The sequence below is a fragment of the Bufo bufo genome, chromosome 1 (genome assembly GCF_905171765.1).
Source record: "Bufo bufo chromosome 1, aBufBuf1.1, whole genome shotgun sequence".
In the NCBI taxonomy this organism is placed as follows: domain Eukaryota; kingdom Metazoa; phylum Chordata; class Amphibia; order Anura; family Bufonidae; genus Bufo; species Bufo bufo.
Window position 1 is genome coordinate 498,875,002 of NC_053389.1, and position 288,358 is coordinate 499,163,359.

Here is a 288,358-nt window from a genome sequence, read left to right on the forward strand (position 1 = left end):
CACCTGCTCATCCAGTCAGCCACACACCTTCACCACCAACTTGAGCACAGCCCGGGGTAAACGTCAGCAGGCCATTCTGAAACTCATATGTTTGGGGGACAGGCCCCACACCGCGCAGGAGTTGTGGCGGGGTATTGAACAACAGACCGACGAGTGGTTGCTGCCGGTGAGCCTCAAGCCCGGCCTGGTGGTGTGCGATAATGGGCGAAATCTCGTCGCAGCTCTGGGACTAGCCGGTTTGACGCACATCCCTTGCCTGGCGCATGTGCTGAATTTGGTGGTGCAGAAGTTCATTCACAACTACCCCGACATGTCAGAGCTGCTGAATAAAGTGCGGGCCGTCTGTGCGCGCTTCCGGCGTTCACATCCTGCCGCTGCTCGCCTGTCTGCGCTACAGCGTAACTTCGGCCTTCCCGCTCACCGCCTCATATGCGACGTGCCCACCAGGTGGAACTCCACCTTGCACATGCTGGACAGACTGTGCAAGCAGCAGCAGGCCATAGTGGAGTTTCAGCTGCAGCACGCACGGGTCAGTTGCACTGCGGAACAGCACCACTTCACCACCAATGACTGGGCCTCCATGCGAGACCTGTGTGCCCTGTTGCGCTGTTTCGAGTACTCCACCAACATGGCCAGTGGCGATGACGCCGTTATCAGCGTTACAATACCACTTCTATGTGTCCTTGAGAAAACACTTAGGGCGATGATGGAAGAGGAGGCGGCCCAGGAGGAGGAGGAGGAAGAGGGGTCATTTTTAGCACTTTCAGGCCAGTCTCTTAGAAGTGACTCAGAGGGAGTTTTTTTGCAACAGCAGAGGCCAGGTACAAATGTGGCCAGACAGGGCCCACTACTGGAGGACGAGAATGAGGAGGAGGATGAGGATGAAGCATGTTCACAGCGGGGTGGCACCCAACGCAGCTCGGGCCCATCACTGGTGCGTGGCTGGGGGGAAACGCAGGACGATGACGATACGCCTCCCACAGAGGACAGCTTGTCCTTACCTCTGGGCAGCCTGGCACACATGAACGACAGCAGAGTTGCCCACATTTTAACGCGTGCGGACTACTGGGTTGCCACCCTGCTGGATCCCCGGTACAAAGACAATGTGCCCACCTTACTTCCTGCACTGGAGCGTGATAGGAAGATGCGCGAGTACAAGCGCACGTTGGTAGACGCGCTACTGAGAGCATTCCCAATTGTCACAGGGGAACAAGTGGAAGCCCAAGGCGAAGGCAGAGGAGGAGCAAGAGGTCGCCAACGCAGCAGTGTCACGGCCAGCTCCTCTGAGGGCAGGGTTAGCATGGCAGAGATGTGGAAAAGTTTTGTCAACACGCCACAGCTAACTGCACCACCACCTGATACGGAATGTGTTAGCAGGAGGCAACATTTCACTAACATGGTGGAACAGTACGTGTGCACACCCCTCCACGTACTGACTGATGGTTCGGCCCCATTCAACTTCTGGGTCTCCAAATTGTCCACGTGGCCAGAGCTAGCCTTTTATGCCTTGGAGGTGCTGGCCTGCCCGGCGGCCAGCGTTTTGTCTGAACGTGTATTCAGCACGGCAGGGGGCGTCATTACAGACAAACGCAGCCGCCTGTCTACAGCCAATGTGGACAAGCTGACGTTCATAAAAATGAACAAGGCATGGGTCCCACAGGACCTGTCCATCCCTTGTGCAGATTAGACATTTATAACTACCTCCCCTTAACCATATATTATTGTACTCCAGGGCACTTCCTCATTCAATCCTCTTTTTATTTTCATTTTACCATTATATTGTGGGGCAACCCAAAGTTGAATGAACCTCTCCTCTGTCTGGGTGCCGGGGCCTAAACATATCTGACAGTGGCCTGTTCCAGTGTTGGGTGACATGAAGCATGATTCTCTGCTATGACATGAAGCCTGAATCTCTGCTATGGGACCTCTCTCCTCTGTCTGGGTGCCGGAGCCTAAAAATATCTGACAATGGCCTGTTCCAGTGGTGGGTGACATGAAGCCTGATTCTCTGCTATGGGACCTCTCTCCTCTGTCTGGGTGCCGGGGCCTAAAAATATCTGACAGTGGCCTGTTCCAGTGTTGGGTGACATGAAGCCTGATTCTCTGCTATGGGACCTCTCTCCAATTGATATTGGTTAATTTCTATTTATTTTATTTTTATTAATTTCCCTATCCACATTTGTTTGCAGGGGATTTACCTACATTTTGCTGCCTTTTGCAGCCCTCTCCTGGGCTGTTTTACAGCCTTTTTAGTGCCGAAAAGTTCGGGTCCCCATTGACTTCAATGGGGTTCAGGGCGAAGTTCGGGTCGAGTTCAGATCCCGAACCCGAACATTCCCGGGAAGTTCGGCCGAACTTCTCGAACCCGAACATCCAGGTGTTCGCTCAACTCTAGTCTGGCAACAGCTTACTCCATCCGCCCTCTTCAGAGCACATGTATACTCAGCATAGCATACATATGTTGAGGTGGTGGAGGGGAGGGGAGTCAGGTGACACTTATTCAGCCATGTGCACGGCCAGCCTTAGTGTGGGCTTTTTCTGTTTGTTTCCCCATTTTTTTTTTTACATAAAGTTGTAATAGACATGGTTATAGAAGCGAATAGAAAGGTATTGTTTTTGTGGCAAAACAAACACATCTCTCCTTCTGCTAATGTGTACAAGTACAGTACTTAGCAAACTAGAAACTCACTGTACGTCTTTATCTTAGATTGCTCAATTTCCATCAAGTTTACTGCTCTTTTGAGAGCACAATGGCACATTGTGTCTTATTGTGCTGTTTGCTATCAACAATGGCTTGTAACACAGCGATCCTTCCCATCCTCTGTTCTGAGAAAGCAGCTTCACTTTTACTGATTAACAGATGGAGCTTGTTTCCTGGTGGTTTTCCTTGAAGCAGACTTTCTTCTTTATGGGGTATGCCTTCCCTCTGCTCGGTATGCAGTAAACAGCACAGCTATGAACTCTCTAACAAGCACAGGAGACTCCAGTTATTTTAGCTTGATGTTATACATACTGCATATTTTAATATATTTTTTGCGATTCAGGGGTCGCAGTTGCAACAAACATGCGACTTGCTCTGCGATCCCATTCATTTACATAGGATCACTGCTACACTGCGATGTCCCTGCGATCCTGGCCACGACCAGTATGCCCTTCTAGCCATACCCGTATTTTTCAGACTTCAAAGCAGAAGGAGGAAGGTACATAAGCTTGTAATCGTAGTTGTAATTTTTACAACAATCGGTACCAACGATACTTTCAGGAAACATTTCAATGAATATTCTATGAACTACCTATGTATTAATATTAAAATATGCAGTGTTTATTAAAATTTTAAAACTATATATTTTGTTGACATTCTTTATTAAAACTTTAGAAATTATTTTTTTCATATACATCACTTCAGCTTACATATAAATATATTTCCCTTTCTGAGCAAGTTCAGCTTTTTATTACAATTTCATATCATCTCAAGTTATGGTGTAACTGAATTTGCATGCTGCAGAATTAGCACAGATTTAGGTGGTGGATTCTATACAGAATACAGCGATTTACAGTATAATACATATATGAGAGGTTTTAAAACCTTCACATGTAGTGGAAAAATAAATAAATAACTGCACAAAGTTGCACACATACTGCAGATTTTCTAATCTGCAGTAGGTCAATTCAGCTGCAGATAAGGCTACTTTCACACTTGTGGCAGTGTAATCCGACGGGCAGTTCCGTCGTCGGAACTGCCCGCCGGATCCGCCGATCTGGATGTGACAAAGCATTCCGGCAAGTCTTCCGTTTTTTTTCGCCGGAGATAAAACCGTAGCATGCTACGTTTTATTTTTTATTCTTTATTTATAAGTTTCAAGAATAGGATGAAACTTGTAATATATTGAATCACATAAACAAAATGTTAAAGCCGAAACCAGTCCGACCAACAGACATGAGTGACATAATGATATTCAGACAATAAAATCTGAATATATATAGCATATGATAGCAATGATAGTGACTGAGTAACTTTAAAAAGTAAGGAAAAAACATAATAGACCACTCTCTACAAGTGGCACATCACATTGTAGTCTCAGCATAATATTAATAGAACCAAATATAACAGAAGAGAGGACAGGACACACCACAAAAGGGAGGGAAGGACATATACGGTCAAGGGGAAGGTTAGGCGGAGAGGACGTCATCATGTAAGTAAGGATGGGTACTCGGTTGAATCCTGAAAGATAAACCAGGGGGTCCAAGTAGTGACGAAGGCTTTGCGGTAGCACTTCAAGGACGCTGTTAGTTCCTCCATTCTCCGGATCTCTTCCACTTTTTGAATCCACAACTCAGTGGATGGTGGAGTAGGGGATTTCCATTTCACCAGGATGCAAGATCTAGCCGCAGTGACCAAGTGGCGCAAACAGGAATGTCGGAATAAACTCATTGGTAAATCCGAGTGAAACAATAAGAAAAATCCTGGCGTGTTTGGTATGGGGAAAGAGAAAATGGACGTCAAGGCCCTATGAATCGAGTCCCAAAAATGCCTGATTCTGTCACATTGCCAGAAAATATGAAGAAGCGAACCCTGAGACATTTCGCAACGCCAGCACAAAGGGGACGCTGTCGGAAACATTCTCTGGAGACGGGTCGGAACATAGTACCATCTTGACAGTATTTTGTAACTGGCCTCTTGATACTTACTGGCAATGGAAGATTTATGAGCTAATTGAAATATTTTGAGCCATTGGTCGGAAGAGATATCAATCCGCAGATCCTGAGTCCACTTGTCGGAGTAAGAAGGGTAGAAATCTACATCAGGCGTTACCAACGTTTTATACAGTTCCGAGAGGGAGTGGCGGTATACTCCTGAGCCTATGCAAGTTTTTTCAAAGGAGGTAAGGGCTCTATCAAATCCCGGGGAAGAGGGAATAGAGGAAAGGAAGTGGTGCAGTTGCCTAGCTCTCCATGGACCGAAAGTACAGGGTTCAGATTGCCCCAAGAGTTCAGCGTAAGTGAACCAGCGTCCCGAGGTTCTAAAGAAGGGCGCACGACACCTCCCACTCCGTCTCCACTGCACAAACGGGCCTCCCGAGCTACTCGCCGGGAAGTCCGGGTGTCCCAGGATTGGGAACATCGGGGATGGTGTAGGGGAGATTGTGGGAATATGTTGGTACTTGCAGAATTGAAGTAGAGTAGGGCCTATGATAGGGTGTGAGGAGATTATAGACGGAATCTTCCTATCAACCCATGGTAGCAGAGCTAACGGGGTTCGGGAGGAGAGTTGTTCAATAGAAATCCATTGTTTAAATGGGATGTGTCGGCACCAGTCTACCACCCGCTGAAATATGGAGGCAGCATGATATTTCCTTAAGTCAGGAATCCCTAGACCCCCCCTATCCCTCGGGACATGCAGCAAGGATCTAGAAATTCTTGGATGTCTTCCCGCCCATATAAATTTGAAGAGATCAAGGTGAGCAGAATTAAAGAAACTAGCTGGTATGTGAATGGGGAGAGTTTAGAATAAGTATAACAGGCACGGGAGGACATTCATTTTAAATATGGCACACCTGCCAAACCAAGTATATAGGCCTTTGGACCATCTCTTGAGGTCCACCCTAATCCGACTCAAGAGGGGAATGTAGTTTCTAGAGAACACTTCCTTTAGATCTTTGGGGATCATCGTGCCCAGGTATCTAATGGCACCCGTCGTCCATCTGAAAGGTAAGGAGCCCGCTAGTTCCGCCTCTAGGGAGTTTGGTATGGATATATTAAGAGCTTCGGATTTTTCTAAGTTAATTTTCAAGTTGGACAAGTTGTGAAACTCCTGAAATTCAGCAATTAGGTTGGGGAAGGTGATCCGAGGTTTGGTAATCATAAACATCAGATCATCTGCATAAGCCGCTATTTTAAATTCCTGACCCCCCACTACAAAACCGGAGATGTCAGGGTTTTTCCTAATTGACCTCAGAAGGGGTTCTAGGGTAAGGATGAAAATTAAGGGTGATAGGGGGCATCCTTGGCGGGTGCCATTCCTAATATCAAAGGGAGGCGAGAGCACACCATTAACCTTTGTGGACGCCGAGGGTGAGGAGTAGAGGGAGCGTATCCATGATAGCAAGGGGCCCTCGATGCCCACATGGCCAAGTACTGCGTGTAACCAAGGCCATCCCACCCTGTCAAATGCCTTTTCGGCATCAGTGGATCATAGGCGTGCGCAGCCTATTGCATTAGGGTGTGCACCCTAAAGCACAAACACAGACGCAGCGCACGCACCTGTGTATGTATGTATATATATATATATATTATATACACATACACACACATATATATACACAAATACACTCTGTATACATACAGACCTGCACTATCAATATAATGAAGGGAGAAGAAATCATTTTTAAACTTACCGTATTTTTCGCCCTATAAGACGCTCTATTCGCCCTATAAGGTTTTAGAGAGGGACAATAAGAAAAAAAAAATTCATTACACCTCAGGTCAGACCACCAATCAGACCCCCAATGTCAATAAGACCCCAATAAGACCTCAGATCAGACCTCAATGTGAATGACCCCCAATCAGACCTCAGATAAGAGCCCCAGTGCCTCATATCAGCCCCCAGTGCCTCATATCAATCCCCCGTGCCCCATATAAAATAAAATAAAAAAACACTTTCCTGCTCCGGACGCTGCCGCTCCTCACCGCTCGCGCTCGGTAATCCTCTTGTACAGTATGCTGTGTGGGCACGCACAGTGTGAGGTCACAGCGCGGCCTCACACTGTGCGCAGCCTTCACAGTGGAGCGCATGAGGACCAGGAAGAGGTGAGTATAGCGCTTCCTGGCCCTCTGGTACTAATAACTTGATTAGTATTCGCCCCATAAGACGCAGGGGCATTTCCCCCCCACTTTTGGGGGAAAAAATGCATCTTATGGGGCGAAAAAGTGCAGCACGGGGGTGACAGAACCAGTGTTTCCTCTAAGCCTTGGCAGCTGCTGAGCGGGATCGGCTCAGAGCTGGGCACAGCGCCATCAAAGGTGGGCGATAGGAAAACCTAAGATAATTGTCACATCAAAGAGCATAAAAACCACTGCGCCATCCCGTACAATACAGTATAACCCCTGCGCCATCCCATACAATACAGTATAACCCCTGCACCATCCCGTACAATATACAGTATAACCCCTGCACCATCGCGTACAATATACAGTATAACCCCTGCGCCATCCCGTACAATAACAAGTATAACCCCTGCACCATCCCATACAATACAGTATAACCCCTGCACCATCCCGTACAATATACAGTATAGTCCTCTCTGTTATCACTGGACATTGCTCTCCATATATAAACCATACGGGGGAAAAATTCTCATTGATCCAGAGAACTTACATAGAAAAACTAATAACCAAGAGGCTAAACAAAACCCTGTTTCTGACCCTTATGTTAAAACATAGCTTTCATTTGATTGCTCTAATACCTAAAGGAAAAAATATTTTTTTTTAAAAGCTGCTCTTTCTCTAGGTGACTTTATGTTTATAGTAGTGGTAATAGAGTCTCAAGGGTCTATAAAAGCAGCTACACTATTTTTGCAAACCTTTGAGACTCTATTAACACTACTATCAACATAAGGTCATCTAAAGAAACAGTATTTATTTATTTTTTTATTCCTTTAGGTGTTAAAACATAACTTTCATTAGATTGCTCTAACACCTAAACGGAAAAAAAAAAAAAAAAAAGAATAAAAAAACCCTGCTTTTTCTCTAGATGACCTTATGTTGATAGTAGTGTTAATAGAGTCTCAAATGTCTGTAAAAATAGTCTAGCTGCTTTTATAGACCCCTGAGACTCTATACCACTACTATAATGTCATCTAGAGAAACAGCAGCTTTTTAAAATGATTTTTTTCCATTAGGCATCAGAGCAATCAAATGAAAGTTATGTTTTAACATAAGGGTCAGAAACAGTTTTTTTTTAGCCTCTGTCTTGGCTATTACTTTTTCAATTCATAAAGCTCCACATGGAGCTCCCACCCAGCAGTAGTTAGAAGCCTGCAGGACACTTCACATGGGCACATCACCTGGGCACATGGGGATGGCTCCCTTCCTATGCTGTCCCTGGCACTTCATCAGCAGCAGGGGCGGCGCGCTTCCTGGTGTCATAATAACTGAAAAGGAAGCTACTGCTGCTGTGTTCAGCTCCCGAGAAAAGGGGGTGTGAGAGGATCAGCCAATAGCAGGGCAGCCAGCTGATACTGGCCAATCAGCAGCCTCCTCCCTTATAACAGAGCTCTGTAATGTACAGAGCTCTGTTATTGGAGATTTCAGGCATCAGCTGTATTGCTCTGCTGCCTGCAGTTCCGCACATTGTAAACCTCAAGTCGGCTTGATTAGGGTGTGCCCAGGCACACCCGGCACACCCTGTGCGCACGCCTATGCAGTGGATAGGGTTGTATCTTGGCATGATGGATCAAGTTCAGTACTTTCGTGGTATTGTCCCTCGTCTCCCTTGAAGGGATAAATCCAACCTGATCTGTATGTATGAGATCTGATAGGAAAGGGGTCAAACGTGTAGCCAACACTTTAGCAAATAACTTAATGTCCACATTAACCCCTTAAGGACCGGGCTCATTTTCACCTTAAGGACCAGGCTCATTTTCACCTTAAGGACCAGGCCATTTTTTGCAAATCTGACCAGTGTCACTTTAAGTGCTCATAACTTTAAAACGCTTTGACTTACCCAGGCCGTTCTGAGAATGTTTTTTCGTCACATATTGTACTTCATGACACTGCTAAAATTGGGTCAAAAAAGTTAATTTTTTTGCATAAAAAAATACAATTTTTACCGTAAATTTTGAAAAATTAGCAAATTTCAAATTTTCAGTTTCTCTACCTCTGTAATACATAGTAATACCCCCAAAAATTGTGATGACTTTACATTCCCCATATGTCTACTTCATGCTTGAATTGTTTTGGGAATGATATTTTATTTTTTGGGGATGTTATAAGGCTTAGAAGTTTAGAAGCAAATCTTGAAATTTTTCAGAAATTTACAAAAACTCAATTTTTAGCGACCAGTTCAGGTCTGAAGTCACTTTGCGAGGCTTACATAATAGAAACCACCCAAAAATGACCCCATCTAAGAAACTACACCCCTCAAGGTATTCAAAACTGATTTTGCATACATTGTTAACCCTTTAGGTGTTGCACAAGAGTTATTGGCAAATGGGGAGGAAATTTGAGAATTTCATATTTTTGTCAAATTTTTCATTTTAACCCATTTTTTCCACTAACAAACCAAGGGTTAACAGCCAAACAAGACTGTATCTTTATTGCCCTGACTCTGCCGTTTACAGAAACACCCAATATGTGGCCGTAAACTACTGTACGGCCACACAGCGGGGCGTAGAGTGAAAGGTGCACCATATGGTTTTTGGAAGGCTGATTTTTATGGACTGGTTTTTTGACACCATGTCCCATTTGAAGCCCCCTGATGCACCCCAAGAGGAGAAACTCCCTAAAAGTGACCCCATCTAAGAAACTACACCCCTCAAGGTATTCAAAACTGATTTTACATACGTCGTTAACCCTTTAGGTGTTGCACAAGAGTTATTGGCAAATGGGGATGAAATTTGAGAATTTCATTTTTTTGCCTAATTTTCAATTTTAACCCATTTTTTCCACTAACAAAGCAAGGGTTAACAGCCAAACAAGATTGTATCTTTATTGCCCTGACTCTGCCGTTTACAGAAACACCCCATATGTGGCCGTAAACTACTGTACGGCCACACAGCGGGGCGTAGAGTGAAAGGTGCACCATATGGTTTTTGGAAGGCTGATTTTTATGGACTGGTTTTTTGACACCATGTCCCATTTGAAGCCCCCTGATGCACCCCAAGAGGAGAAACTCCCTAAAAGTGACCCCATCTAAGAAACTACACCCCTCAAGGTATTCAAAACTGATTTTACATACGTCGTTAACCCTTTAGGTGTTGCACAAGAGTTATTGGCAAATGGGGATGAAATTTGAGAATTTCATTTTTTTGCCTAATTTTCAATTTTAACCCATTTTTTCCACTAACAAAGCAAGGGTTAACAGCCAAACAAGATTGTATCTTTATTGCCCTGACTCTGCCGTTTACAGAAACACCCCATATGTGGCTGTAAACTACTGTACGGGCACACAGTAGGGCGTAGAGTGAAAGGTGCGCGGTTTGGTTTTTGGAAGCCAGATTTTGCTGGACTGGTTTTTTGACACCATGTCCCATTTGAAGCCCCCCTGATGCACCCCTAGAGTAGAAACTCCATAAAAGTGACCCCATCTAAGAAACTACACCCCTCAAGCTATTCAAAACTGATTTTACAAACTTTGTTAACCCTTTAGGTGTTGCACAAGATTTAATGGAAAATAGAGACACAATTTCAAAATTTCACATTTTTGGCAGATTTTCCATTTTAATATTTTTTTTCCAGTTACAAAGCAAGGGTTAACAGCCAAACAAAACTCAATATTTATGGCCCTAATTCTGTAGTTTACAGAAACACCCCATATGTGGTCGTAAACCGCTGTACGGGCACACGGCAGGGCGCAGAAGGAAAGGAATTCCATACGGTTTTTGGAAGGCAGGTTTTGCTGGACTGTTTTTTTTGACACCATGTCCCATTTGAAGCCCCCCTGATGCACCCCTAGAGTAGAAACTCCAAAAAAGTGACCCCATTTTAGAAACTACGGGATAGGGTGGCAGTTTTGTTGGTACTAGTTTAGGGTACATATGATTTTTGGTTGCTCTATATTACACTTTTTGTGCAGCAAGGTAACAAGAAATAGCTTTTTTGGCACGTTTTTTTTTTTTGTTATTTACAACATTCATCTGACAGGTTAGATTATGTGGTATTTTTATAGAGCAGGTTGTCGCGGACGCGGCGATACCTAATATGTATACATTTTTTTTTATTTATGTAAGTTTTATACAATAACTTCATTTTTAAAACCAAAAAAATGTTTTAGTGTCTCCATATTCTAAGAGCCATAGTTTTTTCAGTTTTTGGGCGATTATCTTGAGTAGGGTCTCATTTTTTGCGGGATGAGATGACGGTTTGATTGGCACTATTTTGGGGTGCATATGATTTTTTGATCGCTTGCTATTACACTTTTTGTGACGTAAGATGGCAAAAAATGGCTTTTTTTACACTGTTTTTATTTTTATTTTTTTACGGTGGTCATCTGAGGGGTTAGGTCATGTGATATTTTTATAGAGCCGGTCGATACGGACGCGGCGATACCTAATATGTATACTTTTTTTTTATTTATGTAAGTTTTACAGAATGAGTTCATTTTTGAAAAAAAAAAATCATGTTTTAGTGTCTCCATAGTCTAAGAGCCATAGTTTTTTCAGCTTTTGGGCGATTATCTTGAGTAGGGTCTCATTTTTTGCGGGATGAGATGACGGTTTGATTGGTACTATTTTGGCGTACATGCGACTTTTTTGATCACTTTTATTACTTTTTTTGGGAAGTAAGGTGGGCAAAATTTCAATTTTCTCATAGTTTTTATTTTTTTATTTTTATGGCGTTCACCGTGCGGGGAAAGTAACATGACCATTTTATAGATCAGGTCGTTACGGACGCGGCGATACCTAATATGTGTAGTTTATTTTATTTTTTTAATTTTTATTCAGTGATAAATGTTTTTTTTTTTATCTTAACTTTTTTCACTTTTTTTTACATTTTTGTGACCCAGACCCACTTGGTTCTTGAAGATCCAGTGGGTCTGGTGTCTGTATAATACAGTACAGAACAATATATATTGTTCTGTACTGTATTTTACTTACACTGAACAGATCTATGCTTTCAGCATAGATCTGTTCAGCACCATGGACAGCAGGACGCCTGAGCAGGCGTCCTGTTGCCATGGGAACCCTCCCCGTCTGCTCAGAACTTCGCAGACGGGGAAGGGTAAGCACGGGGCTGAGGGGGGCTCTCTGGGGGCTCTCTCCCTCTCCATCGGGGGGCTGCAAAGCCACAGCAGCCCCCCGATGGAGAGGGAGGGAGCTCCCTGACCGATGACAGTTAACTTTTTCCATACAGCGGTCCGTACGGACCGCGGTATGGAAAGGGTTAAACGGCTGACATCTTCACAGATGTCAGCCGTTTATACCAGGGTGCCAGCAATGTGCTGGCACCCTGGTATACCCACTAGAAGCCAACGATCGTTCATGGGGAGGCGGGCGGGGGATCGCGATCCCGCCTGCCGCACCGCCCGCCTCCCGCAACGCCCCCACCGCCTGCGACACCCCCCCCGCACCACCCGCCGGCATCAAATCGTGCAGGGGTGCAGGGGGGGGGTGAAAAATAATGATTTTAGCCACTCTAAAGTTTCTGATCCCCGCGGTCAGGGACCGCGGCGATCAGAAACTGCAAAAAGCGCAGCAAACCGCAGGTCTGAATTGACCTGCGGTTTGCTGCGATCGCCGATACGGGGGGGTCAAATGACCCCCCCCTGCATTGTTACGGGATGCCGGCTGAATGATTTCAGCCGAAATCCCGTTCCAATTAACCCCTGGGGCGCCGGAATACAGATTTTAAGTCAGGACGTACCGGTACGTCCTCGGTCCTTAAGGACTCGGGAAATAGGGCGTACCGGTACGTCCTAGGTCCTTAAGGACTCGGGAAATAGGGCGTACCGGTACGTCCTAGGTCCTTAAGGGGTTAAGCAAAGATATAGGACGGTAACTAGCGCAGGCGGTTGGGTCCTTACCTTCCTTATGGATCACTGTAATGTGAGCGTGCGTCATATCCCTGGGTAGGGGATTACCTGAGCTTATTTTGTTCAGGGCGTTAGTAAGAGGCGTTTGGAGAAGGTGAAAATATCTCTTATAATATGAGGCTGGGAGGCCATCCGGGCCTGGAGCCTTACTAGGCTGCATGGACTTTAGGGCCTCTCCTATCTCCTCAGCGGTAATCGGGCTACTCAAACCCTCAAGGGCCTCACTCGACAGTTTGGGTAGACCTGAATTGGACAGGTATGTACTCATGGCTAACTCTAGGGACGAACTCATTTGGTTAGACTGTGGGAGATTATAAAGGTTCTGATAAAAGTGGGCGAAAGCCTCCGTTATGGAGTTAGGGTTGCTCAGGGTGTAGCCCCGTGGAGGAGTAATGCGGGGGACGTAATTCCTAGCTCTCTGTTCTCACAATGATCTGGCTAATAGTCTACCACACTTATTACCAAACTCGAAGAAATGTCTTCTACCCTTGGAAAGAAGAAATTTCGCACGGGTGTCTAACTTATCTTTAAGTTTACACCTGGCCAGTAAAAAAGCTGAACGAGCCAATTGCGCATGAGAGCGTTTATGCACTTGCTCCAACTCTGAGATTTCCTTTAGGATTTGAGAAATTTCCAGTGCCTTTTCCTTCTTACACCGGGCTCCATGTCTAATGAACTCCCCTCTTATCACACATTTGTGGGCAGCCCACACCATCAGAGGTGAGGTGTTGTTAACCTGGTTTTCCTCAAAATAGCGAGAAAGAGCCAGGCCAATGTCTTGTGAGACTTCCAAATCCTGTAGTAACGACTCATTAAGGCACCACTGCCAAGATCTAGCTGAGGAAAGAGGGGATTTCAAGGAGACATGTAGCATGGCGTGGTCAGAGAAAGTGATAGGGTCAATAGAGGAAGAAGCAATAAGTGGAACAGCCGAGTGTCTAAGCAAAAAATAATCCAGTCTCTGGAGTATACATCTCTAGGGGCCGAATAGAACGTGTAATCTCTAGTATCAGGATTAATTGTTCGCCACACATCCACTAATTGATGAGTATGGAGAAGGCTCTTGATGCGGCGGATATGGGAGTAGGCCAGGTGAGAGGATCCTTTAGAAACATCTACAAGTGGGTCCAGTGCGACATTCAGATCTCCTCCGACCAATAGAGTGCCTTCCGCAAAATCATCTAATTTGGATAGAATCCCAGTCAAGGTTCTCAATTGTTTCGTATTAGGCAGGTATATGTTAGCCGAAGTATACACCTGGCCTCCTAATCTACCCTTGACAAACATAAACCTGCCTGTATCATCCGAACTAGAGTCCAGGAATTCCCATGGGGTAGATCTAGCAATAAGGATACTCACACCCCTTGATTTGGATAAGTCGTAACAGCTGTGGTAGGCATCTGGGAGAACTAAATTTCGGTATAGTGTCTTTGCGGAAGTGGGTCTCCTGAATGAAGGCAATCTGTACCTTTTTACACCACAAGAGCCGAAGAATGGAGGAACGTTTCTCAGGAGTATTCAATCCATTGGCATTGATTGACGCAAAGGAGATTTCTGACATATTCAGGGTCTGTAGAAAACAAGAAATAAAAGAGAAAAGACAATCGAGGGGGGGGGGGGATAAGAAACAAAAGGGTGAGCAGACAACACAGACAAATTAAATCAACAGGTACAAATACGCCAAGAGGGTGAGTAATCAAAACTGGCTAATCCAGTTCAGATAGAACCAGTATAAACAAAACAGTGGAAAGTGGAATCTACTAAGCGACTCTTGGTAAGCCCAAATTGAGCGAGCCAAGACTCACGGACCTAGTAGGGGTTAAGCAGAGCAGACTATGAAGCTACCCTTTCCGCCGGCCCAGAAAATTGACAGCAATATAACGGTATCGGAAGGAGATACAAAAGGACAGAGGAACTGCAATAACCTATCAGTGATCCAGCCAATTGATGGGAGGGCTAAAACTACACCCTGTCCTCTGTGTCTGCTCCCCTTCCAGGACAATATCAAGTGCTGTGGGACATATAAGGGTATGTCTCAGCCCCTAAAAGGAGGAACAATTTGTAGAGAAAACAGTCCCCTATCCTCGAGAATGTGGAACCTGAGGTCGGGCTCGTTGGGGACCACTATTCAGGCATGGCGGGGGACCCGTTGTTGGAGTTGAGAAAACCGGAACATCAAGCCAGTCCGGGAGAGAGATGGGCGGGCTGTCCAGAAACTGGCTAAGCTCACCCGCCTGATCTGGGGAGTGTAAAGCAAATGTGGATCCATTTTTACGGATTACCAGGTGGAACGGGTGACCCCAACGGTAGGTGGCCCCTGAATTGGTAACAATTTGCAGAAGAGGTTTTAGAGTGCGCCTCATGATCAAAGGACACGGACACGTCAGGTAATATTTGGATCTGTGATCCGCAGAAGGATACGGGACCCTGTCTCCAGGCTCTTTGTAAAAGTTCCTCCTTTTCCCTGAAGAAGTAAACCCTGCATAGAACATCACGTGGAGCAGAATTATCCGAACGTCTAGGGCCCAGGACCCTGTGTACTCTGTCCAGCTCTATTTCAGACTCCTCAGGTCTGTCAAAAAGAGAGTTGAAGACAGCGGTCATCGCTTTCCTTAAATCCGTGGCTTTGACTTCCTCAGGGATCCCGCGGATCTTGATATTATTTTGTCGGCCCCTGTTCTCTTGATCGTCCAATTGTAACAATAGGTGTCTGTTTAATGCCTGCTGCGAGGCGGTGGTCGATTCCACAGTAGTAAGGCGGGCGTCTAGCTCGGCTGAAACTTGATTCTGCGAGGTCACTTTGGTAGAAATAACTGTTAGGTCAGCTTTGACTTCAGCTATGGCCTTATCATGTTTGGCCTCAACCCTCTGTATAATCACCTCAAGGTCTGACTTAGTTGGGAGCATACTAAGGAGAGACCAAATGTCCTTCAGCTTAGGACGCTTAGCTCTTCTACCATGAGAGTAAGAGGCAGATGATGATGCCTCAGATGAATCGGAAGTGGCCGAGGGATGGAAAATGGCAGGATTAGAGGGGAGATCCATAGACAGAGTCTGTAATGGCTGTACATCCCTCATTGTGGCCTGTGCGCCGTTTTGGGCCCACTGATTAGGTGCGTGTGGTTGGGACACCAGTGAGGTTTGGCATCCACCGGGCTGTGGGGCGAGGGGCTCAGAGCAGCAGGGCAGCTGAGACAGAGCCGGCAAACTGTCGGCGTTTGGCTTAGGCGCAGTGTCACCATGCGTCTCACTCACCGGGGTAAACTTGGGAGTCTCGCCGGAGTCCATATGTTCGGGAGCGGACGCAGGAGATTGCAGATGCGGGTCGCCGCAGGCTGGAGTGAGTGGCATCGGGGTCGGCTGCTGTGAAGTCAGCTTAGGAGAGTCCTGTAAACCATCCGGTAAGGCAGGAGTGAAGGTAGTGACCAACTCTTGCGGACCTTCAGCCGCCATCTTAGACCATGAGGCCGCCTGGACATAAAACTTTTTGCCCGGTAAGTACGCATGGCCTGTGTTAGCTGCTGAAACTGCAGGCCAGGCTGAGGATAGGGAGAGTGGTGGTGGGGAGACCGCTTGTGCCTGAGTGGGGCAACCGATCACTTGGTTTGCAGAGGTAGCCTGCAGCGCCACGTCATTCTCCATCGGTGCGATCTTTAGAGGCTCCGGCACAGAAGCCGGCGTGGCCGAGAAATACCTCGCAATGTGGGGTTCTGAGGCCATAAAAGTGGACCCGCGGCGGCCCGAACATCTGACCATCCTGTTCAGGTCGGTTGCATTCAAATTGCTTCTTTTAAAAGCGTATAAAAGGGCCTGGGGTCCGGGAGCTCTGGAATGTGCGTCTTTACGGCTGCATGCTCAGGCCACGCCCCCCGCATGCTACGGTTTTATCTTTTGCCTGATCAGTCAAAATGACTGAACTGAAGACATCCTGAACGGATTACTCTCCATTCAGAATGCATGGGGATTTACCTGATCAGTTCTTTTCCGGTATTGAGCCCCTGTGACGGAACTCTATGCCGGAAAAGAAAAACGAAAGTACCCTTAGTTGTGGATTTATAGATATAGCAATAGATTTTGCCACCGATTTGCAGCAATATTTGCAGCAGAAAAGTTCTGCAGTAAGTGGTCTCAGATAAAAAATAAAAATAATCAAAATGTTGCAAAAAAGGCAATAGTTAAAACTGGGATAAACTTATAATGGCAAAATTTCCTCAACCTTTAATATACAACACCAAATGTGTATCCCCCTTACTGGCACGGATTTAAAATATATATTTTTTGAAAAATATAAAAGCAAATGGCTCTGGCCCTAAAAAGTTGTAATACTCCAAAAATAAAAATAAAAAAAGGCCTCCCAGGTCTTCAAATATTCACGCTTATACAAGAATCTGGTCTCCGCTGCAGGGGAACCATCAGTCTGCCATCATTTGGAGTAGTTTATTCAGTGACAGTTGGCCTTGGTGGGGGTCAAGAGTCACCGGTGTGGAGTGCCAAAGAGGACAGGCAGAATCAGTCGGTGGATAAGCCAAGGTCAGACAAGACAGCACAGGGTCAGTACCATAAACAAATGGAGGTCAGTACAGGCGGAATAGGTACAATATGGCAAACGGGCAGAGGTCAGGCACAGAAGATCAGACACTAAAACACCTTTACAGGGATTAGTAGGCTAGGAACATTTCGCCTTATCTCATGGAGGGACAGCAGCCATTGAGCCATTGGCTAGGGATAGATTAAGTTGCGCATGAACTCCCTGGCTCTTAAAGGGAACAGACCATAGGAGCAGACATGGAAAAGACCTATCAGGCAAAAGTCAGCACTATGAAAATGAGGCTGGTGGACACGGTCCATGCCATGTCAAAGCTGCAGGAGCGTTGAGTGCTAGGAGAGGAAGGCCACTGGTGGGCACAGACTGCAGGCTTAACAGAGAGAGAGAATTCTAAGTTAGACAAAATACGATATTTAGAACGGATTTATCGTTTTTCTCTAGCAATCTGTGCTCCTTCAGAATGAGAGCCATTCTGACCCTAATAGTGGAGTGTCCTACTGTCAAGGCAGTGGTTCCCCTGCAAATGGGTTTTAATGTGCATTCCTATATGTATGTGTATAAAAGATCAGAAGTTGGATATATTGTGTATTTAGCTGTGTAAGGGCAGTATGGAGTTATTAGGCCATAACATCGACCCACTATGTGGAGCTGGATCTTCTCCCTAGAGGGCAGAGCAGGCAAGAACAAGTCTAGTCTAGAGTGAGACTGTGGGAAGAGCAGACATAGCTGAATGAATCCTGCTCTGAATCAACCAGAGACTTGCAAAGCTGCCAACAAGCAGAGAAAAGGAACAAGGATATACTAAAGGAGCATGCCGGAAGTATAAAAGGAGGTGCGAAGTTCTGTGGAGAAGAGTTGTCTAAACAGGACATTTGAGTCTCCATAGCCACATGTCTGGGATAAATAAGCCACAGGTTACCAGGCATACTTTATAAATAAGCTGGCCAGTTATAGTTATAGAAGAGAAACTAAATCCTGTAGAGAAAAAAAACTAGTCCACTGCAACCTGTAAAAAAAGATGCAGAGCATTGTCTGATGTTGGGGTCCGGCCTATAGTTGCATTGCACAAAAAGAGTGTTGCACCTCCATTCCTGTATGCTTAACTACAAGTCGGCAAGAGAAGTGCAGTGGTGAATTGCTGTAACAAGACACTTGACACCATACCTGCCAGTGACCCTACTGAAATGTGTATTGCAGTTTGACAACCACTTTGTATGGAGGATGGCTGCTATTGACTGACACACTATACAGCCACTAAAGTTTATGGTTTCATTTAGCCACTCACACAACTCATATTCTATAGAGTATAAGTACGTAAAATGAAATTAAGTGCTGTTTTTCTATTTTATTTTGCAGGGGGCTAACTATAATACAGAGGGCTCCATAGCAAAATAAGAGGGGCCCTCACCACCTTGTATGGGAAACTAAAACAGCGGCAAATGCAGCATTAATTAAATGTATAATAGTACCATATATCTGAAAACCTAAATTATAGCCAAAAGGCTCTAAAAGGTACAGTGTTCTTGCACCTGATTGGGCCCCTCCAACTCTGGGCCCAATAGCAAGTGTTGTGGCTATGTTATTTTGCCATATACAGATTTTAGATATATACACAAGAGTCTGCAGAGCCAGAGAATCAGTGCATCACAAAAGTTATTATACTGGATCAATTATCTGCCATGACTGCCAAGTCTAATACAACACAAAACATCAGGATATCAGCAATAAATATACAATCTAAACAGTTATACAGATCTCAAACTGATGGCAATGAGTGGCCAAGCAAGCAAAGTATATCCCAAATTACAATGAGTGCTCATTGCTTCTGTGGACTATCATCCCTCATTTCCCCCTACTGGCTGCAATCCAGTTACTACAACTATTCTCTCAATATGAACCACAATAATAATTAAAAATGCAGGACTCTGATTCTGCCATAGAAGGATATAAAAGACTGTGCCCAGCAGTGGAAGAAACTCATATTCTGCCATTATAGCAACATTAATCCTGGCATCATGTCTGTTAAAGGCTTTATCGCACTTTCACTACAACTGTTTTTCATTGTGCAAGTGCTCATGTACACAAACATATTTTTGGTCTGCATCCAATCCGCATTTTTTGCGGGTTGGATGCGGACCCATTCAATTCATGGGGGGCCGCAAAGGATGTGGACACCACACCTGTGTCCATTTTATGGACAAGTATAGGACAGTTCTAGAGAGGGCAGGATGTTCTGTTACGCAAAATGCGGAACACACATGGCCGGCAATTTGCGGACCACAAAAATGGCAATGGCAATGGCCATGTGCATGAGCCCTAAATGATCTAAAAATTTCCAACCAGGTGTATCTACAGCTCCTTTGCAGAACTATGACTTTTCATAAAGATAAACTAATATGCACTCTGTCTAGATGGACCCTGAAGACATATTCCATCTGTCTCTGACTTCTTGCTAATGTTTGGTTGGATAGCAAGATGTAGGGGACACGTGGAAGACAGTATGACTGCAGGATCAGTCTAAACAGGGTTTGTTTGTAGTGTGTTAACATGGAGATGCATAGACCTGCAAAGAGGCTGCACACACTAAACAATATGAAATTTCTGAGGGCTCACCCTCCATTTATACAAAACAAGTACATACCTAAATTTGATGACTGTATTGTGTTACCATAGTCCATTATCATTGGGAACTATTTTTTTTTTTAAAATAAAGCCAGTGATTTGCTTCAGCCATCACATGTTGACATGACATAACCGCTGCAGCCAGGTAAAGAGAGCAGGGCTGGGAGAAACAGAAAGACAGAGCGGGATCTGCTAGGTAAGTGATCATTACGGTTGAGCGAACCCAAACTTTAGGATTTTTGGACCCCGGACCCGAACATTTCTGTAAAAGTTCGGGTTCGGTGCTTTCTTGGCGCTTTTTGAAAGGCTGCAGAGCAGCCAATCAACAAGCGGTTAACTGTCTGACCTAATAAGCTATCAAAGCCATGCCTACTAATGGCATGGCTGTGATTGGCCAGAGCAGCATGTGACCCAGGCTCTATATAAGCTTGAGTCACGTAGCGCTGCACATCACTCTGCTGTTACAAGTGTAGGGAGAGGATGCTGCTGGACTTGTGATTTCAGGGAGAGAATGGGAGAGAATCTAACTCGGCTATCTACAGAGAAATAGTTGTGTGGGTGCAGGGCACAATCGTTTTACCCTGCCCTGAGGCCATTGACCAAAAAAAAAACAACAACTTTTATATTTCTGTTGGTTAGGTGGGTGGCGGTGGCACCATTTTATGCAAGCTCAGTGCACCAGCACTGCATCTGAGCTTTTGGGACATTGCAAATCACCATTTTTTTTGGCAAACTACAACATCTGGATTAGTCAGTGTGCAATTTAAGCTAGAAATACACCCATCATTTTCTGGGTTTTGAAAAACACACTGACAAAAAACACTATTTTCAGGCCTTGCAGCATCAGCACGTGTAAAATTACAGGCTTATATACTGCTGTCAAATTCAGTTGTTAAACAAACACTCGTTTGGGCACAAAAAATTTAGTTGGCAGCCTTTGATGCAGATGTCATTGTGAGATACACCCTTAATACATTTGGGTTACATTCAGAGATTTTAAATACCGCCATTTGGTGCACCATTATTCATTCAGGCCTACACTGGTTCAGGCGGTGTGAGATACTCCCTCTACATACAGGGATTTGATTTAGGAATTTAAAATACAGCCATTTTGGGCAAAGAAATATTTACTTCAGGCCTACACTGGTTCAGACTGTGTGAGATACTCCCTTTACATACAGTGGTTTGATTCAGGGATTTGAAATACAGCAATTTGAAATAGTCGTTTTGGGCAAAGAAATATTTACTTCAGGCCTACACTGGTTTAGGCCCTGTGAGATACCCCCTCTACATACAGGGGTTTGATTCAGGGATTTGAAATACAGCCATTTGAAATACAGCCATTTTGAGCAAAGAAATATTTTATTTAGGCCTACACTGGTTTAGGCCCTGTGAGATACCCCCTCTACATACAGGGGTTTGATTCAGGGATTTGAAATACAGCTATTTGAAATACAGCCATTTTGAGCAAAGAAATATTTAATTTAGGCCTACACTGGTTTAGGCCCTGTGAGATACATACAGGGGTTTGATTCAGGGATTTGAAATACAGCCATTTTGGGCAAATAAATATTTACTTCAGGCCTACACTGGTTCAGACCGTATGAGATACCCCCTCTACATACAGGGGTTCGATTCAGGGATTTGAAATACAGCCATTTGAAATACAGCCATTTTGGGCAAAGAAATATTTAATTCAGGCCTACACTGGTTCAAACTGTGTGAGATACACCCTTTACATACTGTCGTTCTATTCTATTAAACACCCATTTAGGGCAAGATCCTAAATTTGAAAAATATGAGGAGAGCGTCAAATAAGGGACGTGGCCCAGGTCGTGGTGCTGCTGGTGGAGCTCCTGTTGCAGGGAGAGGACGTGGTCAATCTGTGCCAGCTACACGCACAAGTGAAACCCCTTCCTCAGGTGCGAGTAGGAGACAAAACCTGCAGCGGTATTTGGTCGGGCCTAATGCTGCTTTACGAATGGTGAGGCCTGAACAAGTACAGGCGATAGTAGATTGGGTTGCTGACAGTGGATCCAGTTCCTTCACATTGTCTCCCACACCGTCTCCTGCTGAAAGACCACAGTTGGCACCTGCAGCCGATGTCCATCAGTCTTTCACCTCACCCCCTTGCAAATCAGCCAAGCAGTCTGAGCCCCATGTTATGCAGCGGTCTCTTCTGCTTTTTGATGACTCTGTTAGCAGGGTTTCCCAGGGCCATCCACCTATCCCTGCCCCAGAAGTGGAAGAGATTGAGTGCACCAATGCCCAACCACTTATTTTTCAAGATGAGTACATGGGAGGACCATCGCAGCACGTCTCGGATGATGACGAAACACAGGTGCCAACTGCTGGGGCTTTCGAAAGTGTGCAAACCGACAAGGAAGGCAGGGGTGAAGACTGGGTGGAAGATGATGTGGAGGACGATGAGGTCCTTGACCCCACATGGAATCAAGGTCATGCGAGTGACCTATGTAGTTCGGAGGAAGAGGCGGTGGTCACACAGAGCCACCAGCACAGCAGAAGAGGGAGCAGGGTGCAAAAGCGGAGCGGCCGTCCTCTAGACAGTACGCCTCCTACTGCCCACCGCAGCAAGGGACCGAGCACACCAAAGCCAGCTCCAAGGAGTTCCCTGGCGTGGCAGTTCTTCAGACAATGTGCTGACGACAAGACACGAGTGGTTTGCACGCTGTGCAATCAGAGCCTGAAGCGAGGCATAAACGTTCTCAACCTGAGCACCACCTGCATGACCAGGCATTTAAGTGCAAAGCACGAGCTGCAGTGGAGTAGACACCTCAAAAACCAAGAAAGGTCTCTGGCTCCTCCTGCTTCCACTTCTGCTGCAGTCGCGGCCTCTTCATCCACCTCTGGAGTGACAGTGCCACCTGCCACCCTGCAAACAGAGGATCTGCCAGCAACACCAACACCTGGGTCACCAAGCATCTCCACAATGTCCCACAGAAGCGTTCAGCTCTCCATCTCCCAAACAAGGAAGAGGAAGTACCCCCCTACCCACCCGCGATCCCTAGCCCTGAATTGCCAGCATTTCTAAATTACTGGCCTTTGAAATGCTGTCATTCAGTCTGGTGGAGACGGATAGTTTTAAAGGCCTTATAGCGGTGGCTGTCCCACAGTACGTTGTGCCCAGCCGCCACTACTTTTCAAGACGAGCCATCCCTTCCCTTCACAACCAAGTAGGGGACAAAATCAGGTGTACACTGCGCAACGCCATCTGTGGCAAGGTACACCTGACTACGGATACGTGGACCAGTAAGCACGGTCAGGGAGGTTATAACTCCATAACAGCACACTGGGTAAATGCAGTGGCGGCTGGGCCTGAGGCGGATAGCAGTTTGGCGCATGTCCTTCCACCACCGATGATTGCAGTGCATTTCAGTTTGCCTCCTGTTGCTTCCTCCTCCTACTCTGCTTCCTCATCCTCTACCAGCTCCTCATCCGGTCAGCGTAACACCTTCACCACCAACTTCAGCACAGCCAGGGGTAAACAACAGCAGGCAGTTTTAAAACTTATCTGTTTGGGGGACAAACCCCACACCGCGCAGGAGCTTTGGACGGGCCTTGAACAACAGACCGATGAGTGGTTGGTGCCAGTGAGCCTCAAGCCCGGCCTGGTGGTGTGCGATAATGGGCGAAATCTCGTAGCAGCTCTGGGACTAGCCGGTGTGACGCACATCCCTTGCCTGGCGCATGTGCTGAATTTGGTGGTGCAGAAATTCCTTAAAAATTACCCCAATATGTCAGAGCTGCTGCATAAAGTGCGGGCCGTCTGTGCGCGCTTTCGGCGTTCTCACCCTGCTGCTGCTCACCTGTCAGCGCTGCAGCGTAACTTCGGCCTTCCCGCTCACCGCCTCATATGCGACGTGCCCACAAGGTGGAACTCCACCTTGCACATGCTGGCCAGACTGTGCGAGCAGCAGCAGGCGATAGTGGAGTTTCAGCTGCAGCACGCATGGGTGAGTCGCTCGGCGGAACAGTACCACTTCACCTCCAATGACTGGGCCTCTATGCGAGACCTGTGATCCTTTTGAGCTGTTTCGAGTACTCCATCAACATGGCCAGTGCCGATAATGCCGTTCTAAGCGCTACTATCCCACTTCTATGCCTCCTTGAAAAAACGCTCCTGGCGATGATGGAAGAGGATGTGGCACAGGAGGAGGAAGAGGGATCATTTCGTAGGGTTTCCGGCCAGTCATTCCCAAGTGGCTCTGAGGGTGGGTTCCTGCACCCACAAACCCAAGGTACACAATTGTCCAGCCAGGCCACAGTTCTGGAGGATGACGAGGTGGAGGAGATGGAGGAGGAGGAACCATGTTCACAGCAGGGTGGCACCCAGACCAGCTCATGGCCATCACTGGTGCGTGGATGGTCGGATACAGACAGCAGGGGCACAGTGGAAGCACAAGTCGAAGGCAGAGGAAGGGGTCGCCAACGCATCTGGGGCACCGCCAGCACCTCAGAAGGCAGGGTTAGCATGGCCGAAATGTGGAAAAGCTTTGTCAGCACGCCACAAGAACCAGCACCACCAGCTGATATGGAACGTCTTAGCAGGAGGCAGCATTTCACCAACATGGTGGAGCAGTATGTGTGCACACACCTACACGTACTGAATGACGGGTCTGCCGCCTTCAACTTCTGGGTCTCCAATTGGGCACATGGCCTGAGCTTGCCCTTTACGCCTTCGAGGTGCTGGCCCACGTTCATTAAAATGAACCAGGCCTGGATCCCTCAGGACTTGTCCGTACCTTGTCCAGAATAGACATGTATACCGGCACTTCACCAATTTCTGGGTGTATAGTACCACTGCTATACCTATTAAACCGGTAAAATAAATTAAAAAAAATTATCTGTTACATTTTCTGGTGAAATTAACAAATTTTTGGGTGTATAGTACCACTGCTATACCTAGTAGGTCGGTTAAAAAAAAAAATCTAAATTGTCATTAACATTTTCGGGTGAAATTAACAAATTTTTTGGTGTGAAGTACCACTGCTATACCTAGTAGACCGGTAAAAATATTTTTAAAAAAAATTGGCAGTTACATTTTATGGTCAAATTCATCAATTTTTGGGTGTAATATACCCCTCCTCTACCTAGTCGACAGCTTAATAAATTTCAATAATTTTAATTTTAAATTTTCGAGTGACAAACAATTGTTTTCTGTCTTAGACCCCTGCTTTATCAAGTAGACAGGTTAATTAATTTCTGTAATTTTTCTGTTACATTCTTGGGTTGACATTATACAATTTTAGACGTGAATAAACCACTGCTCTGCATAGGTGACAGGGAATAAAATTTCTGAAATGCTTCTTTAATTGATGCGCGCCACCTCCTTTGATTCAATGCTTAAACTTAAACAAGTTGTACCACATTTAAGCTTCAATACTTTGTCCCACATTTCCGCTATACTCTTTTGGCCAACATTTGCGCCTCAATAGCTTTTCCCACAATTCCGCTTGACTCTTTTGGTCCACATTTGGGCTTCTGTAATTTGTCCCACATTTGCGCCTCAATAGCTTTTCCCACATTTCTGCTCGATCCCAATTTTTTAAAATAAATTTATCTCCCTTAAATTTGGTCTCTTTTTCTCATGCTCCCTCTACGGCCTGGAACCCTGATTCACCGCCACCCGTGATCACCATGGTAGGCGCATAAAAGAACATCGAAAGTTGATAGAGCAGATATCAAATTGGATCGTGAATATCACGGGGATGTGCGACATGGTGGGGCAGTAAGTATGCACACGCCTACACAAACTGACAGGGGTCAGCCCCTGCAACTTCTGGGTCTCCAAACTGGGCACATGGCCTGAGCTTGCCCTTTGCGCCTTGGAGGTGCTGGCCTGCCCTGCAGCCGGTGTATTGTCTGAACGTGTGTTTAGCACGACTGGAGGGGGTTATCACAGGTTATATTTCCCAATGTTTTGGGGTGTACCCCAATTTAAAAAAATAAATTTTAAACCAAAAAGCAGTTTAGGCTACCTCCTCCACCGCCACTTCCGCCACATCCACCGCCTCCTCAATCTTCTACTCCATATGGACCTGGTCCTCCTAGATCAAGATTATTTTTTATTTTTACGTATTTTATGTTATTTTAAGTCATTTCCCTATCCACTTGCAATGCTCTTAACCACATTTTGACAAAGTTTGCAGCCCTCTAGCCCTTTCCATGACATTTTTACAGCCATTTTAGTGCTCAAAAGTTCAGGTCCTCATTGACTTCAATGGGGTTCGGGGTCAAGTTCGGGTCCCGAACTCAAACTTCTTTCCGAAGTTCGGCCGAACCCGTCCATCCAGGTGTCCGCTCAACCAGGGGCGTAACTAGAAGTGACTGGGCCCCACAGCAAATTTTTGTAAGGGCCCCCCAGCGCGCTTCGCATCTCCCTCCTCCTGTGTAAACCCCACTCCTTTGGCAAGTCACGATCTAGACCAGACCAGGCTGCCACGCCATCCTTTTTCTATATAATTTGTATAACACCGGCCCCCCCGCTGATCAACAGTTTGAAGAGAAAGCAGCGCATACAAGCACTGCCTTCTCCTCATTGTTTGCCTGCTTGCCCTCGTAACTGCATTCACTTCAATGGGACAGCTCCTTCCTGTCCAAGTGAGTAGTAGGGTAATGTCCCATAGAAGTGAATGTGGATGCCATAGTAGCAATTACACTGCTCTTCACTGCAGTTGGTAAGCAGGTTAACAATGAGGAGAAGGCAGCGCTTGTATGGATAGGTCATGAATAGGAAAAAAAACTGACAAAGCCTTTAAGGAGATTCTCTTAGTAGTCTGCTGCTGCCATCTTCCAACACCCTGCACATTCCAAGTCCAAATCCCATATAACTTGGCGGCCAGTGCCGGATGCCACGGAAGTCCATCCTTCTCCTCCTCTAATTTTACTAAGATGTAGAGGCTGAGAAGGAGACACTCGGGTCCACAGCTCTGAAGCCAGCCTTACTCACCCTTGTTAGGATCTTTCTCACTGGACTGCAGTCTTCACTGACATGCTCTTCTCCTCTTCAAGTTCTGGCGACGCACTGCTCCAAGCAATGAAATCTAGAAGGTAGAAAAAAATATTTTGTAATATACTATTAGAAGAAAACAAAAAAAAACTATACATATGTGGTATCCGCCAGATTCATACTGACCTGGAGAATCAAGATCACAAGTGAAAAAACAAAAACTATAGAACTGTGGTAAAATTTTATTTTTTCCACTTCCCACTACATTTTATGCAATATTAAATGGTTGCAATTTTTTGATCATTGTTAGGGCCCATGCACACAACAGTATGCCCTCCGAGACATACAGTCCATGAGCGAGCGCACAGCATCATAGGTTAATTGCGCGCTGGGCTGCGCGCGAGACTACTGTCCCATAATCATACGTTTTAGTAATCTACGAAGCTGTGCGCTCCCGTACACACGATCAATGCATCTCAAGGACCGAATGTTTCAGAGGGCGTATGGTCGTGTGCATGGGCCCTTATTAAAAATTTTTTGCTTGGTGTGTGCGTGTGAGTGTTGGGGAGGAGGGGGGGTTATGTTTTTAGTATTTTTTATATTTTAATAGTGAAGACTTTTTTTTTTGGTTTATTTATCTTTATATAAAATTTCTATAGCTTGCAGTACATGGCAGCCTCCCCTTTCTGCCCGCAGTTCTGCCATGTACTAGTGGTTATTATGGCACATATAAGCGCACACCCTCTGCATATATAAGAGCAATAAAATAAGCAGTAGTAGATGGCAGAACAGCAAGCAGGGGGGCACAGGTCAGGGCGGCACAGAAAAATGGCCGGGGGGAGGGGGGCACAGACAAGGGCCAGGGGCACAACCCACAGGCCAGGGAGGCGCAGATAAGGGCCAGGGAGGTGCACACAGGGGCCAGGGGCGCAGACAAAGGCAGGGGGGCACAGATAAGGGCCAGGGCCCAGGGGTTCAGACAGTGGCCAGGGAGGCGCAGACAGTTGCTAGAAATGTATGGGCCCCAGCCAGAGCAAATTTATGAATGCCCAGAGCAACTTCCCCACAACCCCTCCCTCCTCCCTCAGCAGCGGATTGTAAGACGCCTACAGTCACCACACAACGTCGGACGTCCCACTCACTCAGTAGTTATTCCCCCCTTAGTACCCCTAAACAGTAGTTATTATGCTCTATTATTTCCCCTTCACAGTAGTTGTGCTCCCAGCCTCCCTTATTGCCCCCACAGTGCCCACACAGTAAAATTTGGTTATTATTCCCCAAGGCCCATTCCATTAGTTTCCACCACAACTCCACACACTAGTTATGACATGCAATGCCCCTTTATTGCCCCAGGGCCCAGGCCCAGCCCCCACAGTAGCCATATTCCTTTACCTCAGTCACAAAGTAGTTACAACTTACTAACTAGTAGTAGTACCACTACCACACTCACACTCTGGCTCTGGGCTGGGCGCTGGACCGCTGGTGCAGGGTGCTGGACTGGTCTGCTCTCAGACTCTCAGGCTCGTCTGCCTCTGCCGTCTTCTTCTCTACTGGCACTGCTGCCTGCAGCTCCTGTCCTCCTGCTCCTGACTGTTTTCTCCCGCCTTCTGTGACCTGACCGCTGACCTGTCAGGGCCAGGCTGTGACTGAGTGTCACTTACTGCTGCCGCTTGCTGCTCCCTGCATTTGAAAAATCATTCATCACAGTATGTGGGCGGGGCTACAGCCTGCACGCTGCGCAGACTTCAGGACAGGAGACAGTAAGATAAGATTAGACAGGAGGTCACAGAATAAAGACAAAGAGTGAGCATGATCCGATCAACATATTTAGGGGGGGCCCGCCGCCGCCGCCACTGCGCCTGCTGTTAATCCAGGGGCCCTGATGAGAATCGATAATTTTAATTAACTATTTAAGTTGAAAATAAACTGTCACACAAGCTGGGCGCCGGGCCCCTTGGCAGTCCGGGCCCCGAAGCAGCCGCTTCCCCTGCTTCCCCGGTAGTTACGCCACTGCGCTCAACTCTAGTGATCATCTATCCTTTATTGCAAGGTTGTCTGGTTTCCTCTTTTCCTTAGCTTGATCATATTGAGGCTGGGCTCTTTAAAGGGACTTTCCATGTTCTAGATATTAACTATCTTCTGGGCCACTGTGTTATTTCCAGTGCCAGGCAGCTGCTAAGAACAGTTGACCCCCACTGATCTGATATTGATGACGCATCCCGATAATATTCTAGCAATATCTAGAACCCGTAACTCCCCCATTTAATTTTATTTAGAGAGGACCCTCCAATTTTTGTTTTCCCCAAAGGGTTGCATAATGAAACCCAGATGACAAATTATCTGGAGATCATAATTTTTTATAACAACTTAGGGCACTACAGCAGGTAGACTGGCATGAAAAGGTGTCAAATTGGTCATTATGTGGTTTCATAAAACTGCATGTATACTAGGTAAAGAGGTCTATACTACAGGCCCTGTAATTAGCATATTAGAACATACAGCTTTACTTTTTGTCCGCATTTAGATTTCCCTATCATATAAAAGCTATACATGATTTTCACCGCCATCTAGTGGTTTAAGCACTGAAAGACCTGCAAGGATTTATAATGTCAAACTATTCTCATCTCCCCTTTCAGGTTTCTATTCTCTCTCTTCAATATGTATCCATATTTACAGGATAGATACATATAAAGAACCAAGCACACAGAAGATTTTGAAAACTTCTACTCCTGAAATCTAGACCACTTACAGATGTCACCAATATACAGAACTCCGGAAGATACTAAAAACTCAGTGAAAATACCAGTCACAAAAATGTCTGGTCAGTGTAACCCATATACATGAAAAACTACAGGTGGTCTACTGGAAGACCATCATCTAGATCAGGTGTGGGTAACCCTTTTGCTGCCCAGGGGCATTTGGATATTTGTAACATTGTTCGCAGGCCATACAAAATTCTTAACTTAAAAATTTGACTGCTATATTTGGTCTTAGTAAGTTACATAAATTGCGGTTTAATAAAAAAAAATGCACTGTATTTTTGCAGCACAAAATAGTGCCTGTGCTATATATTACATATAGTACAGGTGCATTTTGACCACACATAGCAGTCAATTTTTTTTTTTATTAAGTCTTTTTTTATTAACATTTTATAAACTTTTACATACAGAAACCCCAAAACCCCCATACCCTCCCCCCACATAATAACCTGTAGATGCTCTCCATCCGCCACATTTCTCACCGCTTGACAACACCATCATTTCAATATGACAAATACATGCTCCACCTCTCCACAACTCCCATCAATACATTTGATTTAAACATTGATCCAATTAATAAAGTTACATTTGTTATTAGGCACAACATTTCTCCATTAAATAGTAGAAAAAAAATCCCTAGGCCTCGCAAGAGACCACCAACCACAGAGCCGGACGTATATATCAGACATCAGTACTCTTCACACCAATCCCAGATGATATCTCTGGAGTTCCCTAGACGCCAGCCCGGGGGCATCAATCCAGGGACTCCAGAGCCTTTCAAATTTAGCCAGAGCACCCCTTTTCCTATAAACCCCTCACTCTAGATTGATTAGCCAATTAATCTTGGCTATATATTCAATCCTGCTAGGACTGCACTGTCTAGCCATTGCTGGGCAATCAGTTTATGAGCCATATATAACACTCTGGCCACTGCTACCTTAATGGGCTCAGTGATTGGCAGGTCCTCCACATATCCCAATACACAGACGAATGGGGTCACATCCAATGTAACCTCATATAAGGAATTAATGAGATGCAATACAGCTCATCAGAAGCCCTCCAGAGCCAAGCATGACAACAGCATGTGTAACATACCCGCACCCTCTTCCCCACATAGAGGACACTTTGAATCCGAATGGAGTCTGATACAAAACAGAAACTGGGGAGTTTTGTAGACCCAATGGATCAGGTACAATTGTGACAACCTATGGGCTTCACTGAGTGAGAGCTGCGGAGTCCTCTCCAATATCTCCTGCCACTGGTTTTCCTCTAAAGGCCCCACCTCTGCTTCCCACCTTTCCCTACTATTCACTGGGTAGTACCGCAAAAACAAGTCCAGTATAGCCTGATAAAGCAGGGAAATAACTCCTGTCGAAGAGTTCCTCCGATTTATAATGGCAAGGATTTTGTTTTGATGTACAGTGCACATCATACCGTCATTATGGTCAGCCCGAAAGGCATGTCGCAGCTGCAGGTACCTATAAAAGTCAGTATCCATCTGAAGCTGCTCACAAGTTTTCAGAACATTATTATCCAGAAGCTGGTGAACTCTAATGATTCCCCTGTGTCGCAAACCCCCCATACCCTGCAGGGAACCCAGATGCGGCAACCATGGAGTATCCCATATCGAAATATACTGCGTGACGCCCTTTATACCTTGTGTATCTCTCACTTTACACCACGTCTTATGCAGAAGAAGTATCGTAGGGAACACCAGACCTGACATCTTCAGCTTATCTGCCTCGTATAATGCTTTATATAAATCAGATACTGCCAGAAAGCTTCTCAGCAAACCTACTTTGGATATCTCCCTCCCCCTTCCCAACCCCGCATATGCTGTAGTTGAGCGGATAAGAAATACACCCAGGGATACGGAAGATCCAATTCCCCGTCAGTTTTACTCCTTTGCAGTGTATCCAGCCTCAACCGTGCCGAGCCCCCTCTCCAAATGAAAAAACATGAGAGGCAACCATATAGGGGAATTATGTAGCAAATAAAGCAACTGTGGCATCCAGATCATTTTAATAAGATTAATCCGGCCCACTACCGACAGCGGCAGCTTAGACCATACATGCATCTTCTGTTTAAATCTGCCTATGAGGGGGGACTAATTCAGCTTCTCATATTCTGTGAGTTTCCTAGACACTACTAACCACAAATACCTAAACTCACTCACCACCTGAAGTCCGGTCTGAGCATAAATCACAGCGTCATCCACATTATCCACAGGGAGAAGGGACGATTTGCTCCAATTTATAACGAAGCCGGAGTAGCGCCCAAAGGCACCGATCACATCCATAACCACTGGTAGGGAATGCCTAGCCTCGGCCAGAAACAAAATAAAAACCAGAACCGAAAAATCGTGCCTGCATAGCATCATCTAACAGGCCGAGGCACAAGTCCTCCATGAAACCGGATATAAAAAAAGGGATAACGTCCCAACAGGTCACTCAGTGAAAACAGAGAGTGCAAACTTGAAATAAACGGACGGCTATCATCTCTCCTCCTGTCGCAGCTGTCGTTCGTGCTGGTCAATCCATTTAGCCGCATCTTTCGGTGCAGTTAAGAAATGGACAGATCCCAGAGAAACTACCCGCAGACGTGCCAGGTACATCATAAAATATGGCACTTGCAAAGAACGAAGTTGCCGCTTGACCTCCAAGAACTGGCTCCGCTTCTTTTGGGCTTCTGAAGAAAAGTCTTGAAAGAACGCAATTTTTCGCCCATTAATGATAATGTCAAGGCGGTTTCTGGCAGCCCGCAGAATAGCATCCCGTTCCCCGTAGTGAAGTAACTTAATCAGAACAGGACGTGGAGGCGTTCCCGGGGGCAACAGTCTGGTGGGAACTCTGTGTGCCCATTCAACCGCATATAATGGGAAAAGCACCTCTGTGCCAAAAACTTCTTTAAGCCAATTCTCAAAGTAGGATGTAGGATCCTGTCCCTCGACTTTTTCAGGGATCCCCAGAAGTTGCACATTGTTACGTCTAAGGCGGTTCTCTAGATTGTCAGTCTTTGCTATCAGTGCGGAGATCTGCTGCTCATGAGTGCGGGATGGTCTGGTTAGGGGGGGCAGCTTATCTTTCATCTCACTGACACAGCCCTCCACCTTCACAATTCTTTCATTAACTTTCTGCAGGTCATGTCGAATAAAGGAGAACTCTTACTTCAGGGACCCCATTTGTTGCTGTAGTGATGTCAGGGCCACTCCACACTGGGCTACTGCCCGGAAAACATCTTTCAGTGTTGGCTCTGCATTCTGGGGGAATATGGCCCCCTCCTCCTCTGCCATAACTGCCGCCTCTGCCCCTGCCACACCAACCTCCATACTTCCAGCTTGGGCTCCTCCTGCACTGGTCTTCTCCCCTGCCTGGACTGACTCCTCCACCTCCAGATCCTCCTCCATGCAGGGTCCCTTCATCTCCGGCATCTTCTGTGATGCCCTGGAGCTCATAACAGCTTGTGCTGCTGCCGGCACACCTCCCACCCTGCTCATCTTCCTCACACATGAGTGTGCCGGCGCCATCTTGCGCACCGCACTCGGCACCTCCTTCCGCCTCCTTACACTTTTTTTGCGGCTTCTTCGACCATGGGACCTCTGCAGAGGGATGCAGGCCAGGCAGGACAATAATGTCTATCTAAGTGACAATTGGCCCCAGAAAGGCAGCTGGAAGCCCACGGAGGAGAATTTCAGGATACTTGGCGGGAGCTTGCACACACTGCTGCCGCTCACATCCCCGGCCAAGCCACGTCCCGCAGTCTAATTTTTAAGTTCAGAATGTTATATATTTAGTATTTGGCATTAATGGCAGCCAAGCTAAACCCAGGGGGGTACAGAAAGGGGCTCACCCAGCTTTCACTCTCCCTGCCTCTTCCTTCGCAACTGTCCCTGCCTTTATCCCTTTCTCAGCCTCAGATCTGCACCCAACCTCCATCAGCCTCCTATCATACCTCCCAGCCTACATCGGCCTCAGATCAGACCTCCCAGCCTCAGATCAGACCCTTCCTAGCCTCCTATCAGACCCCCCCAGCCTCAGATCAGACTCCCATTAGACCCCCCAGCCTCAGAACAGACTCCCATTAGACCCCCCAGCCTCAAATGAGACCCCCATCAGACCCCCCAGCCTCAAATGAGACCCCCATCAGACTCCCCAGCCTCAGATCAGACACTCATCAGACCCCCCAGTCTCAGATAAGACCCCTATCAGACCCTCCCCACCCTCCATTAGCATCAGATCAGCCCCTATCAGACCCCCAGCATTAGACCTCAGATCAGAAGTTTAAAAAATAAATAAACTTACCTCTCCAGCTCCGGATGGCGCTGCAACTCGGCAGATTTACTTACCCTCTTCTTCCCGACGCACTGTACTGTGATCTGAGAGCGCACAGCGTCAGGTCATAGTGCGCGTCTACATGCAATACCTTCTGACACTAAGTGTCAGGTCACAGAGTGGGGCCAGAAGAAGACCAGGGAAGGTGAGGACAGCCAGTGCAGCACTGTTCTCATCTTCCTGTGCCTCCCATAATGAAAGCGGTCATTATCATTTTCATTGTGTTCAGGCAGGGGGCCACATGAGATGGTCCTGCGGGCCAGAGGTTCCCCGCCCCTAATCTAGATGTACGACCCTTTGGGGACCAGATACTGTACTTCTGCAGATACTCTGTCTTCATATTTGTGATGCAGATTCAGTGTGGGTAGTACAGTATATGTGCATTTGGGCATTGCAGCCTAACATGTGCTCTGGAACACACAAAATGTGGGTAAAATGTTGCTGATCCTTAAAGGGCATCTATCAGCACATTTGTACCTATGAAACGGTCTGACCTGTTTGTTGCATGTGCTCTTTGCAGCTGAAGGCATCTGTGTTGGTCTCATGTTCATATGTGCCTGCATTGCTGAGAAAAGTTTTATTTTTATACATGCAAATAAACATCTAGGAGCAATGGGGAAGTTACCATTACACCTAGAGGCTCTGCTCTCTCTGCAGCTTCTGCGTTGTCTCCAATTTGACTGACAGTGTCAGGCAGTGAAAACGCCACCATGCCTGGCCCTACCAATCAAAGTGCAGAGAGCGCCTCTAGGTGTAACGGCAACGCCCCCGTTGCTCCTACATGCTCATTTGCATATATGAAAACATAATTTTTCTCAGCAATGCGGGCACATATGAACATGGGACCAACAGAGATGTCTTCAGCTGCCAAGTGCACATATAACAGGTCAGCCAGTGTCATAGGTACAAATCTGCTGACAGATGCCCTTCAAGGCTAAAATTAGTTATACCACTAAGGGGTAAAAATTCACTTCAGTCACCTGAGTTGTGCTCCAACTATATTTCAGACATAAATTGAATATCAAAAATAAAAAAGTTACATTTTCGGAGAAGGAAAGGGGGGGGGGGGGGGCAATCTGAATGTGATTGTTGGGGGGGAGGGGGTGTTTAACTCAAATGGGTTTATGGCACCGATAAAGAACTCATTCTACATATATAATGGTAAAAATTAAGATACTTTATTATGATGCACGATTAAAACACGAGTATAAAAGGTCTTGACACACACAGATGAGGCACCAAATACGTGGTCATAAATGACACAATGGCAGCAAGATATAATCAAGTAAAGCAGGACATATATCCAAACTGATATACAAAACTGCACACACAAATAATACAGATCCAGTATGGCGCCTCAAAACAACCACAACACGTGTTTCGTGTTGTGCTGCTATGTACCTATGAAACTGGCTGACCTGTTGCATGTGTGCTGTATGGATGTATGTCCTGCTTTCTTGCTGCCATTATTGTGTCATTTATGACCACGTATTTGCTGCCTCATCTGTGGTGTGTGTCAATACCTTATAATTGGGCATCATAATAAAGTATCTTAATTTTTACCATTATATATATATATATATATATATATATATATATATATATATATATAGTGCGTTCTTTATCGGTGTCACTAGTTTGGTATATGCATCTGCATTGTTACCAATGCGTCCTATGTTTGTGGGTGTTCAAAGGGGTTTGTGAAAAAAATATGACATTTGTAGTAGACTTTGTGCTTTAAATATTCATGCTCAATGTTTCAAAGAGTTACTGGGACTATTAGGCTCCATTTTGCCTTTGTTTGAAGAGGCTGAAAATTAAACCTAGAACCATATAGCTCTGGCCACTAAATGGACTGGCTGGAGGGCAGGACACGTCTGATAACATTATAGGGTGCGCTTTCTCTGGGAATGTTTTAAAAACCCAAGTAAATGTGTGTGTGGGGGAAAGGGAAACCCAAGTAGATGTGCGAATGAGAAGCTACACTATAAAATTTGAATCGCAGCTCCCCAGATAAAGGACTACAAGAATTGAATGCCAAGCTCCTCTGGCAGGATTACCCGAACCACATCTTTTAGGGATGGGAGTTTACACTGTAGTTTTTATGTAATTCCTTTTTCTTTTACCTCCCTTTGTATTGTCCTTCTGTAACTTGTATGTACTGTTGTTAAATCATATTAAACTGTTCAGTTTAAAAGCTGCTGTGTTGTCCTGTTGATGGAATCCGGTTATATTTAGTATTGTAATCTACTATGTGTACACCAGTGTTTTGGCTTGGCTGCAAAATACCTGAGAGTGGTACCCCCTGCAGTTGCTGCACAGTGGGTGTGAATATTCTGAGCACATGTAGGAGTCCCAGCAGGTAAGGGTGGGGTCCCTTAGAGTACTGGATCCGGCTTTGTTAGCCTGTGGATAGCCCTTTGGATTGACCCACAGGGAAGCATGCATACACCTAGCTAAGAAGGAGTGAGTGAAAGAGCATGTGTGGTGTAGTGTGCTGTTCTAGAACTGTATCATTAGGACGACTTATCCCCTATCCACAAGATACGAGATAAGTACCTTAAAGGTGGGGTTTCAACTGCTGGGACCGGTTATCTACCATTTAAAAAAGCATTGCCACGGCTCAAAATGGCCGAACTATTAAAATGTAAACTTATTTATCCCATATGTATCATGTCTGATATGGCAGGTAACAGACGTGCGGAGCAGAGGGGAGGGAAGGGGAGAACCCCTTCACTAGGGAGAGGGAGGAGTGGTGACCCCTTACTCACCTAGCACTAGCACCTGGCTGCCCTGACGTTCCTAGACCGGCTGCTCACCCGTACGCCGATCACGTGCCTTGTCCCTGGCTTACCCTGAAAGAAGCCCTAGGCAGTGAATAGGGCGGTGGGAGCACTAGTCCTCATCACTGACACCTAGGGTAACAACAGGGAAAGGACAAACAACACTAACACCAAATACAATCCCCGAAGGGAGACAACAAACAGGAGAGAACCGGAGATCCAACAGCACCAGTTCCAACTGTTCCAATAACTTTACAGCAACTACAACCAGAGGTTAGAAGAGAAAATCTGGAAGGAAGGTCTATATCTGGCAACAAGGGAAGTAGAAACGGAGAATATATAGTAGCTGGGAGTGGCTGACAGAACAGCTGAAAGGAAAAGCTACCGATTCCTAAATGGGACAAAAAGGATCGCAAACCAAAGCGGGAAAACCTGGCCCGGAAGCCATTCCTACAACTGGGTCATGGAGCGATCCCTTGAAATCGAGTGAGTAGTCACCCGCTGCAACCTTCTAACCCCAGGCACAACAGGGTCAGTGATAGGTCGTGACACCCTTATGACAATAGGATTCACCTCTGATGAATAAAAAGTGATCTAACAGTCATACATACTCCAAAATGGTACTTAGAAAAACTACAGAACACCCCACAAAAAAATGAGCCCTCATAAAGCTCCGTAGATCTAACTATAAAAAATGTATGGGGTCAGAATATGGCGATAAAAAGAAAAGTATTAAACATAAGGAAAACTATATAAATGTGGTATTGTTATAATCGTGCTACCCCGGAGAATGAAGATAACAGGGCAGTTTTACTGCACAGAGAACACCAGCTTTTCCACTACATTGTACACAATATTAAATGGTACCATTAGAAAGTACAAATTGTTCTGCAATAAACAAGCCCTCAATATGTCTGAGCAGGAAAAAAAAAAAAAAAAAAAAAAAAAAAAAAAAAATGATGATGATCTGGGAGAGCAAGGGGGAAAAATTGGAAATGTAAAAAACGGAAAATTCAGCATATTTAGACATAGCATAATATAGTACCAATATATAAAATATTTGATATTAAATATTTATACTATATTTCCATCTGTGTCCTGGCTTCCGTTTACAATTGAAACCATGGCGCTCAGCTAAATCTGTCATAAAGATACCAATGGCAAATGATGGATTTAAAATGGGGTCTATCAGAATTTCATTATGGCGTTATTTTGAGGGCATGAACAGCAACAGCACTACATGCTAAACTATTCTTGCCTTGTGAAGAAACGGAGGCTCCAAACCGAGCCTCTAATGGCTGTTTTAATTAACACTGGATATATAAAGAATCTTAGTTATATTATAGACTAGACTAGGAATTCTGACTCACAAACAGAACTGGCTGTAACATAAATAACGCTTAGTGAGATTGTGAATGTGCCACATGAAATGTAATGCCATTATGGATTATACTCTAGTCAGATTGGATAACATTTGCAGAAGCATGTGGTAAGGGTAATTAGATCAGACTTGACACCAAATAAGTGACTGTTTAAACGTGTTCAGCCATGCCAAATGTTGAATAATTCTACTAAATGCTGTTTAATAGCATTTTCAGTTGGGTTTAGTGTGAAATAGAAAATACTCTGATTACACAGTCTATATGCTAACACAATATTGATTAAAAAAATGTAATGACCTTTACATATTTATGCTGTAATATAAATGCAGATTTGTAAGCAGTACTCCTTGAGCATTATGCCTAAAACTCAAACACTGATTTGTGTAGCTACATTATAATGGAATAAATGAAAATTTTAAAATAACAAAATGAAAAAAATAAAAAAAATAATACACTGACATTTAGATTAGCGATTTTTGCGATGCTCCTTTAAGGCAGAATTCACACGTGCAGTTATGATGCACTTTAGGAGCCAAAGCCAGGAATAGATCTAAAGGAAAGGAAAATTATAAAAGGAAAAACTTCTCTTTTCTATATCCAAGCCTGCGTTTAGCTTAAAAAATACATTAAAACTTCATGTGCGAACCTTCCAGCTTAAAGGATAACTGTCACACTTAGACCCCAATTTCAATTTTCATATATGTAGTTACTAATAACATGATATTCCAGAATCAGTTACTATTAGACTGACTTACCCCATATTTAATAAGATTCAGCCCTTAGCAACCAGTCTGCATAAAACTGCAATTTTACTATTCAGTTAATATGGCCGCCACTGCCCTCACCCTGAGGCGAATCCCGCCTGCCCTCACTAGCCAGTAACAATAGCCCCCAAAAGTGTCAGTAACCAGAGCCCTCCCCCTAAAGGGTTAATCTCCTGCAGCACAAAGGGATCCTCTTACCACATGTTGCTTTCATTTATACACTGAGCAGACGGCAGATCTCCCTTCCCTGGTCTGCGCTGGTTCAACTCTGCATTCTCCAGCTCTGCTGAGTGAGGGAGCGTCTGCCAAGTGCAGGGACAGGGAGAAGTGCACACAGCCCAGGCACTGTTATCAGCTGCTGGTGAGGACCTGGCTTTAATCATTTACTTACAGTCCCTGGCAGTCAGTAATCTGACCTTGCACGCAGCCTGCTTCTGCGTCCTCAGTCCTTCAACAGATAGATGGACCATGCCTAGCAACCCTATTTTAAGCACAGGTAAAAGGAGGCAGTACAGGGGACAAAAATGTGGAATTAAGGGGTTATTGAATACACAGTGAAAAGTTGAAATAGGGCCACCAAGGAGATATTAATCACCACAATCCAATACTAAAAAAAATATATATATGACAGTTATACTTTAAGGGTACGCCCACATGGGGCAGATTTTCCACAGCAGTATCTTCTGACGCTAATCTGCAGCAAATCCATGACAGGTCCACAAAGTCTGCATGTGTTAGGCCTAGTTCACACTAAAGTGATTTGGTCATTGATTTTTTATCAGTGATTGTGAGCCAAAACCTGGAGTTGAGGCTACACAGAGATAGGCCAGACACACACCAGAAAGGTAAGTGTGGCAGTGAGAGTACCCATTCTGCTGACTTCAGTGTAATTCAATAAATTTCAGGTCTCTTAGTGTTACACAGCATTATAAATTAGTATAACGCTTTGCTATCCTGCTTTTGACCTGCACGTGGTTTTGGCTCACAATCACTGACCAAGTTGCTGAAATGTGAACTAGGCCTTACATGTGGGTCTATAGAATTCAACCTATGCAAAGGATAAATTGACATGCTGTAGATTTAAAAGCCGCTATGTGGGTCAATTTACAATGCAGATATTTTCCCCATAGCATGCGGATTATACTTGCTAACATTTCATCCACTTGTTGGTACTGTAATATGCAGCTGATTTTTTTGCACCCAATTCATTTGCCAGAAATGTCTAGACAGTCCGTTAAAAATGATAATTACTTACCGGTAATTGGATTTTCCTTTAGCCTCCACAACGGCACCACCCAGAGGGTACCCCGCCTCCCCAGGGACAGGAAACAACTAGAAGACCAGCGCTTAAAAGCCTCCTCCCTCTTACCTTCTCCAGTTAATAACCTAGGACACAAATATAGATGCCAGAACAAAGTTTATTGAACTGTTAATAAAGACTTCGGTCCTATATAATTGAACAACAGACTACGCTCAATTATTATGTTGATAACACTATGTTCAACCATTTAGGTTATACAATGTACTGAACTTGAATTGTGATACTTAGCATGAAAATTAATGCTCTGTATACTATCCTTACTCTTGTTTTATTGTTATGACATTTTGCATTGAAATAAGTATTCATACTTTTCTGAATTTAAGAAATGTACCTTGCAAAAACCTTTAATAAACAAATAATTTACTCAGAACAAAGTTTATTATAAGATATTTGCTATATCAATATAAGCAATTATTGACCAAATCAAAAACAATTGGACATATATAGTCAAAACATAATTCTCAAAAGAAATTAAAGGGTGGGGGGAAAAAAAAACGTGCTGTTGAGGAGGCTAAAGGAAAATCCAATTACCAGTAAGTAATTCTCATATTTTCCCCACACATCCACAACGGCACCACCCGGAGGATTAACAGAGAACCCAATTATGGGGTGATAGCAGATAACACCTTTCTGCCAAAGGTCAGATCTCTGTTCGAAAATACATCAAGTCTGTAGTGTCTGAAAAAGGTCGAGGGACTCGACCAGGTAGCTGCATGACAAATCTCCTCTAGTGAAGCCGAAGCCCCCTCCGCCCAGGAGGTGGCCACCGCCCAAATGGAATGAGCCGTCAACCCCACCGGAGGAGAGATATCCTTTATTATATAGCACATGACAATGCAAGATTTGATCCAGATCCCCACTTCACAAAGATGGTGTTGAAGACTGACTGATTAAGGCTTCACTCCTTTTTTTTAATCTCTCTGCTCAGAAAATCTGCCAGTAGATTCTCTTTTCCCTTTACACAAATTGCAGTCAGACATTCCAGGTTCTGTTCGGCCCACAAGAATATTTTTTGCGACATTGTCGCCAGAAAACTACTTTTTGTCTCCCCCCCCCCCCCCCATTTGTTGATATATGAGACCGTCGTGGTGTTGTCTGACAAGATTTTTACATGTCTTGTTAGAATTTTCTGGGAAAATTCCTTGGGCTGCCGAATCTTCTAGATGAGCTCCCCATCCCTGTCTGCTTCCGTCCGTCGTAATTATTATCTGCTGCGTCTGACGCCATTCCACACCTCGTGAAAGATTCTTGTGATTGCACCACCACTTCAGTGATTGTTTTACTGCAGATGGGACTCTCACCTTTTTGTTTAAGGATATTTGTCTTCTGTCCCATGTTGTCAATAGGAACGGTTGTAGAGTTCTGGTATGAGCCTGGGCCCACTTGGCTGCTGGAATCGAGGCGGTCATAAGGCCCAGGATGGTCATGATGTGTCTGAAAGATAGCCTTTCTGTCCACAAAATTCCTTTACACTCTGCTTCAGGGAGACTTGCTTCTCCATTGGAAGTAAGGACGACATGAGGCGGGAGTTTAGAACTCCCAAAAACAAACACTCTTTCCTGGGCAGGAATGAAGTTTGATTTTTGAATATTGGGTATCCAACCAAGCTTTGATAAAGAGTCTAGTACAACCTGCAGTTACACATATAGAGCTTCTTTTATTGGGGCTGCTATCAGGAGGTTGAACTCTTGGAGCTGAACTCAGGCCAAGGGGTAGAACCTGGAATTGAAAGTGCTGAAGGGAATCTTGAAACCATACTGCTATTATTAAATATTTCTGGTATTTCTTGTGGATTGGGATATGATAGTATGCGTTGGTTAAATCTATTGTCGCCATAAAACAATTCCTTGTTAAGGATAGTGGACCTCACTGTTTCCATCTTGAACCTTTTGTATACTATGTACTCGTTGAGGGTCTTTAGATTGATAGTTGCCCTGAAGGTTCTATTCGGTTTTTTCCACCAGAAATATCGGAGAATAGAATCCCCTTTCCTGAATCGGGACTTTCTGAATAAGTAGAGCGATCTGGAGATCCATTACTTTCTGGTCTTTTAGTTTTATGTTTACCCAATATCTGCTGGGAAGAATTTTTACGAATTCTAGTTGGAGACCTGATTCTATCACCAATAATACCCAAGGAGATGCATGAATGTTTTCCCAGGTTTCGACAACGTTTTTTTAGTCTTTCTCCCCCACCGGAATCTGGCGTCATTGGGAGGAAGGACGAGAAGATTTCTCTTGGTTAAAAAGGAAACTTCCACCTCTCTCTTTAGTGGGCTGCCAGGCGCCTGAATCTTTTTCTTTTGGTCAAATCTAGGACGTCTCTGGGCCCGAAATGACAGTTTTTGGTGGAAAAACTTGGATTCTGTGGAAAACCCTTTTTTCTATCAGCGGCCTTTTCCAACATATCATCTAATGCTGTTCTAAATAGCCTATCACCTTCAAACGGAATAGAACAGAGCCTGTACTTAGAAACAGAATCACCCGACCACATTCTAAGTCAGACGGCCTTTCTGGAGGCGTTAGAAAGTTCTGCTGATCTGGATGCTAGTTTCACCACATCCGCAGAAGCGTCCGCTAGAAAATTGGATGCCCGTTTGAGAATCAGGATAGAGGCTAAAATATCTTCCCTGGGAGTGCCTGATTGAATGTGTTCCTCTAATTGGGAAAGCAATAGAGGCAGGGTACGAACCATGCATGTAGCTGCAATACCCAGGCGTAGAACAGCAGTAGAGAACTCCAATTTTTTTTTTTTAAGCAGAGACTCACATTTTTTTGTCCATTGGATCTTTCAGAAGACTTAAGTCTTTAAATGGTAATGCAGATTTTTTAGAAATTTTCACCACTGGGGCATCTATCCTAGGTATTTTATTCCAGGAAGAGGAATCTGTAAACAGGTACTTTCTTTTAAATACTTGGGATGTAGCTTGTCTTTTCTCTGGGTCTTTCCATTCATAAAGGATACGTTTTTTAATATATTGTGAACAGGGAAGACTATTTCTTCTGTCCGCCAACCCCATAAACATTTGGTCTTGCACCAACAAAGGTTCTTTTGATTCTTCAAGAAGTATAGTGGCCCTAATATTTTTCTGAAGAGATTCTGTCTCTTCAATAGAGCATAACAAGCAAACCTGACGTATCCTTTGAGATACTGGAGCCAGAATCTGAGGATAGTTCACCCCCTGCCAGATCTGAATCCTTTTCTTCAGGTGGAAAAGACTAGGCTTTGGATGTGGTTGGCCTAGGAGGCCTAGTTTTTCTTCAATAGCAGCTCCAACTTCCTCTTTTATTAATGATCTATCAGTGAGGAAGATTCATCAGACACAATCTTATCAGTACATTTTGCACATAACACTTTACATGAGGCAGAAAGAGCTCTTTTGCATAAGGGGCAATAAATTTTGTGACGGCTCTCCACACACTTTTAAGCTCCCTTGCCCTTGAACAGAGTAAACGAGCCAATTTTAATTCAAGAAAAAAACCCACACATAGAGGGCTGTCACCAAGAGAAAGAGACCCCCACCTGAACACCCTGTGTCAGAAAGCCAAAAACAAAGAAGGCTTGAGAGAGAAGAGGCTTACCGGGCTGGAAGACCGACAGGGGTCAGTAGATTTGCGGGAATCACTCTCCAGCTGCAGGGACAAGATGTCAGTCGGCAGAGCATGTTCCTGAGAACGCCGACGTCCCTCTTTAAATTGTATTGCCTCCTCTGAGGCCGCCGTCAGACGCACGCCTCACACGCAGTGTCTGACGTCATCATTGCCGGTCTGCCCCTCCGAGACCGAACGGAGTGTTCCCCGGCCTTGGAAACGCCCCCAATTCACTGCAGGGTGAACAAAACCAAAGGCTTCTGGGATTTCCCTGCGCGGATCCACACCTGCCTTCCAAGGTACAGGAAACAACTGGAGAAGGTAAGAGGGAGGAGGCTTTTAAGCACTGGTCTCCTAGTTGTTTCCTGTCCCTGGGGAGGCGGGGTACCCTCCAGGTGGTGACGTTGTGGAGGCATGGGGAAAAAAAAATAGGCAACTTTTTCCTGTGTCTGTGAAAAAAAAATACGTCTAATTTTGTTTTGTTTTTTTGAGTCTGGTGGTACTTGACTAGATTACTTTGTAATTATCATTTTACAGCTCACTGTAAATGCTGGTAATAAGTTCTTAACAGTATGTTGAGCTATAGGCATGTATTACTCATAATCCATATTATTCATTATGGTTTTCCAATTTGTCCATAAAAAATGTTGTATGTCCATGATTTTTGGGATAAATTGTCCAAAAAAAAAAAAGAATTGCAACCCTCTCTGACACATGTGAACATACCCTACAGTTGGTGTCAGATATTTAAATAAAAGGTCTGTTTTTCTTGGAACACAGTCATTGTTGTCCATGGGCTGTCTGACATTGCAGCTTGGCCCCCTTTCACATGCAGAAAACTCTTTCTAATCTCCGATGTCTTAAAAAGAATGACATTAAATATTCACTTTCTTTTTTTATATTCCAGATTTTAATCTGCCCAGTAAAGTAAACAGACTAAGATGACAATTTCTATTTTCTGGAGCCACCTATCTGTGTTGTATAGACTGGGAGAGAACGAGTAGAGTTATCTACATTAATAGAAGGTGGATGTGTTAACAATAGCTCTACTGTACCACTGGAGGCCTAGAAAAGGCATATAAAAATAAGACTGTATGCTGCTCCCACGTCAGTTCTTGGTCTTGGGAGAGGGGCTGTATACCATCACTTCCTGGAGAACCAAAATGTCTGACATTTTTCTGTCAATAACCACCCATTCCTCTGCCACAAACAATACAAGAAAGTGTGTGCTTCCAATATGGCCTCCCCCATGTGTATTGTTTTAACAAAAACTAAGCTACATTTTAAAAAAGACCAAACACATTACTTTTGTAGTACATACTTATATCCAATGATGGCAAAATTACATGAACCATTCCCTTATAAAGATTTATGTTTTGCTATCACTGCAGCTGGCAGTTCCTCTCGCTTGTTGTACCATTTTCCACCAATGCTGATGGGTATCCCTATCATTTCAAAGAGGTTGTCCTAGATAAATAAAAAATCTTGGACAAGCCACTCAATGGTCTAAAATGACTAAAATGGGGATCTGAAAGTATTTGGCACATTACCGCTGAAGTAATCACTGTCCTCAGTGGTCTACTACAGAGGACACTGATTGGCTGCAGCAGTGCTGTACATCTGTAAGTCAAAACGGCAGTGCACCTTCAATGTAGCAGTGATGTTGAGTTTAATTACTGTAGTTTAATCTAGTAATGCAATGTTTCGGCTACAATTAGCCTTTCTCAAGCATTTTCCTTTGGATTAAATTACACATCACACTGCATGTGCTGGATCAGACACACCCCAAGGCATGCACTGGCTGAACTTCAGTCAGATATCTGAGGGTGCCGAGCTGCTTTAATTTTTTTCTATGTTGGCAACACTTCTGCCAGCATTGACTTTGGTATCTATGGGGGTTACCGTAAATGGCAGGAATCGGAGTCACCATTTGAGTGAGGTAACAGAATGCACCTGCCACTGATAGTACTCAGTCCACAAGGTCTGGACACACTTTAAACTGATCATTTTTGGTAATATTTATATGTAATAAAACATTTAAGACTATGGTAGTGCCACACAATAGTCCATTTATACTATCCGGTATAATGATATCACGTGCAATGAAATATTATACTGTACACAATACAATATAATGAAAACACAAGGTACACAACACAAGGTACAATATAAATGACATATAAATAAATAAATAAATAAATAAATGGACAAGGTCTTGGATTAGGAAAGTTATTTTAATTTAAGCAGGTTACATAAATGTAAACTGTTTAACTATACATATTACAATACAACATTTAAATGAAAAACAAAACAAAAAACTAAGATGGTGTAAAAAAGTGAATATAAGTGTGATGGAAGGCTATTTTCATATATGCGTTAAAGCTATCCGACAGGCTGTTCTAGCAAAGGAACAGCCTGCCTGAGTTCACTGTATCGACGTAGCCGAATACTGCTGTTCGTCACCGGAGCTCAATGACTATAATGGAAGTGAGCGGGGATCCAGACGGCTTCCGGCATGAGTGCAAGGATTGGGCCTACAAAAACCAGTACAAGCACAATTTTTTGTCTGGACAAGTTAAACAGGCTGGATCCCCGCTGAATCTCTTTATAGTCAAAAGGGGTCTGGCAGTCCTCCAGCCCTATCCTGCTAGGCCAGAAACGATGAACCTTGCAGACTGTTCCACTGCCAGAACAGCCTGCCAGATAGTTTTAATGCATATTTGAAAGTAGCCTAAAACTCTTCATCAGGGCCCTAATGTAATAAACAGAAACAAAGTGTATTTTTCTTTATAGTCACAACCAGACTTTAAACGAATATTACGTATTGGTTTGCCTCATCCATAAAGGGTAGGCACTTAAATCTAGTTTTCAAAATTACAGAATATACCATGTAAATATATACATGAGGAGCTGAAACTAGACTACATGGCTGACTTTGCTGTCTGTAAATGGAGTGGTAGTATTGTTACGGCAATAACAGCAGCTTTTGTTGTCACTGTATAGCGCCAATATGATCTGGTCTGTCAAACAATAGTGCCGTTTTGACACAGTTTGAATAGTGAACATGTAACCTCATCCAAAATGTTTAAAGAGTCACTGTACTTTCACACAATTTAACGGAGAAAGGCATAATTAGCTCATTTCTAAATCACTTAATAAAAATAAATCTGTGGTTACTTCCACCTTGCCTGCATCCACCTGAAAAAAGCTGTAATATCATGGCCACTAGGAGTTTCATTATCATCCAATTTGCAGTCCACTGCCTATTGTTAGGCTGGATCCATCTTTTTGTTAAATTTTGAGCATATACAGTTAGGCCCATATATATTTGGTCACTGACAATATATATATTTTTTTTACCTGTTTACTAAAACATATTCAAGTTAGTTATATAATGGACATAAATCCAGACGTTTAGCTTTCATTTGAAGGTATCCACATTAAAATTGGATGAAGGGTTTAGGAGTTTCAGCTCCTTTACACGTGGCACCCTGTTTTTAAAGGGACCAAAAGTAATTGGCCAATTGACTCAAAGACTGTTTCATGGGCTGGTGTGGGCAATTCCTTCATAATTTCATTCTCAATTAAGCACATAAAAGGCCTGGAGTTGATTTGAGGTGTGCTGCTTGCATTTTGAAGATTTTGCTGAGAAGTAAACATGCGTTCAAAGGAGCTCTCCATGCAGGTGAAACAAGCCATCCATCATCTGCGAAAACAGAAAGAACCCATCCGAGAAATTGCTACACTATTAGGAGTGGAAAAATCTACAGTTTAGTACATCCTGAAAGAAAGAAAGCACTGGTGACCTCAACAATGCAAAAAGAACTGGACGCCTATTGCGATTAGTGGATCCGGTCCTATCTATACACAGAGGTGACATCAGGTAACTGCAGTAAAGTGATCTGTACAGATCAAGAAGTGGCCCTATTATTGGGCTTAGTGGCCAGTGAGAAAACTTCTGAATTTTATGGTCGTTTAAATATAATGACATGGAAAATAAAAAATATGTTAAATATAAAAACGTGATTTAAACAATAGGTCAATTTCTGATGAGATATTCCCTTTAAAGAAGCTTTTTAAAGGAACCAGTTAGTGACTTCAGATCAGCGGTTCTTAGAATATGACATAGAAAAAATAATAATAATACAAATTACAATACATACAGGATGAATGAAATCAGGCACTTTTTAAATCACCACAATGTGCACTTACTAGAGATAAGCGAATTTCATATTTTGATGGCAAAAGGTGAATTGCGTTATGGATTCCGTTACCACGGACCATAACGCAATTCTATAACGGAATGCACAACGGAATGCCTTTAGTGGCATTCCGTTATTCATTCCGTCATAATAGAAGTTTATGGCCTGCATAACGGATCCGTCCCGTTTCCGTTATGCAGGGGAGTGAACGAATTTCATAACCTGAAATTCGCTCATCTCTAGCGCTTACATAAGAGACACACCAATTCCTTTACAAGCATGATGTGTCAATGGGCTGTGAAATATTCGAGAAAATGCAGTGATTATTGACATTACATTCTTGAAACTGGATTTAACGCAAATGTTTTATAAACCTTGAGTAAATCACTGCTGTGTACAACTTCTTAGATTATGTGCAGTAATATGCTAGATAACATTCTGCACATGTAACATCTACAGTCTTTTTATGTAGATAACCTAGTTAAATAATCCACTTGAAATGATAAGTTTAATAACAGGGGTACCACAGTGTTTATGATGGCGATTTCACACATTCTAGTCAAATATGGCACTGGTTATAGAATTATATAGTAGTCAAACACCTATTCAGTTACTCCATAGATCCAGCTGTGGCACTGAATGGAATATAGTGGCACACAAAAAGTAACACAGGTATTTTGTCACCATGCTGCTTGGTATAATAGTGGCTTTGTCCCTTTTGATGCATGTGTGACTAGTTGAACTGTCCTTCATGTCACATGTGATTTCCCAAGCAATACTCAAAACAGCAGGATGACACGGGTGAATATATACTGTACGTCACCAAAGTATGTGGACTACCTTTGAAATTAATTGCTAACAAGTAAATAAGAATTAAGTGCAAGGCCATGCAACTGCAACTAGTATACATCAGCCTCAGCTTTGGTTATACTGACGAGCTCATTTGACTCATAACAAGGTATAATCATAAGAAGACACCACATTTTTGCCCCATTAGTGCTTTTCTGATTAACTGTAAGTGGTGCTCTTGTCTAGAAGCAGTGCCAGCTGATCTGTTGGAGCCACACCAGGAGCTCTGAGTGCTCAAGTGAGTAGTGTGAAAAATATCTCCAGGAGCTTCCTGGATTGGTGTTCCATGGCTGATAAAACACAACCATCTTAAAAAGTAAAAAAGAACTTCTGAGTGATGAATCATGCTCTATTGTCTAATAATCAGCTGGATGGCTATGTAGAAGAAACTGGTTTGAGGTTCTTTGAAGGAAAAACTTACGGTAATTCTTCAGCTTAAAATAACATTCTAGTAAACTGTATCCTTCCAACTGGAAAGCACTTTGAGAATATAATGAATACAAATATAAAATATATGTAAAACTTCATATAAAATGTGTACATATGAAAACCACCATTTTCAAATGAAATGCAGTTGTTTTGATTAAAACTGGACATTGATTATTGGTAAAGTTGTATAATCTATATGTAATATAATGCATAGACATGTTATTTCTCATTCCTGGTTATTCTCCGTAAACTTTCTTGACACACTTCTAAGGCTTGATGTGAAGTGATGAGCAACTACAATGTCCTGTCCTCAGTAACCGTCACCAACAAATCATAGAGGTCTAATCTAACTTGTCCATAGTCCGGTTGTCTACACCTTTTAGAATTTTATCAGCCAAATTTCCCATCTGTTTTTTCACCAACTTTAGATGTCTCTCATGTAAAAGCTTCTGTATGAGGTACTTTTCTCTCTTGATTTTCTCTTTGGTTTCATTAGGGACGTCAGGGATAACGTATGATATAATAAACTTCACAAAGTAGACAATATGCTGTGGAAAAGAGAAGAGAGTGTTAGAAAATAAAATGCAAAATATACAATTCACATTAATCTGATATTTCACTAAAGGCAATGCATATTGTAATTAAATCACCAGATGCACAAATCTTGTCTGCACCTTGACCAACTCCCTGCCCCAGGGGTTGTCCACAATTCTGCAAAGATCTCTCACAAATCAAATGATTCTTTAAATTTTTAGCATTTTTATTTAGGATTACACGAATATAAAAAAAGAAAATAATTGGATAGTTTGAAATACTGTTGCTATTATTTGAGACACTTGTTAGTATTCTTTTTTTTACATTGGATAAATTGAGCCTAAAGTGGTGCGTTTACAGTGGGAACCAAAAAACAGTGGAAAGTTAAAAGATTTGTAAAAGGCTTTGGTGGTTTGAGGCCCCATTCACACATTCGTGGGGCCATCATGCTCGCTCTGTGGACTGCAAACCATAGGTCCGCAAAACACTGGCACCGGGAGCATGCACTATGCATCACATGACTTTAATGGGTCAGCAATCCGCACAATGGCATGAAAGATTGGACACATCCTAGCTTTTGCGATGCAGGGGCACGGACCCAGAAGCACACAAAAGCATACAGTAGGCTGTCGGTGAGCTTCCAGGTCTGTGCCTCTGCTCTACAAAAGATAGAACATGTCCTCTCCTTTGCCACATCTTGCAGATCACAGACTTATTGAATTTAATGGGCCAACATCACGATGCAGAGAGCACACACCCGAGCCTGTGTTCTGCGGACCGGTAGCTTACAATCTGCAACACGGGCACAGCGGCTCCACGGTCGTGTGAATTGGGCCTAAAACAGCATATTTCCAACAGACAAACAGAAACTTGAGTCGCTTACCTCCATTACAATGAGAAAAGATAGCTTGGCAGCAATCACATGCCAGTAAAAAATGCTATGTTCATACTGGTGTCCATGGCCAGGTGGATATCGGAAATCACGATACCTGAGCAGTGTTAAAAATATTTAGTCACATGTAATACCAAGCAGTAACCACAAGATGGAAAAAATCTATGCCTGCCTTATGTATAATTAGCATTTACTGCCTACAAGAACTTTCATACTGATACTTGACATAAATGCCATGTGAAGATACAAATAGAATTTGGCATTCTTTAGTTTCTACCTCCTTCTACAATATCCAATTTGTAAAAATGTCCCAGTAACAGTGGAAAACGCCAAAATAAAAAATAATTAAAAAAACTGAATGTCTCCCAGAGGTCTTTTTTTTTATCTCATTGGGGGCATATGTAAAAGAATATATACAAAACTAAATAAAATAAATAAAAGGGAAAAAAAAAAAAAACAGCAACGCCAAAGCAAACGGTCACCCCAGCTGCCATGTAATTTGAGACTAAGCTTATTATATATCAGAACAACTGAAATAAAATAGGAAACGTAATCTAACACTTTTAGTCTAAATCTAAAACAATAACCACCAATTAAAAAAAACTTTTACACATTAAAACTAAAAAGATTATAAAACAGCCCTATGTGTCATAAAAAAAATACTAAAATTATTTGTTGGCCTAAGAATAAAAACGATAGGGGTGCAAAATCACCAAGATTAGCAAAATTAGCGTAAAAAGGTCTGGTCATTTAAGACCAAGACATACTGGTCATTAAGGGGTTAAAACATGCTACAAAAGATGCTGAAAGATAGGACTGTAATGTTTACTAAGGGAAATTCGGTCAGTACTTGCCTGCATGTCGTTTCTGTGCCAAACCAAGGCGGTGGAACCGGTCTGCTCTCAGTTTTGAAATCTGATATACTGAAGACTGAAAGTGTATTGTTTATGTACCCTTGCATAGTGTTGGAAGAATGGGTGCCATAGGGTGGAATAGAGAAAGACCAGTAATAAACCAAGCGAGGTATCATATCAGACGTAAAGGCAATGATCATAGCCTGCAGCATGAGAAACAAAAAGGAAACTTTTTTTTAGGAGCAGTCTGAGGTGTATCAGCAAACATGTACAGTATATGAGACACATTGTGTCCAAAAGTCTATACATTCACAGATCCTATGTGGCAGATGGAGAGGGGGTGCTAAACTCAGGTGGGCCATCCCCTCCATCCCAAGAATGCTGTGAACCAGTCCCCAGATAACTGATATGCTGTTTGTCCTATTATTCTTGGGTATAATGACAGAAGTGTTTTTTGTGTACACACTCGATTATGTGTGACACAAACATGATTTCAGTACAGGAGCATGCTAAAGTATAACCATATGTCATAAGATTTCCTCCAATTACCATCTTATATGAAAAAGAAGAACCGCAGACTCCAGGATTTTCAACATGTTAGTCCACATTTTTGCTCGAGTAAAACCTGCTACATACAATTCCTTACCTCATGCTGCATCGAGAATAGGAATGGGCCAACCTCTGCACACTAGCCACTAGCAAAGGGCCTGCAGGGGATACGGGGCCCCTGTTCTCATGGTTGGTGGGGATCCCAGCAGTAGTACCCCCACCGATCTCAGTTATCCCCTATCCTGTAACTCGTACCAACCAGAATACTCTTTATTATGCAACAAAATAAAGCTAAAGAATCTGCTTTCTATCATCTGGAACTTCATGAACTCAGATGCAATGGCCACAATGAAAGCACATCTCATTACAAATAAAGTGACAGCAGTTCTCAATCACACTTACTAAAGAAAACATTTTAAGTGGTTCAACTATGTAAAATCCAAACAATTTAACTATATTTAACGTTTAAGGCTACTTTCACACTGGCGTTTTGGCTTTCAGTTTGCGATATCCGTTCAGGGATCTCACAAGCGGTCCACAACGGATTAGTTTTGCCCTTAATGCATTCTGAATGGAAAAGGATCAGCTCAGAATGCATCAGTTTGCCTCCGATCAGTCTCCATTCCGCTTCGGAGGCAGACACCAAAACACAGCTTTTTGGTGACCGTCTGACGAAACTGAGCCAGACGGATCTGTTCTGACACACAATGTAAGTCAACGGGGACGGATCCGTTTTCTATGACACAATCTGGCACAATAGAAAACGGATCCGTCCACCATAGCCGTCTTGGCTATGTTAAAGATAATACAAAAGGATCCGTTCTGAACGGATGGAGACGGTTGTATTATCTGAATGGATCAGTCTGTGCAGATCTATTATGGATCCGCACCAAACGAGAGTGTGAAAGTAGCCTAAATTGAGGACCGTTTTAGTATATCTTGTTAAAAATGTAACTTCTTTAACTTTACCCTGAGGGTACGACCACACAGCACGCTTGGGATCCTATTAAACGAATGAAGACCGCATTGTTTAGTGCGTCTGTATTGTTAATGGCCGTGCTCTATTGCAGGGGCTGTGTGGCCATTAACAATGCAGACAAGCTGAACAGCGTGGTCTCATTGATCACAGCATGGCCTGGCCGTGTGGACGGTCATACAGTGAGTTATTACTCCAATCATTTTACAGCAATACCATTGATTTCCATTCTAAACAGACAAACACTCTCTCTCTCTACCCTTTTGTCCAGAACATCTCTGAGCCCTCGACAACATTCAACTTGTGGGGAAATCATATGCAAAATGTAAGGCTGCATATTTGCAGCAGAGATTTTTTTTTATATTGCGACTGATGAGGAAATAGCACACTTACATTTGTTACCACAGCAAGTATTGCCACTCCTTGCATGATTGGCTGCCAGGCTCCAATGTCCTGTGCCTTCTCAGGGACCATACGCCTGAACTGAGTGGTGAGCTTCCAGGCATCCACCCGGATCTCCAGTAAGTTATTCACAAGGGCCAGAAGGGGAGCAAGAGGAAATGACGCCACAAACAACGTAACAAATCCAAACTGGATCACTGTCAGAAGGGAGAGAGACAGGTAAATGGGTTGGTCCTGCATTGTGTGCTATCCTAATATATGGTACCAATGAAAAAAATGCAGATAAAAATATGATACACTTAGATTGTAATAAATTAAAGGGGTTGGCCACCATACGCATAAAAAAAAAAAAAAATGTCCCCAGATAATAACTAAAGCCACGAGGTATTTGCATCATGAGAGATACACTGTGTACATGTAATTTTTCTAATATGTTCAGCATAGCATGCTCCCATTGATGAGAGGCTGTGTGGGCGGAACATCTTCAAAGTGAAAGTAAAAATCCCAGCATGCATCACAGCAAGCATCTTCAGAGGAGTGATCACATGACATCCATGGCCAAACAAAACAAATCTTGTTTTTTCTGGAAACTATACTTTTTTTTTCTGCCATTCATCTTGTGCATGGGGTGATTTTTTGGCGGCAAGAGTTGATGTTTTTATTAGTACCATTTTTTTTTCTGCCATTCATCTTGTGCATGGGGTGATTTTTTGGCGGGAAGAGTTTATGTTTTTATTAGTACCATTTTTGGGTACATATGATTTTTTGATTGCTTTATATTACGCTTTTTGTTAGGTAAGGTAACCAGAAATGGCTGTTCTGGCACAGCTTTTATTTTTTTACAGTGTTCATCTGACAGGGTAGATCATGTGCTATTTTTATATAGCAGGTTGTTACGGACACTATGAAATCAAATTTGTCTACTTTCTTTGTTTGTTTCAGTTTTACATAATAAAGCTCTTTTGAAAAAAAAAAATTATGTTTTTGTGTCTCCATTTTCTGAAAGACATTTTTTCTATTTTTCTGCCAATCGTATTGTGCAGGGGCTCATTTTTTGCGGAAAGAGTTGACATTTTTATTGGTCCCAATTTTGGGTACATAATATTTTATTTTTTGATCATTCAATATTACACGTGTATGATATGAAAAGAGTGTATGATATTTTTAAAGAGCAAGTTGTTACGGACGCAGCGATACCTAATTTGTCTATTTTTTAAAATTTATTTTGGCTTTACACAAAAGCATTTAAAAATAAAAATAAAAACATGTTTTTGTGTCTTCATTTTCTGAAGGCCATATTTTTTTCATTTTTTGGGCAATTGTCTCACGTAGGGGCTCATTTTTTAGGGATGAGGTGACGGTTTGATTGGTACTATTTTGGGGTACATTTTTAGAAGCCTGATTAGCTAGACCAAGGCAAGTCAGATGCCTGTGAAGGCGTCCGGTTGCCATGGTAACCATCGGGATGCTGCCACAGCAGCGTAGCGCCCGATGGAGGAGGGAGCTCCCTCCCTCTGTTAGCCCATCAAGCATCGGGCGGCTGCCACAGCACAGCAGCAGCCCGATGGGAGAGGGAGGGAGCTCCCTCCATCTCTCAACCCCTTCCATACAGCGGTCCCTATGGACCGCAGCATAGAAGGGGTTAAACGGCCTGTGGCTGAGGGGCTAAATGTGTGTGATCAACGTGATAGATCGCATACATTAGTCCCGGGTGTCTGCTGTTTATAACAGAAGGCACCTGGCAGCTTTGGCGCCGGCTGCGTTAGCGAGCAGGCGCCATCTTTAAAGACCTCCACAACGTCGTACATGTATGGCGCTTGGCGGGAAAGGGTTAAGCTGGGTTCATAGGGACAAAGTCCACATGACAGAACCAGATCCGTAGGATGATCTGTCTCTGTGAACACCGCTTTTTTGGTGGTGAAAATGCCACAAAAAAAATCCACACTAGCTATTTTAGCCCTTCTCCATTGTCTTCTACGGGAAACACAGCAAAAATCTGCTTGAAAGAATTAGCATGCCACTTCTCAAGTGGATTTGAAATCTGCGGTGAAAAAAGTCAATGGCAAGCAGTCAATGGTGTTTTCATAGCAGATTACACAGCAGAAAAAGAATCATGTGAACATAACCTTACAATGGAAAGCCGTTTTGGAACATGTCAGCTTATCTTGGCTTTACTCAAGAGAGCAGAAGACAGCCAACAGACTTGCATCAACTGTCTTAACCCTTTTACTACTGGAGGTTTTTTAGTTTTCATTTTTCTTCCCTATATTCCTTGAGCCATAACTTTATATTTCCGGTCACATAGCTGTATGAGGGCTTATTTTTTTAGGGGACAAGTTGTACTTTCAAATGCCACCATTAATTATGGCATATAATGTAGTGGGAAGCGGTAAAAAAATTCCAAATGGGGTGGAATTGGAAAAAAAGATGCAATTCCTCCACTGTTTTACGGGTTTTGTTCCCATGGCGTTTCGTTTGCGGCAAAACTAACCCATGCCCTTCATTCTCTGCATCAGTATGATTACACCGAAACCCCATATGTATAGGTTTTTTTATGTCTAAATAGTGTAAAAATAAATTTAAACCTTGAAAAATTTGAATTTTTTACATCACCATATTCTGATCCCCATAACTTTTTTTTTACAGTTATGTCTACTGAGCTGTGTAGGGGCTAATTTTTTGCGGGACAATCTGTGCTTTTTTGAGTCTTTGTGACTTTTTGATCACACTTTATTACATTTTTTGGGTAAAAGAAGCCATGAAAAAATACACCATTCATCGTATTGGAAAAATATTTTTATATTTGAATAGTACGGGAGTTTTTGGTCGCGGTGTTACCCATGATGTTTATATTTTTTTGTTATTTAGGTATTTATTTTTTTATTATATACGGAAAGGGGGTGATTTAAAACGTATACATTTTTTATATATTTTTAACTTAAAAAAAAATATTTGTAATGATTTTGAAGCTCATATGAGCCTATAAAATAATTTTTTTTTTTTAATTAGGTTATTACTGTCAATTACTCATTTCTTATGTTGGCCTGCCATCTGGTGGCCAATATAAGAATTGCAGCATGAATACTGTGGGTCTCCTCAGCGAGACGCACAGCATTCGAAGCAGCTACCGACATCCCCATTGGCCGCAGGGGATGTCGGTAGGAAGCTTGGAAGCGCGAGCTTCCGGGTTTTGGTAGCAAACGGGTTAATCTCTAGGTAAACTCAAGAGCTTTAGCAGCTTCATTCTAGAGATTTGGAACTCCACCAATCAAAACTTAAAGGGGTTTTCCAAGCTCCTGACACTGATTACCTATCCTCAGGATTTACCATCAATATCAGATTGGTGAGGGTCTAACCCCCGGCACTCTCACCGATTTCCTGCAACTTCCGAAGCCAGAATTAGCAATTTGACAGGAGCAGGAAGCACAGCTTCATTCAAAATATAGTGGCTGTGCCAGTTTACTGGCCCTCAGCTCCCATTGAAGTGAATGGGAGATGAGCTGCAGTTACCTGACATGGAAACTACACTTTGAATAGGGCTGTGCTTCCTGCGCCATTGAAAGTGCTAGGTCCAGCTCAGGAGACTGCAGGGAACAAATGATTGGTGGGAGTGGCAGGTGTCAGATCCCCACCCGTCGGATATTGGCGACCAATCCTGAGTATAGATCATCAGTGTCAGGAGCCTGGAAAACCCCTTTAATGTGTAAATTACATATCGAAAGTTTTCTGAAACTGTAGGTAAGCTACAAACAGATGGCTAAAAAAACTGTATAAACAACCTACCCATTTCAAGATACTCATAAAACAAGCCTAATTTTCCTACAGGTTGCAGATGGTAATCCTGTTCCCACCGAGGCTTTACTGTTTCTATACCTGAAGAACGACATCTTGCAATAAGATTTTTGATCCAGCTGCAATGTGAAAAAATGTCTGTATTAGCATTAGCTGTTGCTAAATACTTGATATATTCTACACTTTGTTGCCTACTTCACATTATGATGTACAACGCAGTATAGAGAAAATAGAACAACTGAAGACTCATCTAAAGAATAGAAAAATAAGTGCAAATCTTTAAAGGGCTGGATATGGATATTTTCAACTTTTCTAGGTCGCCACCATCATATTTCGTAGTAGGGTCTACAGGAGTATAATACTCCATCTAACTCTGCCAGTTTCAAAGAAAACAATGAATTGTTTAATACTATTACTTCTATTGAAGTGAATGGGAATTAACCAGTTCTGTCCAATACACACAATGGATGAAGCTGTGTAGGTCTGGTGAAAGAGGTACTTGGGATCAGATATTGATGGCTACGAGGGTAGGCCACTTGATTTATAAATGCTGGCAGTCCACCAAAACCAGGAGCTATATGCGACTGCTAGATTTAGCTGGTAGAGAGGGGAACCAAGTAAGAGATCACTTACTGTATCCTAAAAGAGGTTGTTTCGTGCAGTCCTGTCGTCATGCAAAAATAACAATAGCAAAAACACTTACGGCAGAAGAATTTCCTGGATATTGTTCCAGATCGCTTTGCCTCCCATTATAATGGTAAGCTGTGTTGTCAGTTCAAGAAGGCAGCCACCAGGATCACACTGGAAAAATTATGAAAAAAAAATATAAAACTGAATAAAGCTTGTTTTACACTGTGGCTACTGTAAAAATAGTGAGGTTTATTTGTCCATTTGCAGTATGCTCTGCGAAAGATGTGCATATATGTCAAAAGTATCCATAGTCCCTCATTTACCCAAGAAGGCCAAACAGATGAGGATGCGCTTTTCCATACACAAGACATCCTACACAAAAATGTATACTGCGTTTTATACAGTTTTCCAACATGGGGGCCTTTTGGCGATGTATGCAACTGTGGCATACATCAAATGCGTCCATCAGACGTATGCATCAGGAAATCCCAACAAATAGCTAACATATGCTGCCCCCCAAGTCAGCTGGATTTGTAAGGATCCATTTAAAAAAGGTTCCATAAAAGCTGCCATGGCTCCATTAAGAAAAGCAAACAAACACTACATGTAGGAGTAATGCAATTCAGAATAATCGCCTATTTGCGTATATCTTTGTGCATGTAGCACAGTGCAGCTACACGCAGTGTTGGTTTTCTTTTACATGTCAGCCACGGTTCCACTTGTACATTTATTAATTTTTTTGGGAGGTGCTCGTCTTTGTTTTTTGCATTACACATTAGCGTGCTGTTGAACAAACCCATCTGTTTTTGACAATCTTATGTGTACAGGGGCCTTCCTCCCAACTGTACCCCATCAGATGATGTTAGGGAAAGAAGGGGCAAGTCAAATTTTAACAGCCATTTTTTGTTGTGCTGACAAGACATGAACTGCAACGTTTTGCAGGAATTTTCTCCTCTTTTGCCAAGAGCGGTTGTCCAACAGCTGCTGAAGGTGTATGGGCACCTTTACTGGTGATAGTTACGTAATCTGATATTTGAGGATGCCCACTCAGAAAACATAACCATCTGGTTTCTACATTAGATAAACCTCCAACAGCTACTTCCTTCCTACTTCATCAGAAAACCTTACAAACCTAGTTACGATGCTACACATTTTATGCTGCTCATACAGTTTTTGTTTTATGACAGTAGTGCTACCACCCCATTTGTTTTATGTGCTACCACCCCATTTCATCCACAGGTTCACACTGATTAATCAGATTCAGTTTTATTTTACTGAAAAAAGTGATGCAAACTAATGTAAATCTGTCAATTTCAAAATGATTTTTTATTTATTTTTGAGAAAACATACAAACAAAACATATGGGTCGTCTAGCCTATTCCAGTACACTAGAGATTTCAAAACAACTTACTTCTTCATTGCGATATCTTCCAAACCAATAGACTGGATCTCCCGGGTACCCCACAAACTTCCCTTTGAAAAAGGCAATGTAGAAGCAAGACGAGTAATAATTGACAAATTGGAACAAAAACATTTTTGTGGTGAGACTGTTTTCATATTCAGTCTTTGTTCGAGGAAGCTCTGCAAAAAATAAAAATAAATAAAGTTACCGGTTGTTAAAACAATGTTATGGCCGTTAACAGTACAGGATGATACACATAAAAGGCCACCAATTCTATGCTTTCGTAAAAAGCCAATGTCTGAATGATAAATTTACGTCCGCACATCTACAGAGAGCTGTAGATTAGGCACATTTTCTGGTCATTGCCTTATTTGCATTGCTTATTGTTTTTTTTATCCAAAGACAATAATTGTGGATTGCCTGTTTTGCATGTAAAATCTGTGAAAAACACACACCAACATATCTGTACCATCCAAAGAACACACACCAAAATAACTGTACCATCAAAATTGTCTCTCTGTAAATAGGTGGTTGGTGTAATATACTGTATAAAGTGAATTTAAAAATGAAATCTTAGAGGAAATATCTTATGCACTGAATTTTAGTGCCGCTAAATACATTTAGGTCTGTAAAAGAATCTGTTAAGATTTTAGCATACTTTAGGTTAGATTAACATTCAGAAGATCAAAAGAGCTGCTAGCAATCCAACTGTCAGACAGCCAAAATGACAGATTTCACAGTCAATGGGATTCTGCAGCCTGCTATTTATTAGAATACATGCAGGCTGCAGAACGAAAATGACACATAATAAAAAATAAAAAATTAAGTGTCCATGATGTTTAGAGGGGTTCTCATATCAAGGACTCCTGTATGGACTTTAGAAAGGGCATTGCCCTGCCTGGGACCTCCCCTCTTTGAGCCAGACCAGCCATGTAAGTTTGGCTCTCACTCTGGTGGACTCAACCCATCCATACTTTGCACAGTTGGCCATTCAAATAAACGGCTGGGATGTAATGCTTTGAAGCAGGGGAAATCTATAGCCAGACACTGGTCCCTCTGATCACAAGGGGATCAGAGACACCAAACTTGTGTTATTCAGGAAAGACAAATCCTTAGGTCACTTTGGATGATCAATGTTTATTTTACATAAAGAAACCATTGAAGAGACAAAGTTGTTATTCTTACCAAAGTCTGTAATCATTATTGCCACCTTTTCATACACCATGTTCAGGAGCATAATAATTATGAAGCTGATGATGGATGCTGTGACTGTGGTGGCGGTCTGGGGAGTTAAGTACTTCTGAATTGCTTCTGTTCCATTAATGTGCCTTGGCAGGGTTGCAGAGAACACCAAGAAGACAGAAAGTCGATACACAATAATCCCAACTACTGATGCAACTATCAGCAGAATCTGTGAAAATAAAGAACAAAATACGATACAAATTGTAGAGGAGAAAATCTAATACTAGAGATGCTGAGAGGGCACTGACCTTGTATAGGAACAGGGTATGTGATCGGAGAGGAACAAAAGCATTTCACTATTTGTTTTTAAGTATTTATTAGGGCTTGTTCACATCAGTGTTGGGTTTTCCATATTGCCGTTCCATCAGGGGAGTAGAAAAACTGAAACAAATGCCTTGTTTGAATATGTTATTTTGGGCATCATTTGTTCTCAGTTTTGTGTTCATTTTATCAGATTTGTTATTTTTAACGGGAGAAAAAGTGCTGTCTGCAGGGTTTTTCCCCCCGCAAAAACTAATAGAAACACGACGGAAAGAAACATTCAATTTTTTTTTTAAACAGTGAAGTCAATGACGTATAGAAACCGAAAGTTTTCTGTTTGTTTCCATCATTAAATCCGATTAACATATCCATTCTTTTCTGTTTTCTCATTTATCTGATGGAACAGAAATACAAAAAAACGCAATGCTGATGTGAACAGCCCCCTACTCTGCTGCTATAACAGACATGGTGCATTTCTGTTCAATATCTAGGGATAAGCAAATTTGAATATATTACACATTTACTTCCCTGAGGTCTTGAAGGTCCATTACATTTAAAAATCTATTTTTTGTCCATTTGCTATGTAGAAGAATGCATTGTATATTTTTTTTCTACAAACAGTCATTTCAGAATAGAAGGCATCTGATTGTACTTCAAGTGAATTACTAACAGAAAAGCTCATAACTCGGAACACATTTACATGCAAATGTATGAACAATATTAAACAGGACTACCGCCCCTTTATGGGGGTTATGCGGGAATCACTATTGATGACCTATCCTCTGGATAGGTCATCAATATCAGATCGGAGGAGAACCGGACCCCCGCCAATCAGCTGTTAGAAGAGGCCAAGCGCTTTGTGAGCACCGTGGCCACTTCCTAGGCCATGTGATGTCACTTTGTGTTGATCACATGGCCTAGTTGCAGCTCAGCCTCATTCAAGTGAACGGGGCTAAAAGCTGCAATGCCAAGCACAGCCGCTATAAGATGTATGGCGCTGTGCTTGGAAAGCTTTAGGGAGCCTGCAGCACTCGCTAGAGCTCCAGTGAGCACAGCAGCAAATTGAAACAGCTGCGGGACTCAACCATTCTGATAACTGAGGATAGGTCATCATTATCTTTACCCAGACAACTTCTTTAGAGTCACACCAATAACAGTAATAACTGAAAACTTGGCTTTTGTGTGGAGTGGATACACTCATGCCACGCTCGAAGTCTCGTCTATCTGTTCCCCATTAATCAGGAGAAGAAAAGGTGCCTTTCAGGATACTTCCAAGTTCAGGATGCCTGAGACTTTGTATATGTAACAACATGTGTATGTGCATAGTTCTTATTGTCATAGGGACTGCATGGATAAGAGTATGGGGCAGGGTTGCCAACCGTTCAGAAACTTCTGGACAAGCCGTAAAAATAGGTGACTTTTTTCCCTGCATTTGTGAAAAAATAGATGCATCTGTGATTTATATTTTATAAGCTGGTGGTACTTGAATAGATTATTTTGGTGGTAATTATCATTTTACAGATCACAGTAAATGCTGGTAATGAGTTATCAGTATATTGAGACATGTATTACTTATAATCTTTATCATTCATTATAGTTTCCCAATTTGTCTGTAAAAAAAACGTTGGCTATCCGTGAATTTTGGATAAGTTAGAAAAATTCTGGTTGGCATCCTCGGTATTGGGGTGGGAGTTGTGGATTGTCACGTTAGATCAGTGAATAACCATTCATACTGTACAAGTCAGAAATTCGTAGATGAGCAACATTACCCAGAAAAACACTGCACTTGTACAGAAAGCCATCCTCAAGCACTTTCCGAATGTTGTGTAAGGAACATGTTCTTCTTGCTGCAAACAGAGGAATGAAAATGACAGGGCTTAATAATAGCAAGTCTACTGACAGTGCAGCTCTCTAGCATTAAAGGGTTTTTTCAGGATTAGCATAATGACAGCCTATTGAGAGAATAGGTTGCGGTGATTGTGTGAGCACTGCACCCTTTTTAAATGTTTACCTCAGACGGTCTACCTGCACCCCATACACATAGCAGGTGTGCAGACAGACTGAAAATAGTCCAGCAAAATATACTGATCCCGGAAAACCATTTAAAGTAACGTACAATTTACCTGGGTGATGGGATTCACAACGACATGGGTACATTTTGCTTCATACTCTGGCAGGGGCTGTTCTTCTTGCTCTAAAAACTCAACCGTGTCCCACTCATATTCTAGCTCGGCTTGTCGACGCTTCCAAAATTCGAGGAACAAAGTAACTGTTAAATATCAAAAGGACAGTGTTACACATAATGCACTGCTTACAATGCATCTTAATATACAGACAAAATTCTTTGCACAGCACTACAATATCATCCATGAAAATATGCATCTTAAATGCTCCACTTTTGCTGACAAAAGCAGTCTTTTTATTTCCCAACCACATATTTCTCTTTCAACTCTGATGATGGTCATCAAATATTTCAGTTATAGCAACTATTAAGATCAATGATTAAGAAGATCAACAAACTTTTCATAAGTCAATACAAGCAACTTTGTAAAAGATCTTATCAGTGAAAAAATGCCTCTTTTTCCACTTAACAGGCTCTTCACTCTATATTCTCTGCTAAAATTGTCTTGAGACCAAGAAGCACTGCCAGCTCACTGAAGGATCATATTACAGCTGGCTACAGAAGAATATGGAAACAGGTGGAACAGGAGGAGTGAATGGATAAGGGAAAATGGCATTTTTCTGTAATAACATAGTGCAACATTTTTTATACTTCACTATACAATTTAATTCTGTACAATTCAAGTTTCTTGAAAGGCTAGTGACCATTTACATTACACCCTCCTGTTCAAACTTTTCATGCTTTGCTGATGGTCTCGGTCTCAGCATTATGAGCAGCCTCAATGTACACTGAATTATATATGGTTGGTAGCTTCAATCTAAGTAGGGATGGATTATCCAAATGGAACAATCATTTTAAGGTGAGATCAGTATTTTCAGTCATTGCATAGACAGAATTACAACTACTAAAAAACACAAATTAGTACAATATCATAACTGGAGAGCCCTTACCCCATATTCCCATAAACACTGCAAACACAAGGGTTCCAAAACTGTCAAATATGCAAAGTTTCTGCAACAGAAAATAAATATTCAGTATAGCAAGAGGACATTATGTTTCATTATTGGCCCGATTGGGCTAAATGTTGTATTATGTACAAATAATATAGCTTTACATAGGATCTGCAAAATTAGCACTAGTGCTTTACTTTTAACATAACTCATAATTCTAACGTTGCAGGAAGTACAATAATTGAGATATACAGAGCCTTGGGTAAAAGATAAAAATAGGATATTATGCAATATAGCAATGCAAATAAAAAATTATACTATAAAGAACAGATTTTCATTTCATACACTACTGTAACATTCCTTTAAAATTACTTTAATCTAGCACTTGGGCTCGGGCTAAACGGCAACATTTGTTGCACAACTTCTTGTCATAGAAACGTTGCACAATGTTTTTCATAATAATAGTCAATGGTGTGTGTTGCACCCTCACATGCAACAATGCTGCGACATAAGTTGGATTTTCGTGCGAAAGTGACATCGCAGTGGCAGTGCAACACCATTAATTACCATTACAAAAAATGTTTCACGACATTGCCATGGAGCCCTAGCATTGTGGAAACAGAAAGATTCAAAATTAAGGAATATTGATTATTGGTTGGTCACAGGAAATATGTAATGTACTAGTAAAGGTGAGACAACCTCAAATAAGAAAAGTTTGTGCTCTCTGAATGCCTGCAAAACAAATACTTTACAATGGACAAACCATAACACATGATTCAAGAGAGGTACTATTACCTTCGATGATTCACAGGTGATATTAAGGTACCAGTATGTACACTCTTTGTCACACTGTGGACACATAATAATGTTTCCTCCGATGTTAGGGTCACAGACTTCTTTGCTGAAATAAAGAAATATCTTTTCATGGGACAACACTAAAGATATGAAACTTTAATACAATGTAGTCGGTGTACAGCTTGTACAACAGTGTAAATTTGGTGTGCCCTCAAAATAACTCAACACACAGCCATTAATGTCTAAACCGCTGGCAACAAAAGTGAGTACAACATGGCACCTCATGGCAAAGAACTCTGAGGATCTGAAAAAAAAGAATTCTTGCTCTACATAAAGATGGCCTAGGCTATAAGAAGATTGCCAACACCCTGAAACTGAGCTGCAGCACAGTGGCCAAGACCATACAGCGGTTTACCAAGACAGGTTTCACTAAGAACAAGCCTCGCCATGGCAGACCAAAGGCATTGAGTCCACGTGCTCAGCGTCATATCCAGAGGTTGTCTTTTAAAAATCGACGTATGAGTGCTGCCATAATTTCTGCAGAGGTTAAAGGGGTGGGGGGTCAGCCTTTCAGTACTCATACCATATGCCGCACCCTGCGTCAAATTAGTCAGCATGGCTGTAATCCCAGAAGGAAGTCTCTTTAAAGATGATGCACAAGAAATCCTGCAAACAGTTTGCTGAAGACAAGAAGACTAAGGACATGGATTACTGGAACAGTGTTCTGTGGTCTGATAAGACCAAGATAAACTTATTTGGTTCAGATAGTGTCAAGCGTGTGTGGTGGCAAACAGGTGAGGAGTACAAAGACAAGTGTGTCTTGCCTACAACCATGGTGTGGAGAGTGTCATGGTTTGGGGCTGCATGAGTGCTGTTGGCTGTGGGGAGCTACTTTTCATTGAGGAAACCATGAATGCCAATATGTACTGTGACATACTGAAGCAGAGCAGGATTCCCTCCCTTCGGAAACTAGGCCGCAGGGCAGTACTCCAACATGATAACGACCCCAAACATACCTCCAGGACAACCACTGCCTTGCTAAAGAAACTGAGGTTAAAAGGTGCTGGACTGGCCAAGCATGTCTCCAGACCTAAACTCTATTGAGCATTTGTGGGGCATCCTCAAATGGGATGTCGTCAAGGAGGAGTGGATGAGGATTCCAGTGGCAACATGTGAAGCTCTAGTGAACTCCATGCCCAAAAGAGTTAAGGCACTGCAGGAAAATAATGGTCGCCACACAAAATATTGGCACTTTTGGCACAATTTTGCCATTTTCACTTAGGGGTGTACTCAGTTTTGTTGCAAGCGGTTTAGACATTAACCCCTTCAGGACCCTGCCATTTTTCACCTTAAGGACCAGGCCATTTTTAGCAAATCTAACATATGTCACTTTATATGGTAATCACTTTAAAACGCTTTTACTTATCCAGGTCATTCCGAGATTGTTTTCTAGTCACATATTGTACTTCATGACAGTGGCAAATTTGAGTCAAAATATTTAATTTTGATTAATAAAAAATAAATAAAAATTAGCGAATTTCAAGATTTCAATTTCTCTACTTTTAAAATAGATAGTAATATCTCCAAAAATAGTTATTACTTTACATTCCCCATATGTCTACTTGATGTTTGGATAATTTTGATAATTACATTTTCTTTTTTTTGGAACGTTAGAAGGCTTAGGCCACATGCACACGACCGTTGTGTGATTGGCGTTCCGCAAATTGCGGATCCGCAAAACACGGATGGTGTACGTGTGCGTTCCGCAATTTGCGGAACGGCACGGGCAGCCTTTAATATAACTGCCTATTCTTGTCTGCAAAGCGTGGACAAGAATAGGACAGGTTATATTTTTTTTGCGGACCACGGAACGGAGCAACGGATGCGGACTGCACACTGAATGCTGTCCGCATCTTTTGAGGCCCCATTGAAGTGAATGGGACCGCATCCGAGCCGCCAAACCTGTGGCTCGGATGCGGACCAAAATAATGGCCGTGTGCAGGAGGCCTTAGAAGCAAATCTTAAAATTTCGAAGAACATTTCCAAAACCCTAGTTCAGTTATGAGATCACTTTGTGGGGCTTACATATTAGAAACCACCCATAAATCACATTTTAGAAACTATACCCCTCAAGCTATTCAAAACTGATTTTACAAACTTTGCTAACCCTTTAAGTGTCCCACGACAATTAAAAGGAAAATGGGAATGAATTTTTTTTTTTCTAAATTTCACTTTTCTTTAGCAGATTTTAAATTGTAATCAATTTTTTTCCGCAACACATCAAGGGTTAACAGCCAAACAAAACTCAAAATCTATTACCCCGATTCTGGAGTTTACAGAAACACCCCATATGTGCTCAAAAACTGATGTATGGGCGCACAGCAGGCTTCAGAGTGGAAGGAGCACCATATGGCTTTGGGAGAGCGGATTTAGCTGGAATGGTAATTGGGAGCAACAGTTGCAAGAAAAAGTATGTGAACCCTTTGGAATTATATGGATTTCTCCACAAATTGGTCATAAAATGTGATCTGATCATCTAAGTCACAACAATAGACAATCACAGTCTGCTTAACCTCCTCAGGACCGCCGTACGCAGGATTGCGTCCTGGCGGCGGCCCTGCTATTCTGGGTGGACGCATATACACGTCCTCTCGCGAGAGGCGAGATTTCCTGTGAACGCGCGCACGTTCACAGGATCGGAAGGTAAGCGAGTGGATCTCCAGCCTGCCAGCGGCGATCGTTCGCTGGCAGGCTGGAGATGCGATTTTTTTAACCCCTAACAGGTATATTAGACGCTGTTTTGATAACAGCGTCTAATATACCTGCTACCTTGTCCTCTGGTGGTCCCTTTTGCTTGGATCGACCACCAGAGGACACAGGCAGCTCAGTAATAAGTAGCACCAAACACAACTACACTACACCCCCCTCTGTCACTTATTAACCCCTTATAAACCCCTGATCACCCCATATAGACTCCCTGATCACCCCCGTCATTGATCACCCCCCTGTCATTGATCACCCCCTTGTAAGGCTCCATTCAGACGTCCGTATGTTTTTTACGGATCCACGGATACATGGATCGGATCCGCAAAACACATACGGACGTCTGAATGGAGCCTTACAGGGGGGTGATCCATGACAGGGGGGTGATCACCCCATATAGACTCCCTGATCACCCCCCTGTAAGGCTTCATTCAGACGTCTGTATGTGTTTTGCGGATCCGATCCATGTATCCGTGGATCTGTAAAAAACATACGGACGTCTGAATGGAGCCTTACAGGGCGGTGATCAATGACAGGGGGGTGATCACCCCATATAGACTCCCTGATCACCCCCCTGTCATTGATCACCCCCCTGTAAGGCTCCATTCAGACATTTTTTTGGCCCAAGTTAGCGGAAATTTTTATTTATTTTTTTCTTACAAAGTCTCATATTCCACTAACTTGTGTCAAAAAATAAAATCTCACATGAACTCACCATACCCCTCACGGAATCCAAATGCGTAAAATTTTTTAGACATTTATATTCCAGACTTCTTCTCACGCTTTAGGGCCCCTAAAATGCCAGGGCAGTATAAATACCCCACATGTGACCCCATTTCGGAAAGTAGACACCCCAAGGTATTCCGTGAGGGGCATATTGAGTCCATGAAAGATTGAAATTTTTGTCCCAAGTTAGCGGAAAGGGAGACTTTGTGAGAAAAAAAATAAATAAATAATTTTCCGCTAACTTGTGCCAAAAAAAAATTTCTATGAACTCGCCATGCCCCTCATTAAATACCTTGGGGTGTCTTCTTTCCAAAATGGGGTCACATGTGGGGCATTTATACTGCCCTGGCATTTTAGGGGCCCTAAAGCGTGAGAAGAAGTCTGGGATCCAAATGTCTAAAAATGCCCTCCTAAAAGGAATGTGGGCCCCTTTGCGCATCTAGGCTGCAAAAAAGTGTCACACATCTGGTATCGCCGTACTCAGGAGAAGTTGGGCAATGTGTTTTGGGGTGTCATTTTACATATACCCATGCTGGGTGAGATAAATATCTTGGTCAAATGCCAACTTTGTATAAAAAAATTGGAAAAGTTGTCTTTTGCCGAGATATTTCTCTCACCCAGCATGGGTATATGTAAAATGACACCCCAAAACACATTGCCCAACTTCTCCTGAGTACGGAGATACCACATGTGTGACACTTTTTTGCAGCCTAGGTTTGCAAAGGGGCCCACATTCCAAAGAGCACCTTTAGGATTTCACAGGTCATTTTTTACACATTTTGATTTCAAACTACTTACCACACATTAGGGCCCCTAGAAATGCCAGGGCAGTATAACTACCCCACAAGTGACCCCATTTTGGAAAGAAAACACCCCAAGGTATTTTGTGATGGGCATAGTGAGTTCATGGAAGTTTTTATTTTTTGTCACAAGTTAGTGGAATATGAGAGCAAGCACATTTTAGTGTCACACTGAGCGTTTGTGAGCCTCCACAGTTGAGACCCACAGGCAACTAAATACAAAGTTGCTGTGAAGATACAGGGAGCTGGGTAAGCCCTGAGAACGATATCAGGAGCTATCCCACCCAGTGGTGTATACTGAGAAGAGGTATACACAACTATATATCAGTCTCACTGCTCACTCTGAGGAATTTTAATCATAATTTAGAGTATTAACCTTTTAAACAGAAACAATAAAGATATAAGTTTTATGTAATAAAAATAAAAGACAGTCAGTAGGTGATCCAAGCCACGCTCTGGTCGCATGACCCTTGAAAATTGCTGTTATATAATTAAATAGCGTGGCCACCTCCTGTAGGACCCATATAGTCTGTTGCATGCATTGTTGAGAATGTGGCCCCTTCATTCTCAGGATCAGCAGGGATCCAAGAGGTTAGACCACCTCAAGCCTGAGAATGAAGGGGGCCACAGCCCTGGTGTAGCACTGTGTACTCTAACAGTTTTATTTACCGGGAACTGCAGCATATTTCTATTCAAGTGAATGGGGCTAAATGTAGGTCCATGCACAGCCAGGCTGCTGAGAGCACTGCTGTGCATAGAAAACTTGAAAGCAGATGCAGTGTTTACACCAGCACTGGATCAGTGGCAATCCCAAAGGCCAGACCTGCACCAATCGTTAACCTTTTAACGATTACGGCATTTCAGCCACTCAGATGCTGCAGTCAATAGTGACTGTGGCATCTGAGAGGTTAGACTGAGGCAAGGAGCTACCTCTATCCACCAATCAGCACCTCCTGAACACAATTGCAGGGTTGTGGGTGTTTGAATATGCCAACACAAAGCAATCTTTTTTTTCAGAAATTTTTTTTTATTTTATTTTTTTAAAGGGAACCAGTCACCTCCCAAAACCATCCCAAGCCGCCAGCAGTACCTGCGTGTAGCCAGCAGTGTGTTTCTGATGATGCCTTTCTTCCTGAAGGCAGATGCAGCAAAAGTACTGAAAACGTTGTTTTATCCCCTGCTGGCGCGCTTCCCTAGTCAGGCTTGAAGTCACGGAGGCAGCGGCCTCCTTGCTTCAAGGGACGGTAACCACGCCACCCTTCACTGTGACTGACTGCCGGCTGTTCGGCAAAGGCAGTCGAACTCTCGTGCATAAGCGCTGTCAGTCACAGGGAAGGGGGCGTGGTTACCGTGACTTGAAGCAAGGAGGACGCTGCCTCCGTGACTTCAAGCCTGACTAGGGAAGAGCGCCAGCAGGGGATAAAACAAAGTTTTCAGTACTTTTGCTGCATCTGCCTTCAGGAAGAAAGGCATCATCAGAAACACACTGCTGGCTACACGCAGGTACTGCTGGCGGCTTGGGATGGTTTTGGGAGGTGACAGATTCCCTTCAAGTAGGAGACATAACAAAAGCCATATAAATGTTGTACCAATCGTACGACTCTTGAAATACAGTTAAAGAGCATCTGTCAGAACGATCAACCTTATTAAACCAGGCATACTGCCTGCTATGGTTGATCCTGCTAATCATAAAGATGCCTATCTTGTGAAAATCGGTTACAGCATTTCTGAGAAAAAAAGATGTTTATTCTTTATGCAAAATAGGGCTTCGGTGCACCAAAGGGTGGAGTCTAGAACCTCTGTGCACCTCAACCTACCAGTGGTGGACACCCAAACGGAAACTGAACAGTCGGGGGCCTATTGGGCTCTGTTTCACTTCTGTGCTGTATCTGGGGCTTACGTTATTTTCACTGTTCTGCTCCTCTAACTGAGGAGAACAGAAACTGGGAGCGCTGATGTGAACGTGGATTTATTAAAATGATGAATGGAAAGCAAACCATCAATAATAAACCAGCTAATAATAAAGATCATTTCATAATTACAAAGGTTACACTTGATGTATGATTTTGCTGTAAAACCAATGTCTTACCTCCAGGTGCAGGATTCCTGAGATTTATACCCATATAAGAAACAGCAAAGTCCAACTATTCCTGCCAGCAGCAACATTTGTGTGTAGAAGCCCAGCCAAGCAAAATAAATCCCAACTTTCTCACCATAGTATTTTCTATAGAAGAAATAAAAAAAGCACATTGTTTCTTAGCTTATTAGCCTGAAATTAAATGCACCACAAATTTCCCCAGCATCTCATAATAATGCTATGTTCAAGCGTCATATTTGCATATTGAAAAACTGACATCTAACCGATACATACTTTACTGCAAGTAACCCTATTAAAATGCATGGGATGCAGATGAATTTGTATATGCGATCCACACTGAAATTTCTGTCAAATATGGCACTTGTGAAGATAAACACTGTGAGGGAAAAGTAGGCTATCTTAACCATACCTCCCAACAGTCCTACATCTGGTGGAACAGTCCTAGATTTCGGCTGCTGTTCCATGGTCCTGGGACGGCTGAGGCATGTCCCTCTTTCAACTGTCTCCTGAAGACGCAGAGACACTTGAATGCAATGGTGAAGCAGGCCAGTTTGGCTGAGAGCGCACAGGCTAGGGAATGTGAATCATATTTATCACGTCTTCTGTTGGGGGGAGACCAAGATGGCCCCCATTCACCGGGGAATGCAGATAAGAGAGTTATTTATTTTATTTTATTAACAGTACAGGCTATATTATTATAAGGTGGGCACTAAATAATGGGACAGCAGAGCTGAACTATTGTAAGGGGGCATTCTGTGTGGGGGAACTAAAAGGGACGTTGTACTTTTTATGGGGGCATAGCCACAGTGTGGGGGCACTTTGGTGGGCAGAACTGTTTGAGGGCACAAAGGCCAGGATTGGGCATGTATAGATAGGCATTGAGCAGAGTTAGAGACTTGGATTAGTGTAAAAAAAAAAAATTGTTGCATAGCACGCCGCTGATAATGTCCCTCCTTGGGCTTTTTAAAAGTTGGAAGATATAGTTACTTAATACATCATGAACAAAGATCCATCATATGAGACCAAAATCACAAATAAAACAGACTTTTGTCTCATTTTCTAATGACCAAAAGACAGTCACTTCCTGCAACGTGTAAAAAGAGAAGTCATACAACTCCCTGGTCTGACAGTGAGGAGAGACAAAAATAAGAGTTGTATGCATGAGAAAGAAAAATGTGCGAGCACTTTATGTAACTAAACATACAAACTTCACCTTTACTCCCCACCACCTAAACTTTTATACTTAGCAGGATTTTTAAGCAAACCTATATTTGCATGAGACATTTGGTTACAAACTTGAAAGAAGCCTGCGCTGTTTGAAATGCAAAGCACAAGGTGACAGTTTCTAAAAGGTGTTTCCCGTCTGAAAACATCTGATCATGGTGGAAAAAGTGTAAGCCCATAGAAAACTAGTTTAGCATTCTCATTAGGAGAAACAAAACGAGAGTCTACGCCTGACGAAGAGACTGAAGTGGCCTCGAAAGCTTGCTATGCATGATCACTGCTTTTATTTTTGTCGGCCTTTGAAAGGTATCAGACCTGCAAGACTCTGATTTTGTTTCTCTTAAAGGGGTTGTCTCACTTCAGCAAGTGGCATTTATCTTGTAGAGAAAGTTAATACAAGGCAGTTACATTATTGTTATTATCCATATTGCCTCCTTTTCTGGCTGGATTCATTTTTCCATCACATAATACACTGCTCATTTCCATGGTTACAGGCACCCTGCAATCCAGCAGCAGTGGCCGTGCTTGCACACAATATTTATTTATATTATGCACTTATATAGCGCTACTATATTCCGCAGCGCTTTGCAGGGTGCCCGTGACCTTGAAAACGAGCAGTGTATAATGTGATGGAAAAATGAATCCAGACAGCAAAGGACACAATATGGACAATCACAATACATTAGTGAGTGCCTTGTATTAACAACATCTACATAATAAAGGCCATTTGCTGAAGTGAGACAGCCCCTTTAACCACCTCAGCCCCCAGTGCTTAAACACCCTGAAAGACCAGGCCACTTTTTACACTTCTGACCTACACTACTTTCACCATTTATTGCTCGGTCATGCAACTTACCACCCAAATGAATTTTACCTCCTTTTCTTCTCACTAATAGAGCTTTCATTTGGTGGTATTTCATTGCTGCTGACATTTTTACTTTTTTTGTTATTAATCGAAATTTAACGATTTTTTGGCAAAAAAATGACATTTTTCACTTTCAGTTGTAAAATTTTGCAAAAAAAATGACATCCATATATAAATTTTGCTCTAAATTTATTGTTCTACATGTCTTTGATAAAAAAAAAATGTTTGGGTAAAAAAAAAATGGTTTGGGTAAAAGTTATAGCGTTTACAAACTATGGTACAAAAATGTGGATTTCCGCTTTTTGAAGCAGCTCTGACTTTCTGAGCACCTGTCATGTTTCCTGAGGTTCTACAATGCCCAGACAGTACAAACACCCCACAAATGACCCCATTTCGGAAAGTACACACCCTAAGGTATTCGCTGATGGGCATAGTGAGTTCATAGAACTTTTTATTTTTTGTCACAAGTTAGCGGAAAATGATGATTTTTTTTTTTTTTTTTTTTTTTTCTTACAAAGTCTCATATTCCACTAACTTGTGACAAAAAATAAAAACTTCCATGAACTCACTATGCCCATCACGAAATACCTTGGGGTCTCTTCTTTCCAAAATGGGGTCACTTGTGGGGTAGTTATACTGCCCTGGCATTCTAGGGGCCCAAATGTGTGGTAAGGAGTTTGAAATCAAATTCTGTAAAAACTGACCAGTGAAATCCGAAAGGTGCTCTTTGGAATGTGGGCCCCTTTGCCCACCTAGGCTGCAAAAAAGTGTCACACATCTGGTATCTCCGTATTCAGTAGAAGTTGGGGAATGTGTTTTGGGGTGTCATTTTACATATACCCATGCTGGGTGAGATAAATATCTTGGTCAAATGCCAACTTTGTATAAAAAAATGGGAAAAGTTGTCTTTTGCCAAGATATTTCTCTCACCCAGCATGGGTATATGTAAAAAGACACCCCAAAACACATTCCCCAACTTCTCCTGAATACGGAGATACCAGATGTGTGACACTTTTTTGCAGCCTAGGTGGGCAAAGGGGCCCATATTGCAAAGAGCACCTTTCGGATTTCACTCGTCATTTTTTACAGAATTTGATTTCAAACTCCTTACCACACATTTGGGCCCCTAGAATGCCAGGGCAGTATAACTACCCCACAAGTGACCCCATTTTGGAAAGAAGAGACCCCAAGGTATTCGCTGATGGGCATAGTGAGTTCATGGAAGTTTTTATTTTTTGTCACAAGTTAGTGGAATATGAGACTTTGTATGAAAAAAAAAAAAAAAAAAAAAAATCATCATTTTCCACTAACTTGTGACAAAAAATAAAAAATTCTAGGAACTCGCCATGCCCCTCACGGAATACCTTGGGGTGTCTTCTTTCCAAACTGGGGTCACTTATGGGGTAGTTATACTGCCCTGGCATTTTCCAGGGGCCCTAATGTGTGGTAAGTAGGTAAATGACCAGTGAAATCCGAAAGGTGCTCTTTGGAATATGGGCCCCTTTGCCCACCTAGGCTGCAAAAAAGTGTCACACATCTGGTATCTCCGTACTCGGGAGAAGTTGGGGAATGTGTTTTGGGGTGTCTTTTTACATATACCCATGCTGGGTGAGAGAAATATCTTGGCAAAAGACAACTTTTCCCATTTTTTTATACAAAGTTGGCATTTGACCAAGATATTTATCTCACCCAGCATGGGTATATGTAAAATGACACCCCAAAACACATTCCCCACCTTCTCCTGAGTACGGAGATACCAGATGTGTGACACTTTTTTGCAGCCTAGGTGGGCAAAGGGGCCCATATTCCAAAGAGCACCTTTCGGATTTCACTCGTCATTTTTTACAGAATTTGATTTCAAACTCCTTACCACACATTTGGGCCCCTAAAATACCAGGGCATTATACCTACCCCACAAGTGACCCCATTTTGGAAAGAATAGACCCCAAGGTATTCGCTGATGGGCATAGTGAGTTCATGGAAGTTTTTATTTTTTGTCACAAGTTAGTGGAATATGAGACTTTGTATGAAAAAAAAAAAAAAAAAAAAATCATCATTTTCCACTAACTTGTGACAAAAAATAAAAAATTCTAGGAACTCGCCATGCCCCTCACGGAATACCTTGGGGTGTCTTCTTTCCAAAATGGGGTCACTTGTGGGGTAGTTATACTGCCCTGGCATTTTCCAGGGGCCCTAATGTGTGGTAAGTAGGTAAATGACCAGTGAAATCAGAAAGGTGCTCTTTGGAATATGGGCCCCTTTGCCCACCTAGGCTGCAAAAAAGTGTCACACATCTGGTATCTCCGTACTCGGGAGAAGTTGGGGAATGTGTTTTGGGGTGTCTTTTTACATATACCCATGCTGGGTGAGAGAAATATCTTGGCAAAAGACAACTTTTCCCATTTTTTTATACAAAGTTGGCATTTGACCAAGATATTTATCTCACCCAGCATGGGTATATGTAAAATGACACCCCAAAACACATTCCCCAACTTCTCCTGAGTACGGCGATACCAGATGTGTGACACTTTTTTGCAGCCTAGATGCGCAAAGGGGCCCAAATTCCTTTTAGGAGGGCATTTTTAGACATTTGGATACCAGACTTCTTCTCACGCTTTGGGGCCCCTAGAATGCCAGGGCAGTATAAATACCCCACATGTGACCCCATTTTGGAAAGAAGACACCCCAAGGTATTCAATGAGGGGCATGGCGAGTTCATAGAATTTTTTTTTTTTTGGCACAAGTTAGCGGAAATTGATATTTTTTATTTTTTTCTCACAAAGTCTCCCGTTCCGCTAACTTGGGACAAAAATTTCAATCTTTCATGGACTCAATATGCCCCTCACGGAATACCTGGGGGTGTCTTCTTTCCGAAATGGGGTCACATGTGGGGTATTTATACTGCCCTGGCATTCTAGGGGCCCTAAAGCGTGAGAAGAAGTCTGGAATATAAATGTCTAAAAAATTTTACGCATTTGGATTCCGTGAGGGGTATGGTGAGTTCATGTGAGATTTAATTTTTTGTCACAAGTTAGTGGAATATGAGACTTTGTAAGAAAAAAAAATAATAATTCCGCTAACTTGGGCCAAAAAAATGTCTGAATGGAGCCTTACAGGGGGGTGATCAATGACAGGGGGGTTGATCAATGACAGGGGGGTGATCAATGACAGGGGGGTGATCAATGACAGGGGGGGTGATCAATGACAGGGGGGGTGATCAATGACAGGGGGGGTGATCAATGACAGGGGGGGTGATCAATGACAGGGGGGGTGATCAATGACAGGGGGGGTGATCAATGACAGGGGTGGTGATCAATGACAGGGGGGTGATCAGGGAGTCTATATGGGGTGATAACCACAGTCATTGATCACGCCCGTGTAAGGCTTCATTCAGACGTCCGGATGCGTTTTGCGGATCCGATCCATCTATCAGTGGATCCGTAAAAATCATGCGGACGTCTGAATGGAGCTTTACAGGGGGGTGATCAATGACAGGGGGGTAATCAATGACAGGGGGGTGATCAGGGAGTCTATATGGGGTGATCACCACAGTCATTGATCATGCCCCTGTAAGGCTTCATTCAGACGTCCGGATGCGTTTTGCGGATCCGATCCATCTATCAGTGGATCCGTAAAAATCATGCGGACGTCTGAATGGAGCTTTACAGGGGGGTGATCAATGACAGGGGGGTAATCAATGACAGGGGGGTGATCAGGGAGTCTATATGGGGTGATCACCACAGTCATTGATCATGCCCCTGTAAGGCTTCATTCAGACGTCCGGATGCGTTTTGCGGATCCGATCCATCTATCAGTGGATCCGTAAAAATCATGCGGACGTCTGAATGGAGCTTTACAGGGGGGTAATCAATGACAGGGGGGTGATCAATGACAGGGGGGTGATCAGGGAGTCTATATGGGGTGATAACCACAGTCATTGATCATGCCCCTGTAAGGCTTCATTCAGACGTCCGGATGCGTTTTGCGGATCCGATCCATCTATCAGTGGATCCGTAAAAATCATGCGGACATCTGAATGGAGCTTTACAGGGGGGTGATCAGGGAGTCTATATGGGGTGATCACCACAGTCATTGATCATGCCCCTGTAAGGCTTCATTCAGACGTCCGGATGCGTTTTGCGGATCCGATCCATCTATCAGTGGATCCGTAAAAATCATGCGGACGTCTGAATGGAGCTTTACAGGGGGGTAATCAATGACAGGGGGGTGATCAATGACAGGGGGGTGATCAGGGAGTCTATATGGGGTGATAACCACAGTCATTGATCATGCCCCTGTAAGGCTTCATTCAGACGTCCGGATGCGTTTTGCGGATCCGATCCATCTATCAGTGGATCCGTAAAAATCATGCGGACATCTGAATGGAGCTTTACAGGGGGTTGATCAATGACAGGGGGGTAATCAATGACAGGGGGGTGATCAGGGAGTCTATATGGGGTGATCAGGGGTGATCAGGGGCTAATAAGGGGTTAATAAGTGACGGGGGGGTGTGTAGTGTAGTGTAGTGGTGCTTGGTGGGACTTTACTGAGCTACCTGTGTCCTCTGGTGGTCGATCCAAACAAATGGGACCACCAGAGGACCAGGTAGCAGGTATATTAGACGCTGTTATCAAAACAGCGTCTAATATACCTGTTAGGGGTTAAAAAAAACACATCTCCAGCCTGCCAGCGAACGATCGCCGCTGGCAGGCTGGAGATCAACTCTCTTACCTTCCGTTCCTGTGAGCGCGCGCGCCTGTGTGCGCGCGTTCACAGGAAATCTCGCGTCTCGCGAGAGGACGCGTATATGCGTCCAGGAGGAATGAATCAACCACCTCCAGGACGCGTCTGTGCGTACAGCGGTCCGGAGGTGGTTAATGAGGCATGTCTCACAAACACAAATTCTTTATGCTCAACGAAAGAGGAACCTAGCAGGACTAGAAAATGAAACATATGAACGATATATTAATCTCAAAAAATTTATATTTTTTAATTTCCTGCTCTCCATTGGAAATGAATCTGGGGTAAAGTCTTACGATATGTTTAAAGTTATTAAGTTACAGCCAAACAGCTTCTGTTACTTACTTCCATAAACCAATCCCTCATAAGAAAAAAAGTTCACATTAACACTTTAAAGGGCGCCATTTTATGGGACATCAAAATTTTATATTTATCATGCCATAAAAATTCAGTGAAAGTAGAAAAAATTTTAACAAAAAGGAGAACACTGTCTACTGTACAAGAAAACTGGTATTAATTTTCCTCTGACCGCAGAAATAATTACCTGTAAGTCTCATCACATACAATATGAACAGTAGCTCACTGAAAACAAGACTAAGGACTATGCTGCTCTTCATGGCAGCAGAGCTAAACATGGGCCATTTTTCTAAACAACACTCAAAATAATAAAAAAATAATAATAATTAAAAAGAATATACATATTATTTAGAATAGAGATGAGAGAAGTTCTGGAAATTTGCTTCGTGACTGATTCAGCATAATTTAAAAAAATAAAAATAGATTCAGGCCTGAAGTGATTCTACACGAATAAAAAATGTTCTCAAATTATTCTGAAAACTTGTATATCAGTCTCTGGTCTCCTAGGACCCATTTTTCGGACAGATTCAGAGAACACATATGAGGGGAGAGAGAGAGAGAGAGAGAGATCCACATGTAATACCGCACTGGAAGTGAGAAATGCAGGCCAGTTCTCCTCTCAAAAGGACAAGAGTACTGGATGTCCCAGTAGTATTTGCAAGCCAGTTCTCCCTCCAAAAAGGTTCACAGAATTGCCTTAGGGGTACTCTTTCTCATTTGGGAGACCCAACAAGTATGCATGAGGAATACTGTAGTCCAGCCATCGCTGCTCTGCCTTTTTTGGGAAACATAAATTAGTATCTTATATCTGCTGGCATCAGATAGACTTTAGCTTTCCTTCCAAAAAAAAAGAGAGAGAGCATAATTTGCATACTTCTGAGTTTGTAAAATATATTCAAATTAACTTTCCTTCTAAATACATGTGGATCTTGCTCTCTCTAATTGTTTGGGAAATTCAGGACGAATTCCAAAATTGGTAGAACTGATTCACTCACCTCTAATTTAGAACAATAGAGGAAGAGGAAGAAAAAGAAAAAGAAAAAGAAAAAGAAGAAGAAGAAAATCCTATAGAGAGAGAGATTGTTAAAAGGTATCGCACGGGACTAGAAAACATGGCTGCTTTCGTCCAGGAACAATGCCACACCTGCCCATGGGTAATGTATGGGTATTGCAGCTCAGCTCCACTGAAGTCAATGGAATGGAGCTGCAATACCACATACAACCTATGGACTAGTGTGGTGCTGCTTCTGGAAGAAAGCAGCCTGTTTTTCTAAACCTGTACTACCTCTTTAAAGCAACTGCAACCAGGGCACTGCATTGCATTTTATGAGATATATTCCCTAACAAGGTGCAAACTACTGAACAACTGTTATACTTGACATTGTTTTATACTATTATTCTAAATGGAAAGTGATGGAAACCTTACACAAATCACACCCCTTTCCACCACAAGATAATCTTGTTGGCAAAACTTCATACATTTCTTGCAAATAAAGGATGTATACTGTGTAGATTCCTGTATTGTTCTGAATTGTGAATTACCCAAAGAAAGCAATAGGTTTGTACCTTTCTGGAATGTTTTACTCCTGTTTGATTTAGCAACAGAATGAATTGTTTACACACCTATCGTACGTGTACAGCATCTTAAAGGCTATGTACACATTTTTTATAACTGCATTGTACTCATTCTGAGCAAATTTTTTTTTATTGGTCTTTATGAAAAATATGGCGTCCTTTTTTCTGTACATAGCTGAGATCCTCTAGTAGCAACCTTTGGATTTTCTGTCTTTTCCTTCATACAATGAGCTGACGGACTCCTTATATCTGCTTTCTGACCTCCTAAACACTCATTATAGCTCAGTTCTTATTTTACTGATATGTTATTGACCTCTTAGTAATTCAGAGATAAGGCTCCAAGAGAAGGGGCACAGCTGGGCACAAACGGCCAGAGGGCCAGCCCCTTGGGCACGTTATGAAGGCAATTTGCATATAAATAAAACCGATTGTTATCAAAAATGAAAGGACAGGTGGGGGTAAGACTAGTATATTTTTAATTAGAAAATGGAGACTGATAGGATGATATGAACAGCTCTATATCGAAAATCTTGCTGACAGAATCCCTTTAAAAGGTTGCTGGAGGCCAAGCCCTCCTCTTGCAGGTGTCCAAGCCCATCTCCTTGAAGAGCCCGGGTCCGCCTCTACACAAGCTCCCAGTGCTGCCCCTTGCTCCTTCCACCCCTCCTCTGCGACGTCAGAAGCTAACCAAAACTACACCTGCCTGCTTATCCTGTGTCTCAGAGCAGATGACTGGCAGATTTTGGCGAGACGCAGGATGAGCAGCCGGGTAGAGTTTTGGCTAGCTTCTGATGTCGCAGAGGACGGGCCAGTCATGAAAGAGCAAGGGGCCGCACTGAACTTTTGTAGAGGTGTACTTGGGCTCTTCATGAAGGGGGCTAGAGGACTCCCAAAATGCAGACTTAGACTCCAGCAATCTTTAATGACGTCCTGCCAGACTCTGGTCAGCTAATTAGCACATCACACAAACTTTGTTTTCTGATAACTGGAAACGGCAACAGCCATATAAAAAAATAAATAAAAATAAAATAAAAATATAGTTATGATGATGTTAAACTAACCTAACATGCATTGCAATTTGTTAGATATGCATGGAAGCGCAAAATAGAGCTTTATGACTTTTTGGGCATATTTGTGAAAACATTCATTTTGCATTTTTACCCCACTCACTTCACTTTTGTAAAGTGGGTGGTAAAGTGGACATCATTAGCTATGATAATTAGTTTCACTCCAGATTTATCAACAGCGACTTTTTAAAGTCGCAAAAATTGTTGCCTTAAAGACGCACCAAATTTAACGTTGTGCCACATTTCATATACTATATTTGGTGCACATTATGGCAAAGCAGACTCCTGCAAAACAGACTTCAAAATCCACCTCTTCCATGATAAATCTTCCCCTAACAGCTGTGAAGCAGTATAATTATTTCCGAAAATGAGACCGAAATTTATTCACTGTAATTCTGCCCACGAGATGCACCATTCTTTCTGTCCTCTATACACATAAAATCCTCAGGGCTTGTGAAACAGTGGAGAAAGTCAGCATTCTTGCTCTCCTCCCTCTAAACCGTAATCTAAAAAAAATTCTGCTTCCCCCAAGCTAATGCTAATGGTGTGGACACTTGTTCAGTTGTTCACAGTGCAAAAAAAATAAAATGCTGGGTGTGCAGGTCCTGCTGCATCCAGTGAGGAGTGTCCCCACACCATCAAGTGGATGAGGTGAGATTTTTTTTTTTTTTAATCCCTCAAAGGCACTTGTAACCATTTGTAATGGCCTTTAGATGCACTCCTGTCTACACTGCCATTAAAACCAGGCCCATTGATTTGAATGGGGTCTATTTGCAACATATTCACTTTCAGTTAACCCCTTTAGGACACAGCCTTATTTCACCTTAAAGGGAACCTGTCACCAGTTTTATGGTGTCCTAACTAAGGGCAATATAAATAAGTGACTGATTCTCTTAGCAAAATGCTGGGTCACTTTCTTTAATTGACCCAGTCAATCTGCCAACATCTTGTATTGAAAAGCTCCAGCTCATAATGATGAGTCCTGAATATTCATGAGCTCCTGACTCTCCCCGCCTACCTGCTGCTGATTGACAGTTTTTTTCCATATGAATCAGCAGCAGGTGGGCAGGGGAGTGGCTATAGCTGTTAATTAAATAAACGCTGGACTAAATGAAGTCACGCTAGACTCCAATTAACTCATTAGCATACGGCAAGTTTGTATATATATTATGAAGTAACCATCTGTCAAACCAGTAAGTCAATACATCTAAAGCACTTTTTAGTAGTTAATAATTGTATATAATTAGTTAGATAATAATCAAATATCCACATGACAGGTTCCCTTTAAGGACCAGGCCATTTTTTGCAAATCTGACCAGTGTCACTAAGTGGTGATAACTTTAAAACACTGACTTATCCAGGCCATTCTGAGAATGTTTTTTCGTCACATATTGTACTTCATGACACTGGTAAAATGAAGTAAAAAAAATTCTTTTTTATTTATAAAAAAATACCAAATTTACCAAAAATTTGTAAAAAATTGCAAATTTCCAAGTTTCAATTTCTCTACTTCTATAATACATAGTAATACCTACAAAAATAGTTATTACTTTACATTCCCCATATGTCTACTTCATGTTTGGATCAATTTGGGAATGATATTTTATTTTTGGGGATGTTGCAAGAAATTTTCAAAAACCCACTTTTTAGGGACCATTTCAGGTCTGAAGTCACTTTGTGAGGCTTACATAATAGAAACCACCCAAAAATGACCCCATTCTAGAAACTACACCCCTCAAGGTATTCAAAACTCAAGGTATTGATTTTTTGTCAAATTTTCCATATTAACCACCTCAGCCCCCCTAGCTTAAACCCCCTTAATGACCAGACCACTTTTTACAATTCTGCACTACACTACTTTCACCGTTTACTGCTCAGTCCTACAACTTACCACCCAAATGAATTTTACCTCCTTTTCTTCTCACTAATAGAGCTTTCATTTGGTGGTATTTCATTGCTGCTGACATTTTTACTTTTTTTGTTATTAATCGAAATTGACCGAAATTTTTGCAAAAAAATGAAATTTTTCACTTTGTTGTAAAATGTTTCAAACAAAACTACATTTCTATATAAATTTCTCAAAATTTATTGTTCTACATGTCTTTGATAAAAAAAATGCAATAAGTGTATATTTATTGGGTTGCGCAAAAGTTATAGCGTTTACAAACCATGGTACAAAAATTTGAATTTCCGCATTTTGAAGCAGCTCTGACTTTCTGAGCACCTGTCATGTTTCCTGAGGTTCTACAATGCCCAGACAGTAGAAACACCCCACAAATGACCCCATTTTGGAAAGTAGACACCCTAAGGTATTCGCTGATGGGCATAGTGAGTTCATGGAAGTTTTTATTTTTTGTCACAAGTTAGCGGAAAATGATTTATTTATTTTTATTTTTTTCTTACAAAGTCTCATATTCCACTAACTTGTGACAAAATAAAATTTTACATGAACTCACCATACCCCTCACGGAATACCTTGGGGTGTCTTCTTTCCAAAATGGGGTCACTTGTGGGGTATTTATACTGCCCTGGCATTTTAGGGGACCTAAAGCGTGAGAAGTAGTTTGGAATCCAAATGCGTAAAAAATGCCCTGTGAAATCGTAAAGATACTCTTTGGAATTTGGGCCCCTTTGCGCACCTAGGCTGGATCCGCAAAACACATACGGACGCCTGAATAGAGCCTTACAGGGGGGTGATCAATGACAGGGGGGTGATCAGGGAGTCTATATGGGGTGATCAGGGGTTAATAAGTGACAGGGGGGGGGGGGGTGTAGTGTAGTGGTGTTTGGTGCTACTTACAGAGCTGCCTGTGTCCTCTGGTGGTCGATCCAAGCAAAATGGACCACCAGAACCAGGTAGCAGGTATATTAGACGCTGTTAACAAAACAGCGTCTAATATACCTTTTTGGGGTTAAAAAAAAAAAAAATCGGATCTACAGCCTGCCAGCAAATGAACGCCGCTGGCAGGCTGTAGATCAAAGAAAATTGATATTCATGTATAATCACTCGCATGAATCATAGAAATCGGTAATAAGTGATCTGGATTGTTTAATACTTAACTTTTACTTTTTAATATAAAATAGATGGGATATATCCCTCAAAATAACACAAGCTGAATACACAATACCGTTTGCAAAGCCCCACAATCAAGAAGGGGTGCTTGATGAAAACGGCAGCAAATGTGTCCACACCTAATCAGATAGTGTCGGACACGAAAGGTAACAAGTGCTGGTATGCACTAATACCCAGTCAATTGAACGGGGCGGCAATAGTCAGTAAATGCCGGCACCACATGTGCGTGGAAAAGCTGAATACACAATACCGCTTTCCCCAAGATAGAGAGAGTTGAGGGGGAAACTGTAAACAGCAACAGTTGTGTCCTCACTTGTTCGTCAAATGTGGGACACTGTAGGTAACAAGAACAGTTGTGTACTGGTACCTAAACCGCACAATAATTCCACATTACACTACGCACATGTGGAATTATTGTGCGGTTTAGGTACCAGTACACAATTGTTCTTGTTACCTACAGTGTCCCACATTTGACGAACAACATACCAGCACTTGTTACCTTTCATGTCCGACACTATCTGATTAGGTGTGGACACATTTGCTGCCGTTTTCATCAAGCACCCCTTCTAGATTGTCAGGCTGTAGATCCACTCGTTTACCTCCCGATCCTGTGAACGCGCGCTCCTGTGTGCGAGCGTTCACAGGAAATCTCACGTCTCGCGAGATGACGCGCCGAAGCGTCAAGGACGAACAAATCGACCGCCTCCGGAACGCAATCCTGCGTTAGGCGGTCCGGAGGCGGTTAATCAATTTTTTCCAGTAACAAAGCGAAGGTTAACAGCCAAACAAAATGCTATATTTATTGCCCCGATTCTGTAGTTTGCAGAAACACCCCATGTGTGGACGTAAACTACTGTACGGGCACACAGTAGGGCATAAAGGGAAAAGGTGCGCCGTATGGTTTTTGGAAGGCAGATTTTGCTGGACTGGTTTATTTACACCATGTCCCATTTGAAGCCCCCCTGATGCACACCTAGAGTAGAAACTTCAAAAAAGTGACCCCATTTAAGAAACTACACCCCTCAAGGTATTCAAAACTGATTTTACAAACTTTGTTAACCCTTTAGGTGTTCCACAAGAATTAATGGAAAATATATATTCCATTTTAATAATTTTTTTCCAGTTACAAAGCAAGGGTTAACAGCCAAACAAAACTCAATATTTATGGCTCTGATTCTGTAGTTTACAGAAACACCCCATATTTAGTCGTAAACCGATGTACGGGCACACGGCAGGGCGCAGAAGGAAAGGAATGCCATGCGGTTTTGGAAGGCATATTTTGCTGGACCGTTTTTTTGACACCATGTCACATTTGAAGCCCCCCTGATGCACCCCTAGAGTAGAAACTTCAAAAAAGTGACCCCATTTTAGAAACTACGGGATAGGGTGGCAGTCACAGACCGCGGGGATCAGAAACTTCCGAAACTGCTGCAAATCGCAGGTCTGAAATGACCTGCGGTTTGCTGCGATCGCCGACATGGGGGGGTCACAGGATCCCCCGGAGCATTTAGCCAAGGTGCCTGCTCAATGATTTGAGCAGGCACCGGGTTCCGATCACCGCCCGCCGGTGATCGGAATTATACATGACGCACCGGTACATCATGTGTCCTGAAGAGGTTAAAAAAAATGGCCATGTGAATAGCTCCATAGACTTCAATTGGTTCTAACAAAAATGGCTGCATGTGTGAATGAGGCCTGTGCTAAGGTGGCATGTTGCTAAAAATGCAATGTATTGCTATCTAGACTTTTCATCAGGAAAACTGATTTGGGTCTAGGACCGGGCTAAAGCTGAACTGACCAGGACCAACAAGAATATGCACGTTTCACTGGACAAACAGATTTCTTCTTAGAGCACAGGGCGTTTTTAATTGCCAGTTTTTAAAGGACATTTTCTGATTGACACTTGCCATACCCAAAAATATTTTTCTTGCATTCACTGATGAGGAAGTGAAAACACTATTAGCGCGAACCCCTAGAGTTTCCAGATGTGCCCGTCTCCAAGAGAACTACTACTACAAAACACTCACTTGGTGGTACTACACTCTGGAGAGACTACGTATCCCACAACATCACCTATATGCTGGAGGTGCCCCTAAAAAGTATGTATCTTTTTACATATTTGGTGGACATGCCCACTAATTTCTCCTTTTTGGACTAGTGTGTGTGAGACTCTGGCCAAAATATACAATAAATCTACACAACAAACACCACAGATGTGCCTTCTGGGTATGCTGTACCATTCTTCTAATACTAGGCATAAAGACCGTTTATGCCAACACCTTTTGGCGGCAGAAAGACTACTAAAAGCTTTGTGCTGGAAATCTACAGCTTCCCCACCAATCCCACAATGGTTAACTAAATGTGACCAGATCTACCGCATGGACCAAATAGCTCATTGGGAATCAAACACAACACACTTGTTTGAACATACATGGGGTCCTTGGAAAAAGTATAGAAATCTCCTCTAACCAAGTAGAAATATAAGCCTTACTGACTTTACACATGTTTTCTTTATCGCTCAACTGCATGTGAAATTTGTGTTTAGGAGTTTAGACAATAAGAACTAATACAACACAAATTTTGTTGAATAAAATAAAAATAACTTTTATTAATAGTTACAGCACAGTAATAAATAAGAGTATAAGACCATATAATTCATATATGTTCGAAAATGACAATGTCCTGATTGTAAGATATTAATTGACATTTTGTACTTCTGTAATGTCGAAATTTACTGTGTCATTTCTGTTCCTTCAAAAAAATGTTTTAAAAACTTAAAAATATTTTTCTTGGGGAGAAGTGTATCTTAAAGTGTAATCGATATACACAAAAAAAATAAAGGGAACACAAAAATAACACATCCTAGATCTGAGTTAATTAAATATTCTTCTGAAATACTTTGTTCTTTACATAGTTGAATGTGCGGACAACAAAATCACACAAAAATAAAAAAAATGGAAATCAAATTTTTCAACCCATGGAGGTCTGTATTTAGAGTCACACTCAAAATTAAAGTGGAAAAACACACTACAGGCTGATCCAACTTTGATGTAATGTCCTTAAAACAAGTCAAAATGAGGCTCAGTAGTGTGTGTGGCCTCCACGTGCCTGTATGACCTCCCTACAACGCCTGTGCATGCTCCTGATGAGGTGGCAGACGGTCTCCTGAGGGATCTCCTCCCAGACCTGGACTAAAGCATCTGCCAACTCCTGGACAGTCTGTGGTGCAACGTGACGTTGGTGGATAGAGCGAGACATGATGTCCCAGATGTGCTCAATCGGATTCAGGTCTGGGGAACGGGCAGGCCAGTCCATAGCATCAATGCCTTCGTCTTGCAGGAACTGCTGACACACATGAGGTCTAGCATTGTCTTGCATTAGGAGGAACCCAGGGCCAACCGCACCAGCATATGGTCTCACAAGGGGTCTGAGGATCTCATCTTGGCACCTAATGGCAGTCAGGCTACCTCTGGCGAGCACATGGAGGGCTGTGCGGCCCTCCAAAGAAATGCCACCCCACACCATTACTGACCCAATGCCAAACCGGTCATGCTGGAGGATGTTGCAGGCAGCAGAACGTTCGCCACGGCGTCTCCAGACTCTGTCACGTCTGTCACATGTGCTCAGTGTGAACCTGCTTTCATCTGTGAAGAGCACAGGGCGCCAGTGGCGAATTTCCCAATCTTTGTGTTCTCTGGCAAATGCCAAACGTCCTGCACGGTGTTGGGCTGTAAGCACAACCCCCACCTGTGGACGTCGGGCCCTCATATCACCCTCATGGAGTCTGTTTCTGACCGTTTGAGCAGACACATGCACATTTGTGGCCTGCTGGAGGTCATTTTTCAGGGCTCTGGCAGTGCTCCTCCTGTTCCTCCTTGCACAAAGGTGGAGGTAGCGGTCCTGCTGCTGGGTTGTTGCCCTCCTACGGCCTCCTCCACGTCTCCTGATGTACTGGCCTGGCTCCTGGTAGCGCCTCCATGCTCTGGACACTACGCTGACAGACACAGTAAACCTTCTTGCCACAGCTCGCATTGATGTGCCATCCTGGATAAGCTGCACTACCTGAGCCACTTGTGTGGGTTGTAGACTCCGTCTCATGCTACCACTAGAGTGAAAGCACCGCCAGCATTCAAAAGTGACCAAAACATCAGCCAGGAAGCATAGGAACTGAGAAGTGGTCTGTGGTCACCACCTGCAGAACCACTTCTTTATTGGGGGTGTCTTGCTAATTGCCTATAATTTCCACCTGTTGTCTATCCCATTTGCACAACAGCATGTGATATTGATTGTCACTCAGTGTTGCTTCCTAAGTGGACAGTTTGATTTCACAGAAGTGTGATCGACTTGGAGTTACATTGTGTTGTTTAAGTGTTCCCTTTATTTTTTTGAGCAGTGTATTTTACACATGCAATCACTGGAATTCTTTTAGAAACCAAATAATCTTTATTACATATATACTTGGTATTTATATCTGTTTAGATATCTGGAATCTAAACCGATAAGCATTAGAGATGGTCAAAAATATATAAATATAATATTTAAAAAAATCCAGAAGTGGACATCAAGAAATCAAACCATCAAGCTCCTATTCAAAAGTCAAGAACCTTCCTCCAAGTCTAATAATTCTTTTAAATTACAAAGTTATTATGGTTAAAAAAACAAAAAAACAAGCATACCGTATTTTTCACCCTATAAAATGCACTCCCCCCCCCCCCCCCCCCCCAGATTGTCTTATGGGGTGAATACTAGTAAGCGCTTCCATTATGGTGAATGCAGCACTCCCCAGTCTCTGTACTCACTGATTCCTGGTCCTCGATGTGCTGTGACCACAGCGTGTGGACATCGGAGATCTGTGACCTCACGCTGTGCGTGTCGGCTCACAGCACAGTGCGTAGCAGGAAGAAGAGAGCTGGACCTTAGGAGAAACTGCGTCTGTAGCAGGAGAGGTAAGTTGATTTTTTTTTTTATTTGCTCTGAGGTCTGAATGGGGGGGGGGGTCTGATCTGAGGTCTGAATGTAGAGGGTCTGATATCTGATGTCTGAATAGGGGGGGTCTCTGATCTGAGGTCTGAATAGGGGGGGCAAATTGGACATTACCACAGTAACAACAAAAAGTGCTGTGTAACATCCCCCAGTCACTTTATCAATCTGTAAAGTATCATTGTTATCAAAGTGGATGTGGATCTACTGTGTCATTGAACAGATTTGGCTTGTGGCTACTCATAAGAGCGTTATCTAAGTCAAAGGCAAAACCGTAGCCAGGAAAAAAGCGGAGAAGCACGCAGGCAGTTTTTGTGCAATCCAGTAAACAGTCCAAAAGGTTTTGGCGGGCAGCACAGAGTCAATACAAGGAGCAGTCAGGTCAGGCCATGCAGCAAAGGGACAAATCCAGACAACAGGTAGAAGTCGTTACACAGGCAAATGAACAGAATAATTGCACACCTTCATAGGAATCTAGAAGCTAAATCTTATTGCTCAGGCACACTGCCCTGTGGGAAGATACCTCAACCACAAAAATTTTCAAAATCTGACATGTGTCACTTTATTTGGTAATAACTTTGGAACGCTTTTACTTATCCAAGCCATTCAGAGACTATTTACTCGTGACACATTGCACTTCATGTTAACGGTAAATTTGAGTCAATATGTTTTACCTTTATTTATAAAAAAAAAAATCCAAAAGTTAATGAAAATGGGAAAAAATTCACTGTTTTCAAAATTTGAATCTCTCTGCTTTTAAGACAGATAGTGATGCCTCAAAATATTAATTAACATTCCCCATATGTCTACTTTTTGTTGGCATCATTTTAGTAATGTAATTCTATTTTTTTTTTAGGACACTAGAAGGTTTAGAATTTTGGAAGCAATTTTTTAAATTTTTACGAAAATTTCCAAAGTCAACTTTTTTAAGGACCTGTTCAGTTCTGAAGTCACTTTTTGGGGCTTGCATAATAGAACCAACCCATAAATGACCCCACTTTAGAAATGACACCCCTCAAACTATTCAAAATTCTGGTTTAAGGCTGGGTTCACACTTGAGCGTTTTACAGCGCGTTCAAACGCGCTGTAAAACGCTCAACACATGAAAACCAATGCTTCCCTATGGCCCTGGTTCTCACTTGAGCGTTTTACAGCGCTGAAAAACGCGCTGTAAAACGCCCTACGCTCAAACAAGTACTTGAGCTTCTTTGGGGCGTTTTGACGCGCGTTTGTGGCCATAGGACATTGCAGTCAATCACACAAACGCGCGTCAAACGCGCGTTTACTATTGCAAAAAACGCTCGTCAAAAACGCGCGTCAAAAACGTGCGTTAAACGCGCATATCAAAGACGCTCAGGTCTGAACCCAGCCTTAGAAATGTTGTTAACCATTTAGGTATTCCACAGGAATTAAAGCAAAATAGAGGTGTAATTTCAAAATGTCACTTTTTTTTTGCAGATTTTCCATTTTAATCAATTTTTTCCTGGAGAAAATCAAGGGTTAACAACAAAACAAACCTCAATATTTATTACCTCGATTCTGCAGTTTGCAGAAACATCCCATATGTGGTCGTATACCGCTGTTTGGGCACATACAGGGCACAGAAGGCAAGGAGCGCCATATAGTTTTTGGAGGGCAGATTCTGCTGGAATGGTCTTTGGGCACCATGTTGCATTTGAAGAGGCCCTGAGGTAACCCCACAGTGAAAACCCCCAAAAAGTGACCGTATTTTTTAAACTACACCACTCAAGGAATTTTTAAGGGGTGTAGAGAGCACTTCACTCAACAGCTGTTTCATAGAATTTTTAATACTAATTTTTCTTTACAAGAAAATGGTGCTTTAGGCACAAACTTTCTTTTTCACAAAGGATAACAGGAGAATATCCTCCCCCAATTTGCTACCCACTTTTTCCTGAATACAGTAACACCCAAATTGTGGTCAAACTGTTATCTGGGGATACGCCAGGGCTCCTTATTTTTTGCGAGACAAGTTGTAGTTTTTATTGGCACCATTTTGGGGTACATTTGGTTTTTTGGTTGCTTTTTATCTCATTTTTGGCAGGTAAAGTCACAAAAAAACTGTTTGGTGTCTTTTTTCTATTTTTTTTTTTATAGATCCAGTCATTACAGACGCAACAATACCAAATAGGTCTAGGTTTTTTTTTTTTTTTTTTTTTAAGTTTTACACAATAAAAACAGTTTTAGAAAAAAAAACATGTTGTTTCTGTGTTGCCATTTTCTTAGAGCCCTATTTTCTTTTTTTTAATTTTTCTGGCTATAGTCTTGTGTGAGGGCTTGTTTTTTGCGGGACGAGGTGACGTTTTTACTGCTACCATTTTGGGGTACATATGACTTTTTGATTGATTAACATTGTGTTTTTTGGGAGGTGAGCTCACAAAAAAAAAAAAAAATCTGCTTTGGCGCAATACAAATTATTTTTATTTTTTTACTGCGTTCACCTAATTGGGACGCGGTGATACCAAATGTGCCTATTTTATTTTTTTTCTTCTATTTTTCTTAATGTTCTCCACAGATTTTGGGGGAGATTTTTTCTTTTTTTAATGTGAAACTTATTATTATATTTTTTTTTTTTTAAAACCCCTTTTTTTTTTTTTTTTACACTTTGTGTCCCCCCATAAGGTCATACAAGACCTCTGGGGGACATTTTTTTTAACTATTGATTTCTCTTGTAACTGACATAGTAGCCCCAGTTACAGGGGAAATACACCCCCAAGAGAGGCTGTACAGCCTAAATCAGCGCTGTACAGCCTCAGTGTAGGGCTGATCGAGGTCTATGGAAGACCCGACAGCTTCTGCACTCACCCGGCCCTGTCGATCACATGACCGCTGGGACGGGACAGGAAGTGGCATAGCGCTTCCTGATCTGTATACACAGCGCTCGTTGAGCGCTCTGTATACAGCGATCTAGAAGGCAGGGACATACAGGAACGGTCCCTGCCTTCTCTCTGGGTTGCCCTGCTGTCACTGACAGCGGGCCCCCCACTCTGCAGTTGCATGATTAGCGTGCAGCTGCCATCTCTGAATGGACGTTCCAGAATGTCCATTCAGAGATAAACAACCAGCCCAAGGAACTTTATAGTCAATGGGCGGTCGTGAAGTTGTAAATAAGCAGGAGTAAACAGCCATAGACTGGAGAAGATTAGGGAGCGCACTAGCCTTTTGAGAGCAAAAGAGAGAGTGCGAGCACCCTAAAAAAAGACTGATGACAAGGAGAGAGCAGGCCACCCAGACGTGGAGAAATAAGCAGACATATTACAGTGTTATAATCATCCAATAATTACTTTTTTTTTTTAACATTCTTTGTTACTGTTGTGTCATAATATCAAATTACTTCACATAAATCTCAGCTTGAAGTAATACTCTAGACCTCCCTACCTTATAAAATCCAATGGCTGTACCTTGTAAAAACTACGCGGGTGGGCCCATTCTCTGTACAACAGATATCTTTCATTTGGGCATCTGGGATCTTCAGACTTGACATTAAATCTACACTGTGAAAGAAACAAACAAAACAGGTCAGGTACCGAGTTAAATCACTTGGGATTTACAGCGCCTTAAAGTATTAATACCCCCTTTTCCACATTATTTTTCAAGGCACTGTACATGAGCGAATTTCTTAAGTCAGTTTGCCTCACACTACAATGCCGTAATTAACCTAAATGTATCAAATGCTGCACTTTGATAAATTTGGTACATCCTAAAATATAAATAAATGCCTAGAGATGTTTCTATACTTTTTTTTACATCTCTCTACTGAAGTTAGTGTGCTATTTTTTTGCAACATTATTTTTTTTTTTTTAAGTCACAGTTGATAAAATCAGCATACAAATACTCAGCTAGCTAACTATCCCCTATTACAGCAAGTGCTATTTGTGCACAAATTCAACTTTTTTATGCCTGAAAACTGACAAATCAGATGTTCATATATCCCCCATACTGGTCTTTTGCAACTGCTGGGACCCCCACCAATTACTAGAACAATGGTTGAGCATGTGCACTGCCATTCCATTCATTTCTATGAAAAAAAAATAATTGGTCCCACTGAGATGAATGGAGTGTCCGCATACATGCTCAACATGCCACTCCATTCATTTTGGGGCCCTTCCCCCCACTGATCTAAAGGTTATCCCCTATCCTGTGGACAGTGGTTAATGATGTAACCGGAATACCCCTTTAAGAAAGAGTCTCATATACAGTAGGCAAGTATCAACTCAAAGTGATGCTATTCATCCATGTAAATAGTGGCACTCTTTCAGCCCTCATGGACATTGATAGCCTATTGCTAGAACAGGGATCAGCAACCTTTGGCACTCCTCCAGCTGCTGTGAAACTTCAACTCTCAGCATACAAACATGCTTGGCTGTTCTTCTAACTCCCACAGACGTGAAGGAAGCACTGTGGGAGTTGTAGTTTCCGAACACCTGAAGTATTTGAGGTTGCTGATCCCTGTGCTAGAAATAGCCATCAGCATCAGATATGCGTGGGTCCCACATCTGGGACCTACGCCTATGTCCAGTACGGGCCCCCTGAAGTGAACAGAGAGCAGCTGCACATGCGTGGCCACTAGGGCTGCACGATATGGGAATTTTGTGCGATTGCGATTAGGGCCCTAAAAATTGCGATAACGATATGCGATATTTTAAGGGAATTGTGCTAGAGGTCTATTTGCTTGGATTTTCCCAGATGAGCCGCTGACGCGGCTGGGTATGACAGTTGTGGGGGATCTGTGGATGATGCGCCGTTGTGGGGGATCTGTGGATGATGCGCCGTTGTGGGGGATCTGTGGATGATGCGCCGTTGTGGGGGATCTGTGGATGATGCGCCGTTGTGGGGGATCTGTGGATGATGCGCCGTTGTGGGGGATCTGTGGATGATGCGCCGTTGTGGGGGATCTGTGGATGATGCGCCGTTGTGGGGGATCTGTGGATGATGCGCCGTTGTGGGGGATCTGTGGATGATGCGCCGTTGTGGGGGATCTGTGGATGATGCGCCGTTGTGGGGGATCTGTGGATGATGCGCCGTTGTGGGGGATCTGTGGATGATGCGCCGTTGTGGGGGATCTGTGGATGATGCGCCGTTGTGGGGGATCTGTGGATGATGCGCCGTTGTGGGGGATCTGTGGATGATGCGCCGTTGTGGGGGATCTGTGGATGATGCGCCGTTGTGGGGGATCTGTGGATGATGCGCCGTTGTGGGGGATCTGTGGATGATGCGCCGTTGTGGGGGATCTGTGGATGATGCGCCGTTGTGGGGGATCTGTGGATGATGCGCCGTTGTGGGGGATCTGTGGATGATGCGCCGTTGTGGGGGATCTGTGGATGATGCGCCGTTGTGGGGGATCTGTGGATGATGCGCCGTTGTGGGGGATCTGTGGATGATGCGCCGTTGTGGGGGATCTGTGGATGATGCGCCGTTGTGGGGGATCTGTGGATGATGCGCCGTTGTGGGGGATCTGTGGAGGACGCCGTTATGGGGGATCTGTGGAGGACGCTGTTATGGGGGATCTGTGGAGGACACTGTTATGTGGGGGATCTGTGGAGGACACTGTTATGTGGGGGATCTGTGGAGGACACTGTTATGTGGGGGATCTGTGGAGGACACTGTTATGGGGGGGATCTGTGGAGGACGCTGTTATGGGGGGGATCTGTGGAGGACGCTGTTATGGGGGATCTGTGGAGGACGCTGTTATGGGGGATCTGTGCTATGACACATAGGGCCATGAGGGGGGGCAGCATAAGACATATAGCATCTTATGCTGGTCCCCCTCATGGCCCTATGTGTCCCCTCATGTGTCCTAAACTGCGCACATAACTGGCTTTGTGTGTAAAGTATTTTACTAGTGTGTAAAACAAGCTCTCTCCTATTGATAACATGGCCAGCCTCTGTACTCACTGTCACTATGAATGCACTACAGCGAGCGGCAGCGGCGCGTGACTGACGTCACTTAGTAACGCTCCTCCCACTTCAGGAAGCAGGAGCGTTACTAAGTGACGTCAGTCACGCGCCGGCCGGCCCGCTCGCTGCAGTGCATTCATCGTGAAAGTGAGTACAGAGGCTGGACCTGTTATCAATAGGAGAGAGATTGTTTCACACACTAGTAAAATACTTTACACACAAAGCCAGTTATGTGCGCGGGGCCCCTTCATATATAATCGCGGCATTTTCGGGTCGGCCAAATCGCCATATCGCATTTGCTGATTATCGCGATTCGATTATTTTTTCGATTTATCGTGCAGCCCTAGTGGCCACCTTCTGTTCATCGCTATGAGAGAGTTCTGAAAATAGGCAAGTGCTGGCTCTGCTATTTCCAGCAGTCCCATAGCAGTGAATAGAGAAGTGGCCGCACTTGCTCTCTCTAATAGCCCAGCACTCTCACTCGGCTACTTTCTGAACTCCAAACTCATGACACATTTATATATGTGTATTATTGGTTCTAACAAATCAAACATTTAATGTAATTGGCGGTACAGAAGTCCATTCTGCAAAAACACCCACACACTCTAGAAAGATCTATGAGAACATCAAAACTTCTTACATCATGAAGAGGAAATGCAGCCTTGTAGATCCCAGAATCTAGCAATTTGTGGATTCCAAATTTTTTCACATTATCCTTTACTGCATATTCGACACGAGACAGAACGAACTGAACCTGCAAACATGAAATCACACAGTCAATATACAAAAAATATCCAGAACCAGTTGTATTCATGCAAAATAGTAACTAGTTACTAATAGTAACAGACATGTACTGAAAAAGCATGTTGGCAAAAAGAAGTGTATGCAAGCTACATAGATGTGATGTTAGGCTACTTTCACACTTACGGCAGAGGAATCAAGCAGGCAGTTCCTTCGCTGGAACTGCCTGCCGGATCCGGCAAAACGCATGCAAACTGATTGCATTTTAAGACTGATCAGGATCCTGATCCGTCTTAAAAATGCATTGCAAGAACGGATCCGTCTGTTTGTTTGTCATACAGACAAACGGATCAGTTTAGATTTTTTTTTCACATTTTTACCGGTCTGCGCATACGGCATTCCAGTATTTTAAATGCAGGATCCGGCATTCAGGCAAGTCTTCAGTTTTTTGGCCGGAGATAAAACCGTAGCATGCTGCGGTTTTATCTCTGTCCTGAAAAGTCAGACTGTACTGAAGACATCCTGATGCATCCTGAACGGATTTCTCTCCATTCAGAATGCATGGGGATAAAACTGATCAGTTCTTTTCCGGTATAGAGCCCCTAGGACGGAACTCAGTGCCGGAAAAGAAAAAAGCAAGAGTGAAAGTACCCTAACAAATGAACCGGACATCTTGAATATACAATTTTAGTTGTGCACAGTACCTCATTCATGCACTTGTGGGGCTTTGGAAGCAGTTCTTGTTGCGGTATGTTAACTACAAGGTGGCCCATAAAAAAGCAGCCCGTCTCCAATATCTCCAAATCAAACAGCCTGATGGTAAATCTGCTTTAATGTCCATAGCAACCAATCGGAGCTCAGCTTTCATTTTTTCAGAGCCCTGTAGGAACTGAAAGCTGAGCTCTGATAGGTTGCTATGGGCAACTGATACAGATTTACTATTAGGCAGTTTGATTTGAAGATATTGGTGGCGGGCTACTTTGCCATGGGCCACCGTATAGTAAATGCACTTTTAATCTTCTTCCCAGTGTACAGAAATTAGTCTGTTCAAGTCATGGAGGCTTTCAGAGCCCCATAAGCACATGAATAAGGCACTGTGGGTAGCTAAAATTGCATATCCGAGAGGTCAGGTTCCCTTTAAATACTTTTGTGTTAAAGGGTGAAGGTCACAGACCACTTTCTTGCTTCTCCAGAAAATCCCCTGGAGCCAGCGTCAGACACATGTAATATACAGGTGAAACTCGAAAAATTAGAATATCGTGCAAAGTTCATTTATTTCAGTAATGCAACTTAAAAGGTGAAACTAACATATGAGATAGACTCACTACATGCAAAGCGAGATATTTCATGCATTTATTTGTTATAATTTGGATGATTATGGCTTACCGCTTATGAAACCCCAAAGTCTCAATTTTGAGGTACCTTTTGCTCAGGGGTATGGATTAATTAGCTGACTAGAGTGTGACACTTTGAGCCTAGAATATTGAACCTATTCACAAAATTCTAATTTTAAGCTGCATTAATGCAATTCCTTTGAATTTGCATTACTGAAATGGACTTTTGCACAATATTCAAATTTTTCGAGTTTCACCTGTAGATACATTTTGTACCATAAATCCCTACCCAACTGCAAGTCTATTGACTCAACTAAGGCCTCTTTCACACGGGCGAGTATTCCGCGCTGGTGCAATGCGTGAGTTGAACGCATTGCACCTGCACTGAACCCGGACCCATTCACTTCTATGGGGCTGTTCACATGAGCGGTGATTTTCACACATCACCTGTGCGTGGCGTGAAAATCGCAGCATGCTCTACTTTGTGCGTTTTTCACGCAACGCATAGAAGTGAATGGGGCTGCGTGAAAATCACAAGCATCCGCAACCAAGTGTGGATACGGTGCGATTTTCACGCACGGTTGCTAGGAGACGATCGGGATGGGGACCCGATCTTTATTATTTTCCCTTATAACCTGGTTATAAGGGAAAATAATAGCATTCTTAATACAGAATGCTTCGTAAAATAGGGCTGGAGGGGTTAAAAAAAAAAATATAATAATAATTTAACTCCCCTTAATGGTGATGGATCATGTGATGAGCGCAGTGATGTCATCAAAAGGTCCTTTTCCTACTGCACAGCAAAGATGAAGACAGAATAGAAGCCAGGCTGCGTGAACAAGTGGATTAAGGGGAGTTAAATTATTATTATTATTATATATTTTTTTTAACCCCTCCAGCCCTATTTTACTAAGCATTCTGTATTAAGAATGCTATTAGTTTTCCTTATAACCATGTTATAAAGGAAAATAATACAATCTACACAACACCTAACCCAAACTCGAACCCGAACTTCTGTGAAGAAGTTCAAGTCTGGGTACCAAACATGCCGATTTTTCTCCAGTGTGTGCAAAACGCATTAAAATGTTTTGCACTCGCGCGGAAAAATCTTCCCGCGACGCACCCGCATCTTATCCGGCCCAAAAACATGACGCCCGTGTGATAGAGGCCTAAGGCTACTTTCACACTAGCGTTAATATTTTCCGGTTTCGAGATCAGTCATAGGGTCTCAATACCGGAAAGAAAACGCTTCAAAATGCATTCCGTTCCATTCTCATACCAGAGAGCTTTCAGTCATGGGATGCGGAGCAAAACGGATCAGTCATCATGACCGACAATGCAAGTCAATGGGGACGGATCTCTGACACAATAGAAAACGTATCCGTCCCCCATTGACTTTCAATGGAGTTCATGACTGATCCTTCTTGGCTATGTTACAGATAATACAACCGGATCTGTTTATAACGGATGCAGATGGTTGTATTATCAGTAATGGAAGCGTTTTTGCTGAACCCTGCCGGATCCAGTAAAAACGCTAGTGTAAAAGTAGCTTAACAGCATCATAGGATATTTTGCTCTCCTGAAACAGGCCCTGATGGTAACAAAACCACAGCTATGTTCCAATATCTAGTAGAAAAGCAGAAACCGGGGACTAATTCCATAATAATGCATATGGTTCCTGAATGAGGAATTTTGGAATTTGGATGATCAGCCACTGGCGAGAAGAAAAAGGGTGAGCGCTTCCGTCATCAATACAACATACTGTAAACGGTTAGAGCTCATTTTAGGTTACTGAGCTGCAGAATATGTTGGCACTATATAAATCAAAGATTATTCTTATTATTATACTGTTGCATTGACCAATGTCTTTTCAGTTTGAGGTCATGGACTTCTACCCATACATACTCCTGTAAAATATCTTAATATACCTTAGAATTCATTCTTCCCTCAATAATCACAAAGCATCCAGGGCCTCAGGCAGCAAAACAGCCCCAAACCATGATGCTCCCTCCACCATGATTTACAGTTGAATGGGAGATCCTGGCGTGTGTGTGCAGTGTTCTTATTCCTCCAAGCAGTTCACTTAGATTGTGTGTTGTCCTGTACTGTTTCTAAGATAACAACCCAACCACAATTTTCCTCACTTACTTTTTCTTGCAACGGTATTCGCAAAATTGCACAATAATATTTGGGCCGTTTAGACTACTAGTACAGTACTGCCCTTGAAGGGGGTATCCTCAATGATGACATTTAAAGGGCACCTGTCACCTGGATTTTGGGTGTAGAGCTGAGGACATCCGCAATATCCAGTCCCCATAACATCCTCCGAATCTCCTCCTTGCTCGACGTCACAAAGCTAGAGCGCCGTAATCTTGCGATGCGCGAGCTAGTGCATGCGCAGTGTCGGCATAGTGTTCCTTCCCTGTGCTGGCATCAGCCTCAGGGAACGAACGGCGCATGGTATGCTCGCGCATCGCGAGATTACGGCGCTCTACCTTTGTGACGTTGGGGAGCAAGGAGGAGATTCGGAGGATGCGGGCCGGTGCTGGGCTCAGAGTCAGAGAACGCTGGACTCATCTCTGAAGCATGGAGGAGACAGGAATCATCTAAGGATCATTTACATATCTATAAAATCATTTTTTGACACAATAAAAGCACAGAGAGCTATGGAGACTGTATTGCGGATGTGCTAGCGGCGATCTAGCAGCCTATGTCCTCAGCTCTATACCCAAAATCCAGGTGACAGGTTCCCTTTAAATTAAATATATGATCGCTGGGGGCCATACCGCTCAGACCACATCAGTGACTATAAGGAGGGTGCCTCCTACCCCTGCAAGTGTGATGAAGAGGTGATTGAATGGAATAGCAGTCAGGCACGTACCCTCAAAAGTCCATTTTAAGTATATGGGGCCAACCGCTGTACATACTGGCGGTTGTACAGGAGTCCCAATACGGCCTACTATGGAGTCCTTACAATGCAATACATAGAAATCTATAATGATACACTTTGCATATACTTAACCATATCCCTTGGCCGATGTGATTTCGTTTACACGGTTTCAAGTCTACTTACAATGCGGCTTCTTGTAGCTGGGGTGAAGAATAAATCTCTGTCGTTTATAAAAAAGTCAGTTACGCGATCCTTTTCAAATGGAGCCGTGAAGAACTCTTGTTCTGGCTTTATCACATCCTCACTGACACTAAAAATCTTTGTGAACCAGTTAAAAGCTGAACGCCTTTGTCTTAGATCATTGGGCTGTATAGGCAGTTTGATGTGCATCACTTCCGCATAAGTACAAAGGACCTCCCACGGAGCGTGCACCTTCACAAACACAAGTCCATTATCTGAAACCTAAAGCAGATTTGATAAGAGATTGCTAGAGAAATATATATAAATTATTATATATTGTTAGAGAATAGTTCAAGACAAAATATGACCTGCGAAGTAATGATTAATGGGGTATTAGGACATAAAGAGGTCCTAGACAGGTGATCTGCTCTATGAGCCGGAGCAGAGAGCCATTGAGTATTAGCATCTCCCTCTCCGGCACAGCCATCCTGTCCATGCATTACATGGACAACCAGTCATTTGAATTGCCAGCCATATACCACAACATTTTCAGCAGATCCAGAAAAAAAAACTTGATTTTCAGAAGGGGTCATTATCATGATACAACAATTTTAAACATTTGCAATATTCTATTTGTGTTTTAACCCCTTTCAGGCACAGCTAGTTTCCACCTTCCAGACACAGCCTAATTTGGCAAACCTGATGTGTATAAATTTATGTGTAATAACTTTAGAATGCATTTACTTATACAAAGGGTTCTGAGAATGTTTTCTGTGACACATTGTAGTTCAAGTTAATGGTAAATTTCGGTTGATGTTAACATCATTGACAGAAAATGTGGAAAAAAGTGATTTTCCAAACTTTGTTAACCCGTTTCACAGGAATTAAAGCGAAATAGAGGTGAACTTTTTTTTGCCATTTTCTATTTTAATACAGTTTTTTTCTGTAACAAAACAAGGGTTAACGGCAAAACAAACCTCGATACTCATTAGTGCGACTCCTCAGTTTACAGAAACACCTCATGTGCAATTGTAATCTGCTGTGTGGACACACCACAGGGCTTACAAGGAAAGGAGCACCATATGGCTTTTGGAAGGCAGATTTTGCTGGAATGGTTTTTGGATGCCATGTTGCATTTCAACAGACCCTGAGGTATCCCTACAGTGGAAACCCCTAAAACCGAGCCCATTTTGGAACTACACCCCCTCAAGGAATTTAATAAGGGGGTGTACTGAGTGCTTTGAGCCCACAGGCGTTTCATAGAATTTACAAACACTTGGCTGTGAAAATGAAAATTTACATTTTTTCCAATGATGCTCTAGCCCCAATTTTTTTCCCCGCAAGGGGTAACAAGAGAAAAAGAACCCCATAACTTGTTACCAATTTTCTTCTGAATACAGCAACATCTCATATGTGTTTGTAAATGTATGGGTACACTGCAGGGCTCAGAAGGGTAGAAGTGCCATTTGGCTTTTGGAGGGCAGATTTTGCTGGAAAAATTTTCAACAGATATGCAATTTTAGTGACCAAGATGATGTGCCCAGAGTGTGCCAGCCTTCTGATTAGGGTCCATTCACACGTCCGTGGAATGGGTCTGCATCCGTTCCGCAATATCCGGAATGGGTGTGGACCCATTCATTCTCAATGGGGCAGGAATGGATGCGGAGAGCACACTATGTGCTCTCCGCATTTCCAGAGCGCGGCCCCGATATTCCGGTCCGCAGCTCTAGAAAAAAAAATAGAACATGTTCTATTCTTGTCCGCAATTGCGGACAAGAATAGGCAGTTTTATGGGGGTGCCGGCCGGGTGTATTGCGGATCCGCAATACACTACGGACATGTGACCCTTATTATGCTGTGCTTCCTGGTTTTAGAAACACCCTACATGTGGCCATAATCTTTTGCCTGCTCATACAACAGGGCTCAGGATTGAAAGGGCACCATGTGCATTTGAAGTGCAAGGTTGTGATTTATGCAGCTTGTGCTGACAACTGTAGAGGCTCTGGGGTCAGATAATAAATGGAACCCCTGAGAAGTGACCCCATTTTGGAAACTACATCCCCTAAGGTATTACAGGGTATTTTAATCCCACAGGTGTTTTGCAAATATTAAAAGGGTTGTGCAGGGATTTTTTATTGATGACCTATCCTCTGGATAGATCATCAATATCTGATCGGTGAGGGTCTGACAGCTGTTGAAGAGGAGGCCGTTTCCTCTTCATTACACTACGCGCCATCAATATAAAACCTCTGCACAACCCCTTTAATGCACACCAGATGATGTAAAGTGAAAATTACAATTTTTACACTGACATGCCAATTTCACAGCCTAATATGCTGTACCCATTGTGTGCCACTGTCAAATGTAAACCCTTTTGTTATTATCCTGTGTCTCCTGGTTTTAGAACCACCCTACATGTGGTCCTAATCTTTTGCCTAAACATATGAGAGGGCTCAGAAGTATAAGAGCACCATGCTCATTTTGAGGCCCAATGTGTTGATTTACACAGTTTGTGCTGGCAACTGTAGGGGCTCTGGGGTGAACTAATAAATGGAACCCCTGAGAAATAACTACAATTTTCGAAACTGCATCCCTCAAAGTATTGGGGGATGGAGTGAGAATTTCGACACCACAAGTAAGTTGCTTTCAAAACAGCCTCTGGGATACCAGTAAAGCTATTTTCTGAGAACAATACATTTTTATTTTTGACAGAGCTGTTTTATAGCTTATTTTTTGGTTTTATTTTGGGTACATACAACTTTTTGACCATTTTTTATTTTACTTTTTTCGAAGCAAGAGAAAGAAAAGGCAACAATTCCGCCATTGCTTTTTGTTATTGCGGAGTACACCGTGTAACCCCAAAAGCGGTGGAAAATGGCAGTGCATCTTATAGTGCGAATGCTGAGGACTGCTTCCAAATATGTGTAGGTTGTATTTTTTCTTTACTAATTTTGCACAATAATAGACATGCAAAAATAGTTTTTTATATCACTATATTCCAAGAGGCATAAATTTTCCATTGATGTAGCCGTATTGGTGGCTTGTTTTTTGTGAAGTGAGTTTATGTAGTTCGTACCATTGAGGTACATGGGACTTATTAAAAAGTATTATTTCTTTGGTGGGGTTCCATTTTTACATTGTTCAAACAACATGTTATTTGTACTACACAGGTTGTGTTGAATAAGGCGATACCATATGTTTGTATGGATGTTTTTATTTTTTCCTTTAATAAAATAAAAAATAGGACACAGCCATTTTTCACCTTAAAGGGAACCTGTCACCAGGATTTTGGATATAGAGCTGAGGACAAAGGTTGCTGGATGGCCACTAGCACATCTGCAATACCCAGTCCCCATAGCTCTGTGTGCTTTTACTGTGTAAAAAAAAAATGATTTGATACATATGCAAATTAACATAAAAGAGTCATATCTTACTTGTGTGACCAGAGAAGAGTCATATTTTCAAGCTCTGACTCATCTCAGGGTAATTTGCATATGTATCAAATCGTTTTTTTTACACAATAAAAGCACACAGAGCTATCGGGACTGGGTATTGCAGATGTGCTAGCGGCCATCTAGCAACCATGTCCTCAGCTCTATACCCAAAATCCCGGTGACAGGTTCCCTTTAAGGACCAGGCTATTTTTTGCAAATATGACTAGTGTCACTTTATATGGTAATAACTTTAAAACGCTTTTACTTATCCAGGCCATTCTGAGATTGTTTTCTCATCACATATTGTACTTCATGACAGTGGTAAAATTGAGTCAAAATATTTCATTTATAAAAATAATACCAAATTTACCAAAAATTTGGAAAAATTTGAAATTTCTATTTCTCTACTTTTATAATAGATAGTAATACCTCCAAAAATAGTTATTACTTTACGTTCCCCCTATGTCTACTTCATGTTTGGATCATTTTGAAAATTACATTTTATTTTTTGGGGACGTTAGAAGGCTTACAAGTTTAGAAGCAAATCTTTAAAAAGTTTGAAGAAAATTTCCAAAACCAAATTTTTTCAGGACCAGTTCAGTTATGAAGTCACTTTCTGGGGTTTACATATTAGAAACCATGTTCATGATTGGGACGTAACCTGGGTAAGGTTATTTAAATAGTTTATTTACAGATGCCTAAACAGGCGTTAGACCTATCTTGACCCAGGTGAAATTTAAAACTTCACTTTATTACTAAATGGGCTAAAAACTAAATGTGAACATGGTGCATTTATTTTTAATTAACGAACCCAAAAAAAAAAACTTTAAAAATACAGTCTCCACTCCACTGGTATGTACAGGTGTTAGACAGTGAAGCTAGGGGGAGAGTATGTGCACTCTCTCACCCTTATCACTTTGAAGGCAATATACTGCCTTCACACCGTTTGCAATGCTACCGCCACGTACAGGGGTTGTCAATCCAACCGTGTATTTGTGGGAGCCTAGATGCGTCACCCAACTGTGAGATCAGCACATTAGAATCATCACTTGTGCTTCTCAAACTGACATCTATTCTCATGACAGTTAACTTTGCTAACGGAAAAACACAGTCCTGATGCCGTGTTTAACTGCTAAGGTAGCTTAGCTTTGAAATGTAGACCACCCGGACTACTATTGGCTAATTAGCAGTGGAGTAAGGCGCTGAATTTAAAAACTAAGACTGCCCCCCGACATGTTTCACCAGGATTCTGGCTTCTTCAGGGGTAAATGGGCAGCAATGAGTGACCCCATCCAACTGGAGGATTAAATACATCATGTTTAGATTGACAGACCTGACATCCTATGGCACACAGAGCAAGACATCAGTCAACCAATTATGTCCAAGACCACACACTCACGAAGTCAAGCGCCAATCCCAGTGGTATATTGGATTAGTCATCACTGAAGCGCTGTCATCATCACCAGTACACTGTCAGAGTCGCCTACTGAATACGTCATGTGTGACGCGCTGCACTCCAGATGCCTGCGCGAACACTTAAAAGCATCGGAGCTGATATTAATAGACTGTGCATGCGCACCGACTTTAACCATGAAAGGAGAAAATGCTGCGCGATCTGTGGCTGCGCAAACTCTTAGAGCGTCTGGGCTGATATTGTTAGACTGCGCATGCGCACCGACTTTGACCGTGAAAGGAGAGGATATTTCGCGATCTGCGGCTGCGCTGACACTTAGCGTAGGAGCCGATATTTTTAAGCTATACGAATGCTTAGAGCGTCGGAGCTGGTATTATTAAACTGTGCTTGCGCACCGACTCTGACCCTAAAAGGCAAGAGTACTGTGCAGACTGCGGCTGCGCTGGTACTTAGTACAGTAGTTTAATATCATTAGAGCACAATTGATCAATCAATCAATCCTGAGCCCTGTTGTATGACCAGGCAAAAGAAGTACAGCATAATAAGGGTCACACGTCCGTAGTGTATTGCGGATCCTCAGGAGGCTGAAAATTATATACAGGGGTCTAGTATGGGGCACAGAGTAGTGCCAATATCCTTATTGGGGCAGAAAAGGGGTTAATTAATGTATTATTTTACAGTTCTAGGTGGCACAAATCCACATGGGACATAGGAGACTTTACAGAAGGAGATATGGTGCCACTCAAGCACAGGACACCAGTATGTACACACAAGAGGATGGCACACGTAGTGATTTTTTTTTTTTTTTTTTAATGCAACTTGGGAGTGTGTGACCGGTGTCTTGACGGACGGACAGGTGGAAGTGACAGGTGTCTGGACGAAGTGATGATGACAGGACTGATCTGTCACTGACTGGGGAAAATCAGGCACAGAAGAGTGGCAAATTGGCACTGAAGGGCTTAATTATGTGTGAGGCAGAGGATTAGGCACAGAACTGATGATGACAAATGAGGCACAGAAATGATCTGTGTCACTGATTGGGGCACAGAAAAGTGGCGTTTCGAGACTAAAAGGGGTTAAAACGTTTGTGGTGAGTGGATTCTGACAAAGCTCCTTCTCCGATCACTTCTCTGACAGGAATTTGTACGATCAGAGAAGGATAGGACACACAGTACACAAAGTCCCTCCCTAAATAGCGTCAATGCGCTGTGATTAGTTCATCTGCAGTAATGGACCAATCACAGCGATCGCCGGCCAGTAAGCGCTGCGATTGGCTCTCCGCCGGCGTCACTGGTTGCCTAGCAACCCCCGTGTGTCGGCGAATCTGCCTGCAGCCACCACTTTGGCCCGCTCCGTTCTTGATATAGGTGCGGGTCCCAGCAGTGGGACCCGCACCTATCAGACAATGGGGGCATATCCTAGCGATATGACCCCATTGTCTCAGATGAGACAATCCCTTTAATTATTAATATTTTTAGTCCCTCTTAGGGACATGACACTGCCCACCATTTGATAGTTTTTATATTGCACTGATATACCAATGCATTATAGTCTGTGTGGCGAAACCAAGCTAGAGAGCAACAAGTAAGCAAGGAGTAGCAGAGCAAGGAGTAGCTGGGGACATACAGAACAGAGCCAGGCCCCAAAATTCAACAGGTCCAGTATTGGGTTGTGGGTGGACTGCCAGACTAACTCAGATACCGACCGGCATGAGGTCAGGTATCTGGTTAGTCTTCCCTGGGAGGGGGAGATGTGTGGCAAAACCAACCTCGCCACTGGGTTTCAGAGGGGCCTGGCTACCAGCCTCTTGCCTCAGGATTATGGCCCATACTAACTTTAAAGGAGAAGACAGACCGGCCGCACAGCTTAAATCTGTCTTTGGAATTGAATTGTATTTTATGTTATGTGAGGGTACCCAGATAGCTAATTTTATTGTATTCGTGTAGTCCGAGTGCCATTCACCTAATAATATGCACTCAGACTTGAGCTATCTGGGGATAAGTTAAATGTCTGTGTTTACTGTAAGGGTTGTGACATTGCATGTTTAAATGGTGATTTCTGTCCTGTTGTCCCCACATGTGTATTGGCGATTTCCCTTTGTCTTGAGAGATAATTGAATTACTCCTCGGGTGTCTCCAGGGCAGAGAGGAGGAAACCATGATGCATTGTGGGGATGTATTGTGCCTGTTTTATCCTTCATCATGTTGAGGCTGGTGTTTGGGTAACTGATCAACACTGGGGGATTGCTATACTCCCCTGGCTTTACTACTAGCTCTTGTAAGAGCTGTTCCTGCTCTCTGGTTTTAGGAGAGGTTCACCCACTGGAGCCTGGAGCCTTGTCGTAGGTCACGGGCGGGTAGGAGACGGTGAGACCTCAACCAAGCTTCGGCGGTTCGTGAGGTCTGCAGTGCGTACGGTGTCAAGTGGAGTGCTTGGAGTCCTCGGAAAGCACTAGGAGCAACTATCAACGGAGGTACCCGGTCGGGGTGCCAGGAGATCCGTTACAGTCTGTTACTGTAACAGTGACTGACTGCCTATTAGGCTGTACCTGTGGCACAGTCTTATAGGCATACAGTCAGGGCCAGTCTGGGGGCACCCTTCCTCTGTCTAACTGCCTAGATGCCATGGTCGCCATTGACTGCGGCATCTAGGGAGTTAATTGGCTGGGATTGGAGTTCTCTCTGACCCTGGCCTTTACAGGAAAAGCCGACCTTCAGTCAGTGCTGCGTTCCCAGGGAGTTTGCGCAGCCTGCAGGGAGGGCTTATACTGGACCGCACAAATCATGCTCAGATTAATTTGTTTAAAATCACCCAGCCTTAATTCACAGACATTTCAGTTTTCTACAGGACGACACCTAATGTTATTATTCACAAATGAAACAAGAAATCAACTGTAAATGGCTTTCAGCACAGGAACCTAACAGTAAATACTAAACATATCTTTAAAAGAGATGCCTAATGCATGACAGCCAGCTAATGGCAGAAATGGTTTTTGAAACTCACAGATCTTGTTGCCTCCAGCTGTAAGCCATTTCTCATAAGATTGGACTCATAGGCCTGCCGCTTTTTCTGTAAAAATGAAATCACACAAAGTACTTCAGTACAACAGAACAAAAAACAAACATATACAAACAATTATGGAGCTATACTGATAGGTATAATAAAGTAAAAAATACATTTACAATACAGAAAGTAAAAATTGTGATCAACTGAACAGATCGATTATTTTGTTTTGTTTTTCATTCCTAGTTCATTGTCAAAAGTTGGAGAGGTGGGAGGAGGTGGGCGCAGTGGAGGAGCCTGACACAAACATCTAAAGAGCAGGGGAGGAGAGGAACAGTAGAGCAGCGCTGGCTGTAACCAGGATAATTCACATGGTCATGGTCAAATCAAATCAGGCAGAATTTGCTTCTTTTTTTTTTTGATTGATCGCCCAGCTTTATAATAATGGACTGAAACTGAAAGATTATGTGAAGGGAGTACAAAATCTGGCCCAGGGGGGAAATGTAAATATATACAGAACACAGCCCGATAGTTCACCAGCCTCCCTCTATTAGGCCCTTTAAAAAACTTAAAGGGGTTTTCCAAGAAAATAAAAAACTTAAAAAGGGGTTTTCCAAGATTTTAATACCGATTACCTATCCTCAGACTTCCTTTAGGGTCCATTCACACGTCCGCAATTTTGCTGGACGTATGAATGGACCCTATTCATTTTCAATGGGGCCGGAATGTGCTGTTCGCATTTGCGCATCCGCAATTCCGCATCCGTGCATCAGTTTCCACAAAAAATAGAACATGTCTTATTCTTGTCCGCAACTGCGGACAAGATTAGGCATTTTCTGTAATAGTGTCGGCGATGTGCGGTCCGCAAATTGCGGAATGCACATTGCCGGTGTCTGTTTTGCGGATCCGCAAAACACTTACGGACGTGTGAATGGACCCTTAAAGTGTAACTGTTGTTTAAGTATATTTTTAATAAAGTGTAGGAACAGAGATGTGAAGCTCTGAAGATGCCTGTCTGTAAGGCTACTTTCACACTCGCGTTTTGCCTTTCCATCTGTAAGATCTGATCAGGGCTCTCACAAGCGGTCCAAAACGGATCAGTTTGCATTCTGAATGGAAAAGGATCCGCTAAGAATGCATCAGTTCAGTCTCCATTCCGCTTTGGAGACGGACACCCAAAACGCTGCCTGCAGCGTTTTGGTGACCGTCTGATGAAACTGAGCCAAACGGACCCGTCCTGGCGCACAATGTAAGTCAATGGGGACGGATCCATTTTCACTGACACAATAGATTGTTCAATGGTGTTCAAGACGGATCCGTCTTGGCCATGTTAAAGATAATACAAATGGATCCGTTCTGAACGGATGCAGACGGTTGTATTATCTGAACGGATCCGTCCATGACGGAGTGTGAAAGTAGCCTAAAATACAAAGGCTTCCAGTCTGACTCTTGTCACTAGCCCAGTGCCTGGCTATGTAGGATGTGCCCCAACTATCACTGTCCATCACCCTGCCTATATGACTTGTTAGACTGAAGACTCTCCATAGCAATGCTCAGTTAGAGCTTCTCGAAGATTCTGAAAATGAAACAAGGGAATTACAGTTAAACTTTAATAAATTCATAAGAAAGAGTTTATTTACAATGTACACCATACTTCTAGTAATTCAAATTCCCTGAGGCTGCTCTCGTAGTGCTGAATGTACAATACAGACATTATTAATATTCCCTCCACTGTATCAAAGGAGAGAGCAAACAAGACATTCATGTGTGAGTCACAAAATTGGAACAACCCCCTACTCCCAATACTAATGGCTTCTAGTCACAACAGAGCCCATTTAGAATAGATCCCATTCTGTCATCAGGGTTTGGGAAATTTAGCTGCATGCAACGGTTTTGTCCGGCCGTAACCCAGCTATTATGCAAAGCTGGAAACCAGCTGGATCCCACTATAGTCAAAAGGGCCCAGCTGTAAGGCTAGGTCTACACGACGACTTTTTTTATAATGATAGTCTATGGCAGGCATGCTCAACCTGCGGCCCTCCAGCTGTTGCAAAGCTACAACTCCCAGCATTCCCGGACAGCGTATAGCTATCAGTCTACAGCAGGGCATGGTGGGAGTTGTAGTTTTACAACAGCTAAAGGGCCGCAGGTTGAGCATCCCTAGTCTATGGTGTTATACTGCGACTGCAATGCGACAGTCGCAAAAAATCCATTCGAAATGGATTTTTCTGCGACTGTCGCATCACAGTGTGACACCATAGACTAGCATTATAAAAATTGTTGCGCGACATTGGTGCGACATATGTTGCAGTGTAGTTGTGCCCTATGTGTCGCGTGACACATTTCGTTTTGTAGACTTAGCCTTAACGGCCGTATCAGACTATGCTTCACACAGTGATCTCCGGCAGCCTGCAGGATCAGGTAAACGCAGGTGTGAAACTAACCTAACAGTAGGTAGAGTGGAGAGTATGAAAAGTACAGAATTTTGGACTTAAAAAAAAAATATATATATTACAAAAACACCAAAAAGTGTAATACGTTACCTTTAACCACTTCAGCCCCCAGTGCTTAAACACCCTGAAAGACCAGGCCACTTTTTACACTTCTGACCTACACTACTTTCACCGTTTATTGCTCGGTCATGCAACTTACCACCCAAATGAATTTTACCTCCTTTTCTTCTCACTAATAGAGCTTTCATTTGGTGGTATTTCATTGCTGCTGACATTTTTACTTTTTTTGTTATTAATCGAAATTTAACGATTTTTTTGCAAAAAAATGACATTTTTCACTTTCAGTTGTAAAATTTTGCAAAAAAAAACGAGATCCATATAGAAATTTTGCTCTAAATTTATTGTTCTACATGTCTTTGATAACAAAAAAAATGTTTGGGTAAAAAAAAAAATGGTTTGGGTAAAAGTTATAGCGTTTACAAACTATGGTACAAAAATGTGAATTTCCGCTTTTTGAAGCAGCTCTGACTTTCTGAGCACCTGTCATGTTTCCTGAGGTTCTACAATGGCCAGACAGTACAAACACCCCACAAATGACCCCATTTCGGAAAGTACACACCCTAAGGTATTCGCTGATGGGCATAGTGAGTTCATAGAACTTTTTATTTTTTGTCACAAGTTAGCGGAAAATGATGATTTTTTTTTTTTTTCTTACAAAGTCTCATATTCCACTAACTTGTGACAAAAAATAAAAACTTCTATGAACTCACTATGCCCATCACGAAATACCTTGGGGTCTCTTCTTTCCAAAATGGGGTCACTTGTGGGGTAGTTATACTGCCCTGGCATTCTAGGGGCCCAAATGTGTGGTAGGGAGTTTGAAATCAAATTCTGTAAAAAATGACCTGTGAAATCCGAAAGGTGCTCTTTGGAATATGGGCCCCTTTGCCCACCTAGGCTGCAAAAAAGTGTCACACATCTGGTATCTCCGTACTCAGGGGAAGGTGGGGAATGTGTTTTGGGGTGTCTTTTTACATATACCCATGCTGGGTGAGATAAATATCTTGGTCAAATGCGAACTTTGTATAAAAAAATGGGAAAAGTTGTCTTTTGCCAAGATATTTCTCTCACCCAGCATGGGTATATGTAAAATGACACCCCAAAACACATTCCCCACCTTCTCCTGAGTACGGCAATACCAGATGTGTGACACTTTTTTGCAGCCTAGGTGGGCAAAGGGGCCCATATTCCAAAGAGCACCTTTCGGATTTCACAGGTCATTTTTTACAGAATTTGATTTCAAACTCCCTACCACACATTTGGGCCCCTAGAATGCCAGGGCAGTATAACTACCCCACAAGTGACCCCATTTTGGAAAGAAGAGACCCCAAGGTATTCGCTGATGGGCATAGTGAGTTCATGGAAGTTTTTATTTTTTGTCACAAGTTAGTGGAATATGAGACTTTGTATAAAAAAAAAAAATCATCATTTTCCACTAACTTGTGACAAAAAATAAAAAATTCTAGGAACTCGCCATGCCCCTCACGGAATACCTTGGGGTCTCTTCTTTCCAAAATGGGGTCACTTGTGGGGTAGTTATACTGCCCTGGCATTTTCCAGGGGCCCTAATGTGTGGTAAGTAGGTAAATGACCTGTGAAATCCTAAAGGTGCTCTTTGGAATATGGGCCCCTTTGCCCACCTAGGCTGCAAAAAAGTGTCACACATGTGGTATCGCCGTATTCAGGAGAAGTTGGGGAATGTGTTTTGGGGTGTCATTTTACATATACCCTTGCTGGGTGAGAGAAATATCTTGGCAAAAGACAACTTTTCCCATTTTTTTATACAAAGTTGGCATTTGACCAAGATATTTCTCTCACCCAGCATCGGTATATGTAAAATGACACCCCAAAACACATTCCCCAACTTCTCCTGAGTACGGCGATACCAGATGTGTGACACTTTTTTGCAGCCTAGATGCGCAAAGGTGCCCAAATTCCTTTTAGGAGGGCATTTTTAGACATTTGGATACCAGACTTCTTTTCACGCTTTGGGGCCCCTAGAATGCCAGGGCAGTATAAATACCCCACATGTGACCCCATTTTGGAAAGAAGACACCCCAAGGTATTCAATGAGGGGCATGGCGAGTTCATAGAAATTTTTTTTTTTTGGCACAAGTTAGCGGAAATTGATATTTTTAATTTTTTTCTCACAAAGTCTCCCGTTCTGCTAACTTGGGACAAAAATTTCAATCTTTCATGGACTCAATATGGCCCTCACGGAATACCTGGGGGTGTCTTCCTTCCGAAATGGGGTCACATGTGGGGTATTTATACTGCCCTGGCATTCTAGGGGCCCTAAAGCGTGAGAAGAAGTCTGGAATATAAATGTCTAAAAAATTTTACGCATTTGGTTTCCGTGAGGGGTATGGTGAGTTCATGTGAGATTTTATTTTTTGACACAAGTTAGTGGAATATGAGACTTTGTAAGAAAAAAAAAAAAAAATTCCGCTAACTTGGGCCAAAAAAATGTCTGAATGGAGCCTGACAGGGGGGGTGATCAATGACAGGGGGAGTGATCAATGACAGGGGGTGGTGATCAATGACAGGGGGTGGTGATCAATGACAGGGGTGGTGATCAATGACAGGGGTGGTGATCAATGACAGGGGTGGTGATCAATGACAGGGGGGAGTGATCAATGACAGGGGTGGTGATCAATGACAGGGGTGGTGATCAGGGAGTCTATATGGGGTGATCACCACAGTCATTGATCACGCCCCTGTAAGGCTTCATTCAGACGTCCGGATGCGTTTTGCGGATCGGATCCATCTATCAGTGCATCCGTAAAAATCATGCGGACATCTGAATGGAGCTTTACAGGGAGGTGATCAGGGAGTCTATATGGGGTGATCACCACAGTCATTGATCACGCCCCTGTAAGGCTTCATTCAGACGTCCGGATGCGTTTTGCGGATCGGATCCATCTATCAGTGCATCCGTAAAAATCATGCGGACATCTGAATGGAGCTTTACAGGGGGGTGATCAGGGAGTCTATATGGGGTGATCACCACAGTCATTGATCATGCCCCTGTAAGGCTTCATTCAGACGTCCGGATGCGTTTTGCGGATCCGATCCATCTATCAGTGCATCCGTAAAAATCATGCGGACATCTGAATGGAGCTTTACAGGGGGGTAATCAATGACAGGGGGGTGATCAGGGAGTCTATATGGGGTGATCACCACAGTCATTGATCACGCCCCTGTAAGGCTTCATTCAGACGTCCGGATGCGTTTTGCGGATCCGATCCATCTATCAGTGGATCCGTAAAAATCATGCGGACATCTGAATGGAGCTTTAAAGGGGGTTGATCAATGACAGGGGGGTAATCAATGACAGGGGGGTGATCAGGGAGTCTATATGGGGTGATCAGGGGCTAATAAGGGGTTAATAAGTGACGGGGGGGGGGGGGGTGTAGTGTAGTGTAGTGGTGCTTGGTGCTACTTTACTGAGCTACCTGTGTCCTCTGGTGGTCGATCCAAACAAAGGGGACCACCAGAGGACCAGGTAGCAGGTATATTAGACGCGGTTATCAAAACAGCGTCTAATATACCTGTTAGGGGTTAAAAAAAACACATCTCCAGCCTGCCAGCAAACGATCGCCGCTGGCAGGCTGGAGATCAACTCTCTTACCTTCCGTTCCTGCGTGACTCTGCGCAGGGCTGCCACCTCCGGAACGCGATCCTGCGTTAGGCGGTCCGGAGGTGGTTAAAAAATGTATAGGCAACATAATTAGAGCTCACACTTTGCTGACAGCAGTAGTAAAAACAGCAGTGAAATAGCCCAAAACGCTCTCCACTTTTCCTCAAATCTCTCCTACTCAGTGTGGTTTGGGTAGGAAAATTTTTAAATCTTTACACTGTGAACTTTTTCCATTTTCTTAATTAAATTTCTACTAAAGTTTTGCAATAATATAAACACTGCAATAAGCAGTAGACTGTTCCTTGTTTATTTCCATTTAGAGAAATCCTAATGCCAGTATTTGAGATCATAAAGAATATTTTAGAGGGTTTTTTTTCAAATCCTGTTTACATTTCACACTTTTCAGAGTTTGTAAGTGGTTTTTGGCGTAAAGCTATCACAGATTGCGGCACAAAGGTTATTTACGCCGCTACATGACTTAGCCCCCAGACGAAGGTCCGCCGAAATGAGCGTCGGGGTTGGCGCCATCTCAGAGGAGACACATAATGGGTAAATAGACTTGGTTTTATAGGTGCACTTGCCCTTTATTATTGGTTATGTATGTATTTGAGTCACCATTTGTGTCTCCTATGTGGATGTCGCCTCTTTCTCTGCACTTGTTTTTATGTATGAATTGTCAATTATGAATTAGGTCAATAAATTATATTTGTATTTCATGCGGTCTAGTCATTTTTAATCGGTATATACATAACTTAGGACGGATGAACCACCAGCACAGGATGGACAAAAGACTTAGAGTTGTTGCGATACCAAATTTTTGATTAGATTGCGATACCATAAAAAAATATTTTTTTAAAATGGCGAATCGCGCATTTTTTATTAAATTTTATTTTTTTCTGTTCCAGCGTTCACCGCATACATTTTTTTCTATTTTAATAGTTTGGACTTTTCGGACGTGGCAATATGTGATATGTTTATTTATTTATTGTTTATATATTTTATATGTAATTTATACTTAATATTTTGTTTTTTTATTTAATAACTATTTCCCTCCTTAGGGGCTATAACCTGGGATTTTTTCATCCCTTGTCCTATTCACCCAGATAGAGCTCTATTGTGGTGACTAGGACTTCACACTCTCCCTGCTGCTCTGTGCACACAGCAGCAGGGAGCTGACTATGGCAGCCAGGGCTTCAGTAGCGTCCTGGCTGCCATGGTAACCGATCGGAGCCCCAGGATTACACAGCTGGGGCTCCGATCAGAACTGCCACTGTGCCACCAATGAGAGGAGGTAAGGGGACTCTGGCCACTGCGACCAATGATTTTAATACTGGGGGGGTTGGGGAGGGGCGCTGCGCCACCAATGATTCTAATACTGGGGGGAGCGCTGCGACACCAATGATAATTAACCTTTAATACAGGAGGCGGGTACTGGCAGCAAATCAGCGGCAGTTAACCCCTCAGGTGCCGCAATGCGATTCTGCAGCCGGCACCCGCCTCCTGTAATAAAAGTTAAAGACTACCTTTCGTGGGTTCGGACTTAGTTAAGTTAGCAGGACATGTAGAGCGGCGCCCAGGGATCTCCCTGCACCTACTATTATTCCTGGGCGCCACTCCGTTTGCCCGCTGTGCCCCAGTTACAGTCTCCTGCTCTGTACACCAATTACAACTATCGGAGCGATGGGGAGGAGACATCAGCTTCTCTAGTGGGCGTTTTTCTCCCTGAGCTGCGATTGGACAGCGCTACAGCCAGGAAGAAGGAACGCCCACTAGAGAAGCCGATGTCTCCTCCCCATCGCTCCGATAGTTGTAATTGGTGTACGGAGCAGGAGACTGTAACTGGGGCACAGCGGGAAAACGGAGCGGCGCCCAGGAATAATAGTAGGTGCAGGGAGATCCCTGGGCGCCGCTCTACATGTCCTGCTAACTTAACTAAGTCCGAACCCATAAAAAAGGTCCCATCATTGGTGGCGCAGTGCGCCCGCTCCTCCTCCGACCCTCTCTCCTCATTGGTGGCAGCGGCACAGGGGGAGGGAGAGACTGCTTTCTTCTCCCCTGTGCTTCTGAGGGAACATGAACAGCGCGCTCATGTTCTGTGATACTAGACTGTGCAGCAGCGCAGGCCAGTATTGAAAAAAAATGGAAATCCCGGTATCGTATCGATACCGGGACAAAAGTATTGATTGGGTATCAAAATTTCTATACCCGCAAGGCCGCAACAACCCTACTTAGACGCTGGTCTTCCTAAATGTCCTCCTTTGTTTTTCGGTTTCTCCAATTCTAAACCACAGTGCACCCCATGACAGATCGATTAAATCTCATCTGCCACTATATAGTTGTATTGCGGTTTCCTGCTGAACTAATACCAACCCATGAGAACATTCAGGATACATAGCAGAATATATGGGAGTATTAACCCCTTTGATGGAATCAATTTTTTTCTGAAGTTTTCAAATAAACAATAAAGACAACTTATAACATAAAAATCATCAGAAGCTGCCATAGCTATTTTTCAGCTCAGGCAAATGTAACTGATGAGTAAATGGTTGACTATGCTAGAAAATAAAACTGTCAAAAGGAGTCAAATTGGAAAGTATGTCCCAGTAAGCATGTCTATTCATTCTCTGTAACACAAATACAAATAAAGGTGTGGTTAGTAACAGAGTTTGTCATTTGGCATTTCAGTACGTCATCTATAATGCATTCGGAAAATCTTCAGTTTTGTTATGTTGTAGCCTTGTGCTGAAATAAAAACAAGTTCCCCCCCCCCCCCCCCCCATCAACCTGCACTCAATATCTCATAATGAGAAAGTGAAGATAGAATTTTAGAAAATTTTGCTAATTTATCAGAAAAAGGTAAAAAAAAAAAAAAAAAAATGGACACAAGTATTCAGACCCTCTGCTATGACACTTAAAATTTAGCTCTAGGGGGCTCCCGATTTTCCTGATCATCTTTCAGATGTTTCTAAACCTTGACTGAAGTCCACCTGCGGTAAATTCAGTTGATTGGACACGATTTGGAAAGAGCAAAAACCTAGTTATGAGGAGAAAATAAAATGTTCACGGAGCTTCTTAAATAAAAGAAGCTTGGCACAATTAGGACTCTTCCTAGAGCCTACTGACTCACCAAACTAAGAATTGAGGGAGAAGGCCCTTGGTAAGAGAGGTGACCAAGAACCCAATGGTCATTCTGGCTAAGCTCCAAAAGACCCTGTGTGCAGATAGGAGAAAATTCCAGAAGGTCAACCATCAATGCAGCACTCCATCAATCTGGGCTTTGTGGCAGACTGGCCAAAATGCAGCCTCTCCTCAGTAAAAGACACATGAAAGCCCATCTGGAGTTTGCAAAAAAAAATAAAACACCTAAAAGGACTCAAACTCTAAGAAACCAAGATTTAACTTTTCGACCTAAATTCTAAGAGTCATGTCTGGAGGAAACCAGGCACTGCTCATGCTGTGGGGGTGTTCTTCAGTCAATAAGACAATGAGCCAAAACAGCCAAGACAAAACAAGAGTGGATTAGACAACTCTGTGAATGTCCTTGAGAGGCCCAGCCAGAGCCCTGACTTGGACCCAGTAGAACATCTCTGGAGAGACTTGAAAATAGCTGTCCACCAATAGTCCCCATCCAACCTGACAGAGTTTGAGAGTATCTTCAGAGTAGAATGGCAGAAAAGCTGAAAATCTTGAAATGCAGATGTTCAAACCTTGTGGCATCATACCTAATAAGACTGGATCACTGTAAAAAGTGCTTCAACTAAGTACTGAGTAAAGAGTCCGAATACTTAGGTCTATGCAAAATTTGAGTTTTTCCTTTTCAATAAATTAGCAAAGATCTCAAACTTTGTTTTTACTTGGTCAGTATGGGGTACTGAGTGCAGAATGGTGGGGGAAAACCTTTTTTTAAATTTTAGCACAAGGCTACGGCATAAAAAAAAAATATATAAAAAAAGTGAAAGGGGCAGAAGAATTTCTGAATTCACTGTATGTAAATATGCATTGGAAGAACTATTCAAATGTTCCAGAGTTTTGCAAATGCCGACTATGTCAGGACAGTGTCACTGCAGCCACCTGTTCATCGGTGAATCACTTATCTACTTGCGTGTTACCCTAGTGCTTGGCTTTTACACGGCACAACTGCCTGGCTAAGGCATCTAAGGCTGTGTTCACATCACATTTTTCCTATCAGTTTAACGTATACAAAAAACATACGTTAAACGGATGCCTCAGACTGATGCCATACAGAATTGATCTAGTAACTTGACAAAAGAATCCTCAATGCAATTTTTTTGGGTCATGTGACCACGGAGCGTGAGTGAACCGGCCCGCACCACTGGAACCTGACAGCGTCAGGACACAGGGCACTTGGGTAGCTGAGGTTTTATAAAGGAAAACATTCTTTAACGTTTTTTTTCTTATTAGAGTACTCGATTAATCATTAGATTAATTGATAGAATACTTGATTACTAAAATAATCGATAGCTGCAGCCCTAGTGGCATCCATTCACTAACTATAGAGTTCCATTGCAAAAAAAAATATATCATTTTTTTTTTCAACCGGACTCTGCAGGGTATAAGAACGCAGTGTCTTCTTTTAGAAACAATGTAGAACTAGGATTTTACCATACATATGGTAAACTTAAGTCTAAAACTTTCCCCATTTTCATATGACATCAAGTTAAACTGTCAGATATTCACCTCGCATCACTTTAAAGGGTTGTGCTAAAAAGCAAGCGCAAATTATTTTTCCTTAAAGAGCAGACATTAGAGACGGGCAATCAGGCTGGCAAGCTGCTTGCACACCTTGCGCGTAGCAATAGCATGTCTCCCCCAGTGATTCATGTACAGGACGCTAGTGGGCGGGTGGTGGAGTCGGTGGGCAGTATCCTATCATGCTTCAGGAGCTTTTACACAGATCTCTATGATTCTGTAACGAATTATACGACGCATAAGCTCGAGGATTACCTCCTTGAGGTGTCTCATCCTCAGCTGAGGGAACTGGATAGAGTTCTCTTGGATGATATCACACTGGAGGAGATCAAACTAGCAATTGGAGACCTTCCTGCTGGGAAAGGACCTAGCCCGGACGGCATCCCGATAGAGGTCTATTCCAAATATGTTGATGCATTAGCCCCGCAACTTCACAAATTATATACAACAGTTCATTCCCGTGGATGCTTACCGGACTCTCTGTATGACGCCACAATAGTGGTGATCCTAAAACCTGACAAAAATCCAGTGGAATGCGGATCATACCGTCTAATTTCTCTTGAATTTGGATTATAAAATACTCACTAGAGCTCTGGCTACTCTACTGAATAAGGTGATTAACACGGTGGTCCACAAGGATCAGTCGGGTTTCATAGATCAACGGGTAGATCAACTTCTGATAATATTAGGAGGGCGCAGGTGATTGCACAGATAGGGGCGGCTGAGGGTAAGCATTGGGCTATGGCCTCCCTAGACACTGCTAAGGCATTTGACTCGATCGAGTGGGAGTTTCTGTTGACCGTGTTGAAGAGTTTTGGATTTGGTCCAAAATTCATTAGATGTATCGAGATACTATACAAACATCCAAAAGCAAAATATATTGATCAATGGTCAACATTCTGACTCGTTCCCGCTGAAGATGGGCACAAGGCAGGGATGCCCTCTGTCGCCTTTCCTATTTGCGGTGGCGATAGAGCATCTGGCCCTTAGAACCAGGCAGGACCAGATCTACACCGGTATTGACATGGGATGTAGAAAGGATAAAATAGAGCTTTATGCGGATGATCTAATTCTCTTTATGACTAATCCCGAGATGTCGCTCCCCAGAGCGATTGGGATTATTTAACAGTTCGGAAAGTTCTCAGGGCTGAACATAAATTGGAATAAGTCCGCCATCATGCCCCTTTGGGCCCACACGTGGCCATCGCACTACCACAACCTGCCTGTGGTTGACCGCTTTAAGTACTTGGGGGTAATAATCACAGATGCACATATGTCATACTCCCTGAATATAGAACCTCTGGAAACCCTTTGCTGATAAAATTAAAACCTGGAAGACTCTCCCTCTGTCCATTATGGGCAGGCTGAACTTGGTAAAAATGATCTTGCTCCCTAAGGGTTTTATATGTTCTGTCCCACGTCTGTGCACCAATCTCTAGGGGGTTCTTTGACCGCGTTCATGCTATGATTGCATCCTTTGTATGGGGAAAGGCCAGAAGGAAACTCTCTCTTGCTGTGCTCCAGCGAACCAAGCTGCAGGGAGGGGCTGCCCTTCCCGACTTTTTCCTGTTCCTTCTAGCTAGTCAACTGAAATTCCTGAAGCCTTGGGTGGTAACTAATGAACTACCCAATGCTGAGTATTACTTGCAAGAGTACCTGCAGTTGAGCACTCTATGGCCCGTATTAGACTCCTATTCTGCGCGCTGTCGTCCCCTTCTGCTCCACAAATTGGCGCATCAGGTGTGGAAGGCCTCCAAATTGCATATATACAAGGATTTCCCTGACGCAGTCCTGTTGTGGGATAACCCTATGTTTACTCATCAAGTGTCGTTAGAGGGGGCGGTGAATGGAGACACCACGGAGTGGTCTCTCTGGGAGATATATATGAGGGTGGGCACTTGTGTTCCTTCTCACAGATTCAGATACCTACAATTGAGACATGCCATGCAAGCTCAGGGGAATGGTGAGAGGTATATCGAAGTATCCTCTAATCAGTGTGTTGAAATCCCAGGGCCCGAAAGGAATTATTTCTGTGCTGTATACACATTTGCTTAGTAAATCGCATGATGAGGAATCCCCTGGCCATTGAGGGCAAGTGGAAGATATCCATACCTACACTGACAGATGACGACTGGAGCCAGGCTTTGTTGGCTCCGGCAAGAGTTTCGCCTTCCATTAATAATATACTGGTTCAACTGTTTATACTGCACAGAAGCTACCTCACTCCAACCAGGTTATGTAAAATGGGAAGAATATCTCACAGTAGATGTCATAGATGCTCGGCAGACAATGCTGACTTCTGGCATATGATTTGGGACTGCAGTTATATCAGTCATTTCTGGTCTGCGGTGCTTGAGATCCTGTCAACCATGGTCCCAGCTACTATACCTTTATGTCCCAAGATGTGTATTCTAGGCATTTTTGATGAAGAGTCTTTGTCTCATTATAATAGAATCTTTCTGGGGGAAACTCTATTCTTAGCTAGAAAAACTATAGCGCTGCGTTGGATGGGAGTTAGACCGCCTACAATAGGACAGTGGAGGTCCTTAGTAAACCACGCTGAGACTATGGAAAATATTGTCTACAAACATAGGAAATGCCTGCAAAAATTCCACAAGATTTGGGGAGATTGGTGCTCCTCCTCGTTAACACTGCAAAATTCCAATATGTACTCAGCGAATGATGGCCCAAGCCTGGTAGATATGTAATGGGCTGCCTCCCACTCCCCTTTGGATACTTAAGTGTTCATTTGCTGCTCTGTTTTGAATGACTAATGATATTGTATTCTATATGCCCTGTACAGCATGCACTTTTTTTTGTTATAGATCATCCCCTGCGTGGGAATCTCTACTGTCTTTACATGACTCACACCTGTATTGTTACTCTTTAATAAAAAGAGTTAAAAAAAGAAAAAAAGAAAAAAAAAAAAAAAAAAAAAAGAAGAAGGGTTGTGCCGAGAGGGTTGCCTTGCCGTCAAGACAATGCAAGGCTGCTGGACCTATTCGTGTGACTGGAAACCCGGCCAGTCAGGTTTCTATCTCTGTGTCCTACCCAAATGCTAGGGCTGTTGATTCCTATCAACTTTGTCATTGTGTTCACCATCAGAGTTCTATACTTTGTGACTTCCTGCTGACATTTCTGGTGTTCTGACTACTGGCTTGTTGTTTTTAAATTTTCCCTGTGGCTGCTGTTTCTACTGATATCAACTCTCCTTGTAACTGACCTTGGCTTTTCTCTAGATTAACTACTTGTGTACTGCATTTATCAAGTCTGTTTTCTCTTGGTTTTGCCCTGTTTGCTGCATTCCCTTTTTGTTTCCGTTGTCACCTGGGAAAGTTTGTCTCTAGTGTGCCTGCAGGGCCGGTTTTTAGACAAAATGTGGCCCTGGGCAAAATCAAAAGTGGGGCCCCAAATCTTGTAATAATGTACTAACAACACAGTTACGTTATATTGATTCCAGGGCTCCCTCACAGAGTTACACCCCATAAAGCTCCTTACACAGTTCCTCACCCTCATGGCCCCAGAATTTGCCACATGCCCCTTCCCCTCACAGCAATGAGTTCCCCTTACTCACGACATCTGAAAGAGTTAAAAACAGAAGCGCAGGATTCCTCTTCAGGTGCCCTTTCCCCCAGAGTAGATCAGGGAAAGCACCCTGTTCTAAAAATGAGTCACAGCCTGTACTAGGCTTCCAGGCTTATTGTTAGTATATCCCAGTTCAGGCTACTAGATGGGAGGGGGAGAAAAGTAGAAAAAGTTTTGAAAATATTACAAAAAAAATTACAATTTAAATCACCCTCATTCTCAAAAATAAAAACAAACAAAAAAATAAAAAGAATTATAGGCATCGCCCATTATGGACGTATGCATATATGGAGTCCGAGCAGGGACTCCTAAGCTGGGAAATTCCCCACTCTGGAGTCCCGACTGTGCCCACACCAGCATTCTGTTATCAACATCACAGACAAATCCCTTGGTCCTCAGCAGCAACGACCATCCAGCCTTGAGGGAGGCGGGCTCTGGTGGAGAACCTAGAGATAACCCTAGTTTCATACTACCAGAGTGGTTTTGGAAAGCTGGTAGCAGTTTTGCTGTGATCTGGACAGTTACCCTAGTACTCCCTAGCACAAACCCAACAATAAGTCCTTGTAGGACACAGATTAGGAACATAGAAGGTCACACACAACTGAATACAGTTCAGTAAAGGGGTTCTACCATGACTAAAGTAAAAACTAAAAGACATCATATAATACATAATCTCTAAGAAAAGAGTATTACACTCACCGGTAATCCGGTTTCCTGGAAGTCTCCATGACACCAAGTCCTGACACCAAGTCCTGAGATTGACTTCCTTCTGATTGGACAGGAAAAACACAGAGAGGTTAAAACCCCCACCCCCTCCTCACATCACCAGTGTATTTTAACGAAGAACCCCAGGATGAAAGGATAATAGCTAATAGCAGAAAAAAAGGGTGGGATATATGTGGTGTCATGGAGACTTCCAGGAAACCGTATTACCGGTGAGTGTAATACTCTTTTCCCCAGTCGTCTCCATGACACCAAGTCCTGAGACAATATCAAAGATACAATTAGGGGGGGACAACTGCCGACAGGACCTTACGTCCAAATCTTAGGTCGTCATTAGCAGCTACATCTAGTCTGTAGTGCTTAGTGAAAGTATGAACTCTTTTCCATGTTGCTGCCCTGCAAATCTGTTGTAAGGAGGCTGAGGCTTTTTCCGCCCAGGAGGCAGCCATGCCTCTCGTAGAATGTGCTTTTAGGGAAGCAGGGACGTCTTTTCCCTGAGCTTTATATGCTTCGGAGATTGCCATCTTAATCCATCTGGAGATGGAACTTTTTGCCGCACTCTTCCCTTTGTTAGGACCTGAAAATTGGACAAACAGATTTTTGTCTTTTCTCCAAAGGCTGGTAGCTTCCAGGTACTTTAAGACCGCTCTCCGGACATCTAATGTGTGGTAAATGATTTCTTGATCGTTTTTCGGATCGTCACAGAACGAGGGGAGAACAATGTCCTGAGACCTATGGAAGGTCGAGACTACCTTGGGGAGGAAAGTCGGATCTAATTTGAAAACTAATTTGTCCTCAAATATTGCAAGGAATGGTTCTTGGATGGACAAGGCCTGCAGCTCACAGACCCTTCTGGCTGAGGTTATTGCCACCAGAAAAATCGTTTTAATGGTAAGCCATCTGATGTGGATAGAGTCCAGAGGTTCGAATGGATCGGAGGTTAGACCCCCTAGTACCGTATTAAGGTTCCATGGTGGCACCATGTTTCTAATTGTAGGTCTGATCCTATCTGCTGCCTTAAGGAATCTGGATATCCAGGGATGTTCCGTTAGCTTGGTATTATATAGTGCTCCTAAAGCCGATACCTGGACCCTAAGGGTATTGGGGGATAGACCTAAATCTAGCCCTTCTTGAAGAAAATCCAGGATTAGTGAGATGTTGGCTCTAAACTGGTTGAAGGAGGTCCCAGACCAATCAGCAAATTTCTTCCATATTTTTTGGTACTTGTCGTTGGTACTCTGTTTCCTGCTAAGGAGTAAGGTGTTCACTACTTTTTTTGATAGACTAAAGTTTAATAAGTTGGATTCTTCAGAATCCAGGCTGTTAACTTTAGTATTTTCAGGTCTGGGTGAGAAATGGGCCCCTGACTTAGAAGGTCCGGCCTCTGAGGTAGAAGGAGAGGAGCTTCCACGCTGAGGGCTTTCAAGAGGGAGAACCAACTTCTCTTGGGCCAGAAGGGGGTTATCAGGATTAGTGTACACTTTTCTTTTAGGAACTTCTGTAACACTCTGGGGATAAGCGGAAATGGGGGGAAGGCGTAGACTAAGTTTGTTGTCCAACTCTGGTTGAGGGCGTCTACTGCCCGAGGATGATCCCTGGGGTTGAGGGAGAAGAACTGGTTTAGCTGATGATTTCTCCTGGATGCAAACAGGTCTATCGTCGGCCTGCCCCATTTCTTTGTGATTAAATGGAAGGCTTCTGGAGCTAACATCCATTCCCCTGGGTCTAGTCTGTGCCGGCTTAGGTAATCGGCCTGAATGTTTAAAACTCCCTTCAAATGAACCGCTGAAAGAGATTGAATGTTGCCTTCTGCCCAGGAAAAGATTTTGTTTGCCAGGTTCTGTAGCAGGCGATGCCTTGTGCCTCCCTGGTGTTGGATAAAGGCCACGGCTGTAGTGTTGTCCGAGTAGACTAGGACGTGACGACCCTTTGCCAGCTGACTTGTGTGTTTCAGTGCTTCCCACACTGCCCTCAGCTCCTTGAAATTTGAGGATTGCTGGCTCACGTAATTCCCCCATGTTCCCTGGTAGGAGTTCCCCTGGAAGACCGCTCCCCCCCCGTGGAGGCTGGCATCTGTTGTGATGACTAGAGGGAGATCTTGTGCCCAGAAAATCCCGTTTTCTAGGTTCGAATTGCTGAGCCACCAAGTTAGTGATTTTTTGGTCTCTGCATCTAAGAATATTTTCCTCTCTAGGGTTAATTGCGATCTGTTCCATTTGTCTAAGATGAATTTCTGGAGTGGTCTTAGATGGAACTGTGCCCAGGCAACTGCTGGAATGCAAGCGGACAGACTCCCTAGTACCTTCATGGCCTGTCTTATTGAACAGAATTTCTCCTTCTTGAACTTCCTCAAAGCTGTCTGAAGTTTTACTATCTTTTGAGGTGGTAGAAAGGATCTTTGGGAGACTGTGTCTAGAGTAATGCCCAGAAAAACTTTCCGTTTGGATGGGATTAAATCCGATTTTTTCCAATTGATGAGCCAACCTAGGCTCTGTAGATGATCCAGGACTAACCCGAGATGGATTCCCATGGTCTCTATGTTGTCCGCCACTACCAGTAGGTCGTCCAGATAGGGGATCACACAAATTGCCTTTTCTCTCAAGGTTGTCAAGGCTTCCGCCATTATTTTGGTAAAAACCCTTGGGGCAGAAGAGATCCCGAAGGGGAGACACCTGAACTGGAAATGCTGAATGTTTCCCTCCAATTCTATTGCGAACCTTAGGAATTCCCTTGATGACCTGTGAATTGGGACGTGATAATAGGCGTCGCTTAAATCTATTGTGGCCATCACTGCATCCTTTTTTAAGAGTTTCACTGCTGACTTCAGGGTCTCCATTTTGAATTTTTGATATCTTACGTATTTGTTTAGATGTTTCAGATTTATAATTACCCTGGATTTCCCGTTTGGTTTCTTTATAATGAAGAGGCGGGAATAGAATCCCAGTCCTGTCTGATTTTTCGGGACAGGCTCTATGGCGTCCAAGGTTAATAGGTTTTTTATGTCGTTTTTTAAAGTCGCAGTTTGAGATGGGGGAAGGGTAGTGATCACGTATTTCTGTGGAGGGGAAGAGAGAAGATCTATCAGATAACCCTCTTGTATAATACTTAAGATCCACCGGCTGTTTGTTACATGCTCCCAAGATCTTAGAAAGGAGCTGAGTCTTCCCCCCACTGGTATGGCGTCATTGTTTGTTGTTGGATGAGGAGGCTTCAACCCGATTTGGGTTGAAGAGGAAGCTTCTCCCCCTGCCTCCCTTCGCATAGCTCCACCTCCCAGTCTTCCCTTTATCTTTTTTATTTTCGGGTTGAAAAAAATCGGTCACGAAAGGGCTGCCTTTTTTGTTTATATCTTTCCTCTGGAAACCCTCTTTTTTTATTTGTCGCGTTGTCTAGGATTTAATCTAGATCTTCTCCGAAAACGTATTGACCGTGGAAGGGGAGTGCGATTAATTTATTTTTAGATGTGATATCTCCTGACCACGCTTTAAGCCATAGTGCCCTTCTCGCTGTATTTGAGAGAACAGCTGTACGGGCGGACAGTTTAACTGATTCAGCAGCTGCGTCTGCTAGAAAGGAGGTTGCCATCTTTAATAGAGGCAAGCTCTCTAGAATTTGATCCCGTGGTGTCTTATTGACCAGATGTATCTCTAGCTGGTCTAGCCAAAGGTTCAGTGTTCTGGCCACACATGTGGAGGCAACGCCCGGTTTGAGAAGGGCCGCCGTAGTCTCCCAGGTTTTTCGCAAGAGACCCTCCGCTTTCCTGTCTAGAGGATCTTTCAATTGTGCTGAGTCTTCAAACGGTAGGGCCGTATGTTTTGCTACCTTGGCCACTGGCGCGTCTACTTTGGGAATGGTCTCCCAATCCGTACAGTCCTCTTGGCTAAAGGGGTAGCGCCTCTTAATTCCTCTTGGGATAAAGGATCCTTTATCCGGTTTTTCCCATTCAGACCTAATTAATTTTTGGACACTATCAGGGACTGGAAAAACGGCCTTCTTCCTTTCACCTAGACCCCCAAAAATTTCTTGCTGGGTAGACCTAGGGGTTTTAGGCATCTCCATCTGAATGGTGGCCCTGATAAGTTCATCAATATCTTCAGGATTGAACAGGAAGCGCTTATATTCGCCCTCTTCATCTGAAGATGCCGGGTGTTTTTGGACAGATTCGGAGTCTGAGACCGCCAGCCCCTCAGAGTCGGAATCCAGGATAAGTGATTTAACACTACGGGCGTCCTGAGTGGGGGGAACTTTGGGGGGAGTAGGTTCTCTGGTAGTTAAGGCTAGCTGAACCTCTTCTTTTACCACTTTTCTAATGTCTTCAATTAGACTAGAAGACTCAGACTTGATGACACTGGCAGTACATTCTTTACACAGGGGCTTGGATCCAGTGTTAGACAATCTTTTGCAGCAAATACCACATTTTCTAGTTTTTTTGGCTGCAGAAGCCGAATCCTTTTCTCCCTGAAATGGTAAGGGAGGAAAGGATGAGCAGACTGAACCCACCATACAAGGCATGTACCTGAGAACAGGTTACTCACTGTCCCAGGGTTTGATGCAGGCTCGGTTCCAGAGCCCGGCGTGAGGGGGGTGCTCATCTTGACTCCCGACCGCTTCAGAGATGCTTCACCAAAATATGTGAGCCGCGCTATGCAGGGCGCCGTTACACAGGTCCTGAGCGTTTTTATAGTGTCTCCATGTGCTTCTCATGCTGCAGGACCTGTGGCGCATGTTGATGACGTCAGCGCGCTTAGCTCCGCCCCCGGCGTCTGACGTCATCCGCCTGCCGGCCGGAAGGGACACATCACAGTGCCGATCCGCCGTGTTCCTCCTTCCCTCTGCATCAAGCCCTCCAGGACCGCCGCAGAGGGAATCTTCGCAGGGGCACTACCTATGTGCCCGAGCCCAGGCCTAACCAAACGGAGGAGGGAGAGCTGCACTGCAGATCCGACCTCGGCCCAGATGAAAAAAATAACTCCAGGTGAGCCCAAACGAGCTCCGTGCACCTCTCCTGCTTCCTATCCTGATGGGACAGGAAAAACACACTGGTGATGTGAGGAGGGGGTGGGGGTTTTAACCTCTCTGTGTTTTTCCTGTCCAATCAGAAGGAAGTCAATCTCAGGACTTGGTGTCATGGAGACGACTGGGGAAAGTCATCAGCCGTACACCAAGAAGCGTAGTGGCACGTGCACGATGCTCAGGCATCAACAGCAAAGCCTCTGTACTTGCGTCGCTACAGGGAGCGGTAGCGCAGGCACAAAATTGACAGGCTCAGGTGAGATGTCTGGCCCTGTCGATCAAGCAGGTCTCTTGAGCAGTGGGGACAGCCCCTTGCTGCTTAAACAGACCAAGTGAGGAGCAAATTCAATTCAAACAAATCAATTCACCCATTTCTAATTAAGAGCTCTCCTCATTCATTGCTCTGCTAGATTTATTTTAAACTGGCAGGTCAGGGGGTGTGCCGCTGATCAGGGGGGAGTGTTCTTTTACTGTCACAACTTCTAACAGTTAAAACAGATGGTAGCAGTTGAAAGATGGAACTGTGCAAATGCGTCCACCTCAAATGGGAGGTAGACAAAGATGAGGAAAGGAACAAACAGCAGGTGGCGCTATATAGATACATTTTATTGAATTACTCAGTGACTGCTAAATTTTCAATTACACGCAATTACAAAAGTATTTAGATCCAGGTGCTGGTTTGAAAAACGTACAATATTTTTTGTGGGACAAACTCTTTAACTAAGGGTACTTCCACACTAGCGTTTTTGTTTTCTGGTATTGAGTTCCATCACAGGGGCTCTATACCGTAAAAAAACGGATCAGTTTTATCCTAATGCATTCTGAATGCCGAGCAATCCGTTCAGTATGCATCAGTTCAGTCCCTCTTACGTTTTTTGGCCGGAGAAAATACGGCAGCATGCTGCCGTTTTCTCTCCGGCCAAAAATCCTGAACACTTGCCGTATCCGGAATTAATTTCCATTGTTTCTGGAAAAACGGATCCGGTTTTGCGGTCTGCGCATGGGCAGACCTTTAAAAAGGAGAAGAAAAAAATATATATTGGATCCGTTTTTCTGGATGACAACTGGAAATGCGGATCCGGTATTGCAATGCATTTGTGAGACGGATCCGCATCCAGATCAGTCTCACAAATGCATCAGTTTGCGTTCCTGCGACGGAACTGCCTGCCGGAATCCTCTGCTGCAAGTGTGAAAGTACCCTAATATCCGCTTGTATGACTAGCCAGTATAGTCAGTGGCATATCCGTTTGGTGCATTTTTTTCTGTGATTTATATAATTGTATTTTCATCCGCACAATGCTCCGTTTTGTGTAGGATGCCTTTGTGGTTCATGTGGACCGCGCCGGCATCCTCCATTGTATGCATTTTTTGCTGGGGATAGTCGTTTGCTGCGGTCCACATGCGGTGGGACTGCTCCCCCAATGAGAAACACGCTACAGTGTTTGGGGTTTAAGCAGTTCCCCCATATTTGCCACTATATTTCTGTGATTTTGTTTTATATGTAGTGTATGTGCCTTTACCTGGCATTCAAACACTCTTTTGCACCTGGTAACCTCCATCACATGGTCTGATATGGGTGTGGCTTACAGTCTGGCTTTATCCACTTTGCACTAGTTGTCCTGCTAGGCGGTTGTGTGGAAGCCTGGCTGTGAGCTGGATTTCATCACCTTCAGACCTTGTTCACACCATAGTTAGCGTAGTGGTAGGACCCTTTGCCATGCTGAGTGACCGTGACGTGGTGCATGATGGGCTCCGATATTTTCCTGACAGGAATATATTGGCGAAAGTCTCAGCTTTTAACATCTGCTTGTATGACTAGCTAGTATAGTCAGTGGCATATCCGTTTGGTGCATTTTTTTCTGTGATTTATGTGAAAGTACCCTAAACCTAAACAGATCAACCATTTTCATATCAAAAAGGGTTTTCCAGAGATGAGAAAAAATGTTATATGTTATACAGAAGGAAGCCAAGGAGATGCACATATTCAATAAGCCAGATGAAAAGGTTTCACTTCAAATGTATCTTTTATGCAGAAATGAGAGCATAAAAGTACACTACATATATATTTGCCTATACTCTTACATTTAATGTGCTGTAATTGCAGGAAGCATTTACTGAATGATAAACTTAACAATTCAACTACAAGAAAACAACCTTAAAGCAGCGTTCCAGGATTGTAATATTGATGGCCTACTAGTGAAATAAATGTGAGCTGCAGTTACGTACAATAGACAGAGCTATGCTGGAAGCTACTCTGAAATAGATGATTCGTGGGGTGGCAGACCCCGCTAATCATAGATTAATAAGGATAGGCCATCAATATTAAAATCCTGAAATATTCCTTTAAAAAGGTGACAAACACACTGAACAAAACCCATTTCAATCCTATGGCCAATGATCTCATATGTTAGAAGGCCACAGCAGATATTAGGAGAAAGAAAAATTGGGCATGTTGGATTTCTTTACCGTGGATCGAAACACTGCCAAAAACATTGTCTTACGATTGTTTAAAGATCAGCTATGTACAAGAGGATTTGTCAGTATGCAAATGGTAACATTACACAGGTAGGTAAACCAGTTTTGCCTGATTCCACAGAAGTATTTTGTGTTGCAAATGGCTGAGGAAGACTTACATGAGAGGACACACCTTGAAGCTAAATACGCTACGTAAGTATTGTGGCTGACCACTTCAAGATAATTACTGCTCATACTGAACCTGCACTGAATCAGATTTCAATTCAATTTACCAATATGCCCAACTAAGCCCCTAGGGTTCCCAAGTTATCAATTATCAACCCAGGAGCCAACTTCAATAATTACACAAACAGTGCCATGGCTAGTTGTTTTTTGGGCTGGATTCTGAAGTTTCTGTCAGAACCAACCAATCTAATTGTCCTTGTTTACCATTTGGTAAGTTAGCCTATTGAAACCCAAGGCATATGATTTTTTTCCAAAGCTCTTTGGCTTTTCTTAATGGAGACCTGACTCTTCAGAAGCTTACTTATTAAAAGTGAATCTGTTACCGGTTTTAAACGCCCCCCTCTCCACAAAGCGCTAACACCACTACATAGGGGCCAAAAATACAACCATACTGTATACTGATATGACAAAATAACAGAGCACTTCGGGGAGACAAAGTAATAATTTATCTAGAAGAAAGAAAATGACAAGGATATAGAAATTGACACAAATAATGTTTTTCAAATTGAGTGTTCCAGGCAAACATGCAGATTATAGGGTTCCGTACATTACCTGTCACGCTTCGGTGTGGGAAGGGGGGGGGGGGGGGGCGACAGACGACGACGACAGGGAATCAGGCCTGAGAACTAAGTAAGGAAGATGGACACCTAGTAAAATCCTAACCAAAATCCTGACTGACTATCAGTATGAACAGACCCCAGAGGTAGGTGTGTTCATACACAGGAATACCTAGAGTCTTATAGGACCCTGGTACTAATGGCAGGGACAAGACTACGTGTTCCTCCAAAAGGAAGGACGAACAGGAGTCTCCCTAAGGCCTAATACAAATAGGGAAATGCAACACACAGAACCCAAACAAAATATAAAAGGGAAAGGAAAGACTTAACTTCAAAAAGGAGCAATGGAAGCACCAGGAACTCCGCCGAGATCCACACACCAGATCTCCACAACTGAAACCTGAAGCTATAAAGAGGCAACAATAAATAAGGATGGTTAAATGGCCACATTACCAACACCTGAGGCAAGGGGTGTGGCTATTACCAGAAACACAGACGCCTATTGATCCACAAGGAAAATCTGTAAGATCAAACCACGTGTTGCCAGTCTTACCGATCTCCTGCCACCTGTCGCAGGAACGTCCGTGACATTACCCCAAATTTATCCACAGTGCTCTATTCACCCAACAGAGGTCAAAAGAATGTTCTTTTGTTCCTCTGTATACATCACTATACCTTTATTGCTTTATGTATTAGCTTAGTAGAAAAAGGTATACAATAACCTAAAAAAATAAAAAAAATAAAGAAAGAAAGTTTGTTTTTTAAAAGCAAGCCTGGGAAGCAGTGACACACTTTGCAGCCTTCCACCAATGGTATACTTCAGGAGATTATCCTAATGTATACCTCAGATGGAAAGCTGTTTAAATAGAGCCTTCACCTTATTATATGTTCATCTAAAAGCCATAATACAGAGCAGAAGACTTTGTTCTTATGATAGTAACAGGCGGCAAGAGCATAATCTTACTTCACTTGGTAGTGAAGATACAACCCTTTGGTTGGCCTAATTATACTACTGAGACACTAACCAACAGCAACAAAACTCTCCAAGGCATTCTGCTCCACGCCACAATAGAAGAACAATGTTATAAGTAAAGCTAAATATACTCCTGGTTAACAACCACATGATTCAAAGAGACATTTGTGAGAAACCAGATTTTTACAGGATGCGTCTGTGTACAGTTACAACTTAAGATAAAAAGGCTGTGTGGGTTTTTCATCTTATGCAGTAAGGAAGGTTCTTAGGGTTCACTACCACTACTTTGGTTTTATGTTACTAGTAATCAAACAAAACCTATTTGGAAGGATTTCTAAAAACAGCAGTAAGACCGAAGAAACTGGATTAAATAGACCTCCTTGCATTTCATGGGGCTGTCCCACAAATATTCATTTAGCCTCTTAGATCAAGCAAAACATGGGAATCCATCAAAAAATGCTCTTAATTAAGATCCATTTAATACATTCAGTTCTGGTGGGAAGCTGTCTTCTCAGGAATTACTCCGCTTCCCATGTACAAGAAGATCCAGGCAGTAGAAATTAGCTACTGGCCATGAGTAACCACTGACAATGTAGAAAATAAGGCAGATCAGCAGCACTCCAGGAGTCTACTCATAGGAAACTTTTTCAAGGTTGCACGCACCGTCAGGCTCCCGCTTGTAAGCTCCAATATAGGCCTTTAGATACGAAGAAAACTGCAGCACTTCGGCTGCGGGCTTCCGGAGAAAATCAACCTTGCTTTTGACATTTTCAAATTTCTTCCCTCAGTAGGAACATGTATTGTTCAAATATAACCCTTGGATGATTATTATTATTATTATTATTACTACAAAAAATTTCTTGTACTTACTGAAAAACCTGCACAAATTCATAACAAAATCATTTTCTAAAAGTTTCCCCCCTGTCAGAACTAGCCTGTGTCTGTCTCATCTGTCCATACAAATTAGATTACAGTCAGCCCCCCCCCCCCCCCCCCCATACACATGCATGCTCAGCTGAGTGTGCATGTGTTTGCAATAGATACAGGGAAGTGGGCTAAAGCCAGACAACTCTGGAGTTGGCTTGTCAACCTTAAAGGGGTTGTAAATGTAACACCCCAGAGTGGCTTTACCACCTCTGCACCCTGCTACTGTCTTTACAGGTTAACCTCATGTCATCAGGTGTATTTATTTCAGGTCCAAACACTGTGCATTTCCTATTTTGTAACGGTTTATGTTCACGTGTAATGTACCTGGTTCACCAGCAGGGGGCAGCAAGCATGGCAGAGCTTCAGTTATAGAGAGAGAATGGAACCCTTCTTTCCATTCTAAGGCTAAATGCACACGATCAGGATTGCGTGCGGATTTTCCACGCGGATTTGCGTGTGAAAAATCCGCACTGTAGGTCATGTACATTGTATTCTATGAGAATTTGAAATTCTCATTGCAGATTTTTTTCTGTGCGGATTTTGACCTGCGGTGCGGATTTTAAAATCTGCAGCATGTCAATTTAATTTATCTTTCCTGACCAGATTTTCTCCATTCACTTAGTAAAATCCGTATGCAAATCCGCACCAATTGAAGCGGATTGACCGCCTGGATTTGCCTACAAACACCTGCGGATTTCAGTGCGGATTCTCCGCACATGAATCCTGGACGTGTGCATGTACCCTAACTCTCCCTCTAAGGAGGGCAGGGGACTAGTTAGAGGTCAGTTTAGCTTACCCCCTGCTAGGGGAAGGAAGCAAGGGCTGGGCACGTCGCGTTGGACGTGCCCCAGCTAAGCTCAACAACCCAGCTAGAGCACCTTCAGCTTTGCGTGATATAGAGGCCACAGCTTAAAGGGCTTCTGTCACCCCCCAACTTTAAGTTTTTGACTTATTATATTTGTTAATGTAAGCAGATTCCATATATGCCCCTCTTACCTCGGGCTGTGCAGTAATTACAGTAAAAAACATACTTTTATTATATGTAAATTTCTTCACTACCAGCAAGTTGGGCGGACTTGCTGGTAGCCGCCACATACTCTGTTTGAAAAAACGCCTCCTTCTCCACTTGATTGACAGGGCCAGCGAGCGCTCTCCTCCTCTCGCTGGCCCTGCCTGCAGTCTCGAATCCCGCGCCTGCGCCGTACCGGTCGTCATTCAGCGCAGGCGCTCAGAGAAGGACGCTCGCTTGGCCGCTCCTTCCTCAGTGCACCTGCGCCGATGACGTCAGCCCTACACCCGGAAGAGAGGTATTCTCTTACGGGTGTAGGGTTGACGTCATCGGCGCAGGCGCACTGAGGAAGGAGCGGCCGTCCTTCTCTCAGAGCGCCTGCGCCGAATGACGACCGGTACGGCGCAGGCGCGGGATTTGAGGCTGCAGGCAGGGCCAGCGAGAGGAGGAGAGCGCTCGCTGGCCCTGTCAATCAAGTGGAGGAGGGGGCGTTTTTTTTCAAACAGAGGATGTGGCGGCTACCAGCAAGTCCGCCCAACTTGCTGGTAGTGAAGAAATTTACATATAATAAAAGTACGTTTTTTTACTGTAATTACTGCACAGCCCGAGGTAAGGGGGGCATATATGGAATCTGCTTACATTAACAAATATAATAAGTCAAAAACTGAAAATTGGGGGTTGGGGAGGGGGGGGGGGGGACAGAAGCCCTTTAAAGCCTCAGAAGCCAGGAGGAGTTTTCTCTGGACAAATCTAGAGACAGACCAGACTACAAAGTGAATTACAGCATAAAGAAGAAGCCGAGTTCTATAGCCAGCCTGTTAGTACAGCAGAGCCAGAGAGCAACAGATGTAGCAGAGAGGAGTTTTCCTGCCACAGTTTTAATGCTAAAGTCTGCTGGAACAAAGAAAAAGTCTGTAAACCGTTTGGAGAAACGTTTATGCAAAGTAGAGCTGTTATTGAACTTCATCACAAGGTCTAGACTCAAGTTATTTCCTTTATCCCCACCGTGACACATACAAAACAGTAAGGGACACTGTAGGCCACCTTATACCACTCGGCCATTCCTACACCTGGGTACCACCACCAACACCATTTCTTAAAGGGATTCTGTCCTGTTGTTGCTTCACTGCAACTGGCATCACAAACATTTCTTAAAGGGACCCTTTGCCGCTGTCGGACGTCGCATTTGGCATCACGAACAGGATTCACGTGTGTGTCCTTGTGTCACAGAGCCTACATAATTCACAGAAACCCCTTAAAAAATACTTTATTAAGTTGTGCATGCCGGCGTCCGAAGGGTTAATCAGCCATCTTTAACTATGATGGTGCATGTTCTTCTTGTACAGTCAGAGCAAGAAAAACAGGGAACACCCCCATATAGAGCGGGAAGCTACAGCCCTGCCCACAGGGAACAACATCTTAGCACAAAGAAAGGAAGTGGGACTCCTCTCCTAAGGCCCCTCCTTCACCAAACCAAACTGGGGCGAAATGCTGTACGGCGATGATCTGCCGGAATTGCGCAATGCCATACAATAAATAAAGGTGTCGCAGCTTGTGGAACGAACCAAACCGGGGTCCGGAGAATTCCCCGTGCTGGCAAGCGCAGCGGAGGCGACTGGAGTTACCACTCCGCCGCCCAAGAAGAGCGGGACCTACGACAGCCTGAACCCAATGGTGCCTATAGGAGTCACGGCCTACGCATCCTCCGCCTGGAATTACCGCAAGGCCATAGAGGATTGGGTAGTCCATTTGCTAGACCGACCGCTGCACCACGACCCAGTGCTGGAGAGGAGGACCGGAACCGTGGTGTGGTTCTCTGTGGAACAAGGTACCGGTTTTATCCGAGATGATGTGACTGGCGAGGAGCTATTCATCAACCGACGATCGGTTAAGCGCCCTTAGTTACCTCAGGCCCGGCACAGTCTGTATAAGGGAGACCAAGTAGAGTATACCCCGATGAAGTCTCCAAAAGGCCCCTTTGCCACTGTGATGAATCTGTTGGAAAAACCCTTGGTCCCAGCGTCCGGAGTGCTGGCAGGAGGACCCAGCGTCTGCGGGACGTGTCCGTTGTCTACCGGAGAAAGCAGGCAGAGTGCTTCGCTTCTGAGAGAAACCCCAACCTGAGCAGGAGCCTCTCATTCCAGGATTGCCTGCGCCCCCAACACCAGTTCATCAACTGGGATGTGTATCCAGCACTTTCTTCACCTTCAGTCAGACAGTGGTAAACAACCAGTTACCTATGAACATTGAGTCAGCCATGAGAAGAGCCTCCCTGGAATTACCACCACCCAGAGAGGAGGACTACTCCAGAAACCTTACAGCCGGAGGTACTGTATCCCTACTCCATGGCAGGAGTAGGCTTGAAAAGGTTCTCAGTACCTTTGCTATTCTTCTACCCATGTGGATTACAAATAATTACATTATTTCCCATGGTAAGAGAATATATAAGTAAATAGTGGCCCTCCCGTTTAGTCTCTGGATATAGGTGCCCTGTTTTAGAACGCCCCTTCGTTCATAAAAGGAAGGTATCAATTATCAATTGTTTAAACAGGCACTCAATCACCGGGAACTGTACCAAAAATAATTTACTGCACCCAACTTCATACAGCGTAACAATCATAAAAACCATCCCGAAAAAAGTAGAATTAAATAAAAAATAATAACAATAAATAATAATAATAAATAAAAATTAAAAAAACAGTAGTGTGTTTTCCTGTCCAATCATATGGCAACACTTGGATTTACATAAAGGAGGAGGGCAGAAACCCACAACATCAAACGAGCATCCTAGTATTGCATGAAGGTAATATTTGCAATCTTATTGATCGGCCAACCTATATACCAAGAACATTAATACATATGAAAATGATGTGTCTTCCCATCCGCCGCAATGTGAAACACCTAAATTATAGATGCAATTAAAAAATTGGGAGGAAAGGTGACGTACCGGGCTCTCCATAGGATAAGCTAGGCAGCGGCTAGTGACGTCACCAGCACTAATGAGCAAGTGTCTGTAATACGGCTAGGGCAGCGCTAAAGCCGCCCAACAGTGCTGGTGAAGTCACCGAATACACTGCTGGGCAGAAGCCTCTGCCAAGCAGTGTGAAAATATAATCAAAAAAGCCCTTGCCCTGCACGATACAGAGCAGGGCAAGGAGAGCATCATATCACAGGGCCTGTCTGGGTGAAAATGGAGGTATTTCCGGCTGCAGCAGTGATGTCACATCAACCACATGTGACCACTGCAGCCAATCACTGGCCTTATTCAGTGCTCTGCTGAGGCCGGTGATTGGCTCCAGCAGTCACATGTTGCCCACACGACTGCAGCAGCCGATTAAACAGCCATGGAGGGAGAACTGGATCGGCATCGTGGAATTTGTCAAATAAGTAACAATCAAAACAGTTGTGTTCAAAATAATTGAATAAATATGTACTCTGCACACCTTGGGTCCAGTGTGGGTGCCTGTGAGAGTGGTTTAGACAATATAGGTTAAATATCCACGGCACTCCAAAAGTTTTTTTTGCAAGATAAATAATTTTATTTAATTCTTAGTAAACAGAATGCTGTTAATATACATCCAGTGCAAATTCATTTACATATAGTAAGTATTTATGCCATATCAGATAGAAAAATCCCGAACGTTTCGGTCTGTACGTCCTTCTTCAGCGGGGTCTGAAGGCAGAAAGAATAGGCGTACGCTGGGTGTTCAAAATATTAGCAGTCAGACATCACTAACCTGATCAATCACCGTTTTTGGTAGAAATGATATTTCTACATGGCAAATAATTTACTAGCAGGTGTAGTAGAGTATAATAGAAATCCAACAGACCCAACAGTCATGACATGCATGCTGCTGATTCAGTGTAATTGAATCACTAATTGAAAGGGACATGTTAAAAATAATAGCAGTGTGGAGTTCAATGAGTGAGGTCATTAATTCTTTGAAAAACAGGTGGCAATCATTGCCCTTATTTAAGGAAGGAAGGCATCAAATGTTCTACAGTGCATTTCTCTCTGAAATTCAGAGGAAAATGGGTCGTTCCAGACATTGTTCAGAAGAACAGCGGACCTTGATTAAAAAGTTGATTTGAGAGGGGAAACCATATAAATAAGTGCAGAAAATGATAGGCTGCTCAGCTAAAATGATCGCAAATGCTTTAAAATGGCAACCAAAACCTGAAAGACGTGGAAGAAAGCGAAAAACTACCATTAAAATGGATAGAAGAATAGCCACAATGGCAAGGACTCAGCCAACAATCAGCTCCAGGAAGATCAAAGGAGGTCTAAGGTTACCTGTGAGTACTGTTACAATTAGAAGACGCCTATGTGAAGACAAGCTATCTGCAAGAAGCCCCCACAAAGTCCCACTGTTGAAAAAAAAAAGACGTGCTGAAGAGGTTACAATTTGTCAAAGAGCACATTGACTGGCCTAAAGAGACATTTTGTGGACTGATGAAAGAAAGATTGTTCTTTCTGGGTCTAGTGGCCGGAGAGAGTTTGTCAGACGACCCCCAAACACTGAATTCAAGCCACAGTACACTATGAAGACAGTGAAGCATGGTGCCGCAAGCATCTGGATATGGGGATGTTTCATACTAAGGTGTTGGGCCTATTTATCGCATACCAGGGATCATGGATCAGTTTAAATACATCAGAATACTTGAAGAGGTCATGCTGCCTTATGCTGAAGAGGAAATGCCCTTGAAATGGGTGTTCCAACAAGACAACGACCCCAAACACACCAGTAAATGTGCAACATCTTGGCTCCAACAAGATTGACTTTATGGAGTGGCCAGCCCAATCCCCGGATCTTAATCCAATAGAAAACTTGTGGGCGACATAAAAAATGCAGTTTCTGAGGCAAAACCAAGAAATAGAGAAGAACTGTGGAATGTAGTCCAATCATCCTGGGCTGGAATACCTGTTCACAGGGGCCAGAATTTGGTTGACTCCATGCAACACAGATGTAAAACAGTTCTCAGAAACAGTGAAGTGATTCAAAGGAAAGCAAAATCTTCAAACATTTTTCAGTTTATATAGTGAATGTTTAAGTTTGTAAAGAAGAATACAAACACTGCTATTTTTGAAACAGTCTAATATTCACTTTTCTTAAAAAAAAATTAGAGGAACAACACAAATTTTAGATATTTTTCATGTTTTGATTTGGAATAGAAGGTGTAGTGTTCCCAATGCATTTGTGTGTATGGAAATAAAAGCTATTAGGCCTCTTTCACACTTGCGTTGTCCGGATCCGGCGTGTACTCCATTTGCCGGAATTACACGCCGGATCCGGAAAAACGCAAGTGAACTGAAAGCATTTGAAGACGGATCCGTCTTCAAAATGCGTTTAATGTTACTATGGCACCCAGGACGCTATTAAAGTCCTGGTTGCCATAGTAGGAGCGGGGAGCGGGGGAGCGGTATACTTACAGTCCGTGCGGCTTCGGGGCGCTCCAGAATGACGTCAGAGCGCCCCATGCGCATGGATGATGTGATCCATGTGATCACGTCACCCATGCGCGTGGGGCGCCCTGACGTCACTCTGGAGCGCCCCGGGAGCCGCACGGACGGTAAGTATACTGCTCCCCCGCTCCCCACTACACTTTACCATGGCTGCCAGGACTTTAGCGTCCTGGGAGCCATGGTAACCATTCAGAAAAAGCTAAACGTCGGATCCGGCAATGCGCCGAAACGACGTTTAGCTTAAGGCCGGATCCTGATTAATGCCTTTCAATGGGCATTAATTCCGGATCCGGCCTTGCGGCAAGTGTTCAGGATTTTTGGCCGGAGCAAAAAGCGCAGCATGCTGCGGTATTTTCTCCGGCCAAAAAACTTTCCGGTCCGGAACTGAAGACATCCTGAACAGATTTCTCTCCATTCAGAATGCATTAGGATAAAACTGATCAGGATTCTTCCGGCATAGAGCCCCGACGACGGAACTCTATACCGGAAGAAAAGAACGCCCTTAGAAGGATTTTGAGCTTTATTCACTTTTTTTTTTTTTAAACACACTGCTATTATTTTGAACACAACTGTATGTTGTTTAGTTACCGCCTGAAACTGGACAACCCCTTTGATCTAACATGTATGGCCGAGTTTACCTCTGCTATAATATTCAAGAGCCATTAACTCACTTGTAAACTTGCTTGTGAACGTATTGTATTCACTAACAAGACTGTTATATAAATGTTCATAACACTGTATAAAGCGACCTTATAGTAAAAAATATAGCTACAGTGTAAGTATACTGGTCAGCTATATCAGCCGTATAAAAAACATTGGGTAAACAAAAATGTTTTCCATATCTACTCCACGATGCTGGGAAAGAATGTGAAACTCAGAACCTCCTAGCTCACTCTCTCCGATGAATTGTGAAGCTGGAAGATTCCATAAACTGTATGACTCGCCCATAATTTATTGGAAAAAACATGACTCTGCTTTGGACACAGTCAAATGAAAATCATGTTGCCTCGTGTTTGACTGTTATACTAGAAGGGAAAACAAATGCTCTTCTGGCTGTAGATCTCCAACTACACATGCATGTAATTAGGAGGCTAGAAGAGTTGTTCTGGTCTGAAAAATAAAAACGCCCTGAAAAGAAGAGGGAAGGTCCTACTAACATCTGCTGCTGCAGGAAATATCCCACTAGTAGGATGTGTGTGTCTGCTAATTCCATTACAGAGGGATACTGGCAAGCCTCAGGAACTCGGAGTCAGTATAACACTGTACTTGAGAATGTTACTTTCATTTGGAAAGGAAACTGGAAACAAAGGTTTCAGAGATCAGGACTTTTACACATATTTAGGTGGGTGGAGGTTTTCTTTAAAAGTAGTAGACCTAATAGCATTCTCTGTGTTTATTTTATGCCATGACTCTCCAAAACTGCGACTGGATTAAAAAAACTAAATGACAAAGTATTTCCCAAGGGTGGGTTCACATCAGCGTTAGGGATTCCATTATGGCTTTCCGTTATAACGGAAAATAACGAAATGCCCAGACATAATTCAAAATAGAAGCCTTTAAAAGGCATTCCGTTTGCTTTCCGTCCTAATAGAAGTCTATGGGAAAGCATAACAGATCCGTCTGGGTCCCGTTATGCAAGACGGAAAACAAAGTCCTACTTTGTGTTCAGTCTTGAATAACGGGACCCAGACTAATCCGTTTTGTTTCCCAGAGACTTCTATTAGGACGGAGAGCAAACGGAATGCCTTTTAAAAGGCTTCCATTTTGCATTCCGTCATAATACAAGTCTATGGGCAGAAGAACAGATCCGTCTTATGGATTTCGTTATAACTATGTTATAACGGAAAGCCATAACGGAATCCCTAACACTAGTGTGAACCCACCCTTAAAAGGGGTTGTTCGCAGTTTAGTTTTTTTTCCTCCCTCCACCCAGTGGGACCTGTCAAGAGAACTATACTTACCTGCTTCCCACAACTTAGTTCTGGCTTTGCGGGTCTCTGGTTGTCTTCATTGTACTTCCAGTCTCCGTATTTAAATTTCTTGCACAGACGTTCTCACATGAGTCGCTCCAGTCAATGACTGGCCTCAGTGGTGACATGTCTCCAAGCGGCATGTCACCATTGAGGCCTGTCAATGGCTGCTGTTGGGTTCCTTTTAAGATGGCCTCCACCCTCTCAGACCATCACATGCAAAACTCTGTAGAAAAGTCTACCCCTCCTCCAATGTTCTCAGATGGACGCAGCACCAATATCAACCTAGGATCCAGCATTACTGACACTGGGCAGCTACCTCCCTACAATATCTAAAGTGAAAACAATTACCTACTGGAAAAAAAGAACAAAATCTCAACATACTGTAAATCGATTTTGGAACCATATAGAAGCCCCTTTTTTGCATACAGAACACAATATTCTCTGTACAAAGTTAGTAAAATGTACATAGAGACCCACCAACAGGTATCATTAAATAAATAATTCATACTTGCAGTATTTTATGCTGGAATCCAGACATACAGTAACTAAAAGATCTGATGATATACCAGTTTAAGTGGATGTATCGGATATAGATTTTGTATATTTTTGAAGTCTAATAACTAAACGGTCTGCGTTTTTATCAAAATGACCTTTACAAAGGTTGTGACTAGGATATACGTCTCACAAACCATCTCTGTCCAGAATTTGAAACAGATAACATACCATCTGCTTTAAGAGAAGGTTCTTCTTTGTGTTCCTTGTCTGATCCTTCAAAGTCTCATCTTCATACACTAAAATATAGTCGATTCGCCTTTGATCATCGTTGAAGTATAATGATTCCGAGTTTTGATTAAACTCTACCTGGAATTGGTAAAAACAAAAAAACACGTGAACTATGGAACTCAAATACACTGTAAGTAACTGCAAGATCTCCAAGAACGTTCTGGATTTCATGCCATTTTCCATATGAGTTGCTACTAACAGCCACACCAATGACAAAAACAGGAACTCAACACAAGGTTGCGAAAGTGATCACTTCCTGACCTCTGCAATCTAAAAATAAACTCTGCATTATTTATATTCTTCTGGTAAAATCTAGAAGTATAGTAATTACATTTGTGTAGCTTCAAATATTTCTAGTATGCAAATCAACTTAAACTCAATAACTAAAATAATTTGACTCCATCAGATTTTATTTTGTAGTGATTATCTAAAATGAAGCATCTGGCATAGATTAAGAAAGAACAAAAAACTAAGGGTACTTTCTCACTAGTGCTATTCTTTTCTGGCATTGAGTTCCGTCGTCGGGGCTCATACTGGAAAAGGACTGATCAGTTTTATCCTAATGCATTCTGAATGGAGAGCAATCCGTTCAGGATGCATCAGGATGTCTTCAGTTCAGTCTTTTTGACTTTTCAGGACGGAGATAATATCGCAGCATGCGGATCCGGCATTGCGGTCTGCGAAAAAAATAAATGCTGAATCAGTTTTTCCGGATGACACTGGAGAGACAGATCCGGCATTTCAATGCATTTGTCATGCGGATCAGGATCCTGATCCGTATGACAAATGCCATCAGTTCGCATGCGTTTTGACAGATCCGGCTGGCAGTTCCCGCGACAGAACTGCCTGACGGAATCCTCTGCCCCAAGTGTGAAAGTACCCTAAAATAGCACAGCAGTTAGACAGAAAATCTCACACTCTGGAAAGTGGTTAACTATTGTACAACATCCGTGTGTGGGGGAGTTGGGAGGAATAGCTGTTGACTGAATATTTGTTTGGCCGCAGCTATTGAAGGTAGGCAAGCACCTAAAGGGTTACGAGGAAGTCCGCATAACACAGCAAAGAGTAAAAAGTACTGCGCTAGCCAGCTAAAAAAGGTGTCACTGCTCGTTCAGAGAAACAAAATAAGTCTTGCATATATACATTTTAATGGCGAGAAAACTAACAGCAACCTGTGAGGGATATCACCCCTCGTGCACACTTGGGCCTAGGGGCAAGGGTAGCAGATGCAGCGTGCGTCTTACCCCCTCTCCAGCCGACAGGTTTCCGGGCCTCTGAAGTACTGTTGCGGAGGCCCACTTTGGCTTCCGTTCGCGAAGGTACTGCTGTAGGTCCTCCGGGCAATTCCACAAGAACTGCTCTGTGGCGATGAGCTCCTTCAGCTGCTGGATGGTGGTGAGCTCCAATCCTGTGGTCCATTGGTCGACCGCACTCAGCAAGGCCCGCATGTGATCGGCCCAGCTCTGGGTAGAACCCCTCTGCAAACTACTGAGTTTTTTCCGGTATGTCTCAGGGGTCAGGTTGTACTGCCTTACCAGAGCCTGCTTGATGTCCTCATAGCTCAGGATGGTCTCGCTGGACAGGTACCCGAAGATTTCAAGGGCTTTTCCCCTGAGACGTGGAGTAAGGAATCTGACCCACTGGTCCTCTGGCAGCTGGTACTGATGGCAGGCCATCTCAAATGTCAACAAGAAAGTGTCCAAGTCCCCATCTTTGTCCAGCAGGGGAAAGTCCTTCGCCCGCAGTTTGGGAATCCGGATCTCTGGAGATTCACATCGGGCTGGAGAGGGCTGCTGGAGTTGGAGCTGGAGCACTTGTAGCTGGTGCTCACGCTCGGCCTGTGCTTGCTCGCGACATTCTGTAGCTTCTGCTTGTTTGCGACGCTCTGCAGACAGCCTAGAGACGGTCCAGGGCAGCTTGTAGGACAGCAGCCGAGCCTGGCTGGCTGGGGGGGGGGGATGGGCAGGTGGAGTGAGGTGAGGTCTAGCATTGTCTTGCATTAGGAGGAACCCAGGGCCAACCACACCAGCATATGGTCTCACAAGGGGTCTGAGGATCTCATCTCGGTACCTAATGGCAGTCAGGCTACCTCTGGCGAGCACATGGAGGGCTATGCGGCCCTCCAAAGAAATGCCACCCCACACCATTACTGATCCAATGCCAAACCGGTCATGCTGGAGGATGTTGCAGGCAGCAGAACGTTCTCCACGGCGTCTCCAGACTCTGTCACGTCTGTCACATGTGCTCAGTGTGAACCTGCTTTCATCTGTGAAGAGCACAGGGCGCCAGTGGCGAATTTGCCAATCTTGGTGTTCTCTGGCAAATGCCAAAACGTCCTGCACGGTGTTGGGCTGTAAGCACAACCCCCACCTGTGGATGTCGGGCCCTCATATCACCCTCATGGAGTCTGTTTCTGACCGTTTGAGCAGACACATGCACATTTGTGGCCTACTGGAGGTAATTTTGCAGGGCTCTGGCAGTGCTCCTCCTGTTCCTCCTTGCACAAAGGCAGAGGTAGCGGTCCTGCTGCTGGGTTGTTGCCCTTCTACGGCCCCCACCACGTCTCCTGATGTACTGGCCTGTCTCCTGGTAACGCCTCCATGCTCTGGACACTACGCTGACAGACACAGCAAACCTTCTTGCCACAGCTCGCATTGATGTGCCATCCTGGATAAGCTGCACTACCTGAGCCACTTGTGTGGGTTGTAGACTCAGTCTCATGCTACCACTAGCACCGCCAGCATTCAAAAGTGACCAAAACATCAGCCAGGAAGCATAGGAACTGAGAAGTGGTCTGTGGTTTACCACCTGCAGAACCACTCCTTTATTGGGGGTGTCTTGCTAATTGCCTATAATTTCCACCTGTTGTCTATCCCATTTGCACAACAGCATGTGAAATTGATTGTCACTCAGTGTTGCTTCCTAAGTGGACAGTTTGATTTCACAGAAGTGTGATTGACTTGGAGTTACATTGTGTTGTTTAAGTGTTCCCTTTATTTTTTTGAGCAGTGTATATACAGTGGTCTGAGGTTACAAATACAGGCAATATGGTACACACAGGATTACACAGAGCACAAGTCAGTTACCGGGTAGATTAATGTTCCTTTGAGTTAGGATGGGGTAATAGTCCTTGGCTGCGGTCACGCGGGGGCAGTGATGTCAGCCGTTTCCAGGTCTCTCCAAACACATGGCACGATGTGATCAGCTTTCAGAAAAGGACACGCCCGCTTGCTGGCACAAGCCTTTTAACCTGTAGCCGGTCCCTCCCCTCCTGGCATTTGCGAGGGGTCCACCCCCCTCTGCTGGGCTGGCAGCAAATGACCCACAAAACGCTTTAGGGTTCATAGCTCCAGGCCAGAAGGTCACAGGGAGATGGTTCTGGGACCAACGGATCCGCCTGGGTTCCGGCTACAAGTAGAGTCCAAACATGGTACTGTTAGTTGGTTTCTGTGGAGAGATATGTATATCTCCCTTCCATGGCATCCCACCAAACAAAGACCATGGGCATGTTCATCGTGGCCACCGGGACACAAATATATATCCGGTTTGCGCCTGTGATGGGCGGCGATTCATAATTCTTTATAAATCTCCGGTTCCATGCTGTCTGCTAGATTTGATTGAACTGGGGAATGGCTTAGACCCCCTGCAGGGAGGTTTTTCTACAGGATCCGCGCTGTCTGAATGGAGGTGTGAAATTTTTCGGCTATCTGGCTGGGACTTTGAAGCAGGGCCCTACTGTGGAGTTCACCACCTCTGCTATATTTCAGCAAATAGCGGGTGTGGGGACATGGCTGACAGTAAATATTAATCCATATTCTTCACACAACCTTTCTAGACAACACATGATGACCCAAGTTGTCTTGAAAGCTTGCTATTTAAAGCCATATTCTTATCAGCTTGATAAGTATTGAGCTATAAAGAGCGTTTATAAAAGGTCATGAGAACAGAGAATAGAGTTACACATGAGCTGTCTGATGATGGGATTCAAAGAAAACAGGCTGTGACAGCCTGCAAACAGAAGCGGTGGAGAAGCCAGAAGCGGCTGAACACTTTTAATAAAGACCAACTGATAAAATTTATGTTAAACTCAAAATGAGTAAAATGCAATCATAAACAAAATTGCCCCGAAGGTGTCCAAAGCCTTTAACATCACTTCTTTTATATTTGCTAGCCTATTATACCTGCATTGAGAGATATAAAACACAGCAAGAGGGTTCTGGATTGGACCAAAGACCTCGATTCATTCGACAATACAAACTGAAACAGGTCTGGGCTCTCAGACCCCTTAAAAAGTCAGCCACAGCTTAAGTGTCCATTAGTGTGCATAGCAGATTCATCCTTGCTTCCATTACAGTTTATTAGGACTCCTCAGCTCTCCAGAGTACAGGCCCTTTTACACAGGCAATGATCAAACAAGAGTTTGTTTCAGATCATTATCCAAATATAAACATCCAACCGATCAGCCGACAAATTAGCAAACTCTTGTTGAGTGATATATAGCTTTGTGGGGAAAGTAAAACTTTTAAGTTGTACATTGATATCTTTGCCTTTTCTAACTTAAGAGCAACCCCTTGAACAGCAATTAATATATGGGGAAGGTGTTATCACTGATTGATAGCATTCTCTGCGTAAGTGTGTATACATAGATAGCTATCAGTCACTGATAACAGCTCCCATGTGTACTGAGAGCTGTTCACCAGGATGGTCTTAAGTTAGGAAAAGCAGAGATATAAATGTATAAATTACAAGTTTTACTGAATCTTTTCCCACAAAAATATATCAATCTGCTCAGCTCCTCCTGCTCTATAAGATGCTGCCTGCAGATTGTACTGCATCTCGTGGTGACAGATTCTTTTTATGCCACATTTTCTCTGTATTCTAATGACCCCCATAAGCTTCTTTCCGGCAAACAGTGAGGACCGCCTAACTTTATAACACCTTTATATTTTGGGGTTTGTTCCCAATCTTAGTATTATTTATAGCTCAGAATGCTGATGAAGTAACAGGTAAAACAAGTAATACCTATAGAGACAAACACAAATGACAAAGAAAGACAGCATAAGGAAACAAGTGGGAGATGATGCACAACGGGTGGAGAGATCACACAGGCTTTGTAGAGGCACATTACTATGTAAGATGGGCAAGTCACGACATTGATAAGGACTGATGATCCCATTTGCCTCTTTTCTTGCCACTTCAGAAAAGTCTCCAGAAGCATGCGCCGCCCAAATTTTTTGCTTTTTAACATCACAATAGTGGTTTAGATGGATTTAGGATCTGGAAGCAGGTCCACCATTAGAACAGTGGGCAAAACTGCCATTCATCGTTCACGTGACCACCACAGCCAACCACCTGCCTAAGTGATCACATTTCGTTCATACACATGTAACCGCTGAGGCCAGTGATTGGCTGCAGCAGTCAGGAGACTGCTGCAGGCATAGCAGGGATCAGAGTAGCAGTGCAGGACAGCTTGGACATTTAAAAGTAAGACATCTTTTTATTGATTTTTCCCAGCCCCCTGCTATGGGCCAAGTTGTTAAAAATCTCAGAATACCCCTTCTTCATCATTGGTTAACTCGTCACCATCAGCGATACACAGATTACAGATATTGTGTGGTATGTTGGATCTATATGATCACACACAGGTTTGAAGTGGTTGAGGCCACTTCAAACATAAGAGAATGGGGAAAGAGAATGGTATAAACTCTGGAGTAGCTTGTGAGCATACCAGGATGATTCTTAAGCCAGAATACTACTTCTATGCTGAGACAAAGGTATGAGACCCCGCTCAAGTGTCTTATCTATGATCTTTGGTCCTTGGAAAGACCTGTGACTTGATATCCATGCTTGTTCTGCTAACAGTTATTTCTAAAGACACTCTTAAACATTCTGGCTTTGCCAAGTATCCTGAAAGAGGAGAGGAGAGAGTACTGCTGCCAGACATCTATAATAGGCAGCTTAGCTCCCCGAGAACAAAACGATTGGGCATGTTGGATTTCATCTGCCCTATCTATATCATCACTAACATCTGCCATTGGGGAAGGAGTTCCTATACACATTAAATGGTTGGTCGATTCATGTCGCCCGATCCTTTGGAAGCTCCCCATACACATGGGCCAACAATAAGCTGCTAATGTGCAAGGGGGCCTTAAAGAGGTTGTGCAGACAGTATATATTGATGACCTATCCTCAGGAAAGATCAATATCTGGTCGGCAGGGGTCCAACACCAGGCACCTCCGCTGATCAGCTGCTTGGAGAGAGGGCGGTGCTCCATTGGAGCACTGCTTCCTCTTCATTACACTGCCCATTGTGTCACTTGCACGGCGGTGCAGTGTACTTACTCCATACATTCCATTTTAATTAGGCTATATGCACACGACCGTTGTGTGTTTTGCGGTCCGCAAATCGCAGATCCGCAAAACACAGATGGCGTCCGTGCGCGTTCAGCAATTTGCGGTACGGCACAGACAGCCTTTAATATAACTGCCTATTCTTGTCTGCAAAGCGCGGACAAGAATAGGACATGTTATATTTTTTGCGGGGACAAAGGAACGGAGCAACGGATGCGGACAGCACACGGAGTGCTGTCCGCATCTTTTGTGGCCCCATTGAAGTGAATGGGTCCGCATCTGAGCCGCCAAAACTGCGGCTCGGATGCGGACCAAAACAACGGCCGTGTGCATGAGGCGTTACACTGTGCCGCCGAGAGGACAGTCAGTGTAAAGCCTCATTCACACGTCAGTGTTTTTGTCAGTGCTTTCCATCAGTGATTGTGAACCAAAACCAGGATTGGAGTTACACAGACATAAGGCATAAGGGAAAGATCCTGTCCTGTGTTTAGAGCCGCACCTGGTTTTGGCTCAACATCACTGATGCAAATCACTGACCAAACACAGACGTGGTGAATGAAGCATAATAGGAAGTAGCACTCACTGACTCTTCTTCAAATAGCTGATTAGGGGGGGTTCCGGGTGTCCTAAGGATAGTTCATCAACATATACTGCCTGCACAACATCTTTAAAGAGGTTTTCCGTTTTTCCTATATTGATGTCTTATCCTCAGAATAGACCATCAATATCAGATCGGCGGGGATCCAACTCCCATCACCTCTGCTGATTGGATGTTTGAAGAGAACACAGCGCTCATGTGAATGCTGCATTATATTCACTGTTTACAGCTCCTCCATACCATTCACTGGGACGGAGTGTAACTACAACTGCTCCTTCCCATTCAAGTGATGGGATGGAGGAGTTGTAATTACATCTGCTGCGATGTCGACAGCGAGCTGGTAAAGAGTGAAGAGAGTGCGTTATTTTCAAGTAGCTGATCGGCTGAGGTGCTGTGACCCCCGCCAATCTGATATTGATGACATCAATATGGAAAAAGCGGAGAACACCTTTAAAGATGTACCAAATTTACCACAGTAGTTCAGGCTGGACAATAAATTTGGGGCATGACCTGACAATTTTGAATAACTTTATACCATCTTGTGGTTGGCCTCACTTTCCAGCAGAATTTTTAGGCAAAATTTTCATACAATTTTAGGCAACGACCGTATGCATTTTGCGATATGCAAATTGTGCATCCGCAAAATACGGATACCGTCCGTGATGCATATGCATTTTTTGCAGACCCATTGACTTTAATGGGTCCGTGGTCCACATTTTGTGGCAAAGTATAGCACATGTTCTATCAGTTCCGCAAAAAGATAGAATATATGTCTGTAAAATGCAGCCCACGGATCCACTGAAGTCAATGGCTTCACAAAAAAGAAGAAGAAGTGGACGGCACATGGACCACATCCGGATCTGAAATTCTTCAGACCACAAAACATATACGGTTAAGTACAGTTAGCCTTGTGGCAAGGTCTGGGCACAAATACATTAATAAAGGTGGGAGAGTTACCATTTCTGCAGTATGAAGTCTGCATGCATTTTCTTGCATGGTTCCATAGGTTTGTAATACTGTTTGCTCCATTTCTTCAGACACTAAAATAAAAACAAGAGTTGTTAACCATGAAATCCCAGAATCCTGTCTGGTTTCTTAACAGACAGAATCTCTTCTGAAGCTTCCTTAGAACATAAATTAAATTGAGCCTAAAGGGGTTGTCGGATTTATAAAAAAAAAATAAAATAAATAAATAAAAAAAACATAATTAAAAGATAAAAGGCAGGGAGTTTGATAAAACAACAAAAAAAATTAATAAAAGCTATATCAACTGCAGCACTAATGTGCCCATAAACTGCACGCAACCGCTGCAGACAATCACTGGCCTCAGCGGTTTTTCATGCTGTATAAGGGCTCATGCCCAGGACCATATGTATTTTGTGGTCTGCAAAACACGGATCCGCAAAAAATACGGATGATGTCCATATGCATTCTATATTTTGCGGAACGGAACAGCTGGCCCCTAATGCAGACAATAATAAGACATGTTCTATTTTTTTGTGGAACAGACATTCGGAAACACAGTAAGTTCCAAATGGTTCCGCTTATGGGCCACAAAAAACAAAAACAAACCAAAAAAATAAAAAACTGCAGACACGGAAACCAAATACGTTCATGTGCATGAGCCCCAACGTTGAGGACAGGGCCTAGCTGGCGGTATATACAACGTCACTGCTGCATTTAAGAACATGACGTCATTTAGCAACCTCCCTGACTGACAGTATCTAATACACATTGAGGGAAACTTACCAAGACTGGTGTTCCCTGTGCGCCTGAGTGAGATGCACCTTATTTATTGAAAGGCAGATGCCTCTTCATAAATTAGGTGCATATCTGCCCTGCCGTGTGCCAGAGGCTGGCGCAGACAGCTATAACTTCTGCCCATTTTCTGACGTCAGAAAATGAAAATTTAAAAAGATTGCATTACACTATTTCCAAGTTCAACGGGTATACTATAGTGTAAATGTTGAAGGCCAGGCACAGATACCCTAATGCTTACATATAATCATATTTGCGTTGGAGGCTCTGTTACAAATCCCACGAGATTTGATGTAAAATCTATTCTTCCTGTCAAAAAGACAGGCACCACAATGGAAGTGGAAGGACCCTAAGTAATTAGTGTCCAATGGATGTCTATGGTATCCATCGTACAATGGATCCGGCAATGTGTCATGGTTTTCCTTATAAACAGAAACCAAAAAGCAGTTATGAACAGACCACATCTGACAGCCGTTCCTTAAAGGGGTTGTCCAGTTTCAGCAAAAAACAGGACAGTGGTGGAGAATAGACTACAATAGAAGAACTGAGCAGTAATTGCCTAATAGACCCAGCGCTAACGCTCCGGTTCTCCTGGCCGGGCTTTGTTTACTGGGCTGTAGCAGTGACATCATGTCAACATGTGATGTCACCTCTGCAGCTGGGTATAAAAATCCAATCAAGGGCCTCGATGATGCACCAAAGAGGCAGCGATTGGCTCCAGCAGTCACGTGTTGTAAACATTTCACTGCTGCAGCCAGGTAAACAGAGACCAGCCAGGAGAACCAGGGTGGCAGCAGTTCACAGTCTCTGGAAAAAAAAAAGTTGATAAGCTGGGCAGCCTTTGGTAATTGAGCCTTTAAAGGACTTGTTGGCAGCTACCATTTAAGCTAGTTTTCTAACTATAGATATTAAGAGGATCCCTTCGGGCCAGAGGCATATTATTACAGGGTACCTTACAAAAAGACTCAAGACCATCAATTAAAATTACTACATTTATTACACAGTAAAAAAAAAATACATAGACACCCCTTTAGTCAGGACTTTAATAAAACGGTATGTTTTCTGGTTTGAATAAGAATGGCTTATGGTTTATATGAATGTATGTGCACAGGCCATGTATGAAAGCAGCTGTTCGTTCATACAGTCCCCAAAATCTGAGCTCTACTGCAGAATTTAGGCCTCATGACCATTTTGAGGTCTGCAAATTGTAGATCCACAAGACACGGATGTGGTCCATGTGCTGTCCGCAATTTATTTTCAACGGGCCTGTGATCTGCATTTTGAGGACATGGGGCCAGATTTATCATTAGCTCAGGTCAGAATAATGGAGTGAAAAAGTCCCAAAAAAGTCCCAAACGCTAAAACTGCGCACAAATTTGCGACTTTTTTCTGCTCTGCACTATGCTCGCCAGTTTTCTGAAAGTGGGCGTGTCTTCTTATGTAAATGAATCTCTAGACAGATTTACTATTGGGACTATTTAAAAAAGTCGCAAAAAAGTCCCAATTTCACTCCAGTGAGGACCATGCTTATCTTATGAGACTTTTTAATAGAACGTGCGACTTTTTCATAAAAACGTGCGACTTTTTCGTAAAGATGTGCGACTTTTGTAAAGCTGCTTACTGACGGATAAACTGCTACCGTCAAACCACATTTATTACAGTCTTAAAGGGCCGATCATAAATCTGACTTGGCTAAAACTGACTTTAGCCATATGTGAAAGTGGAGTGAGCCGTCAGAGGAATGATAAATCTGGCCCATAGTCTATCTTTTTGCCGGAAGGACATACGGATGCGGAAAGCATATTGATGATCCATGTGCTTTCCGCATCCATAGTTCCATTCTGCAAAAAGAGAGCATGTCCCATACTTGTCTGCAAAATGCAGACGCATCGACGTCAATGGGTCCGCAAAATAGATGCTGTTGTGTGCATGGGGCCCTAAGTAGAACATTTTTTTTTTTTTTACAAAGTTAAAGCACTTTTAGTGAAGAATTAAGCCTCATGCACACGTCCGTGAAACACGGAGTGTAAGAGAGCACGGCATCATTGGTTGCTATGATCTATACTAGTGTATTACTGTACTGCAGCAGCAGGAAGCACACGGCGTCATACCAACCAATGACGCCGTGCGCTCCTGCACTCAGAAGAAATCCAGGCCGGTATCACACGGTCCGTGTTTCACGGACGTGTGCATGAGGCTTAATTCTTCACTAAAAGTGCTTTAACTTTGTAAAAAAAAAAAAAATGTTCTACTTAGGGCCCCATGCACACAACAGCATCCATTTTGCGGACCCATTGACGTCGATGCGTCTGCATTTTGCAGACAAGTATGGGACATGCTCTCTTTTTGCAGAATGGAACTATGGATGCGGAAAGCACATGGATCATCAATATGCTTTCCGCATCCGTATGTCCTTCCGGCCAAAATGTATATTTTAAATATCCAAAAGGGCCTAGCTTAGAGGGGCCTGCTTAACAGGAGGGGCATGGCATATGCCAATGTGTGTCAAAACTGCACCAACCTTTAGGTAGTGTAAAGTTATAAAAAAAGCAAGCATGCCTAGCAAATGTATCAGTCACTGGGATAAATCCAGTTCATCCTTTTAACTGCCTGACATTACACAGCATTAGTAAAATTACCCCGATGCCTTCTCCTATATTAGAAAACACAATCCCTAATTAACCCCTTGACGACTGCCCAATGACTAGATACATCCCCCGTGCAGATAGCACATATATAAAGTCAAGCAGCGCTTTAATTCCAGCGCTGCAGGTTGCTAAGAGATGATGTTAGTAAACTGATTAAAGTCAATTTACTGTATTATTTTCACTTAGGCTACTTTCACACTTGCGGCAGGACGGATCCGACATGCTGTTCACCATGTCGGATCCGTCCTGCGGCTATTTCGCCGTGCTATTGACTATAATGTGGACGGGGGCGGAGCTCCGGCGCAGCACGGCGAAAGCCGCCGGACTAAAAAGCCTGACATGCAGTAATTTTAGTCCGGCGGCCTTTCGCCGTGCACCGCCGTAGCTCCGCCCCGTCCCCATTATAGTCAATGGGGACGGAGCGGCGGTCCGGCGAAATAGCCGCAGGACGGATCCGACATGGTGAACAGCCTGTCGGATCCGTCCTGCCGCAAGTGTGAAAGTACCCTTATAACATAGTTATAAAGGAAAATAATAGCATTCTTACTTAGTACAGAATGCTTACTAAAATGTCGATTGAGGGGTAAAATAAATAAATAAATAAAAATAAACTCACGTCATCCACTTGTTCCCACAGCCAGCATAGTCTTCTTTCTTTTTCTTTCAGGACCTGCAAAAGGACCTTTGATGACGTAATCGCGCTCACCACGTGAGCGCCATCAAAGGTTCTTTTGCAGGTCCTGAAAGAAGAAAAGAGACTGTGCCGGCTGCGCTAACAACAGGATGAGGAGAGTTAATTTATTTTTTAACCCCTCAAGCAAATTGCAGGCCGCAATGCACGAACACCAACCGTGGGGCAGCCGTAGCGGATCGCGGACTCATTCACTTTAATAGGTCCGCGATCCACCCGTTCCGCAAAAAGATAGGACATGTTCTAACTTTTTGCGGAACGGAAGTACGGGACGAAACCCCACGGGTTCCGTTCGGCACCATTCCGCATCTCCGGATTTGCACACCCATTCAAGTGAATGGGTCCGCATTCGTGATGTGGAATGCCCACGGAACGGCGCCCCCGTGTATTGCGGATCCGCAAATGTGGTCTGCAATACGGCCACGGAGCGCACACGTTCGTGTGAAAGAGGCCTCAGGCTTTCTCCTGCTCGCTAAATTACACATTATATGGTGTGTAAAAAGATATTAGTAACTACAATAAGAAACACTGTGATATTGATGTAACAATTACATGTTAGATAACTTTCTTGCCCTGGAATACAATATTTATGCGGCGTTGGTCTAGATTCCCATATGCAATGTGCTGACGTATCCCTTAGAACAGCTAAAAGGCATAGTTACACCCTCAAGTAGAAATGCAAACATTTACTATTCCATTTGTACAACCTAATATACTGCATGCCCTCCCATCTTCTGGATGATGCACGTAACACAATCTATGTCCTCCTAATTGACATTTATGAGGTCACCAGACCTCCAGCATCTGATTAAACCATTATTAAATTCAAACACATGTTCTACAACCAAGCCAGCTCACTGGAGACAGACGCATTGATTCTCCAGTTGTCCCAACCATTTATGCTCAATCAATCCACCCACCGACACCTTCTACCTCAAAAGGGGCTCTCTAGGTTCAAACTCTTACTGACCATTGATGGTAAGTGGCCAGAGACTAATGAAAGGAGTATACTGGTTACCAGTATAGAGATAACTGTCAGATCAGAACACAGGGATGAATGGAGCAGGAACTGCGCATATGCACTTCCACCGCATTCATACTCCATAGGACTGCTGGAGATAACCGGGACTTTACTGGCAGACTAGGACTTCACTGAAATCCTTGCTTAAATTATTTTTCTCTTACAATTTTCTATATCTAAACAGAATATCTTAGTGCGGAAAATAGCCAGTGAGCTGATGCAGATTCCTCTGCTGCAGTACTGACATATCCTGATGGAAGAGAATAATGCTGTGGAGCCACTAGTCGGGGAACCCGGCTAAGGCTACTTTCACACTGGCGTTTTGGCTTTCCGTTTGTGAGATCCGTTCAAGGCTCTCACAAGCGGTCCAAAACGGATCAGTTTTGCCCTAATGCATTCTGAATGGAAAAGGATCCGCTCAGAATGCCTCAGTTTGCCTCCGTTCAGTCTCCATTCCGCTCTGGAGGCGGACACTAAAAAGCAGCTTGCAGCGTTTTGCTGTCCGTCTGACGAAACTGAGCCAAACGGATCCGTCCCCATTGACTTACATTGTGTGTCAGAACGGATCCGTTTGGCTCAGTTTCGTCAGACGGACACCAAAACGCTGCTTGCAGTGTTTTGGTGTCCGCCTCCGGAGTGGAGACTGATCAGAGGCAAACTGAGGCATTCTGAGCGGATCTTTTTCCATTCCATTTCACTGGCACAATAGAAAACGGATCCGTCCCCCGTTGACTTTCAATGGTTTTCAAGACGGATCCGTCTTGGCTATGTTACAGATAATACAAACGAATCCGTTCTGAACGGAGGCAGACGGTTGCATTATCTGAACGGATCTGTTTGTGCAGATCCATGACGGATCCGCACCAAACGCTAGTGTGAAAGTAGCCTAAGTCTTTAGGACATCAGGCAGACCACTCCTATTTTACTCTGAGTAGCCTGTCGCTTAACGCCCTTTTACAGATTATTGGGGACGAACATTTGTACAAATGCTCGTTCCGGATAAATCCGCCTGTGTAAAGGTGCCACTGATCGGGCAAAACAACCGCTTGTGTGGACACCTAAACCATAGTTTGTGGGCAGAGAATCTAAATCGCACTCAGCCCAGAAACTATGACTATATGAGGACCAGCGATTGTTCATACATACAGTGGAGGGGATCACTGCATGTAAATAAGCGGTCTCCTCCACTGATGAGCAGGCAGTTGGGAAGGATCGCCTGCCCCACCAGGACCTGTAAATCAGCTTTTAGACTGACATTACAGATAACAATCTTAAAAGTTAAGCTTCAGCAGCATTTTTCTGGATTTCTCACCGGACTCCTGAGATTTGTCTAGTCTTAACCAAATGATACTTTGTAATAATACTATTTCCACAGTGATCTGAAGTTGTTACATTCTTTACATGGACATTTCTGCTGCGTTTCCACTTTCAGGTTGTGGATTCAAAAAGAGAAGTTTCAATTTTTCCTTTATATGAGCCATTTGCGGATCCATCTAACAAATGCATTGAAACAACGGATCCGTCTCTCCGGTGTCATCCGGTAAAATGCATCCGGTATTTTTTTGGGGCATTTTTAAAGGTCTGTGCATGCGCAGACCGGAAAACTGGATCTGTTTTGCCGGAACACTTGGTGCCGGATCCGGCATTAATGCATTTCAATGGTAAATATGTGTTCCGGAATTCTGGGAAGAGAAAATACCGCAGCATGCTGCGGTATTTTCTCCGGCCAAATTTGGTAAGAGGGACTGAACTGATGCATCCTGAACAGATTGCTCTCTATTCAGAATGCATTAGGATAAAACTGATCAGTTCTTTTCTGGTATTGAGCCCCTAGGACGGAACTCAGCACAGGAAAAGAAAAACGCTAGTGTGAAAGTAGCCTTATTTACAGAGCAGGACACCATGAGGTCAAGTAAAGAATAAGAAGACACTAAGGGGATATTACTAAAAAGGACAAAATACTATAAAAGATTTCAAGGAAGAAATACAAGGTTAGAAAAGTCACTACTGACATCAAAAACAGTATGTGCACATTTGTAAGTAATTAGAAGGTACCGCTGGCACACAGCGTCCAGAGCCTTGACAGCCTGGCATTACCTGACATATCTCCCTATCCCCGGGCTCCAGCATTCGTAGAGCTCCCCTTCATGGCAGTCACAGCACAGTGCCCCTTCCTTCTACTAGTAACACTTGTGTCCTCCAGTTTTCCTTTAATCTTACAATGAACACGTCTCTTCACCAATTCTAGGAGACGTCCCCCTCCACTTGTTCAGTAGAGCCCCTTCCAGAGTAGGCAGTCCCAACAAGTCTCCTTCACGCCCCCACCTTCTACTGTCTGGAAGCTCTATACAATGTAGCCTCCTGCTGACAGCACAGCCATGTGAAGTCTGCTGTGCCAAGGGTGGTCTGGGGCTGCTATCAGAAAGCATCCAGCTCACTAGAATAATGTGCCATCTGCCAGCTTCAGGATAGGCACCTGCTTGTCAAGGGCAATTTTGTAGCCATCATGATGACAAAGTTTCGCTTAGGGTACTTTCTTTTCCGGTATTGAGTTCCGTCCTAGGGGCTCTATACCGGAAAAGAACTGATCAGTTTTATCCCCATGCATTCTGAATGGAGAGTAATCCGTTCAGTTTGCATCAGGATGTCTTCAGTTCAGTCTTTTTGACTAATCAGGACGGAGATAATACCGCAGCATGCTACGGTTTTATCTCCGGTGAAAAAAACTGAAGACTTGCCTGAATGCCGGATCCGGCATTTTTCCCCATAGGAATGTATTAGTGCCGGATCCGGCATTCAAAATACAGGAATGCCGGATCTGTCCTTCCGGTCTGCGCATGCACAGACCGGTAAGAATGTGAAGAAAGATACAAGACGGATCCGTCTGTCCGCATGACAAGCGGAGAGACGGATCCGTTCTTGCAATGCATTTGTGAGACGCATCCGCATCCGGATCTGTCTCAAATGCTTTCAGTCACATCCAGATCGGCGGATCCGGCGGGCAGTTCTGATGACGGAACTGCTTGCCGGATCACACTGCCGCAAGTCTGAAAGTAGCCCAAGCCATGTCTTAACGTTCTGCTGCTCCAGTGTCAGGACACAAATCATTTTCTATGGGTGGCAACATTTACCTGTAAAATGCCATAGGCAAAATAATATTTTTGGGGTCCCAACATTTTTGTGTAAACTGAGACACACACATCATGGTTTTCAAGAATCACAGCAAAACAATAAAGCGGTTCTACACCTTTTGATTACTGATGATCTATCCTTTGGATAGATGATCAGCATCTCATTTGTGGGGGTCTGACACCCGGACCCCCGTCGATCAGCCGTCTCAGAAGGCAGTAGCGCTGCAGCCTCCTCGCCGTTTCCCTCAGACCCAGTGACGTCACGACTATTATCACTGGCCTTGGCGCAGCTGAGACCCAATGAAGTGAACGAGGCTGAGCCACACCTAGGCCAGTGATAATAGTCATGGCGTCACTGGCCTGCCGGAAACAGCGCTACTGCCTTCTCAAACAGCTGAGCGGTGGGGGTCCAGGGGGTCAGATACTGATGATCTATCCAAAAGATGCAGAACCCCGGACATATCCCCATCTTCCCCCACTCAGCCCATCTGTCACGAGCATCTTGCCCTGCTCTGTATCGCGGGGACGTACCGGGCTCTCCATGGGTAAGCTGGGGTACTGCAGATGTCACTGGCACTAATGGACAGGCTTTAGCGCTGCCCTAGCCGGTTCGGCAGTGTTAGAAATCTAAACAAACAGCCCTTGTCCTGCACAATAGAGCGCAGAGCAAGGGAGAGCGGATTGCGTAAGGATTTTCGTGCAGAAAACCCATGATAATACAGGGCCAGCTAAGTAGATTAGATTTGCAAAATGTCATGTACACGGTGTGGGTACAGACCAGGCGTGTGGTTTTGAAATCAGAGGTATGTCAGTTGTCTGTGAGATCTGGGGCAAATTCACAACAAAATGCATGTGTAAAAAAAAAAAAAAAAAAAAACAGTTTGATGTGGAAATGCAGAAAAAGGAAAGTGGAAAATCTGCATAAACGACACTGCCGTGTGCATATACCGTACCACAGTGACGGAACGGATCCTCTGCACCATCTCTGTAAATGCATATTTTCCTAAGGTCTCATAGACACGACCGTATTTTGGATCCGCATTTGATCTGCATATCGCACACATTCATTTCCACAAATAATCCGGACAGCACATGGATGTCATCCGTGTGCTGTCCGCACCTGTGCGCCTGTTCCACAAATAATGGAACATGTCCTATTCTTGTCGGTTTTGCTCTATTGGGTAAATGCAGCATGCACAAGGCCTATAGCAGTATTTTTCAGATTTGCGGACCTATGGTTGTGTGCATGTAGCCTAGCCCTGGAGTGGACCAGACTGCAGCATCATCCCCCCTCCTTACGCCATGAGCGATACGGATGGGGTCAGGATCTGTTATGGGAAAGGCCTAATGCACACTGGCGTTGTTTTGGTCCGCATCCGAGCCGCTAAAACTGCACTGTCCGCATCCGTTGCTCCGTTCCGTGGTCCGCCAAAAAAATATAACCTGTCCTATTCTTGTCCGCTTTTTGCGGACAAAAATAGGCAGTTATATTAATGGCTGTCTGCGCCGTTCCACAAATTGCAGAACGCACACGGACGCCATCCGTGTTTTGCGGATCTGCGGTTTGCGGACCGCAAAACACACAACAGTCGTGTGCATTAGGCCAAAAACTGACAGTTTTGCACACAACTTGAATCGGTTTTGTCTGCGATTGTGTTCAGCGTTTCAGTTTTGTCCCCCATACGCATCAGTTTTTGATGAGAGTCAAAAAAAACACTCAACATTTCCTAGCAACCATCAGTGAAAAACGCATTACATCCGGATAACTTCCATTTTCCATGCATGGGCTGTGCGAAAACCGCACAATATAGAACACGCTGCAATTTTTCCTGAATGCAAAGATGAGGAGTGAAAAACGACGCTCATGGACCCAGGCCAAAATACGAATTTTGGTTGGCCCCATTCAAATGAAGGGAACTGATGTTCAGTCACAGAAACTTCTGCAACGAGGTATATGCCCTGAATGCACACACAGTGAACACTGCCTGGTGTCTATGGGCGGCCCAGCTGATCTTTAGGAGGTCTGGCGTACAATGAGGACAGCTACATTACTAAGGGCACATGCACACGGACGTATTTTCTTTCCGCTTCCATTCCGGTTTTTTTTTTGCAAATCGTATCCGGAACCCTTCACTTTAATGGGGCTGTAGAAAATACAGAAGTTACTTAGTGTTCAGTCCGTTTACGTTTGTCCACATGGCCGTTCCGTTTTTTGCGTTCCGTATATGGTCCGTATTCGGAACCATTCATTTCAATAGGTCCGCAAAAAAACCTGAATGTACTCCGTATGCATTCCGTTTCCGTATTTCCGTTCCAAGATAGAACATGTCCTATTATTGTCCGCATAACGGACAAGGATAGTACTGTTCTATTAGGGGCCAGATGTTTCGTTCCGCAAAAAACAGAATGCACACGGATGTCATCCGTATTTTTTGCGGACCGCAAAATACTGAAAAAGTCATACACCGTCATGTGCAATTGTCCTTATTGTCCGCAAATCACGAGGCCCCATTCAAGTAAAAAAAAAAAAAAAAAAAAAACACACAGAATGCACACGGAACTAGAGTTGTTGCGATACCAATTTTTTTTCGATACTAGATACCATGCGAAAAAAAAAAAAAAAAAGCCACAGGATTACACGGCTGGGGCTCCGATCAGAAGCTGCCACTGCCACCAATAAGGCCCCTTTCACACGGGCGAGTTTTCCGCGCGGGTGCAATGTGTGAAGTGAACGTATTGCACCCGCACTGAATACCGACCCATTCACTTCTATGGGGCTGAGCACATGAGCGGTGACTTTCACGCATCACTTGTGCGTTGCGTGAAAATCGCAGCAGGCCCCATAGAAGTGAATGGGGGTGCGTGAAAACCGCAAGCAAGTGCGGATGCTTAGTACAATAGGGGCTGGAGGGATTAAAAAAAAATTAAAAATAATTTAACTCACCTTAATCCACTTGTTCGCACAGCCGGCATCTCTTCTGTCTTGTTCTGTGAGCAATAGGACCTTTGATGACATCACTGTGTTCATCACATGATCCATCACCATGGTGATGGATCATGTGATGGACCATGTGATGGACCATGTGATGAGCGCAGTGACGTCATCAAAGGTCCTATTGCTCACAGATGAAGACAGAAGAGATGCCGGCTGCGCGAACAAGTGGATTAAGGCGAGTTAAATTATTATTTTTAATTTTTATTTATTTTTTTAACCCCTCCAGCCCTATTGTACTATGGATTCTGTATTCAGAATGCTATTATTTTCCCTTATAACCATGTTATAAGGGGAAATAATACAATCTACACTACAACTAACCCAAACCTGAACTTCTGTGAGGAAGTTCGGGTCTGGGTACCACAGTCAGTTTTTTATCACGCGTGTGCAAAACGCATTGCACCCGCGCGATAAAAACGGAACGCAATCGCAGTCAAAACTGACTGCAATTGCATACCTACTCGCGCGGGTTTGCCGCAATGCACCGGGACGCATCCGGACCTAATCCGGACACGCCCGTGTGAAAGAGGCCTGAGGGGTAGGAGAGAGGACCCTGTGGCCACTGCCACCAATATTTTAATACGGGATGGGGGGGGGGGCCGGCGCACTGTGCCACCAATGATTTTAATGGGGTGGGGGGGTTGAGGGGGGAGGGCGCACTGTGCCACCAATGATAATTACCCCTTAATGCGATTCTGCTACCGGCACCCGCCTCCTGTATTATGTGTTAAAGTCTACTTTTCCTGGGTCCAGACTTTAAGTATTAGGCTACACAGAGCGGCGCCCAGCGATATCCCAGCACTTACTATTAGTCCTGGGCGCCGCTCAGTTCGCCCGCAGTGCCCCATTACTGTCTCCTCTCCTGCTCCATATGCTAATTACTATCGGAGCAATGGGGAGGAGACATCAGCTTCTCAAGTGGGCGTTCCTTCTCCCTGGCTGTAGCGCTGTCCAATCGCAGCGCAGGGAGAAGGAACGCCCACTAGAGAAGCTGATGTCTCCTCCCCATCGCTCCGATAGTAATTGGCATGTGGAGCAAGAGAGGAGACAGTAATGGGGCACAGCGGGTGAACCTCCTCTGTGTAGGAAAAGTCGTATCATTAGTGGCGCAGTGCGCCCGCCCCTCTCTTCTCATTGGTGGCAGCGGCAGCACAGGGGGAGGGAGAGACTGCTTCCTTCTCCCCTGTGCTGCTGAGAGAACATGAGCGCGCTGAGAGCTGCACGCTCATGTCCAGAGATACTAGACTGCGCAGCAGAGCAGCCCAGTATCGAAAAAATGGAAATCCCGGTATCGTATCGATACCGGGACAAAAGTATCGATTGGGTATCGAAATTTCGATACCCGCAACAACCCTACACGGAACACATCCGTAGGTCATCCGTATTTTGCAGATCCATACTGTAGAAATGCTATGCCCAGCCCATATTGCTCATGTGTTTGGTGATTAATAAGTTACTGTTTCTGTATACGATCCGCAAAAAACATCAAATACGGAAACCATACGGATATGTCTTGTGCAATAACAGAACGGAAGAGTACTTAAGGCTACATGCACACGACCGTATCTGTTTTGCGGTCCGCAAATTGCGGGTCCGCAAAAAAATAAAAATAAAAAAATAAATACATTTTAAAAAGTGACGACATCCGTATGCCATCCGTTTTTTTTGCGGATCCATTGTAACAATGCCTAAGGCTACTTTCACACTGGCGTTTTGAATTCTGGATTCAATGGATGCGGACACCAAATAGTTTTGGTGTGCGCCTGGCGATGAGGAGCCAAACAGATCCGTCCTGACTTACAATGTAAGTCAATGGGAGCGGATCCGTTTTCCCTGACAATATGGTGCAATTGAAAACGGATCCATCCCCCATTGACTTTCAATGTAAGTCAGGACGGATCCGTTTTGACTTTGTTCGGACACAATCGTTTGCATTATAGGTGCGGATCCGTCTGTGCAGAAACCAGACGGATCCACACCTAACGCAGGTGTGAAAGTAGCCTAAAACGGACAAGAATAGGACGTGTTCTATTTTTTTTTTTGCGGGGCTACGGAACGGCCACGCTGATGCGGACAGCACACGGTGTGCTGTCCGCATTTTTTGCAGACCCATTGAAATGAATGGGTCCGCATCCTATCAGCAAAAAAAAAACTGAACGGACACGGAAACAAACAAAGTGCGTGTTCATGTAGCCTAAATCAGAGAGAGAAAAAAAAACACACTCAGATACGGAACAACAGTGAAAAATGGACTGCAAAACAACAACGGTTGTGTGAATGAGCCCTAATGCTGTGTACACAGTACCTGTACTCCAGGTTTATCCACTGGCACACACATTCATCCCTTTATTTGACTTCTAGGAGGTAACGGCACAGTTTATAATAAAACAGGGGGGTCATGCAGCGTTCTATCACTTTCTTCCGCACATTTCGATCCTGGCCTGTGTAATTTTACACTATATGGTAGCTGATCTTATCACATTACAGGAAGTGCAGAATCGTCAGGTTACGCCCCAAATAACAGACAAGTCTGGATAAGTATAGCACATTAGTACAGGAGCAACCGTCTCTGAATCACACACCCGCCTCTAGTCCCCAAAAAAAAAAAATAGTCCAATTGCACAATCCCAGGCTGAAATATAACGGGATCCTGAGTAAAACCCAGCTCAGCTCTTATTACAAAGGTGGAGTCAGCTGTTTGGAATTCCTCTGGACTCCTCAGCGCCGAGCAGTTTACTGTTAGACATGGCCGATGCCTTATCTTCACAGGTACAGGCTACGCAGGAGTGTTTCTTCCAGCCAAAGTCATGTCATGAAGAACACTGAAGGAAATGGATCCAAACTGGTGGAAAGTAGAACTGGCTTAGTTGCCCAGAGCAACCAATCAGATTCCACCTTTCATATTACAAAGGGAGCTGTGAAAAGTGAAAGGTGGAATCTGATTGGTTGCTCTGGGTGTTCCTTTGCACCAGTTTTGATAAATCTCGCCTTCCTGTGCGATATACTGTACATTTATAATGTAACTTGTTTCTAGTAACTGCATGGGGATGTGTATGGAAACATGTTACATCTAGGTGGGCTGTCCATTTTCAGGCCATTATATCTAATATGTTGATATTTCGATCACTTTGTCCATACAGTACCCACCTGGCAGATAAGGGGGTACGACTATCGAATAAGCCAATCACCAGGGTGTCCAGCCTGAGAAGAGGAGTGGGTACCAGGTGAGAATCATTTCATATAAAATCATTGCACCCAATTACGTGCACATGGCGGAATTTGCCATTGGAATCTTGGTATGGACAACATGCCAAAATTCCGGAGGCAGCCAGGGGGCGCCTGCCTCCCATTGCTGGAGTTCATGGGCCAGCTGTTTAAAGCCACGACTCCATCAACAGGGAGCATGTCCTTTATAAGTGCAGCGGCCAAACGGTTAAACTGCATGTAAAACATGCCCCTATTTTAGCTTTGTGTCCAATCCACATTTTGTGAGGATCACACGTGGACTCATTCAATTCTATGGGACTGCAAAAAATGCAGACAGCACAACATGGATGTCATGCATGTGCTGTCCACATCCGTGTGGGCGTTCCGGAATTTAAAGGAACATGTCCTATTCTTGTCTGCTTTGCGGACAAGAATAGTCATTCGAAAAAATGTGGCATTGTGGTTTGCAGACCGCAATATACATACGATCGCGTTCACGAGCCCTTAGGGTGCTATTAGGGTACTTTCTCACTAGTGTTATTCTTTTCCGGCACTGAGTTCCGTCCTAGGGGCTCAATACCGGAACAGAACTGATCAGTTTTATCCTAATGCATTCTGAATAAAAGAGCAATCCGTTTATGATGTCTTCAGTTCAGTCTTTTTGACTTTTCAGGACAGAGATAATACCGCAGCATGCTACGGTTTTATCGCCGTCCAAAATTCCGGAACACTTACTGGAATGCCGGATCCGGCATTTTTACCCATTGAAATGCATTAATGCCGGATCCGGTCCAGAGTGTTCCGGCAAAACGGATCCGGCATTGCGGTCAGCGCATGCTCAGATCGGAAAAAAATAAAATAAATGCCGGATTTGATTTTCCAGATGACACCGGAGAGACGGATCCGCCATTTCAATGCATTTGTCATACTGATCAGGATCCTGACCCGTCTGACAAATGCCATCACTTTGCATACGTTTTGACGGATCCGGCAGGCAGTTCCAGCGACGGAACTGCCTGCCGGAATCCTCTGCCGCAAGTGTGAAAGTAGCCTAACATGTGTGGCTGAGCCACGGGTACAGCATGTGGATCCCTGCCAGACTGCACCCATTATTGTCATTATGCAGGACGGAAAACAAAATCCTGTCGACAGGTCCTGCATAACAGAAACCAGACGGATCCGTTATGCTGCCCATAGACTTCTATTATGACTGATCAGAACTGAATGCCTCTTAAAGGCTTCCGTTTTGCATTCCGTCTATGAATCCCGTTATAAATTGAACCCATAACGGACTATCCTAACGCAAGTGCGAACCTGGCCTAATCCCGTTGTGATCAAGAAATCGTTCTTCCCCTCTCAGTCCTCCTAATGACGTGCACAAGCCCGGCAGTCCTGTATGCCAATGTCCATCTGCTCTGCTATACAGCAGCCCGGCAGTCCTGCTATGCCAGTGCCCATCTGCTCTGATATACAGCAGCCCGGCAGTCCTGCTATGCCAGTGCTTATCTGCTCTGCTATACAGCAGCCCGGCAGTCCTGCTATGCCAGTGCTTATCTGCTCGGATATACAGCAGCCCGGCAGTCCTGCTATGCCAGTGCCCATCTGCTCTGATATACAGCAGCCCGGCAGTCCTGCTATGCCAGTGCTCATCTGCTCGGATATACAGCAGCCCGGCAGTCCTGCTATGCCAGTGCCCATCTGCTCTGCTATACAGCAGCCCGGCAGTCCTGCTATGCCAGTGCTCATCTGCTCGGATATACAGCAGCCCGGCAGTCCTGCTATGCCAGTGCTTATCTGCTCGGATATACAGCAGCCCGGCAGTCCTGCTATGCCAGTGCTCATCTGCTCGGATATACAGCAGCCCGGCAGTCCTGCTATGCCAGTGCCCATCTGCTCTGCTATACAGCAGCCCGGCAGTCCTGCTATGCCAGTGCTCATCTGCTCGGATATACAGCAGCCCGGCAGTCCTGCTATGCCAGTGCTTATCTGCTCGGATATACAGCAGCCCGGCAGTCCTGCTATGCCAGTGCCCATCTGCTCTGCTATACAGCAGCCCGGCAGTCCTGCTATGCCAGTGCCCATCTGCTCGGATATACAGCAGCCCGGCAGTCCTGCTATGCCAGTGCTCATCTGCTCGGATATACAGCAGCCCGGCAGTCCTGCTATGCCAGTGCCCATCTGCTCTGCTATACAGCAGCCCGGCAGATCCGGACTAGGACTATTCAGGGAACGCAGAACCTCTCAGGCAAATTGTAGGGGAGGCAAGCGAATTTGACAAAAAGAAACACACATTTAGAATCAGCGTGGGTCGCACCTTGCATGACCTCTGACTGATGGGTTACAGGTGGTGACAGATTCATTGGCACAGACTACGACAGAATCATTTGTTACCATAAGGGTCCATTCACACGTTCGTAGTGTATTGCAGATCCACAATAGACCCATCCGGCACCCCCATAGAACTGACTATTCTTGTCAGCAATTGCAGACAAGAATAGGACAGGTTCTATTTTTTTCAGAAGCCGCGGACCGGAAGATCGGCGGTGCGCTCCAGAAATGCGGATAGCACACTGTGTGCTGTTCGCATCCATTCCATCCCTATAGAGAATAAATGGGTCCGCACAATTGCCGGGTGCTCTACTGTCTACGGGCATGTGAATAGCCCCAAAGACTGTGATGGTTTGGAAAACGTCCATGTGACAGCCCTTTTTCACTGCCATAGGGCTCATGCACAAGACCGTATTTGCTTTCCGCGCCCGTTGCTTTATTTTGTAGCCCGTATGTGGAACCATTCGCTTCAAAGGGTCCTCAAAAAAATAAAATAATAATAATACATAGGGTGGTGTGCATGAGCCCTTAGGCTGGGTTCCCATGTAGCGGTAGTGTGCCACACCGCCAACTTGGACAGTGTATTGCAGATTGCTCAGATAGACTGGCGCTGCACACTACCACTACATGTGAATTGTGCCTAAGCTGAGGACTGGGGGGCTCCAGGAGGGGGGCTTCCAAATCCAGCTGGAGGGAATCAGTGCAGGAATCTGATATCCGGCAGGGTATGCCCTTTACTGCTCAGGGCATACTGCCACATACACGGGCACCGCCACAGAGTTGGCTCTGAACTTCTGACAGACCCAATAATCCCGCGTTCTCTCCTCAAACTCCTACCACAAGTCAGCCGCGGGCACAACCCGGCACACAGCGGGCACACCACCCACCTATCATCTCCCCGTCCTCTGACATTTCGTCCAGCTCCAGGGAGGTCTCGTCGCTCGGGAACGCCATGGTGAGAGGCGCAGGATGTGAGCGCTCCTCCTCCGCAGTCTCAGGGTGTTGTCTCCGGACTAGTTGGCGGGAGGCTTCTTTCCGTAGTTGGGGGCACCGGCCGTGCTGCTATGCCCGCTGCTCAGCTCTAGCTGAGGGGTAAATACCAGTGCGGGGCAGTGCGCACAGGGCTGGGGGAGGGGCCGGGCTCAGCCCTCGTGTGTGAGGAGCCTGGAAGATGCTCGAGGAGGCGCTAGAGACGTCATTCCTGCTGCCTCCAGGCTCCTTCTGTAGTAGAGTACCCGCAGGTGCCCCTACCACAGGGTGGCTGCCCTCTAGCTCCCCCTGCTGTCAGTGCCAGGCAGCCGGCTGTCCCAATACCTGCCTCTACTGGGTTCCTGCTTTAGTACATCTGTAGAAATAGGTTGTCTCTTTTTACCTAGAAGTTATGGCTAAAATACCAGAAGCCCAGAGAAGCTGCTCTGCCAAGGTATTAGCTCTCATGGACACAACCACAAAGGATAGTAAAGGGGTTAGGTCATCAGTATCTGATCAGAGGTGGTCCTACACCTGGGACCCTCCCCTACAAGCTGTGTGAGAAGGCAGTGGTGCTCGCAGTAGCGCCGTGGCTTTCTCTCAGCTTTTCCCTGGCTAGTGAGGACACGTTCATCAGTTACGTGGCCTAGGTGCAGCTCAGCTGGGGTTGCCACCTTTGGGCAGGATTTGCTCCCTCAGGTAGAAATGCGCAACAGCATTTGGGGTCTCGAGCATCTTTTGCCTTTTATACCAAATTCATTTGTGATTTCGTTTGCCACCTTTCCCAACAATACAAACTACAAATTGGCGCGGTATTAAAAAGCAGGAAGTGCTCAACCCCATATGCAGTGGTGCATCTATACCGGGGGGGCACTTGTGGCCCGCTGCTAATGGCAATCCCCAGCAAAAATGCATACAATGGAGGATGCCTGCAGCGGACCACAAGTACCACAATGGACATCCTACACAGGATAGCAAATGTGTGCATGTGATAAACAGTATATATAATATAACAAAGACAGGCGCACTCTGCGGTCTTACTAAGCCCTCAAACTGGTGTTAAAATTGAGAGATTAGCCAACATGTCCTACGTGAGGACATGTCTGAGCCGAGTACCATGCCAAGGTTTCTCAAGTAGCTAAACCTACCTGGGCCGTATGGGCAATGCCAGTGGGCGAATTAGAGGAGCGCAAGGTCCGACTCAAAGCAATCTCCCAGTAACCTCCAGCATGTGACCATGCATACAATGGGAGGAGGCAGAGAGCTCTGAGCCCCACCCAAGACTGGCTGATATAGCCCGGGCCTCACATGTGCACCAGAATGCTGCCTGTGGATGGAAATGAAGGCACATTCAGACTAGGAGTTTCTACACCAACAAAAAATTCTAAATACAAACTACAAATTGGCGCGGTATTAAAAGCAGGAAGTGCTCAACCCCATATGCAGTGGTGCATCTATACCGGGGGGGCACTTGTGGTCCGCTGCTAATGGCAATCCCCAGCAAAAATGCATACAATGGAGGATGCCTGCAGCGGACCACAAGTACCACAATGGACATCCTACACAGGATAGCAAATGTGTGCATGTGATAAACAGTAAAAAATAATATAACAAAAACAAACATAGGTGCACTCTGCGGTCTTACTAAGCCCTCAAACTGATGTTAAAATTGAAAGATTAGCCAACATATCCTGCTTGGAGGACATGTCTGAGCCCGAGCACCGCGCCAAGGTTTCTCAAGTAGCTCGGGACCTAACACTAAACCTACCTGGGCAATACCAGGAGCCAGTGGGCGAATTACAGGAGCGCAAGGTCTGACTCAAAGCAATCTCCCTGTAACCTCCAGCATGTGACCATGCATACAATGGGAGGAGGCAGAGAGCTCTGAGCCCCACCCAAGACTGGCTGATATAGCCCGGGCCTCACATGTGCACCAGAATGCTGCCTGTGGATGGAAATGAAGGCACATTCAGACTAGGAGTTTCTACACCAACATAAAGTACCGGCCAAGTTAAGCCACACCCCAAAGGGTGTGTGGTTATGGGGGCGTGCCCCCAATAAGAATAGTGCCCCCAGTATTAGTAATGCCCCCATTAATGCCCCCCAATAAGAATAATGCCCCCATTAGTGCCCCCCAGTAAGAATAATGTCCCCATTAGTGCCCCCCAGTAAGAATAATGTCCCCATTAGTGCCCCCCAGTAAGAATAATGTCCTCATTAGTGCCCCCCAATAATAGTAATGCCCCCATTAGTGCCCCTTTCTTTGCTTCTGAAAAATAAAATAAAAGCACCTCCTTCATTTGCTCGTGCTGCGGTGAACGCTCACTGCTGACTGGAAGCTCAGGACAGTACCGGCGCTCCAGTGTGATGATGTCACGCAGGTCCTGTTCTCCAGTCAGCACTGAGAGTTCCCCCGCGGCGTGATCAAATGGAAGAGGTGATTTATTTTATTTTTTAATTAACACAAGTGGGGGGGGGGGGGGGGGAGTAATGGCTATACTAATGAGCGCTCCGCAATGGAAGCGCTCATTAGTAACAGGCCTTGTAGAAAAAAATATTATATCGCCAGTAGAAAAAATTACCCGCACTGGTAGGGCCACTAAAATACCGTCCCTGCCAGTGAGATACCAGCCAGGTGACAACCCTAAGCTCAGCTCCATAGAAGTGAATGGGGCTGAGCACGATACCAAGAACAGCTGCTATCAAATGTACAGAGAAGGCTGTAGGGCTCACAGGAGCTCCAGTGCCTTCTCAAAAAGCTGATCGGTGGGGGTCCCGGACCCCCACCAATCAGATGGGACCCCCACCGATCAGATATTGATGACCCATCCTGAGGATGGGTCATCAGTATTAAAATCTCATAAAACTCTTTTAAAGTGCCCTGGAAAAAAACTAAAAGTGGCTCCATGTTGTAGGTGGGTTCAAATTGAAAGAAGGTGGGGAACATCAGCGATATCTTGGTGCAGCCCAAAATACCCCCACCGAAGTATTCAGCTGTATCACTGTCCTGAGGATGGAGATATAGCTGAATTCAGGAGGGTGCCTATGGCTGCCAGCCAGTTACATAAGTGCCTGATGCTTCTAGCATTATATAATGCTGAGAGCTTCAGATCATTATGTACCAAGCTGGCAGCTGTGAGGAGGGGCGTCGCCCTACCGGGAAATTTCCCTGTAGGGTCTATGGTCGGTCCACCCCTGCCCCAGTCTTTCTGTCTGACCCAGCAGCTAGCCACAGTCCACCCTCCTCTTATTTAGGCCTAATGCACACGACCATATTTTCAGTCCACATTCAACTGAGATTTTTTGCGAATCAAATGTGGACCCATTCATTTCTATAGGGACACAAAAAATGCCAACAGCAGATGAATGTCATCCGAGTGGTGTCCGCATCTGTGTGGCCGTGCCGCAAATGATAGCACATGTCCTATTCTTGTCTTCTTGTCACTTTTGCAGATGCGAATAGGCATTTATACAATAGGGCCCGGGATGCACATTTATTTAACGCACTTATATAGCGCTACTATATTCCGCAGCGCTTTACAGACATTAACATTAAAGGGAGTCTTTCACGCCGATTGACCCTATTAACATATTAACAGACTTATGTCCATGGCATCCCCCCTATTAAAACTGTTCTTACCGTTAATTCCTTGCTAGCATCGTTCGTCCGAAAAACACTTTTATTCCGTATTCAAATGAGGCTGTGAAGGTTCCCAGGGGCGGCGTTACAACGGCCGGAGCCCAGGCCACTGGGTCATTTTCATACCAATCCACTCCCCCTCCGCCGCTTCTGCTCGCCCATCCGCCACTTGTGCCCGCCCTTGGTCTCTTCTTTATCTTTCCTCCTACTGTCCGTAATCCCGCGCATGAGCCGATGACTGCGATATCGGTGCGTGCGCATTGAATGACCACAGCCTGGCTGGGGCATCACAGTTTACTGTGCGCATGCGCCGGCCCGGGCCTAACTTACGTTCTTGCCGTGATGCTGTGATCACGGCAAGAACGTAAGTTAGGCCAGGGCCGGCGCATGCGCACGGTAAACTGTGATGCCCCGGCCAGACTGTGGTCATTCAATGCGCATCGGCGCATGCGCGGGATTACGGACAGTAGGAGGAAAGATAGAGAAGAGACCAAGGGCGGGCAGACGCGGCGGATGGGCGGGCAGAATCGGCGGAGGGGGAGTGCATTGGTATGAAAATGACCCAGGGGCCTGGGCACCGGCCGTTGTAAGGCCGCCCCTGGGCACCTTCACAGCCTCATTTGCATACGGAATAAAAGTGTTTTTCGGACAAACGATTCTAGCAAGGAATTAACAGTAAGAACAGTTTTAATAGGGGGGATGCCGTGGACATAAGTCTGTTATTAGGGTCAATCGGCGTGAAAGACTCCCTTTAAGCTGTCCCCAATGGGGCTCACATAGACCGCATCCATATTTTGCTGATCCGTAATTTGGATGTTCTTAATAGGATGTCAGGGATGAGAAGTGGGACACAGGTTCACAGTGCCCTTTCTAGGATTGCCACCTTACCCAACAAAAAATACTGGCCAAGTTTACAATGGTTAAAATGGAGTGTGGCTTTGTGGGCATGACTTAACATGGGGTGTTACTTGACACTTGGGGTGTTATTTTGACACTTGACCTCAAGGTTAATCCCTATCTTAGATTAGACCCCCAAAAGAATTCAGGCCCCAAAATGACTTCAGACCAGATCCCCTAAATAAATCAGACCCCAGACCAAACGCTCCTGGTCTACAGTCCTGGGAATTCTTGTGTTCCCCACTCGTAGAAACATAGAATGTGTCGGCAGATAAGAACCATTTGGCCCATCTAGTCTGCCCACTCCTGCAGTTTCTGGGTTTCCTTTTCTTTTTTGGGATCTGGGAGGGAGGGGATATGACCGTAGGGGAGGTGGTGTGGTCCCAGGGATGGGCAGAAAGTGGTGTGGGGAGTGGGGATGCATATTGGCAGTGGGAACAGAAACAGGTGGGTAATAAAATATTCAGATCAGAATGGAAATGGAAAAATTCAGATCAGAATGGAAAGGAAGCTGGAGAGTGATGAACAGTAAATGAAAGTGCAATGCAGAGAGGAGGATGAGGATGTAGATCTATGCAATGTGACTGAGGTGGACATGGAAGGGTCCAGCATAGAGATGAGATGAGAAGATAAGGCCCCAGCTATGATATTATTGGGTATGGATGTGAGTACCGGAGAAGAATTTTAGGTCGGAGCTGTGGAATTGGTGGGTATGTGTCACGCCCATGGTTATGGTCGTGACTCCTTGGGAGCCGCATGCAGTTGCCCGCGGTCTGAGTGTTTTGTCAACCGCAGCTGGGGGCTGTTAGTAGTTTGCCTCAAGTGCGGTTGCCGCGGACAACAGGTATGCATGCGGTTGCCTCTGGCTATGTGTTTGTGTGCACTTTCCCTGTCGTGTGCACTGTGACATTTTCCCTTCACTGGTGGCTGTCCGTGGCAACGTGTGGTGTTGTACATGTGGTGGCAGTGTCTCGGTCTTCTGGCTGTTTCCCAGGACATGGTTGCCATGCATGTCGTTGCCTGCGGTAACAGCTGCAGTGTAATGTTTGTTTGGACACTTTCCCTTTTAGTGGCAGTCTTCCCTTGCCTGGTGTAGGAATTGTTAACTCCCTTCTTTGTGTGTGAACACTGGGAGTGTCTGTGTGTGGCCACTTGGGGCTATTTAGCGCCTGCTGGATGCCAGACTCTGAGGGGTACTTCAGCCATGGTTTGCTGGAGTCATCCTCCTGGTATTATACCATCTTCCATTGAGGGCCACCCTTGTAGTCATAAAACCTATGTATGATGTCAAGTTGATGTGTTTTCCTTTCCGTGTTTATTACAGCTATGGATGTCCTGGTTACCTGTGTGTTTTGTGGTGTGCTGTCTCCTTGGTGTTTGTGTGGACGGCAATACTGGTGCATGGGTTCCAGTCAGCAAGGCTGTGGCAGGTAGGTTTGGAACTAGTGTTGTTCACCTGCCATATCCATATGTCTGTATGTGTTTCCCCTTCCTTGCAGCTTGGCCAGTGAGACTCCTGTTCCTTTGTGTCTGGGAGGAACAGGTCGTTTTACCCTGCTCCTAGTTCAGGGCCACCCTGAGGGCTAGTAGGGACCCCAAGGTTCCGGAGTATGAGCCCTCCTACCATCAGGGTCGGCTCATACAGCTAGGAGTCAGGGTCATAGTTAGGGACGCTGTAGGAGGTGACCTGCTCCCTAATTCTGTCATCCTGGTCAAGCAGTGACCTAACATCTTCTGGCATCGCACGGCTGAGGGTTTCCCCCATCCTCAGCCGTGACAGTATGGATATGAGCAATGGTGAGGGATTGGACGGTGGGGATCAATTGGTATAGGGCTGGTGGAAGGGAGGAGAATGGAGGGGAAGATTGGGTGAGAATGGTTGGATGAGATGTGAAGTGGATGATGAAATGGAGGATTGGTTGTCGGGAATCTCTTGGACTGGTTGGGATCTGAACTGGATGATGAAACATGAACCTTTGATTGGTATTTAATGATGGTCCTGGTGTGGGTGGAAAAGTGAGGAGGAATGGAATGTGTGAGAGAGGGGAGTGAAGGCAGACTGTGTGTCAGATAAAGGCGAAGGACATAAGGAGAAGAAAAATTATTAGCACTACTTGATTTGGGCTAGTTATGGATCTGTTTATTGGCATAATCCCATTTTTAGACTTTTGTTTTTGATAGTGTCAGATTCAAGTTTACTTTTAGTCTAAGAGTAATGGAATGATCCAGTTTCTGGAACTCATAGGAAGAAGTGTAGGGTAAACGTAATGCTTTATTACGATTGCTTTCTAAAATTGCAGAGGTGGCAATCTCCTTAGGCCTCTTGCACACGAACGTGTGCACCCCGTGGCCGTTCTGCGGCCTGCAAATTGCGGGCCTCAATGCACGAACACCCACCATGGGGCAGCCGCAGCGGATCGCGGACCCATTCACGTTAATGGGTCCGCGATCTGGCCGTTCCGCAAAAAGATAGGACATGTTCTATCTTTTTGCGTAACAGAAGTACGGGGCGAAACCCCACGGAAGCACTCCGTAGTGCTTCCATAGGGTTCCGTTCCGTGCGGCACCATTCCGCATCTCCAGATTTGTGGACCCATTGAAGTGAATGGGTCCGCATCCGTGATGCGGAATGCACACAGAACTGTGCCCGTGTATTGCGGATCTCCAAATGCGGTACCGTATACGGCCACGGAGCACACACGTTCGTGTGCAATAGGCCTTACTCTGTTGAATAAGCCTGGTCATTAGTCCAATAGAGCATTGTCTAAGATATGAGTCCCTTCCAGTAGTAAATGTAGTGTCCTCCAGGAAGGAAGATACAAAGGGAAGTCTCACACCGTGGAATAAGATGCTGTTTTAGATACAATTCAAGGAACATTATATTAACAGATGTAACAGAGTTACAGATGTAGCAGAGCTAAAATAGATTCTGATAATACATGGCACAGTGTTATCTCGTGACAAAAGCCAATGAAATCCACTGAACAGTTACCGTATCTTTTTCTTACCATTCTTTACTTAACGCGATAACCATTAAGTTTAGCTCGGCTGCATCTGTAAATATAAGGTTGCTTACCAAATGGCTAAAATGCACATTGTACTCTGATTTTAGTTCTGTTTTTATTGTTTGACCTGGTCCTTTACCCTTCTGCATGTTAAACAGAGAGAGCATGATGCTCACACGCTATAATACATACAAAACTTCTGTAAGCACGAGATTGAACTAGTAGGGTTAAAAATGTTGTCCAGCCTTGGAATTCCAATGGTTGAAACCTGTGCCAAATAAAAAACACCTGTCTACAGTTCCACAGTTCCCACACTGCTGCCCTGTTTCCAGCTGTTGTGGAAGTGGCTTGGTCCATGACCTCTGTGGACAATCACTGGCCTCAGCGGTCACTTGTGCTACAACTACAATGGGCGTGTCAGCAAGGCTAATGCCCAACTAGGAAGTAATGCCCAAGCCTGGGCATAGCTGTAAATGTCGCAAGTAATCTGCAATGACATATCGCCACTGCGGGGAAATCCTATACCTTGGGCAAGATACCATAGTTTTTGCAGGTGAGCTTCATTGGAAACATTGGGAAATGGCCAGTGGTTATATTTTACGGTGATATACATGTATTGCACTGTCCTGTAAATCTATGATAATATGCTGTTAGACAGATGCACAAGGACTTTTTAATCATGAGATTAAGGGCTCTTTCACACTTACGTTCTTTTCTTCCGGCATAGAGTTCCGTCGTCGGGGCTCTATGCCGGAAGAATACTGATCAGGATTATCCTAATGCATTCTGAATAGAGAGAAATCCGTTCAGGATGCATCAGGATGTCTTCAGTTCCGGTACGGAACGTTTTTTGGCCGGAGAAAATACCGCAGCATGCTGCGCTTTTTGCTCCGGCCAAAAATCCTGAAGACTTGCCGCAAGGCCGGATCCGGGATCAATGCCCATTGAAAGGCATTGATCCGGATCCGGCCTTAATCTAAACGTCGTTTCGGCGCATTGCCGGAGCCGACATTTAGCTTTTTCAGAGTGGTTACCATGGCTGCCGGGACGCTAAAGTCCTGACAGCCATGGTAAGTGTAGTGGGGAGCGGGGGAGCAGTGTACTTACCGTCCGTGCGGCTCCCGGGGCGCTCCAGAGTGACGTCAGGGCGCCCCAAGCGCATGGATCACGTGATCACATGGATCACGTCATCCATGCGCATGGGGCGCCCTGACGTCATTCTGGAGCGCCCCGGGAGCCGCACGGACTGTAAGTATACCGCTCCCCCGCTCCTACTATGGCAACCAGGACTTTAATAGCGTCCTGGGTGCCATAGTAACACTGAAAGCATTTGGAAGACGGTTCCGTCTTCAAATGCTTTCAGTACACTTGCGTTGTTACGGATCCGGCAGGCACCTCCGGCAACGGAAGTGCATGCCGGATCCCAACAACGCAAGTGTGAAAGAGGCCTTAACCCCCCTCTGATCATCCTGAACACAGTTTGTTCCGGCAGGAAAGGCCAATTCTGTTCTGAACACCCTGTGTGGTCTGTATGGCTGCAGAGGGGGTTCACTTCTGAGGTCTTACTTGCTGTCTGATTATCACATATGTGGCAGGCTTCTAGAAAAAGAGTGAGAAGTTAGGTGCTTGCACATGTAATCACCCCTCTGTGCCACACATTGACCCCATGACCCAGGTGACTATCAAGGAACAATGGGGGTCATTTATCAAACTGGTGTAAAGTAGAACTGGCTTAGTTGCCCATATCAACCAATCAGATTCCAGCTCCTTTGGAAAATAAAAAGTTGGAATCTGATTGGTTGCTATGGGCAACTAAGCCAGTTCTACTTTACACCAGTTTGATAAATGACCCCAAATGTTTTTTCATTTAGATGACACACAAGCTGGGCCCCTGCATAGGGCTGCATGGCACAGGGGGCTGCAGCACTGAAATAGGTATAAGGTATTTTTCCTGGCTTTGTGGTTATTTGCTTCTCCATAAGAGCTTATCCAATAATACTTGTTCACACAGAAAGCCTTTGTATCATTTTGGCTGCATTTTATTAAAAAAAAACTTCTATAAGGGATTTCAAAAACCCAAATTTTTTTTTTTAACAAACCATTGGTATCAAACAACACCATGTGTTAACCCTTTCCTGACGGAGCAATATTTCTTTTTTGCCTTTTCATTTTTCACTCCCTGCCTTCCTGGAGCCATAACTTTTTAAACAAATTGTACTTTATAATGGCACCATTTAATATTGAGTAGGATGTAGTGGGTAGCTGGAATTTTTTTTTTTATGGGGATGGAATTGGGGGGAAAAAACGCTATTCGTCACAGTTTTATGGGTTTATTTTTTACGGTGTTCACTATCTTGTGCTCTTCAGGATCCCAGGGTCTGTATAAATAGGCCTGTTAGGGTCCTTTCACACGTCTGTATGTGTTTTGTGGATCCGCAAAACACGGACACCGGCAATGTGCATTCCGCATTTTGCGGACCAAACATCGCCGGCACTCTCATAGAAAATGCCTTTTCTTGTCCGCAATTGCGGACAAGAATAGGACATGTTCTATTTTTTTGCGGAACGGAAGTGCGTATCTGCAAATGTGGATGCGGACAGCACATTCCGGCCCCATTGAAAATGAATGGGTCCGCACCTGTTCCGCAAAATTGCGGCCCCTTAGAGGGCCAGCCAGCCTGCAGCCTGTAAGTATTACAATGTGAGAGACTGTGTGCAATACTGTATGTCGTGATAAAGGACATACCGGTTGGGACAGTACAGATTTGCAGTATTGAGCCACGTCAAGTGAGAGCCATGGTTCTAACAGCAGATACGCCCATCTTCAAACATACAGTTTAAGACCTTAACAACCCATGACAGATATATCTGCCATGGGTCGGCGGGGCATGTATGGAGCAAGCTCAAGAGATGATCCAACTCCATACACATCGGGTACTGGCTGTATAATACAGCTGGCACCCAGCCGCAATGATCAGGATTGGACATAGCCCTGCAGATGGTGCAGTCAATAGCGACCGCGTCATCTGAGCGGTTACATAGAGGGAGGGGTTTCCCTCTCTTCTTTGATTGGAGCTCATCAGTGAAATTGTGGGGCTCTGATTGGTTGCTGTGACTACCTTGTGAATGCTTCCAGGCCTGTTATAGCGAGCTGCCTGCAGAGCCGTGCCCAAGACATGGCCTGACCGGCAGCATGTAAAAATTCGGTAGACTGCAATAGCATTCTATTGCAGTATATGGTACAAGCGATCAGAAGATTGCATGTTCAAGTCCCATCAAGGGACTAAAAATTATAGTACATAAAATTAACGTTTAAAAAAAGAAACATAAAAAAATTCGAATGATCCCCCTTTCCTAATGCTGCATATAAAAATAAATAAAAAATAAACATGTCCAAACTATTAAAATGGAATGGTGGCTCAGTGGTAAGCACTGGTGCCTTGCATCCCTGGGGACCTAGGTTCAAATCCAACCAAGGACAACATCTGCATGGAGTTTGTATGTTCTCCAAATATATACTGATAGGGACCTTAGAATGTGAGCCCTTTAGGGATAGCTTGATGCTAATGTCTGTAAAGTGCTGTGGAATATTTCAGTGCTATATAAATGAGTATAATAAATAATAATAGGAGTCCAGTAAAAAGTCTTAGTACATAAGGCCGAAAAAAGACATTTGTCCATCCAGTTCGGCCTGTTATCCTGCAAGTTGATCCAGAGGAAGGCAAAAAACCCTGTGAGGTAGAAGCCAATTTTCTCCACTTTAGGGGAAAAAAAAATTCCTTCCCGACTCCAATCATGCAATCAGAATAACTACCTGGATCAACGACCCCTCTCTAGTAGCTATAGCCTGTAATATTATTAAGCTCCAGAAATACGTCCAGGCCCCTCTTGAATTCCTTTATTGTACTCACCATCACCACCTCCTCAGGCAGAGAGTTCCATAGTCTCACTGCTCTTACCGTAAAGAATCCTCTTCTATGTTTGTGCACAAACCTTCTTTCCTCCAGATGCAGAGGATGTCCCCTCGTCACAGTTACAGTTCTGGGGATAAATAGATGATGGGATAGATCTCTGTAGTGACCCCTGATATATTTATACATAGTAATTAGATCTCCCCTCAGTCGTCTTTTTTCTAAAGTGAATAACCCTAATTTTGATAATCTTTCAGGGTACTGTAGTTGCCCCATTCCAGTTATTACTTTAGTTGCCCTCCTCTGAACCCTCTCCAGCTCTGCTATGTCTGCCTTGTTTACAGGAGCCCAGAACTGTACACAGTACTCCATGTGTGGTCTGACTAGCGATTTGTAAAGTGGTAGGACTATGTTCATATCACGGGAATCTATGGCCCTTCTAATGCAACCCATTATCTTATTGGCCTTGGCAGCAGCTGCCTGACACTGGTTTTTGCTGCTTAGTTTGCTGTTTATTAAAATTCCTAGATCCTTTTCCATGTCAGTGTTACCGAGTGTTTTACCATTTAGTATGTACGGGTGACTTGCATTTTTCCTTCCCATGTGCATAACTTTACATTTATCAGTGTTAAACCTCATCTGCCACTTATCTGCCCAAGCCTCCAATCTATCCAGATCCCTCTGTAGTAGTATACTGTCCTCATCAGTGTAAATTACTTTACACAGTTTAGTGTCATCTGCGAAAATTGATACTTTACTATGCAAGCCTTCTACAAGATCATTAATAAATATATTGAAGAGAATAGGGCCCAATACTGACCCCTGAGGTACTCCACTAGTGACAGTGACCCAATCTGAGTGTGTACCGTTAATAACCACCCTCTGTTTTCTATCATTGAGCCAGTTACTTACCCACATACAGATGTTTTCTCCTAGTCCGAGCATTCTCATTTTATATACTAACCTTTTATGTGGTACAGTGTCAAATGCTTTGGAGAAGTTCAGATATACGACATCCATTGATTCGCCGCTGTCAAGTCTAGAACTTATCTCCTCATAGAAACTGATTAAATTAGTCTGACATGACCGATCCCTCACGAAGCCATGCTGATATGGCGTTATTTGCTTATTTCCGTTGAGATGCTCTAATATAGCATCTCTCAGAAAACCTTCAAACAGTTTACCCACAACAGATGTTAAACTTACCGGCCTATAGTTTCCAGGCTCTGTTTTTGGCCCCTTTTTGAATATTGGCACCACATATGCCACGCGCCAATCCTGTGGGACATTCCCTGTCAATATAGAGTCTGCAAATATCAGAAATAAGGGTCTGGCTATGACATTACTTAATTCCTTGTCACGAAACCATGAACCAGACGTACAACAAGAGATAAGTGAAAATAAGAAGGCTTTATTGAAAATAAAGCTGTAAAGCAAAAGTCCAAACGGATGGCGAAACCGAAGCAGAGTCTTTGCGAAGCCAGAGGTCAGGAACCAGAAGGGTAGTCAGACGAAGCCAGGATCAGGAACCAGCAGGGTAGTCAGACGAAGCCAGGATCAGGAACCAGCAGGGTAGTCGGACGAAACCAGGATCAGGAACCAGCAGGGTAGTCGGACGAAACCAGGATCAGGAACCAGAAGCAGCAGACTAGAAGCATGTGAACACAGGAGGACCAAGCAAGGAACTGAAGCCACAGACCTCCTATATATATGAGCTAGGCATCCAGCTCCTCCCAGTGGGAAGGAGGAGCCGCAGGGTGGGAGGCTACAAGAAACCCAGAAACCAAGATGGCCGCCAGCACATGTCAAACGAAGGAGAACAGCAAGAAGGTAAGACCATGACAGTACCTCCCCCTCAAGGGCCCCTCCTCCGCGGAGTAAAGAACGGTTTCTGAGGGAAGCGTGCGTGGAAGGCTCGGAGCAAGGCAGGAGCATGGACATCTGCGGAGGGAACCCAGGAACGCTCCTCTGGACCATAACCACGCCAATGGACCAAAAACTGCACCCGACCGCGGACCAGGCGTGAGTCCAGGATATTGCTCACCTCATACTCCTCACGATTACCCACATGGACCGGACGAGGCCGAGGAACCGAGGAAGTGAAACGATTACACACCAGTGGCTTCAACAGGGAGACATGAAACACGTTGGAGATCCGCATGCCAGGAGGAAGCGCAAGGGCATAGGCTACCGGGTTTACCCTGCGAAGCACTCGGAAGGGACCAACAAAGCGAGGCGCCAGCTTGGGAGTGGGCACTCGAAGGTTGAGGTTGCGGGTGGACAACCATACACGGTCTCCGACCTGGTAGGAAGGAGCAGGCGCTCGTCTGCGATCAGCCTGGAGTCTCTGGCGCTGCGCAGAGACCTCAAGGGACTTCTGGATGAGTACCCAAGAAGCACGTAGGACGGAAAGGTGATCCTCCACAGCCGGAATATCCTGGGGAGAGAATACCTCCGGTAACACGGCAGGTTGGAACCCATAATTGGCCATGAAGGGAGACGTCCCAGAGGAAGAGTTCACCGCTGTGTTCCTGGCAAACTCAGCCCAAGGCAGGAGGTCAACCCAATTGTCTTGGTGATCGGAGACATAGCAACGAAGGAATTGCTCCAAGGCCTGATTGGATCGTTCTGCGGCCCTCATTGCACTGAGGGTGGTAGGCCGAGGAGAAGGAGAGATGAATCCCCAACTGGGAGCAAAAGGCGCGCCAGAACCTGGACACAAACTGACTCCCCCGATCCGACACAATCTCCTTGGGCAAACCGTGCAACCGGAAGACCTCCCTGGCAAAAATCGTGGCCAACTCTTGTGCAGAGGGTAACTTCTTGAGAGGAACACAGTGGCACATTTTGGAAAACCGATCCACAATCATGAGAATGACCGTATGGCCTCGGGATGCAGGGAGGTCCACAATGAAATCCATCCCCAGGTGTGACCATGGGCGCTCCCCGGTGGCTATGGGTTGCAGAAGGCCCAACGGAAGGTGCCGAGGGGACTTACTCTGGGCACAAACGGAGCATGCCGCTACATATGCGGCGATGTCGGAACGTAGGGAAGGCCACCAGAACAGACGTGAAACAGCCCAGGACAGCTGATTCTTTCCAGGATGCCCCGCGGTCTTGGAGTTATGGTAGGTTCGCAACAACCGAGTGCGCAACTCCTCAGGCACAAAACATCTGCCGTTGGGTCTCCCAGAGGGAGCACCAGATTGAGCCGCCAAAATCTGCTCACCCAGGGGAGAGGTCAGGCTGGTGCGAATGGCGGCCAAGATCTGATTCGGAGGTATGACCGAAGTCGGAATCGACTCCTCCCTGGACAGCTCGGAGTACTGCCGTGATAAGGCATCCGCCCTGATGTTCTTGGAACCGGGTAGGTAGGAGACCACGTAATTAAAACGTGACAAGAACAGAGCCCATCTGGCCTGACGTGGTGTCAATCTCTTGGCCTCAGAAAGGTAGGTCAGATTCTTGTGGTCCGTCAGGATGAGGACCGGAACCACCGAACCCTCGAGCAAGTGCCTCCATTCTTTAAGGGCCTGCACGATGGCCAATAACTCCCTGTCACCAATCTGATAGTTGCACTCCGCGGAAGACAGTTTCCGGGAGTAAAACCCACAAGGAAGCAGAGGACCCTCTGGTGTTCTACGCTGAGACAGAAGGGCGCCTACTCCCGTCTCAGACGCGTCAACCTCGAGGACAAAGGGCAACCCAGGGTTGGGATGCGACAGAATCGGAGCCGACACAAAGGCGGACTTTAGAGCCTCAAAAGCTCGGATTGCCTCGAGCGGCCAGACCTGGGAATTACTGCCCTTCCTGGTCAGATCCGTGAGAGGCTTGGCTAGCATGGAAAAGTCCCTGATGAACTTCCGATAATAATTGGCGAAGCCCAAAAAGCGCTGCAGGGAACGAAGACCACTGGGCTGGGGCCACTGTAAGACAGCCGAAACCTTCTCAGGATCCATGGAGAACCCCTCAGCGGAAATGATGTAACCTAAGAAGGTTACCTGGGATCGGTGAAATTCGAATTTCTCAAGCTTACCGAACAGCTTGTTCTCTCGTAACCGTTGCAACACTCGTCTGACATCCAGAATGTGGGCCTCCATGGATTCAGAATATACCAAGATGTCATCCAAATAGACCACCACACACTGCTGCAACAGGTCACGGAAAACATCGTTGATGAATTCCTGAAAGACTGCGGGCGCATTGCACAACCCAAAGGGCATAACCAAGGATTCATAATGACCGGTCCTGGTGTTAAACGCGGTCTTCCACTCATCGCCCGCCTTGATCCTTACCAGGTTATATGCCGCCCTCAGGTCGAGTTTGGTAAAGACCGTGGCCCCTTTAAGGCGATCGAACAGCTCGGAAATCAAGGGTATCGGGTAAGCGTTCTTGATCGTGATGCGATTGAGACCCCTGTAATCGATGCAAGGCCTCAACTCACCGCCCTTCTTTTTCACAAAGAAAAATCCAGCCCCTGCCGGGGACGAGGATTTGCGAATGTGTCCGCGTGAAAGCGCCTCCCTCACGTACTCCTCCATGGCCTCATTCTCCGCTACCGACAGTGGATAGACCTTGCCACGAGGAGGAACGGCACCAGATTGTAACTCTATGGCACAATCGTATGGGCGGTGCGGAGGTAGGGCAACCGCGCGCACCTTATCGAATACATCCCGGTACTCCTCGTATTCAGGAGGCAACAGAGAGTCCGAGGAAGTACACAGCAACTTGACAGACCCATGGATGCAACTAGCCCCACACTGCGGTGACCACGAGAGGATCTCGGCCGATCTCCAATCGAAAGTCGGATTATGCTTCCGGAGCCAGGGGTACCCCAAGACCACCGAGTAGTGTGGAGACGAAATAACCTGGAGGCAGACCGACTCTCTGTGAACGGCACCAATGGCTATCCCCACTGGAAGGGTCTCATGAGTCACGTGTGGCGGCAGAAGGGGTCTGCCGTCTATCGCCTCAAGAGCCAGTGGGGAACCTCGAGCCTGCAGAGGAATGGAATTGGCGGCAGCGAACACCTTATCAATGAACAAACCACCAGCACCAGAGTCCACCAACGCCTGGGTCGTCACCGAGCCCCCGACCCAGGAGAGGACAACAGTGATCAGTGGTTTGTCAACACGGGAAACCGGGGACGAGGAGACTCCACCCAAGATCTGCCCCCGACAGGATCTCAGGTGCGAGCGTTTCCCGGACGGTTCGGACATGCCAACCGAAAATGCCCACCGAGACCACAGTACATGCATCGGCCCTCGCGTCTCCGGAGTACCCTCTCCCCCTCGGACAGGCGAGCAAACCCCAGCTGCATGGGTTCACCCCCAGACAAGTCATCCCCAGGAGGCGTGGGAGGAGAGGGAGGCACGGGTGGGACAGCAAACGTAGGCGCCAATCTGTTAGAAAACCTCCGCAGGCTCTCCTTAAAGGAAGGTCTCTCCCTGAGTCTGGTGTCAATCAAATCAGGAAAGAAATAAGAGACTCGAGCTCCACTGGTAGGTCCTTAGCTGCAACCTCATCCTTCAAGGCATCCGAGAGACCATGAGAGAAAGCAGCGACCAGAGCCTCATTATTCCAGCCCACCTCTGCTGCCAGGGTACGAAACTCAATGGCGTATTCAGCTACGGATCGTGAACCCTGTCTGATGGACATAAGGAGCTTCGCAGCAGAGGCAGCACGAGCCGGCACATCGAATACCTTCCGAAGAGAAGCAACAAAACCGGAAAACTCGGCAACCACCGGATTGTTGTTCTCCCATAAAGGGCTGGCCCAGACCAAGGCCTTGTCCGAGAGCAGCGAGATCAAGAAGCCCACCTTTGATCTCTCAGTAGGAAAGGCATGTGGCAGCAACTCGAAATAAATGCCCACCTGGTTAAGGAAACCTCGGCACTGAGTTGGCTCTCCCCCAAAGCGCTGTGGAAGAGGGGCAGAACCGGTCATACCCCGAAACACCGCAGGTGCAACAACAGGTGTCGGGGTAGACTCTGGCGCAACAACCGGAGCGGCAGTAGGAGCGGGCCCAGGAGCGACAACCGACCCATCGGCAACGGGAGCGAAATGAGCCGTGCGTTCAAGCAGGGTTTGCAACGCCACAGCGAACCGACCCAACAGGTGATCCTGCTGATCAAGTCTGGCAACCAGCGTGGGTAGCGAGGATGGCCCTGTACCGTCAGAATTCATGGCTTGGTCCTAATGTCACGAAACCATGAACCAGACGTACAACAAGAGATAAGTGAAAATAAGAAGGCTTTATTGAAAATAAAGCTGTAAAGCAAAAGTCCAAACGGATGGCGAAACCGAAGCAGAGTCTTTGCGAAGCCAGAGGTCAGGAACCAGAAGGGTAGTCAGACGAAGCCAGGATCAGGAACCAGCAGGGTAGTCAGACGAAGCCAGGATCAGGAACCAGCAGGGTAGTCGGACGAAACCAGGATCAGGAACCAGCAGGGTAGTCGGACGAAACCAGGATCAGGAACCAGAAGCAGCAGCAGACTAGAAGCATGTGAACACAGGAGGACCAAGCAAGGAACTGAAGCCACAGACCTCCTATATATATGAGCTAGGCATCCAGCTCCTCCCAGTGGGAAGGAGGAGCCGCAGGGTGGGAGGCTACAAGAAACCCAGAAACCAAGATGGCCGCCAGCACATGTCAAACGAAGGAGAACAGCAAGAAGGTAAGACCATGACATTCCTTTAGGATACGGGGGTGTATGTCATCCGGTCCTGGCGATTTGTCTATTTTAATCTTTTTAAGTCGCTGATGTACTTCTTCCTGGGTCAGACAGGACACTTTTAATGGGGAATTTATTTTTGCATTCTGCATGTCATCTGACAATTTATTTTCCTCAGTGAATACATTGGAGAAAAAAATATTTAACAGCTTTGCTTTCTCCTCGTCGCTCTCTGCGACTCCCCCCTCATTACTCTTTAAAGGGCCAACACCTTCAGATTTATACTTTTTAACATTTATATAATTGAAGAACATTTTAGGGTTAGTTTTACTCTCTTTGGCAATTAATCTCTCGGTCTCTAGTTTGGCCGCTTTTATTTGTTTTTTACATGTTCTATTTTTTTCCTTTTAGTTTTTCAGTGCTTCCGTGCTACCCTCCTGTTTTAGTGTTTTATATGATTTTTTTTTGTCATTTATTGCTTTCTTTACAGTTCTATTTATCCACATTGGTTTCTTTTTGTTCCTTAACCTTTTATTACCATACGTCATGTGACATGAACACTTCAGTTATAAAGTTGTAAAGGGTATATACAACCCGGTATCGAACAATATGAACCATGAAACAACATGGAGTTAAATGCCTTAAGTGGACATGATACTAACAAGAAGAGACATACAAATAAGACGATAGACAATAGGAGAGGGGAAAGGGAAGGAGGGAAATGGAAAGAAGGTTGCAATTGACCATGGGGAGTCTAGACCTGTGCATTCCGAAATGAGTTCGAGGAACGGAAGGCTTCCCAGGGGCCCCACGTTTTCACATATCATGAGGTGTCTGAGGGTGTTATACGGATGAGGTCTTCCAATCTCTGATATAGGGCGATTTCATCAAACCACTTCTCAGGTGAGGGAGGAGAGGTGGATTTCCAATGCCTAGGAATCACCGCTTTCGCCACTTGCACCATATATTTTAAGAGGGATTTATTATATGCTGGGACATCCAGGACACAGTTGAACAGTAGTAAGGCATCTGGGGAATTCTGAATGGGGACGCCCGTGATTTCCCTGATTGTTTTATGCGCAAAGTTCCAGAAAGGGTGCAAGCCACTACAATGCCACCAAACGTGGATCATCGTGCCCTCCTCCGTAAGACATCTCCAACAACGATCCGACACGGTCGGGAACCATTTGTGGAGTAACGCTGGTACTCTATACCATCTAAATTCAATTTTATAGCTTGTTTATTGAGCTTTGGTAGAAATTGTGGATTTATGAGATAGTAGGAAGCATTTGTTCCATTGAGCTGGGGTAAAGTGGTTACCCAGATACCGCTCCCAGGCCTGACAATACACTGCGTGCAGAATTATTAGGCAAATGAGTATTTTGACCACATCATCCTCTTTATGCATGTTGTCTTACTCCAAGCTGTATAGGCTCGAAAGCCTACTACCAATTAAGCATATTAGGTGATGTGCATCTCTGTAATGAGAAGGGGTGTGGTCTAAAGACATGAACACCCTATATCAGGTGTGCATAATTATTAGGCAACGTCCTTTCCTTTGGCAAAATGGGTCAAAAGAAGGACTTGACAGGCTCAGAAAAGTGAAAAATAGTGAGATATCTTGCAGAGGGATGCAGCACTCTTAAAATTGCAAAGCTTCTGATGCGTGATCATCGAACAATCAAGCGTTTCATTCAAAATAGTCAACAGGGTCGCAAGAAGCGTGTTGAAAAACAAAGGTGCAAAATAACTGCCCATGAACTGAGAAAAGTCAAGCGTGCAGCTGCCAAGATGCCACTTGCCACCAGTTTGGCCATATTTCAGAGCTGACACATCACTGGAGTGCCCAAAAGCACAAGGTGTGCAATACTCAGAGACATGGCCAAGGTAAGAAAGGCTGAAAGACGACCACCACTGAACAAGACACACAAGCTGAAACGTCAAGACTGGGCCAAGAAATATCTCAAGACTGATTTTTCTAAGGTTTTATGGACTGATGAAATGAGAGTGAGTCTTGATGGGCCAGATGGATGGGCCCGTGGCTGGATTGGTAAAGGGCAGAGAGCTCCAGTCCGACTCAGACGCCAGCAAGGTGGAGGTGGAGTACTGGTTTGGGCTGGTATCATCAAAGATGAGCTTGTGGGGCCTTTTCGGGTTGAGGATGGAGTCAAGCTCAACTCCCAGTCCTACTGCCAGTTTCTGGAAGACACCTTCTTCAAGCAGTGGTACAGGAAGAAGTCTGCATCCTTCAAGAAAAACATGATTTTCATGCAGGACAATGCTCCATCACACGCGTCCAAGTACTCCACAGCGTGGCTGGCAAGAAAGGGTATAAAAGAAGAAAATCTAATGACATGGCCTCCTTGTTCACCTGATCTGAACCCCATTGAGAACCTGTGGTCCATCATCAAATGTGAGATTTACAAGGAGGGAAAACAGTACACCTCTCTGAACAGTGTCTGGGAGGCTGTAGTTGCTGCTGCACGCAATGTTGATGGTGAACAGATCAAAACACTGACAGAATCCATGGATGGCAGGCTTTTGAGTGTCCTTGCAAAGAAAGGTGGCTATATTGGTCACTGATTTGTTTTTGTTTTGTTTTTGAATGTCAGAAATGTATATTTGTGAATGTTGAGATGTTATATTGGTTTCACTGGTAAAAATAAATAATTGAAATGGGTATATATTTGTTTTTTGTTAAGTTGCCTAATAATTATGCACAGTAATAGTCACCTGCACACACAGATATCCCCCTAAAATAGCTAAAACTAAAAACAAACTAAAAACTACTTCCAAAAATATTCAGCTTTGATATTAATGAGTTTTTTGGGTTCATTGAGAACATGGTTGTTGTTCAATAATAAAATTAATCCTCAAAAATACAACTTGCCTAATAATTCTGCACTCCCTGTACAGAGGAAGGCATGAGGAACGCTGGTGTATCAGTAGCCTGTCCACAGAGGATATGGGATGTAGGACCGCTGAGGGAGAAACACACATCTGCTCAAACTCAGTGAGTTTTCGGGTCAGTGGCGTAATTATAGGGGTCGCAGCGGTCGCAATTGCGACCGGGCCCTTAAGTCAAGGGGGCCCATAGACTAAGGCGGGCCCCGCAAGTGTTTATTTATTAAGTGCGGCGGGCTCTCCCTATATTTTGTGTGGCTGCTCTGTGCTTACTTGTCAGCGCGAGACCCGTGACGTCCGCGGCGGGTCTCGTGGGATCACAGCAGCCAGGAATGACGAGCCCGCCGGCCGCCTGAGTCCTCAAGTGAGGAGAGCGCAACAAACAAGAGTAGGTATTCTTTTTTTTTTTTTATGTAAAAAATGGCACACACCTGCGTCCGGCTTCATACGGAGGGGGGACATGAATGATGATGGTGCTGTGAAGGCAGTGTGTCTGAATTCAGAAGGGCCCTGACTGGCCATAATAGGGCAGCAAATAATGAGGAGCCAGGGGGCAAATGAAAATAAAAATACTTTGTGGGCAAAAATCTAAATGTATAGAGGGAGTGGGCGGGGGCAACATGAAATATAGTAAGAGTCTCACTATATTTCATTTTGCCCCCATTCCCTCTATATATTATTTTAATTTTTTTGCCCACAGAGTATTTCATTTTCATTTTGCCCCCTCATTATTTGCTGCCCCTGGCTGCCCTCATATGGCCGGTGCGGGCTCCCCCTTTCTGAATTCAGACACACTGCCGCACAGCACCACTGATCATGATTCATCTCCCCCCCCATCCCTCATATGAAGCCAGTGTGTGCCATACATTCAAAAATAAATAAAAAATACTCTAGTGACTAGAGTATTATTATTTTTTAATGTATGGCTTCATACAGAGGGGGAGGGTAGGGGTAGGGGCAGAGGCTGGTGGCAGAGGCTCGCAAGGGGGGCCCCAATTCAAAGTTTGCCCTGGAGCCCATAGAACTCTAGTTACGCCCCTGGTCAGGGTGTGAGTCTTGTTCAAAGAGAAGTAGAAATGCTGGAGTTGAAGATACTCAAAGGAGTTACAGGCTGATGGGGTCGGGGTCTCAAGTAGTTGGGACAGAGGTTTCAGTGCGGAGCCTGAGAGAACATGCCAGAACCTGATCGGGCGGGTTCTCGTGCCCTGGAGGAAGGGTCGGGATGAATTTCCTGGAGGAAATCTGGGGTGGTCAGTTACCGGTACCAAAGGGCCTTTGGGGTCAATCAGTGAAGTAGGTTCGACCTATGAATGCTAAAATTGCGAGAGTGCTGGTGGGTGTAAAGGACAGTTGCGATGGTGTAGGGCGTGGAGAACCCATCAGCCATGGGAGGACTGTTACGGAACACTGTGAAGAGTCCTGTGCAATTTGCACCCAGGACTTGGATGTGTCAGTACGTGCCATGTCCAATAATCGAGCATAAGCAGTAGAGTGGTAATGAAGTCGACAGTCTGGGAGACCCACCCCTCCAGCTTCCTTAGTGCGGGTCATTATTTCCCATTTTAATCGCGGCCGACCGGGTGCCCACACAAATTGCGTGAAACATCTACGAAGTTGAGACCAGAATGTGGATGGGATGCGAAGGGGGATGGTCTGTAAGAGGTAGAGTAGTTTTGGTAACAGGGTCATTTTTAAAATACTAATCCTACCAAACAAAGAAATCTCGTCTGCGCCAACCATCTAGATCTTTTTGGAACTGTTGGAGGAGAGGTGGGAAGTTTAGTTTGTGGAGCCGTGAGAGATCAGTGGTAATTTTTATTCCAAGATATGTTATTCCATTTGGTGGCCAAGCGAAGGGAAAAGAGGCTTTAAAGGGAGTCTGTCACCACATTTGAGCATATTAGACTGATCAAATAGCGTTATATGTGCCACCCAGAACTTAAAAACGGTACCTTTGTTGTATCTAATGGAGTTTTCTTTCAGCCAAAAATGAACTTTTAAGATTCTGTAAATGCGCCCTCTCAAGTGCCCAGGGCGGCGTCTCAATCGTCCGAGCCCCAGGCAGCACCTCCTCAACGGCTCATAACCCCGCCCTCCGTGTGCCTCTGCCCGCCCGTTTACTCTCCTCCTCTCTCCTTTTCCACTGCGGCTGCGCGGTCAAATTCGTAGCGCAGTGGAAAAGGAGAGAGGAGGAGAGTAAATGGGCGGGCAGAGGCACACGGAGGGCGGGGTTATGAGCCGTTGAGGAGGTGCTGCCTGGGGCTCGGACGATTGAGACGCCGCCCTGGGCACTTGAGAGGGCGCATTTACAGAATCTTAAAAGTTCATTTTTGGCTGAAAGAAAACTCCATTAGATACAACAAAGGTACCGTTTTTAAGTTCTGGGTGGCACATATAACGCTATTTGATCAGTCTAATATGCTCAAATGTGGTGACAGACTCCCTTTAAGGGAAGAGGGCAGAATGTCTGGTAAGGAGACGTTTAGGGCCTCTGATTTGGACATAATTTTTTAAAATTGGACCAAGCGCCAAAGAGATATCTTCCGAAGCAAAGATGGCAAAGAAATGCGTGGATTGGTTATGTAGAGAAGGAGATCGGCAAATGCCGCACATTTATATTCGTGCGATCCAATCTTTATTCCTGAGATATCTGGATTGGCACGAATGGAGGCCAGTAGGTACTCCATGACCAAGACGTATAGCAAGGGGGATAATGGGCATCCCTGCCGTGTCCCATTGTGGATTGGGAGGGGGGGGGGGAGAGCACCATTAATTTTAACTCGAGCTGTGGGGTGTTGGTATAGTGTTAGGATCTTTGACAGGAATATCGGACCTATACCTATGTGTGAAAGAACAGCATGGATGGCGTGCCAAGATATCCGGTCAAAGGCCTTTTCTGCATCTAAGGGAAGAATCATGAGGGGGATCTTTTTTGATTAAGCATAATGGATAATGTCTAGGGCCATTAATTTGGCAAAGATCTTAAGATCTACATTCAAGAGGGAGATAGGCCGGTAACTGGCACAGAGGTGTGGGTCCTTTCCCGGTTTCGGGATGACAGTGATATGGGCCTCAGTGGCCTGCGCTGGGAAGGGAAGCCCAGGAGACACCGCATAGAAGACCTGGAGCAGAATAGGAGAAAGAGCAGAAGTGAAAAACTTGTAGAATCTAGCTGTGAACCCATCGGGGCCAGGACTTTTGCCACCTGGTAGAGACTTGAGAACTATTTGGAGTTCAGTGTCCGTGAATAGGGTCAAGTGAAGATAATTTAGGAAGTAGAATAAAGGGATCGGAGGAATTATCCATTAGTTTTAAAGATGTTTGGGGTAAGTCAGAGCTGTGAGTAAAAGGAATGAAAGGTGGCCGCAATGTCCGTGGTGGTGTGTACCATACAGTCCTGAGAATTTTTGACAGCGGGAATGTGGGAGGAGGCTAGTTTTCCCCGTAGAGCTCTTGCCAACATACGTCCACTTTTGTTTCCATATTCATAGAATTTACTCCTGCATAATTGTATCATGCGTTTATAGGATGCCTCCAAGAGGCGTTTGGCTTCCATGCGCGCATTCTGGAGGTCATGAAGAGTTTGCAGGGTAAGTGCTCGTTTGTGGGCAAATTCTAGGTAAGTAACTCTTTGCAGTGCGAGTTTAAGGGAATGGGCTTTCTCCTTCTTGAGACAGGAGCCATGTTTAATGAGAACACCTCGGAAACACATTTCAGGGCCTCCCACTGGACCGGGAGCGGGGTGGTATCCTATTTGTGATCTGACAAAAAGTTTGTTTTACAGCTTGTAAGGTCAGCAGCACACCCCGTGTCAAGAAGGAGAGTTTCATTCAACCGCCATGTCCATTACTGTCTGGTAAGAAAGGGGAGATTCAGGGAGCAGTATATGGGGGCATGGTCTGACCACAAAATGTTTCCTATTTGTGTGGAATCCAGCTAGGATAAGGTCGCTTGCTAAATAGTCTTTAGGCATTTTTTTTTACAATTCTAGTTTTGATGTGCATAGCATAGCATAGCATCTCTTCAGCATCATGGTGCTCCAGATTCATGATCTAGTGAAATTGTCAATACCTTTCTCTGTAGCAAAATGCTTGGCTTCATATATTATCATTTTCGTAGAGACTAAAAAGCTGTTGTTACTGTTCCTCTTTCATTTCCTCGTCTAACTGTGGCCACTTTGCAGTACGCCCACAAAAGGTGTGTTTACTCTTAGGGTCCATTCACACGTCCGGCATCCCTATAGAAATGCCTATTCTTGTCCGCTATTGCTGACAAGAATAGGACATGTTCTTTTTTTGGGGGGTCCGCGGACCGGAAGTACGGAGCCGCAAACCGGAACTGCGGATGCGGACAGCACAATATGTGCTGTCCGCATCCTTTCCATCCCCATTGAGAATGAATGGGTCTGCATCCGTTCCGCAGAATTGCGGAACAGATGCAGACCCATTCTACGGACATGTGAATGGACCCTTATCCAGTTTTGCAGCTGATCCTACTGTCTCCTCCATTCCTGTGTCATTTTTTCAGTTGGAGGCGGCCCGAAATGACTCTCAGCTGCCCTGTCTCCACTTTCTTTGGTGTATTTTATAACCTCCAGTTTAAAAGGGATTTTATATGAAAGCCTTTTCTGCTTTCACATCTTTATAAAATTGGATGCGGCAGGAGACTACTGGTATTTTTCTACAACAAAATAAAGTAATGAAAGAATTGTTAGCATTGTTGGGTTCATTTATCAAACTGGTGTAAAGTAGAACTGGCTTAGTTGCCCATAGCAACCAATCAGATCCTGCCTTTCGTATTCCAAAGGAGCTGTCAAAAATGAAAGGTGGAATCTGATTGGTTGCTATGGGCAACTAAGCCAGTTCTACTTTACACAGGTTTGATAAATGACCCCATGTGACCTTCATATACTGTAGCTGAAATATCTGTGGATGACGCGCTGTTATGGGGGATCTGTGGATGACGCGCTGTTATGGGGGATCTGTGGATGACGCGCTGTTATGGGGGATCTGTGGATGACGCGCTGTTATGGGGGATCTGTGGATGACGCGCTGTTATGGGGGATCTGTGGATGACGCGCTGTTATGGGGGATCTGTGGATGACGTGCTGTTATGGGGGATCTGTGGATGACACGCTGTTATGGGGGATCTGTGGATGACACGCTGTTATGGGGGATCTGTGGATGACACGCTGTTATGGGGGATCTGTGGATGACACGCTGTTATGGGGGATCTGTGGATGACACGCTGTTATGGGGGATCTGTGGATGACACGCTGTTATGGGGGATCTGTGGATGACACGCTGTTATGGGGGATCTGTGGATGACACACTTATGGGGGATCTGTAGATGACACACTTATGGGGGATCTGTAGATGACACACTGCAGTACAGGTGTATTCCTAAGGATTAGGGGGGTTATAGTCATATTTAGTATAAACACTATCCAGGGATAGTTCTGTAATTGGCATGTGTTTATATTAAATATGACTACTATACTGCTGTACATGGGTTCATTTCTATGGATGAGGGGGTTATAGTCTTATTTAACACACATTAGATTTTTAGGCCAGTCGCTGAGCTGTCACTCACCCAGGAATTTTAGATGACAGGCCACAGAATATTACAGGGTGACAGTGGACCACTTAACCCCTTAAGGACTCAGCCCTATTTCACCCTAAGGACTTGGCCATTTTTTGAAAATCTGACCAGTGTCCCTTTAAGTGCTGATAACTTTAAAATGCTTTGACTTACCCAGGCCGTTCTGAGATAGTTTTTTCGTCACATATTGTACTTCATGACACTGCTAAAATTGGGTCCAAAAAGTTAATTTTTTTGCATAAAAAAAATACCATATTTACCCAAAATTTGGAAAAATTAGCAAATTTCAAAGTTTCAGTTTCTCTACTTCTGTAATACATAGTAATACCCCCAAAAATTGTGATGACTTTACATTCCCCATATGTCTACTTCATGTTTGTAGCATTTTGGGAATGATATTTTATTTTTTGGGGATGTTACAAGGCTTAGAAGTTTAGAAGCAAATTTAGCAATTTTTCAGAAATCAATTTTTTCCTGGAAAAAAACAAGGGTTAACAGCCAAACAAAACTCAAAATGGGTTGCCCTGATTCTTTAGTTTGCAGAAACACCCCATATGTGGTCGTAAACTACTGTTTGGCCAAACGGGAGGACATAGAAGGAGGGGAACACCATATGGGTTTTGCAAGGCAGATTTTGCAGGACTAGTTTTGTTTATACCATGTCCCATTTGAAGCCCCCTGTTGCACCCCTAGAATAGAAATTTCAAAAAAGTGACTCCATCTAAGAAAGTACACCCCTCAAGGTATTCAAAACTGGGTTTACAAACTTTGTTAACCCTTTAGGTGTACCACAAGAGTTAATGGCAGATGGAGAAACAATTTTGAAATTTCTATTTTTTGGAAAATTTTCCATTTTAACCCTTACTTTATTACTGGAAAAAATGGGTTAACAGCCAAACAAAACTCAAAATGGGTTTCCCTGATTCTGTAGTTTGCAGAAACACCCCATATGTGGTCGTAAACTACTGTTTGGCTAAACGGCAGGACATAGAAGAAGGGGAATGTCATATGGTTTTTGGAAGGCAGATTTTGCTGGACTGGTTTATTTACACCATGTACCCTTTCAAGCCCCCTGATGCACCCCTAGAGTAGAAACTCCATAAAAGTGACCCCATCTAGGAGACTACGGGATAAGGTGGTTGTTGTTTTGGGACTATTTTAGGGGTAAATATGATTTTTGGTTGCTCTATATTACTCTTTTTTGAGGCAAGGTAACAAAAAATTTAAATTCTAAAATTGTTTCCACATTCGCTATTTAGTTTTGTGAAACACCTAAAGGGTTAACATAGTTTGTAAAGTAACTTTTGAATACCTTGAGGGGTGTAGTTTCTTAGTTGGGGTCACTTTTTTGGAGTTTCTAGTCTAGGCTACATCAGGGGGGGCTTCTAATGGGACATGGTGTAAAAAAAAAAAAAACAGTCCATCAAAATCTGCCTTCCAGAAACCATATGGAGTTCCCTTCGTTCTATGCCCTGCCGTGCGGCTATATAGCCATTTACGACCACATATGGGGTGTTTCTGCAAACTACAGAATCAGGGCAATAAATATTTAGTTTTGTTTGGCTGTTAACCCTTGCTTTATTACCGGAAAAAAGGATTCAAATGGAAATTTTGCCCAAAAATGGGTGTTTTGGCACCGTTTTCACTTTATATTTTTAACACTGTTCATCCGAGGGGTTTGGTCAAAAGTTATTTTTATAGCGACGACTTTTACGCACGCGATGATGCCCAATATGTAGGGCTCTCAGACTTTGGAGACACTAAGCAGGCATCCTAAAACTGCGGCCCTCCAGATGTAAAACTACAATTCCCACCATGCCCTGCTGATGGCTGTAGGTTGTCTGGGTATGCTGGGAGTTATAGTTTTACAACATCTGGAGGGCCGCAGTTTGAGGATGCCTGCACTAAAACTAATATTTTTTTGGGAAAAAAAAATTGTTTCCGTGTCTCCAAAGTCTGAGAGCCATAGTTTTTTATGTTCTCTAGTGGACTGTTGGGGATTATAAAAATGTAGTACTCCATGGAAGTGTGGTACTCCCTGAAGCAATCGATAACGCAGAGGCCCGGATGATCGGGGCAAGTGTCGCACTGAGTGGTGGTGTCCTTCCGTATCCCCCTCCTGCGACACACTCTGCACTTTTTTTGGGTTCGTCCCTTCTTTCCAGTATGGGGGACCACACCTGGAAAGTGTTGGCCAGGGACGATCCGGGCGCCTCCAGTTCCCGAGGTACTCCGGCCTGCTCTTTCTCGGTCCGAAAAGATCAGGGCCTTGAGGACTGCCTCATAGAACTGGAGGAATGTCCCTGTGCTGCCAGCGCTTCGGGATAGTACAAAAGAGTTGTACAGGGCAACCTGCACCAAGTAGACTGCAACTTTTTTGTACCATGCCCGGGTTTTGCGCATGGCGTTATATGGCTTGAGGACTTGATCAGAGAGATCAACTCCTCCCATATACCGATTGTAGTCGACGATACAATCGGGCTTGAGGACCGTTGCCGCGGTACCTCGCACAGGGACAGGGGTGGTGCTGTTACCGTGGATTGTGGACAGTACAAGGATATCCCTCTTGTCCTTATACCTGACCAGCAACAGGTTTCCACTGGTAAGGGCACGGGTCTCACCCCTGGGATAGGTACCTGGAGGGGGTAGGCAGGGAGGCCGCGTTGATTTTTCCGCACGGTCCCACAAGCGAACGTGGATCTGGCGGCAAGGGACCTGAACAGGGGAATGCTGGTATAAACGTTATCCACGTACAAGTGGTAACCGTTATCCAGCAGTGGGTACATAAGGTCCCGCACGAGTTTCCCGCTAACACCCAGAGTGGTGGGGGCAAGTGGCAGGGGGGATCTGGGGTCTGAAAGATGGAACACAGAAAGTTTTAGATAAAAGTTCTTTTTTTTTTTTTTTTCCCCTAAACTAACTTTTCCCTTCTTTCCCTGCCTAACGGTGCCTCTCCCTCACTGACCCTAACCTACCTGGATGGCGATGGGTGCAGGAGGGTGATGGATGGCGATTAGGGGGGGCGCAGGAGCTGGTGCTGGACGGTGCTGCCGGGTGCTCGTGCAGAACAGGAAGAGGAGGGGAGAGAGGAGCGCAGGAAGTTTGAATCTCGAGCCTCTCTCCCCTGCACCAATCAGCACCCTGGACAGCGGCGTTCAGCACCAGGGCCAGCACCGCCTCTCCAAATGCACGGACTGTGATTGGTGGTGTATAATTACGCCACCGATCGCAGTCTTTTTCCGGTTCATCGGGTCAGACCAGAAACGCAGAAAACCGCAGGTCTGAATTGACCTGCGGTTTTCTGCGATCGCCGATACGGGGGGTCAAATGACCCCCCCCCTGTGTTGTTACAGGATGCCGGCTGAATGATTTCAGCCGGCATCCCGTTCCGATTAACCCCCGCGGCGCCGGAATCCCGATTTAAAGTTAGGACGTACCGGTACGCCCTGAGTCCTTAAGGACTCTGGGTCAAGTCCTGGGAAAAAAAGTGTGGGAACTCACCCAAGATCCACTGCAAACCCCCCCCCCCCCCCCCAAAAAAAAAAATATATTTCGCTGAAAATTCAGTGCAACATTTATTGTAAAGTGCCAGTTTACACAAACAACTACAAAATTAACATGAAATAAACAAATATATATAGGGACCCGCACCTATCAGACAATGGGGGCATATCCTAGCGATATGCCCCCATTGTCTGAGATGGGATAACCCCTTTAAAATACAATACTTGTGAATGGGCTTTTGATAGCTAGCGGAAAAAAAAAAAAGCACAGAAAATCTAGCATGCTGTAATTTGTGTCGCTGCGGACTGAGCCAAATGTACACATTGTGATCAAAACAAAACAAAAACTCCCCTTATATATAATTTACTTACAGTTCTGAAGACTCAGGGGTGCTGGCTGGCTTGGCCTCAGGGGTGCTGACAGGCTTGGCCTCAGGGGTGCTGACAGGCTTGGCCTCAGGGGTGCTGACAGGCTTGGACTCAGGGGTGCTGACAGGCTTGGCCTCAGGGGTGCTGACAGGCTTGGCCTCAGGGGTGCTGACAGGCTTGGCCTCAGGGGTGCTGACAGGCTTGGCCGAGCAGAAGGAGTATGGGACTGTGAGGCCTTTTTTCTCTAAGCTGCTCCGGATCAGTGCTCTAGGCAGCTGGGCTCAGGGCTGGAAGTGGGCACCGCACAATAAGAAAAAAATATTTTTCATTACACCTCAGGTCAGACCACCAATCAGACCCCCAATGTTAATAAGACCCCAATAAGACCTCAGATCAGAACCCAATATGAATGACCCCCAATCAGACCTCAGATAAGAGCCCCATGCCTCTCATCAGCCCCCCAGTGCCTCTCATCAGCCCCCCAGTGCCTCTATATCAGCCCCCCAGCGCCTCTACATTAGCCCCCAGTGCCTCTCACTCATCAGCCCCCAGTACCTCTCATCAGCCCCCCCAGTGCCTCTATATCAGCCCCAGCAGATCTCATCAGCCCCAGTGCCTCAAATCTGCCCCTAGTGCCTCTAATCAGACCCCAGTGCCTCTAATCAGACCCCAGTGTCTCTAATCAGACCCCAGTGTCTCTAATCAGCCCCCAGTGCCTCTAATCAGCCCCTAGTGCCTCTAATCAGCCCCCAGAGCCTCTCCATTAGCCGCCCAGTGCCTCTTACCAGCCCCCAGGGCCCCATTCACCAAACCCCAGGGCCCCATCCACCAGCCCCGAGTGCCCCCTCCACCAGCCTCCAGTCAGTGCCTCTCCATTCAGCCTATAGTATAAAATATGAAAAAAAAAAAAAAAAACACTTACACTTACCTCTCCTGCTCCTGGAGGCAGACGCTCCTCTTCTACTGCTGTAGGCTGCGCACGGAGTGACGTCACAGAGCGACTCACTCGGCTCCTGTGCGCAGCCCTCACAGCCGACAGCCGAGGACCAGGAAGGCGGCGGTGAGTACAAAGCCTTCACCGATTCCTCCTGGTCCTTTTGCCCTGAAAGGGAACGGCGTTCCTGCCATGAAAAAAGTGCAGGAACGCCGTTCCCACGCGTTCCCCCTCGACTCGACCCCTGGGCGTACCGGTACTGTGTCCTTAAGGGGTTAAACTCCTTCCCTTTCTCCTCTCTTACTGCAGGAGCAGTGGAGCTCTGTAGCAGTGGCGCTCATGGTACGGCAGGAGGAAGATAGTAGGCTGATTGGTGGAGGCAGCAGAGCAGAAGTTCCCACCGGCGCTCACCACCAATCAGCAGTACATGCAGGCGGCAGTGCAGAGGAGAAGGATAACTGCTCTCCTCCTCTGCTATGGAATGGACCCAGCCGGCAGCTGTGTAGTAAGGATGTGCAGGAGGTGGCTTAGTAAAAGCTCCTGCGATCCTGCAATAGTGCTGGCCAGCTTGATTTTCTACACTTTCGCTTTATAAGAGGGGGAGTGCATCTTATAAAGTGAAAAATATAGTAAACGGAAAAAAATAAGAAAAAGTTTTACTGAACAAAAAAAATTCCAAGTGAAAAAATGCTTTTCAATGGAAAAGATTGCAAAAATAAAATCTCCTCCACATATTTTGTATTGCTGCCTCTATAACGACCCACACTGCACAATTATCATGTAATTTATCCCTTACAGTGAAAGCCATAAAAAAATGACAGAATTGCTTCTTTGTGCTTATTCGCCACCAAAAAAAACCAGAATAAAATAATACCAATGAAGACTACAAGTCGTTCTGCAAAACTCAAAGAAAAAATTATGGGTCTTACGATGCGATGAAGCAAAAACATGAAAAATTATTATTTTATTTTTTTGTGCAAAAGCAGTAAAACATAGAAGACTATATGTATTTGGTATTGCTGTAATCGTACTGACTGAACGAATAAAGTTATCATGTTATGTATGCCAAAAAATTAATGCCCAAAAATTTATAATGTGAAAAACTCAGTGGCAGTATTTGCATGACCCTTAGGCCTCTTTCACATGGGCGTCCCGGATTTGCTCCGGATGCGTCGTGTGTGCATTGCGGGAAAACCGCTCGAGTAGGCACGCAATTTCAGTCAGTTTTGATTGCGTTGTTCAGTTTTTATAAGGGAAAATAATAGCATTATTATAAGGGAAAATAATAGCATTATTAAAGGGCTTCTACTATCAGAATTACTGTTATGTAGCTGACTGACATTAGCGATGCGCTAATGTCAGCACTACATAACAGTATGTTTTTTACATTTCTCCCTGCAGCCGTTCTGATAAAATAAGCACTTTTATAATATGCTAATTAGTGTTGAGCGAACAGTTCGAGCATAGTTCGGGTCCGTACCGAATTTTGGGGTGTTCGTGACACGGACCCGAACCCGAACTTTTTCGTAAAAGTTCGGGTTCGGGTTCGTCGTTCGGCATGTATTTTGGCGCATTTTGAAAGGCTGCAAAGCAGCCAATCAACATGCATCATACTACTTGCCCTAAGATGCCATCGCAGCCATGCCTACTATTGGCAAGGCTGTGATTGGCCAAGTGCAGCATGTGACTCAGCCTCTTTATAAGCTTGTGCGCACGTCGGGACGTGCTCACTCCCGATGTGAATAGAACAGGGTTAGACGCAGCTAATGCTAGGGCGAGAATAGGCAGGGATAATTGAATAACTGGAAGCAAATTTCTCTCCTCCACCTGTGATTCATCTGAACAACTGCAGCTGAGCTGCTTTTTTGATAGGGATTGGCTATTTTTAGAGTGGCCAGAGTGATTTTTCCATCCACATGTACCTGGGCTGACCGCCGGCCGCCATTTTGCGACTTGTAGTGCTGCAGCAGAAGCTGCCACAGTGTGCATTCCAAAGCTCCAAACAAGTCAGACATCTACACCTGGGATTCAGACCAATAGCGATTTAGCAGCACAGTCCAAGGCTATTTTTTTTAAAGGTTGTGCAGACCATTTTGTGGCACATGTTACTGGGCTGATAGGCGGCGGCCATCTTGGGACTAGTGCTGCAGTACAATCTCTCCCAACGTCCATTAATCACTTGTAATAGTGGTCTGTGCCATAGAAATCCTACATCAGGGACTTGGGTGTGCTTGTGTCACCCCTACTAATACCAGTCCACCTGTAATCCATACAGTGAAAAGCCATAAAGTATTCCAGTGAGGGAATTTTTTTTTTATTTAAAAAAGGCCAAGTTAGTTTATCTGGCGTTTAATATACTAGATACAGTTAGGCCTGCGTTTCATACATCTGGAATTAGCAAACTAATGTGCTGGGGTTGGGAAAACATATATGTACCCATACTAGAATCTGTCAAAGAAAGCGGTACTCACATATAACAGTCATTCCATCTGTAATCCATACAGTCAAAAGACTGAAAGTATTCCAGTGAGGGGATTTTGCTTATAAAAAATAATATATTTCATTGTGGTGCGAGTTGAATCGCAACAATGAAGAAAAATACTATTAAGGGACGAGGACGCGGTCGTGGTGGTGTCCGTGGAGCCTCTGTTGCTGGTAGAGGACGTGGCCGTTCGGCCCCAGGCGCACACAGTAGGGAACGAACTCCCTCAACTAGCCGGCAGAATGTACCGCAATATCTCGTGGGGCCCAATGCCGCTCTTAGGATGGTAAGGCCTGAGCAGGTACAGGCATTAATCGATTGGGTGGCCGACAGTGCTTCCAGCACGTTCACCACATGGTCTTCCACCCAGTCTTCTGCGGAAAGCGCACAGGTGGCACCTGAAAACCAAGCCCATCAGTCTGTCACATCACCCCCAAGCATATCAGGGAAACGGTCTGAGCCACAAGTTATGCAGCAGTCTCTTCTTCTGTTTGAAGACTCTGCTTCCAGGGTTTCCCAGGGGCGTCCACCTAGCCCTTCCCCAGTGGAGGAAGACATACCATGCACTGACGCACAACCACTTATGTCTCCAGATGAAGAGGACATGGGAATACCACCACAGCAGAGTCACCGACTCTCTGATGATGACGAAACACAGGTGCCCACTGCCGCGTCTTTTTGCAGTGTGCAGACTGAACAGGAGGAGGTCAGGGAGGGAGACTGGGTGGAAGACGATGCAGAGGACGATGAGGTCTTAGACCCCACATGGACTGAAGGTCGTGGCGATGACTTTCACAGTTCAGAGGAAGAGGTAGTGGTGAGACCGAGACAACAGCGAAGCCAAAGAGGGAGCAGGGGGCCAAAGCAGACGAGCCGCCGCCCCCAGAGTTCGCCTGCTACTGGACATCGCCAACAGGGACCCAGCCCCACAAAGGCAGCTTCAAAGAGTTCCCTGGCATGGCACTTCTTTAAACAATGTCCTACCGACAAGACCCGAGTGACTTGCACGCTCTGCCATCAGAGCCTGAGGCGAGGCATTAACGTTCTGAACCTCAGCACAACCTGCATGACCAGGCATCTACATGCAAAGCATGAACTGCAGTGGGGTACACACCTTAAAAACCAGGCACTCGCTGAGGCTCCCCCTGCTCCCTCTACCGCTGCTGCCTCGGCTTCCGCCTCGAGAGGAATGTTGCCACCTGCCGAGCAGCAAACAGAGGATGTGCCACCGACACCACCACCACCGCCACCGTCAACTAGCGTCTCCACTATATCACACAGCAGCGTTCAGCTCTCAATATCTCAAACCTTAGAGAGGAAGCGCAAATTCCCCCCGAGTCACCCTCGAGCCCTTGGCCTGAACGCCAGCATTTCTAAACTGCTGGCCTTTGAAATGCTGTCATTCCGGCTGGTGGACACAGACAGCTTCAAACAGCTGATGGCCATGGCTGTCCCGCAGTATGTGGTTCCCAGCCGCCACTACTTCTCCAAGACAGCCGTGCCTTCCCTGCACATGCAAGTGTCCGATAAAATCAAGTGTGCACTGCGCAACGCCATTTGTGGCAAGGTCCACCTAACCACAGATACGTGGACCAGTAAGCACGGCCAGGGACGCTATATCTCACTAACTGCACACTGGATGAATGTAGTGGCGGCTGGGCCCCCGGCGGACAGTTCCTTGGCGCACGTCCTTCCGCCCCCTAGGATCGCAGGGCATCATTCTCTGCCTCCTGTAGCCTCCTCCTCCTACTCGGCTTCCTCCTCCACTGCTTCCACCAGCTCATCCGGTCAGCCACACACCTTCACCACCAACTTCAGCACAGCCCGGGGTAAACGTCAGCAGGCCATTCTGAAACTCATATGTTTGGGGGACAGGCCCCACAGCGCAAAGGAGTTGTGGCGGGGTATTGAACAACAGACCGACGAGTGGTTTCTGCCGGTGGGCCTCAAGCCAGGCCTGGTGGTATGCGATAATGGGCGAAATCTCGTGGCAGCTCTGGGACTAGCCGGTTTGACGCACATCCCTTGCCTGGCGCATGTGCTGAACTTGGTGGTGCAGAGGTTCATTCACCACTACCCCAACATGTCAGAGCTGCTGCATAAAGTGCGGGCCGTCTGTGCGCGCTTCCGCCGTTCACATCCTGCCGCTGCTCGCCTGTCTGCGCTACAGCGGAACTTCGGCCTTCCCGCTCACCGCCTCATATGCGACGTGCCCACCCGGTGGAACTCCACCTTGCACATGCTGGAGAGACTGTGCGAGCAGCAGCAGGCCATAGTGGAGTTTCAGCTGCAGCACGCTCGCGTCAGTCGTACTGCCGAACAGCACCACTTCACCACCAATGATTGGGCCTCCATGCGAGACCTGTGTGCCCTGTTGCGCTGTTTCGAGTACTCCACCAACATGGCCAGTGGCGATGACACTGTTATCAGCGTTACAATACCACTTCTATGTCTCCTTGAGAAAACACTTAGGGCAATGATGTTAGAGGAGGTGGCCCAGGTGGAGGAGGAGGAGGAGGATGAGGGCTCGTTTCTAACACTTTCGGGCCAGTCTGTTCGAAGTGGCTCAGAGGGAGGTTTGTTTAAGCAGCAGAGGACAGGTTCACAAGTCGCCAGCCAAGGCATTGTACTGGAGGACGAGGAGGATGAGGAGGTGGAGGGGGACGAGGATGACGCAAGTTCACAGCGGGGTGGCAGCCCAGGCCCATCACTGGTGCGTGGCTGGGGGGATACGGTGGACGATGACGATACGCCTCCCACAGAGGACAGCTTGTCCTTACCCATGGGTAGCCTGGCCCACATGAGCGAATATATGCTCCAATGCCTGCGCAACGACAGCAGAGTTGCCCACGTTTTAACGTGTGGAGACTACTGGGTGGCCACCCTGCTGGATCCCCGGTATAAAGACAATGTGCCCACTTTAATTCCTGAACTGGAGCGCGACCGTAAGATGCGCGAGTACAAGCGCACGCTGATAGAGGCGCTCTTGAGAGCATTCCCACATGTCACAGGGGAACAGGTGGAAGGTGAAGGCAGAGGAGTGGCAAGAGGTCGCCAACGCAGCTGTGTCACGGCCAGCTCATCTGAGGGCAGGGTTAGCATGGCAGAAATGTGGAAAAGTTTTGTCTCCACGCCACAGCTATCTGCACCGACACCTGATACGGAACGTGTTAGCAGGAGGCAGCATTTCACTAACATGGTTGAACAGTATGTCTGCACACCCCTCCACATCCTGACGGATGGTTCGGCCCCATTCAACTACTGGGTTTCGAAATTGTCCACGTGGCCAGAGTTAGCATGTTATGCCTTGGAGGTGCTTTCCTGCCCGGCGGCCAGCGTTTTATCTGAACGCGTATTCAGCACGGCAGGGGGCGTCATTACTGACAAGCGCAGCCGCCTGTCCACAGCCAACGTGGACAAGCTGACCTTCATAAAGATGAACCAGGCATGGATCCCACAGGACCTGTCCCTCCCTTGTGCAGAGTAGTCCTTATTAACTGCCTAAAACATGTCTTGTTGTGCTACGGGCCACTTCTTTATTTGATACAAATTTTATGAAACCCACAGTTGAATGAAACTCTTCTCTGTCTGGGCGCCGGGGCCTAACCAGATGAAAGTGGCCGGTTAAACTAACGGGTGACATGAAGCCATAACCTCTGCCATGCTACCTCTGTCTTCTGTCTGGGTGCTGAGGCCTAAGTCAAATAAAGCGGTCTTCTGCTGTGCTGGGGGATATGAAGCTAATCTCTGACCTCTCTCCTCTGTCTGGGTCCAAAGGCCTAAATCACTGAAAGAGGCCTTCTCCTGTGGTGTGTGATATGATGCCAGAATATGTGCTGTGGGGCCTCTCTCCTCTTCCTGGGTGCAGGGGTCAAATAAACTAAATTGTGGCCTACTCCTGTGGTGGTTGATATGATATTGCCCGCCGGATGTTCTCGGCCGAGGAGGCATACGCCCAGCTTGCCTCCAAGTCCGAGAGTCCCAGTGAGGACGAGGATGACCCCACTTTCCTGTTGTCATCCGAGTCCTCCTCATCATCTAGCGATGATGATGAGCCCCCAAGGCGGCGGAGCAAGGGGACCGCCATGATAGGGACCCTGTGGCCCACCCTAGTACGAGCAGCTCTGGGGCTCGTACTAGTTTTCCGGCCCACCAGTTAAATCCACCGGAGCCCCCTGCCGGTGAACTTGTCTGGTGTACCCCAGAGCGATTTGAGCCCGTGATTCCTGATTTTGTAGGCCAACCAGGAATCCAGATTGGCTAGGCCCGGTGGCTGGACGCCGGTCAGTGCAGCTGAGATGAGGACATTTTGGGGCCTCGTGCTGCATATGGGCCTAGTCAAGAAACCTAGTGTCAGGCATTACTGGAGTGGGGACGTCCTCTACCAGACCCCACTTTACAGTACGGCCATGACACGCTCCTAAGGAAGGTGGAAGACATCCATCTGGAACTGGATATGCTTATTGCCACATGTGACGTGGAATCGTTATATACATCCATCAGACATCAATTCAAGACGGCTTAGAAGCAGCAGCATTTTTGCTTAATAGCATCAATATGGGTAAGCACAAGTGTCATTTTATCCTATCTTTGTTGGAATTTATATTGACACACAACTTCTTTCTGTTTGGGGGGTCCTTCTACCTGCAGCTCCGGGGAACGGCAATGGGGGCGTCTTGTGCACCCTCATATGCCAACTTATTCCTGGGGCTGTGGGAGAGGGGGGGTCCTCCAGACAGATCCCCTGCCAGAGGCTAACGGCGTCCAATATTGGGGACGTTATATAGACGACATTCTTATCATCTGGCAGGGGACCGAAGAGGAGTTTGGATGATTTATTGGTTTGCTTAATAACAACAAGATCATTAAGCTTACCTATAAGATTGCTCGCTCAAATATCGAGTTTCTGGATGTATTGTTCCAGGTTGATGCAGGAGGACAGATTACGACTAATCTATATAGAAAAGAAACATCGGTTAATTCTCTCCTGCATGCAAGTTCCTCACATCCTGGCAACCTAATCAAAAGCATACCAGTGGGACAGTTCCTGCGTGCTCGCAGGATCTGTTCCTCTGATGAGATGTTTGAATTTCAGGCGGTGGATCTCAGAGAGGTTCGAGCAGAGAGGTTATGGCAAACGCTGCATTGAGAAAGCCTATCAAAGGGCTAGGTCATCAAGGAGAAGAGATCTTCTGCACAAGAGAACGACACGGGAAGACACACAGCAAATAAGATTTATCACCGGATTCAATAACAAGTGGAAGGAGGTAAACAATGCTTTAACCAAATACTGGAACATCCTATTGCAGGATTCACAGTTACAGGGTGTCATACCCCCACACCCTTCTATAACCTTTAGGAGAGCAAAAAATCTGCGTGACCGTTTGGTCCGCAGCCATTATGCCCGCAAAGACACAGGGTTATTTGGGACAAAAGGGACCCCTTGGGAAAGCAAGCCCTGTGGAAAATGTGTTGCATGTGCAAATATTGAGAGAGCAACTCACTTCCACAATTCTGAAAATAATAAGACCTATAGGATTACACATACCATCAACTGTATGACTGTGGGGGTTATATACTGGGCGACTTGCCCATGCAACCTCATTTATGTGGGGATGACGTCCCGTCAATTGAGGAGAAGAGTTAGGGAACATGTGTTATCCATTGAAGCAGCTAAAGAAGAGGAAGATGAGACTGAAAACTCTAGCAAGGCACTTTAAAGAAAGGCATAGCTCAGACGGTGCCTTGTTACGGGTCAGGGGTATTGATCGAGTTTTAATTACCACGAGAAGCGGCAATTGGAAAAAAGTGCTGGCTCAAAGAGAAACCAAATGGATCTTTCTCCTCAACACCACAGTACCTTCAGGTTTGAATGAGGGCAATAGTTTTGCCCCATTCATCTAGATTAGTTCCTTGCTTATTATTGGATGTGTTCTTGTTCCTATTGATTTGTAGCCTTCAGCGTCTAGGTGTGACATTGTATCTATGGTCCGGGTCTGAACCAGCCGCTCATGTATGTTGTTTTTAACAGTTTTTTATAATAATACTGTTTATTTATTTTTTAACAGGTTATACACATATGGTGTTTAGTACCTGCTGACTACGTTTCAGGTTATCTGGATGTTATACATATGCCCGAACTTTGGAAGGGGATACAGGAATACGGACAAGAGATGATTGTTGGAGATTTCCTCAGTTATTTAGGGAGTTCGTTTTGGATATCTAATTGGGGGGATTATCTGCTGCTATTTTAATTGGGGATTTGTTCTAATCTGTTGTTCTATATAGAATTATGAGATATATGTGCCCTTGAACCGTATGACGATTGGGTGTTTTATTAATATATATATTCATTTTGGTCACTGCATGCCACTTTATCATCACCTTGCACTTGCACTTTAATCTCACTATTTATTTCTATACATCACCTTTAATTTTTGTGTTTTTGATAGTAGCACTTTATTATTTATTATTTATTAAATGAGGTAGTTATAGGCTCTTTAAAGGTCATTATTATTTAATGTCGCCTACTGTACAAAATCATTGTGTCTTATCATATTGGGTATTTTTAGGTATATGTCTGTATTTATTATGCCCTTAGCACTTTTATTGCGCTTTGTCAGCGCTATAAGCGTATTTATTGTTATGTCATTATAAGCTAGACAGGGTTGCGTCTGCTTAATGGGTCTTGATTATTCTTAGATAATATTATGTATTTATCATGCACTTAGCACTTTTATTGCGCTTATATAGCGCCATATTGTGTTATACCATTATAACTATATCGCCATTTGGGCATGTGGTCTGTTATAGATTTGTAGTTATGTTGCTCAAATCTTATTGTATATTAGATCTTATCTTATATCTCTGTCCCCCTTATTGATAAACAGCTGTGCACAATATTTGGTTTGGAGGGTAACACTCTTTTATAGGTGAGTTGGTTTGCTTACAGCACTGCCGGTTACCATGGTGAGGCAGTCATTTGCATATTAAGAGGTGGTGTAGGATCATGTGATCGCGATTTATTTAGCAATCTCGTCTTCTTAGCCGCGCGCTATGTATCCATCTGCGATCGCGTTCTCTTAGCCTCGTGGGATGTTTCTTACTTGGCACTGGTTGGTCATGTCACGGCCAGCGTCATCTCCCGAGATCTCACGAGATGACGCGAGCACTACTTACTCGCACAATGTATCCCTCTACCTGGCTTTAGCGGGTCATGTGATCGCTGATTGGTCTAGCTTTTGCCAGGTCCTGTCTGGTATACAATGATTGGTCTGTGCACAGCTGAACTGCATTTTATCTCCATTAACTAGGGTATATTAGATGGTTAGTGGATACATCTATATACGCCCCTTGAAGAAGCGAAGCGAAACGTACGTCGGGGTGTGCTCTTTGTCGATCCAGGGTCTGATCCTCTTGTGATCTTATTCATTTTAGGTAATATGCTGCTGTCTTTACATGCCTGTTATTACTACTAATGTTGGTTCTAATACTACCTATAGGCTTTTTGTTGGAGGTGCTTCATATTAGTGTAGTCTCATATACTTAATAGGGATTTGTTATATTTAAGTGGGGATTTTTCTAATATTGCCTGCTTTCGCAGCATTTATGTTCCCCCTGTACTAGGATCAGGCATACCCTCTATCTGACAAATGAGCTGCTTGTCGTAGCGCTTGTCTGCACTGCTGCTGCTAATATTATCATTATTTTATATCTTTTGTAATGTCAATTACTTAATAAAAATTTGCAACTATCTTATATGTGTGTCCCTTTGTTTATTTGGTGTTGTTATATATTGTCACACATTCGCTTCATCATTATTGATGATTTAGTATGTTGTATTATCAGTGGACTCCTGACAACGGTTATTCAAAGCAAATTCAGCCAACGACAAAAATGAGGACCACTCCTCCTGATTCTCAGCGACAAAACACCTCAAATATGTCTCCAGATTCTGGTTAGTGCATTCAGTTTGTCCGTTCGACTGAGGGTGAAAAGCCGAAGAGAAGGACAAACGAATCCCCAGGCGAGTACAGAAAGCCTTCCAGAACCTGGAAACAAATTGAGTCCCTCTATCAGACACCACATCAGAGGGAATGCCGTGTAATTTCACAATGTTATCAACAAATGTCCGAGCCAGAGTTTTGGCATTGGGTAAACCAGAAAATGGAATAAAGTGTGCCATCTTACTGAAGCAGTCGACCACCACCAAAATCACCGTCATCCCCGAAGAACTGGGCAAATCAGTGATAAAGTTCATAGACAAGTGTGTCCAGGGATGTAATAGGATGGGCAAAGGAAGAAGAGATCCTGAGGGCCGAGTATGAGTCACCTTAGCACGTGCACAGGTCTCACAAGCTGCCACATAGCCCTCAACACCCTTTCGGAAACCCGGCCACCAGAATCTCAGAGAAATAAGATCAACAGTGGATCTGCTCCCAGGGGGTCCAGCAAGTACAGTATCATGATGTTTCTTAACCTGTTCAGGACACATGACGTACCGCTACGTCATGTATAGTTTCGATCACCGCCGCCCGGCAGGCGGTGATCGGAACCCGGTGCCTGCTCAAATCATTGAGCAGGCACCTTGGCTAGATGCGCCGGGGGGTCCTGTGACCCCCCCATGTCGGCGATCGCATCAAACCGCAGGTCAATTCAGACCTGCGTTTCCGGGTTATTCGGGTCTCTGAGGACCCACTAACCCGGAACAGGATGGTGATCGGTGGTGTGATTTTACACCACCAATCACCAACCTGCAATCCTGAGAGGTGATAGTGACATCACCTCTCAGGATCGCCTCTGATTGGTAGGTGGGCGGGCGGCGGGAGGCTCAAATCTTTGTGTCCGGATCTCAGCCAGCATCACCCCATCTGTGCCCCAGCACCCATCCTTTCCCCAGCACCCGATCTGTGCCCCAGCACCCCCCATCTGATCAGCCAGGTAATTAGGGAAAGGTTGGGCTAGGCAGGGATATAAAAGGGAAAGTTAGTGGGAAAAAAAACTTTGATTGCATCACACTAAATAGGGTGTCAGCACAGCTGTGTGACCCTAGACCCCCCAGGGGTGCTGGCGCTTGCCCCCCACAACTTTTTTGGTGCGCAGGCAGTTTTTTTTTTCTTTGTGCGTACTCTGACTGTGGCCGGCACTCTTAGCATCTGGCCACTGTTAGCGCATCGCACACCCCACCGCTGATCAACTTCGGACGGTTGATCAGCGGTTTTGAATATTTTTATATTTTTTTCACATTTTTTGCCCTTTTTTTTTAGTTAGTCTTTTTTTTTTTTCTGTTAGTTTTAGGGATAAGTCCGCGAACACCCGTGCCCCCAGACACACGCACACTAAATAAAGATTTACACGCACGAACACACACACGCCCCTATTGCCCGCCGGATGTTCTCGGCCGAGGAGGCATACGCCCAGCTTGCCTCCAAGTCCGAGAGTCCCAGTGAGGACGAGGATGACCCCACTTTCCTGTTGTCATCCGAGTCCTCCTCATCATCTAGCGATGATGATGAGCCCCCAAGGCGGCGGAGCAAGGGGACCGCCATGATAGGGACCCTGTGGCCCACCCTAGTACGAGCAGCTCTGGGGCTCGTACTAGTTTTCCGGCCCACCAGTTAAATCCACCGGAGCCCCCTGCCGGTGAACTTGTCTGGTGTACCCCAGAGCGATTTGAGCCCGTGATTCCTGATTTTGTAGGCCAACCAGGAATCCAGATTGGCTAGGCCCGGTGGCTGGACGCCGGTCAGTGCAGCTGAGATGAGGACATTTTGGGGCCTCGTGCTGCATATGGGCCTAGTCAAGAAACCTAGTGTCAGGCATTACTGGAGTGGGGACGTCCTCTACCAGACCCCACTTTACAGTACGGCCATGACACGCTCCTGGTTTGAGGCCACCCGGAAATGCCTGCATTATTCAGATAATGCAGCATGTCCCCCCCCCCCCCCCCCGAGGTGATCCTGCCTATGGCCGCCTGTACAAAATCAGGCCGGTCATCGATCACTTTGGGGCCAAATTTGTACAGGCCTATGTACCTGGAAGGGAGGTCGCGGTTGATGAGTCTCTCATTTTGTTCAAGGGGAGACTCATTTTCCGCCAGTATGTTCCCTCAAAGCGGGCGAGGTATGGCGTGAAGCTGTACAAACTTTGTGAGAGTACCTCAGGGTACACTTACAAGTTTCGTGTGTACGAGGGGCGAGATTCCCGTATTCAACATCCAGAATGTCCCCCCACTCTGGGTGTTACCAGGAAACTTGTGTGGGACCTTATGCACCCACTGCTAGATAAGGGTTACCACCTGTACGTGGATAACTTTTATACTAGTATCCCCTTTTTCCAGTCCCTCGCCGCCAGATCCACGTCCGCTTGTGGGACCGTGCGGAAAAATCAACGCGGCCTCCCTGCCCACCCCCTCCAGGTACCTATCCCCAGGGGTGAGACCCGTGCCCTTACCACTGGAAGCCTGTTGCTGGTCATATATAAGGACAAGAGGGATGTCCTTGTACTGTCCACAATTCATGGTAACGGCATCACCCCTGTACCTGTGCGAGGTACCGCGGCAATGGTCCTCAAGCCCGATTGTATCGTCGAATACAATCTGTATATGGGAGGAGTTGATCTCTCTGATCAAGTCCTCAAGCCATATAATGCCATGCGCAAAACCCGGGCATGGTACAAAAAAGTTGCGGTCTACTTAGTACAGGTTGCCTTGTACAACTCTTTTGTGCTGTCCCGGAGCGCTGGCAACACAGGGACATTCCTTCAGTTCTATGAGGCAGTCCTCAAGGCCCTGATCTTTTCGGAACGGGAAAGAGCAGGCAGGAGTACCTCGGGAACTGGAGGCGCCCGGATCGTCCTTGGCCAACACTTTCCAGGTGTGGTCCCCCTACTGGAAAGAAGGGACGGACCCAAAAAAGGTGCAGAGTGTGTCACAGGAGGGGGATACGGAAGTACACCACTACTCAATGTGACACGTGCCCCGATCATCCGGGCCTCTGCATTATTGGTTGCTTCAGGGAGTAACACACTTCCATGGAGTACTAAATTTATATCCCAATTTAGCCACTGACAATCGGATAAAAAAAACTATGGATCTCAGACTTGAGACACCAAAAAAAATTTGTTCAAAAAGTTTGTAAAACTAAAATAATTTAAAAAGTATACAAATTAGGTATCGCCGCATCGGTAATAATCTCCTCTATAAAAATACCCCATGACCTAACCCCCCAGATTAACACGGTCCAAAAAACAAACAAAAAAAAAAAAGTGCAAAAAGAGAACTTTTTTTGTCACCTTACATAACAAAAAGTTTAAAAGCAAGCGATCAAAAAGTCATATAGCCCCCAAAATAGTGCCATTAAAACCGTCCCCTCATCCCGCAAAAAATTAGCCTCTACCTAATACAATCGGCAAAAAAAAAAAATGACTCTTAGACTTTAGAGAAATTTTATTTTTTGTATCAAAAAGGATAATAGTCTAAAACCTAAATAATTGTAAAAAAGTAGACTTATTAGGTATCGCCGGGTCCGTAAGAATCTCCTCTATGAAAATACCCCATGACCTAACCTCCCAGATTAACACGGTCAAAAGAATTTTTTTTAAACGGTGCCAAAACAGCTATTTTGGGCACTTTTCCATTTCAATCCGTTTTTTTCCGGTAGTGTTAACAACCAAACATAACTTAATATTTATTACCCTGATACTGCAGTTTACAGAAACGCCACATTTGTCGTCGTAAACTGCTGTATCACTAAAAGGCAGGGCGCAAAAGGAAAGGACCGACATGGTTTCTGGAAGGCCGATTTTGATGGCCTTTTTTATTGACACCATGTCCCTTTTGAAGCCCCCCTGATGCACCCCTAGAGTAGAAACTACACCCCTCAAGGTATTCAAAACTGATTTTACTAACTTTATTAACCCTTTAGGTGTTCCTCAACAGTTAACGGCAAATGAAGATGAAATTTCAGAATTTCCATTTTTGGTAACCTTACCTCACAAAAATGTAATATAGAGCAACCAAAAATCATATGTACCCTAAAAATAGTTCCAACAAAACCGCCACCTTATCCCGTAGTTTCCAAAATGGGGTCAGTTTTAGGGAGTTTCTACTCCAGGGGTGCATTAGGTGGGCTTGAAACAGGACACGGTGTAAATAAACCGGTCCATAAAATTCAGCCCTCCAAAAACCACACAAAGCTCCTTTCCCTCTACGCCCCGCCGTGTCGCCATACAGTAGTGTACGACCACATATGGGGTGTTTCTGCAAACTACAGAATCGGGGCAATAAATATAGCATTTTGTTTGGCTGTTAACCCTTGCTTTGTTACTGGAAAAAAATAGGTTAAAATTGAAAATTTGGCAAAAAAATGAAATTCTCAAATTTCATCTCCATTTGCCAATAACTCTTGTGGAGCACCTAAAGGGTTAACAAAGTTAGTAAAATCAGTTTTGAATACCTTGAGGGGTGTAGTTTCTTAGATAGGGTCACTTTTATGGAGTTTCTACTCTAGGGGTGCATCAGGGGGGCTTCAAATGGGACATGGTGTAAATAAACCAGTCCAGCAAAATCTGCCTTCCAAAAACCATATTGCGTACCTCTCCCTCTACGCCCTACTGTGTGCCCGTACAGTAGTTTACGGCCACATATGGGGTGTTTCTGCAAACTACATAATCGGGGCAATAAATATTGAGTTTTGTTTGGCTGTTAACCCTTGCTTTGTTTACTGGAAAAAATGGATTAAAATTGAAAATTTGCCAAAAAATCTAAATTCAGAAATTTTATCTCCATTTGCCATTAACTCTTGTGGAATGCCTAAGGCCCCTTTCACACGGGCGAGTATTCCGCGCGGATGCGATGCGTGAGGTGAACGCATTGCATCCGCACTGAATACCGACCCATTCATTTCTATGGGGCTGTTCACATGAGCAATGATTTTCACGCATCACTTATGCGTTGCGTGAAAATCGCAGCATGCTCTATATTCTGCGTATTTCACGCAACGCAGGCCCCATAGAAGTAAATGGGGTTGCGTGAAAATCGCAAGCATCCGCAAGCAAGTGCGGATGCGGTGCGATTTTCACACACGGTTGCTAGGAGACGATCGGGATGGAGACCCGATCATTATTATTTTCCCTTATAACATGGTTATAAGGGAAAATAATAGCATCCTGAATACAGAATGCATAGTAAAACAGCGCTGGAGGGGTTAAAAAATAAAAAATAAAAATTTAACTCACTTTAGTCCACTTGATCGCGTAGCCCGGCATCTCCTTCTGTCTCCTTTGTTGAATAGGACCTGTGGTGAGCATTAAGTACAGTTACAGGACCTTTGATGACGTCACTCCGGTCATCACATGGTACGTCACATGATCTTTTACCATGGTGATGAATCATGTGATGACCGGAGTGACGTCACCACAGGTCCTTTACCTAGGTCCTGAAGAAAGGAGACAGAAGGAGATGTTGGCTCCGCGGTCAAGTGGATTAAGGTGAGTTAAATTTTTTATTTATTTATTTTAACCCCTCCAGCGCTATTTGACTATGCATTCTGTATTCAGAATGCTATTATTTTCCCTTATAACCATGTTATAAGGGAAAATAATACAATCTACAGAACACCGATCCCAAGCCCGAACTTCTGTGAAGAAGTTCGGGTTTGGGTAACAAACATGCGCGATTTTTCTCACGCGAGTGCAAAACGCATTACAATGTTTTGCACTCGTGCGGAAAAATTGCGGGTGTTCCCGCAACGCACCCGCACATTGTCCCGCAACGCCCGTGTGAACCCAGCCTAAAGGGTTAACGACGTTTGTAAAATCAGTTTTGAATAGCTTGATGGGTGTAGTTTCTAGAATGGGGTAATTTTTGGGTGGTTTCTATTATGTAAGCCTCACAAAGTGACTTCAGACCTGAACTGGTCCCTAAAAATTGGGTTTTTGAAAATTTCTGAAAAATTTCAAGATTTCCTTCTAAACTTCTAAGCCTTGTACCATCCCCAAAATATAAATTATCATTCCCAAAATGATCCAAACATGAAGTAGACATATGGGGAATGTAAAATAATAACTATTTTTGAAGGTATTAATATGTATTATAGAAGTAGAGAAATTGAAACTTGCAATTTTTTTTTTACTTCATTTTACCAGTGTCATGAAGTAAAATATGTGACGAAAAAACAATCTCAGAATGGCCTGGATAAGTCAAAGCGTGTTAACGTTATCACCACTTAGGCTCCATTCACACGTCCGTGGTGTGTTGCAGACCCGCAAATTGCAGATCCGCAACACACCCGCCCGGCACCCCTATAGAAATGCCTATTCTTGTCCGCAAGCTGCGGACAAGAATAGGACATGTTCTATCTTTTGCGGAGCTGCGGACCTGAAGATCGGGGCCGCGCTCTGCAAATGCGGATGCTGACAGCACACTGTGTGCTGTCCGCATCCATTCCGTCCCCATAGAAAATGAATGGGTCCGCACCCGTTCCACAAAATTGCGGAACGGATGCGTACCCATTTGCGGACGTGTGAATGGAGCCTTAAAGTGACACTGGTCAGATTTGCAAAAATTGGCCTGGTCCTTAAGGTGAAATAAGGCTGTGTCCTAGAGGGGTTAAACACTTTGTGACGAAGCTCAGAAGGAACAAACAACTTCCCTGGGGGAGAGGAATCAGTTGCCTCTCCCTGAACTTCTAACACCTCCACCTCCAGTTCAGGATAGAGGGTGGATACAACCACCCCATCAGCTAAAATCAGACCAGGATCCTCAGTATCACCCCCCCCTCCCCCTCTAGGGAAGCTACGCGAGAAGGCATCCGCCTTGACATTCTTGACTCTACGTTGAAAAGTGACAATGAAATTAAATCTGGTAAAAAACAAAGACCATCTGGCCTGCCTTGGGTTCAAACGTTTAGCCGACTCCAGGTAGGCCAGATTTTTATGATCAGTAAATACAGTAATGGGATGAATTGCTCCTTCTAACCAAACGCCATTCCTCAAAGGCCAGCTTAATAGCTAGCAGCTCTCTATTGCCAACATCATAATTTCTCTTGGCAGAAGAGAGTTTTTTTCGAAAAAAAGCACAAGGGCGCCATTTGCCAGTAGAAGGACCCTGCGACAGAACTGCACCAACTCCCACTTCTGATGCGTCCACCTCAACAATAAATGGCTGAGACACATCAGGCTGCACCAAAATGGGAGCAGAAGAAATGTAGTGTCCCCACTAGATAAGCGTGGGCACTACACAAGGGTCAATTGGTGTGTGCGTTACTCCTCCTCACTAGGGACAGGAATGTTATCTCTAATTGTGCATTTTATGTAATTTATAACGTATTGTTTGTATGCAATGTCCCCCTGTAGTATGCAATATCAGGCCTAGTTCGATGCAGTTAGTCATCCCAGACGTTAGAGGGAGTTAGAGAACCCCTGGTATAAGTATTCAGGCCCAGACAGGGAGGGGTTGTTGAAGGTCAGGAGTCTGCAGAAGCAAGTTAGAAGGCACAAGCCAGAGCCTTCTCCTGACGTGCAACTAGACAGCCCAGGCTTCTAGTTGCTACCAGGAGACTAGTAGAGGGATCCTAGTCTACCTGCTGATCAAGAGAGCCATGGTTAGCTCAGAAGATTTACCCCAGGGGAAGAGGTTGCCTCCTGGGAGAAACCCTGTAGTTCCCACCAAGTCAAGCAGAGTCAACATGTCCAGCTAATACAAGTAAGCTGAAGGGCAGAAAGAGTAGAAATGTAAGGCAAGAATGAGTACCTGAGGAGGATTGTTTACCAAGGATAAAAGCCTACAATAAGGTATCCGGGCCTTGGGATCAAAGCCAGACAGGAGTTCTAAGGAACAGTGTACACTATCTCCGAGGAGTCTGTACAGCCTGATTCTGCGCGTGTGGATGTTTACCCTCTGTGTATCTTGCAAGGAAACAGTATACCTGCCATAATTGTGAAACCCTGCTTGCGAAGTGTACTTGATATGTGGAACTAAGTTGACATCTAACTGTATAAAGTTGAACTGATTACAGTAAAGCAAAGTCTGGTTCACCATACCATCTGTGTTCCTTGCTTATTAAGACCATCCATCGGTGTGCCACCGTTACAGGCACTGGCGTCACGAACTTTAAAGGGACCTTGCCCCAGGCACGTAAAACACCTGCAACATCCAGGGCACCTCATCCACCACCAGGCCTGGTCCCTAAATACAGAGTGTGCCCCAGAGGACTCCGGTGCCAACCTCTCCTTCACTGCTGTATGCCTGCCCAGGGTTTCCCTACAGAACTGTGAGTAACCCTCGCTTGCCGTTAACCGTGACCTCACAATCGCAATACCCTGCAGGTCTGGCGTACGGCATAAATTGGCGTCACGAACAGGATTTACAGAACATTCCTGCGCCATTGCGGATATAAAACTGTGTGCTAAAGACTGCCTTAAAGTGACAAGCTCTAATTGTTTTATTGAAAATTGCTGGGCCCAAAGGACTGTCCTAAGTAGCGGTGTGAAAATAGTGTTTTCTGGACTGTTTGCTGCTTGTTTAAGCCACCGCTTGCTGTCAGTGAATAGACAGCGTTTTGCTAAAGATGGCCGCTGAGCTTGCTTGAATTTACTGCTGCGTCATCTTCATCCTAAATTGGCGGTAAAAGTTGGCGCCTTTTTGCTGAAAAGAGCGGGAAAAAGCTCAAAGACGGCGCCACCCCCTGTCTGGACATTTGCATGTCTGCAGAAATGGACTCCGCCTCCCCCATACTGGAGTACCTGGGGGGCGGCCTCCCAGGGCAATGGGAGGATCTGTCTGAACTTATTGGCGCCACCCTATCGCTCTCCAGAGAAGGATCGAGCATGTTGGAGAGTGAAGACTGCTCTGCTGGGATGTCCGCGCCTGATCTATTAAAAATGGAGGACATTGGTGTAGAGCCAGAGGACGCTCCACCGGCCTACTCTTCGGGACCGGAGAGACCCGCCTGCCCGCCACTGGGGACAGAACCGGAGAACTACTATGGCTCCTGGAGGGATTTCTTTCAACCCTCGTTCAAGTGGTCAGCACTAATGGCAGAGATCCGGGAGGCCGCCATAAAGAAAAATACCAAGACTAAGATATACTACGAAGAACTGGCAAAGACCGTTCACGAGCGCCACACTAACGCCCAACCCCGCCTGGAAAGGAGAAAGGGGTTGGTTGTGTCTTTTGATAAGAACCGTGGCTACGGGTTCATACAAGACTATATTACCGGCAGAGACTTATATGTAAACCGGAGATCCGTCAAGCGGGGTTACCTCCCCGAGCATCTGCATAACCTCCGCGAGGGAGAGGAAGTGGAATTCACCCCTGCCGAGAGCCTGCGAGGCACATATGCTACTGCCGTGACCCGTCCTAAGAAAGAACCGGAGGACTGGGAGGCAGATGAGGACTACTCTGGCTGCGAGTGCAAACTAGTGCGCTCTCCAGAACCGGCCCATCACGCATTCCAAGAGCGGGGCTCTTTCATTGGTCCTAATGTATTTTGGCAGCCAACCGTGTTAGAGAAATGGGTGAGTCCCTATCCATCCCCCGAGCTGCCTCGCCGGGAGAAAACAATCCAAGAAATGGAGAAGCTAAAAGGACTTCGCGTTACCCTGGAGAATATCCGGAAGGGTAGGAGACCTGATGCGCCACCGGAGCCTGCAGCGGCCGCGTCCGACGCACCATATACTGTACCTGTTCCGGCGGCGACAGCGGAAGACAGCGATCCTGAAAATGAGAGCCTCGACGACCAGATCGTCCGACTGGAGGAAAAGTTGCAGGAGTTGCGTAAGATTGCCACCACCAGGATCCAGACGCCGCCTAAGAAGGAAGAGGTAAGGGTGCCTGTCCCCACCCGTCGGCCACCTTCTGCTACCACAGCTACGTTGAGGCCTGTCATGGTCTTACCTGCTTGCTGCTCTCCTTCGTTTGACATGTGCTGGCGGCCATCTTGGGTCCTGGGTTTCTTGTAGCCTTCCACCCTGCGGCTCCTCCTTCCCCTGGGAGGAGCTGGATGCCTAGCTCATATATATAGGAGGTCTGTGGCTTCAGTTCCTTGCTTGGTCCTCTTGTGTTCACATGCTTCTAAGACTGCTGCTGCTTCTGGTTCCTGATCCTGGCCTCGTCTGACTACCCTGCTGGTTCCTGATCCTGGCTTCGTCTGACTACCCTGCTGGTTCCTGATCCTGGCTTCGTCTGACTACCCTTCTGGTTCCTGACCTCTGGCTTCGCAAAGACTCTGCTCGGTTTCACCATCCATTTGGACTTTTGCTTTACAGCTTTATTTTCAATAAAGCCTTCTTATTTTCACTTATCTCTTGTTGTACGTCTGGTTCATGGTTCCGTGACATTAGGACCAAGCCATGAATTCTGACGGTACAGGGCCATCCTCGCTACCCACGCTGGTTGCCAGACTTGATCAGCAGGATCACCTGTTGGGTCGGTTCGCTGTGGCGTTGCAAACCCTGCTTGAACGCACGGCTCATTTCGCTCCCGTTGCCGATGGGTCGGTTGTCGCTCCTGGGCTCGCTTCTACTGCCGCTCCGGTTGTTGCGCCAGAGTCTACCCCGACACCTGTTGTTGCGCCTGCGGTGTTTCGGGGTATGACCGGTTCTGCCCCTCTTCCACAGCGCTTTGGGGGAGAGCCAACTCAGTGCCGAGGTTTCCTTAACCAGGTGGGCATTTATTTCGAGTTGCTGCCACATGCCTTTCCTACTGAGAGATCAAAGGTGGGCTTCTTGATCTCGCTGCTCTCGGACAAGGCCTTGGCCTGGGCCAGCCCTTTATGGGAGAACAACAATCCGGTGGTTGCCGAGTTTTCCGGTTTTGTTGCTTCTCTTCGGAAGGTATTCGATGTGCCAGCTCGTGCTGCCTCTGCTGCGAAGCTCCTTATGTCCATCAGACAGGGTTCACGATCCGTAGCTGAATACGCCATTGAGTTTCGTACCCTGGCAGCAGAGGTGGGCTGGAATAATGAGGCTCTGGTTGCTGCTTTCTCTCATGGTCTCTCGGATGCCTTGAAGGATGAGGTTGCAGCTAAGGACCTACCAGTTGAGCTCGAGTCTCTTATTTCTTTCCTGATTTTGATTGACACCAGACTCAGGGAGAGACCTTCCTTTAAGGAGAACCTGCGGAGGTCTTCTAACAGATTGGTGCCTACGTTTGCTGTCCCACCCGTGCCTCCCTCTCCTCCCATGCCTCCTGGGGATGACTTGTCTGGGGGTGAACCCATGCAGCTGGGGTTTGCTCGCCTGTCCGAGGGGGAGAGGGCACTCCGGAGACGCGAGGGCCGATGCATGTACTGTGGTCTCGGTGGGCATTTTCGGTTGGCATGTCCGAACCGTCCGGGAAACGCTCGTACCCTGAGATCCTGTCGGGGGCAGATCTTGGGTGGAGTCTCCTCGTCCCCGGTTTCCCGTGTTGACAAACCACTGATCACTGTTGTCCTCTCCTGGGTCGGGGGCTCGGTGACGACCCAGGCGTTGGTGGACTCTGGTGCTGGTGGTTTGTTCATTGATAGTGTGTTCGCTGCCGCCAATTCCATTCCTCTGCAGGCTCGAGGTTCCCCACTGGCTCTGGAGGCGATAGACGGCAGACCCCTTCTGCCGCCACACGTGACTCATGAGACCCTTCCAGTGGGAATAGCCATTGGTGCCGTTCACAGAGAGTCGGTCTGCCTCCAGGTTATTTCGTCTCCACACTACTCGGTGGTCTTGGGGTACCCCTGGCTCCAGAAGCATAATCCGACTTTCGATTGGAGATCGGTCGAGATCCTCTCGTGGTCACCGCAGTGTGGGGCTAGTTGCATCCATGGGTCTGTCAAGTTGCTGTGTACTTCCTCGGACTCTCTGTTGCCTCCTGAATACGAGGAGTACCGGGATGTATTCGATAAGGTGCGCGCGGTTGCCCTACCTCCGCACCGCCCATACGATTGTGCCATAGAGTTACAATCTGGTGCCGTTCCTCCTCGTGGCAAAGTCTATCCACTGTCGGTAGCGGAGAATGAGGCCATGGAGGAGTACGTGAGGGAGGCGCTTTCACGCGGACACATTCGCAAATCTTCGTCTCCGGCAGGGGCTGGATTTTTCTTTGTGAAAAAGAAGGGCGGTGAGTTGAGGCCTTGCATCGATTACAGGGGTCTCAATCGCATCACGATCAAGAACGCTTACCCGATACCCTTGATTTCCGAGCTGTTCGATCGCCTTAAAGGGGCCACGGTCTTTACCAAACTCGACCTGAGGGCGGCATATAACCTGGTAAGGATCAAGGCGGGCGATGAGTGGAAGACCGCGTTTAACACCAGGACCGGTCATTACGAATCCTTGGTTATGCCCTTTGGGTTGTGCAATGCGCCCGCAGTCTTTCAGGAATTCATCAACGATGTTTTCCGTGACCTGTTGCAGCAGTGTGTGGTAGTCTATTTGGATGACATCTTGGTATATTCTGAATCCATGGAGGCCCACATTCTGGATGTCAGACGAGTGTTGCAACGGTTACGAGAGAACAAGCTGTTCGGTAAGCTTGAGAAATGCGAATTTCACCGATCCCAGGTAACCTTCTTAGGTTACATCATTTCCGCTGAGGGGTTCTCCATGGATCCTGAGAAGGTTTCGGCTGTCTTACAGTGGCCCCAGCCCAGTGGTCTTCGTTCCCTGCAGCGCTTTTTGGGCTTCGCCAATTATTATCGGAAGTTCATCAGGGACTTTTCCATGCTGGCCAAGCCTCTCACGGATCTGACCAGGAAGGGCAGTAATTCCCAGGTCTGGCCGCTCGAGGCCATCCGAGCTTTTGAGGCCCTAAAGTCCGCCTTTGTGTCGGCTCCGATTCTGTCGCATCCCAACCCTGGGTTGCCCTTTGTCCTCGAGGTGGACGCGTCTGAGACGGGAGTAGGCGCCCTTCTGTCTCAGCGTAGAACACCAGAGGGTCCTCTGCTTCCTTGTGGGTTTTACTCCCGGAAACTGTCTTCCGCGGAGTGCAACTATCAGATTGGTGACAGGGAGTTATTGGCCATCGTGCAGGCCCTTAAAGAATGGAGGCACTTGCTCGAGGGTTCGGTGGTTCCGGTTCTCATCCTGACGGACCACAAGAATCTGACCTACCTTTCTGAGGCCAAGAGATTGACACCACGTCAGGCCAGATGGGCTCTGTTCTTGTCACGTTTTAATTACGTGGTCTCCTACCTACCCGGTTCCAAGAACATCAGGGCGGATGCCTTATCACGGCAGTACTCCGAGCTGTCCAGGGAGGAGTCGATTCCGACTTCGGTCATACCTCCGAATCAGATCCTGGCCGCCATTCGCACCAGCCTGACCTCTCCCCTGGGTGAGCAGATTTTGGCGGCTCAATCTGGTGCTCCCTCTGGGAGACCCAACGGCAGATGTTTTGTGCCTGAGGAGTTGCGCACTCGGTTGTTGCGAACCTACCATAACTCCAAGACCGCGGGGCATCCTGGAAAGAATCAGCTGTCCTGGGCTGTTTCACGTCTGTTCTGGTGGCCTTCCCTACGTTCCGACATCGCCGCATATGTAGCGGCATGCTCCGTTTGTGCCCAGAGTAAGTCCCCTCGGCACCTTCCGTTGGGCCTTCTGCAACCCATAGCCACCGGGGAGCGCCCATGGTCACACCTGGGGATGGATTTCATTGTGGACCTCCCTGCATCCCGAGGCCATACGGTCATTCTCATGATTGTGGATCGGTTTTCCAAAATGTGCCACTGTGTTCCTCTCAAGAAGTTACCCTCTGCACAAGAGTTGGCCACGATTTTTGCCAGGGAGGTCTTCCGGTTGCACGGTTTGCCTAAGGAGATTGTGTCGGATCGGGGGAGTCTGTTTGTGTCCAGGTTCTGGCGCGCCTTTTGCTCCCAGTTGGGGATTCATCTCTCCTTCTCCTCGGCCTACCACCCTCAGTCCAATGGGGCCGCAGAACGATCCAATCAGGCCTTGGAGCAATTCCTTCGTTGCTATGTCTCCGATCACCAAGACAATTGGGTTGACCTCCTGCCTTGGGCTGAGTTTGCCAGGAACACGGCGGTGAACTCTTCCTCTGGGACGTCTCCCTTCATGGCCAATTATGGGTTCCAACCTGCCGTGTTACCGGAGGTATTCTCTCCCCAGGATATTCCGGCTGTGGAGGATCACCTTTCCGTCCTACGTGCTTCTTGGGTACAGATCCAGAAGTCCCTTGAGGTCTCTGCGCAGCGCCAGAGATTCCAGGCTGATCGCAGACGAGCGCCTGCTCCTTCCTACCAGGTCGGAGACCGTGTATGGTTGTCCACCCGCAACCTCAACCTTCGAGTGCCCACTCCCAAGCTGGCGCCTCGCTTTGTTGGTCCCTTCCGAGTGCTTCGCAGGGTAAACCCGGTAGCCTATGCCCTTGCGCTTCCTCCTGGCATGCGGATCTCCAACGTGTTTCATGTCTCCCTGTTGAAGCCACTGGTGTGTAATCGTTTCACTTCCTCGGTTCCTCGGCCTCGTCCGGTCCAAGTGGGCAATCGTGAGGAATATGAGGTGAGCAATATCCTGGACTCACGCCTGGTCCGCGGTCGGTTGCAGTTTTTGGTCCATTGGCGTGGTTATGGTCCAGAGGAGCGTTCCTGGGTTCCCTCCGCAGATGTCCATGCTCCTGCCTTGCTCCGAGCCTTCCACGCACGCTTCCCTCAGAAACCGTTTTGTGCTCCGCGGAGGAGGGGCCCTTGAGGGGGAGGTACTGTCATGGTCTTACCTGCTTGCTGCTCTCCTTCGTTTGACATGTGCTGGCGGCCATCTTGGGTCCTGGGTTTCTTGTAGCCTTCCACCCTGCGGCTCCTCCTTCCCCTGGGAGGAGCTGGATGCCTAGCTCATATATATAGGAGGTCTGTGGCTTCAGTTCCTTGCTTGGTCCTCTTGTGTTCACATGCTTCTAAGACTGCTGCTGCTTCTGGTTCCTGATCCTGGCCTCGTCTGACTACCCTGCTGGTTCCTGATCCTGGCTTCGTCTGACTACCCTGCTGGTTCCTGATCCTGGCTTCGTCTGACTACCCTTCTGGTTCCTGACCTCTGGCTTCGCAAAGACTCTGCTCGGTTTCACCATCCGTTTGGACTTTTGCTTTACAGCTTTATTTTCAATAAAGCCTTCTTATTTTCACTTATCTCTTGTTGTACGTCTGGTTCATGGTTCCGTGACAAGGCCTCCAAGAAGGCCCTCTCACCCTGTGACTTGCTGCGCAGAGCCAGTTGTTCCAGCGCCCACCGGACCGCTTGCGGCGGCGGTATCTAGGCAAGCGCCACCTGCGATTGTCATCCCTTCACCGGTGCGGTCAGCAGCTGTCATCACCCCTAGGCCTATGGGGCCAATACCTATTAGGGGTCCCTTCGTGCTGCAGCTGCCCCCTAATACTGTGTTGTGGGCACATCCGCCTGTGGAGGATTATTACAGGCCTCATTTGCCAGCAGAGCCAGGGAGCACCACTGAAGTACAAGGTGATTATGATATGCCCCTGTGAATTGGCCTGCTAGGCCCTTGATTTATTTGCTTTGCCAAGGGATTTATTTCTAGTAGATTTAACCCTTTCAGGACAGGAGTCCTTTGTTATGGTCCTTTGTTGCTGCTGCCAGTTACCCACGGCTCAGTGGTAGTGGTCACCCACTGAAATAAAAATGTCGGCAAAACCATCTTGTTTCCAGGACCTCCTGCCTGCTTCTACGATCTCACACCAAGTTGTGCCTGTTCCTACGTTGCACCTTTAACCCTTTAACCCCCTTTTCAGGTTGATTAAGGGTATTACAGCACTTGTTTTTATATTATGCCATTTGAAAAGTGTGGGCTATCTTTTATGTGCTGTCATTTTATTGTGCAACCTAATTCTAAGGAAATGTGCCCAGTGATAGACTCAAAAGTACCTGAGCCTCTGAGATTTTTGCTCTTTTAAAGAAATGTGCCCAGAGATGGACTCCACTGTAAGCGAGCCTCTGTGATTTGCTACCTTGCCTTGCTGGTGAAAGACACTCACTTTAAATAAGAAAGGAACCTGGGTACGGACTCATATTTGTTCCTTGAGCCTCCAAGAACTTTTAAATTGTTTACAGTTTCCTGCTGTTCTATTAAAGACAATTTGCACACATGGACTATCCTGGTAATAATGCTACGCTGCGCCAGGTCAGCGCCCCTGTTCCCTCACATGATCCTGAGAGAAGAGAACGACGCCCCTTTTCACCGTTACTTGTTCCTAAGCCAGTGGACTGCCTGATTTATGCATGTAATGTGCTTCTGCAAATGTAGATGTATTTTTCCTGCTTTGCATTATTGTCTCTTTTCCAGGTGCAGTATCCAGCTGGGCAGGGCCCCTCCATGTTGCGCCGAGGTCGGGCAACGTTAAAGCGTGGTCGTATGTAGTGTCCCCACTAGATAAGCGTGGGCACTACACAAGGGTCAATTGGTGTGTGCGTTACTCCTCCTCACTAGGGACAGGAATGTTATCTCTAATTGTGCATTTTATGTAATTTATAACGTATTGTTTGTATGCAATGTCCCCCTGTAGTATGCAATATCAGGCCTAGTTCGATGCAGTTAGTCATCCCAGACGTTAGAGGGAGTTAGAGAACCCCTGGTATAAGTATTTAGGCCCAGACAGGGAGGGGTTGTTGAAGGTCAGGAGTCTGCAGAAGCAAGTTAGAAGGCACAAGCCAGAGCCTTCTCCTGACATGCAACTAGACAGCCCAGGCTTCTAGTTGCTACCAGGAGACTAGTAGAGGGATCCTAGTCTACCTGCTGATCAAGAGAGCCATGGTTAGCTCAGAAGATTTACCCCAGGGGAAGAGGTTGCCTCCTGGGAGAAACCCTGTAGTTCCCACCAAGTCAAGCAGAGTCAACATGTCCAGCTAATACAAGTAAGCTGAAGGGCAGAAAGAGTAGAAATGTAAGGCAAGAATGAGTACCTGAGGAGGATTGATTACCAAGGATAAAAGCCTACAATAAGGTATCCGGGCCTTGGGATCAAAGCCAGACAGGAGTTCTAAGGAACAGTGTACACTATCTCTGAGGAGTCTGTACAGCCTGATTCTGCGCGTGTGGATGTTTACCCTCTGTGTATCTTGCAAGGAAACAGTATACCTGCCATAATTGTGAAACCCTGCTTGCGAAGTGTACTTGATATGTGGAACTAAGTTGACATCTAACTGTATAAAGTTGAACTGATTACAGTAAAGCAAAGTCTGGTTCACCATACCATCTGTGTTCCTTGCTTATTAAGACCATCCATCGGTGTGCCACCGTTACAGGCACTGGCGTCACGAACCTTAAAGGGACCTTGACCCAGGCACGTAAAACACCTGCAACATCCAGGGCACCTCATCCACCACCAGGCCTGGTCCCTAAATACAGAGTGTGTCCCAGAGGACTCCGATGCCAACCTCTCCTTCACTGCTGTATGCCTGCCCAGGGTTTCCCTACAGAACTGTGAGTAACCCTCGCTTGCCGTTAACCGTGACCTCACAATCGCAATACCCTGCAGGTCTGGCGTGCTGCAGAAACACATTTCTTTATAGTGGAAAAAGCATGTAAGGCCTCTTCCGACCAGACAGAGAAATCCACCCCTTTCTTAGTCATGTCAATCAGAGGTTTTATAACAGTGGAATAATTCAAGATACATTTTCTGTAGCAATTGGTAAACCCCCAAAACTTCATAAGCGCTTTTTGATTCTCGGGCAGATCCCATTCCGAAACCGCACTGACTTTTTCGGGATACATGCGAAAGCCCGTAGGGAATCTCTTGAACAGCAAACACACATTTTTTAATCTTGGCATATAACTTATTCTCCGGAGGATCAGCAAGATTTGTCTCAAATGATCCTGATGACTCTTCATGTCGGGCGAATAAATCAATATGTTATTCAGGTATACGACAACAAACCTTCCCACCAAATGATAAAAAATTGCATTGATGAAATGTTGAAATACTGCCGGGGCACTGGTCAAACCAAAAGGCATGACCAAGTTCTCAAAATGACCCTCTGGGGTATTAAATGCAGTCTTCCATTCATCCCCTTCTTTGATCCTGACCAGATTATATGCCCCTCTTAGGTCTAATTTAGAAAACACCTTAGCTCCAACAATCTGATTGAACAAATCTGGGATCAGGGGAAGGGGATAAGGATCACGGATAGTGATGCGATTCAACTCTCGGAAATCTAGACAAGGTCTCAATGCCCCATCTTTTTTTTTTACAAAAAAGAACCCCGCCGCCATAGGTGACATAGATGGTCTGATGTGTCCCTTTGCCAAACTCTCAGTAATATACTTTCGCATAGCAACTCTTTCGGGTTCAGACAGGTTATACAACCGAGACTTTGGCAACTTCACTCTGGGAATCAGATTGACAGGGCAATCATATTCTCTATGAGGGGGTAACTCCTGATGTCTGTGAAGGTTCTCATTTATCCAGGTCATGGTATATCTGTAAAGACTCAGAATTGAGAAAGCTCGTTGGAAGAACGAGTGAAATGTTTTCAAGAAATCTACAGTAAGTCCAGTTGCCTTGATTTATTCTTTACAGGTAACTCCTGATCCACACCCTCAGCGAACACATCAGAGAAATCAGAGATAAACGGGGGCAACATCTTAGTGGATATCCCAGCAAGAGATGTGACGAGACAGTTGTCCATACAGTAATCACTCCAGCCCTTGATCTGTCTCGCTTGCCAATCAATGACAGGATTATGTTTGGACAACCATGGCAACCCTAGAACCAGAGGGGCCAGCAGACCCTTCATTATAAAACAAGAAATGCCCTCAACATGAGAATCCCCCACACTTAAATGGATATCCTGCACCATGTGAGTCAAAGATTTTTGAGAAAGAGGGCCAGAATCAATAGCGAACACTGAGATCTCTTTGTCCAGTGCATTAGATTTAAAACCATGCATCAGGACAAACTGGATATCCACATGGTTAACCACTGCCCCGCTGTCTAAAAATACCTCCGCATCAATATTCTTGGAATCTAGCGCCACCCTGGCAGGCGGAGAAAACGGGTACTACTAGTAAAAGACAAGAGCATGTTCTCAGATTCCCCAACTACTCTGCCAAGAGTTAGAGAACAAAACTTATTGGTAACTCCTTTTTTAAAATTCTCGCCTTGATATTTTACATAGGGACAAACATTAACAAAATGACCCTCTTTACCACCAAAAAAAACCAGTCTCTTTCTATCCCTGAAGTTCTTATCACCAGGGTCTGGAGAGACCTGTCCCAATTGCATAGGTTCATCTCCAAACATGGGCTCAGGTGTCTCAGTACCCCGAGTGTCAGAAAGGACCGGCCTCCCTTCAGGTAATACGTCCCGAGAGAACAGAGTATTGCCCCTTTCCCTCAGACGTCTATCAATTCGCACCACAAGAGACATGGCAGCTTCTAATGAAACAGGATTTTCATGGAGTGCTAAGGCATCTTTTAGTCTCTCAGAAAGCCCCTGACAGAACTGACTCCGGAGAGTCATTCCACTCAGAATCAGTTGCCCACCTCCTGAATTCAGAGCAGTAGGACTCAGCAGACCGATTTCCCTGATGCAAGCCACGCAGCATAGATTCAGCCAGAGAAACTCGATCTGAGTCGTCATAAAAAGTCCCAGGGCTCTGAAAAAACTATCCACCGACCGGAGGGATTGGGATCCGGTTGTCAAAAAAAGGCCCAGGATTGAGCGTCACCTTTCAATAAAGAAATAATGATCCCCACCTTTTGACTCTCGTCACCAGAGGAGTGAGGGCTTAAGCAAAAGTTTACATGACTACCTGAACCTAACAATGCTGTCACTTCCTCCGGCAAATCGGTCCGGGATGGCGATCTTGGGTTCAGAGCTGGTCTGGACTCCACTGGCAGAGACAGACGCCTGACACCTTGCAAAGGTTTCACAGAGGTCTGCTACCTCGAGCGACAACCCCTGCATGCAATCCACCAGTGCAGAGATAGGATCCATGACAACACAGAGCAGGGGAAACAGTAACGGTATTCGGCGGCTAATAATGTCACGGGTAGTACGGGGAAGGAAAGACAACCAAAGGGAACTACAACAAAACTACAGACTAGGCCCCAAGCCTAGGGAATAAAGAGGACACCTCCTAGCAAACCCTGACTCTCTCCCTAAGCTGCTTACCACATGTGCAAGTCTCAAAGGTAGAAATACACATGCACGGGAACCTAAGACTGCTGACACACTGCACCAAACCCTCAGCTTAGGGAACAGGGAAAGAGGCAACCAGCTCCTTCCAACCTGAAGGAGCCAGTGTCTCCCTGAGGCCTAGTCAGGACAGACACAACAAAATAAGGGAAAGGACTTAGCTTGAGAAGCAACAGTAACAGGCCAATCACCACACAAGCAGAGCACTAAGAACTATTAGCCACAGGGAAACCAGTGACAAGCGGAACATATAAAGGGGCCACCTGACTGATAATGAGGAACACCTGCAAAGGGGTGGAAACCTGTCAGCAACGATGAAAACAATAGAGATCTCGCAGCCAGGTCCATGTGGGCTGGCGCGGTGATATGACATTACCGTACCAGCCCGCGCTCCCAGGCAGGGGGATCCTTTGATCCTCCTGCCTGTGGAGATATCGCACATCTCTGGCGATGTAATTACAGCGCCGGAGGTGAGCGACACACAGAGGCATGGGAACTCTTTGTTCTCATGTCCCTGTTAGGCATACCATCTCCGGCGCTGGAGGATCTTTATTGATCATCTGTCCTTTGAAGAGGACGAAACTGGACATAATTGTCCAGTTGTCGGTCTCTCCTCCCCCCCCCCCCCCCAGCAGGCACATTCCAGAGGGGGGCATCCATGGGAGCTTCTGGGCACAGTTTAACTGTACATATATACTTATAGATGCTTGGGGCACATCCATAAATATATATATACATATATATAAAACAGTGGGTCTGAATGGGCAGCAATAAGCCCACCTACAATATATTATATACATAGAGATGTATGCTGACAAGGGGGCATACATAAATCTCTATGTATACACCTACCACCTGGACTGGCCCATGCAAAAGGGCCAATATATATAAATATATGTAAGGGCATATATACATATATATTTAAATCTAACACTTCCCTCAACAATCCCCCTGTTGTTGGACACACGACAATAAACTTTTGGGGGAAGGGTTGGGATTTATTTTCCCCCTCAACCCCCCTCTTGGACTGAAGTACTATGGCCCTTAGGTACCTAGTCATCACCCATCGCACACTAACACCTCCTACCTGCCCTTTAACGTAACCAGGCGTCTCCATCCACAGAATACACCGTCTTCTTCTCTGTAACTTTCTTGGTCTGTGGTCTGTGGTCTGTCAGTGTTGATCTTCAGGTATCAGCCACTCCCAATGACTCTGGAATTGTTTCACCCTCACAGTCTATGGATCGATCCATGTAGCAACTATGGACTGGCCTCCTTTCGTTTCTGCTGTCAGTGTCGATCTTCCGTTATCCGCCACGCCCCCATCGACATCTATTTTTTAGTCAGACTCTGGGATAGCTTCACCCTCTCCAGGTAGTACAGTCAACCGTGGAATGGCCTTAGTAACGGCACAACTTTTCTTCCCACACTGCTTCTTCCATCTTGATTGAAGAATCAGTTGTTGGGGAGGTTCTTCCATGGACGGATACGTAGGTCTTTACAAGGCAGGTCAGAATTTGTGGTAAGAAGTGATGTCATGGTACCTAAATTCTAACTGCAGGAAAGAACACCGCACTAACTGACATTCAGTCCAACCCTTACAAACGTCACCGTTCTTGGGGTTAAAGTGGCAAATGAACTTGGTAAAGGAGGGGGCCTGTCCCTAGGGAATCTACTCTTCTACCCCATTCACACAAAAACAGGTCACATCCCTCCCAACACCACCAAATTCCATTAAATGTGTGTACCCACAGAGACTCATGCAACCTGGCCTATCTCTCTACACCTACAAAGACACAGGTAGGTCATAGACCCACGTGTCAATGGGAAACAACTATAGGATGCAAATGTGTACAGCCAAGTTATAACTCCCCACAGTGCGTTGGGCGAGTTTCCCTGGGTATAGGCTGTCACACATTTGTACCTAGAGTGTCCATGGGTACACAATCAACAACAAACAAAATCAATATATGTGCATGGTGCTATGGGGTTTCAGGATAGCACAAGTTATACATCCTGAACTCTCATAGGAAACAAAGTGTGTCCATAAGATATTTGGCTACAGGACTATGTTGGAGTTATGTCCTGAGCCTACTCCTCCGGTTAGTTCGGTAAAGTTCTGTCTGGTTCTGGTGTGTTTGGTCAATAAGTCCCTTGACCCTCCGATACACAGTCTCATGTAGATGATGATGACCAGAACCAGAAGAACTTTCACTGGGTCAAACAAGAGATCGTAGCTGAATAAGCTCTTCCACCCGAACATCTCCAAGTCTTTCTCCAGAGCCTGAGATAATGCTCCCGCTGGATTGTGGCACAGTCCTCCGTCTCTTGAAAACCTCTGAACAAAGGTCGCTTGATTGCCAAAATCCAGTGGGATCCTCTGGAGCCTCACAAGAGTGTCAGGGGGGATAGCTAGTCTCTTCTGTAGCGTCATCTGGGTTTTTCCTCTGCTCCATAGTGAACACACCTATGACAGAAGAAAATACCAGGCGCTCCTGGGAGATTTCTCCCCTCACAGTGCAGTTAGATGTCAAATCCCAGCACCAACACCTTTGACCTATGAGTAGAGAAAGGTATTGGGCAGCCCTTTATCTCACAGGACCCCTCGTTATCCCAACACTGGTGTCTGAACACCCTACCTTCAGAGGATTGCGACCCCTGCTTCACATTCCTCTGCACCAACAGATAAGGATGGCCACCCCGAGGACTAGAATTAAGTGCACAGCACAACATTACACCAATGTTGTCTGTCCGCCCCAGTCCCCAGTGTAACACAGCCCTACCGAAAACCTTGAGCAAAACAGTGTCACCTGTATAGATCAGAGACCTTGGTTGCTCATCGTGACATCCCACTTAACTGTCTTCCAATGTCACCCGTTCCGCAAACCAACAATTTTCTCGATCCACAGTATAACAAAGTTCTACTCAAAGGGGACACAAGAATGAATAAAAAGCAGCGACTGAACTTACAGCAAGGAATGTAAACTACAAATATCAGCAGGGTGGAACACATTCGTAGACAAGGACTACCACCATCAACATCAAGAAAAACTTACAAACAGATAACAAAAACACACAACATGGACATACACAGGGAAGAAACGGTGTAACAAATAGTACAGGGGTGTCAGATGTTGCCTAGCCTAGCTTGGCCATTCTGACCCCTCAGCAGCTTATGATGCCGAGAGGTAACCCCTTTATGGCCAAGCTGACTAGACCCCACTGCACAATTTGTTACCTGGCTAATACTACTGTTGGACACATTGCAATTACTTGCACAAGGGCAATTCCTTGCAATGTGTCCTTTGTTCCCACACCTGAAACACGTGACTTGGTTTCCTGTCCTGTGTGTTATGTTCCTATCTGCGTTGCAGTGTCTCGATATGTGACCTAGGCCACCACATGCAAAACATCTGATGTTTGCTCTGCATGGCCCAGGTCCTTCTACACTGCAGCCGTGCTCCCTTCTCCTGAATTGTTCCATTCTCAGGGACGCACTCTTCACAACAGTTCTTTTTCCCAAAGTCATGGAAAAATCTCTGTTTGTCTGGACCGGCTTGATCTGATGATTTAACCGGTCACAGACTACTCTCCCCCCTTTTTGCCCTGCACAGGGCAAAGTATTGGGAGATTCCGGCCCTGACTTTACGGAAAAAGAAAGGCCCGGCACCAAATTGGTGATGACCTGTTGCATGCCAGACATTAGCTTGGACCTTACAGCAACCTCAGCCTTCAATTTGGCTACCGTCACATCAGTAGAGGCAGTCCGCTCCTTGAAGGCCTTGACCTCAGTATAAGACTGAGTCAACTTAGCCTCAATTTCCTCCTTCTGCCTCTGCAGCTTTACTAACTGACTCTATCCTAGCCACCTGCGCATCTTGGTCAATAGTAGACTGCACATTCTCTGCCAGCTGTGCCAGCAATGCTGAAACCTGGTCCGAATTACTGGCACAGCATTGGCAGTGAATGTTCGGAGGAATATATTTCCGTTGACCGAGACACCAGCGCAACTTCCTTTGGCTTGCAGATGCTAACCTCAAATGTATGCACAAGTTTCGCTAGAATCCGAAGCCGTTTGGTGGCCTTGTTCAACACTGTCCGTTTGTTAACACATAGCTTGTCGTAACTACAAGCCTGTGCTAACAAATCGGACCACAGCATTTCTGCTGACTTGTAAGTGGTGGGGAGGATGGGGTTAAATGTGCTGTGTTTAGCTAGGTGGTGTAGTATGGAGAAGTCCATACTCACGTTTTGATGAGAGGCCATCTTCCTTGGTGCTGTCCCTTGTGTGCTGCGTGGAGAAGGTCCTGTAGTATCCGGAACGCCTTCTCCCGACCAGCCGGACTTCTCTGTTCAGCTCCAACGGTGATGGTCCTCTCTTCAGTGACGTATGCGACGACTTCTCTCCAGTTTTCAGTGGGCGTGCAAGGCAATCAGAAAATCGTTAATACACAAATCAGAAAGATTAAAATTCTCTGCTGTAGAGATTGCTCTGTGTTTGGTTCTGATTGAACAAAACGCTTTAGCTGTCCGAACTATCAGGCAATGGACGCTCAGAATCCACTGACCGCGTCCCTCCCGCCTGACTAGTTCACAGCGTAAGCTATTTTTCTTACCAAAACCAACAAAACCAAACACGGATACAAATTCCTAGCAGTGGGCCTGGCTCGCCAGTGGCCTTCTCAGCCCTGCCTGCGCTCTCTCCTCTCTGTGGGGGAGCGGTCATCTCCTCTGGTCTTCAGAGCGCCGCACATCGCTGCCTGCGCTCTCTTTCTTGCAGGGGATGTCGGGGTGGAGACTGCTCACAGTCTCTCAGCACAGCGCTCTGTTTCCGGGAGGAGGGTAGGGGTTCAGAGTTTTAGCGCAGGATGCGCTCTCCATCAGGGGGGGTGTCGGGGGTCCTGTGTCTGAGCGCCGGATGCACTCTCCTTCAGGGGGGGTCCCGATCTCCAGAGCGCAGTGCCGCTGGGGTATTTAAACCCTGCTGCGCTCGCTCCCGTTTTCCCACCCTGCAGGCGTGCGCATGCACGCCTGCAGCCAGGTCCACGTGGGCTGGCGCGGTGATATCACACCGCACCAGCCCGCGCTCCCAGGCAGGGGGATGCTTTGATCCTCCCACCTGTGGAGATATCGCACATCTCTGGCACTGTAATTACAGCGCCAGAGGTGAGTGGCACACAGGGGCATGGGAACTCTTTGTTCTCATGTCCCTGTTAGACATACCCATCTGAGGCATTATGTCACAATGCTGACCACAATGCTGTTGTGTCATGCACATGATTGTGGTCATGAGGCCTAAGAATGTAGTTTAATCATATTTTGTTTGCTTGTAATCTAGAAGTACATAGTCGGGAAAAGCGGAGGTTTATGTATGATTACTGTTCACAAAACTAGTCAAACTGGTACCTGTATGTTATATGTGCCGTTATTTGCTGTGTGCACTTCCCATGTTACACCCAAACATCTGACATCTATTATTCTAGTATTTTAAGCCAAGCTCTATTGATATAATTTTTGTCCTAAAGCACTTAAAATACCAGGAACCATCATTAGGAACATACACATGTGGACAAAATTGTTGGTACCCTTCAGTTAAAAAAAGAAAAACCCATAATGGTCACTGAAATAACTTGACAAAAGTAATAAAAAATTAAAAATTTACAGAAAACCAGCTATTTCTTTTGAATTGTTCAACAGATTAATTTGTAAAACAAATGAATGTGGCCTAGTCAAAAATGATGATACACTTAGAAAAGACTGAGAATTATTTAACCATAGGGATATGTTAAACTAAGGTGTGTTCTAAAAATAGCATCACAGATGTCTTCAAACTTTTGGTCAGTCAGTCTGCCTATTTATAGAGTGAAAAGTGGTCACTGTGCTGTTTGGAATTTTGGTGTGTACCACACTGAACAGGACCAAAGAAAGCTAAGGAGAGAGTTATCTCAGCAGATTAGAATAAATCTATAGACAAACATGTTAAAGATGAAGGCTATAAGACCATCTCCAAACAGCTTTATGTTCCTGTTACAGTTGCACATATTATTTAGAAGTTTAAAGAGGACCTTTCACCAGAGGAAAGCCTCTAAACTAACTATACAGAAGTGTAGAGCGGCGTCCAGGGATCCCGCTGCACTTACTGTTATCCCCGGGCGCCGCTCCGTTCGCCCGGTATAGCCTCCGGTATGTAAGTAGTTAGGCTCCACCCACTTGATCCTGCCGGCGTTTTCTTTCTTCTATGCTGTAGCGCTGGCCAATCGCAGCGCTCAGCTCATAGTGAGCTGAGCGCTGCGATTGGCCAGCGCTACAGCATAGAAGAAGAAGACGCCGGCAGGATCAAGTGGGTGGAGCCTAACTACTTACATACCGGAGGCTATACCGGGCGAACGGAGCGGCGCCCGGGGATAACAGTAAGTGCAGCGGGATCCCTGGACGCCGCTCTACACTTCTGTATAGTTAATTTAGAGGCTTTCCTCTGGTGAAAGGTCCTCTTTAAGGACTGCAGCCAACCTCCCTGGAAGTGGCCACAAGAGGAAAATCGATGACAATCGAATCGAATGGTAGCCAATGAGCCCACAACAACTTCTAAAGAAATTAAAGGTGAACTCCAAGGTCAAAGTACATCAGTGTCAGATCACACCATCTGTCACTCTTTTAGCCAAAGTAGACTTAAAGAGGACCTTTCATCAGAATCAAGTATGTAAACTGAATATACATACATGGAGAGCGGCGCCCAGGGACCCCCCTGCACTTACTATTATCCCCGGGCGCCGCTCCGTTCTCCGGTGATAGCCTCCGGTAAAGTCATAGTTAGGCTCCACCCATTTGAGCCTGCCGGCGTCTCTTTCTCCTATGCTGTAGCGCTGGCCAATCGCAGCGCTCAGCTCATAGCATGGCTAAGAGCTGAGTGCTGCGATTGGCCAGCGCTACAGCATAGGAGAAGGAGACGCCGGCAGGCTCAAATGGGTGGAGCCTAACTATGACTTTACCGGAGGCTATCACCGGAGAACGGAGCGGCGCCCGGGGATAATAGTAAGTGCAGGGGGGTCCCTGGGCGCCGCTCTCCATGTATGTATATTCAGTTTACATACTTGATTCTGATGAAAGGTCCTCTTTAATGGAAGGCCAGGGCCGTCTTTAATATTGATTGGACCCTGGGCAAAAATTTACTTGGGCCCCCTGGATCCCGCCTTCCCACACCTTAGCAGGCAATCACGCCTTCCACCACAACACACACACAAAAAATCCACACATCTGGTAGAGTACAGTGAATTACTGTAAATACTTCCAGTTCTGAAGACTCCAGCGGCTCAGGGTCAGTGCTCTGGGCAGCTGGGCTCAGGCTGGAAGTGGGCACCGCTCTGCAGGAAGGAGACTAGGGCTCGGCTCACCCTAGTGTTCCAGTGCACCCCAGCACCCCACAGTATGCAGTAGGGATCGACCGATATTGATTTTTTAGGGCCGATACCGATAATTTGTGAACTTTCAGGCCGATAGCCGATAATTTATACCGATATTCTGGGAATTTTCATTTTTGAGAAAAAAAAAAAATTCCTACACAAATCTGCTGAAAATTAATATGTTTATTGTTAATGTGTATTTTTTTGTTTATTGTTAATGTGTATTTTTTTTTATAAGTCTTTTTCATTTATACTTAATATTTTTGTGTTTTTTTTTTTTACTAACTTTTAGCCCCCTTAGGGACTAGAACCCTTATCCTATTCCCCCTGATAGATCTCTATCAGGGTGAATAGGATCTCACACTGTCCCTGCTGCTCTGTGCTTTGTGCACACAGCAGAATGGAGCTTACCATGGCAGCCAGGGCTTCAATAGCGTCCTGGCTGCCATGGTAACCGATCGGAGCCCCAGGCTTACACAGCTGGGGCTCCGATCGGAGGAGCAGGGGAGAGGGGATCCTGTGGCCACTGCCACCAATGAGAAATACTGGGTGGGGGGGGGGGGGCGCACTGCGCCACCAACGTTTTTACTATTGGCTGGGATTGGGGTGGGGGCGCACTGCGCCACCAATGATTAATACTGGGGGGCTTGGGGGGGGGGGCGCACTGCGCCACCAATGAAGATAAGTCTCTCATTCATATACAGGAGGCGGGAGCTGGCTGCAGAATCCCATAGCCGGCTCCCGACCTCTATGAGCGGTAGCTGCGATCCGCGGCACCTGAGGAGTTAACTACCGCGGATCGCAGCTACCGCTCATAGAGGTCGGGAGCCGGCTATGTGATTCTGCAGCCAGCTCCCGCCTCCTGTATATGAATGAATGAAAGGCTTATCTTCATTGGTGGCGCAGCGGCCACAGCCCCTCCCCTCCTCTCGTCTTCTCTTCTGTCATTGGCGGCAGCGGCAGCAGCAGCACAGGGGGAGGAGACACTGCTTCCTTCTCCCCTGTGCTGCGGAGGGAACACAGAACGCGCTGAGAGCAGCGCGTTCTGTGTTCCCCATACGTTATTGGTATATCGGCAAAATAGATGCCGATACCGATAACGTTCAAAATCCTCAATATCGGCCGATAATATCGGCCAAACCGATAATCGGTCGATCCCTAGTATGCAGTATAGCACCCTATAGTATACAGCACCACACAGTATGCAGTTTAGCACCCCACACTATACAGTACCCCACAGTATATAGTAGAGCAGTATAGCCCCCCACAGTATACAGGGCCCCACAGTATACAGCCCCCCCACAGTATACAGCCCCCCCCCCATAGTATACAGGCCCCCACACAGTATACAGGCCCCCACACAGTATACAGGCTCCCCACACAGTATACAGGACCCCCACACAGTATACAGCCCACCACACAGTATACAGCCCACCACACAGTATACAGTCCCACACAGTATACAGCCCCCCACAGTATACAGCCCCCCACAGTATACAGCCCACCACACAGTATACAGCCCACCACACAGTATACATCCCCCCACAGTATACAGGCCCCCACAGTATACAGGCCCCCACACAGTATACAGTCCCACACAGTATACAGCCCCCACAGTATACAGCCCACCACACAGTATACAGCCCACCACAGTATACAGCACCCCACTATACAGTAGTTTACAGTATATTAACATAACAGCCCCTGTCACCTTTTTCTGATGTAATCTTCACACAAAAAAGCTCCACAGTTAACTTCTGCAACACTCCACAGGACCTGTGATGACCTCATAGCCATGTGACCAGTAATTGCTAGGTTACTGGTCACATGGTGATGATGTCATTAAGGTCCTAAATCACAACTTTAACACAGTACGATCATGATGCCTGGAATCCTGGTAGAGCTGACAGCCTGACACCGGGGGCAGTGGCTAGCAGGGCTCAAGAGGCAGCTGCCTTGGGCCCCCCAGGAGCAACTGGGCCCGGGGCAGCTGCCCCTTTTGCCCCTTGGTAAAGACGGCCCTGTGGAAGGCGACCGAAGAGAAAATCACTGTTGAAAGCAAATTGTAAAAAAGCGAGACTAGAATTTGCCAAAAGGCATATTCATATTGACAAGCCATAGAGCTTCTGGGAGAATGTCCTTTGGACAGATAAGACAACTCTGGAGCTTTTTGGCAAGTCACATCAGCTCTATGTTCACAGACGCAAAAATGAAGCATACAAAAAAAGAACATTGTACCTACTGTGAAACATGGAGGAGGCTCGGTTATGTTTGGGTGTTGCTTTGCTGCATCTGGCACAGGGTGTCTTGAATCTGTGCAGCGTACAATTAAATCTCAAGACTATGAAGGCATTCTGGAGCAAAATGTGCAGCCCTGGCCTCAGTTACTGGTTATGGTTCCTCTAACAGGATAATGATCCAAAACACACAGCTAAAAACATCCTAGAAGGGCTAAAAGCAAAGCATTGAATGCCTCTGAAGTGGCTTTCTATGAGCCCTGATCTATCCTATTGAGCATCTGTGGAAACAGCTGAAACATGCAGTCTGGAGAAGGTACCCTTCAAACCTGAGACAGCTGGAGAAATTTCCTCATGAGAAGTGGGCCAAAATACCTGTGGAAAGGTACAGAAGTCTCATTGAGAGTTACAGAAATTGCTTGATTGCTGTGATGGCCTCAAAACGTTGAGCAACAAAATGTTAATGGGCTTTTTTATAGTATGCAAGCACAACCACTGCTGCTGGATTGCAGAGTGGTCATAACCATGGAAACCAGCAATGTATAATTTAATGGAAAAAGGAATCCAGCCAGCAAAGGAAGCAATATGGATAATAAAAATACATTTGTAAGTGGCTTGTATTAACTTTCTCTACATGATAAATGCTACTTGCTGAAGTGACAAAACCCCTTTAAGGGTACTATGATTTTTGTCCAGGTTAGTTTCATTAGTTTGTTTTATAAATTATTCTGTTGAGCCGCAATTCAAAAGCGATGTCAGATTTTAATTAGTTGATTTTCAGTAAATTTTTCTTTATTATTAATTTTGTCAGTTTCAAGCTATTTCAGTGACCTTTGGGGATTTTCCTTTCTTTAACGGAAGGGTACCAACAAATTTGTCCATGTGTGTATACCGGTATATTGCCTACTTCTATTATACCTATAATGATAACAGATACAGTATCTTATTTGTATGGCTAAGTTAAAAGGGTTTCCTGTAAACAACATTTGTCACCTATTCACAAAATAGCTGATACATGTATGATCACAGGAGAGTGGGACCACTGTGAACCCAACCAATCATGAGATCAGGTGTCCTTGAGTTAATGGAGTGGTGGTGTGGATACGTAACAACCGCTCCATTCACTTCCATTCGACTGCTGAATACTATCTCTGGAGGTCCCATAGACAGTAAAAGTAGCAGTTGTCACTCGTGCACTACCACTCTACTCACACTTCCTGTGTCAAGGGAAGTACGGGGAAGGAAGGACAACCAAAGGGAACCACAACTAAACAACTGCAGACTAGGCCCCAAACCTAGGAAATAAAGAGGACACCTCCTAGGATTCCCTGATACTCTCCCTAAGCTGCTAACAACATGTGCAAATCTCAATGGTAGAAATGCACATGCACAGGAACCTGAGACTGCTGAAACACTGCACCAAACCCTTATCTTAGGGAACAGGGAAAGAGGCAACCGGCTCCTTCTAAACTGAAGGAGCTAGTGTTTCCCTGAGGCCTAGTCAGGACAGACACATCAAGAAAAGGGAAAGGATTTAGCTTGAGATGTAACTGGAGCAGGAGAACCACCACACAAGCAGAGCACTCCACAGAAGAGCTATAATCCGCAGGGAAACAAGTGAGAGGTGGAACATATAGAGAGCCACCTGACTGATAATGAGCAGCATTTGCGAAGGGGTGGAAATCTGTCAGCAACAATGAAAAAAAGAGAGATCTGTCAGATAGACTCCTGAGTCTTCCGTCTATTTGAACTGCTAAGATCTCTCCCAGGGCCGGCGGTGACAGTACCCCCCCTTCTAAGGGTGACCTCCGGGCACCCAGGACCAACTTTATCAGGGTGGGCTCTGTGAAAGGCCTTCAGAAGCCGACTGGCATTCACATCAGTCGCCGGGACCCACATTATCTCCCCCGGACCGTAACCCTTCCAATGAACGAGGTATTGAGGGGAACCCCAAAGGACACTAGAGTCAGCAACTCTGGAAATTTGAAACTCCAGATTCCCGTCAACCAAGACAGGTGGAGGTGGCAAGGAAGATGGTACAGCAGGTTCCACATAACTCTTTTACAAAGATTTATGGAAGACATTATGGATCTTCCAAGCTTGCGGAAGTTCAAAGCGAAAAGAAACCGGATTAATAATGGAAGAGATCTTGTATGGACCAATAAATCTTGGACCTAACTTCCAGGATGGCACCTTCAACTTAATGTTCTTAGTGGACAACCACACCAAATCACCCACATTCAGACACACGTTTCTTGTCAGCCATACGTTTATACCTATCGCCCATCTTTTTAAAATTGATTAGAATTTTCTGCCAGATAGATGATAAGGAAGAAGCAAATCTCTCCTCATCAGGCATACCAGAGGAACTATTCCTAGAGAACGTACCAAACTGAGGGTGAAACTCATATGCACCAAAAAATGGTGACTTATCAGTGGACTCCTGACAACGGTTATTCAAAGCAAATTCAGCCAAAGACAAAAACGAGGACCACTCCTCCTGATTCTCAGCAACAAAACACCTCAAATATGTCTCCAGATTCTGGTTAGTGTGTTCAGTTTGTCCGTTCGACTGAGGGTGAAAAGCCGAAGAGAAGGACAAACGAATCCCCAGGCGAGTACAGAAAGCCTTCCAGAACCTGGACACAAATTGAGTCCCTCTATCAGACACCACTTTAGAGGGAATGCTGTGTAATTTCACAATGTTATCAACAAATGTCTGAGCCAGAGCTTTGGCATTGGGTAAACCAGAAAATGGAATAAAGTGTGCCATCCTACTAAACCGGTCAACCACCACCAAAATCACCGTCATCCCCGAAGGCAAATTGGTGATGAAGTCCATGGACAAGTGCGTCCAGGGGCAGGATGGGATGGACAAAGGAAGATGAGATCCTGAGGGCCGAGTATGAGTCACCTTGGCACGTGCACAGGTCTCACAAGCTGCCACATAGCCCTGAACACTCTTACGTAAACCCGGCTACCAGAATCTCAGAGAAATAAGATCAACAGTGGATCTGCTCCCAGGGTGTCCAGCAAGGACAGTATCATGATGTTCCTTAAACACCTTGTGACGAAGCTCAGAAGGAACAAACAACCTCCCTGGGGGACAGGAATCAGGTGCCTCTCCCTGAACTTCCAACACCTCTGCCTCCAGTTCAGGATAGAGGGCGGATACAACCACCCCATCAGCCAAAATCAGACTAGGATCCTCAGTATCACCCCCATCCCCAGGGAAGCTACGTGACAAGGCATCCGCCTTGATATTCTTGACTCCAGCTTGAAAAGTGACAATGAAATTAAATCTGGTAAAAAACAAAGACCATATGGCCTGCCTTGGGTTCAAACGTTTAGCTGACTCCAGGTAGGCCAGATTTTTATGATCGGTAAATACAGTAATTGTCACGGCCACGGTTTTGGCCGTGACTCCTTGGGAGCCGCATACTGTTGCCCGCGGTTTTGGGTTGTAGTGTCAACCGCAGCTTGAGGCATAAGGTTGTTAGCCTCAAGTGCGGTTGCCGCGGACAACAGCTATGTGTGCGGTTCCCTCGGAGTTGTGTGCGCGTTTGTAAGCACTTTTGTATGTCTGTGTGCACTTTGTTTATGTTTGGTGTGCACTGACATTTTCCCTGCACTGTGGCTGTCCGTGGCAATGTTTGGTGGTATGATGTACATGTGGTGGCAGTGTCCCGGCCTTCGGGCTGACTCCCAGGACACGCTTGCCACCCATGTCGTTGCCTGCGGCAACAGCCACAGTGTGTTTGTTGTTTGGACACTTCCCCTTTAAGTTATGTTTTCCCTTCTGTAGTTTTGGAAGGGTTAACTCCCTTTCAGTGTGTGTGAGTCACGGGGTGTGTCTGATTGTTGGGTGTGGCCTCTTGGCCCTATAAAGCCTCAGTTGTAGGCAGTAGCCAGAGAGGGTGCTTCAGCCATGCTGGCTGTAGACATCCTCCTGGTTACTTACCAACTGTCAGTGGGGGCCAACCTTCTGGTCATAAGCTAAATATATGTCCTTTTGGTGTCTGGAAGATGTGTTTGCTTTTATGTTTCTTTATTGCACCTGTGGTCCTGGGTTCCCGTGTGTTGTGTGTTTGTGTGCTGAGTCCTGCTGTCTGTGGGCAGTACATCCACATGGGTTCCAGGCTTCGTTGTCTGTGGTAGGTCTCTGCTATGTTTGTGGCAAGTACCTGCCATTGCCATAGGTTGCATTTGTTTCCCCTTGCTTGCAGCTTGGCCAGTGAGACTCCTGCTCCTCCGTATCCAGAAGGAACATCCTTCATGTCTTACTCTGACTCCTAGCCCAGGGACCGGTCGGAGGGTAAGTTAGGGCTCCGAGGTTCCTGCGCATGGGTCCTCCTACCTTCAAGGTCGGCCCATGCAGGTAGGAGTTAGGGTCAGGTTAGGGACGCTGTAGGAGGTGACCTGCTCCCTAATCCTGTTTGTCCTGGTCAAGCAGCGACCATCATCCCTAGGCACACGGCTGAGGGTTTCCCCCATCCTCAGCCGTGACAGTAATGGGATGAATCGCTTCCTCAAAGGCGGTTCTAGGTGAAATGGGGCCCTGGCGTGAAAAACAATAAGGGCCCCCCTCCTATGACACTTGCTGACTTTAACGTCCCGTATTGACTCTGGAGATTTAATTTGCGGACGTTCATACAGAAGAAACTGTATATTGTGTGGCACAGTGTATGCTATGTGTGTATAACAAACATATTTTACATGAAAACTTACAATTACTTGGCTTGGCCCTTGGGGATCTCGGACGCCACTTCAACACTTGGCTGGGGGGCTCGGTGGAGCTGATGTGTTTTATCCTAGTGAGAAAGATTTCATAATAATGATTTAGAGAAGGGGCAGAGGGATAGCAGAGCAGGGAGAGGCTGGTGCTGCTACTAGGGGGCTCATACCATGGGGAATAATAAAGCCCACCATAATGCCCCCCCAGTAGAAATAATTCTCCTTATAATGTGACAGTGCAAAAAATACTCCCTTGTAATGCCCCCAGTTGAGCTAATGTTCCAAATAGTGCCCCCATAATGTGCCGGTATAAAATACTGCTATATAGTGCCCCCAATAAAAGCCCCCATAGTGCTCCTCTCCCCCCTCCCTCCTAGTGCCCCCCATAATATACCAGTATAAAATGCCCCATATATAGTGCCCCAGTAGATGCCCTCAGTGTCCCTCATAATTTGTAAGTAGAAAATACCCCTTCTTAGTGCCCCCCGTAGATGACCCCATAGTACTCCTCTCCCACCTTCCCCATAGTACCCACCATAATGTGTCACAGTATAAAATGCTACTGTACAGAGCCCCCCATATAAAATACCCCTTCTTTGTGGCCTCAGTAGATGCCCCTATAGTGCCCACAAATAATGTGCCAGTAAGAAGTGCCCCCATAGATGTCCCCTAATAATGTGCCAGTAAAATGTGCCCCCATAGATGCCCCCCAATCATGTGCCAGTAATAAGAGCCCCCCCACCATCTTGTGCCAATAACAAGAGCCCCCCATATCATGCGCCAGTAGCCAGAGCCCCATGTTCCAGTAGCCAGAGGCCCCCCCATCATGTGCCAGTAGCCAGAGCCCCCCCATACAATGTGCCAGTAGCCAGAGCCCTATGTGCCAGTAGTCAGAGGCCCCCCATCATGTGCCAGTAGCCAGAGCCCTATGTGCCAGTAGTCAGAGGCCCCCCATCATGTGCCAGTAGCCAGAGCCCTATGTGCCAGTAGCCAGAGGCCCCCCATCATGTGCCAGTAGCTAGAGCCCGCCATATCATGTGCCAGTAGCCAGAGCCCCCCCATATCATGTGCCAGTAGCCAGAGCCCTATGTGCCAGTAGCCAGAGGCCCCCATATCATGTGCCAGTAGCCAGAGCCCCCCCTCATCATGTGCCAGTAGCCAGAGGCCCCTCATCATGTGCCAGTAGCCAGAGGCCCCCATCATGTGGCAGTAGCCAGAGTCCCCCCATATCATGTGCCAGTAGCCAGAGCCCCATGTGCCAGTAGCCAGAGCCCTCTCCCCCATATCATGTGCCAGTAGCCAGAGGCCCCCATCATGTGCCAGTAGCCAGAGCCCCCATATCATGTGCCAGTAGCCAGAGCCCTATGTGCCAGTAGCCAGAGCCCCCCATATCATGTGCTAGTAGCCAGAGCCCCCCATATCATGTGCCAGTAGCCAGAGCCCCCCCATCATGTGTCAGTAGCCAGAGCCCCCCATCATGTGTCAGTAGCCAGAGCCCCCCCATCATGTGCCAGTAGCCAGAGCCCCCCCCCATATTATGTGCCAGTAGCCAGAGCCCCTTATATCATGTGCCAGTAGCCAGAGCCCCCCCATCATGTGTCAGTAGCCAGAGGCCCCCATCATGTGTCAGTAGCCAGAGGCCCACCCCATCATGTGCCAGTAGCCAGAGCCCCCCCTCATATCAGTAGCCGCCTGCGCCGGCCTCTGATAGGCTGCCAGCACTAGGTCGGCAGCCTATCAGAGGAACAGGGAAGGGACACACCTCTCCCTCCCCTGCCCCACATCACAGCCATCTGTATCGCTATCCTGAGGACCGCGATACAGATGACTATGGAGATGAGCGCTTCCACAATGGAAGCGCTCATCTCCCTCTGCGACTGTCCTACCGCCGCCCCCACTTACCGCCACGGGGCCCACAAAAAAATATTTAGTTGCGGGCCGGCGGGGGCCCCTAAGGACTTGGAGGCCCGGGGGCAATTGCCCCCCTTGCCTTAATGGAAGCGCCGGCCCTGCCAGCAACTCTCTATTGCCAACATCATAATTTCTCTTGGCAGAAGAGAGTTTTTTCAAAAAAAAAAAGCACAAGGGCGCCATTTGCCAGGAGAAGGACCCTGCGACAGAACTCCACCAACTCCCACTTCTGATGCGTGCACCTCAACAATAAATGACACATCAGGCTGCACCAAAATGGGAGTAGAAGAAAAACATTTCTTTATAGTGAAAAAAGCATGTAACGCCTCTTCCGACCAGACAGAGAAATGCACCCCTTTCTTAGTAATGTCAGTCAGAGGTTTGACAAGAGTGGAATAATTTAAGATACATTTTCTGTAGTAATTGGTAAACCCCAAAAACCTCATAAGCGGTTTCTGATTCTCGGGCAGATCCCATTCCAAGACCGCACTGACTTTTTCGGGATCCATGCGAAAGACCGAAGAGGAAAACAGCAAACACACATTTTTCTAGCTTGGCATATAACTTATTCTCCCAGAGAATCAGCAAGACTGATGACTCTCCATGTCGGGCGAGTAAATCAATATGTTATCCAGGTATACGACAGCAAACCTTCCCACCAAATGATGAAAAATGTCATTGATTAAATGTTGAAATACTGCCGGGGCACTGGTCAAACCAAAAGGCATGACCAAGTGCTCAAAATGACCCACAGGAGTATTAAAAGCTGTCTTCCATTCATCCCCCTCTCTGATTCTTACCAGATTATATGCCCCTCTTAGGTCTAATTTAGAAAACACCTTAGCTCCAACAATCTGGTTGAACAAATCTGGGATCAGGGAAAGGGGATAAGGATCACGGATAGTGATGCGATTCAACTCTCGGAAATCTAGACACGGTCTCAATGTCCCATCTTTTTTCTTTACAAAAAAGAACCCCGCCTCCATAGGTGACTTAGATGGTCTGATGTGTCCCTTTGCCAAACTCTCAGTAATATACTTTCACATAGCAATTCTTTCGGGTTCAGAAAGGTTATACAACCGAGACTTTGGCAACTTCGCTCCGGGAATCAGATTGACAGGGCAATCATATTCTCTATGAGGGGGTAACTCCTGATCCACACCCTCAGCGAACACATCAGAAAAATCAGAGAGAAACCGGGGTAACATCTTAGTGGATATCTCAGCAAGAGATGTGACAAGACAGTTGTCCATACAGTAATCACTCCAGCCCTTGATCTGTCTCGCTTGCCAATCAATGGTAGGGTTATGTTTGGTCAACCATGGCAATCCTAGCACCAGAGAAGCCTGCAGACCCTTCATTATAAAACAAGAAATACCCTCAACATCAGAATCCTCCACACTTAAATGGATATCCTGCACCATGTGAGTCAAAGATTTTTGAGAAAGGCGAACACTGAGATCTCTTTGTCCAGTGCATTAGATTTAAAACCATGCATCAGGACAAACTGGTAATTCACATGGTTAACCCCTGCCCCGCTGTCAAAAAACAGGTACTACCGGTAAAAGACAAGAGCATGTTCTCAGATTCCCCAACTACTCTGCCAAGAGTTAGAGAACAAAACTTATTGTTAACTCTTTCTTTTTTTTATTCTCACCTTGATATTTTACATAGGGCCAAACATTAACAAAATGACCCTTTTTAGCCCTGAAGTTCTTATCACCAGGGTCTGGAGAGACCCGTCCCAATTGCATAGGTTCATCTCCAAACATGGGCTCAGGTGTCTCAGTACCCCGAGTGTCAGAGGGGACCGACCTCTCTTCAGGTAATACGTCCCGAGAGAACGGAGTCTTGCCCCTTTCCATCAGACGTCTATCAATTCGTACCGCAAGAGACATGGCAGCTTCTAATGAAACAGAATTTTCATGGAGTGCTAGGGCATCTTTTAGTCTCTCAGATAGCCCCTGACAGAACTGACTCCCCAGAGCAGGGTTATTCCACTCAGAATCAGTTGCCCACCTCCTGAATTCAGAGCAATAGGACTCAGCAGACCGATTTCCCTGTTGCAAGCCGCGCAACATAGATTCAGCCAGAGAAACTCGGTCTGGGTCGTCATAAATAAGTCCCAATGCTCTGAAAAAATCATCCACCGACCGGAGGGATTGGGATCCGGTCGGCAAAGAAAAGGCCCAGGATTGAGCGTCACCTTTCAAAAAAGAAATAGCGATCACCACCTTTTGACCCTTGTCACCAGAGGAGTAAGGGCGTAAGCGAAAATAAAGTTTGCAAGACTCCCTGAACCGAATTAAGTTGTCACTTCCTCCGGCAAATCGGTCCGGGAGGGCGATCTTAGGTTCAGAGCAGGTCTGGACCCCACTGGGGGAGACAGACACCTGACACCTTGCAGCAGATTCACAGAGGTCTGCTACTTCCAGCGACAACCCCTGCATGCGATTCACCAGTGCAGAGACAGGATCCATGACAACACAGAGCAGGGGAAACAGTAACGGTATTCAGCAGCTGATAATGTAACGGGAAGTACGGGGAAGGAAAGACAACCAAAGGGAACTACAACTAAACAACAACAGACTAGGCCCCAAACCTAGGGAATAAAAAGGACACCTCCAAGCATTCCCTGATACTCTGCCTAAGCTGCTAACAACATGTGCAAATCTCAATGGTAGAAATACACAGGAACCTGAGACTGCTGAAACACTGCACCAAACCCTAAGATTAGGGAACAGGGAAAGAGGCAACCTGCTCCTTCCAAACTGAAGGAGCTAGTGTCTCCCTGAGGCCTAGTCAGCACAGACATACCAAGAAAAGGGAAAGGACTTAGCTTGAGATGTAACTGGATCAGGGGAACCACCACACAAGCAGAGCACTCCACGGAAGAGCTATCATCCGCAGGGAAACAAGTGAGAGGCGGAACATTTAAAGAGCCACCTGACTGATAATGAGCAGCATCTGCGAAGGGGGGGAAATCCGTCAGCAACAATGAAAACGAGAGAGATCTGTCAGATAGACTCCTGAGTCTTCCATCTATTTGAACTTCTAAGATCTCTCCCAGGGTCGGCGGTGACATCCTGTGGGTGGGTCATAAATGTCTATGGAAAAACCTTTTTAAATGCCACTGCTGATGGGAGTAGTTCACTTAAATATGATAATCTTGTAGACGTACTGCTCAAATAATGTTGTTTACTGCCTAATTAAAGTACGTTAAAAACACTTTATTTAATAATATTAAAAATAATAAATCTCCACATGAATAGGCTGATAAGGTGAACTGGAATTTTTTCAGACTAATTATATGCTGGTTCCTATTAACACCCTTCCACAAAGACTCCTTTATGTTTAGGAGTATATGGATAATGGGGTAAATCCTCTAGTGATCCTAGAAGGATATTTTTTTGCACTCCATATATGGGGCTGTGGACCCTTTAATAAGTGCTATATAGGATCTAACACTTAGAGGATTAATCCCCATTAGGCTCAGTATGGAAGCGAGAGTCAGTCTGCATGTATTCCTATACTGCAGTCTAATGCTCAACGCGTTTTCCTTTCCGACTATTGTCGGTAGTTCATCAGGAGCATTAGACCTAGTGTTTGGCAGACGTCATATATTGCAACCCTGATGGTGGGTATGCAATGATTTTGCCAAGCACTTTTTGGTCTGCTGACTAGAAAGATGCTGTACGCTTCTGATATCGTGTGTGCAGCAGCGAGCCTCCCGGTATTGTAGTTGCCGTAGCGCGCGCGAGGTGTGCGCTGTTTAAATGGAGAAAACTCCTCCCCTTTTCCTGCCAAGCCTCTAGCAGGCATCCGATAGGAGACCGATCGCTACATGGCCGCGCCTGTTGCTGTCGTCATCACCAAGGGACGGACAGCCCATTGCACAGTCATTCGCGTCGACTCCGCCTGCTCCTCTCATCATTCGTCGCTATGACAAGGGGGAGTGAATGTTTGTGACGTTTGCTTGAGTCACCATCTGGGCGGGGACATATATTCCAAAGATTATCGTCATGATCAGGTAAAGCCAGTGCATAAATAATCGGAACGAATAAGAATATTTACTGTCATAAGTGGTTACCAGAGAAAGTCAATCCTGCCAAAAGCAGAATATATATACACTCCCCTAAAGAATTATTAGGAACACCTGTTCTATTTCTCATTAATGCAATTATCTACAGGGAGTGCAGAATTATTAGGCAAATGAGTATTTTGACCACATCATCCTCTTTATGCATGTTGTCTTACTCCAAGCTGTATAGGCTCGAAAGCCTACTACCAATTAAGCATATTAGGTGATGTGCATCTCTGTAATGAGAAGGGGTGTGGTCTAATGACATCAACACCCTATACTAGGTGTGCATAATTATTAGGCAACTTCCTTTCCTTTGGCAAAATGGGTCAAAAGAAGGACTTGACAGGCTCAGAAAAGTCAAAAATAGTGAGATATCTTGCAGAGGGATGCAGCACTCTTAAAATTGCAAAGCTTCTGAAGCGTGATCATCGAACAATCAAGCGTTTCATTCAAAATAGTCAACAGGGTCGGAAGAAGCGTGTGGAAAAACCAAGGCGCAAAATAACTGCCCATGAACTGAGAAAAGTCAAGCGTGCAGCTGCCAAGATGCCACTTGCCACCAGTTTGGCCATATTTCAGAGCTGCAACATCACTGGAGTGCCCAAAAGCACAAGGTGTGCAATACTCAGAGACATGGCCAAGGTAAGAAAGGCTGAAAGACGACCACCACTGAACAAGACACACAAGCTGAAACGTCAAGACTGGGCCAAGAAATATCTCAAGACTGATTTTTCTAAGGTTTTATGGACTGATGAAATGAGAGTGAGTCTTGATGGGCCAGATGGATGGGCCCGTGGCTGGATTGGTAAAGGGCAGAGAGCTCCAGTCTGACTCAGACGCCAGCAAGGTGGAGGTGGAGTACTGGTTTGGGCTGGTATCATCAAAGATGAGCTTGTGGGGCCTTTTCGGGTTGAGGATGGAGTCAAGCTCAACTCCCAGTCCTACTGCCAGTTTCTGGAAGACACCTTCTTCAAGCAGTGGTACAGGAAGAAGTCTGCATCCTTCAAGAAAAACATGATTTTCATGCAGGACAATGCTCCATCACACGCGTCCAAGTACTCCACAGCGTGGCTGGCAAGAAAGGGTATAAAAGAAGAAAATCTAATGACATGGCCTCCTTGTTCACCTGATCTGAACCCCATTGAGAACCTGTGGTCCATCATCAAATGTGAGATTTACAAGGAGGGAAAACAGTACACCTCTCTGAACAGTGTCTAGGAGGCTGTGGTTGCTGCTGCACGCAATGTTGATGGTGAACAGATCAAAACACTGACAGAATCAATGGATGGCAGGCTTTTGAGTGTCCTTGCAAAGAAAGGTGGCTATATTGGTCACTGATTTGTTTTTGTTTTGTTTTTGAATGTCAGAAATGTATATTTGTGAATGTTGAGATGTTATATTGGTTTCACTGGTAAAAATAAATAATTGAAATGGGTATATATTTGTTTTTTGTTAAGTTGCCTAATAATTATGCACGGTAATAGTCACCTGCACACACAGATATCCCCCTAAAATAGCTAAAACTAAAAACAAACTAAAAACTACTTCCAAAAATATTCAGCTTTGATATTAATGAGTTTTTTGGGTTCATTGAGAACATGGTTGTTGTTCAATAATAAAATTAATCCTCAAAAATACAACTTGCCTAATAATTCTGCACTCCCTGTAGTCAACCAATCACATGGCAGTTGCTTCAATGCATTTAGGGGGGTGGTCCTGGTCAAGACAATCTCCTGAACTCCAAACTGAATGCCAGAATGGGAAAGAAAGGTGATTTAAGCAATTTTGAGCGTGGCATGGTTTTTGGTGCCAGACGGGCCGGTCTGAGTATTTCACAATCTTCTCAGTTACTGTGATTTTCACGCACAACCATTTCTAGGGTTTACAAAGAATGGTGTGAAAAGGGAAAAACATCCAGTATGCGGCAGTCCTGTGGGCGAAAATGCCTTGTGGATAATAGAGGTCAGAGGAGAATGGGCCGACTGATTCAAGCTGATAGAAGAGCAACGTTGACTGAAATAACCACTCGTTACAACCCAGGTATGCAGCAAAGCATTTGTGAAGCCACAACACGCACAACCTTGAGGCGGATGGGCTACAACAGCAGAAGACCCCACCGGGTACCACTCATCTCCACTACAAATAGGAAAAAGAGGCTACAATTTGCAAGAGCTCACCAAAATTGGACTGTTGAAGACTGGAAAAATGTTGCCTGGTCTGATGAGTCTCGATTTCTGTTAAAACAATTCAAATGGTAGAGTCCGAATTTGGCGTAAACAGAATGAGAACATGTATCCATCCTCTGATGGCTACTTCCAGCAGGATAATGCACCATGTCACAAAGCTTGAATCATTTCAAATTGGTTTCTTGAACGTGACAATGAGTTCACTGTACTAAAATGGCCCCCACAGTCACCAGATCTCAACCCAATAGAGCATCTTTGGGATGTGGTGGAACGGGAGCTTCGTGCCCTGGATGTGCATCCCTCAAATCTCCATCAACTGCAAGATGCTATCCTATCAATATGGGCCAACATTTCTAAAGAATGCTATCAGCACCTTGTTGAATCAATGCCACGTAGAATTAAGGCAGTTCTGAAGGCAAAAGGGGGTCCAACACCGTATTAGTATGGTGTTCCTAATAATTCTTTAGGTGAGTGTATATATACAGGTATATATATATATATATATATAGAAACAAATCGTGCTTAAATATGGGTTATCCTATTTGATACAGTCCCTTAAAGGTCCCCATGAATCGCAGAAGCGTCAACCTCTGACACTCATGCTAGGGACATTAGGGACATATTTAAGTCCCACTTCATGCAAATACTCAGGACAATAGGGACACCTTAAGGTCCCAAATCGTGGATAGTCTCCATATATGATCAATAGGGAGAGATCATCAGAGCGGACAAAAAATTCAGGTTAGGGACAGAAGATGAATCTCATAGACTAGCCAAAAGAGGGACAGGTCCTTCCTTCAATAAAACATGCGTATGAAATCGCATCATTTAAACCTTTTCGCTTGACAGTATTTAGTGTGAAGATCCACTGGGCCTCCTTTCTGAGAAGCAGTGTATCAATATCACCTCCCCTGGGTGGTGGTCTTACATGTTCGATGCCCTGAAATTTAAAGCAATCTGTTGTTCTGGGATGGCAGGTTGCCACATGTTGCGCAATAGGGGTATCACCAGAATTTCTGATCTTCAATAAGTGTTCCCCTATGCGCCTCCTAAATTCACACTTAGTTTTCCCTACATATTGTGAACCACAAATGCAGGTCGCAAGATATACCACACCAACTGTCTTGCAGTTAATTATGTCCACTGCAGATGGACATAATATCAGTTAAACCTTTATATAATAATATAATAAAGCATATATTTTTCTAGAAATATGTGCAGATATTGCAGTGACACTGAGTAAAAAAATTGGCCATACATGATTACCCTTTATGGATGTGATCTATTTAGACCTTCAAAATACAGCTATTTTTTCATTTTCCATCGTCCTGTTCCAAGAGACATAACTTTTTTATTTTTCTGTCCATTCTGTAGCAGAATTAGGTACCATTTTGGGTACCACAGTGTTTTTCCAGGATTTTGCAGAACACACCCTGATTCATGCAAACTGCCAAATTCATGCAAAAAATCTGACAATCAGCCTTGGATTTTTGCTGTGAATTCAGCAGCAAATTTTTCTGACAGAAAAAATCAGATGTCTGAACATACCCTAAGGATATGACCGCACGGTGCTGTTGCAACCATGTGGCCATATTGCCCGCAGCAGGCTGAAATGAAACAAATTAGGATCGCAATGTTTAGTTGGTCTGAATTTTTAATGGCTGAGCGGCACCCACAATACTGGATGTCCATGTGTAGTATCTGAGACCCGAGAACTACTGACTACTACTGAGCAGAACAGATGTCTGAGTGTTGATTAGGCTACTAAATAAAGTTGGAAAGTTTTACAAAAGTAATCTCTACCAGCAGATGGAAATACAAGCGCCTAGGTTAAGTTGGAGATCTTTATTTGTGTCTGATATCAGAAAATGGAAAGAATTTGTAGAGTCAGTGCACACTACACTTTTCTCTTTACATGTACTATATATATATAGTACAGACCAAAAGTTTAGACACACCTTCTCATTTAAAGAGTTTTCTTTATTTTCATGACTATGAAAATTGTAGATTCACACTGAAGGCATCAAAACTATGAATTAACACATGTGGAATTATATACATAACAAACAAGTGTGAAACAACTGAAAATATGTCATATTCTAGGTTCTTTAAAGTAGCCACCTTTTGCTTTGATTACTGCTTTGCACACTCTTGGCATTCTCTTGATGAGCTTCAAGAGGTAGTCCCCTGAAATGGTTTTCACTTCACAGGTGTGCCCTGTCAGGTTTAATAAGTGGGATTTCTTGTCTTATAAATGGGGTTGGGACCATCAGTTGCGTTGAGGAGAAGTCAGGTGGATACACAGCTGATAGTCCTACTGAATAGACTATTAGAATTTGTATTATGGCAAGAAAAAAGCAGCTAAGTAAAGAAAAACGAGTGGCCATCATTACTTTAAGAAATTAAGGTCTGTCAGTCAGCCGAAAAATTGGGAAAACTTTAAAAGTAAGGGCTATTTGACCATGAAGGAGAGTGATGGGGTGCTGCGCCAGATGACCTGGCCTCCACAGTCACCGGACCTGAACCCAATCGAGATGGTTTGGGGTGAGCTGGACCGCAGAGTGAAGGCAAAAGGGCCAACAAGTGCTAAGCATCTCTGGGAACTCCTTCAAGACTGTTGGAAGACCATTTCAGGGGACTACCTCTTGAAGCTCATCGAGAGAATGCCAAGAGTGTGCAAAGCAGTAATCAAAGCAAAAGGTGGCTACTTTGAAGAACCTAGAATATGACATATTTTCAGTTGTTTCACACTTGTTTGTTATGTTTATAATTCCACATGTGTTAATTCATAGTTTTGATGCCTTCATAGTCATGAAAATAAAGAAAACTCTTTGAATGAGAAGGTGTGTCCAAACTTTTGGTCTTTACTGTAAATATATATATATATATATATAAAATCACAAATATCGCAGCAGCACAGTCAGACCACATGCACTGGGTGCAATTCCTCACAGAGGTAGGCTTCTCCTCCACGATACGTACTTAGCAACTAACGAGGCAGCACTTCCAGCTTTTGGTGACAGGGTGACGACCCCAAAACTTTATTCCCAGCAATGTTTCGGCCTACTCAATGAGGCCTTTGTCAAGCTATAAATATATATATATATTACCTAATGTAAAATATACCTGTACTGGTGTTGATCGAGCATGCTACGCAGCCAATAAACGTGCAGGTAAGTACTGCCCTTCACTGTAATGCCGTATCCATGTTGGTTACTGACATTACAGTGATTGGCGAACAGTGACATTACCTGTGGCACATCTCCTGTGTAATGTTTCCACATCCCAAATACCTGTGACATTCCCTGTAATTTTTTATTAGCCCCTGCTGACATCAGCGACATTATCTGCGGTATTTCTCCTGTGTAATGTTTCCACATCCAAAATACCTGTGAAATTCCCTGTAATTTTATATTAGCCGCTAGTAACAGCATTGACATCATCTACGGTATATCTCCTGTGTGACGTTTTCACATCTCAAATACCTGTGACATTCCCTGTAATTTTATGTTAGCAGCTGCTGACATCAGCAACATTGTCTGTGGTATTTCTCCTGTGTAACGTTTCCACATCCAAAATACCTGTAACATTCCCTGTAATTTTATCTTAGCCGCTGGTGACATCAGCGACATTATCTGCAGTATTTCTCCTATGTAACGTTTCCACATCCCAAATACCCGTGACATTCCCTGTTATTTTATATTAGCCCCTGCTGACATCAGCGACATTATCTGCAGTATTTCTCCTGCGTAACGTTTCCACATCCAAAATATCTGTGACATTCCCTGTAATGTTTTATTAGCCACTGGTGACATCAGCGACATTATCTGCAGTATTTCTCCTGTGTAACGTTTCCACATCCAAAATATCTGTGACATTCCCTGTAATGTTTTATTAGCCACTGGTGACATCAGCGACATTATCTGCAGTATTTCTCCTGTGTAACGTTTCCACATCCCAAATACCTGTGACATTCCCTGTAATTTTATATTAGCCGTGCTGTCATCAGCGACATTATCTGCTGTATTTCTCCTGTGTAACGTTTCTACATCCCAAATACCTGTGACATTCCCTGTAATTTTATATTAGCCGCTGCTGACATCAGCGACATTATCTGCGGTATTTCTCCTGTGTAACGTTTCCACATTCCAAATACCTGTAACATTCCCTGTCATTTTTTATTAGCTGCTGGTGACCGCATTGACATTATCTGCGGTATATCTAATGTGTGACGTTTCAACATCCCAAATACCTGTGACAATCCCTGTATTTTTTTATTAGCCGCTGGTGAAATCACCGACATCATCTGCGGTATTTCTCCTGTGTAACGTTTCCACATCCCAAATACCTGTGACATTCCCTGTAATTTTTTATTAGCTGCTGGTGACATCAGCGACATTATCTGCGGTATTTCTCCTGCGTAGCATTTCAACTCCTGAAATTCCCTGTAATTTTATATTAGCCCATGCTGACATCAGCGACATTATCTGCGGTATTTCTCCTGCGTAACCTTTCCACATCCAAAATACCTGTGACATTCCCTGTAATTGTTTATTAGCCGCTGGTGACAGCATTGACATTATCTGCGGTATATCTCCTGTGTGACGTTTCCACATCCCAAATACCTGTGACATTCCCTGTAATTTTTTTATTAGCCACTGGTGACATCAGCAACATTATTTGCAGTATTTCTCCTGTGTAACGTTTTCACATCCCAAATACCTGTGACATTCCCTGTAATTTTATATTAGAGGTGGCGACATCAGCGACATTATCTGCGGTATTTCTCCTGTGTAGCGTTTCCACATCCCAAATACCTGTGGCATTTCCTGTAATTTTATATTAGTCGCTGCTGACATCAGCGACATTATCTGCGGTATTTTTCCTGTGTAACACATCCACATTCCAAATACCTGTGACATTCCCTGTAATTTTATATTAGCCGTGCTGACATCAGCAACATTATCTGTGGTATTTCTCCTATGTAACGTTTCCACATCCCAAATACCTGTGGCATTCCCTGAAATTTTATATTAGCCACTGCTGACATCAGCGACATTATCTGCGGTATTTCTCCTGTGTAACGTTTCCACATTCCAAATACCTGTGACATTCCCTGTAATTTTTTATTAGCTGCTGGTGACCGCATTGACATTATCTGCGGTATATCTCCTGTGTGACGTTTCCACATCCCAAATACCTGTGACAATCCCTGTAATTTATTATTAGCCGCTGGTGACATCAGCGACATTATCTGCAGTATTTCTCCTGTGTAACATTTCCACATCCCAAATACCTGTGACATTCCCTGTAATTTTTTATTAGCCGCTGGTGACATCAGCGACATTATCTGCGGTATTTCTCCTGTGTAGCGTTTCAACATCCGAAATACCCGTGACAGTCCTGTTAATTGTATATAAGAGTGAAGCACGGAAGCGACTCGTGTTTCTACTCGAATGCGAGCCTTTTTCAAGCATAGTGAGTCTCTACAGAACACAAATTTAAATAGTCCGCCTAGCCTTGGCGTAAAACTGTGTTGACGTCACATCACCATGACAACAAAAGTATACAAAACATTAATTGCAACAATTACAGACATTGATTGCAACAAATACAGACATTGTTGCTTTACAAAACAAGCGCAGCAATTCCAAACATTGTTGTAACATAGTTTCAATACCCATGAACATTTATTTCATACTTGTGGCTTTAAATAAAGTGAGCTGCGGGAGATAAAAAAAGGAGTCAGCAAAACAACATGAGACAATAACAAGCAGCATGGACAAATATCAAAATAATTACCCTGATTCGTATATCATATACAGATTACAGGATAGTATAGCGACATCCACTCTTGTCATTTTTTCAGTGACTTAATAAAAAAATAAAAAAAATATATGAAATACGGTAGACCATTACTGTCTATCAAAAAAACTAACAAAATGCACTCAATTCATATTCTCTATTGAGACCTCTCGGTTCGAGAGTTTGCATAGTGTGGATCCAAAAGCTTTCCCGTTTTTTAAGCAATGGCAACCTGTTGCCACCTCTACGGGATGGCAGCACCTGCTCAATGATTTGAAATCTCAGTTGTAAAACATTGTGAGCACATCTATCAAAATGAAAAGGAATTGGCAACATCAGATTTTTCTTACGTATAGTAGATTTATGATTACTAAACCTATCTTTCATTCTGGTAGATGTCTCACCAATGTACACAAGGCCACAAGGGCACTTTAACAAATATACCACGTAATTGCTATCACAGGTAAAAAAGCCTTGAACAGGAAATTTTTTACCCGTGTGTGGATGGGAAAAGGATTCACCTTTGATAACCGCCGAACAATGAACGCACTGCAAACAGGGGAAGGTACCCTTCTTAGGTGTGGAAAGGAAAAGTTGACGTGGCATATTCATGCTGCCACCTATGTCTGCTTTAACGATGGTATCTCTAATATTTTTGGTTCTCTTATAGTAGATCATAGGTGTATCACGAAATTCACTTATGTCTGGGTAGGCAAAACGCAAAATTCCCCAATGCTTATTTACAACGTGACGGAACTTGTTGATCCATGGGTGATATTTAACAATAAACGGTAACCTCTTATTGTCCCCACGAGATTTTACAATCTCGGATTTGCTAATACACTTTTTTAATTCAGAATCCAACAAGGATCTAGGATAGCCCCTGGAAGAGAACTTATCTGCCATCTCAATTAATCTAATTTCCCTGACTGATTCATCTGATACAATTCTTTTAACACGCTTAAACTGCGAGAAAGGCAATGATTTCTTGACAAAAGGTGAATGATTGCTGGAATAATGTAAAAGACTGTTCTTGTCTGTTTTTTTTTATATATAAGTCGGTCTGTATACAATTATCCTGACCTTTCATTACCAACGTATCCAAAAAATTTATCTGATGTAAATCACTTTGGACTGTAAAACATAACTCGGGCCATATATTATTCAGATAGTGGGTGAATTGCTCGAGGGACTCGCTGCCGCCCCGCCATACGCAAAAAATGTCGTCTATGAAACGACGCCAGAAAATACAAGATTGTATGTATAGTCAATTATTGTATATACGAAATTATCTTCGAACCATGCCATATAGCTATTTGCGTATGGCGGTGCGGCATGCGAGCCCATCGCGGTCCCCCGTTTCTGCTGGAAGAAGGTATCCTGGAATAAAAAATAATTTTCCCGCAAAACTAACTCAAGTAACTGCAGAAAAAATTGTCTTTCTTGTAAAGTATAATCAGATGATTCCAGGATCCATTCAACCACAGTAGCAACAGGTTGCTATTGCTTAAAAAACAGGAAAGCTTTTGGATCCACACTTTGCAAACTCTCGAACCGAGAGGTCTCAATAGAGAATATGAATTGAGTGCATTTTGTTAGTTTTTTTGATAGACAGTAATGGTCTACCGTATTTCATATAATTTTTTTTAAATATTTTTTTTATTAAGTCACAGAAAAAATGACAAGAATGGATGTCGCTATACTATCCTGTAATCTGTATATGATATACGAATCAGGGTAATTATTTTGATATTTGTCCATGCTGCTTGTTATTGTCTCATGGTGTTTTGCTGACTCCTTTTTTTATCTCCCGCAGCTCACTTTATTTAAAACCACAAGTATGAATTAAATGTTCATGGGTATTGAAACTATGTTACAACAATGTTTGGAATTGCTGCGCTTGTTTTGTAAAGCAACAATGTCTGTATTTGTTGCAATCAATGTCTGTAATTGTTGCAATTAATGTTTTGTTTGTCATGGTGATGTGACGTCAACACGTTTTTACGCCAAGGCTAGGCGGACTATTTAAATTTGTTTTCTGTAGAGACTCACTATGCTTGAAAAAGGCTCGCATTCGAGCCGAAACACGTGTCGCTTCCGTGCTTCACTCTTCCATGCCTGAATAAAGCGAAGTTGCTTTCAACTACAATCCGAGTGTCGGTCTTATCTTATTGCTTCAAGTGGGATTTCCTACCCTGACGCGAGCACCGGGATTCTTGAACAGGAGTGCCGACTGCCTTTCGCTACATTGTGACATTCCCTGTAATTTTTTTATTAGCCGCTGATGACATCAGCGACATTATCTGCAGTATTTTTCCTATGTATTGTTTCCACATCCCAAATACCTGTGACATTCCCTGTAGTTTTATATTAGCCCCTGCTTACATCAGCGACATTATCTGTTGTATTTCTCCTGCGTAATGTTTCCACATCCAAAATACCTGTGACATTCCCTGTAATGTTTTATTAGCCGCTGGTGACAGCATTGACATTATCTGCGGTATATCTCCTGTGTGACGTTTCCACATCCAAAATACCTGTGACATTCCCTGTAATTTTTTTATTAGCCACTGGTGACATCAGCGACATTATCTGCAGTATTTCTCCTGTGTAACGTTTCCACATCCGAAATACCTGTGACATTCCCTGCAATTTTATATTAGCCGTGCTGACATCAGCGACATTATCTGCTGTATTTCTCCTGTGTAACGTTTCTACTTCCCTAATACCTGTGGCATTCCCTGTAATTTTATATTAGCAGCTGCTGACATCAGCGACATTATCTGCGGTATTTCTCCTGTGTAACGTTTCCACATTCCAAATACCTGTGACATTCCCTGTAATTTTTTATTAGCTGCTGGTGACATCAGCGACATTATCTGCGGTATTTCTCCTGTGTAGCATTTCAACAGTCCCTGTAATTTTTTCAACAGTCCCTGTAATTTTATATTAGCCCCTCCTGACATCAGCGACATTATCTGCGGTATTTCTCCTGTGTAACGTTTCCACATCCCAAATACCTGTGGCATTCCCTGTAATTTTATATTAGCCACTGCTGACATCAGCGACATTATCTGCGGTATTTCTCCTGTGTAACGTTTCCACATTCCAAATACCTGTGACATTCCCTGTAATTTTTTATTAGTTATTGGTGACCGCATTGACATTATCAGCGGTATATCTCCTGTGTGACGTTTCCACATCCTAAATACCTGTGACAATCCCTGTATTTTTTTATTAGCCGCTGGTCACATCAGCGACATTATCTGCGGTATTTCTTCTGTGTAACGTTTCCACATCCCAAATACCTGTGACATTCCCTGTAATTTTATATTAGCCGCTGGTGACAACATTGACATTATCTGCGGTATATCTCCTGTGTGACGTTTCCACATCCCAAATACCTGTGACAATCCCTGTAATGTTTTATTAGCCGCTGGTGACATCAGCAACATTATCTGTCGTATTTCTCCTGTGTAACGTTTTCACATCCGAAAGACCTGTGACATTCCCTGTAATTTTTTATTAGCCACTGGTGACATCAGCGACATTATCTGCGGTATTTCTCCTGTGTAGCGTTTCAACATCCGAAATACCCGTGACAGTCCCTGTAATTTAATATTAGCCCCTGCTGACATCAGCGACATTATCTGCGGTATTTCTCCTGCGTAACGTTTTTACATCCCAAATACCTGTGGCATTCCCTGTAATTTTATATTAGCAGCTGCTGACATCAGCAACATTGTCTGTGGTATTTCTCCTGTGTAACGTTTCCACATCCAAAATACCTGTGACATTCCCTGTAATTTTTTATTAGCTGCTGGTGACTGCATTGACATTATCTGCGGTATATCTCCTGTGTAGCGTTTCAACATCCGAAATACCCGTGACAGTCCCTGTAATTTTATATTAGCCCCTGCTGACATCAGCGACATTATCTGCAATATTTCTCCTGTGTAACGTTTCAACATCCCAAATACCTGTGACATTCCTGTAAGGCGAGTAGTAAGGGACAGTGAAGTGGCCGTGATGCTGATGGTGCACGCAGAGGCTTTGACCCTGGGCGCGTTGAAACTGTGCCTGCTGCCAGAGCACAAGAAAGACAATCATCCACGATACCTAGCTTCATGTTCCAGTTTGCAGGACGGCGCAGGACCACGCTCTCGAAGTCAGACTAGTGTGACCAGATGGTTGGTTGGATTGCAGCAGATAATGCTTCCAGTCAGTTAAGCACCACCCTGTGTTCCACCAAATCCAGCCTCAGTAACCAAGAGTCTGGTCAACACAATCCTCACCCTGATCCTCCTTCCTCCCACCATGGAGAGTCTTTCCAAACAAGTGATCCCACACTCGGATATTCTGAGAAGCTCTTTTCAGCGCCATTCCTTCATTTGGGCCTCTCGACAAGCCCACTTGAAGAGGGACATGAGATCTTGTGCCCTGATTCCCAAACTCTTGAGCATCTACAGTCACAAGAAGATGACGGTGGGGAACGGCAATTAGTGTTTGACGAAGTGGATGATGATGATGAGACACAGTTGCCAATAAGTCAACGGCAATTAGTGTCTCAAGAGGTTGATGATGAGGATGAGACACAGTTGTCAATAACTGAGGTTGTTAGGTCAACAAGCCAGGAGGATGAGCAGAGTGAGGAAGTGGAAGAGGAGGTGGTGAACGATAAAGTCACTGACCCAACCTGGGAAGGTGGCAAGCCGAGCTGGACAGCAGTACAGAGGAGGAGGGATCCGCAGCACCGCAACAGGTTGGAAAAGGCAGTGGGTTGGCAAAAGGGAGAAGACTGGCCACACCAAACAGGCCTGCAACTGTTCCCCGAAGCACACCCTTGTAGAAATCTCCCTTTGCTAAGGGGTAGGTGTTCCGCAGTCTGGTGCTTTTTTGAGAACAGTTCGGACGACAAAAGAATTGTAATTTGCAACCTGTGCGATACAAAAATGAGCAGGGGCGTGAACACTAGCAACCTCACCACCACCAGCATGATCCGCCACATGGCCTCAAAGCACTGTAATAGGTGGGCCAAGCGACTGGGTCCACAATCTGTGTCTGCGGGTCACACCACTGCCTCCTCTTCCCCTGTGTTATGTGCTGGCCAGTTCCCTGTCGAAGGCGCAGGCCCGGATGCCTCCCACCCTGCACCTGGACCTTTGCAAGCACCATCAGCGACCACATCCACTTCCGTGTCCCAGCGCAGGGTACAAATGTCCTTATCCCAGGCATTTGAACACAAGCACAAATAACCAGCCACCCACCCACAGGCCATGGCACTAAATGCACATCTTTCCAAATTGCTGGCCCTGAATTGTTGCCATTTAGGCTTGTGGACACTGAGGCCTTCAGCAGTCTGATGTCGGCGGCCGTCCTTCGTTATGCAGTTCCTGGCCGTCACTGTTTTGCATGGTGTGCCATGCCCGCCTTACACCAGCATGTGTCCCATGACATCACCTGTGCCCTGACCAACGTAGTTACTGGGAAGGTCCACTTAACGACTGACACATTGACAAGTGCTTGTTGCCAGGGATGCTACATTTTCCTGACGGCACACTGGGTGAACGTTCTGGAGGCCGGGAGCGAGTCGTACCCTGGCATGGCACAGGTTCTACCGACTCCTAGGATTGCGGGCCCTAATTCCATCAGGGTTTACACCACCACCTACTTTAGTGGCTCCAACCCCCACTTCTCCTCCTCCGCCTCCTCCTCCACTTCCACCTCAGAATTATTCTCTTGCAGCACAAGTCAACCATCAGTCGGTAGCTGGAAGCAGTGTAGCACTGAATTGGGGACAGCGTCAACAGGCCTTGCTTAAGCGGATCTGCTTAGGTGACAAACAGCACTGTGGCAGGGGATAAGAGACCAGACTGAGCTGTGGCTCCCGCCACTTAACCTAGAATCAGGCATGGTTGTGTCTGATAATGGCCGTAACTTGGTGGCAGCTTTAAAGCTTGGCAAGCTCACACACATCCCATGCCTAGCCCACGTCTTCAACTTAGTGGTTCAGCTGTTTCTCAAAACCTACCCCAATGTGCCTGAACTACTTGTGATGGTGTGCCGCATGTTTGCCCATTTCCGCAAGTCATCAACAGCTTCCGCCGGTCTGTCAACGCTGCAGCAGCGCTTACAATTGCCAGCTCACCGACTGTTGTGCGATGTGAGCATGCGCTGGAACTCGACGTTCCACATGTTGGCCAGGCTTTGTGAGCAGCAGAGGGCAGTAGTGGAATACCAGCTGCAACATGGTCGTCGCCTTTCCAGTCAGCTTCTGCTGTTCACAAGTGAACAGTGGGCATGGATGTCTGACCTCTGTGAGATTTTAAGAAACTTTGAGGAATCAACACAGATGGTGAGTGGCGATAACGCTAATATCAGCGTCACCATCCCACTTCTGTGTCTACTCAATCGCTCGCTGCTCACAATTAAGGCTGACGTTATGTCACAGATGGTGTTGCAGAAAACAAGAAGTAACAAATAAAGATCCGAATGACTTGATCCCAAACTAAGGAACAAAAGGGTGAGCCCTATTAAAGCCTTAGAGCTCTCCCTGGCTGCTCAGCCCATGCAAAGATCTCAATGATAGAAAGTTGCATGTCCACGTACCTCGACTGTGTGACACCTGAACACCCTATAATAGTGAGGGGACACGACCACCGGCTCCCTACACTTAATACAGAGGGAGTCAGGGTCACCTAGGATCAAGCCAACAAGAAAACACAAATAAAGAAATACACTTATCTGAGGAACCAGCAATAGCAACTTCAAGCAGTGAACAGAATCCAGGAAGTAGTATAAACCGCAAAGTGAAGCAGTATGGGAGGAGATATATAGGGAGGCAATCACTGCTAATAGATGACAGCTGGGAGAGGGAGAAGAGATGTCAAAGTGAAACCAAAACAAAAGAATATCATGCAGGAGGTACTGAAGAACGTCTATCAAAACTTCTCAGAGATCTGGCGGTGACAGTACCCCTCCCTCTCTGAGTGGACTCCGGACACTCAGAGCCCCCCTTCTCAGGATGGGACCTATGGAATGCCCTGAGAAGACGAGTGGCCTTAATGTCCGCCACTGGAACCCACATCCTCTCTTCAGGACCATAACCCTCCCAATGAACGAGGTACTGAAGAGAACCGCGGACAATACGAGAGTCCACAATCCTAGAGACCTGAAATTCAAGATTACCATCAACCACAATCGGAGGAGGAGGCAAAGAGGAGGGTACAGTGGGTTGGACATAAGGTTTTAATAGGGACTTGTGAAAAACATTATGGATCTTCCAAGTCTGAGGAAGATCAAGACGGTAGGCAACGGGATTGATGACGGACAAGATTTTGTAATGCCCGATAAACTTAGGACCCAACTTCCAGGAGGGAACTTCAATTTGATATTCTTAGTAGACAACCACACCAGATCACCAACATTCAGGTCCCGACCAGACACACGTCTCTTATCCTCCACACGCTTATATCTCTCATTCATGCTCTTTAGATTATCCTGAATCTTTTGCCAAATAGATGACAAAGACGAGGAGAATCTCTCCTCATCAGGTAAACCAAAAGCCCCCTCTCCAGAGAATGTCCCAAACTGCGGATGAAACCCATATGCATTAAAAAGTGGTGACTTATCAGAGGACTCCTGACGATGGTTATTTAAAACAAACTCAGCAAGGGACAAAAAAGAACACCAATCCTCCTGATTCTCCGCCACAAAACAGCGCAGATATGTCTCCAGTTTCTGATTGACGCGCTCTGTCTGGCCATTCGACTGCGGGTGGAAAGCAGAAGAGAATGACAACCGAACCCCCAAGCGAGAACAGAAAGCCTTCCAGAATCTGGAAACAAACTGCGTGCCCCTATCAGAGACTATGTCTGAAGGAATACCATGCAATTTGACAATGTGATCAATAAATGCCTACGCCAGCGTTTTAGCATTGGGCAACCCAGGAAAAGGAATAAAATGCGCCATTTTGCTAAAACGGTCCACCACCACCAGAATCACAGTCTTCCCTGAGGAACTAGGCAGGTCCGTAATGAAATCCATGGACAGATGTGTCCAAGGATGGGAAGGAATGGGTAATGGAAGGAGAGAACCTGATGGCCGTGAATGAGGGACTTTGGCACGAGCGCAGGTCTCACAGACTGCCACAAAAGCCTCAACTGACTTACGAAGAGCCGGCCACCAGAATCTCCGAGCAATGAGATCCACTGTGGCTCTACCCCCCGGGTGCCCAGCAAGGACCGTATCGTGGTGCTCCTTAAAAACCTTGTGTCGTAAAGCGAGAGGCACAAACAACCTCCCAGGGGGACAAAGATCAGGAGCCTCTGCCTGGGCTGCCTGAACCTCTGCCTCCAATTCAGGATAAAGAGCAGAGACAACCACCCCTTCAGCCAAAATGGGACCCGGGTCTTCAAAGTTCCCCCCTCCCGGAAAACAACGTGACAGGGCATCCGCCTTCACATTCTTAACCCCAGGGCGGAACGTGACAACAAAATTAAACCTTGAAAAGAACAAATACCATCTGCCCTGTCTCGGGTTCAGACGCTTGGCTGACTCCAAGTAGGCCAGATTTTTATGGTCGGTAAACACGGTAATAGGGTGTCTGGCTCCCTCTAGCCAATGGCGCCATTCCTCAAAAGCTAACTTGATGGCCAACAACTTCCTATCTCCCACATCGCAATTTCTCTCTGCGGAGGAGAGTTTCTTTGAGAAAAAAGCACACGCTCGCCATTTGGCAGGAGAAGGACCCTGAGACAAGACCGCACCCACACCCACCTCAGAAGCGTCCACCTCAACAATGAAGGGCAGAGAGATATCAGGTTGTACCAAAATGGGAGCGGTAACAAAACTCTCTTTGATACTAGAAAAGGCCTTACGCGCCTCTACCGACCAGGAGGAAAAATCTACCCCCTTTCTAGTCATATCAGTCAGTGGCTTAACAACAGAGTAATAATTCAAAATGAACTTCCTGTAATAATTGGCAAAACCTAAAAAGCGCATCAGCGCCTTCTGATTTTCAGGAAGCTCCCAATCAAGCACAGCGCAGACCTTCTCGGGGTCCATGCGAAAACCAGAAGCGGAAAGAAGAAAACCCAGAAATTGAACTTCTGGAACCGCAAACACACATTTCTCCAGTTTAGCGTACAATTTATTCTCCCGCAGAATGAGCAAGACCTGACGTAGGTGGTCCCTATGAGTTTTGAAATCAGGAGAAAATATCTAAATGTCATCTAGATACACTAGTACAAATCTCCCCATTAAATGATAAAAAAATGCTGTTCATAAAATGTTGGAAGACGGCTGGAGCATTCATCAAATCAAAAGGAATAACCAAATTCTCAAAATGGCCCTCAGGGGTATTGAAGGCCGTCTTCCATTCATCCCCTTCTCTGACCCTGACCAGGTTGCATGCCCCTCTTAAATCCAACTTGGAAAAAACTTTAGCCCCAACAATCTGGTTAAACAGGTCCGGGATCAGAGGAAGCGGATAAGGGTCACGAATTGTGATACTGTTCAGCTCCCTGAAATCCAGACATGGTCTTAAAGAACCATCTTTTTTCTTAACAAAAAAGAAACCAGCGGCAACAGGTGACTTCGAGGGTCGTATGTGTCCCTTTCTCAGGCTCTCAGAGATATAAGAACGCATAGCGAGCCTTTCAGATTGGGAGAGATTGTATAAACGAGATTTAGGCAGCTTGGCGCCTGGGATGAGATTAATAGGGCAATTGTACTCCCGATGAGGGGGGAGCTCCTGAACACTCTCAGAAAACACATCCGAAAATTAAGAAAGAAAAGATGGTACAGTCTTAGTAGAAACCTCTGAAAGAGACGTCGAGAGGAATTTCTCTCTGCAAAAGTCACTCCAACCATTTATTTGCCTCGCTTGCCAATCAACGGTGGGGTTATGTTTAGTGAGCCAGGGTAGCCCCAACACTAGAGGAGTAGGTAACCCGCCTAGGACGAAACATGACACATCCTCAACATGAGCATCACCCACAGTCAAACGGATATTGTGAACTATGCCCTTTAATGATTTTTGAGAAAGTGGAGTGGAATCAATAGCAAAAACAGGTATGTCCTTTCCCAAAGTGCATACCTGGAAGCCATGTGTTATAGCAAATTGATTATCAATGAGATTGACAGCTGCTCCACTATCTACAAAAATCTCACAAACAATGTTCTTGCTATCTAGCGCCACCCTGGCAGGTAGGACAAAACGGGAACTACAAGCAAACGGAAAACCTTCAATTTCCGCATCAACCTTGCCAATAGTAACAGATGGAACGTTTTTAGAGGACTTTTTTCTTTTTGTTTCTTTATTATTCTCTAAAAACTCCCTGAATCTCCTAGAGGGACAAACATTTGCCAAATGATTTATACCTCCACAACAGAAACAAACCCTCCTCTGAGAGCTGAATCCTCTATTGTTAGAGGCAAGCAAACCCAGCTGCATGGGCTCCGGCTCAGAGAGGATTGAGAGAGACTGAGGCTCCTGCGCACTGAATGAGACCACCCCACTGTCCTTGGACTGAGTATGACAGGAAGGAGTGATCTCTCCTCTCTCTCTAAGACGCCTGTCAATACGAACAGCCCGAGACATGGCAGACTCCAAAGAGGTAGGTCTCTCATGAAAGGCAAATGCATCTTTCAATCCCTCTGAAAGACCATGGCCAACCAGTATCAGCTGCCCACCTCCGAAATTCTGAACAGTATATCTCTGCGGACTGTTTACCCTGGCACAAAAGACGCAGTTTAGACTCAGCCAGAGCAATACGATCTGGATCATCATATATCTGACCCAGGGCTACAAAAATTTCATCCACTGAACGGAGGGGCCGTGCCCCCATTGGCAGCGAAAAAGCCCAGGACTGAGCGTTATCCCTGAGCAGCGAGATGATGATCCCCACCCTCCACTCCTCATCACCAGAGGAATGGGGAAGTAGGCAAAAATGGAGTTTGCAAGCCTCTCTAAAACGAACAAAATTCTCACTATCCCCGGAGAACGTATCCGGAAGCGAGATTTTAGGCTCAGAACAAATTCCATGAACGCAAGCAGAAACGGTCACCTGAAACTGAGAGACAGTGTTACGGAGATCTGCTACCTCCAGTGAAAGACCCTGCATGTGGTCAATCAAGGCTGAAACCGGATTCATGCTTCAGACGATTTTGGCGGTTTATAATGTCACGGATAGTGTTGCAGAAAACAAGAAGTAACAAATAAAGATCCGACTGACTTGATCCCAAACTAAGGAACAAAAGGGTGAGCCCTATTAAAGCCCTAGAGCTCTCCCTGGCTGCTCAGCCCATGCAAAGATCTCAATGATAGAAAGTTGCATGTCCACGTACCTCGATTGTGTGACACCTGAACACCCTATAATAGTGAGGGGACACAACCACCGGCTACCTACACTTAATACGGAAGGAGACAGGGTCACCTAGGATCAAGCCAACAGGAAAACACAAATAAAGAAATACACTTATCTGAGGAACCAGCAATAGCAACTTGGAAGCAGTGAACAGAATCCAGGAAGTAGTATAAACCGCAAAGTGAAGCAGTATGGGAGGAGATATATAGGGAGGCAATCACTGCTAATAGATGACAGCTGGGAGAGGGAGAAGAGATGTCAAAGCGAAACCAAAACAAAAGAACATCATGCAGGAGGTACTGAAGAATGTCTATCAGAACTTCTCAGAGATCTGGCGGTGACACGTTTTGCATGTGGAAGAGGTGGAAATGGGGGAAGACATTACACAGGGTGATAGCCAGACAACCCTCAGTTTGTCTTCTCAGCGCAAACTGGATGATGATGATGAGGAGGAGGAGGAGCATGAGACGGTTGCCTCCGCTACAGAGGTTAGTACCCATGGAAGTTTAATTCCATCTGTTCAGCGTGGATGGACAGAAGAGGAGGAAGAGGATGAGGAGATTGAGAGTCATCCTTCTGATAACGACAGCGAAGTCTTGCCTGTTGGGACTCTGGAACACATGGCTGACTTTATGTTAGGCTTCCTTTCCCGTGGCCCACGCGTTTTACGCATTTTGGACAACACTGATTACTGGTTGTTCACCCTTCTCGACCCCCGCTACAAAGAGAACTTCTCATCTTTCATTCCTGTGGTGGAAATGATGAACAAAATGGTGCAATACAAGAAGGTCCTTGTGGAAAATTGCTCCAAAAATTTCCAGCTGACAACGCTGGCGGCAGAGTACATAGTTCCTTGGGCAACCGAGAAAGGGGGACGAGGGGAACACACAGCAGTTCCAACAGAGGCAGGGCAACACTCTCCAATCCTGGGACAGTTTCATGACATCCTGCCAGCACCCTCACCCTGATTTGCGGCCTAGTGTCACAAGCAGGGAAACATTTTGGAAGATGGTGAAGGAGTACGTAGCAGACCGTGTCAGCGTCCTCAATGATCCCTCTATGCCTTACAACTACTGGGTGTCCAAGCTGGACACGTGGCACAAAATGGTGCTCTACACCTTGGAGGTGCTGGCCTGCCCTGCTGCCAGAATTTTGTCAGAGAGGGTATTTAGTGCTGCTGGGGGCATAATAACTGATAAGCGCATCCGCCTGTCAACTGAAAATGCTGACAGGTTGACTCTTATAAAAATGAACAAGGCCTGGATTGCCCCTGACGTCTCTAATCCGCCAGATGAAAGCTGCTGAACATAAAGGCACTTTAAATGTTTTTTTTTATTTATAATGTACTGAATACACTGTATTCTCATGCACCCCTTCCACCACAAAAACGGGTATATGGTTCAATCTTCCTTTTCTCGTCCTCCTCCTCTTCCATCATATTAACAGGCTTATTAGTCTGCCCTCGCTCCTAATGTTGTAGAGAATCAGCTTACCTGCAGGCAATCACATATAATGTTTTAGAGGGTCAGCTCACCAGCATCCCTCACCTACAATCTTTTAGAGGGTCAGCTCACCTGCAGGCCCTCGCATATAATGTTTTAGAGGGTCAGCTCACCAGCAGGCCCTCACCTACAATCCTTTAGAGGGTCAGCTCACCAGCAGGCCCTCACCTACAATATTTTAGAGCAGGCATCCTCAAACTGCGGCCCTCCAGCTGTTGTAAAACTACAACTCCCACAATGGCCTGCTGTAGGCTGATACCTGTAGGCTGTTCGGGCATGCTGGGAGTTGTAGTTTTGCAACAGCTGGAGGGCCGCAGTTTGAGGATGCCTGTTTTAGAGGGTCAGCTCACCAGCAGGTCCTCGCATATAATGGTTTGAGGGTCAGCTCACCAGCAGGCCCTCAACTATAATGTTTTACAGGGTCAGCTCACCAGCAGGCCCTCACCTACAATCTTTTAGAGGGTCAGCTCACCAGCAGGACCTCACATATAATGTTCTTGAGGGTCATCTCACCAGCAGGCCCTCAACCATAATGTTTTACAGGGTCAGCTCACCAGCAGGCCCTCACCTACAATCTTTTAGAGGGTCAGCTCACCAGCAGGCCCTCGCGTATAATGTTTTTGAGGGTCAGCTCACCAGTAGGCACTCGCCCCTAATGTTTTAGAGAGTTAGCTCTGCAGGCACTCGCCCATAATTTTTTCAATGGTCAGCTCAGCAGCAGGCACTCGCCCATAATTTTTTCAATGCTCAGATCAGCAGCAGGCACTCGCCCCTAATGTTTTAGAGAGTTAGCTCTGCAGCAGACCCTCACCCCTAATATTTTAGATGGTCAGCTCAGCAGCAGGCCCTCGCCCGTAATGTTTTAGATGGTCACCAGCAGGCCATCAATCATAATTTTTCAAGGGTGTATGATGCCCTCCTTTATAAAGGGTGTATTAGAGTGCCAGTTCCTTGTAATATTTGGAAGGCTTTATGAGTGTAGGAGTCCCACTACCTGAACAATTGTACCACAATGTGAATGAGGCCCTCCATTTTGTGAAATACAGGTTGTATTGGAGTGCCTCTTCCTTGTAATTTTTGGCAGCTCTTGCATTTTATATACAAGTAAATATACAGGAAAGAATGTTTCCTAACAATGTTTCCTCTAAAATTGATTTTATCTTTGGGTTTGTGCGTATTATTGTCAGTCTCTAAAAATGGCGTACTACTCGGACAACATCATTCCCAGCAGTGACCTGGAAGTCCAAGAGGCATCCAGACATCCTCCACATGCTGTTCCCGAACCATTTCGGTGATGTTTCCATCAATTTCTGACCTTATCCTATAAACCAGACACCCTCCCCTCTTCAGAGCAGGGGGTGCTTGGCTTAATGCTCGGGTTCTCCCATTGACTTCTATTGTGCTCGGGTGCTCGGTAGAGCACCCGAGCTTCCCGAGGTGTTAGACCTGAGCACCCGAACACCAGAGCACTTTGGTGCTCGATCAACAATAACCTGTACTTTTAACAAACTTTTGATATGTCATAGTGACATATTATAGATTTTGATCGGTGGGGATCTGAGTCCTACATGGTGGATGGAACCTTCTGCTTCCAGCTCCATCTACTGTATCGTTTCAGCACCGGTGACTGTCTATAACAGCTGATCGATAGGTGTGCTTAGTGTCAGACCCCCAACGATCTGATATTATTTGATTGGTTATCAATATCTAAATCCTGGAAAACACCTATAAAAGGCTTGTGTCAAGAAACATATTCTACATTTTTTAAACCTGCACCTGGATCTGAATACTTTTGTATTTTAATGTAATTAACTATTCAGTATAGCTAATGAGTTATTCATTAAAATGTATCTGTATAGCGCTACCTGCTGCTTGTTCTTTTCCTTATTTTTGTCCGTCTCACTGAGCTGGTCGAACATGCTCAGTTTAAATCTTCAACTGCCACCAATCATATATTCTGTTAGAAGCTGTGACAGTTACAGGAAGAGAGCTGCAGCAGAAAGGACATGCCCCACTGAGCTGCCAGGCTGAATATATTTTAGCAGAGCAACTGGTTTTAGCTTTGTCAGAAAGGTATTGTCATGTACTATATGATGTCTGATTTAAAGAGGATCTTTCACTAGAATAAAACATCTAAACTAACTATACAGACATGGAGAGTGGCGCCCAGGGATCCCCCTGCACTTACTGTTATCCCCGGGCGCCGCTCCGTTCTCTCGTTATAGCCTCCGGTATCTTTATTGTTAGGCTCCACCCAGGGGAACCTGCCGGCGTCTCATTCTTCCATGCTGTAGCGCTGGCCAATCGCAGCGCTCAGCTCATAGCCTGAGAGAAAAAAAAGCCTCTCAGGCTATGAGCTGAGAGCTGCGATTGGCCAGCGCTACAGCATGGGAGAATGAGACGCTGGCAGGCTCAACTGGGTGGAGCCTAACTATGAAGATACCGGAGGCTATACCGCACGAACGGAGCGGCGCCCGGGGATAACAGTTAGTGCAGGGGGATCCCTGGGCGCCGCTCTCCATGTCTGTATAGTTAGTTTAGATGTTTTATTCTAGTGAAAGGTCCTCTTTAAATTTTTTACATCAATCATGACATAATCCATTTGAGGACAGTTTCAGGTGAGCGTGTTCACTGCGGGAACCACAGTCCGTGTCAGAGCTGTATTTCCCTTATGGACGCTGCTTATTTGAATTGGATTCACAGCACCATAATGATTTATGATGTTGTCAATTCCTTTCTGACTTTGAGTCTGCTGAATTGTAGTCATAGAATGTCATGACAAATTCTTTAGGTTTCAACTTCTTTCTTTGGTACGCAAAGAGTATAGATGTGTGGAAAATCCTGAGAGTCTGCCACGAATATCCATGCTCCAGTATCTCCTCTATAAGTTTAACGGAAAATTCTAAAAGAGGGGATTTGACCAGTCAGTCAGCTATCTTTTCCAGTTTGTTTGCTATATTTCTAGAATTGGTGTGCATCTGACCACCGGGATCCCAAAAATATTGAGAATAAAGGAGCTACAAACACTGGTTTGACTGTGCGTCTCCTAAGTTTTCCCTGTCCAGTAACACTGGAATGAGGCCTTGCCGAAGGCTACTGCACAGAGTGTGGCTGGGAGCACTGTTTTACAGGGAAAAATAAAAAAAATCTAAAGGGACTCAGGGCTAAACCTGTACTGTGGTCCCTTAATTTTCAGGATCAGCGACACATCCTAGCGATATGTAAACACTTCTCACCTCTACCTATTTTAATAATAATTGTAATAATAATCACAATGTTCAGCACTTTACAATTCAGAGGACGCAAACAAAATCTAGCATTGCAGCAACCACTTAAAGGGGTTGTTTGTCTTCAGAGCTGAATTCGGACATACAGTTGCAAGAAAAAGTATGTGAACCCTTTGGAATGATATGGATTTCTGCACAAATTGGTTATAAAATGTGCTCTGATCTTCATCTAAGTCACAACAATAGACAATCACAGTCTGCTTAAACTAATAACACACAAAGAATTAAATGTTACCATGTTTTTATAGAACACACCATGTAAACATTCACAGTGCAGGTGGAAAAAGTATGTGAACCCCTAGACTAATGCCGTCTCCAAGAGCTAATTGGAGTGAGGTGTCAGCCAACTGGAGTCCAATCAATGAGATGAGATTGGAGGTGTTGGTTACAGCTGTAGATATTGATGACTGATCCATTGCTTTGACACTGATCATCTGCTCTGACAGAAGGAGACAGCTCCGTCCACTGTGTAGTGTAGTGGGAGCTGAGCTGCAGCAACCCAGCACAGATGTTCAAATCTGGATATGTCATCAACTTCTGGGACTCCTGCCGATCAGCTTAGAAGATGCCAGGCACTCTGTGAGTGGCGCGGCCACTTTGTAGGCCATATGACGTCACTGTCAACTCATTGGGGTTGAGCTCGAATACCATACACAACTGCTATAAAAATGTATGGTGAGCGCCGCGGCTCCCTGAAATTGCTGATCGGCAGATGTGCCTGAACTGGGACCCCCCTGATGTGATAATGATGACCTATCCTCAGAAATTTGTCCAATCCAATTGCTAAAAATATGGTTTCAGTTTTGACTAAATGTTTGAAAAATTCAGGTCCAATTCAAATTTTTTTTAGAATCAATTGCTCATCTCTAGTAGCAGCCAATCAGATTTAATTTCTATTTTTTTTAGAGTAATTGTATTTACAACAAAAAGACAAGAATAAAAATGAATAAATTCATGAGATCGCTATGTACTGTACATAGTAAACTATACTCTGCTAATTAGCAAATAGGGGGGTTTTCTTGGCTTCACTCATAAACATACCATATGAGAACTCTTCCGGAGGTGGATTTTTTAGAAATAAATTTACTTTCTCAGAAATGTATAATAATGAGACGGAGATCCTTCCTCTACCCAGCAAATGTAACTTTGGAACAGACCATTACAGTATTACTGGTTTATTCTTACATGTTGCAGTAATCAGGCTAATAATATCCTGGTATTGATCTTTACAACTCTACAGTGTGCCACTGCAAAATGCATGCTCAACATATCATGTAAAGCATGTGGCTTAGTAGCTTAGATGCACACTACGAAAATATGTATTTTAATATTTAAAGTGCATGGAAATCCATTGTGTATTTAGTCTGTAGCAATAATTTAAAATATATTTTTTGATATAAAATTTTCTTGGATTCATATGGATCTGCAAGTTTCAAAGTCAGAAAAACACTGCCTAATGTTGAAAGCACATAATTGCAAACTATTTTTAATCTGACCCATCTCACCCTCTAGTGGAAATTAGATGTTACTACAGTTTATATTTACACGATGCATAAATGATATTATTACATGCAGCTTCTGGGCTGTATCTGATGGTTTATTTTATATACAGAGAACTAAGTGTTTAATAGAAATGTTATATCAACTTCAGTATTTTCCCACACGTGTAAACCCAGCCTCAGGTGCACTTTTGATGCAAGCTTTGTCAAACGAATCAACCAGTTGTGTAAGCAGTAGAGATGAGCGAATAGATTATACACAAATCAAAATCATTGTGAATTTACCCAAAGGTTTGGTTTTCAGCTTTTGAGAAATGTTGTGATTCACCCTGCATGAATCTCTTAAAATAATGGTCGCCAAACATTATTATTAGTGTTGAGCGAAGCAAAGCATTCGAAGCGGAATTCAGTCTGAAGTTTAGGAAAACTTCGATTCGCATCAAAGCTGTATTTGCTTGTGCTTCGTGGCAATGGGGCAGTTTATGTTGTTTTTTAATATCTGTTTGTTTGAATCAGTCTCACTAGTCAGTTAGACAGTTAACATTTCAGCAAGCAATAGCGATTGAGCTCATCAGTCTTAGGATGACCGGTCAGGGAGTTAGCGTTCAAATGAACCAACAGTAGTCAAGGAGACTAAGCTTTAAGGGCTGGTCAATAAATCAGTGACCAGTAAGGCAGTCAGTGGTATTAAACTGGTCACCTGGCAGGTGACCAGAATCACTGATTTCAAACTAGTGGTCAGCGACTGCACTGACGCGGTCAGGACTGTGATCCATTACTGCAGCGTGGAGGAGATAGTGCACATCTCCCCCACGTATAAGCAGTCAAGTGTGTTATCAGCTGATGCAGCAAACAGTTGGATTTAAAAAACTTTTTGAGGCTCACAGCCCGTTTTACACTTATTAATAAAAGTTACATTTTAATAGTTACTGTAGGTCTGGGTCAAGATTGGTAGTGAGCGCACTGTGGCTAATAGTGTATGTTGTAAACAGACCTCCATCCAAATCGGGTCCTTTTGATTTATTGCAAATCTATGAATAAAGATACAACCTGGAAAAATAAAAGTAGTGAGTGACTCAAAGTGCTGTAGAATGGATCCCCATGTATTGTTGGCAATAATAATACAGCTTTATCAGGGGCTGTGTTAAAGTCTTTAGACCCTTTTTTCAAATTTTATTATGTTGCGACCTTGTGCTAAAATAAAATAAAAAATCCTTCTCATTGGCCCACAAGCAAGAAGGGAGGTTACTGATGAAAAAAATCTAGAATATTCGAAATTACGAATATATATCACTAAATTCTAAATATTCGCAAATTTTCTAAGTGCCAATATTCGCGATTAACATTTGCTATTTGAATATTCGCGCCCAACACTACTCAATAATTCAAAAATTTTATAAAACAAACTAATGAAACTGGCCTGGACAAAAATGATAGTATCCCTAGAAAAGATTGAAAATAATTTGACCATAGGGACATGTAAAACTAAGGTGTGTCCTGTAATTAGCATCACAGATGTCTTCAAACTTTTAATAAGTCAGTTTGACAATTTAAAAGGTAAAAAGTCAATGTGCTGTTTGGTATCATGGTGTCTAACTGAACATGGACCAAAGAAAGCTAAGGAGGGAGTTGTCTCAGGAGATTACAACGAAAATTATAGACAGACCTGTTAAAGGTAAAGGTTATAAGACCATCTCCAAACAGCTTGATGTTCCTGTTACTACAGTTGCGCATATTATTGAAAAAAGTTACATTTTATGGGACTGTATCCAACATAGCTGGACGTGACCACAATAGGAAAATTGATGACAAATTGAAGAGAAGGATAATACAAATGGTAACCAAGGAGCAGAGAACAACTTCCAAAGAGATGAGAGGTGAACTCCAAAGTCAAGGTACATCAGTGTCAGAGCACACCATCTTTTGCTGATCTGGCCAAAGTGGACTTAATGGAAGACCCTGTTGAAAGCAAATCATAACAAAATGAGACTGGATTTTGTCAAAATGCATATTGACAAGCCACAAAGCTTCACAGAAAATGTCCTTTGGACAGATGAGACAATACTGGAGCTTTTTAACACGTCACTTCAGCTCTGTGTTCACAGACATAAAAATGAAACATATAATGAAAAGAACATTGTACCTACTGTGAAACATGGACTTTCAATGCATTCTGGTGTGGAATGTGCTGCCCCAGCTTTTATGTTTGGTTTCAGTTGCAGGGGTCCTCCAACATGATAATGACCCAAAACACACAGCTAAAAACCTCCAGGAATGGCTAAGAGCATAGCATTGGGCTATTCTGAAGTGGTCTTCTATGAGCCCTGATCTAAATCCTATTGAACATCTCTGGAAGGAGCTGAAACATGCAGTCTGGAGAAGGCACCCTTCCATCCTGAGACAACTGGGGCAGTTGGCTCACAAGGAGTGGGCCAAAATACCCATGGACGGGTGCAGAAGTCTCATTGATTGTTCCAGAAATCGCTTGGTTGCAATGATTGCCTCAAAAGGTTGTGTAACAAAATATTAAGTTAAGGGTACCGTGAGGCCAGTTTCATTAGTTTGTTTTAAAAAATGATTCTGTTGACTTCCGGTTCCGGCGCCGCCATGTGAAGTCGCTTGGAAAGTGAGCTCCCCATGAACCTGCCACAAACCGAGACAAATTGCCCATACACCCTCAACTTCGGTGGGACAGGAGAGAACACACGGTCCGCACACGCTGTATGGATCGGTATCTTATTAATATGGGCAAGAAACTAAAAACCAGAGTCCTGTCGTCACCGCTACAGAGAGACGCAGCACCCGCCATTATGGCGCCGAACTCAGAGAAGGCGGACGGCGACGGGTCCCAGGCTCTCTCACAGCAACCCGACGAGGGAAGGGAGATGCAGAGTCTCATGCCGGACTCACTAATCAGGCACATTGATTATAAGGAGCTTGCAATCGAAGTGGCCGCTCACTTAGCTCCTGACCTAAAAGAGACTCTGGCCTCATCAGTCACTCGGGTGATGCAACAACTGCAGGAAACTGTACAGGAGCATGATACCAGGCTAAATGCCGCGGAATCTAGGATTCAAGTGATTGAGGACACCACAGAATCTGTCCTCTTCAAATTGCAGAAAGTCCTTACAGAAAATAAGAGACTTTGTGAGAAGTTAGAGGACTTGGAAAATAGATCCAGACGCAACAATTTGAGAGTGGTGGGGCTGAAGGAGGCAATCCCGGCAAGTGATCTGGTTGCTATCTGCGAAACTGAGCTGCCCAAGGCCCTGGGAATCCAACGACTCTGTAAAGTAGAGAGAGCACACCGAGTGGGCCCACTTACCCGGGGCGAGGACCGCCAACTTTCCAGACCAAGACAGGTCATAATGCGCTACCTGGATTACTCCGATAAGGAGACCATTCTTAGAGCATTTAAAGCGCGCAAAAGCCCCATAATGCTGAGAGGGGCGAAAATTCTGCTATTTGGAGATTACTCTGCAGAGGTGGCAAGGAGACGCAAAGCATTTTCTCCGATCTGCACGCAATTGCACAACAAGAATGTAAGATTTGCGTTGATTTACCCTGCCTCGCTCCGGATCTTCCGCTCAGATGGTTCGTCTACAATGTACCACTCGCCAAATGAAGCGCTGGCAGCCATAGAAGGATACTCACCATCTAACCGAGGAGCACAGACTTCACCGCGACATCGAGAGTGGGGACCTCAGGATTCCGCCGAATACCCGTCAGGATCGGACTTCCAGGAGCGCCCCCGGGCGGATCGAATCAGTCCAAACCAGCACCGCGGAGCAAGATGACTTTGATTTTCTTTCCTCTCCTGGGGGTTCCGCCGCGGGGGCTTTGGAGAGCCCGGGACGATCTGTAACGCGGGAGCTGGTATGTTTTATTGGGGCGGCTCCTCTGAGTCGGGGAGGCCGGGGGCGATTTCGCTCCCCTGGAGATCTTTGATCTGGGGGCCCCGGTCTTCTGGATCGGGGGGGTTGGACCCATTGACATGCGGGTCTGCTCGAGGTGGCATCTCGGGCCGGGGAGATCATGGGAAGTTTGCTCCCTTGGGGTCTAAAGGCATAGCCTTTGTCCCAGGGGCCAGGATCTCTCAGGTCCGGGAGGCGGGCCGGATGGATGGGGCAATATAGGTTCGGTTTTCTTTTCAAAGTACTACATGTGTTTATAAAAGGCATTTGGGATGATGTTTTAAAGGGCGGGGGAGGTGGGGAGCAGAGCGATCAAAACACCATTGTCGCTAATTTTCACATGGGGTAAAAAGTGAAGGTTCTGAGCAAACAAATGTGGCCTTTAGGGTTACTTTCTGGGCTTACCGCCCTAAGGATCTATGCTTATGTTTATGTTTATTCTTTGTTATTGTTAAATGGAGGGGTTAGGGGAAGGGTATTGTTTAGACTTGTTGATAGGATGTCTGCCTTCAATCACTCCTTAATCAGCTTCAGTGACCAGTGGAACCCTCCATGAGAGTAGTTTCCTGGAATGTAAAAGGATTGCGCTCACCTCAAAAGCGCAACAAGATACTTAGGCACTTGAAGAATCTCCGTGCTGATATAGCCCTCTTACAGGAGACTCATCTGATAGAAGAGGATTATCCCAGGATGAAAAAGATGTGGGTAGGTAGGGTGTTGGGTTCTCCAGCGGTAAACCGCAAAGCAGGAGTAATGATCTTATTTCACAAAAATCTATCATGCACCATCAGGGATCAGTCAAATGATGATGAGGGTAGACGGTGCACAGTAAAAATCGCCCTGGGAACAGATGAGCTTCAGATTTATAATGTATATGGTCCTAATGGGGATAGTAGACCTTTTTTGAATGACCTGACCGGGACTATTGAAAGGGATACGTCAGTCAATAAGCTGGTGGGGGGAGACCTCAATGCCGTGGCCTCTTTAAGAGAAGACAGGAAACCAATACAGAATTCTAGAGAGCGCCCTCCTATTACAAAGGGGGCCCTGGCAAAGTTCTTGGAGGACACGGCATTGATTGACTCCTGGCGAATGCTAAATCCAGACAGTAGGGAATATTCATTTTATTCAAATCCACATGACTCGTGGTCGAGAATCGACTATCTTATGGTTTCTGGTGGCCTGACTAACAGGATATTAGGTACCAGAATCCACGACCTGATCATATCTGATCATGCCCCCATCTCTATAAACATAGCAGAGTTGCAGCCTAAGGGGTCGAATATTCTATGGCGCTTCCCGTCATTCCTATATCAAGACGAGAATTTCTCTGATCTCCTCAGAGGTTGGTACTGGGAATATAGGGGAGATAATAACACATATCAGGATTCTCCATCTCTCTACTGGGATGCAGCAAAAGCGGTGCTGAGAGGACGCATAATGGCATATACGTGGGGGATAAAGAAAAAAGTAACATCAGCATTGCGGAATTATAGTGAGATCCTACGTTCAGCCTATACTGAATACATGATTGCGCCCACTGAGCAATCTAGACTGCGGTGGAAGGAGGCCAGAAATAATTATGAGCTGTGGTACGAGAGGAAGGCAAGGATAGATATGTCAGGCAGCAATGCCAAGTTTTTCAGGGAGGGAAACAAGGCAGGTAGACTATTAGCATCACTGGTAAGGAACTCCAGAAAACAGAACCACATAACATCCATAGCTGATCCTGGGGGTGGGATGCATACAAATCCTGAGAAAATAGTTTCTATCTTGAGGGATTTTTATGCACAGCTCTATGAGGATCCTGGCCCAGCCGATCACATGTCTGAGTTCTTTCTGAAATGCACTGGTCTGCCCTCGCCATCACAAGCTCAGTTAGATACTTTGAACTCGCCGTTCACTGAGTCAGAGGTGTTAGGGATTATTAAAAAATCGAAGCTACATAAAGCGCCAGGCCCAGACGGGTATTCAATAGAATTTTATAAGATGCTAGGTGGGGAGATAGCAGAACCCCTCACGAGAGTCTTCAATAATGTCCTTTCAGGATCCTCTTTATTATCATCTTCTGATAATATAGCCTATGTCAAACTAATTCCCAAGCCGGGGAGAGACGCCACACTTCCTTCTTCGTACCGTCCCATCTCACTTATCAATGTTGACATAAAGATAGCAGCTAAAATAATGTCTGATAGGTTGTCAATGTTAATGCCGGATTTGGTGTCTCCATCTCAGTCAGGCTTTATTAGGAACAGAGCTGCAGTTACTAATATACGCAAAGTCCTTACAGTTTTAGACGCAGTAAGATGGGAATCAGATAGATCTATAATGCCCTCATTAGTGGCTTTTGATGCGGAAAAGGCATTCGATAACGTGAGATGGGATTGGATGAATAGGGTATTAGACAGGATGCGGATTGTAGGCCCCTTTAGGGTTTTCCTATCAGCAATATATCGAGACCCCAAGGCCAGAATCTCGTTGCCAGGATTTCTGTCAGCGCCCTTCCAGTTGGCAAGGGGAACGCGTCAGGGATGTCCCTTATCGCCATTATTATTTAACCTAGCATTAGAACCCCTGATTAGGATATTGGAAGAGGGGGATATTTTCCGGGGCATTAAGGTGGGGAGCCAGGAGGTGAGGACTTCGCTTTTTGCTGATGACTTGCTTGTCTTCATGGCTGATCCTGAGATGGATTTAGAGAAGGTGTTAAACCTCTTGTCCTCTTTTGGACCAGTCTCGGGGTTCAAGATAAATGCGGACAAAATTATGTTACTTACATTGCGTGCATCTAGGTCTAAACTTGTATTGCCGGATTCATGTAGCAAGATTGTAATAGCTGAGAAACACATCAAATACCTAGGGATCAAAATAGGGAGAACCCCTGAGTCTCTTTATGCCCTCAATTATGTCCCACTGTTCAAAACAATTAGAAACGACCTGGAGAGATGGAAAAACCTACTCTTGTCTCTGACGGGCAGGGGTAACGTCATTAAAATGATATGCTTCCCAAAGCTACTGTACCCCATGCAAACAATACCGCTGCCTCTAAAGCATTCTGATGTTAAAAATATCCAGTCCATGTTCACAACTTTCTTGTGGTCAGGGAAAAAATCTAGAGTATCACTATCTAAGTTAATGTTGCCTAGAATCCAAGGTGGCATAAATATCCCAAATATGAGAATCTATAATCTAGCATGTCTATTCAGGCATTGCCTGGACTGGATACACAAAACACACTACTGTTCAGACCCTATTTTAGAGCAACAACTCTCGGCTAAGTGGCCACTGGTGAACTTATTACATACCAGGAGGCGATTGCTCCCACCCCATCTGAAACACTCAATAATTTTAAGAGACACTATGGTCGCTTGGAAAGAAGTACGCAAACTAGCCAAAAGACCTTTTTTAGCATCCAGAAACTTGGAACTCTGGAATCATCCGGAGTTCCCTCTAGGGTCTCAAAACAAAATGTTTGGGGTCTGGAGGGCCAAGGGAATTCATTCATTTCTGGATATGCTGCATATTACCGAGAAGAGATACCTGACATTCCCAGAGTTATGTGAGAGGTTTGGTCTAGAAAATTCACAGTTCTTAGCTTATCAACAGGCTATCTATTTTTGTAGACAGAGGCTAATAGATGTCTCAAGCGAATGCACGAGCCAATACCTAGCATTTTCACTGGGACAGGGGGCCACGAGATACTCTATTTCCCAATTATATCAGGTCATGAGAGAATCAATTGATAAGAAAGTGGAAGCCAGACTCTTCAAGAAATGGGGAAGGAAAAAACAGGTCTCGTTATCGGTGGAGGAAGTTTTGCTGGGGTGGGAGAGAATATGCAAAGCGGTACCATGTGAAAGGTGGAGGGAGTCACATTTCCGTCTCATACATTCAGCAATATATGCATTTAATTTTGCGGGGCCTACATCTAAAATTGGGTATCTGACGGCATGTCCGAAATGTGGAACGGAGAGAGCAGATTTACAACACTGTGTGTGGGAGTGTGAATTCGTCCAATCTTTTTGGAAGGCAGTGGTAAATTGGATTAAAGAGACGTGGGAGATAACATTGGTACATAGCCCTACGGTTTTGCTCTTTCATGTTTTTGATGTTACGTCTAAACCTCGAATGATTATTGATGTGGCGCTGTTGGTATCTCTCCGTGGTCTTCTAAATAACTGGTTGAAACCTAGTACACCTCCAATTAAAGAACTGATTTCTCAGATGTCACAGTTAATGTACATAGACAAATTGGACACGGAACACCAAAAAGAGAAGAAGACCAAAACTTTCTTCCACAAATGGCAAACATTTATTGAAAAACATATACCGCGGGGAGATATTAATGAGCTGATGACTTCTTTCAGATATACAGAATGGTACTCAAATGCAGTGCTAACAGGGAGATTGGCGTCTTTGAGAGTAGATAATTGAAGGTTATAACCTTAAAATTAAAGAATGCTTGAATTTGCGAGGTGGGAGGGGATTGTAGGAATAGACATCCTGGAGAGTGGGAGGGGGGGGGGTTAGGGAGGGAGGGGGATTTGTGCCATTTGATTTAGTTTTATCCATATGTTTTCTGATTTATTTATAAAAACAAAAAGTGGTGTATCATATGCTCATATATGTAACGTGCTGAGATAATGACATGTAAAGATGATACATTTGAAATAAAAATATGTTTTAAAAAAAAATAAAAAAAATGATTCTGTTGAACCACAATTGAATGTCTGATTTTCTTAAACTGATTTTAGTATATTTTTATTGATTATTAAATGCAAGTTATTTCAGTAAACATTATGGGGTTTTCTTTCTTTAACCCCTTCCCTGCCATACGGCTATATACGTCCTATCTGTACATGCCCGTGCAGATAGCACATATATAAACTTTATGGCATCTCTTTAACCCCTTCACACATTTGGATGTTACTGTACATCCAAGTAATTTATTGCATTTGGACGTACAGTCACATCCAAACTGCTTACCGGGGCTGTGACACTATAAAGTGTCACAATCCCGGAGTCTCCACTCTCCCCGAGAGCAGAGACACCGGGGAAGCCGACAAGGGACCAATCAGAGTGGTCCCTTGCCCGCAAGCACTCCGATTGGTTAGTCTCTGCAGACTAACCAATCGGAGCCCTTTAGTGTAAAAAATGCCGGTTTCAGGCTGTGATCTCCACTCTGGAGATCACAGCCTGAAACCAGGCATGACTGCCACTGTGCCCCCATTGATATAATAACCCACAGTGCCCCTAGTAATTTAATTGCCCCCATAATTCCCCCCAGATGCCCCCATTGCCCATTGCCTCCTGCCAGCTGGCATCAGTGTGATGGCAGCAGCTCAGGAACAGAGCTGCTGCCATCAGCAGAGAGTGTTTGCTGTAACTTACAGCTGACACTCTGCTGCTACGGATGAAATCGGTGCTGGCAACGATCTCGGCCGTTTAACCTCATAGATGCCGCAGTCAGCAACCGCTGCACCTCCATGGGGTTGAGAGGGAGGGAGCTACCTTTGTCTTCCATTGGGCAGCTGCTGCTGCGATGGTAGTGGCCCGGTGGTTGCCATGGCAACTGGACGCCTTACAAAGGTGTCCAGGCTGCCATGTACCTGAGGCTGATCAGACCCTGAGGGTCACCTCACGTCCACAAAAAAATTTATAACAAGTGATCAAAAAGACATATGTACCCCAAAATGATACCGCAAAAAACAAGCCCCCACACAGCTACATTGGTGAAAAAATAAAAAAGTTATTGACTTTAGTATATGTCGATGCAAAATATCATCAATTTTTAACACAAAAGTGATTTTATTGTAGTAAAACATAAAAAAACTACATAAATTCGGTATCACCATAACCGTATCAACTTACAGAATAAAATAATCATATAATATTTATCACAAGAGGAGCCCCATAAAAAATAAAAATAAAAAACACTGACAGAATTGCCATTTTTGCCCACTTCACCTCCACAAAAAATTATATAAAAAGTGATCAAAAAGACATATGTACCCCAAAATGATACCAATACAAACTACAGCCAATCCCGCAAAAAACAAGCCCCCACACAGCTACATTGGTGAAAATATAAAAAAGTTATGGACTTTAGTATATGGCGATGCAAAATATAATTTTTTTTAACACAAAAGTGCTTTTATTGCTGAAAAAGTAGTAAAACATAAAAAAACTACTAAAATTTGGTATCGCGATAACCATATCAACCAACAGAATAAAGTAATCATATAATATTTACCACAAGAGCAGCCCAATAAAATAAAAAAACTGGCAGAATTGCCATTTTTACCCATCTCATCTCCACAAAAAATGGTATAAAAAGTGATTGAAAACACATATGCACCCCAAAATGATACCAATAAAAACTACAGCCCGTCCCGCAAAAAACAATTCCCCACACAGCTACATTGGTGAAAAAATACAAATGTTATATGCCCTAAACTAATTTCAGGAAATTACATGTTAGAAAATCCCGATGACGCTCCTTCACTTCTAAATGCTGCCATTCCCCCAAATCCCATAACAAATTGTGGGGTGCATTTTCTCCTGTTACCCGTTGTGAAAATGAAAATATTGGAAATAAAAGTAAATTTTTCATTTTCACAGCTTATTGGGTCAAAGCATTTACTTCACCACTAAATTTTTTCTTTGAGCGGGTAGTTTCCAAAATGGTCACTTTTTGGACATTTCTTTCTAGGGGTAACTCAGGGTCTTTTCAAATGTGACATGGCACTTGAAAACCATTCAAGCAAAATCTGCCCTCCGTTAACAATATGGTGCTCCTTTCCTTCTGAGCCCTGCCGTGTGCCCATAAAACAGTTTACAACTGTAAACTGCAGAATCAGGGTAATAAATATTGAGGTTTCTTTGGCTGTTAACCCTTGATGTGTTCCAGGAAAATTGGATTTAAATGGATAATCTGCCCTAAAAAATGAAATTTTAAAATTTCTTCTCCATTTTGCTTTAATTCTTATGGAACACCTAGAGGGTTAATAAAGTTTGTAAAATCAGTTTTGAATAACTTGAGTGTGTAGTTTCTAAAATGTGGTCATTTATGGGTGTTTCTACTATGTAAGCCCCACAAAGTAACTTCATATATGAAATGGTCCTTAACCGCCTCCGGAGCGCCTAATGCAGGATCGCGTTCCGGAGGCAGCAGCTGCAGACAGAGTCACGCATATATGCGTCATCCCGCGAGAGGCGAGATTTCCTGTGAATGCGTGCATGCAGGCGCGCGCGTTCACAGGATCTCCAAACTGCCAGCGGCGATCGTTCGCTGGCAGGCTATAGATGCGATTTTTTTTAACCCCTAACAGGTATATTAGACGCTGTTTTGATAACAGCGTCTAATATACCTGCTACCTGGTCCTCTGGAGGTCCCTTTTGCTTGGATTGACTACCAGGGGACACAGGCAGCTCATTAATAAGTAGCACCAAACACCACTACACTACACCCCCCCTGTCACTTATTAACCCCTGATCACCCCTGATCACCCCATATAGACTCCCTGATTACCCCCCTGTCATTGATCACCCCCTGTCATTGATCACCCCCCTGTAAGGCTCCATTCAGACGTCCGTATGTTTTTTACGGATCCACGGATACATGGATCGGATCCGCAAAACACATACGGACGTCTGAATGGAGCCTTACAGGGGGGTGATCAATGACAGGGGGGTGATCACCCCATATAGACTCCCTGATCACCCCCCTGTCATTGATCACACCCCTGTCATTGATCACCCCCCTGTAAGGCTCCATTCAGACGTCCGTATGTTTTTTTACGGATCCACGGATACATGGATCGGATCCGCAAAACACATACAGACGTCTGAATGGAGCCTTACAGGGGGGTGATCAACCCATATAGACTCCCTGATCACCCCCCTGTCATTGATCACCCCCTGTAAGGCTCCATTCAGACGTCCGTATGTTTTTTACGGATCCACGGATACATGGATCGGATCCGCAAAACACATACGGACGTCTGAATGGAGCCTTACAGGGGGGTGATCACCCCATATAGACTTCCTGATCACCCCCCTGTCATTGATCACCCCCCTGTAAGGCTCCATTCAGACGTCCGTATGTTTTTTATGGATCCACGGATACATGGATCGGATCCGCAAAACACATACAGACGTCTGAATGGAGCCTTACAGGGGGGTGATCACCCCATATAGACTCCCTGATCACCCCCCTGTCATTGATCAC

General features: G+C 45.0%; 1 protein-coding gene across 2 annotated transcripts; it reads right to left on the reverse strand.

Moving 5' to 3' along the window:
- Nucleotides 1–48,156: 48,156 nt before the first annotated feature.
- ANO6 (anoctamin 6) lies at nucleotides 48,157–168,327 on the reverse strand. Of its 2 annotated transcripts, none has more exons than XM_040410643.1 (20): nucleotides 168,063–168,327; nucleotides 150,354–150,436; nucleotides 142,388–142,525; nucleotides 107,878–107,943; nucleotides 100,030–100,308; nucleotides 95,522–95,635; nucleotides 92,362–92,477; nucleotides 71,076–71,210; nucleotides 64,698–64,803; nucleotides 63,903–63,963; nucleotides 62,954–63,099; nucleotides 62,600–62,677; nucleotides 60,513–60,738; nucleotides 59,337–59,506; nucleotides 57,999–58,096; nucleotides 57,287–57,414; nucleotides 53,495–53,700; nucleotides 51,577–51,779; nucleotides 50,714–50,819; nucleotides 48,157–49,844 (listed from the first exon to the last, which is right to left on the reverse strand). In XM_040410643.1, the coding sequence occupies exons 1-20, from the start codon at nucleotides 168,127–168,129 to the stop codon at nucleotides 49,638–49,640; spliced, it is 2,733 nt and encodes a 910-aa protein (XP_040266577.1). In that variant the 5' UTR covers nucleotides 168,130–168,327; the 3' UTR covers nucleotides 48,157–49,637. The 2 variants fall into 2 exon arrangements, with proteins under 2 accessions (XP_040266577.1, XP_040266585.1); XM_040410651.1 differs by lacking the exon at nucleotides 168,063–168,327 and adding an exon at nucleotides 151,396–151,563.
- Nucleotides 168,328–288,358: the final 120,031 nt, after the last annotated feature.

Excerpts from the sequence above, each read along its gene's own strand:
- ANO6 (XM_040410643.1), bottom strand. The coding sequence starts at position 168,129 with ATGGCGTTCCCGAGCGACGAGACCTCCCTGGAGCTGGACGAAATGTCA. Across the intron at positions 142,526-150,353 it reads GACTTCATACTGCAGAAATG|GTAGAGTTTAATCAAAACTC; the intron begins GTAACTCTCCCA and ends TACCAATTCCAG. Across the intron at positions 100,309-107,877 it reads AGCTGGAGGCAACAAGATCT|GTTTCAGATAATGGACTTGT; the intron begins GTGAGTTTCAAA and ends AATCTGCTTTAG.